Raw genomic sequence first — 243,793 nt, 5'->3', positions numbered from 1 at the left:
AGTTTCCTGTACTACATTTCCCATCCTACATAAGTGTTTTCTTTAGTTTTACACTCAAGTGCTTTGCTCATTTCATGAAGATTCAATTGCAGAATGAGTGGTTATGTGGAGAAATATTATAGACATTTGCTTAGAAATCTTGGAAAATAATTGTTGAACTTGTGTGAAATCTTCTGTAAACTGTGCCATCACAGAAAGCTATTTTAGGAGAAGAGGAACAAGAATTAAATAACGAGTACAGGCCAAACACAGGAAGAAACAAACATTGAAAAACATGATTCCATTTTTGTAAAAACTTTTATTTTGCGTTTCTTGTTACATCAGTGTGTGTTTTATTTTAGGGTATTTTTGTTTTTTTAAAAATCACCATGTGCAATCACTGCCACAAAGGAGGCATTCGATTCCACTGCCGGGGACTAGCTGGATGTTACAAGTCGGGTTTGTAGGGGGTACAATAATCCATCAATTCTTTTGGTATTTGTTTATGGTTGCTGTCTGAAACATTTCACAGTTGCACAAAAAGCCCTTCCATCAGGCATGGGGAGGGAGGGTCCAGTTTAAATCACTTCCTGAGCTGTCATCTGGGTCGCAGTTACAATCTTTTTATTCATACCTCTGGGCCTTATCAATCCTCCCCGGCCTGCAAAATAAGACCAAAAATAAATATAATTTACCTCCCAGTAAATACGGAGTAAGAAAGCATAAAAGCTCGAGTGGTGTACAACTCACCCAATAAGAAAGTGGCAAAACAATGTTTGGAAAATGTGTTATCTACCAGAGAGATTGGTGCAAGGACACCCAGTGTGTAGTATCTGAGCCACTACCCTTCAACCCACCCAGTCATTATATATATATATATATATATATATATATATATATATAAAAAATATATATATACACACACACACAGGATATTCTAAAAATAAACTGGAGTTTTTAGAAAATAATTTTATTACAAAGAGTACATGCTTTTAGGAACTATGCCGTTTGCACACTTCACATTCCTGACTTTGACCCACTGTATGCTTCTCCCTTCCAAAACCTATTTCTTTGATGGTGTCATTGATCATTTGTCTCAACTCCTACTCCATGTGCATTTCCCATCCCTTTGTGGGCACCTTATGACATTTTGCTATACTAAATGAAGCGTATACACAAGTACTTAGGAATGTTTTCACAAAATAAACCACCAGTAACAAAAGAAAGTGTAGTACTGTAATGAGATGTTCTCCATAGGAACAAGAGCATCCCAAGTGATTGCTGCATGCCAAGCTTCTTCACTTGAGCATTGCTCACTGGAAATCTGCTGTACTATTTTGTTTTAGGACGGCTCCAGTGACCCTTTTTACTAACCAGCTGAAATAGCACTGAAGCGAAGCTCTGCCAATTATAAAACCATCTTTGAATATTAACACATCTTGTGTATTTGAGTCACAAAATGTTATGAATGTAAGGTCTGATCAGATCGAGTTGAGGCAATCTGGAGTGCAGTCTCTGCAAGCCTAAACAGAAGTTTGTGCTGGCAGTAGTCAACATGGTGACAAATATACTGCATCATTGCCTCAAATGTACACGTTACTAAATAAATACGCCTTCTCATTCATCATCTTTCAAGGTGAGTTTTATTCTAGCCTTTCCTCATCACTATGTCTTCTGATAGTGGAGTTACAAATATACACTTTAATTAAAAAGTATTTATACAATTGTAACAAAATATAAAAATTCCCAAAGAACAATAAGCTATTAAAAATATAGAAATTATCAAAGAAAGCCTGCTAATTACACTCGAGGCACAGAATAAAATCAGAACTGAGACATCACAGTGCTGCAACTGCATTTTCCTATTCTTTTCGCAATAGTATGTTATGGAAAAGTTGAAATGTTTCAGTTAAGTTCTGTTTGTTAAAACAATCTTTTGAACTTGTAGCAACCTGATTAGCTCCAGCACCAGAGCTCGACATTTGAATCCAGGTTTCAGCTGAATCAACCAAGTACACATTTGAATTAAGATCGCAATGTTTTCACTTTTCAGTAGGAGGATCACTGGTGACATTCAGAAACTGGAACAGTGGCTGATTTTCCCTTCAGTAGGCCAAAGGTGCTGAAAGCAACTTACAGCATCCCTCTCACTGCCCTATTGCAATAACCCAGCTCTCTCTCCACTGTGCAGCTCAGTAACTGCTCCCAGCAAATTCCCTCACTTATGCCATTAACACTCATTGTCCAATAAAAAAAAATATTTAGTTGGTTTGTTTTGGAGGGTTTTTTTAATGAAAGATTAACGGTGATAATTTCCTTTAAAAAGAGAGGATAATGGAAGTCTTATTAAAGTTAACATTTCTAGAACAATATCCTCGTAAAAACAATCAGCATGTTGTCAAACAGCTACAATTCAACTAAAGTGCAGAGGAGTTATGAAAAACTGGAGCAGAGAAAGGGCAAAAGCAAACTAATTAAATGAATGAGATAGTTGGCAGATGTCCGTGGCACATTACCCTCATTCTCGTCTATAATGCTGCATTTGGGCCAAACATCTGAGGCTATTCTGAAAAAGGATCAGGATTGAGTGGGCTCAAATTGTAGTCTTTATTCTGCCTGGATCAAGCTACAAATTAGCCAAGCTCCAGCACATAGAAAAATGGACCAAACAAATTCACATACAATATTAGGCAATGGTATGGTTACTTCTGGACCTAGCTCAATTTCAAGGAGAAATATTTCTCTGGAAACAAATTCAGTTCAGTACAGTATTGCTGTTTAGTTTAAAAATTTTGTTTACTGTACAAGTTGCTCTATGGCAATGTTTATTGTATAGATTAATGTATATATAGTTTGTACAATAAATACAATTATTTATATGTACAGTAACCAAATTCAGTTATGAATGCAAAAGCAATGCTTCATCAGCAGGAAGGGGGCTAAATCGCGATACGATAAGCAATGAAACAAGTTAAATGGCATAAAACATCACATCTCTCTACAAACAAAACTCTGCATCTACATTGCAGCCTACTAGTGCTTACTCCATTGCAGAAATTTAGCCAGCTAGACCCACCGAAAGAAAGTGAGCTGGCTGCCAGCCTGGGCACATTCTTCACAGAAGCTGAAAGCAGCATATGAAATGGGTCACCAGGGAAAAGGACAAAGCAATCTGCCGTCAATGATACCCTACTCTCCAAATAAAAGCAGCTCATTTGTTTTGGTCACACATAATGGATGGTAAGAAAGGCTGTCCAAGTGACTAAAAAAGCCATGGGGAAGTAGTGCATAAATGTGATTGAAGGAGTTGATACATAAAGACCTGGAACAATCTGGTTACATAGCATACAAGGCTAAGAGCTGCATTGGTCCTCTGCACAAATATGTGCCTATGGCATAGAAGGGCACATTTAATAAATGTATTAATTGCTTCAGTCCTTCTACTTCAAGACACATGAGCACATACAAGTGCATGCATTTTTTGCACAGATGGTAGCAAGCGCTGTGGTGCAACTGGAGATATCTAGAACAAGGGTGAATGACTCAGATGTGACCCTCTGGTTCCTTGGAGTATTTGCTGCCAACAAATCACTATTCCCACAGGGCCGTATATAGTTCACACTGGCAGGCTTCTTTATAGGACGTGTATTGCCACGGTTTTTTGATACATCAGTACATGTTTGTGTGTCCAGAAGGGGCACCTGTTCTATATTGGAACATTGTAAAGTATTAAAAAAAGTGAGTTTCAGGTAACAAAAATTGATATGTAGAAACTGAAAACTTGCAGCTTGAAACAATGTCAAACGTGTTGCTAACGTAATACCTGTAATGTCAAAAAAAGACTGATTATTGTTGAGGCAATGATGCAGTGTTAGACTATTGCATGTAGCTATGTTAATTATTTATGTCACAAAAGTAGATGCTGAGTTTGAATAGGCAGTGTGTCAGTGCTAAGAAATAAGTATTAAGTTTCATTTTGGTTGTTCTTGAGGCTAGAACAATTTGAAACTTAAAAAAAGTATTTTATTCATCAACCAAATTTTCTCTCTCTTACACAGATACCAAGCCACTGGAGTAATACATATCTTGCGGCTTTCCCAGTCATTTAATGTTCCTGAAATTACTGATCAATTTGGAAGCTTTTCCTTCCAGTTACAAATAACATTTAATTTTAATAAAGTGGACCTTTATTTTTCCACGGATTAAGAGTAAAGTGAGCTGGAATTTTCATTATTTGTGCAAGCAAATCTTAAATAATGCAACTTAGACTTCTGTGTACATAAAAAAAAGCACATACAAAATCAAACAAGAGGCTACATCAGTTACAGTAAGGCAGGTGTATTCCAGGGTCACAAACACAGCTATGTAGTGCTCAGACAAACTGAGCAAAATAAATTCCTGTGCAGTGACAGATACGCTGTTGGATGTGCATTTACCAATCAAGTGCAAATGGCCAAAGTATTTACACCTTTTGGATTTCTGAGGAACAACTCCCATCTCGGCTGCTCCAAGTTGTTCCAGCAAGCAGATGATTCACATCAGGTCTGTATAAACAGCCAATGAAGACCTGAAGATTTCAAATCAAATCACTTCCATCAGGCAGGTCATTAATACCTCATGGTGCATGAACAGTTGCAAAACCTGGGGGAATTTTGAGAGCAGGAAAGTATAAACGGGTCTGTCTTCTCAAACTAATTTCTTTTATTTCAAAATCTCTATTATCATAATTTCCAATCCTGCTATGGGCACTCATCCTTCTGCTGCTGAGATTTACTTTATGCAGCAATAAAATACAAAATTATGAGCGACATACAACAAAGACTGAGGTGAACATTAACATGGCCTTATTCTATACCATTCAATTCAATAATCAGAATGTCTTATCAGGCACTATTAATGCCCATGTAGGAAAATAAGATTCATACTTTCCAATAAACTTGATTATAATGTGCATAACAATTAAACTGTACAATGAAAAAGAGGATATATTTCACCCCATTCCCTCAGTTCTGCTCTCCTAAAAGTTTTGAATCACACTGGGGTATGGTTCCATATGCTAGAAATACTCTGGCACTCATCCAAATAGTGAACTTTGAGCTTAGTCAGTCAGTCAGCAGGCAGTTTGAGAGTGGGGGCAGGGAGTGAATTACACCCTAACCTGATGGTTGTGCATTATACCGCACATGAAGACCCAAGTTTCTTCTGTTTCTCCACAAGCTGTCAGAGGACGAAGTGGTGTGTTCTGCGCTCCCAAAATGATCTGCTCCTTTTTCTGAGCCGATTTGGTATGTGCCATTTTAGTTTGGAAAATTTTATTATAACATTTTAGTTTTGAAGACATTGCTTCTCAGAGGAACAGATCGTAGGGCAGCTGATGTCAAAAGCAGGAGAACATTAAGTATCGACAAGTGCCAGTGGCATGGGGGGAAATAGGCACATGTTCTGGCTGAGAAGTCAAAGTACAAGGAATGCCTCCAACATTCTTCCTTGGACAACCTCACACATTGTTTGTTCTACTGCACAAACCTGTGGCTTGGATTAATACCTCAGGGGCAAGAATCTGTAACTGCTAGAAATTTACATTCTCTGGAGCTACCAGTAAATGGATTCTCAATGCAGTTACCCTGACTAGAATGACATACCACATAACTTCATTATTAAGTATAGCAAATCAAATATTGTAATATGCAGTAAAACCAAAAATGCTGGAACACTAGACAGTCAGCATCTGTGAGATAACAGGGGTTTGGTAGCATAGCAGACTAGCAATCTGGAGATTCAAATCCCACCATAATAAATTCTGAAATGGAGTTCAATAAATCTGGGAATTTTTAGGGTAGCATCAGAAAAAAATGACTACGAAAGCTGCCATAAAGTCATAAAAACCCAATTGGTTCACTAATGTTCTTCAGGGAAGGAAACCTGCCACCCCTACCTGGTCTGACCTACATGCAACTCCAGTCCTACACGCCATGGTTGATTTTTTGTGCCTTCAGGGCCACTCGAGAAGGGCATAGAATTACATTAAAAAACTGTACACAGAAACAGGCCATTCAGCCCAGTAAATGCTGCATTACCAGTTTTGCCCACATCCCAAATGCAACTAAAAGACAAGTTAACATTTCAGAACTGAAAAGTTCTACACCTGAAACATGAACTTCCCTGTTCACTCCACAGTTGGTATATGACCATGGTTCCCTATAAGCTGTCCGGCCATGCAGCTGTATGCCGGTCCCGTGCAGCCCGGGACTGGCTTTTTCCAAGTTTCACCGCACAGCCCCTTAAACAGGCAGCACACTCAAAAACATTAGGGGCAACATTGTTTATAAACCTAACATTTTCTGTTTTTGTTTCAAATTTCCAGAATGTGCAGTTATTTTTTTGCTGCTTTTTGCATAAGTTTGCAACCTTTTACAACAAATATGCCAATTAAAATGAGTTGAAGTTGCTTCATAATTGCAGTATTAGTGAAAGCAATGGCTACTTGGCTAATGGCTAAACTTGTGGACTTGTATAAAAAAGTTAACTTAAGAACCGAAGAAGCGTCCACAGATCTTGTACAAGACAAAAAAGGCACATCATACCCATAAAGATACACTATTTTGATAAGTGGGGTTAACTGGATAATTAATAAAAGGAGTGATGCCACAATTTATGGTCAGACTTACAAGTAGGAACATTTACTTTTTTTTAATAAATGTGATGGGATAAGAAAAAATGAGAAGTTTACAGACTGAAATATATAAAATTTATATTACAGTATACAGATAATATTACCAAGTCATCTACTTATTGGTTCTTCCTTATTGAGTTTATCCTTCACAAGTATAAGAAATTCACAGCGCTGTAAGAATAGCTGACGTGTCCCTACGGGGAGTAAGCATTCCATTGTACTTGTACTGGTTACATATGGCAAATAAAATTGAATTGAATTGAAATACAAAAATATCACAGGGTCAGCCCCCCTTTTGCTTACGACAGCCTTGCTATAGCCACAATCTTCCACATCCCCTGGTGAAAATATCATACTGAAGCTCACACCTAGTTTATTTATATATATAGCAGATAATTGTTGAGAAAAAGATCCATATGCTCCACATTTGTCACAGCAAAACCAAAAGGAAAACCCAGGATTGGACATGATCTGATTTTAAATCCTTCCTTGGAGACTAATGTGGAAGCTCTCCCAATGGCTCAGTGAGCAATTAATCCACATAAATCAGGAAGGTTCAAGATTTGATTCTCAATCTTTTGTATTAGTCGACTGCAGCCAGGCAGTGGTAGTACTACAATTAGCCTTAGCATGACTAGGGTAGTAGAAAAAATGAACCGGCTTTTTACTTCTGACCATTATCCAGAGAACCCTACAGGAAGTGCACATTTGTAGAGAATGGAGAGCAAAGGATTGGCTGCGATTGCTTCATGTCAAATAGTCTAGATCATGCGCACTATATAGCAAAGGTACCAAAGCATAAATCAACATTTCTGGAGTTGTACCCCAGGAAAGCCTGAATATCCTTAGGATAAGAGGAAGGAGATAAAATTGGCAGAGGAAAAGAAATATATCAATATGCAAAGAAGATCCCTTTGGGAGATGAACTTATATTTAGGTTTAATTTATATTTAGCCACAGTATTACTCCACATGCCTGCATTACAGACAGAGTATTGGTGGCTGTGGCTCAGGTAAAATGGGATTATCCCTTACTGATGTGTATTACAGACCATTTACTAATGTGTTGCTTAGAGATTGTTTGCCCATGATTCTGTCACCAAGAGTCAAATAACTGCTGAGAATCGTGCTGATCTTTCAACCAATGACCAAAAAAGGCCAGTGAAATCTAAATGATGGGAAGCACACTCAATGCCTCAGGGGTCCAAAAGTAGTTTTATCTGCATTTGAAAAATGTAGTGGATCCACTAAGAGCTTAATATACTCAGCTTCAGACAAGGCAAGACTGTGACTACTTTGAAATTGAGAATTTAGATGACAAACACAAATTGTGTGAAAAATGAGAAATACCATGCTAGTGTTGAGAATCGACTAAAGGGTCTGATCCTCCATGCAACCTTCATGAACCGTACAACTAAAAATGCTTTAACAGAATTGACAGTGTGAAGAGAACTTCCTTAGTATTCTGAGCAGATAACGCAAAATCAGAACATTGGAGTATAAATGTCAATGCCGTCAAGAGTTTCTTCCATTCTGCATTGAATGCTTTTAATGTAAAGATTTTCTGGATGTTTACAGAATATTTACTACTAAAGGCAAAAGCCTTCTACTCTTAAGAACAATGTCACTATAACTGATCTGACCCTCTGTTTTATACAGCGAGTCTAGCCCATGAAGTCAATCAATACTCAAGTCCTGTAGCTTCAAACATGCTTTCCAAGCCATTATGGAATTGAAAGAATTATAGCTCAACATCCTGAAGTCACTTCACGCAACGTGGTCATAACGTCTAAAATTTACGAATAATGCCATCTGCTGAAAATCTAAAGCATCTGTTTGTCCCCATTTGAAAAGGTTACTACCAGATTTGGCACTCCTCCTAGAAGTTGCACAGGAGATCTAACGTGTACCCAGAAAAAACACAATTGAATTCAACTGTTTTTTTGGTATGTGTCTGCACTAAGTCATAAACTGACTGAAGATCTGATTCTGGAAACTGAAGTGCCAGCTCCTCCAGTCAATTTGCAACCAATTCATTGCTTCTCACTTTTTAAGAGAAACATTCCCAACCAAAATAAAGAACAGTATCTGTTGATCTGTAACTTGAGCATACTCGAGTTATAAATGGGCAGTGTTCTGGAGACTATTGGGTAAAATAACTAAAATCCTCAGCAAGAGCTTGGTAGCCACAAACACAAGGAGAGTTGTCAGCCCAAATCCCAAGACCCAGATATAGTGCTCTCAGAAAATGCTTCAGGGTGGAGAATACAAGCTGAACCATCCTGAATTAAAATCTCATAGTATCACCAAGTCCATAAATTTAAAACCAAGCAGCTATGAGGATATCCAAAAATCTTTTAGCTGGGATCACTTTTTTATGCAATTGATAAAAAAAATCAGAGTCCCCTCCCCCACCACCACCAAAATTAGGACTTGAATTGCTTTCTTTGCTAAATTCTCAAAAGGAGCATGTTAGAGCTAGTTTCCGAGATATGGATACATCTGCAGTGAAAGCAAACACTGAATACTTGGAAGCTGAAATCAGGTCAGGGACGTTTATTGGCAACTTGAACATTGAACCTCAAGTATTTTCAGTAACACAGCATTACACCCAAAGGAAAACATAATCAAAGTCAAATTAGGCATCCAAAGTGGATATTTTGATCAAAGAATGTCTGCATGATCAAAACCAATGCAGATGATCCTCTCAATGTCAAATGTAAAGTCAAGGACTTCAAAATAGCTAAAATAATCAGTCTTTGAAAGCCACAAATGTGGAGGTAAATCCTTTAGAAAAACTTTACAAGGAAGCCATACCGGTTTGGAGTGAGGAACCCCAGAATGAATTACAGCCCTTCATGGCCTTGCTAACAACCTAGTATGATTGTCAAGATTATTTTATCAACTATCTCTCAGCTACATTTATAAACCAAATAAAGTGGCTGTAGCAGAGGCATCACTGGAGGACCCATCTATCTTGCATTTCTGACAACAGCACAAATGTCCACATACACTCCGGCCAAAGCACTAGATGTGCCCTGATCAAGAAGTATTTAGAGGCTGCTTAGATGCCATGTGGAATAGACCGCTCTCTTCACCTGTCATTAGTACCCAAGACAAAAACTAAAGACTGGAATGTACTGGTTTGATCATGTCTAGAAAATCCCCCATTATATGAATTAATTTCTATTTGAGTGTTCATGATCAAAGGAATCCTGTCTTGTGCTGACAGATTGAAGAAATATATTTTTAATGTGGGTAATCAAAAAAAGCTCTATTGCTGCAATTATAAATTTTGTTCAACTCCAGAGATCTGAATGCCGTTGAGAATAAAGTTGTGCCTACATAAAGAACAGTCGGTTGAAAAAGAATAATAACCCATGTCCACCAACTAGGAGAGGCAGCGAGACATAGTTCCAATAAAAGGAGAAAAGACTGGAGGATTGCTGTGAAGTCACAGTATATACACAGCGAGGGATGGAAAAGGTAAATATTGCACTGTTCCTTCAGGCAAAATATCTTAAACAATCACCATTTCAGATGACTTCACCTCTCCATTCATTAATGATCTAACCTTATGCACGTGGAAGATATGTAGAGGAATACAGCACAACACAGGCACTAAAATCTTGTGAAAGCAGAAGATAAAACATCTTTCTAAAAGATTTTCAAAATTATTTTGTAATATTTTTAGAAACAGATTAGACTTCCATCAGAACCCTACCTAAAATTCATCCGAGTGCATGATGTACACAAAAGGTAGTGTGCAAACAAAATTCTACTGCAATCCTCAAAATTCACAAGTTACCAATGAGGATTCAATGTTTTTACTATGGCTAAAGTTACGGGAAAATATTTTCTTTACTGAATGCTTAAGTTTCCAAAGTAACTTTGGAAATGTACACTGAATAAAAAGCCATATAAAAAGGCTGTACTTAGGACAACTTAGTCTGAAAGTGTTGACTTCATCAGACCATACCCTTTTGTCTCTATGACATTACTATGGATTCCTTTTTAATTATAGTTCTTTCCAGACAATGAGAACCCAAAGCTTTAAAATGAATAACCCTATCTGATGTGGACTCCCATCTATGCAGCATTGAATATTAGAGGATTTAATACCCTAATCACTCCAAGGAAAAACAAAATTATCGACATTTAGTCTGTGGTGCTAAAATACATTGGAGTCATAATCATAATGGCACAGGAGGCCATTCGGCCCATCGAGTCCGTGCCGGTTCTCTGCAGAGCAATCCAGTCAGTCCCATTCCCCCGCTCTAGCCCTGTAGCCATGCAAGTTTATTTCCCTCAAGTGCCTATCCAGTCTCCCCTTGAAAACATTGAGTGTCTCCGCTTCCACCACTTCCGTCGGCAGCGAATTCCAGGTCATAGAAACATAGAAGACAGGAGCAGGAGTAGGCCATTCGGCCTCTGGAGCCTGCTCTGCCATTCAATGAGATCATGGCTGATCATCCAAATTCAGTACCCCGTTACTGCCTTCTCTCCATATCCCTTGATCCCTTTCGCCTTAAGAAATATATCCAACTCCTTCTTGAATATATTTAATGAATTGGCCTCAACTGCCTTCTGTGGTAGAGAATTCCACAGGTTCACCACTCTGGGTGAAGAAATTCCTCCTCATCTCTGTCCTAAATGGCTTACCCCTTATCCTTAGACAGTGACCCCGAGTTCTGGACTCCCCGACCATCGGGAACATCCTTCCTGCATCTAGTCTGTCTAGTCCTGTTAGAATTTTATAAGTTTCAATGAGATCCCCTCTCATTCTTCTAAACTCCAGCGAGTACAAGCCCAATCGACCCAATCTCTCCTCATAAGTCATTCCTGCCATCAGCCTGGTGAATCTTCGCTGCACTCCCTCCATGGCAAGAACATCCTTCCTCAGATAAGGCGACCAAAACTGCACACAATACTCAAGGTGTGGTCTCACCAAGGCCCTGTACAACTGCAGCAAGACATCCTTGTTCCTGTACTCGATCCCCCTCGCTACGAAGGACAACATACCATTTGCCTTCTTAACCACCTGCTGCACCTGCATGCTTACCTTCAGCGACTGGTGCACAAGGACACCCAGGTCTCGTTGCACTTCCCCTTCTCCCAATCTATTGCCATTCAGATAATAATCTGCCTTCCTGTTTTTGACACCAAAGTGGATAACCTCGCATTTATCCACGTTATATTGCATCTGCCATGCTTCTGGCCAGTCACCCAACCTGTCCAAATCATACTGGAGTTTCTCGGCATCCTCCTCACAGCACACACGCCCACCCAGCTTTGTGTCGTCTGCAAACTTGGGGATAATACATCTAGTTCCCTCGTCTAGATCATTAATATATATTGTGAATAGCTGGGGTCCAAGGACCGATCCTTGCGGTACCCCACTAAGACACTGCCTGCCATTCGGTAAAAGACCCGTTTATTCTAACTCTTTGCTTTGTCTGCCAACCAGTTCTCTATCCAAGTCAATAGCTTGCCCCCAATCCCATGTGCCTTAACTTTACACGCTAATCTCTTATGCGGGACCTTATCGAAAGCCTTTTGAAAGTCCAAATACACCACATCCACTGGTTCTCCCTTATCTATTTTACCAGTTACATCCTCAAAAAATTCCAGTAGATTAGTCAAGCACGATTTACCTTTTGTAAATCCATGTTGACTTTGTCCGATCCTGTCACTGTTTTCCAAGTGCTCTGCTATTACATCTTTTATAATGGACTCTAGCATTTTCCCCCACTACCGATGTCTGTAATTCCCCGTTTTCTCTCTGCCACCTTTTTTGAATAGTGGGGTAACATTAGCTACCCTCGAATCCATGGGTACTGTTCCAGAGTCTATCGAATGTTGGAAGATGACCAGCAATGCATCTACTATTTCTAGGGCCACTTCCTTAAGTACCCTAGGATGTAGATCATCAGGCCCTGGGGATTTATCGGCCTTCAATCCCGTCAATTTCCCTAACCATTTCCCTACAAATACTGATTTCTTTCAGTTCCTCCCTTTCATCAGACCCTATGTTCCCCGACATCTCTGGGAGGTTAGGTGTGTCCTCCTTTGTGAAGACAGAACCAAAATATGTATTTAATTGGTCTGCCATTTCTTTGTTCCCCATTATAAATTCCCCTGATTCTGACTGCAAGAGACCTACGCTTGACTTCATCAATCTTTTTCTCTTCACATATCTATAAAAGCTTTTACAGTCAGTTTTTATGTTCCCAGCAAGCTTACTCTCATACTCTATTTTCCCCTTCTTAATTAATCCCTTTGTCCTCCTTTGTTGAATCCTAAACTGCTCCCAATCCTCAGGTTTGCTGCTTTTTCTGGCCAATTTATATGTCCTCTCCTTGGATCTTATGCTATCCCTAATTTCCCTTGTTAGCCACGGTTGAGTCACCTTTTTTGTTTTATTTTTATGCCAAACTGGGATGAACAAATTCTGTAGTTCATCCATGCGGTCTTTGAATGTTTGCCATTGCCTATCCACCGTCAACCCTTTGAGTTACATTCCCCAATCAATCCTACCCAACTCGCGCCTCATAACATCGTAGTTTCCTTTATTTAAATTCAGGACCCTTGTCTGAGTCAACTACTTCACTCTCCATCTTAATGAAGAATTCTATCATATTATGATCGCTCCGACCCAAGGGGCCTGGTACAAGATTGCTAATTAATCCTTTCTCATTACATAATACCCAGTCTAAGATGGCCTGATGTCTAGTTGGTTCCTCGACATATTGGTCCAGGAAACCATCCCGTATACACTCCAGGAATTCCTCCTCCACAGTATTGTTACTAATTTAGTTAGCTCAATCTATATGTAGATTAAAGTCACCCATGATGACTGCTGTGCCCTTATTGCATGCTTCTCTAATTTCCCTTTTAATGCCATCCCCAAACTCCGCATTACTGTTTGGAGGTCTATCTACCATTCCCACTAATGTTTTCTGCCCCTTGGTATTTCTCAGTTCTACCCATACAGATTCCACATCATCAGAGCTAATATCCTTCCTTATAATTGTGTTAATCCCCTCTTTAACCAGCAATGCTACCCCACCTCCTTTTCGCCTATCTTTCCTGAATATTGAATACCCCTGGATGTTGAGTTCCCAGCCTTGGCCACCCTGGAACCATGTTTCCGTAATCCCAATCATATCATATATTAGTTTACCTCTATTTGCGCAGCTAATTCATCCACCTTATTACAAATGCTCCTTGCATTAAGACACAAAGCTTTCAGGCTTGTTTTTTTAACGCTCTTAGACCTTTTAGAATTATTATTTACTGTGGCCATGTTTGATTTAAACCGTTGATTTCTCTGACTGCCACTTTTGTTTTTCTCCTTACTGTCTTTTACTTTTATCCTGGTTTCCCTTTCCTCTGTCTCCCTGCTCAGGTTCCCAACCCCCTGCCATTTTAGTTTAAACCCTCCCCCAGAGCACTAGCAAACACTCCCCCTAGGACATCGGTCCCGGTCCTGCCCAGGTGCAAACCATCCAGTTTGTACTGGTCCCACCTCCCCCAGAACCGGTTCCAATGTCCCAGGAATTTGAATCCCTCCCCCTTGCACCATTCCTCTAGCCACGTATTCATCGGAAATATCCTTCTATTTCTACTCTGACTAGCACGTGGCACTGGTAGCAATCCTGAGATTACTACCTTTGAGGTCCTATTTTTTAATTTACCTAACTCCCTATATTCAACTTTTGGGACCTCATCCCGTTTTTTTACCTATATCGTTGGTACCTATATGCACCACAACAACTGGCTGTTCACCCTCCCCTTCCAAAATGTTCTGCAGCCGCTCCAAGACATCCTTGACCCTTGCACCAGGGAGGCAACACACGATCCTGGAGTCTCGTTTGCGGCCGCAGAAACGCCCATCTATTCCCCTTAAAATAGAATCCCATATTACGATAGGTCCTCACCACTCGCTGTGTAAAAAAGTTTTTTCTTCACATCCCCCCTGTATCTTTTGCCCAAAACCTTAAATCTATGTCCCCTATTCCTTGTACCATCAACTAGTGGGAACAGCCTTTCCCCGTCTACCCTATCCAAACCCGTCATAATCTTGTACACCTCTATCAAAACACCACTCAACCTCCTTTGCTCTAATGAAAACAAATCCAGCTTCTCCAACCTGTCCTTGTAGCTAAGATCCCCCATCCCCGGAACCATTCTGGTAAATCTCCTCTGCTCCCTCTCAAGGGCCTTCACATCCTTCCTGAAGTGTGGTGACCAGAACTGGACGCAATACTCCAGTTGTGGCCTAACCAGCGCTTTATAAAGGCTCAGCATAACTTCTCTACTTTTGTACTCAATACCTCTATTTATGAAGCCCAAGATCCCATATGCTTTGTTAACCACTCTCTCAATATGTCCCGCCACCTTCAGGGACCTATGCACATTAACTCCCAGGTCCCTCTGTCCCTGCACACTCTTTAAAACTGTGCCATTAATTATATATTGCCTCTCCCTGTTCCTTCTGCCAAAATGCATCACCTCACACTTCTCTGTATTCAATTCCATCTGCCAATTGTCTGCCCATTCTGCTAACCTTTCTATGTCCTGTTGCAGTCGATTGGTATCATCACCGTTTGCCACACCCCCAAGTTTGGCGTCATCGGCAAATTTAGAAATTCTACTCTGTATTCCAATATCCAGATCATTTCTATATATCAAAAGCAGTGGCCCCAGCACTGACTCTTGGGGAACACCACTGTCTACCATCCTCCAGTCTGATAAACAGCCATTTACCACAACTCACTATTTTCTGTCCTTAAGCCAATTTCTTATCCAAACAGCCACTGACCCACCTATTCCACGAGCCTCAATTTTGTTAACTAGCCTTCTATGTGGTACTTTGTCAAACACCTTCCAAAAATCCATTGCATTCCCTTCATCAATCCTCCCCGTTACTTCATCAAAAAATTTAATTAGATTAGTCAAACACAATCTGCCTTTTACAAATCCGTGTTGGCTCTCCTTAATTAGCTTAAACCTCTCCAAGTGCCTGTTATTTTTTTCCTTGATTATTGTTTCAAAACTTTACCCACCACTGATGTTAAACTGGCCAGCCTGTAGTTATCAGGATTGTCCTTGCACCCTTTCTTGAACAATGGTGTCACATTTGCCACTTTCCAATCCTGAGGCACACTTTCCAATCCTGAGGCACCTCCCACGTATCTAGGGAAGATTGGAAAATTATGGCAAGCCCTTCCGCTATCTCCTCCCCCAATTCCCTTAGCAACCTGGGATGCAAGCCATCTGGACCAGGCGACTTATCCACTCTAAGCATACCCAGCCTTTCTAGTACATCCTGTCTATCAATTCTCACTCCTTCCAAAGCTTCTACCCTTTCCACTTCTACTGATATTTTGTCAGTATCCACCCCCTTAGTAAACACCGATACAAATACTCTAAGTATTCTAGCCTTGCCCTACGCCTCTAAGCATATATCACCACCTTTGTCTATAATAGGGGTGCATATATCACCCTTTGTCCATAATAGGCCCCACCCCGCCTCTTACTACCCGCTTACTGTTTACATGCTGGTAGAAGATTTTTGGGTTCCCTTTTATGTTAACTGCCATTCTACTCATGTTCTCTCTTTGCCAATCTTATTTTCATCTTCACTTCCCCTCTCAACTTATTGTATTTGGTCTGGTTCTCCATTGAAGAATTCACCTGACATTTATCATACACCCTCTTTTTTGTTTCATCATCTTCTCTATCTCCCTTGTCATCCAAGGAGCCCTTGCTTTGGTTCCCTTACCCTTCCCTCTTGTTGGAATGTACCTAGCCTGTACTTGGAACATCTCTTCCTTAACGATTACCCATTGTTCCGTTACAGTTTTTCCTGTCAGTCTTTGGTTCCATTTTACTCTGGCTAAATCCTTTTTGCATCCCATTGAAGTTAGCCCTATTCCATTTTAGAAGTTCCGCTCTAGATTGTTCCTTGCTCCTCTCCATTGCTAATCTAAATCTTATGATACGATGATCACTGGCCCACCTCATTCCCCGGCACCAGATCCAGCAATGCCTCCTTCCTAGTTGGGCCAAGGACATACTGGTCAAGGAAATTCTCCTGAACACATTTCAGAAATCCTCCCCCTCCTTTCCCTTTACCCTAGCATTATCCCAATCGATATTTAGGTAATTAAAGTTCCCCAATATCACCACTCTATAGCTCTTGCATATCCCTGTGGTTTCCCTGCAGATTTGCTCCTCTACCTCCCTCTCATTTGGAGGCCTGTAGAATACCCCCAATAGCGTGATCATACCCTTTTTGCTCCTCAACTCTAACCAAATGGATTCTGTCCATGTCCCCTCAAGAACATCCTCCCTTTCCAACACTACAATGTCTTCCTTAATCAGCACTGCCACCCCACCTCCCATTTTTCCTTCCCTATCTTTTCTGAACACCTTGTACCCTTGAATATTAAGTGTCTAGTCCTCACCATTTTTAAGCCACGTTTCAGTTATTGCCACAAGGCTAATTGTGCTTACGGATGTTGCCTGGCCTGCTGAGTTTTTCCAGCATTTTCTGTTGTTATTTTGGATTTCCAGCATCTGCAGTATTTTGCTATCCCCCTCTTGTAAATATAGTTTATGTCTGACCCAATCAACTCCAAGGCACCGAGTTACATACAATCTATGTACCAGCACACAAAAATTCACCCACCTAGCTTCTAGTTCAAGGGTTCCTAACATCACAAGATAAATGCTCAAAAGACTGCCTCGAATGCAAACGTGCTAGCAGGCAGAGAGATTGACTTATTGCACTGCATTCTTTCTGGCACTGCAGCATTTAAAGAAGCTATAATGTCTACTACAGTTCAACACTACTGTTCTGCTTGGAGTATCAATTTAATACCTGGTTCATAATACATACGAGAGCTGAAAGATAAGTAATACTGGATATCCACTGCATTACACAAAATAGTCTGAAAATATACTAACAAGTTGCACAATCCACAATATATTACGATAGCAAAATACTGCGGATGCTGGAAATCCGAAACAGAAAACGCTGGAAAAACTCAGCAGGCCAGGCAACATCCGTGGAGAGAGACCTGAAACGTTAACTCTGTTTCTCTCTCCACGGATGTTGCCTTGCCTGGCCTGCTGAGTTTTTCCAGCGTTTTCTGTTGTTATTCCACAATATATTACATTGAAAGCTGAACCAAAAATGCAATCTATACACGAATTATCAATAAATCCTCATCATCGCAGCTGCAAATAACTTGTCTTAAGGATCTTAAGTTTATTTACGTTCCAGGACCACTTACTCAAGTCATTGCACAGTAAATGGTTTAATGGGATGCTTTGAAGTGCTTATCACCATCCCATGTACGTGGAAACACAAAAATCCCCCCGACATCACCTGAAAATTCTAGGCACAAGTGTGAAGTTATTACTCAAGTCAGAATAAGAGGATGAGTATCATTGGAATTTTGGACACATTTCAAATGCATTTCAGTTACTCAAATACATAGTATTAAACATTCCAGTCATGTTCCATTTGGAAATGACAGCATTATTTAATTAATCCTGCAGATAGCAAAGCAACACCCTGCATCAGATGTACAACTAACTGGCATGTTTCCATAAGTGGCCTCAAGACCCATTATATTCACAACAGAGCTCTGGGCCACATTCATAGTTTGAAAGTGTTAAGACAACTTGGCTTACTCCCAAAGCAGATTCACACTGCAAAAATGCTGGCTTGGTTTGATGCAGTTTCCTCCAAAAACTCCAAAATGCACACCCCAAGTTAGCTAGTAAGTGCTTGCATCCTTTAAACCAAGTGAGAGACTGGCAAGATTGGCAATTTAGCATTCATGAGACACCGATACATCATGAACCGACATAACATTGAGTGCTTGTGAATTGCACTTTTGTCTGTTCTATGCTGCTCGGTGAAATCAGCAATAATTTCATCAAATGATTTTATAAAATGTGCATTTTTAAAATCCTATTTGTATTGATACTGCATTAAGCATGAGTTTACGAGTTCAGAGGCATTATCTTACGTCGGTGAAACAGCCCAATATAAAACATGGGTGGAGGGGGGTGGGAGGAATAAAAGAGAGAGTTGACAGCAGACTTCTGACCCTGCTGTAAACTAGTTTCAGTTGGAGTTATACGTTGCTCTTGATTAAAGAAAAGGATTCCTCTTTATTAAGAGGGGGCAAAATAAGAATCTGTTCAGTGACACAATTTGCAGATTGCAAGTTAGCACATTCACATTTTAAGAAGTTTTTTTAAAAAACAAGACAAGAGGCACAACAGGGAAGGCAAGTTCTATTGAAACTGCCCAAATTAGAGTTAAGCCAAAAGCAAAGTTGGGAAGCGGGCAGCCATTTCAGTTTAACGTAAATTTGAATGTGGATCCCACAAATGTTATTAACCACTGGAAATGATTTAGAAATTTCAGAAAGGACCACCCTATTTGGGTGGGTTTCAGCTACTCCAACTTCTCAAACTTGTGTTCGTGGCAACTGAATAACCCCATTTGCAGCAATTCTATTCCCACTTAACACAAGTAGATTTTGCATGCTTTATCCCTCTATTCCGCAAAATAAAATGAATTCCCATGTTCAAATTTAAATGTTGTTGGGTCCCACTGCCGTGGAACGAATTGAAAAGATTTAGATGAGCAGCCTACCAAGCGAAAAATTACCACCATTTTAAGTTAACCGGAATTCCACTTTGAGGGAACATTAGTAGATAAGCCCAGTTGGGCAATGTTGTACAACAAGTAGAGTACAATAGGACAGATCAAAATATACAACTGTGTTGTGAATCTCTTTACACCGTAATTTCTAATTAAAGCCATCAGGACAGAATAAGCAGCAATAAATTCCAAATGCTAGCACACAAATGCAAAATGCAATTATATCAGATCTTAAGAAAATTAGCTGCATTTCCTGAAAGTGATTACTAAGAATTCATATGCCCTTTCAAGAAAAAAAAAATCTAAGCTTGGAATTTTCAGAACTGTAACCTATATCCAAAACTTATTCTACACTTGTTTCTATAGTTAGAGAAAATACTGAACCAGTATAAGCAGGTATATACAAAATAGATTTACATCCTGCAGTGCATGCAGTTACAACTTCATAAAGCACCAATGTGTACTCGTACCACAAAAAGCCATTCACTAATCAAAGCCAAAACACTATCATAAACACATTTAGAGATGTTTTTAAACAAGACCAAACTGGACTATATTACACAAAGGCCTTCATGCAGAAGGCCTATAGAAGTCCCATTAAAATTAAAATACACAACCATGTTTCAGGTTGAACTTCCATGCAATTTTCAATTAACACTGGATTAGGACAATTTTAATTGGTCATTCTCTAACAAAGGAGAGTATTATGACTGCACAATAATAAATGAAGCATCAAATCAGAACACAAGTCAATTTGTGACCAGGTAGCCTTCAAGAGAGGTGCAATGCAAGAATTCACCAATTAAGTTCTTCTAAACCAGCATTTTGAAAAAGAGAGTCTATTATTTTGTTTTTTATTGTTCCAATAATTAGGAAAAAATATTTGGCATACCCCAGTTGAATTGCACCCAATTAAAATCTGCAAGAGTCATGGTAGGATCAGATAGGACCATTTTCTCCCAGCATAACCAAGTAAATCAAGCCAATAAATTAACTAGGATGTACATCACATTTCAGATGACAGGAGGTTGGGTTTCAAACAGAGGTTAGCAGCTTTCAGCTACACTGGATTCCTAATTGGTACCCCATTAACAGGCAAAGATATCACTTCCTGTATTTAGTACAGCTGTTTATAGGAATATTATGCTCATCCAGGGAATATGTCTATTAAGATTACTGTCCCATCGGGAGATCCAAAATATCTGCAGCTTTAGTGAATACCAGACTTGTTACAAAAATTGATCTTGCCTCCAAAATCTAGTGACGAATGCACTTTATAAAAACTGCACATATACTGATATTTCATGCTTTATTCTGCTGAGTTGCATCCTTATTACTGACACACTCAGCTTTGAACTACAGACCTTATGGCTCAAAAGGTTCATCACTGAAATATCATATCATATGTTACCAATGTTCTGTCCTTTCTCCAAATGTTTCTCCAAATGTTGCATAAAAATTAAGTGTCCATACAGAAACACTGAATTCCACAGAAGCTTCTATTCACAACAAATCCGTAGCTAACTGAATCAGTAAAAAAAAGTTAACATGCAGTGTTAATTAGCTAAACAAAGTGATCTTCCAACAATTATACTCCTACCATTTCAAAACTTGCAAAAACAAACTGTGCCTTACTGTTCGAAATGCAGCTAATTTCTCCAAAGCCAGAGTGAGCGAATGGAAATAGACAGAGGAAAAGGCAGACTCCACAAGACAAAAAGAAATCAGCAACAAGCTGCAAGTGTGCAACACATCTTTATTGAAACTTTCTCTGATGCAGCAACATCAATTTACAAACTCAGACTTCTCGGGAGCTCTAAAAGGCAGAGAAGAAAAAGAAATACAGCCTCAGTTTAAAAACCAGTGAATCAAACATCCGCAAATGAACTTTATCAAAATACTCCCAGAAAGGGAAAAGTAGCGGCAGCATAAAGATGGTAGTAAGAAAATTTTTTCTTTTTTTTTTACAAAAAAATAAATTAAGGAATTTTCAAGTTTTCAGGAACAAAACTGACATACCATTTGCTCTCTTAACACAGGCGTCTCTCTCTCTCTCTCTCGCGCTCTATGTAGATGCAAACTACCAGAAACAGTTTCTGCTCAAGAATTGAACGTGGTTATTTATAAAGCAGGGTTATTTTTGTTCGAAGCTGACAGAGTGAAAACAAAGATTAAAGCTTCAACAAAAATGTTCTGGGTGGGACATGTGAATCAAGTTTGTGTGGCCTACTTTTAAGAATAAATTTTTACTTCGTCAACTCCCTCTAGAATGAAGCAGCACTGCGGCTGTGAAAGACAAAATTAAGCACTGCCCAATATTTCACTTTCTCCAGTCCTTCATTAGGAGCGCATCACTTGAGCATTACCTCGAGGAGTGCCCCGAGGTCCACCAGGTCCAGAGCCACGCTTGAAGTTTTGTTGGTATCCATCCTACAAAACAATATATAGTTTGAAGAAGTTCCTTTTATCAGATCAGAGACACAAATATGTCTGTTCAAAAATGTATGACTGTTACAGGTAAGTGGTCAATAATCCAGATTCACTTACAGGTCATTTGTGTAACTTTGTCTAAAGTAGAAGTGCTCAAGTGTTTTATCTTTGTGGGTTGCGTAGGTGCATTACAGGGTCACTCAGGGGCAACATATAAAGTTTAAATTCATTCTTGCCTTAATTTTCATATATCTACAATTGCTCATCTTCGTGTTTGATTTAGGATTTATTCACCAAAGATAACTGCACCAAGAACAACCCTTTCAAGCCCCAAAATTAATTTAGGAGACAAACCCTTGAAGAAATACGAAGAGGATCAAGTTGCTTGGCATTGAGAGAGGCTGGCTTGCTGTGTGACCCAGGGGCTAGAACTTGCACGTCTACAGCAATTCAATTTGGACCAACATTCGGTTTCACTCACGTTAGAATTGCTACCGGTTTCACTATGGTCAGAACATTCTGCACATACTCCTTCAGCACAAGAGTAGGCGAGATGGGAACATGAACTTTAAAAACTGGAAATTAACAACGCTAAACTTAATTTCGAGTATATTGCTCAATGTGGTGTAGGATATTTTTTCCAAGTCTGAGAAACTAGTTACTTTGGGCATGCAATACTCCGGTAACTGTCTGGTACATGCCAGGGGGAAAAAAAAGGGTCAGTAGGGTTATTCCAGGAAACTGACATCCCAATTTCTCAGTTACTAAACCTAGGAAAATAAATGTATATTTTAACAAGATGTTTACTTCGGTGAATGTTTTTCCATCAACCAGTTTGAATAATCCTTCCCCCTACAGATATCAGAATTTTCTGCTTTAAAGCAACGATCGTCATGTTTTCTCATGGAAATTGGGTTTTTTTTTAAAACCTGTTTTAACATAAGAATGTAAGACACAAGAACATAAGAATTAGCAGGAGTAGGCCATACAGCCCCTCGAGCCTGCACTGCCATTCAATAAGATCACTGACTTTCAACCTCAGCTCTACTTTCCCGCCCGATTTCCATATCCCTTGATTTTCCACAGTCCAAGAAAAACGTATCAGGGAACTCAATTCACAACTGGAACACAAATGGATAAGCAAACCAGTGTGGAAGCTACAGACCTACCTCCCAATAACACTGATTAGAACCTTTGCTTAAACACTGGCTTCTGGTTTAGATGGCATTTTACCATCTAGTGCATTGCCAATGGGTGGGTTCCATTAAAAGGAAATTAGCTCCAAAATATGCACAGGTGTTAAAATAAATGTTATTAAGAAAGTGACCAAAGATAACTACTTGGATGCTGGAAAAGATTTGCATTGTGATGGAGTTCTTATTTAGTTAATAGTCCTGATTCTCATCGAAGATTACTCGTCAATGAAAGCATCCAAAATAGGTTATACTTCATTGGTTACAATTTCATGGGTGGGGAGGGAATTTTAAAAAATGCACATTTCATCACTCTTGCAGGCATCTTCAGAAGTGACAAACTGAGGTAAGCTATTAAATAGCAGCAAATGTAAGACTGCTAAAGCATCAGTTCTAATAAATTATAAATTAACAAAAATTAAGCAGTTGCCTAGGCAGCTCCAATTATATTCAGCTAAAAACGCTGGGGTTTGTTAACTTGCAATTCAATATACCTATTGCTGGTTTAGCAGTCTTGCATTTGTTGCTATGTAACATTTACCTCAGCAGTCCATTCGTTCTGGAAGTGCCCCCTGCAAATGTTACATTTTACTATTTTTAATCCTATTTTTTATCCACCCTTTTCAAATATTTCTGTAACCAATGATATATGGACCATGCCTGATATAAGTATCTTTTCAGAAGTATGACAGTGCATTGGTGTTATGAAAGCACATGGTACCTTCATGCATCCAACACATTTTTTAGTTTTCTTGCTATGGTGCATTCTCCCTTAAATCTGTCCTTCGTGCAACTGGGATGGGGTTGGTCCCGTTTGTTTAATAATCTCAATGTTAAAACAGACTGGTGCTGTTGAGTCATCTGATTTAACAGATGTTCACAAAGCGAATGAATTCACAAACGGCCATACAACGAGTCACCAATGAGCCTTTTTAGATTCCAGGTCTTCAAAAACTAGCATCAAAGTTAGATAGCTGCTTTGAAATAGACTTCAGATATTTTCTATCCAACACATCTGATTCAGACTGTAGATGACCAATGGTAGCTGAAGAATACTTACACGCTGGTAGCCAGAGTTGGAGTAGTCACGAGGGGCAGAAAATGGAGATTGTCCATAACCACTGTTTGGAGTGTTTGAAAATGGAGGGCGGTAGCTGTCATATCCACCTGAAACACAAATATCTAGTCAAATACCAAGTACTAACTAGGATTTTTGATGTGAACTGGATCATTTCAGCAAGACTAGTACCCAGCTGCAGATTAATTTTACACGGGTCAATTATGAAAGACGTAAAAATCCTCAGAAGGGTACAACCCGCACAAATATTGGCTGTTGGAGAGAAATGCCCTCTCCACCCCCGTCAATTTCCCCCTCATGCTCATGAAAGCATATCTTCCGGAGGTATGGCTCCACAGGCTCCTAGTGTCCTGCGATAGCCTGCCCAAGTGGCCATTCTTCATGTGCACAAGACGACAGTAAATGCCAGCGGGCTATTTGACTGGAGGGCATCACAGCAAAGTTCAATCCACGCCCACGTACTTTCCAAGATATGTCCCTATGTAATTTTCGTCTTCTCCTGCTCCCCTCCCATCCAAGCGAGGTCAACTATAATGCCTCAGATGAGATCAGTTACCCAACAATTGAACCTCGGGCCGTCATATCTGTATGACAGTGTTCACTGGGTAGCGCCTTTACCCAATATGCCATTGATGAGCAAGAAATCATTTTGAAAATTATAGTTGTACAATCTGAGGGAATTTGGTAAGAGTTCATTTTAGAGCATGAAAAAAAATTGCTCAATAAAATTACGTTCAAGTGGCTTTTGTCATTTTATAATCACAAAAAGGGGACTATAAGCCCAACACCTTGATACACAATTTTAGCTATATACTGGCTATTTTTGAGTTTAAAATTAAAATCGATTATGAATTGGCATGTTATCCTTACCTCTTAACTTTTTAATGGGCCACAATTTGCTGTCAAAATAACTGAGGTTAATGGCGCGTGCTGTTATTTTTATGTAAAATGGTACAGCAACTTCAGGTGAGGAGCAGATGTGCGGTTAAATGTGTGAACATCTAAAAGTTACTGTCCGAATTGCACTACTCCGCTGTTAGCTTTGTGAAAACAGTATTTCATTGTCTGCTTCACCACTGACATGGTGAATGTCATGAAGTTTCTGTATTTGTGCAGTAGATACGAACTAAACCCGCTGCAGATATTTAGGGCTAGTAATTAGTATTTTAATAATGATAATTGTTAATTACTGCCAATCAACCTCTCTGGCACTGTAAATTAACTATTACAGGTGTGGAGTCTCATTCCTTCAAGTTTTGAATTTTTCGGGTAGATTTTTAAACTGTCAAATTTCTTTTTTTTTTTTAAATCTTATTTTCCTTTGTCTTTTTTCCTCTCCCTTAATCTAATCTTTCTTTCCCTCTCTTTATTTCTCTTTGTGTACCTGATTTGACATTGGCTTCCCCCTCTTTCTCAGTCCTTTGTGTTTATTTTGCCAATTCTTAAATCTCATTGGTTAAGGAGATACTTTGTTGGTTGCCCTGTTCACTCAGGTTCCAGATGCCGTTTCCCTCGCTGCGCCTTTATCAGCTCACACTTTCAGCAACTTTGTGGGGAAATATTTTTGAGCTGAAGGGTGCACGGGCAATCCAATGCCCTGCTACAGCACATTTGGGACCAATATTTAAGCAGTGTGGCTTATACATTAATATAGTTCTGCTTCACTAGATGGCAATTTTTTTGTTCCAATCTTTACAAGTAGAGTTACACCCAAAATTCCAGTCAGAGGAATAAAAGCTATTTCCTACCTCTGAATCCGTTAGCGGGTCCTCGATAGCCATTCATTCCTCCTCGTGCGTTGCGTGGCCCACCACGCGACACTCCCCTGCTGTTGTAGAAGGCCTGTCCTGTGCGTGCAAAGCCTGTATTCTGTTGAGGCTGTTGGGATAGCTGATGAGTTGCTCCAGCAGGGTGTGTTTGGTCTTGAGCTGCATGGTAAGGACTAACCACTATGCAGGAAAAAAAAATCAAATCAGTTTAGTACCACATCATTTAAAGTCATGGCTAGTCTCCAAGATAGATCTGAAATGAAGAATGGTGCAATCGTGACTCATTTCATTCATTGTGCACAAGATTAACAATATAATTGCATTTAGAATTGCTTTAAGATGATTAAATGATTTTATAGGGCAGAGAGAAACTATTTCCCCTGGTGGGAGAGTCCAGAACAAGGGGGCATAACCTTAAAATTACAGCTAGGCCATTCAGGAGAAATGTCAAAAAGCACTTCTTCACACAAAGAGCAGTGGAAATCTGGAACACTCTCCCCCCAAAAAACTGATGAGGCTAGGTCAATTGAAAATTTCAAAATTAAGATTGATATACTTTTGTTAGGCAAGGGTATTATGGGTTATGAATCCAAGGCAGACAGATGGAGTTAAGATACAGATCATCCATGATATAATTGAATGGTGGAACAGGCTAGAAGAGCTAAATGGCCTATTCCTGTTCCTAGAATTCTGCAATTAACAGCATAACCAAATCTGGAATTTTAAAATTAATACAAAAAAGCTAGACCATTACCAAAGCTCGTAATGACTTTTTGCTCCTTCCTACAGGATGATTACATCACGTGAAGTGCGTGGGTTCAAAATCTTGACATTAAATCCCCACTTAATACACCAGACTGGTCAAGATAAGTGATCATCCAGTTCTGTGACCAGAAACTACACCATTCCACAGAGCATGCATCGTGTTGGACACAAGCATCATTCATTGCAGTCATGGAGAAGTTAGCACCACCCACAGTAATCACTGAAGTTTGTGGAGTAGTACTACTTCCCTGGTTGTACTACATATTTTTAAAATTCACTCAATTAAGAAAAATCAAAATACAAAATATGATTTGCAAAACCATGTTAGATGTGCCTTTCTTCCCTTCCACTGCTCCTCCTCTTTTGCTCTGAAATTAGCAATTTAGCAGCCTTCAGATATTTCACCCATGTAGTCCTTCTCCATGACTGAGCCTAGACATAGTTACTTGACTGTGAAAGACTTCACTCCCCCACCCAGCATTCACAGACATGCATTTCCAGCATCTGGTGGACACTAATCAGCAGTAGGAATGCTAGCCAATTTATTGAATGCCCAGAAGCAGACGCAAAAACTAATCAACAACAAAAGCCTCCAAGGACAGATCAACAAAAAAAAGGCAATCTTAAGTATACGTCAGGGGTAAAAATCATTGATAAACAGGATTAAATAAATTAGAGCAAACTTAACAGTTTGAAACTCACCAACTGGAAATACTGAAATTTAGTACAACTGTCATCAAAAGATCACAAAAAATACAACTTGTGGAAAACAAAATTAAGATCCCAAACTGGCATTAAGGGTCGAGCAAGACATGATCTTGCACACCCCTTCATAAACCAACAACAGGGGATGGTCTCGGACAGGATTTGCCATCCACAGGAGACCACTATGATGACTGGATGAACTAACCGTACTTAACTTTAAGGCCCGAAGAGAGATATATTCTGGACAAAACTGTAGCCGCAAATGGTTTGTTCCTTACTGTCAAAACAACCGTGCCAGTGTGCCCAACGTGAACATTTCTCGCTCTTCCTTCAACAGAATGTTGCCTTCAAGAGTCAAACTGTCAGTTGCAAGTTCTGATAGACTGTTTATTAGGACAGTTGATCTGACTCGAGATATAATTTAAAAAAGTTAAGAGGCTTTGCTGTAGCAGATTCTGGAATTAAAGGGGGTAATTTTAACCCCTAAAAACAGGTGGATTTGGGTTTGGTGGGAAGTTAAGAACTCAAAATTTCAAACCCGAACCAAAGCCACCTTGAACCCGCCCATTTCCGGTTTTAGCGAAGGTGGGATGGAGGATGGGCAACCAATTCACTCTCAGTCGGCGCGCCAGTCATTGAAACCTTTTAAAAGAGGCTGCATGCCTCCATTTAAACAAGATTTCTATTTTTAAACTTGCATCAACTGGGTTTCCCCGGCCTCGGCAAACCCGGCAGGTAAAAGCTGACGAGACGGGTCGGATCCATAAGTGCCTTTACAGAAGTGGGCCAGGAAGAGTGTTTGCTCCAGGCCCAACAAGCTACCCGATTAAAAAAAAAACACCTCCACCACCGCCCCCCCACCACCCGATCTGTCATCTTCCCCGAACATCAACGCCCCCCCCGAACCCCACACCTACCAGCCACCCACCCCCGCCACCACTAAAATTACCTGTCCCTCACCCAGAAAACTGGGGAAAAAATTCAAACGCGCCCTGCAGTTTATCGGGGGAGCTCATACTTCTGAGTTTCTTGTCCACAACTCCCCTCGTGCCCCACTGCATCGAAAGCGCACCTCAGTAAATATCGGGGACAAACTTTCTTCGGCTATTATGAGAACAGAGGAACTAGACTAGATTTTTTGCTCACTGACTTCATCAAAACAAATTCAGCCCATTTAACAAAACCACTGGAATCAAATGGAGGAATATTTCTTCCTTACTTTGCAGATGAGGAAGTGTCATTAGGGGGTACAACGTGTTAGCGGAAGCATCAGAAGGCCCGAAAACTGGAAGTGTCTGCATAGTGTCGCTAATCATTCCGCATGAAAATCCCATCTCATTTTCCCTTTCTTTCACTTCAGGCTTCTGCCAACCAGCTGCATACTTCAACGCATCTAGGTCTCTTGCAGTAACTTGGAATCTGTGTTACAGCACATCATGGCCACTAATTTTGCATCAGTCAATGATAATTCCTCTTGTGCCTATGGCCAAATTATTTATATATAAAAATGGAAAAACAAGAGGCGGTCCAGGCACAAATCCAATCTAACTGCTACCTACATCCCAGTAATCCAGAAAACAGCCATTTACCCAGCTGGTCTGTTATTTGGTCATCTTTCTGTCCATTCATCTTCAATACCACGTGCCTTAATTTCCACAAATATTCTGCAGCACCTATCAAACGCCTTCAGAAAAAAGCTTGTATACATACAACACTCACCATATTCCCTTTATACAATTATATATTCTTCAACAATTCATTAGTCAAGCACCCGCTGTTTACAAATCCAGGCTATGATTAGCCCACGACTTTCTACGTGCTCAGTAATTTGATATAATATAGACTCTAGAAGTTTATTCACAACCAAGTTATGACTAACTGAGCTATAATTTCCTGGCATATCCTCTATTTGAACAGATGTGTAATATTTCCTTTAACACAATTCCCATTTCCAAGAATTTTTTGGACGCCATGATTAGTACCCAAGCCATTATCCCCACTCAACCTCCCCAAGTATCCTGGCACGCATTCGACTTTTCTGTCATTCCCATTAACGTTTAATAGTTTCCCTTTGAATATTTACCTCCTACAACAGCCCTTTCATATTCTCAGGTACTCCTACAATTCCAAATTCATTTTTCTCTGCTAAAAACTGAGCTATCTCCGCTATTCCTTTACTCTCAAGTACAAGATGGCTCTCTGTCTCGAAGTGACCCCACCCCATCTTTGATGATCTGTTTACTTGTTATGTGCTTATGTTCTTCTGTGTAATACAGTACAAGAACAGTTCCAGATCAAAAGAAGGAGGGGTAGGCAGAGATAAAGCTTTGTTTGAAGTGGCGGAGTTTCTTTCAAAAGAATGGAGACGACCATATCTAGAACATTCTTCCTCTTTCTAATTCTGACAAAAGTTGCACCTGAAACTTCAACCTGTTCTTTCTCTTTGCAGACTGACCCTCAGTATAGTTCTGGTCTTTTCTGCTTGTTTCAGATTTCCAGCATTTGCAACTTTTTTTTATTCTTTCTCTTTCATTCATCTCAGAGTACAAAGTAAAACAAACCATCATAGTAGAACTCGAAAGGATGTACAGGAAACGCTTTGGTATCCGGCACCGACAGGACCGGGATGGTGCCGGTTGATTAAAAATTCCGGATGATGGAGAGGGTTATCTACGGAGGCTATTTTTAACAAAAATTTTTAAAAATCAAGACATGTACAGTAATTGGGTACTCACCTACAGAATGTTGTGTTAAATGGATGGTGGAAGATGCTTGATTAAGTACAGTACTGCCAATTGAGGATAATCCATAACTCTAATTACTTAACAGTAAAACAAAACTTATATACTGTAGTTGACTGTACACTTATTCCAAGTCTTTTTGCTTGGACCAACTTTTGGGAATTCCATAATGCAAGATGGGGGGAGATAATTTGCGATAAAGATGGAGACACACACAGAAAAATGGCGGATCGGAAGAGATTACCAGCAGCACGGGAGACACAGAAAAATGGCGGGTCGGAAGAGACTACCGGCAGCGCGGGAGAGTCAGACTCCTGTTATTGAGGTGTTCGGACTTCCGACAGCGCCAAGAAACCGAGTAGTGGCAGTTTGGAGAACTACCCCCACTGACTAACTCGGCCACCGCGGGAGACTCGGACTCGGCAACATTTCCGGTTATTGAGGTGTTGTTTTCGGAGTATGAATTTTGCCGGTTAAGAGAGAATTCCGGGTATTTAGGTGCCGTTTAAACAAGTTTCCTGTATCTTCATACCCGATTTAATACAGCAACAAAGTATGTCCTTAAGCAGTCAGTTATTACCTAAACCATACATAATTCCATCCGAGTCCCTGCCTTGCAAATGGCCCACAGCCTTCCATTTGTTAACCCAAAAAACAGACACTGCTCAAGTAAAGGGTGCTACATTTCCCTTGATGTGTCCTGATGTGTTTTGATAAGGGAATTTACTGCAATAACATTCCTAAACCGTTTATTAATGGTTTCACTTAACTCATGTTTCCAAAGCAAATGGTCCAGATAGGACGAGTGTCATAAAGCTAACCCAAAACAATGGGCCAGATTCGCGATGGGTAATAATGCGAACAACAGTGTTCGCCGTTAATACCCCTTTGAAACTGACCGCAACTTCAGGATGTAGTGCAGGTGCATCTAAACGCGTAAATCCTTAAGTTGTGATCAGTCATTCACTGCTCCGACACTGGCTATGCAGTGGACCCGCCCCGCCCCCCCCCCCCCCCCCAACCCCCCACACCCCATAGTCGGCAATCAGTGAAATCTGCGAAACTGATGAAAAATTGAGCTTTTCCGCGGTAATATCGCTGTTAAATACCCCATTTTTAAGCCTTGTTGAAATAAGTGTAACTGGGGTTTTAACAGTGTATTGACTGGTAAACAAACATTCTGGCCCTGAAAAACTAATTTTTTATTATTTGTGGTGTGTCAAATTTCTCCATTACGACAAAAATTACAACTTATAAAAAATCTTTAAAAAAAAGTTTGTTCATATTTCAGGTTCTACCTTATGTGAGAGTCCCAATCTTTGTTTCGCTCTCAACATTTTTAAAAAGTCCTAATAAAAGCAGCTCCTCATTTTCTGTCAGTGAGGATTCTGCAATGTGACTGGCTGCTTAGGCAGCTTGTTGATGTCACAGTGGCGGTGCACTAGGGAATTCCCACTACAACACTGAAAACAATTGAACGGTGAAAAAGGCGAACTTCTCGCTGCAGAGATCGCAAGATCTCTGTGGTCAGCTTTCTTCATGGCCAGCAGCAAATGCCTTTGCTTCGCCGCTGTCTGCAAATTACGGGCCAAAGTTAACTTCCTGTGCATATTTACTGATGCAATGGAAAAAACCATCAGGTGGAAGATAAAACTTGAACACCATAATTTCCTGAGAAGCTGAAATCTGCATATAACTTCCATTGAGAAGACAAATGAGACTGGAGAACTGTATCTACAAGATTAGATGAATCTACCACCAATGTGTGCTGCTCATGGACCCTCCCAGCTGAGTCATGGGCTAGCAAAGCAATCGTTTGGGGCTTGCAAAAACCCGCAAGTTAAAATATTTGTGACAATAGGTTGTTCAGAGTCAAAACTTAAATCTCAGTGTCAAGGACAAATGGCCATACTTTCAAGGAGCGTCAGAATTTGGACAGTGTAGCATAGGTAATAGTCAGAAATAGCAACACAGAATCTTTGCAAATTAAGAACCCTGATCCAGCAGTTTCAAAAAGATGGTGTGTGTAAATGCACAAAGCGTTGTAAATAAAGTTGGTGAGCTGCAGGTGCAAATAGCTACGTGGGAATATGATGTCACGGCAAGAACGGAGACCTGGCCCCAAAAATGGCAGGATTGAGTATTAAATATTCCTGGATATAAGGTGTTCAGTAAAGACAGGGAAGAAAAGAAAGGAGGTGGAGTGGCAGTATTGATCAAAGAGAATATTAGTGCTGGAGAGAGAGGATATCCTGGAGGGGTCAAGGACAGAATCTATTTGGTTAGAGTTAAGAAATAATAGAGGTGCCAGTACACTACTAGGTGTATTCTATAGGCCAACTAGTGGGAAAGATAGAGGAGCAAATTTGCAGGGAAATTACAGAGAGGTGCAAGAACTATGGAGTAGTGATAATGGGGGACTTTAATTATCCTAATATAGACTGGGATAGTAATAGTGTAAAGCGCAGAGGAGGAGGAAGAATTTTTGAAGTGTGTTCAGGAGAACTTTCTTGATCAGTATGTTTCCAGCCCAACGAGGAAGAGGGCATTGCTGGATCTGGTTCTGAGGAATGAGGTGGGTCAAGTGGAGCAATTATCAGTAGGGGAACATTTAGGGAACAGTGATCATAGTATCATAAGCTTTAGATTAGCTATGGAAAAGGACAGGGAGCAATCTAGAGTAAAAATACTTAACTGGAGGAGCGGCAATTTCAGTGGGTTGAGAACGGATCTGGCCCGGGTAAATTGGAATCAAAGACTGTAATCGAACAATGGGCTGCCTTTAAAGAGGAGATAGTTCAGATACAGTCGAGGTACATTCCCATGAGAGGGGAAAGGAAGGGCAACCAAAACCAGAGCTCCCTGGATGACGAAAGAGATAGAGAGCAAGATGAAGCAGAAAAAGGGGGCGTATGACAAATGTCAGGTTGAGAATACAAGTGAGAACCAGGCTGAATATAGAAAGTTCAGAGGGGAAGTGAAAAAGGAAATAAGAGGGGCAAAGAGAAAGGATGAGACTAGACTGGCAGCTAACATAAAATGTAATCCAAAAGTCTTCTATAGGCATATATAAATAATAAACAGGTAGCAAGAGAAGGGGTGGGGCCGATTAGGGACCAAAAAGGAGACCTACGCATGGAGGCAGAGGGGATGGCTGAGGTACTAAATGAGTACTTTGCATCTGTCTTTATTAAGATGATGATGCTGCCAAAGACAGTGAAAAAGGAGGTAGTTGAGATACTGGATGGGATAAAAATTGATAAAGGAGGTACTAGAAAGGCTGGCTCTGCTTAAAGTAGATAAGTCACCAGGGCCAGATGGGATGCCTCCTAGGATGCTGAGGGAAGTAAAGGTGGAAATTGCAGGGGTACTGGCCATAATCTTCCAATCCTCCTTAGAAACAGGGGTGGTGCCAGACGACTGGAGAATTACAAATGTTACACCCGTGTTAAAAAAAGGGTGCAAGGATAAACCCAGCAACTACAGGCCAGTCAGTTTAACCAGTGGGGAAGCTTTTAGAAATGATAATCTGGGACAAAATTAAGTCACTGGGACAAGTGTGGATTAATTAAGGAAAGCCAGCACAGATTTGTCAAAGGCAAATCGTGTTTAACTAACTTGATTGAGTTTTTTGATGAGGCAACAGAGGTTTGATAAGGGAAATGCGGTTGATGTGGTATACATGGACTTCCAAAAGGTGTTTGATAAAGTGCCATATAATAAGCTTGCCAGCAAAGTGAAGCCCATAAAATAAAAGGGACAGTGGCAGCATGGATGTGAATGTGGCTAAGTGACAGGAAACAAGAGTATTGATGAACGGCTGTTTTTCAGACTGAAAGGAGGTATATACAGGTAGACTATCCTTTATCCGAAAACCTCAGGACCAGCCGTGTTTCGGTTTTAGGAAAATTTCGGATTTCGGAAGGTGCGCGAAAACACTTCGGTTTTCAGAGGTAATTCGGTTTTCGGGAGTGCGGATAAAGGATACACGATCCCTTATCCGAAGTCATGCTTTGCTCCACTTTTGGCTTTCAGAGGTTTTCTGGTTTCGGATGTGCGGATAAAGGCTGGTACACTTACGCTGAACGATTTCGGTTTTCAGAAGTGCGGAAAAATGCTACACTATCCCTTATCCGGCTAGGCCTGTAAGTCGTGCGCCACTCTGGTCATGTCGTGCGCACGACTTACGCTGACCGAAAAAACCTTCGGTTTTTAGAGGGTTTCGGTTTTCGGAAGTCCGGATAAAGGGTAGTCTACCTGTAGTGGTGTTCCCCGGGGTCACTGCTTTTCTTGATGCATATTAATGACTTGGACGTACAGGGTACAATTTCAAAATTTGCAGATGACAAAACTTGGAAGTATAGTGAACAGTGAGGAGGAGGATAGGGATAGACTCCAAGAGGACATAAACAGGCTGGTGGAATGGACGGACACGTGGCAGATGAAATTTAACATGGAAAATTGCAAAGTGATACATTTTGGTAGGAAGAATGAGGAGAGGCAATATAAACTAAAGGGTACAATTCTAAAGGGGGTGCAGAAACAAAGACCAGGGGGGTACATATGCACAAATCGTTGAAGGTGGCAGGGCAGATTGAGAAAGCGATTAAAAAAGCATACAGGATCCTGGGCTTTATAGATATTATATTTTTTTTATATTATATATATATTTATATATAAAATATATTTATATACAGGAAACTTTGGTTTATCCGGAGGTTGTATGGCCGGAAACTTTGCTCTAACGGCAGAAATCAGCAGCCGTTTTAGTTCGTGTTTTTTTCTTCTCCTAGCATTCTGTTAACAGGCAGGCTCTGGAAAGCGTCTTTGGAGCTTCGCAACAGCTTCAGAGACGCTTCAAGGTACGGGCCGAGTGTTTACGAGCTGTTGCTGAGCAACAGTGTTTGTTGTCAAATACAGGAGATTTTCATCTCCGTATGCTTCAACGTTGACTTTGCATGTCCGGCACTTTTGATAGATCGGCAACACGCCGGTCCCGTCGGTGCTGGATATCAGAACTTTTCCTGTCTGTATGTATATTATATATAGAGATGATGAACCTTTATAAAACACTGGTTCAGCCTCAAGTGGAGTATTGTCCCCAATTCTGGGCACTACACGTTGGGAAGGATGCAAAAAAGATTTACGAGAATGGTTCCAGGGATGAGGGACTTCAGTTACGTGGATAGGCTGGAGAAGCTGGTGTTGTTCTCCTTAGAGCAGAGAAGGTTGCAAGGAGATTTGATAGAAGTGTTCAAAATCATGAGGGGTCTAGACAGAGTAGATAGAGAGAAACTGTTCCCAATGGCGGAAGGGTCGAGAAACAGAAGAGACAGATTTAAGGTGATTGGCAGAAGAACCAAAGGCGACATGAGAAAAAAAAAATTTTAAGCAACGAGTGGTTATGATCTGGAATGCACTGCCCGAAAGGTTGGTGGAGGCAGAGTTAATCGTGGCTTTCAAAAGGGAGTTGGACAATTACCTGAAGGAAAAAGATTTGCAGGGTTACTAGCTGAAGTGCTCTTGCAGAGAGCCGGCACGGGCTCGACGGGCCAAATGGCCTCTTCTGTGCTGTCTATGATTCTATTAAAGATGAAAGAGTGATCCTGGCACAAAATACTTTCATTTGGCATTGTGCGCTTCTACAGCACAGCTTCTAGGTGCAAGCAACATTGCCAAAAATTGTTCAAGGTGGGGATCGAAGTCATAGTCATATTACAGCACAGAAGGCGGCCATTCAGCCCACCAAGTCCATGCCAGCTCTCCGTAGAGCAATCCAGTCAGTCCCATTCCCCCGCTCTATCCCCGTAGCCCTGCAAATGCCTGTCAAATTTATATTTGAAATCATTGATAGTCTCCGCTTCCACCACCCTCGTTGGCAACGAGTTCCAGGTCTTTACCACTCGCTGTTAAAAAGTTATTCCTCACATCCCCCCCGTATCTCTTGCTCAAAACCTTAAATCTGTGTCCCCTGGACCTTGTACCATTAGCTAATGGGAACAGCCTTTCTTTGTCTAACTTATCCAAACCCGTCATAATCTTGTACACCTCTATCAAATCTCCCCATAACCTCCTTTGCTCCAAGGAGAACCCCAGCTTCTCCAACCTAACCTTGTAGCTAAAATCACTCATCCCTGGAACCACACTGGTAAATCTCCTCTGCACCCTCTCAAGGACCTTCACATCCTTCCTAAAGCGTGATGACTAGAGCTGGGCGCAATACTCTGGTTGTGGCCTAACCAGAGGTTCAGTATAACTTCCCTGCTTTTGTACTCAATACCTCTATTTATGAAGCTCAAGATCCCATATGCTTTGCTAACTACTCTCAATATGTCCTGCCACCTTCAAAGATCTATGCACACGAACCCCCAGGTCCCTCGGTCCCTGCACTCTTTAGAACTGTACCATTAAGTCTATATTGCCTCTCCCTATCCCTTCTGCTAAAATGCATCACCTCACACTTCTCTATATTAAATTCCATCTGCCATTTGTTTGCCCATTCTGCTAGCTTATCTATGTCATGTTGCAGTCAATTGGTATCCTTCTCACTGTTTGCCACACCTCCAAGTTTGGTATCAGCAAATTTTGAAATTTTACTGTATTCCAATATCCAAGTCATTAATATAGATCAAAAAAAGCAGTGGTCCTAGCAATGACCCTTGGGGAACACCACTGTCTACCATCCTCCAGTCTGAAAAACAATAATTTACCATGACTCGCTGTTTTCTGTCCTCAAGCCAATTTCTTATCCAAGCTGCCACTGACCCTCCTATTCCATGAGCCTCAATTTTGTTAACCAGCCTTCTATGTGGTACTTTGTTAAACGCATTTTTAAAATCCATGTAGACATCATCCACTGCATTCCCTTCATCAATTCTGTTACTTCATCAAAAAATTCAATTAGATTAGTCAAACACGATCTGCCTTTTACAAATCCGTGCTGGTTCTCCTTAATTAACTTAAACATCTCCAAGTGCCTATTAATTTTTTCCTTGATTATTGTTTCTAAAACCTTACCCACCACTGATGTTAAACTGACCGGATGCAGTTACTAGAATTGTCCTTGCACCCTTTCTTGAACAAGGGTGTCACATTTGCCACTTTCCAATCCTCAGGCACCTCCCCTGTATCTAGGGAAGATTGGAAGATTACAGCAAGCCCTTCCACTATCTCCACCCCCAATTCCCTGAGCAACCTGGGATGCAAGCCATCTGGACCAGGCGACTTATCCACTAAGCATATCCAGCCATTCCAGTACATCCTGCCTATCAATTTTCACCCCATCCGTTACCTCTACCATCTCCGCTTCGACCGATATTTTGTCAGCATTCTCTTCCTTAGTAAACACCGATACAAAAGTATTCTAGCTTTGCCCTGCACCTCTGAGCATATATCACCTTCTTTGTCTCGAATAGGCCCCACCCCGTCTCTTAATACCCGCTTACTATTTAAATTTCCTTTTATGTCAACTGCCATTCTATTCTCATATTCTCTCTCTGCCAGTCGTATTTTCCTCTTCATTTCCCCTCTCAACTTATTGTATTTGGCCTGGTTCTCACTTGAAGAATTCACCTGACATGCATCATACACCCTCCTTTTTTGTTTCATCATATTCTCCATCTCCCTGGTCATCCAAGAAGCCCTGGCTTTGGTTCCCCTAACTTTCCCTCTTGTTGGAATGTACCTAGACTGTACTTGAAACATCTCCTCCTTAAAGATCACCTATTGTTCCGTTACAGTTTTTCCTGTCAATCTTTGTGGTAAACCACGTTCACTATCGTTAGCACTGTTCACCACTGTTCGTTATAACTGTATCACTGACCACTATTGTATCACGGTACGAGGTCGCCTCTTGCCACACTGCTATACCTGGGATGACCACTGCCGACTCCGCCTTGGCTCCACCCACCAGGCCAGGTATAAAGGTGAGCGACTGGCTGGTATTCCTCCTGCTTGGATCGGATCACCCACGAGAGTGGGCTGTTATTTAGTCAATAAAAACCTTTAGTCACCTTCGTAACTCTTCGCCTTTTATTGGAGGAATTGATAGGTATATCAATTTTATTGACTAAATTTAATGATGTCCGACAACGAGTCACAACCGGCGGAGGAGCCACCAGCGCAGCTCCCAGGAGCACAGCCACACCAGCCAGCTTGGCTGCGAGCCCTCAGACCGCCGTACCTGGACCTGAACCCACGAGCAGCAAACTCAGCCGCAGACTTTAAACACTGGCTGGTCTGCTTCGAATCATACCTGAGAGAATCCAGCGTCCCTCAGGCATCCAAACTAAGTGTCCTGCAGGCACAACTGAGCCCGAGAGTATACACTCTCATCGAGGACATGACTACCTACGAGACCGCCATCAACCTGCTGAAACAGAAGTACCGGACCCCGGTAAACTACATGTACGCTAGGCACCTCCTAAGATCACGGCCGCAACAGCCAGGAGAATCAGTAGCCGAATTCTCACAGGCGCTATATGCACTCGCCAGGAACTGTGACTTTAAATCGGTGTCGGCAGCCGAAAATACTGAAGATAATATCCGCGACGCATTCCTGAAAGGCCTACGGTCCGAGTACTCACGGCAAAGACTGCTGGAAGCTAAAGACCTCAGCATGGAAAAAGCTGAAGCCCTCGCTATCTCCCTGGAAGTGGCCCACCAAGATCAGGAAGCATTCACCAGGTACTGCTCGCGACCCTGGGACTCGGGCCCGACCCCTACCACAGCACCCTTCCCAGCGCCGCCCCCGGGACCTACCTCTGCGTCGGCGTCCCGGACCCGACCGGCCCCGCCACCCCCGGCACCGGCCCCGACATCGGGCATCCGCGATCGGGCCGCCGGCTGTTTTTTTTGTGGCCAGGAGAAGCACCCGAGGTCGCGCTGCCCAGCCAAGAACTCCATATGTAGAACCTGCCTGAAGAAAGGCCACTTCTCCAAGGCCTGCAGGAGCGGATCCTCAGAGGCCAGCAGTGCCGCATGCGAACTATGGGGGCGGCCATCTTCGTTTAGGGCAACTGAGGCCAGCATCCCCACACATGAGTCATGGGGGCGGCCATCTTTGTTTAGGGCAACTGAGGCCAGCATCCCCACACATGAGTCATGGGGGCGGCCATCTTTGATTAAGGCAACCGACCCCAATAGTGCCTCATGGGGCCCTACCTCGTGGGAGACGCCATTTTACTCACCACGCCCGACCGCCTCGCCCGCAGATGACAACGACTCGCTCAGCTACACACTAGCTTCCGTCACCCTGGACCAAGCCCGCCCGCACCATCTGTCCAAGTCAATGATGGACATCAAAGTGAACGGCCACGCCACGACCTGCCTGTTCGACAGCGGAAGCACGGAGAGCTTCATCCACCCAGACACGGTGAGCCACTACTCCCTCTCTGTCCTACCAACGCGCAGCCGAATCTCGATGGCATCGAGGTCCCACGCCACGGACATCAGCGGCTACTGTGTCGTGACCCTGTCGGTTAAGGGCACGGAGTATAAAAACTTTAAACTCCTCGTCCTCCCCCATCTCTGCGCTGCCGTCCTACTAGGGCTGGACTTCCAATCCCACCTCCAAAGCGTAACCCTAGCATACGGTGGACCCCTCCCCCCACTCACAGTCAACAACCAGCAAACGTTAAACCGCCCACCGCGTAACACCTGCAGCCTCTCCACCCTCAAGGTCCCGCCACCCTCTCTGTTTGCTAACCTTACCCCTGACTGCAAACCCGTCGCTACCAAAAGCAGGCGGTATAGCGCCGGGGACAGAGCCTTCATTAGCTCTGAGGTGCGGCGCCTCCTGAAAGAGGGCATTATCGAGGGGAGCAGCAGCCCCTGGCGTGCCCAGGTCGTAGTCGTAAAGACCGGCGATAAAAACCGCCTGGTCATCGACTACAGCCAGACCATAAACAGATATACCCAGCTGGACGCATACCCCCTCCCCCGCATATCTGACATGGTCAATCAGATTGCACAGTATAAAGTATTCTCGACCATCGACCTGAAGTCGGCCTACCACCAACTCCCTATCCACCCTGAGGACCGCCAGTATACCGCCTTCGAGGCGAATGGGCGCCTATACCACTTCCTTAGGGTCCCCTTCGGTGTCACTAATGGGGTCTCGGTCTTCCAAAGGGAGATGGACCAGATGGTTGACCAGAACGAACTGCAGGCTACATTCCCCTACCTAGATAACGTCACTATCTGCGGCCGCGACCAGCAGGAACATGACGCGAATCTGGAGAAATTCCTCCGTACGGCCCAACGGCTGAACCTCACCTACAATAAGGAGAAATGCGTGTTTAACACCACGCGCCTTGCCATCCTCGGCTGCGTAGTGGAGAACGGAATCATCGGCCCCGACCCAGAAAGAATGCGCCCCCTCATGGAGCTACCCCTCCCCCACTGCCCTAAAGCACTTAGGAGAACCCTGGGGCTTTTCGCCTACTATGCCCAATGGGTACCCAATTACGCGGACAAAGCCAGACCCCTCCTGAAAGCCACTTCCTTCCCCCTCACGGAGGAGGCGTGCGCGGCCTTCTCCCTCATTAAGGGAGACATAGCCAAGGCCACGATGCACGCAGTGGACGAGTCCATCCCCTTTCAGGTGGAGAGCGACGCCTCCGACTTCGCCTTAGCCGCCACCCTAAACCAGGAGGGGAGGCCAGTGGCCTTCTTCTCAAGGACCCTACAGGGCCCCGAGATCCGACATTCGTCGGTCGAGAAAGAGGCCCAGGCGATCGTGGAGGCAGTACGGCGCTGGAGGCACTACCTGGCAGGCAAACGATTTACCCTCCTCACCGACCAGCGTTCGGTGGCTTTCATGTTTAATAACAAGCTGAAGGGCAAAATCAAGAATGACAAGATTTTGAGATGGAGAATCGAGCTCTCCACCTACGATTATGAGATCTTGTACCGGCCAGGCAAGCTGAACGAATCCCCTGATGCCCTTTCACGAATGACATGCGCCAGCGCGCATATCGATAGGCTTCAGACCCTCCACGACCAGCTCTGCCACCCCGGAGTCACCAGACTCTACCATTTCATTAAGGCCCGCAACCTGACCTACTCCATCGAGGAGGTCAGGACCATGACCAGGAACTGCCAGACCTGTGCGGAGTGCAAACCGCACTTCTATAGGCCGGACCGAGCAAGCCTGATCAAGGCCACCCGCCCCTTCGAGCGCCTGAGCATCGACTTTAAGGGGCCCCTCCCGTCCTCTGACCGTAATGTGTACTTCCTCAACATCGTTGAGGAGTACTCCCGTTTCCCCTTTGCCTTCCCCTGCCCCGACATGACCAGTAGCACGGTCATTAAGTGCCTGAATGCCCTCTTTGCCTTGTTCGGGTTCCCGAACTATATACACAGCGACCGGGGCTCCTCCTTCATGAGCGAGGAACTCCGGCAATTCCTCCTAGAGAGAGGTATTGCAGCAAGCAGGACCACCAGCTACAACCCCAGAGGTAACGGTCAGGTGGAAAGAGAGAACGCGACGGTATGGAAGGCCGTCCTCTTAGCCTTAAAGTCTAAGGGCCTCCCAACCTCCCGCTGGCAAGAAGTCCTCCCGACAGCGCTGCACTCCATCCGGTCATTACTTTGCACGGCCACTAACACCACCCCCCATGAACGAATGTTCGTTTTCCCCAGGAAGTCGACTACGGGAACCACTCTACCAACCTGGCTGACCGCCCCGGGGCCGGTCTGGCTGCGGAAACACGTGAGGACCCATAAAACGGACCCCCTGGTCGAGAGGGTGAACCTCCTGCACGCCAACCCCCAGTACGCCTACGTGGCGTACCCAGACGGGCGGGAGGACACTGTCTCCCTACGAGACCTCGCACCCTCAGCCGATCCGGAAACACCGCCACCACCCCCCCCAACCTCAGTCCAGGTAGACGGCATGCCGGAACCCCACGAGCCCTCGCCGACCACGCAAACACCAGCATCAACACCGGATAAGGCACCAGCACCGGATAAGGCAACACCACCGCTGCGGCGATCGGAGAGGCTTACGAAGCCTCCGGACAGACTGACCTACCAGAATTGGTAGTACACTTCACCCCGCCGGACTTAATTCTAAACAAGGGGTGAATGTGGTAAACCACGTTCACTATCGTTAGCACTGTTCACCACTGTTCGTTATAACTGTATCACTGACCACTATTGTATCACGGTACGAGGTCGCCTCTTGCCACACTGCTATACCTGGGATGACCACTGCCGACTCCGCCTTGGCTCCACCCACCAGGCCAGGTATAAAGGTGAGCGACTGGCTGGTATTCCTCCTGCTTGGATCGGATCACCCACGAGAGTGGGCTGTTATTTAGTCAATAAAAACCTTTAGTCACCTTCGTAACTCTTCGCCTTTTATTGGAGGAATTGATAGGTATATCAATCTTTGGTTCCATTTTACCCTGGCTAGATCCCCTCTCATCCCATTAGAAGTTCTACTTTAGATTGTTCCTTGCTCTTCTTCATTACTAATCTAAACATTATGATACGATGATCACTCTTACCCAAGTGTTCTCCAAAGACAATTGGTCCACTTGGACCACCTCATTCCCCAGCACCAGATCCAGCAATGCCTCCTTCTTAGTTGGGCCAAGAATATACTGGTCAAGGAAGTTCTCCTGAACACATTTCAGAAATTCCTCCCCCTCCTTTCCCTTTACTCTAACATTATCCCAATCGATATTTGGGTAATTAAAGTCCCCCAATATCACCACTTCTTGCACATCTCTGATTTTCCTGCAGATTTGCTCCTCCATCTCTCTCTCTTTGGAGGCCTTTGGAATACCAATAGTGTGATCATACCCTTTTTGCTTCTCAACTCTAACCAAATGGATTCTGTCCTTGCCCCCTCAAGGACATCCTCTCTTTCCAACAGTACAAAGTCTTCCTTAATCAGTACTGCCACCCCACATCCCTTTTTTCCTTCCCTATCTTTTCTGAACACCTTGTATCCGTGAATATTAAGCACCCAGTCCTCACCATTTTTAAGCCATGTTTCCGTTATTGTCACCACATCATATTCCCACACTGTTAATTGTGCTTGTAGCTCACCAACTTTATTCACCACACTTTGTGTATTTACATACATGCATTCCAAACCTGTCTTTGCCTATTCCTCATAGTCCTTCTTAGTCTGCTCTCATCCAATATGGTACTACTTTCTTCTCTAGTACTATCCAACACTCTCCCTCCGTTATGCACAAGAATCAGCAACACTGCACAATTCACCTTTATTTGGAAGATTATCATACCAGTATGACTAAAAATGGAATTCCCTGAAAATGCATTACCGGCAAACTGAGTCTAAAGCTGGACAAATGAACATAGTCACATTAAAATGTGATCAATTTAATGTTACTAAGGTGCATACCCATATTCTCCTCAATCCAGAAATATTCACAAAATTTAGAACATTTTCAGACTGCATAGTAAAATCAAAACCACACAGGTCCACTTAAGGGCAAATTACTTCACCACATTTGAAAGGAAAAAAAAATCAGCAACAGTGCACACTTCACCTTTATTTGGAAGACTATCTTACCAGTTGTAAGCGTTTCCTGCTGCAATTCAGGCTGCTCCACCTGATGCGGAGGCTGGCTGCTGAAACCTTGGCTATAGCTGGCCTGATATGGACTCTGTTGTTTGAGGGAGTCAGGGTCACTGGCAGGAGGCACTGGTGCATTCATATTAAACACCTTTTAAAAAAAAATGGTGGGGTTGAGAAAGGAAGAGGGAGAAAAATTAGCATTTGAAAACTAGCTCTACTGGACCCTGTAAAACTGTACCTTGGCTAGCAAAATCTGCTTTAAACAGAGGCAAAAGAACAGTAGCCTAAATATTGTGGTAAAAAGTCAAATACAAGATGGAGGCAAAAAAAACAAATCAGAAAATTTGAAAAATCAGAACACCTTTTGGAAACAGGGATAACTATTGTAAAATCATGTGAACAGGTTCACAACAATAGAAGTCAGGACAGCTCAATGCATTAGATATTTCTTCAATACACAATACTAGCATCTTTAATTCCTCATATGAGCACTTAAGTCATTTACTAATCTTTGAATCTTTAAATATTGCATTAGTACAACATAAAAATTTGTAAAGATCAATTTGCAAGTGGAAATATGCTAGGGAATATTGTCCACTCAAACCTTTCAAAATTGGAATGGTATTTTGAACTATAAATTGATTTAGTCAACAAACTGATTTGGAAATTCATTAGCAAAGACAATTATTGCATGCAGTAAAAGACAGTTAAAGTTTTAGACAGTTCAAGGAGTAAAGGCATCCTGATCAAATAGGTAGCAGGCCAAGGAAGGGAAAGAGGGAGAGAACAACATTCTTCTCATCACATATGGTTTACTGGCCAGAGGGGGCATTGTATACATGATCATCTTTTCTCTTCCTCCCGCCCCCCCTCAGGTTGGTTGGATGGATTGGTTGGCCTCAAGACTCTCCTGGAAGTTGGGAGATAGAGGATGATTAGGAAGTAAGTCAAGTGTTTACCCAAATCCAGGAACAGTCCATTACCTGATCAGAGAGAAATGCCCTATAGGCACTAAAGTCTTATTGTTGTGGCAGAGGAATGCAGCTGACACAGGCCTGAAAGTCATTCAGGAACCTCCATGGCTTACAAACTTCTGTGCCATAGAGGTTCCTGAATGACGTTCAGGACTATGCCTGTCCTCATGATTCAAGACATCCATCCATAAGAGATAGGGACAGAATCAGATGTGAAAGTGTGCTTTTGAGACTAGCCCCTTCAACATTCATCCGAGAGGAAAGTTTGGATTGAGGACTTACAACCAATCAATACATGGCACCTTGCTTTGATGCACAAACACACACTGCCATAACACAAGTAAGCTTTAAAGGATATTAAGAGCCAATCTACAAGTTTCAACTTGAAAGTGGAAGAGCACATTGCCCAACTTTCAATCCCATTTACTCTTTCTTTTTTAAATATTTGTTCATGGGATGTGGGCGTCGCTGGCAAGGCCAGCATTTATTGCCCATCCCTAGTTGCCCTAGAGAAGGTGGTGGTGAGCCGCCTTCTTGAACCGCTGCAGTCCGTGTGGTGAAGTTAATCCCACAGGGCTGTTGGGGAGTGAGTTCCAAAATTTTGACCCAGCGACGATGAAGGAACGGCGATATACTTCCAAGTCAGGATGGTATGTGATTTGGAGGGGAACTTGGAGGTGCTCCCATGCGCCTGCTGCCCTTGTCCTTCTAGGTGGTAGAAGTCATGGGTTTGGGAGGTACTGCCGAAGAAGCCATGGCGAGTTGCTGCAGTGCATCTTGTAGATGGTACACGCTGCAGCCACGGTACGCCGGTGGTGGAGGGAGTGAATGTTTAAGGTGGTGGATGGGGTGCCAATCAAGCGGGCTGCTTTGTCCTGGATGGTGTCGAGCTTCTTGAGTGTTGCTGGAACTGCCCTCATCCAGGCAAGTGGAGAGTATTCCATCACACTCCTGACTTGTGCCTTGTAGAAAGGCTTTAGGGAGTCAGGAGGGGAGACACTCGCCACAGAATTCCCAGTCTCTGACCTGCTCTTGTTGCCACAGTATTTATGTGGCTGGTCCAGTTAAGTTTCTGGTCAATGGTGACCCCCCAGGATATTGATAGTGGGGGATTCGGCGATGGTAATGTCGTTAAATTTCAAAGGGCGGTGGTTAGACGCTCGCTTGTTGGAGAGCTTGATTTTGACTGCTGCGACCTTGGTTTTATTTGATTTCCCGGACTTTGCCAGACTAGTTTACGCCTCTGCTCTGCCAACTTAATACTTCCAAGTTTAAAGCAATCTGCTCCTGAACCATCTCCCACCTGCTGACGTTACCCAAGATTTCTCTCTGCCGGATGCTATTGCACAACCTGCCATGGTTCTACTGGATTCTGCTCATTGAGTAGGATCTCCATTCACCACCTGGCCAGCTATGATCCGCTCCAGATGCTATCAAATTTTCTCCCCAGTGCTGCTAACTGCTTGCTTTCCACTGCTGCTAACTCTGCTCAACTCCAATCAACCTTCAGAACTTCTCCACCACACTTTGCTGGACTGGGTTGGATCAACATCTCAATCTCCCAATCGGATTTGCTCATCTTCCTCAGCTTTTCCTCATCGGCATTGATCTCTTTGACTTACACAATGTCCTTGTCTGGCTCCAATCTTCACTGCTCCTGGTCCCCAGGTTTCAGTCTTATTGCTCCTCGCTTCTCTGCTGGTCCACTGCCTCTACTAGCATACAATGCAAACTAAGGCCACTATTTGCCACCGCTGGACCCTGGGATCAATTATTGCTGGATCATCTTTCCACTCACTACATCTACTAGACAACATCCACGAGCTGATACTCTGCTCCCAGATGCACCCCTGACTCCAAACCTCAAGAATGGTTGCTGGCTGCTCCCCTAACTGACTCCATGGTGTCTAAAGTGACTTCACCCTACCACACCATCCTGGCTCTCTGAGTTCAACCATTTAATATTGTCCTGTCCCAGTCATGTCTAGCTTAATCTCTGCCATGCCTATGTAACTATGTCCATTCACGTGCACACTTTGGCCACTCCAAACAAATTGCTGACTTCTATTCCCATTCAACCCCACTCTTACTTTCTCATTCCTTTCCCTTCACCCACCTCAGGTAACTTTGCTCCCTCCGATCCCTACGCTTTCCCATTATTCCACAGCCTTCGTTCTCTACTATTCCAAGTTTGGTGGCGGTGTGGCCCTCACCACCAAGTTACACCTTGCTCATCCCGCCATCCACCTTGAGCACATCTCCTTTAAAATCTGTCTCTACGGCTTCAAGCTTTGCCCCTCAGCCTCACTCATTCTTTGCAATTTCAGTCTCTATCTTATCTTCTGTTTCCCACTCTCTTCCAAGGCCCATATATCCTTCCTGAGGTTCGGTGCCCAAAACTGTACACAGTACTCCAGATGGGGTCTGACCAAGGATCTATACAACTGAATAGCTTTGAAAAGTTAATATTGTTTATTGCATTAAATCTCTGCTAAGTAAGAAATTCAAAGAACTGCCATTTTCAGATTTTGTTCTGGATGATATTCTGCTTCAAGACTTTTAGGTAGATAATTTATTTCTAAATGCATGAAGATGGTGTACAGAATTATTTTATTCTATAATACTGTCGCTAAACGGTCCATTTCTGGTCAATCTCAATCAAGGTTTGATTTGGCTAATAACTGTCAAAATAAAGCCCATCTTACCGTTTGCATTGACTGGAATGGAGCAGCATTCACATTTATGCCACTGCTGTGGAGGGGTTTGCTAGGAGGAGCCTTGAAAGCTTGTGACTGGGAAGCAACAGGAAGTGCTGTTGATGCTGGGGGCTGTTCAGAGGTCAGCGACATTGTAGTCTATGAGGTACAGAAGTTTGAAGACCAATACAAAAAAAAGTTAATAAAGCTACCAAACCACTAACAGGCAACTGTTAAATGCTTCGAAAGGGCATATTCAACCTTAGCACAGTTCTATACAGGTGGCAGTGAGATGCAGCCATAGCGAACAAGAATTTCCTGTTAGTAGTTTGTTGTGCTATTCCCAGAATAGGATGCGCTTGTAAATAGACATGCCTATGCACACTCTTCTGTTACAAAGCCACACCAAAAATATAGCTCGTCATGATTTATTGGGAGTTGCGAGAGATAATTTACAAAGTTCCCTTTTTTAAAACTGCATCATCTACAAACATCGTGGCTTAAGTCTATACACAACTATGATCCTCGTTCTGATGTCGACTTGGAGTTCAGAGAGAAATCAAATCATTGAATTTCCCAATCGACAATAACTCCCAACATAGTATGCCTGGGCTACGAAAACAGATGCTTGGATAACAGAACTAAAACAAGCCTAACATGCTACCAAATTATTCAATAAAAATGAGTGGATGAATCCTTTGGACTGATTGTAGTAAGACAGTTTTTAAACACTATTATGGCACCTTGCAAGGGCAATCAAATAGTACTTTTTAGGGGTGAATGACATTGGGCATTTCAGCGTGCTTACTAGCTTGGCAGTGGAGCTGGATGGTCCCTAATGTTGCTACATAAATCTTTACTTTGAAACAGTAGATATTTTTGAAAAAATAAAAGAATGGAGGTGATAAGGACATCTAGCTTTTCTGTACAATTTTGATGTACTCATGTTGCAGTTACCTGAATAGATTCCATAGATTCTTTCTGGGTTCGCTGCTCTGACACATGGGAAGGCTGGTACATAGGCTGAGATGGTGTGTATGGTTCAGTTGTGGAAGATACCAAAGGTACCTTAATGATGAAAGGAAATAAAAAGGGGGGAAAGCATAAGTGCCTATGGATTGCACTACACCAAAGAATGGGAAAATGCAAAGGCTCCGCTAGTTATTACTACTTGAGGATGCAAGTTTCCACACCTGCATAGAGGCACACACAAAACTATTCTGCCAGCTAAAATTCTTTAGTCTATTCTCCTAATCCCAATTATATATAGATTAAAATTTTATATTGGAAAGACAAACAGTTAGGAGTAAAAAAAAAAGACAGCATATGTTTAATACATTTAATAAAGTTTTTCTTCACCCCCTCCCCAAAAATTCTATCAGTATGCAATTAGAACCTTGAATTAGCAGCACCTAAATTCACTTGTTTAGACAATGAATTACAATAATTATACAATAAATTTAAACACTATGTATGTAATGAAAATGGTACGTGATTCCTAGCAATAACTGTAGGTGGAATCAATCTCTATAATGGTGAACTTTTTTTGGTTGTGCTATACTTAGCTAGAATCACAAAACCAAAGATGTTATCTTATCACAACAGAGATGATGACTCAAATAAATTACAATGCTTTGAATTATAAAGCAGCTTTATAATCAAGGAGATCAGGCACTTTACAATGGCAGTGCTAATGAAACAAAATCAAATGTAAAGAAACAGCATACTTTATAACCTTGCTTTTTCTGTGGAACTTCTCTAAAGGCGAGAGGTCTAGATGTTGGATACAGGACAGGTTTGAAGGTTTACACAGTATCAGCATCCACAAATTTGTGACAGCATAGCAAAATGTAGATTAAAGATCCCTCTACTCCAGTAGTTCCCAAACACTGGGGAGCACACAAAGTTAACGAGGAGGAAGGGGGGGGGGGGGGGGGGGGGGGAGAAAGAGAGGGAGAAGCGAGATAGATGGCGGAAGAGGAAGTCAGACATAGTGGCCAAGAAAGTCCTTGGCACTGTTCCTGCTTTACTTGCGGTACTTTGCCAGAAACAGGATTTCCATACACTACCGGTGAAGCAGGAGCAGGTACGAGACATTTCGCAGCCAGTGAGTCCTAATGATATGACTGGACATCATATTAAAATCCAAGAAAGTGTAAGGGAGCAGAATTAAAACAGTTGAAATTACAAAACTGTCAGAAGTATTCTGGATTACCAGCTGTATTTACACAAACATTAATTATGCAAAAATATTGTTTCTGAAAAAGAGGCAAGCACGCATGGGTCATGGCTCTCCAAGGGAACGAGTCAAAAGAAGTTTGGGAACCTCGGCTTTACTCTTATCCCAACCAAAACCTCCAAACAGCCCCTCCCTCTTACTGCACCAGTACAATATTTCCAATTCCCATACTTGGTATTTGTATAACTTCCAAGTATGACTACTAATTTAGATAGTTTTATTTCACACCAACTAGGAATTGAATTGAGATAACTCAAATTTATTTTACACAAATCCTTTACTTTAGGCAAAGGAAACAACTCATTCATAGTCTCGGCTGGAATTCAGCAAATGTCAAAATTCAGTGTAATTCAACAAGCTGCGCAGGAGATGCAACACATGCCCTTTTACCTCCTCCCTTCCCACTGTCCAGGGCCCCAAACACCCCTTCCAGGTGAAACAGCGATTTACTTGTACTTCTTGCAATCTAGTATACTGTATTCGCTGCTCACGATGCGGTCTCCTCTACATTGGGGAGACCAAACGCAGATTGGGCGACCGCTTTGCGGAACACCTCCGTTCAGTCCGTATGGGTGACCCTGAGCTTCCGGTCGCCTGTCACTTTAATTCTCCGCTTCACTCCCGCTCTGATCTCTTGGACCTCGGCCTATTACATTGTTCCAATGAAGCTCAACGTAAGCTTGAGGAACAGCACCTCATCTTTCGATTAGGTACTTTACAGCCTTCCGGACTCAACATCGAGTTCAATAATAATCCCTGCCCCCATTTTTCATGCTGTATGATTTCTGCCATTCCCATTTGCAACATTTTATCTTTCCTGCCTCTTACAAAAGTACAAGATGTTCTTTCAATTCCTTCCTCCCCTCATAAACCCAACCCCCCCCCCCCCGTCTCTGCACCTGCTTAATATCGGTTACATCTCCAGCTTTTTCCAGTTCTAATGAAGAGTCCCTGACCTGAAACGTTAACTCTTTCGCTCTCCATGGATGCTGCCTGGCCTGCTGAGTATGTCCAACATTTTCTGTTGTTATTACCCATTTCTTCACTTTGTTTTTGAGCAAAATAAACTTCTATTCTTCATCATTAGTTCCTGCCAATCATAGAGCCAGAAGCTACAAAGAATAAATGATAATGCAATGCACATGTACAAGTAGACAACTACAATCTATGCATTGTGACCAATGTCCCTTTTAAGCTGCACAGCCACGCAGCGCTCTGCAGCTCCCGTGCAGCCAGCTCACTGGCTTTTAAATAGAAAAGAGAACATCGTGACTCCTGCTTCATTCTGTAAAGTGGAGTACTTAAATAATAATTGCTTTAAGGCTGCCCTTTGTATCAAGTACACAAGTGGAAATTTAACCCTCTGATGCCCCCAGAAATATTAAGTATTTCTGCAATATAATTGAATGCAACTTCTCACGAATGAATTCAAAGCCGTTAACAAATTTGCTGTTCATTATCCAACCTACAATGAAGTCTAAATTATTTCACCCTTCCCAAGTGGCATTCAGTTTAGCAGAGCAAAACTTCAGATATTTGGTAACTGAAGTTTGCTTTCTCATCCTCATGTTTGTCCAAGTTTTCACAATGTCATCTTCATTCTACCTTTATTAAAAGTGCACGAATCTGTGAATGTAATACTACAGTCCGGTCAACCACAATTCACAATTCAAATCGCTTTATTGGCATGATAAGTTACATCTTATGTTGCCAAAGCATCAAAATACATTTATGGTTGAGCACATAAACGCAGTTCTATTCATGTCCTTTCAACCAGATGCTAAATAGTGTAATCATAGCCAATAAGATCCCAGTCTCATCTATGTAGCATTGTTTGACTGGACAACCAATCACACAATTGAATTCAACTAAAAATAATTCTGTGCAGAACAGCCATCATTGCAGCACATACTCAATTATGCAACCATAAATATAAAGCAAAAAAAAAAAATTAATTCAGAAAAGCAATTGCCCTACCTGCCTGCCCCACTTTCAACATCCTGGACTTCAGATATACCCATCAATTTGTAACCATGCCCACCAGGCCAGCCGACTCCTTGCATACAGAGACTCCACATAATACACAGGGGTCTGGCTCCAATATAAAAGACTACCATCTCCGTGGCTGCAATTTATGCACAAAACAAGCGCTTCTTCATATAATTGAAGACCCTAGCATGCAAATGTCCACGGAGCTTCAAAGTAGTAGCATTACAGCCCAAAACATGGGGTGTGGAGGGGCTGCGAAGAGATGGGGAGAAAGAAGGCCAGCAATGCACCTTCTTGATGGGGACAGAAAAGAGAAGACGAGAGTGTGCACAAGATGGAAGGGTAGCAAAACAGACAGGGAGGGAGAGAGGCAGAGAGATAATTGATCTCAGCCAAGGATGAGTACAAGGGACTTACAAAGAGTAGAATGCAACACCCTGTAATAGGGAAAGGAAAATTATGCCGCAACCTTTCCCAGGAGCCAATATGACAGAAGGAAACAGAAGTGTCTACAGGTGAATTTTTCAAATTAAGATAAGGCAGTTGTTCCAACTATTATTTGCTCTCCCTTCCCATTTAAACACAAGAGTAATTTCTTCTTCCCTTGGTCACCTAAAGAAAGTACGTTAATGTATGTTTTCAAAAGTGGTACACTGCTACTTTAGGAGCCAGCCTATAAAAGGTTACAGTACCTGTGTAGCTTCTGATTGAACAGGAACTGCATTAGGCTGTCCATGTCTAGATTCACTGTGCACTAGAGAAAAGAGAGAATTACAACAAAAATGTTCACACAACCTACTGATCTGGAACACATGTGCACCAGAGCTCTGGTCTCTTAATTTAATCTGCAAGTAAAAGACATATGTTACCTAGAATGACTGAACTTAGTGATTTATTTATTTTGGTTTTTCAACATACTTTTGACGTAGCAACAAGTGTCAAGACGAAAGAACATAACCCAAGTGGGCAGCACGGTGGCATAGTGGTTAGCACTGTTGCCTCACAGCGCCAGGGACCCGGGTTCGAATCCAGCCTCGGGCGACTGTCTGTGTGGAGTTTGCACATTCTCCCCGTGTTTGCGTGGGTTTACTCCGGGTGCTCCGGTTTCCTCCCACAGTCCAAAGATGTGCAGGTTAGGTTGATTGGCTATGATAAATTGACCCTTAGTGTTAGGGGGATTAAATACATGGGGTTACGGGGATCGGGTGGGATATGTGTCGGTGCAGGCTCGATGGGCCGAAATGGCCTCTATCTGCACTGTGTGGTTTCTGTGATTTCTGTGAACTTATGTTACACAGTTTATATTCCAAGTAGTTAACCAAGTGTAATTACACATTATTCAATAGTCCCACAAAAGGGCTCAGCTAACCTGCAAGTCAGGTTCCCTTCAAATAAAGGAGTAATTTCTGACTCTGTCAAAAATCAATGCCCCTGCAATCACCTACCTTGTGTACAGACCATTTGCGGCATCTCCATGGATTGCACTGTATTCATGGGCTGTGCTGAAACAATAGCGGGGTCCATTGTTTGACTCTCAAACTCAAGCATGGATTCCTGGTTTTTTTTTGGGGGGGGGGGGGAAAAAAGAGAGAGAAAGAGGAGAAAATACAAGCATATTCAAATACAACGTTTCTACAAAACACAGCTCAAAATCATTTAAACCTAATTTACATAGTCAACAGGCTTTTACAGACGCCTTAAAATGTAAGACAGCTGGTCCTTTTCCTACAGATTTATCAGCCGTGGGATCTGTACAAGATGGACGGGTTGCTTCAGTCAAAAGCTACACAAGTACTGTAACCTTCCTTATAGGCGGAGTCTTAAAGTAGCAGTGTACCACTTTTGAAAACATACATTAGCTGACTTGCTTTAAGCGTAGGAATGCAGTCGTAATTGGGGGTCGATAGTCAGGGGACCAGAGAGGCAATTCTGCTGCCGCTGACATGAGTCCCGTATGGTATGTTGCCTCCCTGGTGCCAGGGTAAGGGACATCATGGAGCAGATGCAGAGCATTCTGAAGGGGGGGGGGTAAAGAAAAGAACCAGAAGTCATGGTCCTTGTCGGAACAAACGACATAGGGAGGAGGAGGATTGAGGTCCTGCAATCAGGGTTTAAGGAGCTAGGAAGGAAGTTAAAAAGCAAGAGCTCAAAAGATAATAATCTCTGGATTATTCTCAGTGACACGAGGTAATGAGAGAGAAGAAATAGCAGGATATGGCAGGTTAATGCGCAGGTAGAGGCATGGTGCAGGAGGGAGGGCTTCAGATTCCTGGGACATTTGGACCAGTTCTGTGCCAGGAGGCACCTATTCAAGATGGACGGGTTACACCTGAACAGACCTGGGACCAATATCCTCAAGGGCAGGTTAACTAGTGCTTTGGGGGAGGGTTTAAACAAATTCGGCAGGGGGTTGGGCACCAAGATGTAGCATTAAAAAGAAGAAACAAGGTGCAGAGGACTGGAAGAGACAGTTAAGAGTTAGCAATAATACAGAATTAGGTGGGATAATAGAAAATACAAGCGGTCTAAGTCAGGTTTGGAGTGCATGTGTATAAATGCACGAAGTGCGTGCGGTTAATAAGGTTGGTGAGCTGCAGGGGCAAATAGCCACGTGGGAATATGATGTAGTGGTGATAACGGGAGACCTGGCTCAAAAATATGTTTAATATTCCTGGGTACAAGGTATTCAGGAAAGATAGGGAAGGGAGAAAAAGGACAGGTAGTAATTTTGATCAGGAAAATATTACAATACTAGAAAGAGAATATAAAAAAGAGGTCAAAGACAGAATCTATTTGTTTGGAGTTAAGAAACAATAGAGGAGCTATTACACTACCTGGTCCATTTTATAGGTCACCAAATAGGGGTAAGGAGAGAGAGCAGCAGATTTGCAGGGAAATTACTGAGGTGCATGAACTACATAGTAGTGATAATGGGAGGCTTTAACTACCCCAGTATTGAATGGGGCAGTGATTGTGTTAAGGGCAGATAGGGGAAGGAATTTCTGAAGTATGTTCAGGAGAACTTTCTGGATCAGTATGTTTCCTACCCAACAAAGGAGGAGGCATTGCGGCATCTAGTCCTGGGGAATAAAGTGGGCCAGGTAGAGAATGTCACAGTGGGGGAGCATCTTGGGAAGAGTGATCATAGTATCATAATGTTTAGATTAGTTATGGAGAAGGACAAGGAGCAATCTAGAATAAAAATACTTAACTAGAGGGCGGCTAATTTCAGCACATTGAGGAGGGATCTGTCCCGGGTAAATTGGAGTCAAAGACTGGCAGGCAGAAATGTAACGGGGCAATGGGTGGCCTTTAGAGAGGAGATGGTTCGGGTACAGTCTAGGTACAGTCCCACACAAGGGGGAAAGGGAGGGCAACCAAAGTCAGAGCTCCCTGGATTACGAAGGAGTTAAGGGAGTAGGATGATGCAGAAAAAGGGGGCATATGACAGATGTCAGCTTGATAATACAAGGGAGAATCAGGTTAAATATAAAAAGTACAAAGGAGAAGTGAAAAAGGAAATAATATGTCTTCTTTAGACAATAATATTAACAGTAAAAGGGTTGTCAGAGGTGCAGTGGAGCCGACTAAGGACCAAAATGGAGATCTATTGGTGGAGGCAGAAAGCATGGCTGAGGTAATAAACAAGTACTTTGCATTCATGTTTACCAAAGAAGAGGACTTTGCCAAAGCTACGGTAACCGAGAAAGTTGTCAGGATACTGGATGAGATAAAAATAAAGAGGTACTATAAAGGCTGGCAGAACTTAAAGGGATAAGTCACCCAGTCCAGATGGGATGCATCCTTAGTTGCGGAGGGAAGTGTGGGCAGAAATTGTAGAGGTGCTGGCCACAATCTTTCAATCCTTCTTAGATATAGGAGTGGTGCAAGAAGACTGGAGGATTGCAAATGTTACACCCATGTTCAAAAGAGGAGAGAAGGATAAATCTGGCGATTACAGGCCAGTCAGTTTAACATTGGTGGTGGGGAAGCTTTCAGAAACAATAATCCGGGAGAAAATTAACAGCCACTTGGACAAGGATGGACTAATAAAGGACAGCCAGCATGGATGTGTTACGGGCAAATCATGTTTGACTAACTTGATTTGAGTTTTTGATGAGATAACAGAGGGTGGATGAGCAGTGCAGTTGATGTTGTGTAGATGGACTTTCAAAGGGCATTTGATAAAGTACCACATATTAGGCTTGTTAGCAAAATTGAGGCCCATGGGATAAAAGGGGGCAGTAGCAGCATTGATACAAAAATTGGCTAAGGGATAGAAAACAGAGTGTTGTGGCGAATGGCTGTTTTTCAGACTGGAGGGAAGTATACAGTGGTGTTTCCCAGGGTTCAGTACAAGGACCACTGCTGTTTTTAATGTACATTAATGACTTGGATTTAAGGGTACAGGGCACAATTTTGAAATGTGCAAAGACAACGAAACTTGAAACTGTAATAACAGTGAGGAATATAGTAATATCAAGAAACAGCTGAGCGCACTGGATACAGCAAAGGCTATGTGCCCTGACAACATCCCAGTTGTTGTGCTGAAGACTTGTGCTCCAGAACTAGCTGCACCTCCAGCCAAGCTGTTCCAGTACAGCTATAACACTGGTATCTAGACAAGAGCAGGTCAGAGGCTGGGTATTCTGCGGCGAGCGTCTCACCTCCCAACTCCCCAAAGCCTTTCCACCATCTACAAGGCACAGGTCAGGAGTGTGATGGAATACTCTCCACTTGCCTGGATGAGTGCCGCTCCAACAACACTCAAGAAGCTCAACACCCTCCAGGACAAGCAGCCCGCTTGATTGGCACCCCATCCACCACCTTAAACATTCACTCCCTCCACCACCCGCGACTGCAGTGTGTACCATCTACACGATGCACTGCAGCAACTCGCCAAGACTTCTTCAGCAGTACCTCCCAAGCCCACGACCTCTACCACCTAGGACAAGGGCAGCAGGCACATGGGAACACCACCACTTCCAAGTTCCCCTCCAAGTCACACACCATCCTGGCTTGGAAATATATCCCCGTTCCTTCAGTCGCTGGGTCAAAATCCTGGAACGCCCTCCCTAACAGCACCGTGGGAGTACCTTCACCACACTGACTGCAGCGGTTCAAGGCGGTGGCTCACCACCACCTTGTGAAGGGCAACTAGGAATGGGCAATAAATGCTGGCCTTGCCAGCGATGCCCACATCCCATGAACGAATAAAAAAGACTTCAAGAGGACAGGCTGGTGAAATGGGCGGACACAGGTGAAAATCAATGCAGAAAAGTGTGAGGTGATGCATTTTGGTAGGAGGAATGAGGAGAGGCAATACAAGCTAAATGGTACAATTTTAAAGGGGGCGTTTGTGCACAAATCTTTGACAGCGACAGGACAGGTTAACAGAGCAGTTAATAAAGCATGTGGGATCCTGGATTTAGAATGCACTTCCTGATAGGGTGGCAGAAGCAGATCCAATAGGATCTATCAAAAAAACTAGATAAATATTTGAAGGAGAAAATATTGCAGGGATATAGGGAAAGAGCCAGGGCGGGGGGGGGGGGGGGGCTGGGGGAAAGAGTGTGACTAACTGAATTACTCTTAGAAAAAGCCGGTGCAGACCAATGTTCCCTGTAATTTTTTTTCACGCCACGCGGCCCCTTTAAGGGGCTGCGCGGGATACCTGGAGCGTTGCGCAACTGCGCAGCTTATGGAGAACATTGGCGCAGGCTCAATGGGCCAACTGGCCTCCTTCTATGCTGTACTTTCTATGATTCTAGGCGATCTTTAAATCTGCGGTCATCTTTTTACATCATCATGCTTTGAACTCAACTAGATGACATGATACACACACACTGCTTGGGGTAACTGCTTGGAATTTTCCTTCCCTGCCTAAATTGCGTAGAATGGGCCTATGTTCTGTGGAGTTTAGAAGAATGAGGGGTGATCTCATTGAAGCGTATAACATTTTTTAGAATGCTGGACAGAATAGATGCTGTTTCCTCTAGCTGGAGGGTCTAGATCTAGGGGGAGTAGTCTCAGGGTAAGGGGTTAGCCATTTAGGACTGAGATGAAGAAAACATTTTCCACTCAGAGGGTTGTGAATCTTTTGAAATCTCTATCCCAGGGGGCTGTGGATGCTCAGTCGTTGAGTGTATTCAAGACTGAGATTGACAGATTTTTGGGCACTATGGGAATTAAGGGATATGGCGTAGGGCTGGAAAGTGGAGTTGAGGCAGAAGATCAGCCTGGAATTTATTGAATGGCGGAGAAGGCTCGAGGAGCTGTATGCCCTATTCCTGGCTCCTATCACTTGCGTTCTTACAAGTGCCTGGTCTCCACTCTGCACATCCCTGTGAAAGTACAGGTAACATACTTCATGAAGAATCTCAGCTGTAAATCCACATTTAACAAATCGGTAACACAGTATTTTGGCTCTAACGCAAAACAATGCAGTACTCCCCTCAGTACAGCATTGAGGTGTCAGTCTGGACATGCTCAAGTCTCTGGAGTCGGGGTTGACCCAATGACCATCTGACTCAGAGGTGAGAGTTCTACCACTGAGTAAAATAGTCATAGAATTTACAGTAATGGCAACTGTTAATAAGCATGAGAAAGCGGGCTAAAGAACAAATTGTGTCCTTCCCTTATTATTGCAAACTTTGTGAAGAGAAAACTAAAAGCTAATAGTTGCTAGTAGCGTGCAAATATTGGTTACAGTATTAAGGAGGAAGCATCAATTTCAGCTACGAAGGATTTGTGAAGCTGTATTTTAATATTGACCAAAAAATTGATTTGTTTTCTGAATGGAATTGCTTACTTCCTTCAATAAGCAGCAACCTGGCAAAACTCATTATAAATGTTAAATGTAGCAAATAACACGATTAAACCATAGTGATCTGTATCTAGAAAATGCACGAAATGATGGATATTCAGATAGTAAGAGAAGTTGGTGGGTTTGCACTGAAAACCAAAATAAAACAAATATCTATCATGGACTTGGAATAACCCATTTTCCTTCTCCTAAAGGCAGTGATCGATGCTGGGGTACACTTTTGTGCTTAGTAGTGGCATTCCAGGATCTTACTGAATTGGCTAATGTTCACATACGAGTCTGGGCACTGAGCATCAGCAGGTTATTTGACTCTAGGAGCCATCACAGCCAAACCCAATCCCTCCTCAACCGAACATCCATACACGAGTACTTCAAACATCAGCCTAGTTGATTTTCTCCCTCCACATTCTAGGGACAGCTAGTCCAAATGTGGTATCCCAGCTGCGACACTAGCCAATTTGAGTTGAAACTCAGGCCAGAATTGAGCCTGCAACCTCCTTAGTCTGTGCAGCTCAGTATACCAGAGAATGCACATCCCACTGAATTAACAGAGAGGGTTGATGAGGGTAGTGTGGTTCAATGTTGTGTATATTGACTTCCAAAAGTACCACGATAGACTGTAAGCAAAATTAAAGCCCATGGGATTAAAGGGACAGTGGCAGCATGAATACTAAATTGGCAATGGGACAGAAAGCAGACAGTAGTAGTGAACGATTGTTTTTCAGACTAGAGGGAAGTATACAGTGGTGCTCCCCAGCAATCATATTCATAGAAACCTATAGCACAGGAGGCCGCCATTCGTGCCTATGCTGGCTCTCTGCAAGAACAGTCGTACATAGTCCCATATCCCCGCTTTTTGCCCGTAACCCTGTTAAGTTCCTCATCTCAAGTACCTGCCCAAATCCCTTTTAAAATTATTAGGACAATTTTTCTTGTTGATATATATTAATGACCTGGACATGGGTAAACAGGGCATAACGTCAAAGTTTGCAGATGACACGAAACTCAGAAATGAAGTAAACAATGAGGAGGATACTAACAAACTCCAGGAGGACAGAGACAGACTGGACAAATGGGCATACATAGCAGATGAAATTTAACGGAGAAGTGTGAAGTGATACATTTGGTAGGAAGAATGAGGAGAATCAATATAAACTAAATGGTACAATTTTAATGGAGATGGGGGGATGCAGGAACAGAGAGACCTGGGTACATGTGACGGTGGCAGGACATGTTGAGACAGTCGTTAAAAAAGCATACAGGATCCTTGGTTTTATTAATAGAGGCGTAGAGTACAACAGTAAGGAAGTTATGCTAAACCTTTATAAAACACTGTTTAGGCCTCAGGTAGAGTATTGTGTTCAATTCTGGGCACATTTTAGGAAGGATGTCAAGGCCTTGGCAAGGGTGCAGAAGAGATTTACTAGAATGGTACCAGGAATGAGGGACTTCAGTTATGTGGAGACTGGAGAAGCTGGGGTTATTTTCCTTAGACCAGAGGTGGTTAAGGGGAGATTTGATAGGTGTTTAAAATCATGAATGGTTTTGTCAAGAGTAAATAAGGAGAACCTTTTTCCAGTGACAGAAGGGTTGGTAACCAGAGGGCACAGATTTCAGGTGATAGGTAGAAGAACTAGAGGCGACATAAGTGAAAACATTTTACGCAGCGAGGTGTTGTGATCTGGAATATATTGTCTGAAAGGGCGGTGGAAGCAGATTCAATAGCATCTTTCAAAAGGGAATTAGATAAATCCTTGAAGTGGAAAAAATTGCAGGGCTATGGGGAAAGAGCAGGGGAGTGGGTGCAAAAGACAAGGCTGAAGCGTTTGCAACCATCTTCAGCCAGAAGTGCCGAGTGGATGATCCATATCGGCCTACTCCTGAGGTCCCTACCACCACAGAAGCCAGTCTTCAGCCAATTCGATTCACTCCACATGATATCAAGAAATGGCTGAGCGCACCAGATACAGCAAAGGCTATGGTCCCAGACAACATCCCGGCTATCGTGAAGACGTGTGCTCCAGAACTAGCCGCGCTCTAGCCAAGCTGTTGCAGTACAACTACAACACTGGCATCTATCCGACAATGTGGGAAAACTGCCCAGGTATGTCCTGTCCACAAAAAACAGGACAAATCCAATCCAGCCAATTACTGCCCCATCAGTCTACTCTCAATCATCAGCAAAGTGATGGGAGGTGTTGTCGACAGTGCTATCAAGAAGCACTTGGTCACCAATAACCTGCTCACTGAATCCCAATTTGGGTTCCACCAATACCACTCGGCTCCAGACCTCATTACAGCCTTGGTCCAAACATGGACAAAGGAGCTGAATTCCAGAGGTGAGGCAAGAGTGACTGCCCGTGACATCAAGGCAGCATTTGACCAAGTGTGGCAGGAAGGATCACTAGTAAAACTGAAGTCAATGGGAATCCGGGGGGGGGGGTGGAAGTCTCCACTGGCTGGAGTCATATCTAGCACAAAGCAAGGTGGTTGTGGTGGTTGGAGATCCATCATCACAGCCCCAGGACATCACTGCAGGAGCTCCCCAGGGCAGTGTCCTAGGCCCGACCATCTTCAGCTGCTTCAGCAATAACCTTCCCTCCATCATAAGGTCAGAAGTGGGGATGTTCGCTGATGACTGCAGTGTTCAGTGCCATTCACAACTCCTCAGATAATGAAGCAATCCATGCCCGCATGCAGCAAGACCTGGTCGACATTCAGGCTTGGGTTGATTAAGTGGCAGGTAGCATTCGCGCCACATAAGTGCTAGGCAATGACTATCTCCAACAAACGAGCGTCTAACCACCGCCCCTTGACATTCAACGGCATTACCGTCGCCGAATCCCTCACCGTCAATATCCTGGTGGTCACCATTGACCAGAAACTTAACTGGACCAACCAGAGCAGGTCAGAGGCTAGGTATTCTGCGGCGAATGTCTCACCTCCTGACTCCCCAAAGCCTTCCCACCATGTATAAAACACAAATCAGGAGTGTGATGGAATATTCTCCACTTGCCTGGACAAGTGCAGCTCCAACAACACTCAAGAAGCTCGACACCATCCAAGACAAAGCAGCCCGCTTGATCGGCACCCCATCCACCAGCTGAAACATTCACTCCCTCCACCACTGGCGTACCGTGACTGCAGTGTGTACCATCTGCAAGATGCACTGCAGCAACTCGCCAAGGCTTCCTCGGTAGCACCTCCCAAACCTGCGACCTCTACCACTTAGAAGGACAAGGGCAGCAGGTGCATGGGAACACCACCACCTCAAAGTTCCCCTCCAAGTCACACACCATCCTGACTTGGAAGTATATCGCCATTCCTTCATCGTCGCTGGGTCAAAATCCTGGAACTCCCTCCCTAACAGCACGGTGGGAGTATCTTCACCACATGGACTGCAGCGGTTCAAGAACTCAGCTCACCACCAACCACCTTTTTATGGGCAACTAGGGATGAGCAATAAATACTGGCCTTGCCAGCGACACCCACATCCCATGAACGAATTTTTAAAAAATTGGATAAGCCCTACGAAAGAGCCTAGGCCGATTGGCCTCCTTCTGTGCTGTATCATTCTATGATTCGGTTACAGCTTCAAGAGGTATGGCCCCAGTGTCAAAGGGAGAAAAACCAAGGCAAATAGTCCAGCTGTGACTAACAAATTTGCATTGATGCAGACAGCAGCCAGCTGCTTCTCGAACAAGATGGAATTTAAAGGTGCTAAATTGAGAGAGTTTTACCCAAACATTGCATTTTAGCCTTTGGAATAGATTTAAAACCCAAAGAAATGTGGCTTACCTGTATAAAGTTGAAAGTTCCCTGCATTTGTGCCATAAGGTCTTGTACCCTCTGCCTTCTGACCAAAGGGTCTGAGGGAGCAACAGTGTTCAGTGCATGGTTTTCAGGTACTGTGGGTGGTTGCACCTGTTGCTGTTGTGGCTGTTGCTGCAGTGAATTTACAACCTACAAAACAGAAGGTGGCAATTAATAAAGGATCTACGCCATTCTACTTTTATCTATGACATCTCACCCCTGAACCAGACACACAAAGGTGAAACATCATTTTACAATGCCCCCAGAAGTCATCCTGGCCTTTTATCCAACCAAGCAAAAACATATGGATGATCCCCATTCTGTCTGACCACAGTTTGTTGATGATCAATTGTGAAGATGTTTCCACTGTAATACATCAGCATTAGTTTCACATACTTCAAAGCCTACTTGCAACATATTGCAATTATACATATGAGAGTCCCACTGGCTTTGCAGAAAATAGTTGGCAAATTGAGTGTCCTGTTCTCATTAAATCGAATACGGTTTTAGCTTCCCCGTTGGCCTCATGTAAAGCCACCACCTGGTACAGTAGTATGCCATGGAGAGGAGTAGGTCTTCAGATTCAATCCTACGCCGTGCTAATGGTCTCAGCTAATGGTAGCAGCTCTAGCACTAGAGTTAACCTCAGTATCCCTGTGCTAGAGAGGGGGGAAAAAAAGCAGTGAATCCCACTTCGGCTTGCTATTCAGTGACACCCGCAGAGGGGAGAACATTCCACAGGCTATAAAGCATTCCAAAGTCAAACAGCCTGCCACTCACCATCTAGACTCATGCACGAGTATGGACACTGAAAGCACCTGTGGAATTGTACCCCAAGAATCAGCAGCCTCAGGGGGAAAAAATGGCTAAGAACTTTTAAATCAACAAAAGCCAATTACTAGGTCATGGTCTTTTCAAAGACTGTATGAACTCATCTTGAACAAACATGCCATAAAATTTGCACCCAAATATGACCGTGGTGCAGGAAAAAACACTTCTATGTCACTACAGTTACAGTTACTTTCAGCCTTGCACTAGAAACTGAATGGATCAGAACTTACCAATTTCCCCTCCCTCCAAATGAAACCAGGTATATAAATTAGTTACCTCAACTGTTTCTGTGTTCCATTCATCAGCTTGCTCTTTCTGGTTGCTGCTGAATTGTGTCTCTGCAATGAACTGCCTATTCACAAACTGAAACAAACTGAATGTTAATTCACCATCACCAAGCTATCAGGGATAAATAATTCCTGGTGCAAAGTCATCAATTTTAGCCAGGATAATTTTGCTACCAACAGTAAAACTGTAAAATTACCTATTTTAAGTAATCGTTCTCATTCTTAAGGTGATTTTAAAGCTCCACATATAATTAGGATTCATTTCAACAAATCTGTGCTGCTATACTGGCTAACTGCTCTCCTTACACTACAAAGACTTTGTTTTGAACCACACCCATAGGTCTTTGGATGCAGGAGGGAAGAGAGATTTCACGCGACAACAAAAATGTAATCTAATCTAAGTACCACCAAGTCGGAGAAAGAATCAAGAGCTAGAAACGTTGTACATGGAGGCTCACCTACTGCATCCACATAGAGAAAGGGAATTACAAAAATAGTACAGAAACTGAGAATTTTAATGATCTGAATTCCCAAGCCAGCTTGAAGCACCCCAGCATTCCCAACACTGATCATGCCGAGTTGCCTGGTCAAAACAACAATTCTTAGAACTTTGCTCCATGTAGCTAGTTGCTATACAAATCACACATGCATATTGGGCTGCAAAAAGGAACAAATAGTATGAGCTGTAATTTTCTTGCAAATGAACATGTTCTACTACTCAACTCGTTTGTCTGTTTACTACTGAGCATTGCCTAGTTTGGCAACTACTCTTGGTTCTAAGAAACAAGCTAAACCTCTGCACAAAAGCACTTCCTTTCAAATGAAACAAACGCAGCAAATAAAACTTCAGTGTCGTAGTTTCCAAAAAGAAATGACCCAGCTACCTAATTTTCAATCAGAACGAACCTGATCCCAATTTGTTAAATACAGTTGCTCCTCACAAGCATATCTTTAGCACTTACTCAAGCACAGAATACACCCGCTGTATGCTACAACCTCGATGTAGGATTCCCAAGAGGGTGATTAAAGAGGGTACTGCAACTTTCAATAGCATGGTATGTGCATAGAGTCAAAGTTTCTCCAGAGCTAGTCAAAGGTCAATTAACCAGAATTTAGAGTGGAGCCTCTCTCCAACCAGTGAGTTCAAGGAAAGTCAAATATAATTTGCCATCCAGTGAGCTTCAAGACATAACTTTTTTTTAAAACCTCATTCTAAACCCATTAACATTCAGAAGTGACAGTGAATTACTCCTTTTTCAGAGGATCAGGCTTTTAGTCTTGCTTGTGGAATTGGCATCAGATCTTCACCTTAATTCTATGAGGTATTGATAAAACCTAGCAAACAGTATTGTGAAGCTGAAGGAGTGAAACTTTCTAATCTGCACAGATCAAACACTCCTGGCTGAAACTCAAGAGTCACCTTTCTCACTGATTGTTGTCATTTCCAACCAGCCTTTCTTTCAGCATAGGAGAGCTCAGGGAACAGCGCAGACCACTTGTGTATGTACTAGGTTTAATTTTCAGCAAGATACTGAACCAGAGCTTTAATGCATCTTAACTACAAAGTGAAAGAGATCAAGAGAAAATATGGCCACCTACAGCCTGTATACAGCTCACATATGATTAGAAAATAATGAAACATATGGAGTTTTAGGAGATAGCTTATCCCTTATTCACATTCCTGTAACATCTGGTAACTGGGAGCAGAATGCCGCTCACCTCTCTTGCCTCTACATCAGTTTGCTCCACATATTCTTCAACTGCTTCAGGTTCTGCAAAAGTATGGTTAAAATTATATATTTTTAAACCAAAACAGGACACTTGAAAAATAACCAAACATTCTATATGAAAGAAAATGCTTGCATTTATATAGCGCCTTTCACAACCTTGTAGCAAACCAAAGCGTTTTACAACCAATTAAGTGCTTTTGAAGTTTAGTCACTGCTGTAATGTAGGAAACAGGCAGCCAATTTGCGCACACAGCAAGGTTCCACAAACAGCAATGAGATAATGACCAGAGAATCTGTTTTAATGACGTTGGTTGAGGTTTAAATATTGGCCAGGACACCCGGGAGAACTCCCGTGCACTTCAAAATAGCACCATGTGATCTTTTACATCCACCCGAGGGCAGGTTTAACGTCTCAGCTAAAAGACAGTACAGCCCTCCCTCAGTACTACACAGGCGCATCGGCCTAGATTATGTGCTCAAGTCTCTGGAGTGGGATTTGAACCCATAACCTTCTGACTCAGAAGCAAATGTGCTACCAACTGAGCCACAGCTGAAAATTAGTCACTGCAAACATCTACCTGAAAAGATCCACTTACAATAACATAACACTCGAACCGAAGTTTAATCGTACAGTCCCCATCAGTGCTCCCTGTAATTAAACAGGTTGCGTGGCCCATTCAAAAATCCACATATGCGCAGTTTTTGTATTTAAAAGCCGGTGAGCCAGCTGCATGGGTCTGCCAGACGGGAACATTGGTCCCCACCACTTAAACCATCCATGTTTAAATCGGAAAAGCGCTAACCATTTTTTATTTTCATTATAGTCAATTACAAAGTTGCCGCCTACAGCATGTTAAGCGCACCATGTATTTCGGGCAGAAACAGCTCAATCGTTCACGCCGCGTTACGGTGCAATTCCCTACTCAGTGCCGATTGCAGAAGCAAACATGACTGGAAAGAGGAAAGCCATGCACCTCGGCACTAAAATTGATGAGCTGCCCAAAATAAGCCAGCACGACCTAGCACAGCACCCTCAGCCTTCCAAAATCTACCATCTTGGACTTGCTGAAACAGCGTGAAAAGTTGCACAATGAATGGCATCAGAATTCCAATCCAAAAAGAGAAAGGAAATGTGAGGGCAAGAATGGGGAAGTCGAGGAGGCACTTCTCTGCTGGTTTCAAAATGCATATGGGTGAGGTGCACTTATCAGTGGCCCCCTTGTAGCCCAAGCAGTTGGCAAGCCTGATTTATTCCCACAGAAGGTTGGCTTCAGAGATGGAAATCTCGCCACAACAGTGCACACTCAGGTGCTGCAGGTGCAGAGCTGTGGATAGAAAATGTGTTGCCCTGGCTCCTCAAAGGTTATGAAACCCAGGATTTGTTTTAACATATGTATTTAACTTTTTAGCAGGTATGGTTTAAATGCTACAGTCTTGTTCAATAATAATAGCACTACCCCTTTTAACTGTCCAACGAGTATAGTGGAAAATTGTGTTGGCTGTAAGCGATGGGGATTATACTGATGTATTGCAAGACATACCATCTCATAAGCTGCTTACTTACCATTAAAATCAGAGTTAATTTGAATATTTAAACTGAAGTCAGACTCACTCACCCATACAAATTAAAAGGATTATTTGCAGCCAAGTTTTTATTCATAAATGGAAATGAAAACAAAGGAAGACAGCAGCAATCGTTTTTGCTGGCATTAATACCTTTATTTCAGGTAAAGCACAATCCTCTTGAGCCTGCAACAGATAGTTATAAAAGGAAGACGTCCAGGTGTTTGTCTTCATGGGTCAGATAAGCACGTACTATGGAACCTTGGGGCCATACAAAGTTTAAATTTATCCTCCCATTTTGTTCCCAACTTGCTGATGCAAATAGATTTTGGTGTTCTGAAATTAGGGTTGTTCCACTAATGAAGCAACTCCACCAAAAACAGTTCTTCCAAGCCTCCAGATCAACAAAAACAGCAAATAAGCAATACAAGAATAAATGGGACTTCGCTGGGCTTCAAAATTTAGGTCTTGCGGGAGCCGCATTGCCCAAGGGTGACAGATAGATTGATCATCATTGTTAAAGTATATTTCCAAAGAGAGAAATGAATGAGGTGCACAGTAAGAATATTTATAAAAAGGTGTGAATTTGGGCAATTTATAAATCCACATGAATTAACATTTTACATTTGAATCAGTCAGGCTTGAACAAGCTTATGGTTGGAGGAGAGAAATATCAGTCAACCCAGGCACTCTGTTAGCGACCTACTATACAACAGTGTTTGTAGCCAACGTGAAGGAAAGCTTCTGCAAAGCAAAAAGCAGTAATACATTAAAATTCATACATTGAAACACAAATACCCTATTTAACTGAGAAAGACCATATTAGTTCTATACCTGGTTCTGGAGGCTGTTCTTCAACAGGTACAGGGGACGGTTCCTCTTCTTCACACACACCATTCTGGTGATTATGAATGCTGTCAAAGTAGCCACTCTGTAGGAGTCTGTTGACAATTGCCTTCAGGCTCTTGTCTGGAAATTAGAAATTACTTCAGTATTTGACTCTGCTGAAAGCAATTACTTATGTTGCTCATTTTTTGACATCATTTATCTTGCACACCTTAGGCCAAGGCACTACATCTACCATGAGAAATCAGACTATGTTCAGGAATTTTATACCATCTGATGTCTTAGTCCATGTGAACTTTATCCAATTTCACACTGCAGAAATTAGCATGGGCAGTGAAGCTTAAATTCATTCATATAAGAAATGCAATTTTATAACTGGCCTCATGTCAAATGACAAAATCCTGCCCCTTTTAGATCTGAATTACAGACCCAATTCCGAAGATTCAAGCCAAAGCAACATCCCATTTCCAAGAGGGAAAAGGTTCCAGTATGCCAAATTTAAAGCTGGGTACTTTTAGTGTGAACCAAATGCTCCAGTGGGAAATGTAGTACAGATAGCAAGATACACATATCACCAAAATGTTTCATCAAGTTCATGAGTGCCAGAGCTTCAGAAATTGAAAACATCCAATTTTCTAGAACAATTTATCTTCTAGAACTCAGCAGTAAGCCACTCCTACTGACTAGAATCAGAAGAGACTTATATGCAATAAGCACTGGGGCCAAGTTAAGCTTCACATGAGTGGACGAGACATCTTAAGGTGCATTACAAAAAAGTTCTATATATCACCAAAAGGTTTGACAAGAATACTAATGGTGACCACAACAACTATTGCACACTGTTGTCTTATATCACAATGTTGAGATATTTTAAAATTAATGGGCTACCAACTAACGATTTAAAATTACTTTTCATCCAATCAGCATTCACTGACATGTTATTCTACAAGAATTGCTTACTGTGCACTCACTGGTTTATTTATGCCTTGCCATTTCAAATGCCTTTGACAGGGTAGATCACTTTGAAACAAATTATACCTGCTTCCCATCAAACCAATGTTCATGACAATCCTGTTTCCTCAAATTATTCTTTCTGCTATATTTGATGGATCACTCTTAGACGCTTTATACTAATTCACAGGCTCCCCAGGACTGTCCCTTGTTCCACTTTGTACCCTTTTCATATAAATGACTTCCTCCACTCATTATTCATCTGTGTCTGTTTTTTTGTGATGATTCTAGTCTATATTCACCCATCTCCCTCAGACCACATGCCCTCTGCACATGATCTCAAGTGTCAGCTTAGCTCAGTTGGTAGCAACTGTGCTTCTGAATCAGAAGATTGTAGTCCAAGTCCCACTGGATTTGAAAACAATCTGGATGAACACTTCCAGTGCAATACCTGGACTTCTGCATCACCAAAAGTGCTGATTTTCACATGAGACCCTGAACTTCTGGTTAAGGTGAATATAAAAGATACTATTCAAGGAGGAATAGTGTGTTCTGGCCAACATACCTCCCTCAACCAACTCCCAACATAGAAGATAGAAGCAGGAGTAGGCCATTCGGCCCCTCGAGCCTGCTCCACCATTTAATGAGATCATGGCTGATCATCCAAATTCAGTACCCTGTCCCTGCTTTCTCCCCATATCCCTTGATCCCTTTAGCCTTAAGAAATATATCGAACTCCTTCTTGAATATATTTAATGATTTGGCCTCAACGGCCTTCTGTGGTAGAGAATTCCACAGGTTCACCACTCTCTGGGTGAAGAAATTCCTCATCTGTCCTAAATGGCTTACCCTTATCTTTAGACTGTGACCCCTGGTTCTGGACTCCCTCGCCATCGGGAACATCCTTCCTGCATCTAGTCTGTCTAGTCCTGTTAGAATTTTATAAGTTTCAATGAGATCCCCTCTCGTTCTTCTAAACTCCAGCGAGTATAAGCCCAATCAACCCAATCTCTCCTCATAAGTCATTCCTGCCATCCCAGGTATCATTCTGGTGAATCTTCGCTGCACTCCCTCCATGGCAAGAACATCCTTCCTCAGATAAGGCGACCAAAACTGCACACAATACTCAAGGTGTGGTCTCACCAAGGCCCTGTACAACTGCAGCAAGGCATCCTTGCTCCTGTACTGAAATCCTCTCGCTATGAAGGCCAACATACCATTTGCTTTCTTAACCGCCTGCTGCACCTGCATGCTTACCTTCAGCGACTGGTGCACAAGGTCTCGTTGCACTTCCCCTTCTCCCAATCTATTGCTGTTCAGATAATAATCTGCCTTCCTGTTTTTGCCACAAAAGTGGATAACCTCGCATTTATCCACATTATACTGCATCTGCCCAATCAACCAACCTGTCCAAAATCATACTGGAGTTTCTCTGCGTCCTCCTCACAGCACACATGCCCACCCAGCTTTGTGTTGTCTGCAAACTTGGAGATATTACATCTAGTTCCCTCGTCTAGATCATTAATATATATTGTGAATAGCTGAGATCCTAGCACCGATCCCGGCCGTACCCCACTAGTCACTGCCTGCCACTCGGAAACAGACCCATTTATTCCAACTCTTTGCTTCCTGTCTGCCAACCAGTTCTCTATCCGAGTCAGTACCTTACCCCCAAATCCCATGTGCTTTAACTTTGCGGGACCTTATCGAAAGCCTTCTGAAAGTCCAAATACATCACATCCACTGGTTCTCCCTTATCTATTCTACTAGTTACATCCTCAAAAAATTCCAGTAGATTAGTCGAGCATGATTTACCTTTTGTAAATCTATGTTGACTTTGTCCGATCCTGTCACTGTTTTCCAAGTGCTCTGCTATTACATCTTTTATAATGGACTGTAGCATTTTCCCCACTATCGATGTCCGGCTTACCGCTGAAAAATTCCCCGTTTTCTCTCTACCACCTTTTTTAAATAGTGGGGTTACAGTAGCTACCCTCCAATCCATGGGAACTGTTCCAGAATCTATAGAATGTTGGAAGATGACCAGCAATGCATCTACCATTTCCTTACAAATACAGATTAACTGGTCATTCATCTCATTTGCTGTTTGCAGTTTCTTGCTGTGCACAAATTAACTGTCACATAGAATCATAGAATAGTACAGCACAAAAGGCGGCAGTTCGGCCCATTGAGTCTGCGCTAGCTCTTTCGAAGAACAATCCAGTTAGTCTCACTCTTTCCCCATATCCTTGCACCTTTTTCTCATTCAAGTATTTATCCAATTCCCTTTTGACAGCTACTATTGAATCTGTTTCACCACCCTATCAGGCAGTGCATTCCAAATCCTAACCACTTGTGTAAAACATTTGTTCCTCATGTCGCCTCTGGTTCTTTGGCCAATCACCTTAAATCTGTGTCCTCTGGTTATCGACCCTTCAGCCATTGGAAACAGTTTCTCTTTATTTACTCTATCTAAACCCTTCATGATTTTAAACACCTCGATCAAATCTCCTCTTAGCCTTCTCTGCTCCAAGGAGAACAACCTTTGCTTCTCCAGTCTATCCATGTAACTATAACCCCTCATCCCTGGAACCATTCTAGTAAATCTCTTCTGTTCCCTCTCTAAAGCCTTCACATCCTTCCTAAAGTGTGGTGCCCAGAATTGGACACACTACTCCAGCTGGGGCTGAACCAACATTCCCACTAAGCTGCGCAGCCGCACGGCAGTCTAGAGGTCCCAAGCAGGCCTCAAAAAAAGCAATCAAGTTTGTCAGACACGACCTTCCCTTAACAAATCCGTGCTGACTATCCTTGATTAATCCGTGTCTTTCTAAATGAAGATTTATCCTGTCATTCAGAATTCTTTCCAATAATTTTCCCATCACCGAGCTTAGGCTGACTGGCCTGTAATTACTCGGTCTATCCTTTTCTCCCTTTTTAAACAAGGGTACCACATTAGCAGTCCTCCAGCACCACACCTGAAGCCAGAGAGGATTGGAAAATGATGGTCAGGGCCTCTGCTATTTCCTCTTTTGCTTCGCTTAACAGCCTGGGATACATTTCACCCGGGCCTGGGAATTTATCTACTTTTAAAGTTGCTAAACCCCTTAATACTTCCTCTCTCACTATGTTTATTTCATGTAATATTTCACACTCCTCCCCCCGATAGCAATGTCTGCTTCGCCCCTCTCCTTTGTGAAAACAAACACAAAGTATTCACTAAGAACCCTACTGACGTCTCCCGCCTCCACACACAGATTACCCTCATGATCTCTAATAGGCCCTACACTTTCTTTAGTTATCCTCTTACTCTTAATATATTTATAAAACATCTTTGGGTTTTCCTTGATTTCACTTGCGAAGAATGTTTCATGCTCTCTCTTTGATTTCCTAATATCCTTTTTAATTGCACCCCTGCACTTTCTGTACTCCTCTAAAGATTCTGGAGTATTGAGCCCTCGGTATCCGTCATACACCTCCCTTTTTTTCTTTATCTTGCCCTGTATATCCCTAGATATCCAGGGGGCTCTAGATTTGTTAGTCCCACCTTTTTTCTTTAAGGGCACATATTTGGTCTGAACCCTCCGGATCTCCTCCTTGAATGCCTCCCACTGCTCTGACACCAATTTACCTTCAAGTAGCTGTTTCCAGTCCACTATGGCTAAATCCCCTCTGAGCTTAGCAAAATTTGCTTTTCCCCAATTTAGAATTTTTATTCCTCGTCTATCCTTATCCTTTTCCATAGCTACCTTAAATCTGACTGAATTATGGTCACTAGCACCAAAATGCTCCCCCACTGATATGCCTTCTACCTGCCCAGCTTCATTCCCTAAAACCAAGTCCAGAACCACCCCATCACTTGTTGGGCTTGCTACATACTGGCTAAAAAAGTTCTCCTGGATGCATTTCAGGAATTCTGCACCCTCTATACCTTTCACACTAATTTATCCCAGTTAATATTGGGGTAGTTGAAATCCCCTACTATTACTTCCCTATAGTTTTTGCACTTCTCCGACATTTGTCTACATATTTGCTCTTCTATATCCCTATCACTATTTGGGGGTCTGTAGTACACTCCCAGCAGTGTGATCGTCCCTTTTTTGTTTTTCAATTCGACCCATATGACCTCGTTTGATGATCCCTCGATTTCCTCAGTGTAATAGTTGAATCTTTGCATCATAATGATTTCCATGCGGCAATAAAAATCATGTTTCTTTCAATTTAAAAGGTGCTTCCTTCCTGTCTCATAAGTCTAACCAACAGGTACTTCAGACGGCTCAGCCTCATCTATCAACATACTTGGCCTCCATCACCTCTCACTTTAAAAAAAGCTCGTATATCTCCTCCTGAAGCTGTCCAGGTTTCTTCTTTCATACTGAACTGGTCCTCAAAACAACTCCAAAACTTTAATACTGCTTCCATATTCTGAGAAGCTCTTAAAACACCTAGCCTCCAACTTCACATTTCCTCTTATTTCTCCCTATATCAATTTTATTATGGTCTGTGTGCTGTTCCTTTTAAAGTGAAAAAATGCTGTCCATACACCCTACATACTGTGCACTAAACTCAAAAGGTTATCACAGAAATGTCCTACTCCAGCTCATTCTTTTCCAAGACCTAAAGAATGTCACAATCATACAGCACAAAAGGAGGCCATTCATCCCATTGTGCCTGCTCTTTGAAAAAGCTATCCAATTAGACCCTCTCCCCTATGTGGAGCTTCTCACCTAATTATTACTTCCCAATTGATCTGTTCTCTTTTACACCTTAATGCTATTATGGACTATGGGCCTCAGTTCTTAATAACTCAACAAATAAAAGGCATGTAGCAATTACATAGTGTCAGGTCTACGCAACCACAAAATCGGCAGCCATTTTTTAATCTATTTATTTCGTAATCAATTGTATTTTTCATGATCAACAGTCCTGCTCCAAGTGGTTTACCCAATCACATTTTGTTGCCATAATCTGAACAGTAAGCATCTGGATAATGAGCAGCATGGTCCATAGGTACAGTCTTCCTCACTCTTTGCAAGGCAGTTTTCACCCCTCTATACAAAGGCTCTTCTGGAGCCATACCTTGGTAATTGACCATAAATCAATTGAAACAATGATGAGATTCAAACAAAAAGTATAGGGAGTGAGCAGTGTGCTACTGAGATAACAACAGAAAATGCTGGAAAAACTCAGCAGGCCAGGCAACATCCGTGGAGAGAAATTAAAGTCGACGTTTCGGGTCTAACCCTTTTTCAAAACTGGAGGGGAAATGAAATAGATCGAAATGCAGGGCTGCGAGAGAACAAAAGAAGTGAAGAGACATTAAAAGGTATTCAAAACGATACAAGATGGTGATAGGATTAGTGGAGACAAAAGACGGCTCAGATTAGGTGTGAAATGTTCTGGCAGAATAAGAGACAGCTGCCATGTGAGAGAGGAAAAAAAGGGTGGGGGAAAAAGAGGGAAAACCCAAAAATGGAGTGGATAAAAAATATAAGTAAAAATGTAATAGGGGCCGAGGTTATGATCTGAAATTGTTGAACTCGATATCGAATCCAGAAGGCTGTAAAGTGCCGAATCGGAAGATGAGGTGCTGTTCCTCGAGTTGACATTGAGCTTCCGTGGAACAATGCACGAGGCCAAGGACGGCGAGGTCAGAGTGGGAATGGAGCGGTGAATTAAAATGACAGGCGACCGGAAGCTCGGGGTCACCCTTACGGACTGAACGGAGGTGTTCCTGAGGTTAAGATATATAATTTCGAGCTCCCAACCACTTACACAGCCCCCACTGCCTATACCGGGCAAATGGCGCTAACCATTTGTCATCATAGGTGTCAATTATAAAAGTGACGCTTAAAGCGTACCGGCTATTTCGAGCAGTTCAAGCAGATGTTCGCACATCATTAAACTGCAATTATCTGTCATTAAATCCTGTGGGGGTTGTATTGTTGCATTCGCCTGCTGTCACAGCAGTTTCATTTAATCTATTCCCCAAATCTAAAGCATTGCAAGAGAAAGCAACAGGCTTGTTTAAAATGGCAATCGCCCCTTCATTCTTTGCAATTAGGTTTGATAATGATTCTGACACACAAGCCCAGACTATTGAACTTTTAATAACTGATCTTGGTGAAATCAAACCCTTGTAGCACTTTCTCTCTCACTCGTCAGACTTTGCATGAAAAGCTGTAAGGAATTTATGTGGATCGTTATTCAAGCTTCGTCAATTTCACACCCAGTGTGTGGTGGGCTGTAAGAATTTTCAATTAAACATTTATCCGCGTCAAAAGGGGGGGGGGGGGGGGGCCTGTGTAATATCACAATCATTGGCATTTCAGAATTAAGTAAAAGCAAAACCTTTTTGTCGCATCCTCAGCACAAAAAAAAAGTCCGTTCGTGCCATGCACTCCATCACAACTCCCTATCCTTATCTGCGTTTCACTGAACACAACCAGTTGGAGCAAAAGGGCAATTTAAAGCATCTGGTTTTACAATCCATAAATCCTGTTTAAGTATTTATCAAGGCTGTTTAGTTATGCCCGTACACACATACACTCAAATAAGAGATGTTGATTTTTCTAAACTGCTCTGCATATACACACATATATATTGCAATATGTATAGACAACAGGATCTATATACAATATAGTAATATACAAAAATGTGGCAACAGTTCATATAGAACTTCAGATTCTGATAGTCGTTTGCAATCTTTCAGCGTAGTGCATAGTGGTGTTACTGCAGCTGACTGCAATCTAGATCTTGAATATTTAGGGCCATTTAACTTCCATCATTCATAAATCAGCTCAGTCTAGAAGATTAGCAAGGAATAGCCATGCTCTGTTTGCCTTGGGGAAAAAAGTGCAGAATTGCAGCATGCTTCCCGATGCAGCACGATTTGGTGCTCATTTTGTACTAAAAAGTATAAGATCATGTTGGAAGTCATTTCCCATTTGGATCATTACTGCGGTGTGAGTAATGGGGCATTCAGACAGAGCAGGAAGTGGCAAGACAGAGGATGAAGATACCCTCGGTGCTTTTTACAAATTTGTTGGTTTCACCGGCCATAGTGGGCAAATTATATTGACACCAACAACCCCCACCCCCCCCCCCATCACCTCACCTTAAGCCAATAAAAGCTGACTTCTTAGGACCATATGCAAGTAAATTAAAGAAACTCCAAGATGATATCCTATTGCAGTTTTACCCTACTCTCCAAAAGCAAACTCAGCTCTCAGCTGCTTACCACAGAATTAAAGTATTTTTAGGAGGCGGAGCGCCAAGGTCTAAATTGCTACGCATTTTATTTATCTTGCAAAATGCCTCGACCAACAAGCACAACTCCTATTTAGTATGTCTACTGCAAAGGCTGTGGAGAAGCTTACATCTCAGCAATCATACCAAAAGGACAAAATTGAGTTTTAGCAGGTGAATGAAAAAGGAATTTGTTGGGGAGCACACAGTACACTATCAAGTGCTTTTCTCCCAAGAAACAGATTCTAAACTATATTTTGAGACATGCTGCAAAAAAAGTTATGCTTCCACCAAATTTCTTTACATAGACATAGGGGGGAAAATTCAGTATCGCCCCGTTTGGGGCGCCATTAGCGGCTGTGCGCAAAATTTAGCGCCTGGTGCTAATTATCGCCTCCGATGGTACACTTGGCTTTTATCGCCCCAGAGGTGATTGGAGCGCTAAATCAGACGCTTCACAACTGTCTTAAGGCGCAAAGGCCAAGGAGTGAGGTGCTACCTCAGAGCGCTGGCGAAGCTCTTGTGGAGTCAGTCAGCAATGGAACACAGACACACTGGCGCCGGCCAGTTCTTAAAGGAGAGTTCTGACAAAAGGTCATTGACCGGAAACGCTAACTCTGTTTCTCTCTTCTCAGATGCTGCTTGACCTGCTGAGTTTCTCCAGCATTTTTCTGTTTTTATCTTAAAGGGGAGGGTTGATTTTGCTCTCCATCCACATCCTGCTCATTGCAACCTTGAATCTCGGCCTGGAGAGACTTGTACATCAAATCTGCTGGAAAGAACAATGGAGAGGCCCGGGGAAAGAGCTCAGAGAGTGCAGCCCCCAGTCTCTTCTAAATCGATACTAGGAAGGGCAAATCAAAATGAACCTGCAAAGTGCTGCTCAGTATGCAAAACTCCTTCACACAGTGTTGAATCTCTCCAGAAGTCTCTCTCTCTCTCAGAATGCGTGGTGCAAAAATGTCACTGACAAAAAAAGGCAGGAAGCGGTCGCCTTTAAATAGCGCTCCCCCAGTCCCTTTCTGACAGCATAACGCTCCCCTCAACCTGTCGTTGCTAGCGGCAGGCGGTAAGGCAGGGGGCGCCACTCAATATCCGGTCCGGGGCGCTAACGGGGCGTTGCGCACTCGACTGATGTCACAATCTGCCGGCGCAGGAGATCTGGTGGTAGTGTTTAGCGCCGCTGCAAAATGTCTAGTTAATTTCGCGAGCAGCACAAACATCGCCGTGCCCGGGCGCGAGTTGCTTTGCGCCCTATTAGCGCCCTCTTAAGGCGCTAACGGGAGGCGCAAACGGGAGGCGCAAACAACTGAATTTTTCCCCCATAGTCATAACAGTACAGAATCATCACAGCCCCAGGACATCGCTGCAGGAGTTCCTCAGGGCAGTGTCCTCGGCCCAACCATCTTCAGCTGCTTCATCAATGACCTTCCTTCTAACATAAGGTCAGAAGTGGGGATGTTCGCTGATGACTGCAACAAGACCTGGACGACTTTCAGGCTTGGGCTGATAGGTGGCAGGCAACATTCGCGCCACACAAGTGCCAGGCATGACTATCTCCAACAAGCGAGAGTCTAACCACCGACCCTTGACATTCAATGGCATTACCATTGCCGAATCCCCCATCAACATCATGGGGTCACCATTGGCCAGAAACTTAACTGGACCAGCTACATAAATACTGTGGCAACATGAGCAGGTCAGAGGCTCGGTATTCTGCGGCGAGTGTCTCACCCTGACTCCCCAAAGCCGTTCCACCATCTACAAGGCTCAAGTAATGAGTGTGATGGAATACTCTCCACTTGCCTGGATGAGTGCAGCTCCAACAACACTCAAGAAGCTTGACGGCATCCAGGACAAAGCAGCCCGCTTGATTGGCACCCTATCCACCACCTTATACATTCACTCCCTCCACCACCGGCATATCGTGGCTGTAGTATGTACCATCTACAAGATGCACTGCGGCAACTCGTCAAGGCTTCTTCAGCAGCACCACCCAAACCCACGACCTCTTCCACCTAGAAGGACAAGGGCAGCAGGCCCATGGGAACACCACCACATCCAAGTTCCCCCCAAGTCACACACCATCCTGATGCAGAAGTATATCGTCGATCCTTCATCGTTGCTGGGTCAAAATCCTGGAACTCCCTCCCTAACAGCACTGTGGGAGTGCCTTCACCACACAGACTGCAGCGGTTCAACAAGGCGGCTCACCACCACCTTCTCAAGGGCAATTAGGGATGGGCAATAAATGCTGGCCTTGCCAGCGACACCCACATCCCATAAACGAATTAAAAAAGAGGCCATTCGACTCATCGAGTTTGTGCCGGGTCTCTGCAGAGCAATCCAGTCAGTCCCATTCCATCCCCGTAGCCCTGCAAGTTTATTTCCCTCAAGCGCCTATCCAGTCTCCCCTTGAAAACATTGAGTGTCTCCGCTTCCACCACTTCCATCAGCAGAGAGCACCAGGTCCTCACCACTCGCTGCGTAAAAAAGTTTTCCCTCACATCCCCCCGTATCTCTTGCCCAAAACCTTAAATTTGTGTCCCCCTAGTCCTTGTACCATTAACTAGTGGGAACAGCCTTTCCCCGTCTACCCTATCCAAACCCGTCATAATCTTGTACACCTCTATCAAATCACCCCTCAACCTCCTTTGCTCTAATGAAAACAAATCCAGCTTCGCCAACCTGTCCTTGTAGCGAAGATCCCCCATCCCCGGAACCATTCTGGTAAATCTCCTCTGCTCCCTCTCAAGGGCCTTCACATCCTTCCTGAAGTGTGGTGACCAGAACTGGATGCAATACTCCAGTTGTGGCCTAACCAGCGCTTTATAAAGGCTCAGCATAACTTCTCTACTTTTGTACTCAATACCCCTATTTATGAAGCCCAAGATCCCATATGCTTTGCTAACCACTCTCAATATGTCCCGCCACCTTCAGGGACCTATGCACATTAACTCCCAGGTTCCTCTGTCCCTGCACACTCTTTGAAACTGTGCCATTAATTATATATTGCCTCTCCCTGTTCTTCTGCCAAAATGCATCACCTCTCACTTCTCTGTATTAAATTCCATCTGCCACTTGTCTGCCCATTCTGCTAGCCTTTTTATATCCTGTTGCAGTCGATTGGTATCATCCTCACCGTTTGCCACACCCCCAAGTTTGGCGTCATCAAAAAATTTAGAAATTCTACTCTGTATTCCAATATCCAGGTAATTTATATGTCAAAAAAAGCAGTGGCCCCCCCCGCACTGACCCTTGGGGAACACCATTGTCGACCATCCTCCAGTCTGAAAAACAGCCATTTACCACAACTTGCTGTTTTCTGTCCTTAAGCCAATTCCTGATCCAAGCTGCCACTGACCCACCTATTCCATGAGCCTCAATTTTGTTAACCAGCCTTCTACGTGGTACTTTGTCAAACACCTTCCAAAAATCCATGCAGACAACATCCATTGCATTCCCTTCATCAATCCTCTCGGTTACTTCATCAAAAAGTTCAATTAGATTAGTCAAACATGATCTGCCTTTTACAAATCCATGTTGGCTCTCCTTAATTAGCTTAAACCTCTCCAAGTGCCCGTTAACTTTTTTCTTGATTGTTTCTAAAACTTTACCCACCACTGATGTTAAACTGGCCAGCCTGTAGTTACTAGGATTGTCCTTACACCCTTTCTTGAACAATGGTGTCACATTTGCCACTTTCCAATCCTCAGGCACCTCCCCCGCATTCTAGGGAAGATTGGAAAATTACGGCAAGCCCTTCCACTATCTCCTCCCCCAATTCCCTTAGCAACCTGGGATGCAAGCCATCTGGGCCAGGCGACTTATCCACTCTAAGCATACGTAGCTTTTCTAGTACATCCTGTCTATCAATTATCACCCCTTCCATTGCTTCTACCTTCTACCGATATTTTGTCAGCATGTACCTCCTTAGTAAACACTGATACTCATGTTGTACATTAGATATTTCCTGGGGCTCAGCATCACTAACCACTCCCATTAACAGACCTCTCATCCCCTATGAACCAGAGTGTGCCACCAAGCACTAGCTTACTGGAATATATTACATGCTGCCTCGTGATCTCGGTTTTGGAAGATGGATGGCTATATTCCATCAGATGAAAGCTCAGGCTATAAACCAACAAATTTAACATTTATTTAACAACGAATAGGTAAGTGAATAATATTCAGTATAGAATATTTATAGTAATTACAAACTTTACTATTTTCCTCGAAATCTCAAAACAAAAAAGAAATACACTTCCTACACTGGCCTTCAACATAAAATTGATTCTTGAAACATGGTTGGTTATGTAGCAAAGCATTACCACAAACCTCCAAATAGGTTTACATCCGATGGTTTCCAGACTGACTGAGCCACAGAACTGTCCAAAGGGCTTACATAAAAGCCATGCCCCTCTCAAATGCAATCCATCTTCACATCATAGGCACAGCTGTCAATTAAGCCAACTATCCCCAAAAGAACCCCAATTCTTCAATTGCATACGATATTCGAATCATTTAGGATGACCTGCTTCATTATTCTGTGCCAAATACTTTGAACTACTTGGGAGAAAGTTGTATCTCAAACCAGTGTCCCAATCTTAAACAAAGGCAATTACAATGGCATGAGGGCAGAACTGGCTAAAGTGGACTGGAAAAATAAATGAAAAGGTAAGACAGTTCAAATGCAGTAGCAGACAGTTAAGGAGATATTTCATAGCTCTCAACAAAAATATATTCCAGCGGGAAAGAAAGATTTTAAGAGAAGGAAGCACTATCCGTAGCTAACTAAGGAAGTAAAGGAAGGTATCAAATTGAAAATGAAGGCATACAATGTTGCCAAGATTGGTGGGAGGCCAGAGGATTGGGAAAGGATGACAAAAAAGAGATGATGAATTGAGAGAGTAAACTAGCAAGAAATATTAAAACAGAAAGTAAGTGCTGCTACAGGTATATAAAAAGGAAGGGAGTAGCTAAAGTAAACGTTGGTCCCTTAGAGGATGAGAATGGGGAAATGGCAGAGACTCTGAACAAATATTTTGCATCTGTCTTCACGGTGGAAGACACTAACATCCCAATAATGGATAATCAAGGGGCCATAGGGAAGGGGGAACTAAAGACAATCACCACCACCAAGGAAAAAGTACTTGGTCATCTTCTTATCGTGTCCACGGGCAGTCTATACATAGCCCAGCCAGAACTGGACACATTTTTGCGCCTTGTTGTTGAATTCGACAAGATCTGCAACAGTGCAGGGTTCCTCTAACGATGGGCATTGCAGGAGATGTTGCATAGTCTGTGCCTCAGTTCCACATTCACAAGTTGTCGGGCTGGTTGAATATCCCCATTTGCTTAGCGACACCTTTGAGCAACCTACACCGGTCCTAAGTCTGTTAAGGCACTTCCAGGTTGCCCAGTTGCAATTAGCTCCTGGGGGAAGGCTTTCATCAGGTAAAATTTCCATCGCTGGGGGTTGTTCAAAACTGGCGAGCCGGTCTTTCCACAAGGCGATGCGGGCTTCAGATAAGGTTGATTGTAATGGAACAACACTGTTCATGAAGCTCTTCCTTGACTTTAGGCGGCTGGGTGTAGGTGTGTGACAATGCAGAGGGTGCCTCTCATCTGATGTTTGATGGAGTCGCTCTTTCTTGCTGGCTACTGTTCTTCTTACATCAGGGGGAGCGATACCCACCAGGATATATAGGCTGTTGGCTTTAAGCAACCGGTGATAAATTGGCAGCTTGCATTCAGAACGGCATCCATCTTCTTGGCATGAGTAGACCTTTCCCATGCCGGGCAGGCGTATTCGGCAGTGGAATAGCAAAGAGCAAGTGCACTGGTTCGCAATGTTTTCGGGCTTGCTCCCCATCTTGTGTTAGTGAGCTTATTCAGGATGTTGTTTTGTGCGCTCACTTTTGCCTTTGTCTTCTCGATATGGTTCTTGAAGGTGAGGCATTGGTCAAGGGTGACTCCTAAGTAGATAGGGTGCTCGCAATGCGTCAGTGTTGCTCCACACCAGGTTACTTTCAGCTGGCATTTGGCTTCACGGTTTCTGAGGTGGAATGCACAAACTTGCGTCTTTGATGGGTTTGCGCGAAGGTGGTTTTCTTCATAGTAGGATTTTAGTCTCTCCAAGGCCTCAGAAAGCGTTTTCTCCACGGTGTTAAAATCAGTGCTTTGGGCAGTGACACGTAAGTCATCAGCATATATAAAACGGCGTGTGACACCGTCTATAGGTTGGTCATTCGTGTAGATGTTGTACAGCAGCGGTGCAAGCACGCTTCCCTGAGGAAGACCATTCTTCTGAATACGCCACCTGCTGCGCTTCCCACCTAGTTCAACATAGAACTGGCGATTCTGAAGCATGCTTTCTAACAGCTCTGTTAAGTGAATATCTTTTGTCATCTCTAGAATCTTGCAGAGGAGACGTCTATGGTTCACTATCGTATGCTGCTGACAGGTCTACAAAAACAGCACCCGTTACCATCCCTTGCTCAAAACCATCTTCGATGTGTTGTGTGAGGTTGAGCAGTTGGCTTGTTGTTGATTTGCCGGGGCGGAAACCTGCTTGCTCTGGAATGATCTTCTCATCTACAGTTGGTGCTATCCTATTGAGTATCAGGCGTTCAAACAGCTTATAGGTGTGGCAAAGCAGTGAAATTGGCCGAAAACTTTTAGGATCTGAGGGATCTTTTCCAGGCTTTAATAGTGCTATTACATGTGCCTTCTGCCAGATATTAGGTAGCTTGTGTGTTGCCAGACAGTGGTTGAACAATTGTAGGAGCCATTTCTTTGCTTGCTGTCCAAAATGCTTTATCTGCTCCGTTGCTATGTTGTCAAGCAATTGGTCTTGACAACATAGCAACGGAGCAGATAAAGCATTTTGGACAGCAAGCAAAGAAATGGCTCCTACAATTGCTCAACCACTGTCTGGCAACACACAAGTACTTGGTAAAATAATGGGACTAAAAGACAACATGTCCCCTGGACCAGATGGCCTGCATCCCAGGGTCTTAAAAGAAGTGGCTGCAGAGATAGTGGATGCATTGGTGCAACAGACCAAAATTCCCTGGACTCTGGAGAGGTCCCAGCGGATTGGAAAATAGGGGTGTTACATTAGCAGTTTAAGAAAGAAGGGAGACAGAAAGCAGGAAACTATAGACCAGTTAGCCTAACATCTGTCATTGGGAAAATGCTGGAGTTCTTCATTAAGGAAGCAGTAGCAGGGCATTTGGAAAATCATAATGCAGTCAAGCAGAGTCAGCATGGTTTTATGAAAGGGAAATCATGATCGTATTGAATGGCGGAGCAGGCTCGAGGGGCCAAGTGGCCTATTCCTGCTCTTATTTCTTAAGTTCTTATGTTAGGTCCCTATCCAAGTACAACAGCAGAAATCAAATCGCACAGATTTGGACCACCTCGTAGCATGCATTATTCTGCCTTTATCTTGAGCTGTGAAAATTAGCTAGACTGTCTCATAATTTGTTGTAACTGACCATAGCCCTGCTTGTGCCATATCTGGAAATAAAGAATCCTACAAAAAAAATCTGAACAAAAATACTCCATCTTTGGTCACAACCTCACTTTGTCATCCTGCCAAAAACACACAATTGGATTCAGATACTCACAAGTTGTGGCCCCGACTTTCTTGTCTTTGCCTTCCAGTAGGTCCCATAAGTGCACTGATGCTTGTTCAAATTGTTCACACAACCTATAAACCATAAAAATAATTTAAGCACAGGCCTGCAGTGAACTCTTAACAGCAAATGGCTACATCTACAGTACATTTTCCCATTTCAAAATTAAGCTTTGAAAATCCAAAGGACTATTAAAAGCAGATTTTGACATTAAGCCTCACTTGCATTATAAAAATGTAGGACTTGCTTAAGAGATATGATCTTCAGGTCAACAAGTCAATCATTGGGTTGTTTCTTCCATGCTGCACAGGATGGGGAGAGGGAGGGAGGGAGACCGACCGAGGGGGAGGGAGGGTGAGTGAGTGAGATCAGGAAAGGGCTGGGGGGAGGGGGGTTTTGAGTGAGGGAGCGCCAGAGACTGAAAAGCTGGGGGGGAGGGACCGAGAGGGAGAGAGGGCCCCACAGACAGCATGAAAGGAAAAAAAAATTAGAAAAGAACTTGTAGTTATATAGTGCCTTTCGCAAGCTCGGGACATCCCAATGCATTTCATGGCTAATGAAGAACTTTTTTTTGAAGTGTAGTCATTGTTGTAATGCAAGGAAACAGATTAGCCAAATTGCACACAGCAAGGACCCACATACAGCAAATGTGTTAAAGAACGAGATAAAGTTTTTTTTTGTTGTTTTTTTTAAAGATGCGCTAATGTCAGCCAGGACAAGATATCTCTCCTGCTCTTCTAAGAGTGCCATGGGATCTTTTACATCCACCGAAGTCAGACGAGCCTCAGTTTAACATCTCATCTGAAAGACTCTGCCAATACAACACCCCCTCATTAATGCAATGGAGTGTCAGCCAAGATTATGTGCTCAAGTCTCTGAAGTGGATTTGAACCCACAACCTTCTAACTCAGAGGCAAAAGTGCTACTACTGAGTCAAGGCTGATGCATGTCGAATCACTTATTCATTGGCTAACCGTAGCCAGATACCCCAAAAACACGGTTTAATGGTAAAACTGGAAGCCCCGAGAACTACCTCCCAGCCATGTGTGTTTTAGCAAGAATATTGACTATAGTTTTCACGAGCGCTGTGATCCCCATAGAAAACAAAGGAATACAGTAATAAAAACAGAAAATGCTGGAGGCACTCAGCAGGTCAGGCAGCATCTGTGAAGAGAGAAACAGAGTTAACGTTTCAGGTCGATGACCCTTCGTCAGAAAGGAATACAGTGCTGGTTGGCTATAGGGATCATCTGACTTGGATACAAACTCCAAAAGCAATCTACAAAATGTCATGGTGTTTCCTGGAAAATTGATTTGAGTCTTTGGATATTGCTACGGTGGAGGGGGGGGGGGGGTGCGGGGTGGGAGAAGAGTACAACATATCCTGTAGTCATAATCCACCATTCACCAAACTTCACATATGAAGTTCAAAACATCCCACAGATGCTCAACTTTCAATGAAATAGCCAACAATTTGACACATCAATACATTCTGATTAATGTTCCAAAATACTTCATACTGGAATAAACAAATGGGGAAAGAGTTAAACTCCAATAAGCTACTTTTTCTATGCTACATTTGAAATATCAATGAAGCCTTTTAAAGTGAATTGACAGCTGCTTTCAATGCCAGTCAGACCCCACCCTTGAAACTACACCAGATTCAGTGAAGAGTTGCATTTCCTAAATATATCCCAGTAGTTTTACACAAGTGCGCTTAACCAAGATTGCAAAGCACAGTTAATGCACTGCAGACTGCCGATTTTAATGTCAATGTCTTTGATTTTAAAGCCGCAAGAAAAGCAAATCCAGTGAGTACAGAACTTTTTTTGAAGTCTGTCTCATGAACGGAGAGTGTAAATTCAGAATTAATAGCCCAAACCTGTTAGCATTTTCTCTGAAAGTAATCTGCTGGGATAATTTGCAATGAAACTAAATGCATAAAATTGCCACAATTTATCATAACAATGCAACAGAGCCCAATATCCTAGTGAGCAGAAATAACTCGACTTCACCACTTTGATATGACACTTGGTATAAAAAATATAGTAAAGAATTGTACAAGTGATGAGGCATCAGAGCTCAATCAAAACCTGAAGATTATAGTTTGTGGTTGTCCGTTTTGGCACTGTATATTGGCAACTTTAAACAGTCACTGGTCACCTTGAAACTATCAATTGTCTTAGTCTGCCATTACCTTTTCACTGCATAGATTTGGTTTAGGTGGTCACCCTAACAGTAGTTGTCCCCAAGCGTATTAGATTAAAAAGCTAGCCCTGCTGACCAGATATACAATACATTCCCACAACGAGCAGTTGCCTTGCTGCTGCAGAAAGAAATGAGGGAAATAGCAAAAGAGCAATATAAATGAGAAGCAACTACAACAATACTTCAATCCAATCCTCCTGTTCTCTTTCTTCCCCTCCCGGGCAAACTGATGGGCATTTCATGAACAGACATACAAATGTAATTCTAAGAACACCCCATATGTTGTTGCATGAACATAGAGTTATAGCGTGCTCATCCATATTTGCAACACCCTGCATGTTAAGCTGAAGAGTATAGTTTGTGGTTGTCCGTTATGGCAGCAGCAGTCTGCACAGAGCAGGATTAAATGGATTAGACCTTGAACAAAGGTTTTTATTTGGGAATTTGGAAAGTGTGGGAATTTGGAGAAGAGGGGGAAAAGAGTTGCTGCTTTTTGCCTACACTACTTGTAGTGCTTTGTGTTATAGGTAGATATTTAATTTCAGTACCCTTAACTTAATCTAGATCAAGTAAGTAGTCAAGAAACTACACTGTAAACTAAGTTACCGAACTACAAATTTAATTAAATAAAACAAGGTCATATAGGGATGGCAGTGCAGGTGGTGTGCTGCAACTGCAACATGTGGGAGTTTGTGGAGAGCATTGCGATCCCGGACAAACACGTTTGCAGTAAGTGCCTGCATCTTGAGGAACTTCAGCTCAGAGTGTTTGAGCTGGAGTCTGAGGTGCAGACATTGCGGGGCATCACGGATGGGGAGAGCTACCTGGGCACTTGGATCCAGGAGGCAGTCACACCCCTTAGGTTAGGTTAGTGGTACAGGTCTGGTTAGTGGTCAGGGACAGGAGGGTGTGACTGCAACTCAGGCAGGTAAGGGGATCCAGGTGAAGTGCTGGAGGAGTCTCAGCCTCTGCCCTTGTCCAACAGGTATGAGGTTCTTGCTGCCTGTGTGGATGAGAGAAAATTCTGCAGGAGGGATGAGCATGCTGACCATGACACCATGGTGCAGGAGGCCATTCAAGTGGGGGGGAGTGAAAGGGAATGTAGTTGTGGTAGGGGACAGTATAGTCAGGGGGATAGGTACTGTTCTCTGCAGCCGCGACTGAGAGTTCCGAAGGTTGTGTTGCCTGCCCGGTGCCAGGGTTAAAGACATCTCCTCGCGGCTGGAGAAGAACTTGGAGTGGGAGGGGGAGGATCCAGTTGTCGTGGTCCACGTAGGAACCAATGACAGGTAGAACTAGGAATGAGATTCTGCTGAGGGAGTTTGAGCTAGGATCCAAATTAAAAAGCAGAACCTCAAAAGTAATATAGGAAACTTTCTGGTATCCGGCACGGACGGGACCGACGTGGTGCCGGTTCATCAACAATTCCGGATAACCGAACGCTATAGTAAAAGATATGGAGCTCAGAGCTCCGTATAAAGCAACAAACCTTGTTGCAGCTTCAAAACAAATCGGCACAAGTTGCAAGCGTCTCTGTAGCTTAGCAACAGCTACACCCTTGCACAGCAACAAATGGAGTAAAAAAAGTTAAAAAAAAGTTACCTGAACCGACTCCTGAATTTTGCCGGTGGATAGAGCGTTCCAGTTATTTCGGGGCCGGTTAATCGAAAGTTTCCTGTAATCTCTGAATTGTTACCTGAGCCACGCGCAAATTGGCATAGGGACAAACAGATTAGGGGTTTAAATGTGTGGCTCAGAGTGGTGTGGGAGGAAGGGGTTTCAGTTCATGGGGCACTGGCACCAGTACTGGGGAAAGAGGGAGCTGTTCCACTGGGACGGGCTCCACTTAAATCAGGCTGTCACCAGTTTCCCGCCGAACCAAATAACTAGGGCAGTCGACAGGGCTTTAAGCTAATGAAGGGGGGGGGGGGGGGGGGGGAAAAAGAGAGAGGATTCAGGAAAGAGTAAATTTAAAAGTCGCAAGAGAAATGTCAAGGCTCTAGAGCAGAAGAGAGTTTTGGGTAAAAATAAGCAGAGTGGGTCAGGAAGGGACAGAGAGAGTAACAAAGGTAATAAGGCATCAGTGACTAAGGTGACGTCAGGGAAAAAGAGAAAGTCAAAGCTAAAGGCACGAAGCATTCGCAACAAAATAGATGAATTAATAGCGCAGACAGAAATTAATAGGTTTGATCTAATAGCCATAACGGAGACGTAGTTGCAAAGTGGCCAAGGTTGGGAACTAAATATTCCAGGATACATAACTTTTAGAAGAGATAGGCAAAATGGAAAAGGAGGAGGGGTAGCCCTGATAATAAAGGATGGGATAAAGACAGTAGAGAGAAAGGATCTTAGCTCTGAAAATCAAGTAGAATCAGTTTGGGTGGAGTTAAGAAACAACAAGGGGCAGAAAACATTGGTGGGAGTTGTTTATAGGCCCACAGAACAGTAGTTGTAATGTAGGGCAGGACATAAATCAGGAAATTAGAGGTGTATGTAACAAGGGTAATACAGTAATCATGGGGGACTTTAGTCTACATATAGACTGGGCAAACCAAATTTGCAGTAATAGTGTGGAGGACGAATTCATGGAATGTATGCAAGATAGTTTTCTAGATCAGTATGTTGAGGAACCAACTAGGGAACAGGCTATTTTAGATCCAGTATTGTGTAATGAGAAAGGGTTAATTAATAACCTTGTAGTAAAGGGGCCTTTAGGGAAGAGTGACCATAATGTGATAGAATTTTATATTAAGTTTGAAAGTGATTTAGTTAAATCCAAAACTAGGGTCTTAAATTTAAACAAAGCAAACTACGAAGGTGAGGGGCGAGTTGGCTACGGTAGATTGGGAAACTACATTAAAATGTACGACAGCAGACAAGCAATGGCTAGCATAATTAATACATAATTTACAACAAATATACATTCTTTTAAGGCACAAAAACCCCACAGGAAAAGTGGTCCAACCATGGCTAACAAGAAGTTAAAGTTAGTATTAGATCAAAGGAAGAGGCTTATAACTTTGCCAAAAAGCATAGTAAGCCTGTGGATTGGGAGGATTTTAGAATTCAGCAAAGGAGGACCAAGAAATTGATAATGAAAGGGAAAATAGAATGAGAGTAAGCTAGCGAGAGACATAAAAACAGATTGAAAAGCTTATGTAAAAAGGAAAAGATTAGCTAAAGTAAATCTGGGTCCCTTACAAGCTGAGAGAGGAGAAATTATAATGGGGAATAAGGAAATGGCAGAGAAATTACTGTGTGTCTGTCTTCACGGAAGAAGACGCAAAAAACTTCCCGGAAATAGTGGAGAACCAAGGCTCTTGTGAGAATGAGGAACTGAAAGAAATTAGTATTAGTAAAAAAAAAAGTACTGGAGAAATGAGTAGGACTGAAAACCAATAAATCCCCAGGACCTGATGGCCTACATCCTAGGGTTTTGAAAAAGTTAGCTATAGAGATAGTGGATGCATTGGTCATTTTCCAAAATTCCATAGATTTTGGAACAGTTCCGGCAGATTGGAAGGTAGCAAATGTAACCCCACTATTTAAGAAAGGAGGGAGAGAGAAAACAGGGAACTACAGGCCAGTTAGCCTGACATCAGCAGTAGGAAAATGCTAGAATCTATTATTAGGGACGTGGTAACAGGGCACTTAGAAAATAGTAATAGGATTGGGCAGTCAACACAGATTTATGAAAGGGAAATAATGTTTGACAAATCTGTTAAGAGTTTTTGAGGTTGTAACTAGCAGAATAGATAAGGGGGAACCAGTGGATGTGGTGCATTTGGATTTTCAGAAGGCATTTGATAAGGTGCCACACAAGGTTATTAAACAAAATTATGACTCATGGGATTGGGGATAATATACTAGCATGGATTGAGGACTGGTTAATGGACAGAAAACAGAGTAGGAATAAATGGGTAATTTTCAGGTTGGCAGGCTGTAACTAGTGGGGTACGACAAGGAACGGTGCTTGGACCTCAGCTATTCACAATCTACATCAATGACTTAGATGAGGGGACCAAATGTAATATATCCAAGTTTGCTGATGATACAAAGCTGGGTGGGAATGTAAGTTGTGAGGAGGATGCAAGGAGGCTTCAAGGGGATATAGACAGGCTAAGTGAGTGGGCAAGAACATGGCAAATGGAATATAATGTGGAGAAATGTGAAGTTATCCACTTTGGCAAGAAAAATAGAAAAGCAGAGTATTTTTTTTAAATGGTGAAAGATTGGGAAATGTGTTCAGAGGGACCTGGGTATCCTTGTACACAAATCACTGAAAGTTAACATCCAGGTATAGCAAGCAATTAGGAAAGCAAATGGTATGTTGGCTTTTATTACAAGAGGATGTGAGTATAAGAGTAAAGACATCTTACTGCAATTATATAGGGCCCTGGGGAGACCACACCTGGAGTATTGTGTACAGTTTTGGTCTCCTTACCCAAGGAAGGATATACTTGCCATAGAGGGAGTGCAATGAAGGTTCACCAGACTGATTCCTGGGATGGAGGGATTGTCTAATGAGGAGAGATTGAGTTGACGAGGCCTATATTCGCTAGTGTTTAGAAGCATGAGAGGTGATCTCATTGAAACATACAAAATTCTTATAGGGCTCGACAGGGTAGATGCAGAGAGGATGTTTCCTCTGGCTGGGGAGGCTAGAACCAGGGGTCACAGTCTCAGAATAAGGGGTCGGCCATTTAGGACTGAGAGGAGGAGAAATTTCTTCACTCAGAGGGTGAATAATCTTTGGAATTCTCTACCCGAGGGCTGTGGGGGCTTCATCATTGAGTATATTCAAGACAGAGATTGATAGATTTTTGAATAGTAAGGGAATCAAAGGATATGAGGATAGTGCAGCAAAGTGGAGATGTGGTAGAAGATCAGCCATGATCTTACTGAATGGCGGAGCAGGCTCGAAGGGCTAAATGGCCGACTCCTGCTCCTAATTCTTATGTTCTTATTAAGCTCCTAATTTCAGTTGGACTGTCAAGTGATGGCAATGGAAAGATAGATATTTCTATTATGGAGCAAAATGAACACGCCAAACCTGCTCTTGACGATTTGCAACTCAAGAACCCTATGCTAACTGTGGCATAGGCTTTGCAATAAGTGCATGTTACCCAAGTAATGGATGTGTACCATGCGAGATTACAAAGGATAAACACAAGATGAACTTGGCAATGAACACACTGGACTTTCAAGACACTATAGGAGAGAGGATTAAAGGCTTGTATCTGTGCACTCTGATCTCAACCACCTCTTGGTTCCAGTTCTCCCTGCCTGCCTGTACCCCCCACCACATTATTCTACTGCTTCTTCCTCATCAACCCCCTGACCCAGCTCATCCCTTCGGGCTAAAATCCTCATCGCTATGGATCATAGTTTTTATTACTGATTTAAACACTCAGTTTCCACCCACCCCACCAGAGGTTTAATTTTACATTAAAAAAAAGGAAAATCAGTGAAAAATGGGATCCTATGACACCACAAGAGAAAAATCAGTAAAAAAATCAGATGTCGCCCATTCTTCCTTCCCCTCGGGCTCTATTCCAGCACCCTTCAAGGCTGTCAGCACCTCCTCCTCAAAAATAAAGTTTAAACTCTATCCCCTTATACTCTCCAACTTCCTCTCCCTTTCTGAAGTCTTTGTAAGGATCACCACCAAGCTGTGCCTACCTCTCCCATCACATCCTCTTCAAATCCCTTCAATCCACTTTCTGCTCTGCCCACATTGGGACTGCCCTAGTCAATCACCAACTATATCCTTTGTCGGGGCCCTTACCTACCACCCCACCAACCCATGCATACCACTTGGTTGCAATGGAAATCAGTAAAAGTTATCAGTGGATCTGGCCAGAACCCAGTTAAACAAATTAGTAAACTGTACGAAAGCCAAAGCGAGGCAAAAATTTGAACTGCACTCAGACCACGGGCAATAAAATCAGCCTATTCAGGCTGCAACTCCATAGTTAGCAGGGCTACCGACAACAGCTGGCTTCATAAACAAGAACCTGTAATTATAGCAATTTAGTACCTGAGGTTCATGTCTCGCTCAGGTTGTACCAGCTTGTAGAATTCGTCCAACATTCCCAGTTCTTCTTCAGTAAGGACAGGAGACCCATTCCAACCTTGTTTCAAGTCAGTGCGCGTATCATCATCACCCAATTTGTCCAAAACGTACTGTAGCTCAAGGACAGTTTTTAACCGCTTCTGTTCTGCTTCCTCTCGCATCAATTGTTCCCGACGAGCAGCTTTCTTCAGTGATTTCTGGATCTGCACAAAGAGAAAGCCAAATTATTTTTACAAATTGAGCTAACTAGAGCTTCAATATCCGTTGCAACAACCCTACTAATGGAAATATATACTAGACCAAGACAATGGGCACTTTTTATTTTAGTGACATTGTGGTTGTCCAAAGCGTTGCTCGTGGTGAATTGGAGGAAACAACTTTTATAACAAGGGGGGTTTTATACCATGTACTGTACAATTTATATGGGGTACTGCTTTGCAATGATTCAATACGTTATCACATGTCATTCTGCAATTTTTGAACTAGTATTTCCATGATTCTGTCCAGTTTCCCCATGAAAATAGTCAGTGGTCTTGATTATTATATGCTACTTCACCCCGTACTTAATTTTTCTGACTTATTTTTATATAAAGAGCCCAGGATACACAGCAAAATGGTAGCCAACATATGCTCAATTGGAACTGATTCACTAATACGATTTGCAAAACAGTATTAAAGTACCTATAGCGGTGAAAACCAGCTTGGAACAGGAAGCCAGGAGTAGGACTTATGGGGGTGAGCAAGTCTCATCCTGGGAAGGGAAATGGATGCTGCAGACCAAGGGTGGGTTAAAAGAAGGTCCCTGTGGTGTTGCCCAGGGAATTAAAAAGCAGGCATGAGAAGGGTGGAAAAGCTGCCTTGGACCCTAATATGAACCCCATATCCCATGTAGTCAGGTCTCAGGAGGTAAAGCAGAGATATATTTCCAACAAAAATTGGGCAATTTTATGGAAAGTCAAAATATTTTTTCCAACCTTTTTACATGTTTATCTTATAAATTCATTCTTTAACCAGTCGGTAGGCTGAGGGAAAAACAGTGACACCGAAAGTGTGACAAGGCAGAAAATGCTCAATATTCTACTTTAATAGGTTAGGAATAAATCGGTGACAGGCCAGCATAAAAATCTGAAGTGCCAATTTCTGCAGGACCAAGTTACTGAACTGGAAAACTGATTTGAGTTAGATCTGCTCTCAGATTTTCAGCAACCTTACATCGGACTAATAACCTTGGCTATTTTGTTGTATGGTTCAGGGCTCACATCAAGGTACAATGCTATAAATATCCAAGCTTTCATACAGGAAACTTTCTGGTATCCGGCACTGACGGGACTGAGCTGGTGCCGTACCATCAAAACTGCCGTAGAAACCAGCGCTAATGTTAAAACATACGGAGCTTTTGAGCTCCGTGTGAATCAACAAACCCTGTTGCTTAGCAACAGCTTCAAAACAGTCGGCCGCAGCTTAAAAGCGTCTCTGTAGCTAAGCAACAGCTTCAGCTAGACCTTGCAGAGCCTGACTGGAAAAAAAAAGCAACGAGAAGTAAAAAAACTTATAGGAAACAGCTCCTGAATTTTGCCAGTAGATAGAGCTTTCCGGACATTTAACCTCCGGTTAAACGAAAGTTTCCTGTATTTAGCTTGCTTAAGCTCAATGATTTGTAGTACTAGGGGGAAAAAAGGAAATTGAGCCTTCTGTAACTACTGTATTTAGGCCGAACACATGTAATTAGCTTATTGAGGAGGGAAAATACACCAGTTTAGAGAATACTCCATTTTCAGTGTTCAGCACAAGATCTTCCATTAAGTAATATAATTAAGTCTCTAGTGCTTGCTATATATATTGCAAGATTGTTAACTCTCAATTTATTTCTGCGAAAAATCCTTACAAATCACGTAGGAAATTGAAACATGTAGAAAGCTAAACTTTCATTTCCCGCATGAGGTACCAGCATTAAAAGAAATCCCTGTAACATCACAATACTCAATGTATCAGAAGTTTTTGCAACACTGATACTGAACAGTAATGGAACAGCACAAATGGTACATCTGGGCATCTGCTAGGCAATTCAAATGTTAAATTACCTTTGACAAGGTCTTCCCCTTTCTTTGAATGCAGTTCAACCTCCACATAAAAATAGATAGGCCAGTCATCAAATAAGGAAATCACAGGAACACAGTCACTTTAAGAACCTGGTAACAGAAAGCAGTCAAGCAGGCACCTGGTCTCCCTAACCCCTGCTACATAGGTAGTCTTGCTCAGCTGCTGTACTTCAATTATTTTGATGTCGATGCCAACCAAGGAAAAAAAGCTGATGATCACAGAACATTAATCTTCAAGTCAGTAGGCAATCTGAAGCTCTTCCAATTGCCTACTGGTCCAAAGCCAAAGACCAGCTTTCAGGTTCAATTCATGGTCTGCTAAGTTGACTACAACGGAGCAAGAAATATGAAGCCAGGGGGCCCATTTCTAATCGCTAGCCAATGACTTGCTGAAAAGTGCCTGCTTAGAGCCATCAGGTTAACTATGATTCCACTCTGTAGACAAAATGCCTGTTTACATTCACCATCTAGACGCGCACATAAATAATTGCCACTTGGGCAAGGTACTACAGGGCTACCAGCACCTTAAAGTGGCAACAGGAAAGAATTGGAATTACAAAATAATTAAATGGAAACTAAGTCTCAACTTTGAGGGCAGCCTGAAGCAGAGAAAGCTCGCCTTCAGACGTCAGATGTTTTGCAGATGATGCATTTGCCTTACGCATGAACTTGCCACACCACACCTGCAACAAGTTTCTGTCTGATCATTCTTGATCAACCAAGTAACAGAATTAAATTCTACTCTCAATCAGCAAAGTGATGGAAGGTGTCATCGACAGTGCTAACGAGCAGCACTTACTCACCAATAACCTGCTCACCGATGCTCAGTTTGGGTTCCGCCAGGACCACTCGACTCCAGACCACATTACAGCCTTGGTCCAAACATGGACAAAGAGCTGCATTCCAGAGGTGAGGCGAGAGTAACTGCCCTTGACATCAAGGCAGCATTTGACCAAGTGTGGCATCAAGGAGCCCTAGTAAAACTGAAATCAATGGGAATCGGGGGGGGGGGGGGGGGGGAACTCTCCACTGGCTGGAGTCATACCTAGCACAAAGCAAGATGGTTGTGGTTGTTGGAAGTCAATCACCACAGACCCAGGACATCGCTGCAGGAATTCCTCAGGGCAGTGTCCTAGGCCCAACCATCTTCAGCTGCTTCATCAATGACCTTCCCTGGTTCGTAAGGTCAGAAGTGGGGATTTTCGCTGATGGCTGCAGTGTTCAGTGCCATTCGCAACTCTTCAGATAATGAAGCAGTCCATGCATGCACCAAGACCTGGACGACATTCAGGCTAGGGCTGAAAAGTGGCAAGTAACATTCGCGCCATGTAAGTGCCAGGCAATGACAATCTCCAACAAGTGAGAGTCTAACCACCGCACCTTGACATTCAACGGCATTACCATTGCCGAATCCCCCACCATCAACATCTTCGGGGGTCACCATTGACCAGAAACTTAACTGGACCAGCCGGCTACCGACCATAGAGCATATACCAGAAACGCTGTCTACGGAGGTCACGGTCCATCAAAGACCCTACCCACCCCAGCCACAGTCTGTTCGCCCTCCTACCATCTGGGAGACGCTACAGATGCATTCGCACCTGTACGACCAGATTTAGGAACAGCTTCTTTCCCAGGGCTGTCATCCTACTGAACTCCACAAATAAACTCTAAAGCCTGCACATCTGCCAATGCACTTTATTATGGTTATATTTATGTTAATATACTACAAGCCAAATGTATGTTGAATGTTTAAATGTCTTAATCCAAATGTACACTCTCGGGAGCCGCAAGCCTACATTTCGTTGTACTGCACTTGTGCACTAACAATGACAATAAAAGTTGATTTGATTTTGATTTGATTTGATTTGAGATAAACACTGTGGCAACAAGAAGTTAGAGGCTGGGTATTCTGCGGCGAGCGTCTCACCTCTCGACTCCCCAAAGCCTTTCCACCATCTACAAGGCACAAGTCAGGAGTGTGATGGAATACTCTCCACTTGCCTGGATGAGTGCAGCTCCAACAACACTCAAGAAGCTTGACTCCATCCAGGACAAAGCAGCCCGCTTGATTGGCACCCCATCCACCACCTTAAACATTCACTCCCTCCACCACTGGCGTACCGTGGCTGCAGTGTGTACCATCTACAAGATGCACTGCAGCAACTCACCAAGGCTTCTTCGGCAGCACCTCCCAAACCCACGACCTCTACCACCTAGAAGGACAAGGCCAGCAGGCGTATGGGAACACCACCACCTCCAAATCACACACCATCCTGACTTAGAAGTATATTGCCGTTCCTTCGTCGTAGCTGGGTCAAAATCCTGGCACTCCTTCCCTAACAGCACTGTGGGAGTAGCTTCACCACAAAGATTGCAGCAGTTCAAGGCGGCGGCTCACCACCACCTTCTCAAGGGCAATTAGGGATGAGCAATAAATGCTGGCCTTGCCAGCGACACTCATCCCATGAATGAATAAAAAAAATCTTCTATAACCCAGTTGTCAAACTGCATGGTAATAGGTTACCCAATATATAACTAACTAAATAGCCTAGATTTATGAATGGCGATTCTACCTGCATAAAAATTCATGATTTTACAAACAAAAGCAACATTCTCACCCAAAAATAGTGGACAATTTTGATTTTGAGACAACTGAAACTTAATTTTAAGCCACCATTTGGATTTGGTCTTAGTAATTAAATGTACCTTTGTGTTTTTTAGTTCTGTCACATCACCTCTAAGGAACCGAACAATAGGCCATGAGGAAGCAGTGAATGCAAATTGACTTCCAGAAGACATTGGATAAAGCTCTACTCAAAATGCTGTTAGTTAAACTCAAAGCTGTACAGATTCAGAATAATCCCTGGTAATGTGTTTTAAAAATTGGCTTATGGGTAGAAAACAAGTACTCACTAAAGGACATGCACCAAGACATAGGAACAGGAGTAGGCCATTCAGCCCCTCGAGTCTGCTCTGCCATTCAATTAGTTCACGTCTATTCTGCACCTCAACTTCATTTATCCACCTTTGCTCCATATCCCTTGATACTCTTACCTAACTAAAATCTCAGTCTTGAAAGTTCCTATTTATTGTTCTAGCATCCTCAATAGAATCGCCATCCATAAATCTAGGCTATTTAGTTAGTTATATATTGGGAAACCTATTACCATGCAGTTTGACAACTGGGTTATAGAATTATTTTTTTTAATTCGTTCATGGGATGTGGGTATCGCAGGCGAGGCCAGCATTTATTGTCCATCCCCAATTGCCCTTGGAGGAAGAGAGTTCCAGCTTTCTACTACCCTTTGTGTGAAGAAGGACTTCCTGATTTAGCTCCTGAATGGCCTAGCTGTAATTTTAAGATTAAGTATTGAGTCCAGTTCTAGTCACAGCTACAAGGGAGACTTCCAAGCAGGTACTACACAGTAGAACAACAAAGCTGATCCTAGTGTTAAAGGTCTGAGATACAAGAAAAGACAGGGCAAACTTCTCAGGCTTGAAGAGGCATCCAAGACGTGATCTTTTAAAAGTACAGATATAGTTAAGCGAATGGAAAATGTAAACCCTTGTTACTTTTTGCAAGAGTAGAGGGACATAGATCCAAATTAAAACTGATGGCAAGAAATTCTTCTGCACTGATCATGTGGATTAGACTTCCAGGAAGGGAAGGTGGTAAAAATCATGCAATTTTCTTAATACAGGAAACTTTGGTTAATCCGGAGGTTAACTGTCCGGAATGCTCGATCCACCGGCAAAAGTTTCCTGTAATTAGATAATGAAATGGCAGGACTTTTGCATCTTTTTGCATGAATGAATGAATGATGAGCCGATTGACCTTCCTCGCCCGTAATTATCTTGTGATCTTGTTCCTCAAATACCAATTATATCTGATGAGTAAAGCTGCATCTTTTGTCGTCGATCCCATGATTTGCGCACTTCCTGTACCTTTATCCCAAGTCACCAAACTTGTGATTTTTCACTCATTCACACCTTCTCACTTTCCTCAAGCAAATCTGAAATTGGTTCCCTGTTGCATACAAAGGGATTTCCATCCTGTGTCCAAACTGCTCTCTACTGTACTTTTGAACAGATGCTCTTCGTGCAGGCAAACATTTCAGAATGGGAGACTCATGTTTCACATAAATACCTCCTACTCTAATATAATGCTGGAAAGTTTTGCTTTCAAGGGACAACTGTGGCCACACTGGATTAGAAAGAAGTCAATCAGTTCCAATCTTGATTATCTTTTTCACTGGTAGTAAGAATTTTTCATACACTCCACCAAAAAGTCTACATCTACTGTTGCATAGTTGGTTTAAGGAGAGACAATCCAACCCTGACTACTTGAAATGCATTTCTAGGCAGGTTTTTTTGTGTGAAAAATCTGATTTAAATGTTCATATCGGGCCACTTAAATATGGGTAAATAATAACTGCCATTTTGACACTATTTATATGTACAAAAATACACCAAATAAATTACAAAACAGATTCTTGATAGTTTGGTTGTCACTATGATTTCCATGATATTGGACATTTTTACCAGGACTACTGCTATCTGATTGTCAAAAATGCCATCGACAACATTACAATGTTAACAATAATACTCGCAAGCACCAGTAATTTCACTCGTGGCAACTGAACAAACAGTAACTAAGCTGAATCCGGTGGTGATTAGATAATAGATAAACCACTCCCTGCGGACTAGGATCTGGTAGTTACGTTGGTCCCAGCATCCAATTGAAGATTGACTGAAGCTGTACGTGGGTCATTTTTCAAACTAACATGCAAGGTAGATTACCTATATCTATTTTTTCTTTCACAAAAACAGTCAATCATATAGCTCAAGTTAACAAGCTTCTGTGCTCTTAGCTGTCTCAAAACTTAAATCTCATTCCATACTGTGTTCTGTACTACATTTGAATAGTCTCTCACAGGTGCTCATGTCAAATTCCTCTCCTAAAAAGCTTCTAAGACTCAGCAACCCAAAGCTCCTGGAGCAGTATTCGTTTCATCTGGTTCCAGAATACGTTAAGACCAGCACTCTAAATACTGTAGAGAATAAGCCCCACTTCCAAGTTCTGCAGAGTTCAGAACTAAAGCCTCATTAATACTACACTGACTGCTGAGGTACTGGCTAAGTCCACTGCAGAAGTCAAAATGTTAGTCAGCCAAGTTAACCTAAAAGACTGATTAATACCAGCACCAAGTGCTGAAACTAATTATTTTTAAAAAGGTAAAAGCTGCAAAAGTGTACACCCCAGAGGATCATGACATCACCTTATTTGGTTTTTGTGAATCAATGCAGAATGCAAAGTGGTTTCTGCTCAAAGACAATGGCTCCTTGGAACAGATCACTGATTTCCAGTTTAGGATGTGTGAGAGAGATCTTTGTGTTCAACATAAGGACCGTCGATACTGCAGAATGTAACACTTTCCATTTTGGGCAGTGTCAGTAACAAGCAATTCCAGGCGATGTATAACATTTAGATATAGACTAAAGCACTGACAATACCTCTTATGCCGATCTCAGAAGATGGCCCACTGCACCAATCTGATACCTTGTCATTTCCATAAAGGTATCCTATGGCTTGAGGGAGATTGCAGATTAATGTCAATTAGGGACAATTTCTGTATTGAGTTCATGGCACTGGGGAACTGGATTGAGGCTATCCAAGCTAGTTTTGCATAGGACACGAGCCCAGGAAACAAAATAGATTCTCATTGTATCAGGTTGTTGGGTGTAAACTTGGGTCAAAAATGAACAACTTTGCACCATCAGTGTCCCTTGATCTGCATTCTAGTCTCTGACCTGGAACACCAGTTCCTGGGTTTCTTAGGGGAGCTGAACCAAGATCAGTCTTTCTTTCAAAATCACTTTGAAAGAGTTGATCCGTCAGAAAATTTGGAGCAAGATGTGTACATCCATTTCTGAAAAGAACCTTATGGCAGAATATGACAGATTAATGCAAATAACACATCCCAAAGCCAAGTTAACACAATGGTAGTGGTTTATTTTTTTTTAAAGTTAACTTATTATTCCTTGGCAGAAGTTTTCTAAACACAAATTAACCACAAAGAATCAAATTGGACATCAAACAAGAGTTTTTTCCCCTGTTGTGGAGCAAATCAAAATGTCGGCAACTACTGAATAAAAAAAGTGAAATTAACAGAAGATGATTATATGTAGCAAGGGCTGGAGAAAATGCTGCATCTATGTAGCAAGTACACATTTCAAAAGGTGAAAGACAGTAATACTACAATCTGTTAATTATGTGCCAGCAGTTTCTATCCAATTAGCTGCCCCCCACCACCCCCATCTCTTGCATACTTACATCTTGGCCTAATGCAATGAAGCTCCGCTGCAATTCACGCGCAAACTCCAGGTTATTTGCAACTTCTTGTAACTTTCCAACAGCTTCCTACAAGAAAATGAAAATATGTTTTCACTTATCTTTAAAAGTCCATCAACTGAATTGATCATACCGCACGATGCCTTCCTTGGTCTGTCAGAGGGAAATCAATTTAAAAGGTATTTGCTCCTTTAGTAAATCCTGCAAGTGATTAGCCAAAGAACTGACAAATTCTCATCAGTTAACAGCAGAATACTTTCAGCAAATGAAGTCAATGTACAACAATATGATTATTGCTGCTAAGAATTCAAGCCCCCAACTACCAACACAGAAAAACATTAATTTTGAGTTTTCCTGGTAGATGTAAAAACCTATATATGGCCCACCTTTACTCACTACCTAGGTCTTTGGATTTATATTTGGGTAGAAGCAGTAAAGGAAAATCGAGAGGACTCTGCAATGTTAGGTCTGCAAAATCCGTTACTATTGACATTTCAAACTTTTAAATCTTTCCCAAAACCTACTATAGAACACATGCTGCCAAGATGTGGTCAGTGGGAGATACTGGATGCACTGCTCCTGACCAATGTAAACTATCTTTATGCAGCTTACAGATGTAACAAGAACATGAAAATATCAGACTTTATTCTGTTAAGAAAAATAATTTTAAAAACCATCAGTCAAACCTTAACTTTTAACCACAGGCAAAACAAACCAACAGTTTTTATAAATTTGTTTATGGGATGTGGGCGTCGCTGGCAAGGCCAGCATTTATTGCCCATCCCTAGTTGCCCTTGAGAAGGTGGCGGTGAGCCGCCTTCTTGAACCGCTGCAGTCCGTGTGGTGAAGGTACTCCCACAGTGCTATTAGAGAGGAAGTTCCAGGATTTTGACCCAGCGATGATAAGGATTGGCGATATACTTCTAAGTCAGGATGGTGTGTGACTTGGAGGGGATCTTGGAGGTGGTGGTGCTCCCATGCGCCTGCTGCCCTTGTCCTTCTAGATGGAACAGGTTGCGGGTTTGGGGGGTGCTGCCGAAGAAGCCTTGGCGAGTTGCTGCAGTGCATCTTGTAGATGAAACACATCTGCAGCCATGGTACGCCGGTGGTGGAGGGAGTGAATGTTTAAGGTAGTGGATGGGGTGCCAATCAAGCGGGCTGCTTTGTCCTGGATGGTGTCGAGCTTCTTGAGTGTTGTTGGAGCTGCACTCATCCAGGCAAGTGGAGAGTATTCCATCACACTCCTGACTTGTGCCTTGTAGATGGTGGAAAAGTTTTGGGGAGTCAAGAGGCGAGACACTCACCGCAGAATACCCAGCCTCTGACTGGCTCTTGTTGCCACAGTATTTATGTGGCTGGTCCAGTTAAGTTTCTGGTCAATGGTGACCCCAGGGTGTTGATGGTGGGGGTTTCAGCGATGGTAATGCTGCTGAATGTCAAGGGGCGGTGGTTAGACTCTCGCTTGTTGGAGATAGTCATTGCCTGGCACTTGTGTGGCGCAAATGTTACCTGCCACTTACCAGCCCAAGCCTGAACATCGTCCAGGTCTCGTTGCATGCGGCCATGGACTGCTTCATTATTGAGGAGTTGCAAATGGCACTGAACACTGTGCAGTCATCAGTGAACATCGCCATTTCTGACCTTATGTTGGAGGGAAGGTCATTGATGAAGCAGCTGAAGATGGTAGGGCCTAGCACACTGCCCTGAGGAACTCCTGCAGCGATGTCCCGGGGCTGTGATGATTGACCTTCAACCACCATAACCATCTTCCTTTGCGTTAGGTATGACTCCAGCCAGGAGAGTTTTCCCACCCGATTCCCATTGACTTCAGTTTTACTAGGGCTTCTTGATGCCACACTCGGTCAAATGCTGCCTTGATGTCAAGGGCAGTCACTCTCACCTCACCTCTGGAATTCAGCTCCTTTGTCCATGTTTGGACCAAGGCTGTAATGAGGTCTGGAGTCGAGTGGTCCTGGCGGAACCCAAACTGAACATCAGTGAGCAGGTTATTGGTGAGTAAGTGCCGCTTGATAGCACTATCGATGACACCTTCCATCATTTTGCTGACGATTGAGTGAAGACTGATGGGGCAGTAATTGGCCGGATTGGATTTGTCCTGCTTTTTGTGGACAGGACATACCTGGGCAGTTTTCCACATTGTCTGATAGATGCCAGTGGTGCAGCTGTACTGGAACAGCTTGGCTAGAGGCGCGGCTACTACATTTACATTTGTGGTGCAAAAAAACAGCAACGAACATAATGGAGACCAAGGCATGAAAAGAAATATTAGTGCACTATTAGAAAGCAACCTAAAATATAGCCAACAGGATTATCGGCTTCAATCAATATTCATGCATACATTACAGCAAGGAATAGCAAGATTCAGTCATCCAGTCTTAGCCAAGAAAATGCTGGAAAACAGACCAGCTTCATCTGATTTTACAAAAGCTTTTGCAAAACATATCGGACCAGGTGACATGCATCTTATTGCTACAAAACATCAACTAAAGTTTGCGCCAATAGATCTTCGAAAGATAGAAAGGGGAAAGGGGAACTCTGTTCTTGAGTGTTATAAAGGAAGGAATTGGTGAAAGTACTCAAAGGGGGGCAGAGTACAAAATAAGACTTACTCTTCCAAGCTGCACATATGTAATTACAGTAAAGCTTTTTTTTTTTTAAATAAAGCTGGGCGAAGGGGTAGATGTATTTCACACAAAGTCAATGAACAATCCATTTAATCCAAATACAAGATTAAAATAGTTTGCACTCTGCTGGTACAAATAGATAGTTTTATGGCTGAGGTTGGGGGATCTATTATTTTCAGCACAATTTTGCCAGTATTTGGCTGGCACACTACACAAGAGAATGGGGATGGGGAGGAAACGGATCTTCCCAGAAAAAAGGATGTTCACCCCAACTATGAGCTTGTGAAGTTCTATCAACTGCGGGGGTGGGGGGGTGCGGTTTAAATCCAGAAATCACTTACCAATTGGTCTTGGTTAAGGACTTCACCTCTGTCGAGTCTTTCTTGGTAGTCATCCAGCTTGCCCTTTAACAAAAAGCAATTCCCAGATCAAAATGGTGAAATTATCTGAATGTAGCAAATGTACTGAATTTTCAGTCTTCAAAATCCACAGACGAGATAAATACATCAAAAAAAGCTTAGATCCTCCCACGTTACTGAATAGTATCCCTTTCCATTTTGCCTCCCACATTTCTTGTTTCAAATACGCATGCTACAGATTCTGCACCGAATGCCCACAAGCATCCACTTTCCATTGTATTCAGATATACTTAAACCATGACAAAATACAACTTGATTAATATAGCCCACATACACAGTGGAGCACCACAATCAAAGATATAAAGGGTACTGGAAATCTTACAATGCTTGGGGTGGGACAAAATGTGGACAAGAACCTTCTATTATTCAGAAAACTCTTCAGATAGCATGGACCAGAAGACGAATGTGAAAGTATGTGAAGGTCACTTCAGTTACTGAGTTAGCACACTCAAGGTGATGTAATTGGCACCATCCATTTTGTATTATTGTGGCGCTCTCACTCTCCTGCTTCAAAAAGTTGTAACTGGCAAGAATTTATTTTGCATCTCTTCAAAATGCTCTGTAGAATCTGTATAATACTTGAATTACACAGAAGCCTTTAGGATTAGCAAGAGTTAGCAATAACACCAATTTTTAAATCTGGCCTATTTCAATTTCATCAATTGTCCACAGCCTCTTGGAAACTCCATGTTGCGCATTTGGGAGAGAAGGAGCGACAAAGATATGCAAAATGAGGCAAGAGATGCATGGGGCAATACAAGGAGGAAGGAACGATTACAGATCATGTCGTCAGTCAATGGCTAGTTAAGTATATTTAAACAGATTTTGGATCGCCGTTTAATCTATAATTTAGATGTATAAATTTGTGATTAATGGCTTCTTACGAACACAACTGAACACTGACCTAATGCTAAACTGAAACTGTCCAGCTTTGTTGAAAAGTACCTGCAACTCTAGCATAATGAATGTGTTTCCCTGGTGAAAGCATAACACCCACCCAATGAGCAGGGTGCAGCCTGGATAGTCAATTAACCTCCTCTGTAGACCCCTCTGGCAGTGCACTCCCCACAGGCGAGTATCCTACACACATTCACCACCAGTTTCACTAATACCACATTTATTTGGCAGAAGCAAACATGTAAAACAAGCCATGAAGCAGCAGTGCCATTGGAGGTACTGAGACACCCCCCCTCCCCCACTTCAGGGGGGGTTTCACTGCCTCCAGAGGCAAATGCTGCTACAAAAATAAAAGGCTACTGCCAGTAGTACTTACCATCAGGCCTGCAGTCAAAATGAGAGAGTCACAACTACAATCTGAGTGCATAAAGTCATAATTCTCCCAAGTGTTACCAAAATCCACCTGTAATATAAGGCAAAATTTGCACCAGGCAAAGTATACGAGTAGCCTTGTATAGGCAGCCGTAAACCTCCCTTCCTTTGGCTGAAATTGAGAATTCATCATCACTTCACTCCAAAGCAAACCCCAGTGCCGCTTTATCTTATTTTCTCAACACAAAATTACCATTTCAACAAGTATCTGATTACCAGGGCTCAACTGTTCCCTCATCAACAGCTGGAATCCTGTTATAAATGGATACACGCCGAACTGTCTGTATTTCCTATCGGAGCCAGTGTAAGAATCAATATGCTACATTTAGTAGCAAACTCGAATAATAGTCAAATTTGACATTATTTCTCCCCTCACGTAGGCACATCAAAAAAAAATGAACTTCTATAAATAGTTGGTGCTTTGGACCTTGTCTGTAAACATTCTGTACTTGAAACACTAAATTCACACCTTAATGTGTCATACTTGATCACTTTCTTATTTCTTTACAGATTACGCAAGCTGGAACCGGCACCTATTGGATATTGAAAACCAAAGTCCTTGTTGAAACTTAGTGGTATTTTGCTTAAAGCCTGGTTAGAGCTTGTTGATCAGTGCCAAGTTTACACCATGCCAACAAATATGTACATGTATAAACTGCACATATTACAAGTAGAATATAAGCATTTAACAAACATTATAAAGGAAAAACAAAAATTAGAAGCCACAATAACAAGTATAGTGATTTTTTGAATAACGTCCACAGTGGTTAGTATTTTCTTTGCTAGTGTTCACTCATTTTTCCAATTATATTCATTACTCCACTTCCTGATAAGGCTGCAGGTATAGAGCAGCAGGAACATTCTTCAAATAGAAATTGCATAACAACAAAATCCACTTTCCTGACCTGCATGAGCAGGCTAGGCTGGCTCACCAGCCCATTTGTGATCAGAAAAAAGAGAACCTCTAGCAATGTCCATCACTGCTGGTGAACATTTCTATTTGCCACTGACTGGAGAATGGCACTAACTGGCAAACAGAACACAGTTCGCCCACTATAAATTGAGAGTATTGACAGGGTTTCAAAAGAGAAAACACTGGATGTTAAAAGTAGTTAAGAAACTAAAAGTCAGATATTGCATGCATAATACAAGCTTTTTTTTTCTGACCCAACAAAGAGTCTTAACTAAAATGTGCCACCTACTGCGACTTGAATCTGCCAACTAATATCTAAGTAAGGCCAACACCGTAGTTCAATTATGGATAGCATTCTCTGGACCTAACTCACTAGAAATGAAGAGACTGTCCAGAACAATTTCAGTTAAGGTCCCATACAGGTGCAAGGAAGGAAGGTATACCGACATAGGCTAGACTCAAAACTAGATTCACGGTGAAGTGGCCTACTCTTTTGTCATACACATAAGCTGTACATCAGATTTTAACAGGCTCGGGGAAGAAAATGCCGATTATTCAAAAAGGGAGGGGGCTAGAAATAAGGCTGCAGAGTTTATCCATCAGAAACTAAGGCCGCGATTTTGCCGGCGCTCAAAGGGCGGATTTGGAGGCAGGTCAGGTGGTAAAATCGCAAATATTACCGGCAGGTTCCGATCCCGCTGTCAACCCGCCTCCGTGCAACTTTCCCAAAGGTGGCCTCCCAGACTCCCGATCGGTCCCGCCACCAAGCAGCGGGATAGGCCCTTAAGGCAGTTAACTGCCTGGATAATGCTTTTTGACAGCGGTTTTAGATTTTGCCACTTTTTCTGCCTGTTCCACGCCGTTCCCAAACCACGCCAGCTGATTGTGGCAGATTCACAAGTGGCTGTCTTCTTCACAGCTGCAGCTCCAGCATAAAAACGTAGCTCTTAACAAGGCTCCGTTGCAGATGGCAGAACTTTGTTTTTTGGGAAAACTTTTTGCAGGTCTAGTGATCTTGGAAGTGGTGAAGCTGGGGTCCATCTCCACTGTGACCTCCTCGAAAAACCCTCTCCCCCCCCACACTGACTGAGCGCTTCCTCAACCTAGATATATACCAGCAGCATGGGAACCATTTATTTCCTTTCATCCTGGTCCTCAGATTCGGAGGAAGAGCAGCCGCGGCAGCTGCAGAACCGGGCACAGCAGCAGCACCAACAGCAGGAGCGCCAACCTCCTGCTCAGCTACCTGATGCTGCACAGGGCAGAAGGCGTCAGCGCAGGGCTGCACGTCGCTGCAGGAGATACCCCCAACGCAGGATTTACAGGCCGAGGATGACCTTCCTCAAAATGACTGAGCAGCAATGCCAAAGGAGGCTGAGACTTTCGCGAAAGGTAGTCAGTGACATCTGCGCAATGCTGCACCAACACTTGGAGCTACTTGGAGACAAAGGCTAACCCCTGAAGATGTGGCTGATGACGCCATTGAGGAGGCCATCAAACGAAGCTGAGTAGTGCTACAATGCCAGCCACATTTCGACCAGATCCATCATCGAGCAAACCATCAGCTTGCTGAAGATGCGATTCAGATGCCTTGACAGATCAGGTGGATCCCTACAGTACTCAGCAGCCAGGGCCTGCTGTGCACTGCACAGTATCACACAGCTTCGTGGCTTGCAGCTGCCTGAGGAACAAGTGGCTCAGCGCATAGCCCCCTCAGATGAGGAGGAAGACCACCTTGCGGAGGCAGATGAGCCAGCTGCAGCAGCACGCGAGCACATTGCTGCCCGGGATGCACTAATCTTTGCCAGATTCGCTTAGGTAGATGAATCAAACACTTGTGGCTGGCACCTTCTTAATACACCATAGACATGGACAAGAAGCTGTGGGTTCCTATCACTCTGACCACCATCATTACAAATGCAAGTTGCCCCGAGCCCTCAATGTGCAACTTCCATTTCCCAGATCACATAGGCCAGAACTTCAACTGTTTGCCATCACTTCTGTTTAATCAATACACAAAAGGATGACAATGGCAAATATTAAAGACAACAGAACAGACTACCCTTGTGACTAATTGTGCTTTATCTTCCTCTAACGTGTGCTTCCCCTGTGGCTTTAGCAGATGTGGAGGCACCTTGCTCACTTTCATGCTGCTCCTGCTTCGACACCTTTAGCGGGTGTCCTCTGGGTTTGTGAGCCTGTGAGGGCTCGGCAACAGTCTGCTCCTCCTGCGTCTGTGCAGGGGCTGAGACGCCCATCTTCATTGGGTGAGGGCTCTGACCGAGGGCTACTCAGTGGCATGGGAGTGTGAGCGCTTGGAGAGGAGCCCCCACTTCCTTGTTGCCTGCCACCAACATTCCTCGCATAGATCAGCCCCACTTCAGTGCTAGCAAGTGGCTTGACAGCACCTTGCTGCACATCAGGAGGGGACCACGAGAACCTGAATCTGCACTGGCAGTCCTACTCAAAAAGGACTTCCATGAAGCTCTGGTTTTTCTGCTCAATAGCAGACCAGCACTCCTCCAGGGATGTCAGTCTATTCTGAACATTCACCATGTTTTCCTGACTCTGGTGACTTATTTCCTCCATGACCGTAGCCATCCTTTCCGTGGTGGTGCGTTCTTGCACCATTGCCTCCACAAAGGCACTGCTCATGTTAGACATGGACTCCTCCATCCTCTCCCCACTCGCAGTTACCCTGGATGCAAAACCTGCCAGAGACTCCTGCACTTGTTCCTGGAGTTCCAGCACCGCTCTCTTTCTAGATGGCCCCAGAGGCACAGGGTCCACATGCAGCTGAGCAGAGTTGGGAGCGCCCTGCAGCCTCCGACGAGGACTCTCCACTGCTGTCCTTGTCTCCACCATCTGCTGACGCTCACTTGTGAGCTGTGATACACCAGGTGACAACACTACTCTATGTCCCGAAAGTCCCACCGAGGTGTGAGTGTCTGCGCTGGTGCTGGGTGCGCCGAATTCTGCTGACGCTGCGCCCTCAGAGGTTGCAGGTTCCGCTGAGGAGTCTTCCGGCTCAGGCTCTTCCTCCTGGATAGTGGGGAGGGGGTTGTTGATGGTCCTGTGGGGGAGTAAAGGCGTGAGTTATACATGTGATATTAACGTAGCATGCACATAGAATTGTGCAGATGATCATAAGTCAATCTGTAGGAGCATCAGATGCCGTATCAGTCACTCATGCAATGTAAATGAGAGAGATGCAAATCTATTCTGTCACCAGCTTGCTCTGCTGCCCCCGTCTGACCGTCCCCCACTTCCACATCCTCATCGCCTCCAATGATCTCCAGGGCCGTCTCCTCAGGGTTGGTGAGATGGGCTATGGTAGGTGGCCCTCCTCCTGTCTTAGTCTTCTCCCTCTTATTGTGGGCTCTCTTTTCCTGCAATGAGGGACACACGTGGAGTTTGAGTGAGAATGATGGAGTGAATGTAGAGAATCCATAGCATAAATGCTTAGAAGCGAGACAAAGATAGAGTGAGGTGCCAATACCAAGGGCCCTCCCTGTGTGTTGTTAGTTGTTGGCATCGCATCACAGTGATAGCGAGTGTGAGGGCAGCATAGTCGAATAGTGAAGTGATTGTGTACATAGAGAGAGGGATGGTAAAGGGTGCAAGGGATGTAGGGTAAAATGGGATGTGCAGGAGTAGGTTGACAATGCAGAGTGCTGGTGATGAGAGGAGATGGGGAGCAAATTGAGGACAAGTGTGATATTATACTCACTTTTCCTGAGTGGATCAGGTCATTGAACCATTTTCTGCACTGCACCCAGGTTCGAGGGCACATGGATCTGGAGCTCACCTCCTGAGCAATTTGCAGCCAGACTGCTTTGGCTTGCTGTGGTGGCTTCTTCTGCCCAGAGGATGGGAACAGTGTGCCCTGTGCCCTCCGACTCCCTCCACAAGAGCACGGAAGGAGTCATCATCAATTCGGAGAGGCCTCGGCCCTTGAGGTAGTCATGGCAGCAGCTGTCGGAAGGAAATCCAGCAGCAAATAATGCGAATGAACCAAGGCTGCCTGGGCCCCTTAAACGCAGCTGGCTCAGACGTCAGCAGAGGTGAGTTACAGACCCAAAACACTAATTGGCCAGGGAACACACACGCAGGGACTCAATTGCCCAATCAGGGCAAAAATCGCGAATTTTTACCGGCTGAAAGTGGCGGCGGGACCGGAACCCACCGATCACCTGACCCGCACCCAACCCACCACCAATGGGAAAATCGCGGCCTCAGTATTTGCTGTATCTTATAGACAAGTATTGGGACCATTTACTTACCAGAGTGCTTACAATCCTTATCCTTTCAAATTCCCATACAGTCCAGGTTAGCCCTGAAGCCAGCAATTCTCAAACAGAAAATTCAAGATGTATTTATTGAACTAGCACTCCTCATTGTAAAATCTACCTATTTCTTCAAAAAATGCTAAATAAAACAAAGATAGGAAGCAAAAACAGCAGAGCGGTTTCTTCCAATCACTCTCGTGCATTGTCTTGCAGCTGTCCATGAGCTGTGTTAGCAGTGGTCGAGAGAGGGGCATGAGGCCCTAGGGACCCACCAGAGACAACATTTGGAACAGAAAAAAATGTATTCGCTTAGAGAAATATGTTTCATTTAATACCAAAAGAGGAACAAAATCTGTTGGTAGACAACCAGAATGAATGTAACCAAATATAGTAAAGTAGGCCTGACTCGAGACAATGGTGTTTTCGAACTCTCAATGTAGTGGTTTTTTAAAAATCATAAATCAATACACTAGCCTCAAGGTTTTTGATTTTTCTGGCTAAATTTACATGCGCATCAACACAATTTCATCCTTATTCACAGCCCTGGGGATTTTTGTGCAACATGTTGAACTGTGGATTAGTGAAGTCAGCACTATGGTAACTTTTGGCATTACTGATGCACTTGCCATATACAACACTGCATGCAAAAATTAACAGAGCCAGTCGCAGAGGAGACTTAAAAAGGCATGTGGTTAGCAAGGGAAGTTAGGAGAAGGATTTCAACTATGGAAAACAGCCAAGTGAAACAACAGAAGAATTTATCAATGCTGTGCAGAAACCATATTGAAATCTTTCTGGAAAAACAATGTTCGACCACTTCAACTCTAGAAAAGGCCATGAAGCATAGAGAAATAATATAACTAACATAAGCAGCCACAGATGTTACAAGACAAATGAACTTCTGGACAATAAATTCAATTGAACCCTAGCAAATCACACTAGTAAAATAAACCCTGTAAACAAGACACATCACTACAGTAGGTTTTGTATGTCCATCTATTTCAGTTATAAATGATCAACCCAAAAGACACTATTGTTGCTTCCCTTCACTTCAAACTTGAAAACAGTCAACCAGTACAAATGTATCTAAAAAGCAGCATAACTTTAAAAATGTCATGACATTATCAAAGCAACAATCAAATCCACATTTCAGATGTGGCAAAACACAGAATAAAGAACACAAACCCCAAACCACTTGGCACATCTCCATGACTTAGGGAATGAGGGAACTTACAGCCATTACCTTTGCCCAACCAACCAGGGGGGCGGGGGGCATTTTAAGCAAGCCGAAGTGAACACACAACATCTGAATCAAATCAGCTCATGAAGGAGCAAGAACTGGCAACAACTGCCCAGAATGCAATGACACACTGCAAATAAAAACTTAAAAAGGTGCCAGAGGGATACTCAATTAAAACCCTAAAAAGATTTGGCAGTTAAGACAAAAGAAAATATATAAAAATTAGGAGCAGGAGTAAGCCATGCAGCCCCTCGAGTCTGCTCCGCCATTCAATAAGATCATGGCTGACCTACGACTTCAACTCCACTTTCCCACCTGATCCCCATATCCCTATTCCCTTAGAGTCCAAAAATCAGCCTTGAATGTACTCGACGACTGAGCATCCACAGCCCTTTGGATTAGAGAATTCCAAAGATTCACAGCCCTGAGTGAAGAAATTTCTCCTCATCTCAGTCCTAAATGGCCAACCCTTATCCTGAGACTATTCCCTCTAGTTCCAGGCTCTCCAGCCAGGGGAAACAGCCTCTCAGCATCTACCGTGTCAAGCCCGGCAAGAATCTTATGTTTCAATGAGATCACCTCTCATTCTTCTAAACGCCAGAGAATACAGGCCCAATCTACTCAATCTCTCCTCACAAAACAGCCCGCTCATCCCAGGAATCAATCGAGTGAACCTTCGTTGCACCCCATCCAAGGCAAGTATATCCTTCCTTAGGTAAGGAGACCAAAATTGTGCACAGTACTCCAGGTGTGGTCTCACCAAAGCCCTATAATTTCAGAAAGTCTTCCTTGCTCTTATATTCCAACCCCCTTGCAATAAAGATCATGCCGTTTGCCTTCCTAATTGCTTGCTGTACCTGTATGTTAACTTTCAGTGTTTCCTGTACAAGGACACCCAAATCCCTCTGAACACCAACATTTAATCGTTTCTCACCATTTAGAAAATATTGTTTTTCTATTCTTCCTACCAAAGTGAAGAACCTCACATTTCACCACATTATACTCCATTAGTCACCTTCTTGCCCACTCACTTAACTTGTCTATATCCCTTTGCAGACTCTGTCCTCCTCACAGCTTACTTTCCCACCTAGCTTTGTATCGTCAGCAAACTTGGATACATTATGCTCGGTCTCTTCATCCAAATCATTAATACAGATCGTAAATAGCCGAGGCCCCAGCACTGATTCATGCGGCATCCCACTGGTCAACCTGAAAATGACCCGTTTATTCCTACTCTGTCTTCTGCCCTTTAGCCAATCCTGTCTATGCTAATATATTACCCCCAACCCCATATCTTGTCTAACAACCTTTTATGTGGCACCTTATCAAATGCTTTTTGAAAATCCAAGTAAATGCCATCCACTGGTTCCTCTTTATCTACCCTGCTAGCTACATCCTCAGAAAACTCCAATAGATTTATCAAACACAATTTTCCCTTCATAAAACCATGTTGACTCAATGTTGGACTTAAATTTCCCCAAAAAATTTAACCCATGGTTTGACCAATGCACAAGACCTAAAGGTTGTAGTCACCAACTTTCCCAAAAGCTCTCCAACACGTAGCTGATTCCTCAGGAGGTGCATGAATGAATGCAGTCTGGAGTATGATAATTGCAATAAAAGTATTTAAACTGACCTTCTCAGAGATTACAAGCAGAGATTGAATCTTCTGTAATACCAAGGTACTTTTCAGAATCCTCCAATATCAACCACATGTAGCACATTAGCACCGTACAAAAATGTATAGAAATCAAATTACTCAGATGAGTAAAACCAGAGAATCAATTGTATTTTTCAGGCAATAAATGTCCAACAAAGTCTCTGCTAACATTTGGCTCTTCTTGGTCCTGAAATTTACAATCAACTCATTAGTAAGAAATGACACTATGCATAACCAAATAACTTAATTGTACAAGCGTAACATTTTCCACTGTGAAACGGTTTATGTTTCATAAACTGATTTTAAGGCCAATTCTAATTTCACCAGGTTTTTCTCCAATTTTCAACCTTCAGAGACAGTAAAATGCATCTATTCTCATGGTTTTAACGTTCTTCTAGAAATAACTGACCAAATATACAAAAATTGGTTGAATTGTAAAATGATAATTTCAATGGAAGGTTTCAGCTCATTGTGCAATCTAGAGGTATTTAATACAAAAAAAGTTGAGAGAAACAGAAGTGCTCATTGCCTTAGTGAAAACATCTAAACCAATTCCACAGGAAGAAAAAGTTGCACTTGGTGATTTACTGTAGTGGCAGATGATACACAATGCACCTACTATGCATTCGTTAATCCAGGCTTCAATTTATTGCTTACATTTTTTTTTTTTTTTTAATTCAGCTAGTCAGCATTCAGTCACGAGCAAAGTTCACAGCTTAGTGTCTCCTAAGCCCAGTATTCATTCATGTTATTAGACCAAACCATCAAGTCTTGCCTCAATTTGGATTTGCTCAGCTACCAAAAAAACCAGCCAGAAACATTTATATATCCACCAGCATAAACACATCAGGCCAGAATTTGCTGTCAAAATAAGAGTGAGGTTAATGGTGCTCGCCATTATTTATCCCTAAATGGTACAGCAACCTCATGTGCAGTTAAATGCAAATATCCAAAAGTTACTGTCAGAGTTGCACCGCTCTGCCATTAGCTTCACGCAAAAGCCATTTTGCTGTCTGCCTCACCATTGACACGCATTGAATGTCATGAAGTTGCTGTATTTGCACGGTAGATACAAACAAAAACTGCTGCAAATAATATGGGTTAGTAATTAGTAGCGCAAGTACCCTTTTAACGCCATGATAATTAATTACTGCTAATCAATCTCTCTGGCACTGAAAATTAGCTATTACAAGTGTAGAGTCGCATTCCTTCAGCTTTTGAATTTTTCGGCCAATTTTAAAAATGTCACTTACTTTTCCTTTCATAGAATGTACAGCACAGGATGCCATCTGGCCCATCATGCCTGTGCCGGCTCTTTGGTAGAGCTACCAATTAGTCCCACTCCCGTTCTCTTTCCCCATAGCCCTGCAAATGTTTCCACTTCAAGCATTATCCAATTCTCTTTTGAAAGTTAATATTGAATCTGCTTCCAGTGCCCTTTCAGGCAGTGCATTCCAGATCATAAGTCGCTGCATGAAAAATGTTTTCCTCATGTCGCCTCTGGTTCTTTTGCCAATTACTTTTAAATCTGTCCCCTCTGGTTACCGACCCTTCTGCCACTGGAAACAGATTCTCCTTATTTACTCTATCAAAACCCTTCATGATGTTGAACACCTTTATCAAATCTCCTCATAGCTTTCTCTGCTATAAAAGGAGAACAACCCCAGTTTCTCTAGTCTCATCCCTGGTACCATTCTAGTAAATCTACTCTGCATCCTCTCTAAGGCCTTGATACCCTTCCTAAAGTGTGGTGCCCAGAATTGGACACAACACTCCAGCTAACCAGTGTTTTATAAAAGGTTTAGCATAACTTCCTTGCTTTTGTACTCTATGCTAAAGCCACAGATCCTGTATACCATTTTAACAGCGTTCTCAACTTGTCCTGCCACTTCCAGGATTTGTATACGTACATGCCCAGGTCTCTCTGTTCCTCCACCCCCTTTAAAATGGTACCATTTAGTGTATATTGCCTCTCCTCATTCTTGCTACCAAAATGAATCACTTCACACTTCTCTGCATTAAATTTCATCTGCCATATGTCTGCCCATTTCACCAGTCTGTCCATGTCCTCCTGCCGTCTGACACGATCCCCCCTCAGTTTTTGTGTCATCTGCAAATTTTGAAATTATGCACAGTAGACCCAAGTATATATATTTTTTCCTCTTAATCCAATCTTTCTTTCCCTGTTTCTCTTTCTGTATCTGATTTGACATTGAATATACTCCCATTAATTCACCTTCTTCAGTCCTTCTGCTGTTTATTTCTCAATCCTTAAATCTCATTGGTTAAGGAAAGACCCTGTTGGTTGCCCATCAAAATCAGGGTTCAATCTTAACCTGCAAGCTTGCAGTTGGAACAAGTGGCATCCAAAGAGCTAAAGCTACAGGGCTGAGATCATTCTACCCAGAACTGTAGCAAATCTTTCTACAGACAATACCGGTTATAAGTGTGCAAAAGTGGAGTCTTTTGATTAATAAACTACATCTGGATCAGTGACTGATAAGTCTGAATTTTTGTTTTGATCAGGTTGAGGGATTATCTCTTTCTCCCCATGTCCATTACATTTAAGAGTTTCTGCCCTGCTTTTCTGTGGTCCAATTTTATTAGGAAAGAACTATTTTCTGTTGTAAAAATAGAAAATTCTGGCAGCATCTGGAGAAAGGAAGCTAGGGTTAACATTTCAGGTTGTTGACCTTTTGTCAGAACCAGGAGATGTTACAGATAAACAGCTTATAAGGAGTACAAGAGTGCCAGAGAAAAGGAAGACAGGAGATAATTATGACGGAAGTGATAATAGTGCAAGACAAAAGGAGGTAATACAGGTAGACTATCCTTTATCCGAAAACCTCGGGACCAGCCGTGTTTCGGTTTTCGGAAAATTTCGGATTTCAGAAGGTATTTTATAAGACTGGGAAATTTGTCGGGGGTCGGGGTTGGCGGGGGTTGGGGTCGGCGGGGGTTGGGGTCGGCGGGGGGGTCGGGGTCGTGCGCACGACTTACGCTGAACGAAACCTTTCGGTTTTCAGAGGATTTCGGTTTTCGGAACTGCGGATAAAGGATACACTATCCCTTATCCAAAAGGGTGGGGGTCGGGGTCGTGCGCACGACTTACGCGGAATGAAAAAACCTTCGGTTTTTATAGAGGGTTTCAGAAGTTCGGATAAAGGATAGTCTACCTGTAATGAGGGGAAAAATGAGAAATAACAGATGTATCAAAGACCCAGAGGATGTATAAATGGTTACTACAAATAGCAAGGGGGGGGGGGGGGGTGCAGGGGTGGTGGAAAATCCAGTGGCGCAGGAGTACTGTGAAAGAAAAAGGCAGGTGACACCACCAGGGGTGCAGGCCATCCTGCCAGCCATGTAGCAATAGTAAATCCCCATCTCAAGCACCAGCCCACAATTTCCCCCATCCCAGGAAGAACTGGTGCACCCATCCTATGTTACCAGCACCCGCTGTCCGAGAGAAAAGGGGTACTGTGGTTTAGGTATGAAGTTGTTAAAGTCAATGTGAAGGCCTGTTAAGTACCTAGTAGAAAGATGAGGTGCTGTTCCTCAAGCTTGCCTCCTTTTGTACAGCTCTGTTCCTCCTTCTAAGCAGTTCATCTGTAGCATCTCCAGTTTCTGACAAAAGATCATCCTGAAACATTAACTCTACTTTTCTCTCTCCACAGATGCTGCCTGACTTGCTGAGTGTGCACAGCATTTTCTGTTTTGATTTCAGATTTCCAGAATCTGCAATATTTTACTTTCCTAAAAAAAACCTCGTGTTAGATTCAATAGTTTGTTAAAATCTACTCATGTTGGCAGTTCTCAATAAAGAAACAAGGCTTACATCTGGGTATAAACTCATTGCTCTGAAGGTTTAACATTTACAAATGATTACTAGTTTTGAATAGAGATCCTGATCTCAGCCAGGCTGTAGAGGTGGAAGGAAAGAGAGGTGTAATTCAACACAAACCACCATCAATTGAGGCAAAATAATCAAACCATTAACAAGCACCTCCACAAGTGACCTGTCTATCAGAAGCAGGAAGAGAGCTTCCCCTCTGGACTGGCAATGGTACTACTGTGTACTTCCATGCTTGCTCGCCTACAGTGCCAGGCGGTGTGGTTTTGGTTGCATCACAAGAGTCATGGAAATTGTTCTATGGGTGCACAAGCTACATGCAAGGGGTGTTGTCAGCATGCTGACTGGCCAAAAGTGAGCCAATAACAGGGATCAGTTTCTTAAAAAGGTTTCTGCAGTTCAACCTCAAAAGTGTACGTAAGTGACTCAAACCAGGTAATTTATTTTCCAGTGTTTCAATCCATGTTAACTAATAGGGAGGCCCTCCTGCTACCACTTTGATGGGATGCACCAACAAGCTTTGGTTAGAATGAAACCTAAGAGCTTTCCCATTTTGGGGCCTCGAGAAGTATAGCTGGTAGTACAGTCCCCACTGCTTATATAGTGGGCTCATTGGTGTCAACACGATTTGCCCACTATAAGCATTGGACGGTAAAACCATCATAGCCCCAGATACCCTGCAGAAGATTTGGAGTGTATTGTTAAAAGTTACAAAGCAAATCTAAGTGCGTTAAAGGTAACAGCATTTGACAGATACTGGGGGTCTGAATCAAATAAACTACACAAAACAGTGCTGACACTTAAGTTGATTTTAATGTACTTGCCTCACCGCACTATTAAATGGTACTTGAAACTTTCTGGTCTCAAAGGCGGCGGCAGCAGTTCAGGAACTCAAATTGAATAGCTCACAGTCATAGGCAGCAAGCGCCGCTGCCTTTCGCCCTGCAGCACTGGTGGCTTCGGCCTCTGATGTGTGAAATTAGTAAATTTCAAATGACTTCAGTGTTAAAGTTTTAGGTTGAAAGGAATAAATTAAGTGGTAGGCACAGAAAAGTAAGTAACTATGGTAATCGTGCTTAACGAGGTACAAAGAGTTTACTGAATGACCCTAAATAGCCAGCCTGCTCAATACGCTTTAAACAGCGCCTTTGTCATTGATTTCTAGGGTGCTAGAAAATTGCCCGGTATAGGCAGTTGCCCGACTTAAGAGTGGGTGGTGCAAGTGGTGGGAACTGTATTTGATTGGGTACTTGAAGGGCTTGATACTTAGGCAGGGCCAGAAAATATGCATGATTGTTTCTGACCTACCACACTGCTTTGTTGCATGACATGGTGGGAGTGAGGAGAGCCGGGAAGAGACAAAGAATTAACATATTTTGACCTTGATGTAATATTTTGTTTTGTATATGCCCAATATTTTCCACAAAAATTCAAGGACTCCATTAATCAGCAAAGCAAGTGAGAAGCGCAGAAAATACTTTCCCCACCCTACATATTTCAGTTCAAAAAGTAAATCTTCCCATTTCAAAAGAAAAAGCACATTATTTTTTTTAATGGATCTGAAAAATGCATGATTTGTATCTAGAAGTAATTTAAAGTTAGAAGCTCCCTCAATGACTTAGTGGTTAACGGCACTATCTTGTGTAAAATTGAACTCCACAGACCAGAAGAATCCCATGTCTGTGCTAAGTTAGCTGACTCAAGTAAAACAGCAGTTATGACTGGCCCCAGTGGCCCGTGCTAGTGAGGTGAAAAAAGTCAGCCAGGGTTCGCAATCCTGATGCCAGTGATCACCTCACGAAGTGTGCACGCATCAGATGAGGACAAGTTGTGCTTGGCTCAGCTCCATGCTTACTTAAACAGCCCGCCAACAGTGAGTGAGCAACCTCACATGAAGAATGGCCACTTGAGTGAAATGCTGAAGTCTACTGGCACCCATACCACAGCAACAGCTAACATCTAAATGAAATAACAGAAAACTGGAAAAAGAACAGAGGATTAGCCACTTAAAGATAATATATATTTCTCTGCTAAAGCTTTAGCAATTTTAAATGTTCAAAAATATTGCAACTACACCTTTGCCATTACAGTATCTTGAAACCAGCTTGAAAATACAATTAAAATAGACTTAAAGGGAATTGGGATAGGAAATATTATTGAGAAAACATTCCTACACTCAGCTACATAAATGTTGACAACATAAATCAAGCACAAAATAGCTATTCCTCACTGTTCTCACGGATTGCAGCAAGAGGTGGTATTTTTCCAATCTGCTGAACACAGGACAACCAAATTAATTCGGGAGTATCAGTTTGAACTGAAGTACATTTTTGATGCATATTTTCATCTGGATTGGGTTCTTGTGAACTAGTTTTTTTTTTTTTTTTTAAATCCTGTCCAGCAACTAGCCTGACTAGATCAAAAATCAAACCTCTTTGGACACCCCCCCCCCCTCCTCCCCCCAAACTTGTTGCTGAATTAAACTATTCAGTCATTATACAATATTATTTTGTCCCTGACCAAGATGAGCACAGCCTTCATAGAATGATTTGAGGGCAGGGGAAGAAGTGAAACTTTGACCTCAACAACCCAACATCTTCCTGGTTTTAGCAGCACAGTCATAAAACTCTGAAGCAACTTTGGCAGGTGGGGTTTAGGGCAAAAGAAAGGAAGAGCTGGATTTGCACTGTCCCTATCCCGGAGGTTTCAGATGTACCATTGTCTCCACAATACCATGGCTAGTTACAAAGTCACATGTACTTTTACCCAATTGGCCAGTTAAACTAGTTTTTCATTATAACATATTCTTTTGTCTATCAGCAGGATGAGCACAGCTTCCATAGAATGATTTTGAGGCAGGAGGAGATGTTGCACTCTGAGGAAGGATATGTGGATCTGTACCACAACATTAAAAGTTACTTCAGGAACCCACCTATATGAGGAACAGCTTGTGATCCTCCATCTGGCATAGGTCACCTCAGCCAAACACCACAAAATGCAAGCAAGTTGATACAGCTGGCTGAAAAACACATCCCGTTATTCAGCCATATTGCAGACATAATGAAAGGAATCATGGCTATTACCATCCAGCCAAATTCTGAAAATGGTTTACTGTGTCTCTCAAATGAAGATGATTCTTCATCCACCAACAGGAAAGGCATTAGACCGAATTTGAAGATCAGCTTTTCATAACTGTGCCGCGGTATCAGGCTCGTGAAATCGAGTAGGCTGCCCAGCGCCCCCCAAAGACTTGTTTCCAGATGAAACAAGTTCCAGAGTGTCTTGTTGCAGATTTATATATTAAGGGGTGACCATTTGTATTTCTTTGTAGCTTTATTCAGAAATGCATGCTGTGTATTTTGTTATAGACAAGCATTGTATTTTAACAGGCCATCTTCTGGGTTATTCTACTTAAGTTCTGCCTTTCTTGATTGTTTATTGGTTATTTGAACATTATATTTTAAAGTATGTTGCTTTGTCACTATTAATTGTACTTAGAAAAGAATATCTGGACTCTAGACTGAGAGATGACGACTAGAGTCAATTAGATCATGACTAATCTGTATCTTAATTCCTTCTACCCACCTTGGTTCTGTAACCCTTATACACTTGCCTAGTAAGAATCTATTAATTTCAATTTTGAAATTTTCAATTGACCGAGCCTCAGCAGCTTTTTTTGGGTTGAGAGTTCCAGATTTAAACCACCCTATATGATAAAGTGCTTCCAGACATCACCCCTGAACGGAGCTGTATTTATTCACTATGTGTCTTTTTCCAGGCCATTAAGAGTGCAAATTATTCAAAACTGTAACAAATTGCAAAAAATTGGGCTACATCCCTTTTGCAGATTTTAAACTAATTCTTGGTTAAAAGTGCAAATTGCGACTCAAGAAAACCATTTATGGCAAATGAAATTAAAACAGGAGTTTAAAAATGTTAATTATATTTTTAAAAATTCAAATATTTTATATTAGGCATTACTTTTAAACTACAGTGCACCTTTCCTGTAAACTAATTAAAGTAACTAACTGAATATCTGAACTGGGAGAGGCTGAGATATACTTTCAGATTACAGATTGGAATTCACACCGTGATAAACGGAAATCGGAAACTGCTGCTACGATGTTAAGGGGCTCCTTATTGGACTCGTTTCCTTTTTAAATGAAGGCCAAAGCCTCCTGTGCTGGTGCAGCGGGGCCTCTCTTACCTTCTTCTTCTCCATGTTCCGCACTTTCTTGTCGATGACATTGAGGACCTGTCTGAGCGCCTCATTCTGCGGGTGCGCCGCCTGCCCCTGCCCGGCCTGGAGACTCACCGCAGCAGCGGCGGCGGCCTCGGGTCCGGCGGTGGAAGAGGATCGGGATTCGGCCGCTTTTGTGGCGGTGACTGCGGGCATTTTCTCTCGTTCTCTGAGTAGTTGATTTTATTAAATGTATATTTTTTAAAAAAGGGGTGAGGAAGGAGGGGTGGGGAGAAAGTTCGGACTTTTTGTTGAAACGGAAAAAGAGCCGCGGCCGAACCTCTCCGCGCGACAACACACCGAGACTGAGGAGCGGGAGTGCGCAGCGGGCGCGCACTTCCAGCCCTGGGCCCAGGACCCCGGGCCCGTCTCGGCCTGTCCGTGCGGCGCCGCCAAAAACCCACAAACAACCCGCCGACACCCACCCACCGCATGAATGCAAAATACATTTCAAAAATAAATAAAGATATATTTAAGCTATTTTGTCTTTTTAAAAGCGGGATTTTACTTATTGACGAGTTTCTACAAGGCCTTTCAGGCATTTTTTTAGGGCGCTACATACAAACTGAGAAAGGAGAGCGCAACCAACAAGCAGGAAGGGAGGACCTTGGCCCCAGGCCGCGCTGACAGAAGTGATGCCCAGTGAAGGAAACGGGCACCTTTTTTATATTGGAGGAGTTTTAAATTAATTTTATATGGGCACGTGAGGTTCGTCGGGCAGTAAGTCGGGGCACACCCAGCCAAGCACGGTGTCTAAAATATTGAAGTGATTTGAGCATCTTAGTAGGGATGCATTCGATTAACAAATGCTTTTTAAGTCTACATGCATTGTGGAAAATTGCAAATTCCTTTGTTTATGTACCCCTGGCCTTTGCACAGTGCTGTTCAATCAGGTCCCACCGACAGGGGTGCCAATCATTACACCTCGTGATAAATGTGACCACGTTTTAAGAAACTCCCCGATCGCCTAGGCCAAGAGGCACAGCAAAACAATGTTACTCCTGCTTAAATTGTTGTTAGTCCTATAATCACTTACAGTACAACAGCATATTCTAATCACAAACTCGGCTCCAAACGGCATTTCTAGACCTTGGCCTCCACGATTTTGTCCTAATTCATATTGCTGCAATGAAATATAAAACAAAATACGATTTATCACCCTCCCCCCAATCCCATAAGGCCCTGGTCTTCTCATCTGTCCAAATTTGGTCCCTGCACAAAATGGGGAATGTCCAGGCTCTGCAAAAGGTTGAGAGGTGGGCCACTAGACACACCCAGTTTTAAAGACACTCATTTGCCACAATGGGAACAAGAGTAGACCATTCAGTCCCTCAAACCTGTTCAATCAGATCATGACTGATCGATACCACAACTACAGGGTTAGAGAGCTGGGGCTTTTTTCTCTCCAGAACAGTGTACATTGAGATTTGAGTGTCAGTCTATTCATCAATCAACATCACCTAAAACAGATTATTTGACCATTATCTCAGTGCTGTTTGTGGGACCTTAATGTGTGCAAATTGGCTGCCATGTTTCCCTGTATTATAAAAGTTACACCTTTAAAAATACTTAATTGGCTATAAAGTGCTTTGTGACATCCTGAGGTCTTGAAAGACACCATATAAATAAAAGTTATTTCAATTTGATTGAGGTATTTGAAATGATTCAACTCAGTTCAAGCTGATAGGTTAGGGATGACCAGGAACATAAGTGTAAGTGACGTAAGCAAAGAGTTCTGATGAAAGGTCATCAACCTGAAACTTTAACTTTGTTTCTCTCCCCACAGATGCTGGCTGAGTATTTCCAGCATTTTCCATTTTTATTTAAGCACAGAACTAGGTTAGATGCCAAGAGATATTTCTTTCCAGAGAGATGAAAAGCTCCAGGACATGTTGCCGGCATATGCATATAAGTGGAGCTGGACGAGTTTCCAAGAGTGGCCAAAAACTTTCATATAGAAGGTAAGTGGATCATTGAGGGGTGGGTCATTGGGGGAATGTGTCAACCAGCTACTGGTGTCTCCTAGTACTTGTTTCATCATCATCATCATGGGCCGAAGAGGAATCTGCCACAGTTCCCATATCCCCCGCCCGCCAAAATCAGCTAACAGGTTTTTCTTGTCTCTCCCAGGAAACTGTGTGGAAGGTCGGTAGGCAGGTGGGGGTGACGGTGTGCCGAAGTTACACCATGCCAGTATAGGACACGCTTGCTGGACCAGCTGGTCATTACTTTTTGGCTCGACATCCATTTTTCTGATTATGCTTGTGTGAAGTGCCAAAGTACAAGTTTTTCTTGAAGTACAGTGACCGTTGTTTTGTAGGCAAATGCGGTAGCTAATTTATGCACAGCAAGATCCCACAAGCAGCAGTGAGATAAATGATCAGTTTTTTTAATAAACTGATTTTTGTTACGAGATAAATGGTGGTCAGCATAGAACGCCCCTGCTATTCTTCAAATAGCGTCATGGGACCTTTTAAGCCCATCTGAACAAGATTGGTTAATTGGTTAAACATCTCATTCCACAATGCAGCATGCCCTTCAGTATTGCACTGATGCATCAGCTTAGATTATGTGTTCCAAGTCCCTGGAGTTGAACTTGAAATTACAACCTTCTGATTCAGGAGAGTGTGGCACTACCACTGAACCAACCCGCCTTCCTCATTCTCACCCGGTGTATTCAATGATGGTCAAAACTAAGTAGCACTCCACATGGGGGCAGTGAAACATGCAGGCAATTTAGTATCTTTATTAAAAGACAAAGCTACCAAAAATGTCATCTTTATATGGACCCAATCAACAAGACCTATTAAACACGTGAGAGAATAGAAAGATAGCGACAGGTTGAGGGGCATGGAAAAAAAACAGGGACTCTACACACAGACTGGCATTAAAGAATAGCAAGAAAAATTACAGAACTAACATTAGAGATTAGCCAAAATAAATAGTGCGAACTACTAAAATAAAGAACGCCAAAACTATCAACATAATGGAAATGCCACTCTACCTTTAAAGGATAGGACTCACAGTAACTACCTCCATGGGTCTAATAAAAATGCCCTATATTAGGAAGGAATTTATCAGTCATCTACCCCTCAGTCTGTCTACCTACACATTGAAAACAAAAAGGAATTTTGTATGGGAACATGATAGTGTTCTGGAGTTGATCAGACAGTGTTTTCCAAGTTAGCAGCTTTAGACAGCACACATGTAGTTTAAATAGTGGATGCAAAATATCATGTAATACTGAGATTAAGTCTCATCAACACAACTAATTGTCTAGTGGGAACATGTTTTTCATGTTCTTCACTGGGACCAGCCAGATGCACCACAATAATCTTTACCAGTCCTTTATATTCTTATCTGTTCCTATGCATTGAAACAGGATTGATCTTCAGTGGACCTTTACATAAACAGAAAATCCCAGTTGCGACCACAGCCTGACTGACCTCTGACTTAAACCAAACTGGTTAATGTAGTTTTTCCACACACAAATAGATTGAACCCCTAACTACTTTCATTTTACATTGCAGATCCTGTTATTTTAGGCTTTTACTGTAGGTCTTGGAGACAGCTAATTGAAATCCTCATTCAAGAATCAAACACACGAGAGAGACAGAGCACATTTTGATTCAAAGTAAATGTTTTGGGGCTAGTTGAAGCAAACTGTATTGGGCTACAAGCATTCCAAAAATCTAGCAACACACTGAAGTGTACAAACTGGGGAGAGATCAGCAATCCTGGCTCTGCCCCCCATCCTCCTTGGCCCAGGGAATGTCTGTGCCAATAATATCCCACTATGGTTGAATTCAGTTACCATAGACTGGGATTATCTTTGGCAAATGTTTCCCCTGGCTGGAGTGTCTCTAACTAGGGGGCATAGTCTCAGGATAAGGGGTAGGCCAATTAAGACCGAGATGAGGAGGAATTTCTTCACTGAGTGAATCTTTAGAATTCTCTGCCCCAGAGGGCTGTGGATGCTGAGTCTTTGAGTATATTCAAGGCGGAGAGCGATAGATTTTTGGACTCTGAGAATCAAAGGATATGGACCTCAAGTGGACTTGAGGTCGAAGTTCAACCATGATCTTATTGAATGGCAGAGCAGGCTCGATGGGCTGTATGGCCTACTCCTGCTAATTCTTGTGGTGAAGTAGAGCTGGGTGTCGTCAGCGTACATGTGGAAACTGACACTGTATTTTCAGATGTCACCCAGGGTCAGCATGTAGATGAGAAATAAGAGGGAGCCAAGGCTAGATCCTTGAGGGGGGACACCAGAGGTAACAGTGCAGGGGCAGGAAGAGAAGCCATTAGCAGATGATTCTCTGGCTACGATTAAATAGATAAGCATGGAACCAGGCAAGTGCAGTCCCACCCAGCTGGACGACGGTGGCGTTGGAGGAGGATGGTGTAGTCAATCGTGTCAAAGGCTGCAGACAGGTTGAGAAGGACGAGGAGGGATAGTTTACCTTTGTCGCAGTCACACAGGATGTCATTTGTGACTGATAAGAGCCATTTCAGTACTGTGGCAGGGGTGGAAACCTGATTGAAGGGATTCAAACACGGAGTTCCAGGAAAGATGGACACAAACTTGGGAAGCAAAAACACACTCAAGGACTTGAGAGAAAACAAAGACTGGAGATGTGGCGGTAGTTTGCAAGAAAAGGATTGAGGGGACACCCTCCACAGCCAAATTATCTGCTGATACAACATAGACTAACTCTATGCATATGTGCTGTGTTCACTTTTGTTTTGAAATTACTATTTATATTAAGTTTACACGTGAAGCGTGGTTATTTATACCAGGGCTCGGGAGGGTTGCTGGCACACTGGGTATTGTGCCCAACTAGAGCAGTGTCTTTAGGAGGGGGGGGGGGGGGGGTTGAAATTAAAGAAATGCATTCTCAAGATAATTACAGAAAGAAAATTCTTGCAAGATCAGGCACATTAACAAAGTTTCCTAAACCAGGAAATCTACAAACGCTATGTTTGATCATGGAGATAAGTAATCCATTTGCAACAGAAAGCTGCCTTAGTAGCCAAGTAAAAGAATTTGCCATGTTAAATAATGCAGATACAGCTAAAAGGTCTCCAACTCAATGCCTTGCCTGTGCCAAGTTTGCCAGTGTAAATCATGGTGAAGGATGGACAATTGTCTGCCGAATCCACAGGGCTAGGGAATTTTGTTTTATATAAAGTAAAGCTCAGTCAGGGTTTTTAGACTGTTAGCCAGCAAACCCTGATGGAAATGTGTATGTTAAAGCCAGAGCAGCATTGGAGCTAGTATCCTTGAGTTTTTATTTGTTTTTGGGGGAGGGGGGGGAAAGAGGAGAGGTCATTAAAATTGTCATGTTCGCAGTTGATCACTATCCAGGGACCCCTACTTTAATACACATGTAAATGTCTAGTGACAGCAGTATCATCTCACTGTCTCTGTCTATCTATCTAGCTTTTCCCCCCAACATTGAGCAGTATACCAACACTCACCAGGTAGTACACCGGGTTCACTTAACAATAATGGAATTACAACTGGGTGAAATTAAACAACCATTTACCACCCAAGGAACCGACCCCTATAGTAAACTAAGTCACAGTCTGCAGGAAAGGAGTAAAACAAGAGGAAAACATTCAAACTAAATAACCCTTGTGAAGGTATAGCTTCATCTCAGATGCCACAGTACTCCAGCATGCACCTTACTTTAGGATATATCTATCCTCTGATGAATCTGGGATGTCCAAGATCTAGACCACCCATTTAGTCATTTCCTCTGTTCCCCTTGCCCACTAAACCAAATTTCCCACAAGTTTGAGAGTGGCCAATATATCTACATATAGAGGTAAATAGTTCATAGGAGGGTATGTCACCCAGTCATCATGGTCTCCTTGCTTGATCACCTTCTGGGGAGATAGAGCCATGGCCTACAGGTTTTTTTTCAGCTCTTCCAGGAGATTGCATGGCTGTGTGTATTGGGGGGTGAGGGAGGAATGAAACATGCAGAAATCACATCATTTCAGAATGGGATAGGCTCATTGGACCAGCCAGTCTTTACCGGTTCTTTTTCATGTGTCCGTATTGTTAGAATCAGTATGCGAGGGGTTAAGTCAGTATCACCCTAGGTATTTCTCTGGGAAACAGGTCTGTTCAAGTATAGACATACCAACTAATGTTCTTCACATGCAAATTGATAACCTGCAAGCAATGGGAAACTCCAAGTATCAACTTCATTCGCATTGGCTCAGTCATTTACAAGCATCCTACTCATTCAATCGCAAAATATACCTTTGGTTTTTGGATCATCCCAGGTGGGAGTGCAGTATTCACTAGTACTCCTGCTCAGTTCACAGGGTAAGTAGTAACTTTGACAGTTATTTCTGCATCCTTTGAAAAGAGGACAGGGCCCTTGATTGGCTAAAGCCATCTATGATCAACAGCACAGTGGGCAGAATCTTCATCTCATTGATTGACAGTTGAAGAGAGGATAAGCAGTCAGAATGTGTACAGCTTTGCACCCAGGAGGAGCAAGGCTTTTTAATTTAAGTTCTGTGCCAGTTTGACAAGCAAAGTCAGGCTAGTTTGAGGTTATAGTAAGTAAACATGTGGGTAGAGACAACATGGAGAAGAGAAAGGTGTGTCTGTTACTTTATAGATCGATGTGTAAGAAAAATAATTATCTGTGAGCTATTGTGTACTGTTATTTCACCTGACTTATGTAAATAAAACCATTTGTTGATTTTGAATCTCGATTCAGTGAGCATATTTACCCAGTCTGTCATCAGTAAAGCGATGAGAATTTGTATGGTGGCACGGCATACATTCCAGTAGCTGGTTTATACAGTAAAGAAATCTCTGGTACAACCCCCCAGGTCTAAATTGTTTATCGGACAGTAAAGGTGCACTCCAGATCATTGGAGATGCGGGTTCCACTTACGGGCTTGACCAGTGAAACTAAACCGAAAAAATATAGGGGTTTTCCAAAAATATGACTCCCTACCAACACTTAAATGTTCAGACAAACATACAAAAACTTGCCACTTAGGCGAGATCCTGAAGGGCCATCGTTGCCCATGGGCCTCTTTCTACCCAACCCTAGGAAACTTGAGGTGGCAAGAAATGACAATTTAAAAATCAATGTAGAATTAAAATGCACCATTATTTAAAATCATAAAAGCAATGGTACTTCATTCCAAATGCTCATTTGATTGGAGAAACCTTAACACATACAAGACACAGCAAAGCAAGTGAAACCGTAGTGGCTATTAATTTTCAATGGTTCGCACTCACCATGTCTGAAAACAGCATACAGTATTGGTAGTAACAGTTACATTCCACAAAAGTTCCATTGCAAGCCCTGAAAACTACATCTCATTCACACAAAACAGCCTGTCGAGGGTAAATGAAAAGTTCATAAATTGTTAAAATTCATGCTGCATTTCTGGATATAAAAAATCTACATTAAGATTTAAGACAATATTAAAAAAGTGCTAACTAAAGCAATTAGACCTCTATGGGGAAACAAGTCCGAGGTTGGGGAGTGGCGTGGGAGGACAGTCAATATAAGATTTGCTCATACTTCAGTACAACAAAATCATAGAGATCAAAAGTAGCTTGCACTAGAGATTCATCTTATTCAGGTTCAAGATCCTTTGCTTTCTAAAGCAAAATACAGTACTGTAGATGCTGGAAAATCTGAAATTAAAAAAATCTGACTACTTCAACCAGAACTATGGAAATTAAAATTATACATTCTGTTCTCTTGTATCTGAATTTTCAATCAGCCCTTGGTAGAATATGCTTCCCCCCTCTCTCCAGTCTCTCAAAAAAGCCCTGCCGAAACTCTCAAACCTGGGTCACACCGCAGGTGAAGAATGGTCATCTATCCAAGGTTCTGGCAGGCCACCACTACTCACGGAAGTATGCCTGAGCACAAGCTGCCACCTTTGAGGTGGAATAGGAGGAGATAATTAGGGAGCTTGTGTAAAGAGATGACCCAAGAAACTGGGGAAAGGGATTATAAATATGAATATACCTATAATACCTCAAGATGGTATTGCAAATTTTTACATTAAACATCAGAGATACTTGGAAATTATGTCTTTGCCTTTGAGGGTAATTTCCTTTTTCAGCAACTCAAAATTCAGAACTACATTCGGCAACTTGAAAGCGGCTAAAAAAGACTCATATCCTTTCAGATACAATTGCCTCAAGGAAAAACATATGACCCATTGTGTTAATTTGAAACCAGTTTATTTAGCAGCCCAACCATTTTACTTCTGAGGCTTGCCCACTAAATCAGTCATGCCACTCCAGACAGAGCTATTTTAAACACTTTGTTACATCGACAATTTTTCTAGTTTGACCAGCATAAGGTTAGTAGAATTGCCATTAAAATCATACCATCAATAATGCAATAAATACAGTTATTAATGAGGCATCAACAACCACAGACCAAACTCACCATTTTGCAACTGAACTGGTATGGGAAGTCAAATCTACACCCAACCTGGTGTATATGGTCAGACACAGCTGATTTGTCACATCAAGACACTGACTGACTGACCCAGCCATTTCAGTGTGTTTCATAAATTAAGGGGATATGCAACAGATTTCTTGTTGAAGCTCCTCTGATAACCGAGTGGGTAAACAGTGGTGTGATACTGAACCACCCAGGCCAGGATGGTCTCTCTAGTCTGTACTGAGTCAATTGACCTAAATCTCAGGACTGGTTAGAGGCACAACAAATGACCCTGGATCAAAGAGAAAAATATATTTAAGGACAATTTTAGTGCCCTCTCCTGCCCACCCCCATTTACTGGAAAGTGAACATGATTTTGGTTCAGTCACAGCTGAATACCTTGCAGACACTAAATAACCAGCCTCATGTTAAAAAAAAAAAAAAAAATAGCCTTTTGGGCAAACTAACATACATGGAACTGTACCCATTGTGATTTTTTAAAATTCATTTATGGGATGTGAGCGTCACTGGCAAGGCCAGCATTTATTACCGATCCCTAATTGCCCTCAAGAAGGTGGTGGTGAGCCGCCGCCTTGAACTGCTGCAGTCCATGTGGTGAAGGTACTCCCACAGTGCTATAAGGTAGGGAGTTCCAGGATTTTGACCCAGCGACGATGAAGGATCGGCGATATACTTCTAAATCAGGATGGTGTGTGACTTGGAGGTGATGGTGTTCCCATGCACCTGCTGCCCTTGTCCTTCTAGGTGGTAGAAGTCACGGGTTTGGGAGGTGCTGCCGAAGAAGCCTTGGCGAGTTGCTGCAGTGCATCTTGTAGATGGTACACACTGCAGCCACGGTACGCCGGTGGTGGAGGGAGTGAATGTTTAAGGTGGTGGATGGGGTGTCATTCAAGCGGGCTGCTTTGTCCTGGATGGTGTCGAGCTTCTGGAGCTGCATTTATCCAGGCAAGTGGAGAGTATTCCATCACACTCCTGACTTGTGCCTTGTAGATGGCACAAGTAGGGAGTGTGATGGAATACTCTCCATCAGCTTTTATACAGGATAGCCAACCTTCAAACCCAAGCCTTAGTATTCTCACCCGGGAAGCCCAGGCAACTCAGTCCTCTGCTTGTATTTGCTGGTTTACTCAACTTGTATTTTGTGGGGGTGGAGGTTTGGACAGGGCTGCGTTTAGTGCTGTTGCCTTACAGGAGGATAAATCATAATGAGAACACCAAGATCAGGTAGTATCAACAACTTGAGATAAATGCAAATTAATGGAAATATCAATTTAAACTTTATATAATGGACCCAAGGCATTACTGTAACACCCCAGAGGTCCACAACAGCAAAAATCCTTGGGCGCTGCCATTCTGTAGCAGATAGGTTCCCCAGACCCTTGTGGCCCACGAGGAAATCCCAGGAATCAGCAGACTTCTGCATTTACTGACTTACTATCAGTTGAATTATTTTGCTTGACACTAGTAAAAAATAGTTTCTACAATAATAGCACTGTATCTCTGTGGCTTAGTCTTTTGGCAATTTGAAAGAACAAACTTGCATTTATATAGCACCTTTCACAACCTCAGTATGTCCCGAAGCATTTACTGCCAATGAAGTACTTTTGAAGTGTGGTCAATATTTTACTATATGCAAACATGGCTGCTAATTTGCACATAGCAAGGTTCCACAAACAGCAGTGAGATAAATGACCACAATCTATCCTGGTAATTAGTTCAGAGATAAATGTTGGCCAGGACACCGGGAGAACTCTCCTGTTCCTCTTCAAATAAAGCCAAGGGATCTTTTACACCCACCCGAAGGAGCAGCCAGAGCCTCGGTTAACATCTAATTCGAAAGATGACACCTCTGACAGGACTGTATTCCCGCAGTACTGCACTGATTATGTGCTAAAGTTGCTAGAGTGAGGCTTGATCCTACAGCCATTTGACTACCAGAGCCACAGCTGACACTGAACATGGGGTCCCCTCCACACAGAAAAGTTTGAAAGCCACTGACCTAGGTAATGAATAGCCCACATCAAAGCCAGTGTTCCTGCCTCCCTTGACCAACACCAGTTTGCCTATCGGGCAAACAGATCAACGGAGGATGCAATCACTACTGCTCTACACTCGGCACTGAATCACCTAGATGGTAAGGAGACCTACATCAGAATGTTGTTTATAGACTACAGCTCAGCATTCAACACTATCGTCCCCAACAAGCTGGCCACCAAACTCCAAACTCTTGGCCTGAACACTTCCTTCTGCAACTGGACCCTGGACTTCCTAACAAACAGACCCCAGTCTGTCAAATTAGGCAACCACACCTCCCCCCCCCCCCCTGACCCTGAACACGGGGGCCCCACAAGGACGTGTGCTGAGCCCCTTCCTCTACTCCCTCTTCACCCACGACTGTGTGGCTGTTAATGGTTCCAACACCATCATCAAGTTTGCAGATGACACCACGGTAGTAGGCCAGATCACCAACAACGATGAGTCAGCCTACAGGGAGGAGGTCCAGCATCTCGTGAAGTGGTGCGCCGACAACAACCTGGCCCTTAACACCAAGAAAACAAAGGAAATAATCGTGGACTTCAGGAAGTCCAAAGGCGGAAGTCACACCCCCATCCACATCAATGGGGCGGAGGTGGAAAGGGTGGCCAGCTTTAAGCTCCTCGGAGTCCACATCACGGAAGACCTCTCCTGGTCCCTCAACACCTCCTCTCTGGTGAAGAAGGCCCAGCAGCGCCTATATTTCTTGAGGAGACTGAAGGGATGTAATCTGTCACCCCCGATCCTCTCTAACTTCTACCGCTGCACTATAGAGAGCATCCTGACAAACTGTATCACGGTATGGTACGGCAGCTGTAGCTCCCATGACCGGAAAGCCCTGCAGCGGGTAGTCAAAACTGCCCAACGCATTACCGGCACCCGGCTACCGACCATAGAACATATATATCAGAAACGCTGCCTACGGAGGGCACAGTCCATCATCAAAGACCCTACCCACCCCAGCCACAGTCTGTTCGCCCTCCTACCATCTGGAAGACGCTACAGATGCATTCGCACCTGTACGACCAGATTTAGGAACAGCTTCTTTCCCAGGGCTGTCATCCTACTGAACTCCACAAATAAACACTAAAGCCTGCACATCTGCCGATGCACTTTATTATGGTCATATTATGCTAATATATATGTACAAATGTATGTTGAAATGTTTAAGTGTCCTAATCCAAATTGTACACTCTCGGGAGCCGCAAGCCTACATTTCGTTGTACTGCACTTGTGCACTAACAATGACAATAAAAGTTGATTTGATTTGATTTTTGATATTGAAAACCAAATGGGCCGTTTATGCTTAAATTATGAAAAGAAAACTCTTTTCACTTATGGACGGCTTATCTGAGGAAGGATGTTCTTGCCATGGAGGGAGTGCAGCGAAGATTCACCAGACTGATACCTGGGATGGCAGGAATGATGTACGAGGAGAGATTGGGTCGATTGGGTTTATTACTTGCTGGAGTTTAGAAGAATGAGAGGGGATCTCATTAAAACTTGTAAAATTCTAACAGGACTGGACAGACTAGATGCAGGAAGGATGTTCCTGACATGGGGGAGTCCAGAACCAGGGGTCAGAGTCTAAGGATAGGGGTAAGCCATTTAGGACAGAGATGAGGAGGAATTTCTTCACCCAAAGAGTGGTGAACCTGTGGAATTCTCTAACACAGAAGGCAGTGGAGGCCAATTCATTAAATATATTCAAGAAGGAGTTAGATATATTTCTTAAGGCTAACAGGATCAAGGGATATGGGGAGAAAGCAGGGACAAGGTACCGAATTTGGATGATCAGCCATGATCGCATTAAATGGCAGAGCAGGCTCGAGGGGCCGAATGGTCTACTCCTGCTCCTATCTATGTTTTCGCTGAATTTACCATTAAAATAAAAAGTCCAAAAATTCTACTGTACTAAGACAGGAGAACAAGAGACACAATACGTGCGGCTCACTTTGAATAAATGATCTGAAACAGATGCAAAAAAAACACATCGCATTTTAAAGTTACCAAAGTGCAATGGAGCTCCATTTCATTAGCCCATATCAGTTACTGTCCGCCCCCTCAGAATGTAAGGGAGATGCGCCAACAGGCACCTCCAGACCCGGGGTTCCTTCCCGGTTTCCCTGCAAGACCTTCCGCATCTGTCTATGTTTAGCAAATGGCAGTTGGCAGTCAGCCAGCTCCTCCCCACCCCCACCCGTCCCGTCCCATCCCAGCCCAGCCCAGCCTCGGGGGCCCCCGCTGCCCTCTCCCTAGGCCTCTCTTACCTTCTTCTTCTCCATGTTCCGCACTTTCTTGTCGATGACATTGAGGACCTGTCTGAGCGCCTCATTCTGCGGGTGCGCCACCTGCCCCTGCCCGGCCTGGAGACTCACCGCAGCAGCGGTGGCGGCGGCAGCAACAGCAGCAGCGGCCGTGGCGGCCGCCTCGGGTCCGGCGGCGGAAGAGGATCGGGAATCGGCCGCTTTTGTGGCGGTGGCTGCGGGCATTTTCTCTCGTTCTCTTTGTGAGTAGTTGATTTTATTTAATTTTTTTTTTTAAAGTGGGTTGGGGAAGGGGGAAAAAAAAAGTTCGGACTTTTTGTTGAAACGGAAAAAGACACGAAGAGCCGCGGCCGGACCTCTCTCCGCGCGACAGCACACCGAGACTGAGGAGCGGGAGCGCGCAGCGGGCGCGCACTTCCAGCCGTGGGCCCAGGACCTCAACCTCGGCCTGTCCGTGCGGCGCCGCCAAAAACCCGCCGATACCCACCCACCCCACATCAGTCACATAAAAAATACTTTATGCCAAGTGACGTGCAAATTAATTTTGTCAGCTGATCGAATTAGTAAAGGACTTCAAGGCACATTGAAGGGCAACTTAGAGCAAGTTGTTTGTGCGCACCCTGAATGGCGGTTTAAAATGTGAGGCTCAAAACACTCCGGGATGGAGGTTTAAAATGTGAGGTTCAAAACACTCCGGGATGGAGTTTTAAAATGTGAGGCTCAAAACACTCCGGGATGGAGTTTTAAAATGTGAGGCTCAAAACACTCTGGGATGTAGGTGTAAAATGTGAGGTTCAAAACACTCAATGGGACGATGGAGGTGTAAAAGGTGAGGCCCAAAACACTCAATGGGACAACAGAGGTGCAAAGGGTGTCTGGACAGAGTAGATAGAGAGAGACTGTTCCCATTGGCAGAAGGGTCAAGAACCAGAGGACACAGCTTTAAGGTGATTGGCAGAAGAACCAAAGGCAACATGTGGAAAAAAACTTTTTACTCAGTGAGTGGTTAGGATCTGGAATGCAATGCCTGAAAGGGTGGTGGAGGCAGACTCAATCATGGCTTTCAAAAGTTAGATAAGTACCTGAAGGAAAAAAAATTGCAAGGCTACAGGGAAAGGGCAGGGGAGTGAGACTAGCTGAAGTGCTCTTGCAGAGAGCCGGCACGGGCTCAATGGGCCGAATGGCCGCCTTCCGTGCTGTAACCATTCTATGATTCTAAGGTGAGGCTCAACACTCAATAGGACGAAGTTTGTTAAGTCATGTTATATATTTCTAACCGACTTGGAGTTTGTGTTTAAAAAGCAGTACAAGTGTTTTTTTGTACTTTAATTGTGGTTAGGGTGCCTTGCACATTAGTTATAGCATTTATGAGGGTTGGTACTTTGTGCCAAGTTTTAAACCGGATGGGACTACTAAGGTTTGCTGTGATTTAGAATAACGTTTTAATGAATAATTCATAGAAATAAATGGGAAACATTTAAAATTATTCTTTAGATTTCTAGTTTAAGTACATTTTAGAAATTTAGGTAGGAACAGGAGTAGGCCATTCAGCCCTTCGAGCCTGTTCTGCCATTCGATTAGATTATGCCTGATCTGTATCTTAACTCCATCTACCCACCTTGGTTTCATATTGCTTAATACCCTTACCTAACAAAAATATATCACTCAGTTTTTGCATTTTCAATTGTCCTAGCCTCAACAACTTTTTGGGGGAAAGAGAGTTCCAGATTTCCACTACCATTTGTGTGAAGTGCTTCCTGACATCACCCCTGAATAGCCTAGCTCTAATTTTAAGATTATACCCCTTGTTCTTGACTCCATCAGCAGCACTAGTTTCTCTCAAACTCCATCTACCATATCAAATCCTTTAATCTTAGATCGCCCCTTAATCTTTTATACTCAAGGGACCACATGCCTAGTCTATGCAAGCTGTCCTCATAATTTAACCCTTTTGGTGCCAGTATCATTCCGGTGAATCTGCCACCAGGCCCAATACATCCTTCCTGAGGTGCGGTGCGGTGCTCAGAAATGAACACCATATGTGGTATAACCTGAACTTTATACAACTATAGCATACTTCCACCCTTTGCATTCCAGCCCCCTTAAGAAATGTCAACATTCCATTAACCTTTATTATATTTTGAACATGTCCACTAGCTTTTAGTGATTTCTGTACATGGACCTGTAAATCTCTCTGCTCCCCACTTTTTTTTTAAGGTTCCATTTTTAGAGGTGAAAATCATTGGGGACAAATTGGACACCAAAAAAAACAAGCATAGGTTTGAAGAAAACAGTTAAAGTTGCTATTTATCTGGAACATCACTTAAATACAAGAAAACAAACATGGGACTGAAAAAACATCACTTTATTGATCAATACAGGAAACTTTGGTTTATCCGGAGGTTAACTGTCCGGAATGCTCGAGCCACCGGCAAAAATCAGGAGCCGTTTTGTTAGTTTTTTTTTTCTTTTCGTTGCTTTTTTTTCACCAGTCAGGCTCTGCAAGGTCTCCCTGAAGCTGTTGCTAAGCTACAGAGACGCTTGCACGGTACGGCCGACTGTTTAGAAGCTGTTGCTAAGCAACAGGGTTTGTTGCCAGATACGGAGCTCAAAATCTCCGTATGTTTCAACATTAGCGCTGGTTTGTCCGGCAGTTTTGATGGGACGGCAACAGCTCGGTCCCGTCGGTGCTGGATAGCACAAAGTTTCCTGTACTAATATTTTAAAGTGCAGAGTGATTGATGGAACTTATGCAGGATACACCAAAGACAATGATCTCAACTAGTTTGGTGGTATAAGACCTGTTACCAGGATCTCTCTCTGATCCATGATTTAATGATCCATACTCTGGATTTGAACCTTTAGGAACAGGAGGAGGCCATTTCGCCTCTTGAGCCTGTTCTGCCATTCAGTGAGATCATGGGTGATCTGTGACCTAATGCCATATATCTGCCTTTGCCCCATATTCCTTAATACCTTTGGTTAACAAAAATCTATCAATCTCAGATTTAAAATTAACAATTGACCTAGCATCAACTGACGTTTGTGGAAGAGTGTTCCAAACTTCTATCACCCTTTGTGTATAAAAGTTTTTCCTAATTTCACTCCTGAACAGCCGAGCTCTAATTTTTAGGCTATGTCCCCTAGTCCTAGACTCCCCAACCAGTGGAAATAGTTTCTCTCTAACTGCCTTATCAGTTCCCCTTAATATCTTGAAAACTTCAATCAAATCACCTCTTAACCTTCAAAATTCCATGGAATACAACTCTAGTTTGTGTAATCTCTCCTCGTAATTTAACCCTTGGAGTCCAGGTATCATTCTGGTAAACCTATGCTGCACTCCCTCCCCAAGGCCAATATATCCTTTCCAAGGTGTGGTGCCCAGAACCGAACACAGTTCTGCAGGTGTGGTCTAACCAGAGCTTTATACAGCTGTAGCATAAACTCTACCCCCTTGTACTCCAGTCCTCCTGGATGTAAAGCCCAGCATTCCATTAGCCTTTGATTATTTTCTGTACCTGTCCATGACACTTCAATGATCTATGTACATGGACCCCCAAGTCTCTTTGGACCTCCACTGTTTCTAGCTTTTCACCATTTAAAAAGTACTCTGATTTATCCTTTCGTGGATGACCTCACACTTGCCTATGTTGAAATCCATTTGCCACAGTTTTGCCCATTCACTTGATCTATTAATATCTTTGTAATTTTATGCTTCCATCTACACTGCTTACACTGCCGACTATCTTTGTGTCATCGGCAAACTTGGATATGTGGCTCTCTATCCCATCATCTAAGTAGTTAATAAATACAATGAATAATTGAGACCCCAACACAGATCCCTGTGGGACACCATTAGTCACATTCTGCCAATTAGAGTACCTGCCCATTATCCCTACTCTCCTGCCGCTCAGCAATTTCTTAACCAGGTCAATAATTTGCCTTCAGTTCCATGAGCTTCAACTTTAGCTAACAGTCTCTTATGAAGGACTTTATTAAATGCCTTGTGGAAGTCCATATAAATAACATTCATAGACATTCCCCTGTCCACTACCTTAGTCACCTCTTCAAAAAAATTCAATCAGGTTCATCAAGCATGACCTACCCTTTACAAGTAAAGGGAATCCTGGCCCAAGACCGCACAAAGTGGAGGAGAAGCATCCGGGAAGGCGCCGAACACCTCGAGTCTCTTCGCCGGGAGCAAGCGGAAGCCAAGCGCAAGGAGCGCACATCAACCCAAGCACCCCACCCACCCACCCGCCCCTTCAACCACCGTTTGCCCCACTTGTGACAGAGACTGTAGGTCCCGCATTGGACTCATCAGTCACCTGCAAACTCATTTTTAATGTGGAAGCAAGTCATCCTCGGTTCTGAGGGACTGCCTAAGAAGAAGACCCTTTACAAATCCATGCTGGCTCTCTGATCAGCTGAAAATTTAAGGTGTTCAGTCACTCCATCCTTAATTATAGACTCTAGTAATTTCCTGACAACAGATGTTGATATCTCTAATTCTATTCTGGTCTATAATTCCCTGGTTTCCCACTCGGCATTCTTAAACAGTGGAGTGATGTGCAATTTTCCAATCTAAAGGAATTTTAGATTAAGTTACTCAATAAAAAGTATTTTTTCTGACAAACTGATACTAGTTTGGTTTTCTTTCAAAAAGATTTTTGGAAAAAAGTTTGCCATTTTAAAATAAAGTAGAATAATGCTCTATGAAATACGTCTCGGGTTGAGTTCTTTCCCAAATTTGTCGCTAATATTTTAGTAGTGAACGAAAGATTGGTTGAAGAGATTTGTTTTGAGAAGTTTTTTTTTAAAACATATAAGGTAAAAGGAGAAGTGAAAAGGTTTTAAGGAGGGAGTTCCTGAGAATAGGACCAAGGCTCTGTCACCAATGGTGGGGTGAAAGGAAACACAAAAACAGAGGAACTGAATGTTCTGGAGAGGGTATAGGGCTGGTTGAGATTGCAGAAATAGGGTGGGGTATTTAAAGATGAGGAGGATTTTAAATTTAGCATGTTCGGGGATTGGGATCCAATGTAGGTCAGCAAAAAGGAGGGTGATGGCCAAACAGGTCTTAGTGCGGGACGGGAGGCCAATAAGGAGAATGTTGGAGTAGTCGGTTCTGGAGCTGGCAAAGGCACAGAAGCATTTTAGCAGTAGAGGATCAGAGGTAGGACCAGAGACAACCATTGTTAGAGGTAGAAATAGGTGGTCTTGGTGATTGATAGGATGTGAGGTTTAGAGCTCAGCTTGTGGTTGAACAGGGCATCAAGGTTGCGAAGTGTCTGATTCAGCTTGAGACAGCAGTCGGGGAGGGGGATGGAATCAGTGAGAAAGGACTGCAGTTTGTGGCAAGGGCCGAGATTAAGGTTTCAGTCATCCCAAAGTTGAGCTAGAGGAAATTATGACTCATCCAAGACTTGATATCAGAAAAGCAATCTGACAGCACAGAGGCGGTGGAGAGATGTACAGGTGAGTGGCAGAGTATGTGAAAGCCCACAGAAGCATATAGAAAAGGCAGAGGAGTGGGCCAAAGAAAGATCCTTGAGGACTCTGGACATCAGTGTGGGGAGGAAATAGAAGTCATTGCTGGAGATGGTACTGTATATGTTCAGATAGGTAGACATGGAACCATGTAAGGACATTGCTACAGTTTGGGACAACAGAAGAAGCGTTGGAGGAGGATAATATTGTGAACCAATTGAATGCTGCACAACGGACAAGGAGGGATAATGCACCATGGTCAAAGTCAGAATGTTATTAGTAACTTTAGTCAGGGCTGTTTTATTGCAGTGATGAGGGCAATAGCTGGACTGGAAGGTTTTGAATAGAGAATTTGGAAAGAGATGGGTGCAGAACTAGGAGGGGATGACCAATTCAAGGACCTTAGTAAAAGGAGATCAGAGATGGAACAGCAATTGAAGAGGACAGATGTAGCAAGGATGGATTTTTTGAGTAAGGATTTGTCCAAGGAATAGGAACCATTGATGATGTTGGCTAGCATGGGGGCCTGGAAGAGGAGGTGGTGTGTCTTATGGACAAAATGAGCTTAGAGAGGGTGGGGGGCCGATGAGGGAGAAACCTCAGAAAGACAGGAGTTCAGAGAAAGTGGGTTGAATTTTTGCTTTGAAGAGTGTGCGGGTTTGCGAGCAGGTGGGCAGTTAAAAGCGCTGAAATTGACCGCGTCGAGAAGCCGTCTTCAACCCGCCAAAGGACTGCTCCTCCTGCGCATGGGCAGACTCTGCCATCGGGACACAAGGCAGCGTGTGGGCCTCTGACTGACTGGGTGGGGGGGGGGCTGGCGCAATGGGGGAGAAGTGGGAGTGCTTTGAGCAGAGTCCCCATTTCCACATCCCCTCTCAGCATCATCTCTCTCATGGCCTGCTAGCAAGGAAGTGGAGAGCACTTTGCTGCACATCACTGGGGCGATGAACGGCCAAGTCTAGGTTTCTATCCATGCTAGAGAAGGTTGCATTCACAGTCTGCAAGCTGTTGGTCAGACCAAGCATGCACTCGTTTAAATGCCGCATTTGATGCTCTATGTAGGTGGCCACCCTTTCCATGGATGAACACATCATTGCTATGGCCTGCGACATCATGCCAGTCATGCTGGAAATGGACTCCTCCAATCTCCCTGCAAGCGACCACATTGCAGCTGGAAAACCTGCCAGGGCCTCCTGCATTTTCTGTTGCTCCTCAAGGATCATCCGCTTTGTCGACGGCCCCCGAGGTTCAGCATCTTTGTCCAGCTGAGCACTGCTTGGAGCGTCCTGCACCCTCCGGCGAGGACTTTCCACTGCTTCCACCATCTGCTCTTACTCACGTGATGTGTGAGACACCAGGTGACAATACTACTTTCTCACTTCGTGGACCCACCAACGTGTGTGTATCTGTGCTTGTGCATGGTGTGTATGGGTCATGTGACGGTGCACCCTCAGAGTCCACGACCTCCTCTGAGGAGTTGTCTCCCTCCTCTGGCTGGACAGTGGGGGGGCGGGGGGGGAGAACACTTAATGGGCCTGTGGGAGAGTAAAGACATGAATTAGAACTGTTATAAGAATGTTTTAAGTCACCATTATGCACATGATCATATTTCACTGGCTGCTGACATCAAGTCAACATGAGTGACTGTTGTATGCCATGTGGCTGTGTGATATTTAATTGTCACCAGGTCACTGGGAGTTCCTCCGATCGCCAGCAGCTCTGCAACTCGGCTCAGCTCCAGCGCCGCCGCCTCTGCTGAAGTGAGCGGTGTCATTACTGGAGAGCCACCATCAGTTTGCTGCCTCTCCTGGGTGTTCTGTGCTCTCTTCTCCTGCAAGGAGGGAAACAAGGGACCTTTGAGTGAGAGTCATGGAATGAGTGGAAGGGATGGATGGGCAACTGTAGAGCTTGACTATGAGGGAGAGGCAGAACATTGCATTAAGATGAGAGTTAGTGTCAATGGTGGATGATCAGATGGGGTTGTGAGTAAGTGCATATATAGTGAGGGATGGGTGCACCTGCAAGGTAGGTTGGTGTGAAGAGTAATGTGCAGGAGTAGGCTTGTGAAGGCAGAGTGAGGGGGTTGGCATGACACGCACATCAGGATGTTGGGCAGTGTGGCATTGTACTCTCCTTTCCTGACCTCCATGAGGTTATTTAAATTATTTTCCACACTGTATCCAGGTCCTGCCATCAACACTCCTGCTGCTCACTTCTTCAGCGATCTCCAGCCATGCATTCTTTGTGTGGCCAACTGGCCACTTCCTCCCATCAGCAGGAAACAGGATGTCCTTGCGGGCCCTGGCTCCTAAGATTTTTGAGGAGGCATCACTAAATCTTGGGGCAGCTTTATGTTTTTGAGCCTGCATATTTAGTTTAGTTTAGCAACTTTTTCCAACAGAACCAACTCACTGTTTCCACTCCAACAACCTGTCTTCCACCTCCGGCAGCCTTCAAGTGACAGCTGTGCATGGCTCCTTTAAGTAGCTCAGCTGAAGTCAAGTTATATGTGACGTTATCAGACCCGCTCCAGTTAATCGGTCGGGAAACACAGAAGTCTGATTGAATTGCAGTGGCTTCGATGAAAAAGCCACTGCAAAACACATTTCTCCAACTTCTGGGTTCCCGACGTGATCCATGGGCCCCCCCCACCCCAGCTGCCATTGCGACTCCAAGGTAAAAATTCAGCCCAGTGTGTGGGAGACGGTGAAGTTGGCACTGGGGGAGAGAGAAAGGGAGAGGACACAGAAGGCAGCTGCATGGATGGTTTTGATCTTGAAGACAAATCTGGGCAGTTAAGTGGCAAATGAATTTTAACATAAATGTGAGGTGATGCACTTTGGTAGGAAAAATTGAAACATCACCTACACCTTAGAAAATCAGAAACTGAATGGAGTAGAAGAGCAAAGGGATCTAGGGATACAGGTGAACAAATTCAAAGCAGCATTGCAGGTCAGCAAATCAATTCAATGCTACCAAAGCACTGGGATTTATTTCTAAGGGTATAGAATTCTAAAGTAGTGAAGTTATGTTAAACTTGTCCAGGACCCTGGTCAGGCTGCACTGGGGAGTACTGTGCACAGTTCTAGACTCCATACTTTCAAAAAGGACATAGAAGCACTGGAGAAAGTGCAAAAATGATTTACAAGGATGGTACCAAAAAAGATTGGGAAAGATTGAACAGGTTGGGGCTTTAAGACTTGGAGGCCTGATAGGGGTCTTTAAATTATAGAGGTCTTTAAATTATGAATGGGTTGGACAGGGTAAATGTGGAGAGAATGTTTCCACTTGTGGGAGAATCCAAAACTAGGGGCCATAAATATAAGATAGTTACTAATAAACTATCCAGGGACCCGGGTTCAAATCCGGCCTCGGGTGACTGTCTGTGTGGAGTTTGCACATTCTCCCCGTGTTTGCGTGGGTTTCCTCCGGGTGCTCCGGTTTCCTCCCACAGTCCAAAGATGTGCGGGTTAGGTTGATTGGCCATGATTTTAAAAAATTGGCCCTTAGTGTTAGGGGGGATTAAATACGTGGGGTTACGGGGTTATGGGGATAGGGCTTGGGTGGGATGGCTGTCGGTGTAGGGACTGGGTGCTAGGGTTTGGATGATCAGCCATGATCTCGTCGCATGGCGGAGCAGGCTCGAAGGGCCGAATGGCCTACTCCTGCTCCTATCTTCTATGTTTCTATAAATCCAGTAGGAAAATAAGGAGAAATGTCTTTACTCAGAATGGTTAGATTGTGGAACTTGCTATCACAGGAAGTGGTTGAGGCAAATAGCTTAGATGCTTTAAAAAGGAAACTGGACAAGTACATGAGCGAAAAGAGAATAGAAAGATATGCTGAAAATCGAAGATGAGGTAGATGGAATGAGAGGAAACTAGTGTAGAGTTGATGTCTGTATTTCATATGGTCTTTATACTCCATACGAGTCTCTTCCCATTCCAAATACCAGCACAGACTAGCTGGGCCAAATGGCTGCATATTCTATGTAAATCCATGATTTCTTTGCATTGGAGTTTTGATATGTGGTTAGAGTGGGTGGGGGAGGGTGGTTTAAGGAGACAATTGGTTATAGACAGGTGTCTCAGGTTGCCCTCCCTGTCAGGATGATCCTGGAGCAGTAAGTGGTTTTGACTGAGGGGAGTGCAGCATGGTAAAGCTTGATGTGTTCAAGCAAGTTCTAGAGATTGATAACTAGGCCAGTTGTGCATCAGTGACATTTGAATATGCACCCTTCTTAACTTCAGGGAGCAAAGATGGACTGCATCAGGGGGAACAACAGGTGGGAAACATCGATTGATTTGCTGGGAACAAGGGGATCGAAGACTGAGGCGAGATAACAGTTAGGCAGGTCAACAGGAGTGGAGGCAGCTAGACAAAGAGAAGACCAAAGGCAATGGAGTTGGCAATTTGAACTTAATGGGTTAATTCATTAAGTCTCTGTCTATGGTTAGAGTAGCTTGTCTTTTCCAGTTCCTTCTTATACAGGAAACTTTCTGGTATCCGGCACTGACGGGACTGAGCTGGTGCCGTACCATCAAAACTGCCGTAGAAACCAGTGCTAATGTTAAAATATACGGAGCTTTTGAGCTCCGTGTGAATCAACAAACCCTGTTGCTTAGCAACAGCTTCAAAACAGTCAGCCGCAGCTTAAAAGCGTCTCTGTAGCTAAGCAACAGCTTCAGCTAGACCTGCTCACAGAATATACACGAACAGACGAAATTGACGGGCAGGAAAAGACCAGCTGGTCCATCAACCTGCCCCATGTGTGCGACATACAACGCATTTAGAAAATCTGCATACTTTAGAAACACAGGAAACAGAAACAGGTAGACAGGAATTTATTCCTTGTCAAAAAATGTTAATTTATTTAGTACTATGGCAATATACCATATTGATCTGCACTGTAATGGAAAGATGCAGATTGATGTTGAGATTTCCCTCATTAAGAGCTCCATGGTGTGGAATCAAGTAGAAGGCTACAATTCCCATAGGGAGGGAGTGGAAAATTGGAGGACACTTGCCCTGCACGTATCACATGTCCCAGTGGCCAATTTGAGACCATTGGTGGATGCTCAGGAGCAATGTTTATCTGACCCATTATGTTGAGACCCCAAACAGGGAAGGGTAGAAAATACCTTAACAAACACAACAGTGTAGAAACAGCATTTTTGCATTTTCACAGAGCCAATAAAGAGCCTGATCAGGGATTTTAAGTACTTAGGGTAAAGTAGATACAAGTTGTGTGGAAAGATATCCTAAACTATCAGAGTACGCCATAACAGCAAGTAACCCCACCCGCCACCAGTGTACATCAGAAAATTGCAGGCAACCCCCCGATTTTTCCAATAAGCACCAACAAATTACATTTATATAGTGCCTTTAACGTAGCAAGACATGTCAAGGCGCTTCGCGGGCGTGTTGACCAAAAGTGACACCAAGCCACACAAGGAGATATTAGGACATATGGCCAAACGCGTGGTCAAAGAGGTAGGTTTAAGGAGCGTCTAAAGGAGTTGGGGTAGAGGCGGAGGTTTAGGGAGGGAATTCCAGAGCATAGGGCCTAGGCAGCTGAAAGCACAACCGCCAATGGTGGAACGATGAAAATCGGGGATGCGCAGGAGGCTAGAGCTGGAGGAGCGCAGAGATCTCGGAGGGTTGTAGGGCTGGAGGAGGTTAGAGATAGGGAGGGCGAGGCCATGGAGGTGGCGGCATGGTTGCGACCAAATTATCTCCATTATTAACTAGTGGGAATGCCGTAGAGAAGGGTGTATCTCTCTTCCTGTCTGGAGAGCTGTGAGTTCAAAGGAGGTTTACAAAATACATTTTAACTTGTGTGCATATGCACAGCAAGTCCACTAGAGTGCAGAAGTGGTCAATGCAGATTCATTTACATTGCAGAATGTAAAGGTTCCTGGTCAAATAGTGTTTGCGGTACAGAATTTCTGTTAATTGAATTGTGCCTCAGTTGATCAGTCCACTGTATGATGTGATACAGCCCAAGAAGTCACAGGTTTAATTTCTGACCTATGCTGAGTTAGCCGATCTCATCTGTGGCAATAGTTGGGGCATGACAAATGACCTCAGCGCCACTGGGTTAGTGTGGGGGGGGAGATCAGATCAGCCAGGGTTCCTGTTCATGATTGCTATTCAGTAACTCCTAATTAAAAGTTCAGGTGTGGCCATTGAATGAGGATACAACTGAGATTTGGCTCTGTTGCCCCCCCACCCCCCGCCACCATTCGGCCCATCATGTCTGTGCCGGCTGAACAAGAGCTATCCAGCCTAATCCCACTTTCCAGCTCTTGGTCCGTAGCCTTGTAGGTTACAGCACTTCAAGTGCATATCCAAGTACTTCTTAAATGAGGGTTTCTGCCTCTACCACTCATTCAGGCAGGGAGTCCCAGACCCCCACCAACCTCTGGGTGAAAAAAATTCTCTTCAACTCCCCTCTAATCCTTCTACCAATTACTTTAAATCTATGCCCCCTGTTTATTGACCTCTCGGTTGAGGTCTGCTAAGACCTTAAACACCTAGATCCTGCTTTCTGGAACTCACTGAAACATCTCCTTAAAACCTCTCTTTAACTAAACCTTCAGACACCCCCTCTAATCTTACTCTTCTTGGTCCATTTTCCTTGTACATATTTGTGAAGTGCTTTTCTTTATGTTGGAGGTGATGTATAAATTCAAGTCGTTGTATTTAAGATTTTGGGAAGATATGTTCAGGGACCTGTTTATAATGCAACTGGTTTCCTTCTTGGATAAATCTTAAGAGTTGCTTTGAGAAAATCCAATTAAATCAGACACAATGCCAATATATTTTCCAGGACAAACAACCAATTGGGTGTGGCAGGCAGAGTGGTGACTGCCAAAGCCTACATTCCAAGTCTTAGGTTGTGTCATTTTACTACATTTACCACTGGCTTTAGTTAAAGCAGTACTTCAACTTTTAAAAGCACTTGATTTTTCTTCTTGTTTCAAAGAGTAGAGATTATCAAAATTATTTTACAAACAAGTTCCTGAAACACCTGTGCACTTACTGGCTAGAAAGTGCAAACGGAGCAGTAAGGAGGAGTGATGTCAGACGTCACATTTTCCATTATTCGTTACTTGACTCCTAATGGTAGGGACACCTGTATAAAATAAGTGTTTCCATCAGTCAGGGCCATTTGTAAAAGTGGAAGTGACTCCATTTGTCACAGCCATTACCCTTACAGTCTCCTGACAATACAAGTTAGAAGTGATTCAGCAGCTGCCTTCATTTATATTTGCACACAGTTTTGAACTCTCCTTAAAGCTGGGCAATAAGAGAAGATTTCCAATGTTCCCAGTTTGAACTCTCCCACCCCATGCTTTTCACCTTAAATGGTCTTCCCTATGGAAATCCAGTTGTAAATGCGCTGCTTCGGATGGTCCTGAGCGAGATTCAATTGTCAGTCTGTGCTGAGTTAGCGGATCTCAGCCAGGACAGCAGTAAGGTATTACAATTGGCTTCACTGACACTGGACGAGGGAGAAGAACCCAAAGCAGGTTTCCTGCTGCTGAGTACTATCCAGTGACCCCTGCTGGAACGTGTGCTAGTATGGATGTCGGGGAGGGCAGTATCAGGCTCTGCTATGATGCTGCTCTACACAGTTGAATAACCTGAAAGCACTCAGTCTAGGTTGGCACATGACACTTGAGGAAAGCACCACAACTTCAGAACTGTACTCCAGCAAGCTGCCCATTAACACCAGAAAACTCGCAGCCAGCTCTCCTGTGATACGATCATCAAAATAGTGCGAGTCTCTCTCAATTTCTCGTGGGCAAACAAGACACCCAGTCCAATGCCAATTCACCGCTCAGACTTAAAAGTTGGAGATGTTTTCCATCGTGTTTTTACTTGATATGCTACAAAAACAAAGTGGAATCTAATAATTTCCACCAGCATTGCTGGTCCTTTACTCCATAGGCTACAGAAAAATTACTTCACTTCAGCTGTCAGTGCTGAACCCAGATAACTCAGTTCAACAGATATGTATTCAGGGCCATGAAGAAATCCAGAACAGTTATTTATGATGATTAAGTTATTAAAAACCAACTACAAGCTCCTCACAGCCATTCCAAATCAGTGTAGTAAACTTACACTTCATGCTGCTCAGCGTGGATTCTATTCAAAATGAACACTGGAGATAACCTTCAGCTTTCTAACATTTCCATAAATATTCCTGTCTCTACTGGCCTGCCGCTCATCCCACCAGATGCCTCTGTCCATCTGCTGCACAGCTCCTTAATTCAGTGAGGGTCGCAATGGCCTAGTGAGCAAAGACACTGCCCAGCAGAGCACTGGGTCATATAGTCAGTACGGCCCACCTGGGGAAACTGGACAATAGTAGGGGTAGCCCTAAAATAGCCGGGCTGCACTTACCTACCCATTCCCACTTGAATAATTGCATTCTCTCACCAGTTGTACCAGGAAGCAGAAAATGCCCCAAAAGGTAAGTACAGAATTATTCTTATGAGGCCAAGAGGAGTTGGAGTGCTCTTCCAGACTACACAAGAATAATGGGCAACTGCTCCCCCGCCTTCCCCTCGGGATCAGCCCCCACCCTCTCGGACCAACCTGCCTGCCGGCTGGCTCAGCCTTCAAACCACTCGGTATTGCACAGGCAAGCTGCAGAGGGACACCCGTTTGGAGCTTGCAGCTCGCTAGCAGCATGGCACAGAGGCCTGGCTATCAAAATGGACTGGGACTCCCACCGGCAGGAATGGGCAAGCATCCTGCCCGCCCATTCCAAGCCTGGAGTTAAAATTTACCCCAGTCGATTAGAAACTCGATTCCAGTTCATAGAATCATAGATGGTTACAGCACAGAAGGAGGCCATTCGGTCCATCGAGCCCGTGCCAGCTCTCTGCAAGAGCACTTCGGCTAATCCCACTCCCCCACCCTTTTCCCGTAGCCCTGCAAATTTTTTTCCTTCAGGTATTTATCCAAATACTTTTTAAAAGCCATGATTGAGTCTGCCTCCACCACCCTTTCAAGCAGTGCAGTCCAGTTCATAACCACTCGCTGCATAAAAAGGTTTTTCCTCATGTCACAGAACAGAATCCAAAACGGCACGAGAGCGGGAGAAGGCCGGAGTTCAGAACAGGGCGAGAGCAGGAGAAGGCTGGAGTTCAAAAACAGCAGCAGCAGCGGCGGCGGCAGACCGGACCTGGGAGGAGCAGCGAGGCGGCAGACCGGACCTGGGAGGAGCAGCGAGGCGGCAGCGGCGGTACCAACTCGGCGTGAGAAGAATTTTGAAAGAGTGACGTCAGAAGTCAAAAGTGACGTTGGCACAAGGGGAGGGAGCTGATTGGTGAGTAGCTGGTAAGTGTTTATACTTGGCTTTCTTAAAGTTTTAAGTTTATTCCAGCTAGGTTAGTAAATAGTCTGTTAATTAGAGGTATGGCAGGGCAGCTCACACCCGTGGAATGCACATCCTGTGCCATGTGGGAAGTCCTGGACACCTCCCGTGGTCTGGACGACCACATGTGCGGGAAGTGTCACCAGCTACAGCAGCTTGAGCACCGGGTTACGGAGCTTGAGCGGTGGCTGCAGTCACTGCTGTGTATCCGCGAGGCTGAGAGCTACGTGGATAGTATGTTTCGGGAGGTGATCACCCCGCAGCTTAAGAATGTGCAGGCGGAGAGGGAATGGGTGTCCGCCAGACAGAAGAGGAGGACCAGGCAGGTAGTGCAGGAGTCCCCTGAGAGCATCTTGCTCACCAACCAGTATTCGGTGCTGAGTACTGGTGAGGGCTATGGTTCCTCTGGGGAGTGCAGCCAGAGGCAAGTCCACAGCACCATGGAAGGCTCAGCTGCAGAGTGGTTGGGGGGTGGGGGGGTGGCGACAGGGAAGGAAGAGGAGAGGGAGAGCAATAGTGATGGGGGATTCAATCGTTAGGGGAGCAGACAGGCGTTTCTGTGGCCGCAGATGTGACTCCAGGATGGTATGTTGCTGTTACGTCCGTGAATAATTGAGACACGGACAGCAGGAGTGAACAAAGTAAGTCTTTACAGGTGGAAGTCAATAGTGAAACTAAAAACACAGAGGCTCAATAGCGCCTTTTATACAGGGGTGGTCACTGCCGGTACTGCAGTCTGAGACCAGTTATTCTCTTAAAGGTACATACACAACAATTCCTCCCCTTTTAGATAAACAGTACATAACATTCATTTAACAACTAAATGATAACTAGTTACAATCACAATTACTGTTGCTAGATACATTGGTTAAGTTTAAGCAATTATAAGTTCAGTCTTTGAGGAGGCTTCCTGATTCTGTCTGGATAACGCCTCTTTGGAGTATCAGGTTCTTCTGGCAATGTTGAGTTGGGATCAATGTCGTTGTTTGGTTCATCTGCTTCCAATATTACCGGTTCTGCGGTAGCTGCAATTGGAACGTCGATTTCATTACCAGGTGTATCAGATCGTGGTGTGGAGTTGACGTTTTCCCGTGACTCTAGAATCTGGTCAGCATGGTGTCTTACAATGCTCTCCCCAACGTCCACGGTATACCTGAGAGGTCCTTGTCGTGTACAAATCGTTCCTGGCTGCCATTTCTCAGTGCGGTAGTCCCGGGCCAAAACTGGTTGACCTATCTTAAAACTCCTGGTCGGCCTTTCATTCATATTCTGAAACTGCCTGTTCTCCACATCTCTTCGGACGTTTGGCTTAACCAAATCCAAGCGGCATCGTAGTCTTCGATTGAAGAACATCATGGCTGGAGTTTGGTTGGTAACCGCATGTGTCGCATTCCGGTAGGCAAACAAGAAGTTGTCCACCTTGTGTTGTAGGGGTATATCTTCATTACACATTGCCTTGATAGCCTTCTTGAATGTTTGGACAAACTTCTCGGCCAATCCATTAGTGGCTGGATGATATGGGGCAGATGTGTAATGCTTAACACCATTGTTCTTTTAAGAACCTCCGGAACTCTTCAGACACAAACTGTGGTCCATTGTCAGAGCAAATCTGTTCAGGCAGCCCATTCCTGGCGAATATGATTCGTAAAACTGTGATAGTTTTTTCCGTGGTGGTTGAGGACATTTTTATTACCTCTGGCCACTTTGAATGTGCATCCACCGCAATTAAAAACATCGAGTCCATGAAGGGACCAGCAAAATCAATGTGCACCCTTTGCCATGGAGATGAGGGCCACTCCCATGGATGCAGAGGACCTTGTGGTGGGGCGTTTTGAACCTTCTGGCATCCTGCACAGCTCTTGGTCATCTCTTCGATTTCTCTATCGATTCCCAGCCACCACACAAACGCTCTGGCTAAGCTCTTCATTTTTACCCCACCCAGATGACCCTCATGAAGCTCATTGAGCACTCGATCTGTCAACTTAGGTGGAATTACTACTCTGGATCCACACATCAAGGTTCCTCTGCACACTGACAGCTGTTCTCTTCTCGGCGAGAATGCTGGCAGCAGTGGTTCGCCATGTGCTGGCCATCCCGTCACCGTTAAATCATAGACCCGTGATAGTGTCGGGTCATTCCGTGTTTCCTTTTCTATGTTTGCATTCGTCACAGGCAGACATTCGACTATGGTCGAGTGGAATAACTCCATTGGATCTACTGCAAGGTCGTCTTCTTCCACCGTCGGCAACGGTAGACGTGACAATCCATCAGCATTCCCATGCTGTTTAGTTCCTTTGTACTCGATGTCATATTGGTGTGCCCCTAGGAAAAGGGACCATCTCTGCAGCCGTTGTGCTGTCATTATCGGTACGCCCTTCTGAGGGTTGAAAATGGAGACAAGAGGTTGATGATCGGTTAGTAGAGTAAATTTTTGACCGTGCAGGTAGTGATTGAACTTCTTCACCCCCCACACTAGGCTGAGGGCCTCTCTGTCAATCTGGGCGTAGTTACGCTCGGCAGAAGTTAACGAGCGTGACGCAAAAGCTATCGGCCTCTCTAAACCATCAAGGAATTTATGTGACAGTACCGCCCCAATGCCGTAGGGAGATGCATCACACGCCAGCCTGATTGGCAGTGCTGGGTTGTAGTGAGCCAATACTTCCCTTGAAGTGATTAAGTCCTTACTCTTCTGAAAAGCACGCTTACAATCATCGCTCCATTTCCATGCTACCCCCGTTCGTAGCAGGGCGTTCAGTGGGTGCAGAATTGTCGACAAATTCGGCAAAAACTTATGATAGTAATTCACCAATCCGAGGAATGACCTCAGTTGCGACACATTTTCAGGCGCTGGGGCCTTAACAACCGCTTCAATTTTGTCAGGGGACTTATGTAACCCCTCTTCATCAATCACGTGGCCACAATACGATATCTGTTTCTTTAAAAATTCGCACTTGGGGCGGTTGGCTCGCAGCCCATGTTCCCGTAGTCTAGTGAGCACCTGTTCTAGGTTGTTAAGGTGTTCACTGTCATCTTCACCTGTTACAAGGATGTCGTCCAAGTAACACTGAGTCCCCGGAATCCCTTGCAGGACTTGTTCCATCGCTCTTTGCCATATCGCCGGAGCCGATGCTACTCCGAATACCAATTGATGATACTGGTAAAGACCTTTGTGAGTGTTTATCGTGAGATACTTCCTAGAGGACTTCTCAACCTCCATCTGCAAATATGCTTGTGCTAGGTCAATTTTTGTAAAACGTTTCCCTCCAGACAGTGAGGCGAATATGTCTTCTATCCTTGGAAGAGGATATTGTACTGTGTGAAGGACCGGGTTCACCGTCGCCTTGAAATCCCCACAGATGCGAATCTTCCTTGGCTCCCCGGACTTATTGCTTAACGTTTTCTTCATGACAGGAACGATGGGTGTCGCCCACTCGCTCCAGTCGACCTTAGACAACACGCCCGCCTTCTCCAGATTCTCCAGCTCTGCCTCGACGGCTGGGCGAATTGCATATGGTACCGGTCTTGCTTTGAAAAACTTGGGAACTGCATTCTTTTCTATTTTTATCGAGGCGGTTATGCCTTTAAGCGTGCCCAGTTCTTGTTGAAATACCTCTTTGGCGTTAGCTAAGATTGTTGACAATCATCCAGGAGTGACGTCTTCATCTTTTTTACCATCCACCGTCATTGCATGAATGGAGTGCCAATCTAAGTTTATCTTCCTGATCCATTCCCGTCCCAATAACGTTGGTCCACCATTTGGCAGTATGCAGAGATACAATTTCCGTATTTTCTTGCCATTGTATTCGACAGGCACCCTTATTTTTCCTCTCGGGTATACTTTTTGTCCCGTATACGTCGTCAAGACGATGGATGTCTCTCTCAAGGGTATGTGTGAAAATAGCCGCTCGTAGTCTCGTCGATTCATGACGGTTAGCGCTGATCCTGTATCCAATTCCATTTTAACTTGGGACCCTGCTATCGTGAGGGTGACCCAAATGGTTCGGTGATCCTCTTTTGCGATTACATTGTGAAGTTTGAGACAGCTTAGTCTCCTGTTCCCGGATTCACTATCGCTCATCTGGTCTTCGGAACTACTGTCCGTCATCTTTTGTACTTTCTTGTACGGTTCCTTAGTAACCTTTTTGTTGTCGCTGGTCTTCTTCCCAGACCTGCAAACTCGTGCAATGTGTCCCATCTTCCCGCATTGCCTGCATATTTTGTCTTTGGACCAGCAGTCCTTCTGGTCATGGTTAGTTCTGCCGCAGCGATAACATTTTGCAAATCCCCGTGTCATTTTGTGGGTGCCGTATTCCTGTGGTTTTTGTTGAATTTCTGCAGCTCCCCTGGCTGCTGCTTCATACGATACTGCCACGCTGAAAGCCTTATCTAGCGTCAGCTCTTTCTCTGAGAGTAACTTCTTCTGTGTTCCTTCACTCAGGAGTCCACAGACAAATTTGTCCCGTAGGGTATCTGCCAGTCCTGCTCCGAACTGGCAGTGCTTTGATAGCTTGCGTAGTTCCGTAAGATACTCAGCATTGCTCTCATCTTTGTGCTGAGTTCTCCTGTGGAATTTAAATCTTTCTGCTATCAACAGCGGTGCAGGGTTTAAGTGTTCCTGTAGGACAGCAACAATTTCGTTAAAACTCTTCGCCTTCGGTTTGGCTGGAGTAATCAGGTCCCGCAATAGGCCGTACGTTCTAGCGCCCATTAAGTTTAGCAATATCGATGCCTTTTTCCCCTCCGCTATTTCGTTTGCCTCGAAATATACCTCGACTCTTTCCACATACGTGGTCCAGTCCTCTATTGTATTATCAAAAGCAGTGATACAGCCAGTCTTCGGCATCTTGCAAATCTAAAATGGCGCCTCCCGCGCTTTGCCTTCTTCCCCGCTGTTGTTAGCACTGCTTTCCACGGTTTCTTGCGCGTTTAATATTGATTTTTTTTTCTTTTATTACTTTCCCCGTCGTGGAGCGGACCCTCTGGGACACTTCCCTCCCTCTTCTTAGGTCCGAACGCTGCCCGGCTCCGAAGCACCGGCCGCGCCCTGTGTGCTCCACCCTCTCTCTCTCTCTTTGCTTCCCGACTCGCTGCCCGGCCCCGTTGAAAAGCCACCCGATCGAGCTTAAGCCCGCCGCAGCCCAGGAAGGATCAGTGCACTACCTGCCACCAGCCCGATTAGCTGGGAAACCACAGACCGAGGAACCAAGCCTGGCTCTGGACAGTCTCTCCTGCAAGTTTCCAATCCGACGATTTGGAGGGCGGTTGCCCACGGTCGACGCCCGTTTCTCAAGTTTCTTTGGATTTTATTTATTTATTTATTTTTCTTTCTTCTGGCTTCGACCTTCAATAACGTCGTCTGAGGTGCTGCCGAGTTGCAGGTAAGTTCGTTTCTTACTCGTCGCCAATGTTACGTCCGTGAATAATTGAGACACGGACAGCAGGAGTGAACAAAGTAAGTCTTTACTGGTGGAAGTCAATAGTGAAACTAAAAACACAGAGGCTCAATAACGCCTTTTATACAGGGGTGGTCACTGCCGGTACTGCAGTCTGAGACCAGTTATTCCCTTAAAGGTACATACACAACAGTTGCCTCCCCAGCTCCAGGGTCAAGGATGTCACTGACCGGCTGCAGGGCATTCTGAGGGGGGCGGGTGAACAGCCAGAGGCCGTGGTCCATATCGGTACCAACGACATAGGTAGAAAGAGGCAGAGTTTAGGGAGCTAGGAAAGAGGTTAAAAAGCAGGAGGGATCTGGGTGGTTCTCGTACATGAAACCCCAAAAGGTAGCATGCAGGTACAGCAAGTAATTAGGAAGGCAAATGGAATGTTGGCCTTTATTGTAAGGGGGTTGGAGTATAAAAGTAGGGAAGTCTTGCTACAACTGTACAGGGCACTGGTGAGATCACACCTGGAGTACTGCGTACAGTTTTGGTCTCCTTATTTAAGGAGGGATATACTTGCATTGGAGACAGTTCAGATAAGGTTCACTAGGTTGATTCCTGAGATGAAGGGGTTGTCTTGGGAAGAAAGGTTGAGCAGGTTGGGCCTATACTCATTGGAGTTTAGAAGAATGAAAGGTGATCTTATTGAAACATAAAAGATTCTGAGGGGGCTTGACAGGGTAGATACTGAGAGGATGTTTCCCCTCGTAGGGGAATCTAGAACTAGGGGACACAGTTTCAGGATAAGGGGTCACCCATTTAAAATAGATGAGGAGGAATTTCTTCTCTGAGGGTCGTGACTCTTTGCAATTCTCTACCCCAGAGAGCTGTGGAGGCGGAGTCATTGAATATATTCAAGACAGAGATAGACAGATATTTGAGCTACAGGGGAGTCGAGGGTTATGGGGAACAGGCAGAAAAGTGGAGTTGAGGCCAAGATCAGATCAGCCATGATCTTATTGAATGGCGGGGCAGGCTCGAGGGGCCGCATGGCCTACTCCTGTTTCTATTTTTATGTTCTATAGCCAAGTTGCAATATAGGGATGGCATTTCCAATGATTGGCCAGGTTACCACTGTCCTCGGCTGTTTTGTCCAGCTAGCACTAAAATATCAGCTAATGTGCTGCTCTCATATGTATCAAAACGATGACTGATGCATCAGACAGAATGGCCAGCATTTTCTTCTCCTTTCCCACTTAGTAGCATGATACAATTGCCCAATGCCATGCACTGCTACATTCCCCAAAGTACAAGGGTCACCAGTGACTGCCATGTGCCCAGTCTGAAGCCCATCCTGTGTGTTAGTAAGTAACCTTATTTGAGTTAGTTATTTGATATGGGATGATTACATATCATTTGATACAGGGTGACAGGCAGCGTTTGTTGAAATGTCTACAAGGTGAATCATCCCACAGTTAGGATGAAGGGACAATTACATATTTTTTAATGTTTTGGAGGACAAGAGAAAATACTGTAATTACAAAATCAGGAGGGGAACTGGTTACCACAGTCAGAATTTTTTTTAGATTTGAGGTTCTCGTTTTGGTTTTACTGATTACAAGGAAAATACATTCTTATGCCTGTCAGCACCAAAAGGTTTGCACCTTGGCACTGAGGGAAGGAATTTCAGGTCTTATTCAAGGAAAATAGCCATTGTATCTCTTGTCAAAATCAGGCCAGAAGTTTCTCAAATAAAATAAAACAAGAGCTGAGCTTATCTATGGACTGCTCAATTTGGTGGGGTGTGCTGGACAGGGCTTGTTTTTTTTTCTACTCCAATATTGCCTCTAATAGACCCCCCTTACTCCTCCTCACCTGAAGGTAGTAAGTCTTGCTTGGTATAACAGATGAGTCTGTGCTTCCAAAAGGGAGCAGTGCTTCTGAGAGTGCATCTCATGATTTTCTGTCCATTGAAATTTCCCAAGATGCACCCATAATCTGTTCTCTGCGAATACTCAATCATGGCATCCCCACCTGTAAGTTCCTGAGTGGCAGTCATCCAATACTGTGGCCAAGTGATACTATGCAGGTGCAGCAGGCGGTTAAGAAGGCAAATGGTATGTTGGGCTTCATAGCGAGAGGATTCAAGTACAGGAGCAAGGATGTCTTGCTGCAGTTGTACAGGGCCTTGGTGAGACCACACCTTGAGTATTGTGTGCAGTTTTGGTCGTCTTATCTGAGGAAGGATGTTCTTGCCATGGAGGGAGTGCAGCGAAGATTCAACCAGACTGATACCTGGGATGGCAGGAATGACGTATGAAGAGAGATTGAGTCGATTGGGCTTGTATTCACTGGAGTTTAGAAGAATGAGAGGGGATCTCATTGAAACTTATAAAATTCTAACAGGACTAGACAGACTAGATGCAGGAAGGATGTTCCCGATGGTCGGGGCGTCCAGAACCAGGGGTCACAGTCTAAGGATAAGGGGTAAGCCATTTAGGACAGAGATGAGGAGGAATTTCTTCACCCAGAGAGTGGTGAACCTGTGGAATTCTCTACCACAGAAAGCAGTTGAGGCCAATTCATTAAATATATTCAAGAAGGAGTTAGATATATTTCTTAAGGCTAAAGGGATCAAGGGATATGGGGAGAAAGCAGGGACAGGGTACTGAATTTGGATGATCAGCCATGATCTCATTAAATGGTGGAAATGGCTCGAGGGGCCGAATGGCCTACTCCTGCTCCTACCTTCTATGTTTCTATATATTCTTTATTTCTCAACTTGGAAAGTGCGTACTGACATCTAATTTGAGCATGGGGGTGGGGGTGGGGGTGCATATCACTGCTGAACCTGACACAGTCCTTATCCAGTATCCCCACGCACACTTCCAGCCATCAGGAGCAAAACCCAAGCTAATTTTTCTCTCCTCTAGCCTAAGAATGCTGAGGCCAATTGTAGCGTCATCAACTGTGCCCCAGCTGGAACTGGCTAACGTGATAGATCAGGGAGCAAACCTGAGATGTCCTTAGTCTGTATGGCTCAGAACCACAACGTGTCATTTCAAACAGTCACCCTGTACTGAGATGAGGTGTTAAAAAATCATTACTTTCCCACTTTAGGTCCCTTCCATCACACACTATACCTATGCAAGAATCTAATCTTCATCTATATCAATGTTGTACAAGTGAACAGTAGAAGGTGCAAAAGGACAGTTGATCTGCCCCCTTCCACACACCTTACAGACTTGTTGACCATCTGCTGTGGAAATGCCTCATATCTGCTGAGACTGGAAATTTGCTGTGTGATGACTATCCATTCTACCACTGCACGATGTGCAATGGTGCTTTGATGAGTCATTGCAACAGGTTTTGCTCACATAAAAAAATTAAGAATACTTCAAACTTCCTGTCAGAACATGAATGCAGAATAACTTATGAAGACATTAATTGAAAATATAAAGCCACAGTGAAATGCTACTTGTGTGGTTTCCATTCCACCAGTTTTCTAACACAAAACTCATTGATAACTTAGTACAGTAGTATAATAGAATTAATATTACACCAATTGTGCAGGATCCAGTGTGGAGTCTAATTAGTATACTCCTGTAAATCTGGTGCAGTTGTTTTCACGCCAGCACCAACAAGGGGGAGAAAATCAGATTAACAGAAATAAAGTTAGTTATAAACCCTGATAGTGACAGACAAAGGTCACTGTAGTAGCACACCGGTTTAGACCTGATTGCAGGAATACAGTAGCAGCATTGATGCAGGATATGAGTTTCCTCAGAGCTTACACTTGTGATCCTTAGACTTTGCATTTTCAGATGATTGCCTCTTGCAGGATGCAGTGGTAGCAGCAATATTGTGATTAATTTTCTATACAGTGACATTACAGCTAAGAGTCAGTTCTTTTATGAATGGAAGGGAATCTAAAATGACAAGAAATAAAACAAGTGCTACAAAGAAGGTTTTGTGGTAAATCTTCAATTTTGGCATTTCTTTCTCAGTTACATGGTTGCTTTTTCATACATCGATACCCATTAGAAAGGTTACATTAACATACATATAAGGGTAATTCATCACATCTAGCAAGGAACCCCGCTGGAAGGGAATACAGGTCAGAGAATTGACACTTCGGCATTATAGCCCTATCTCAGGCCCATGCTCCCTTGATGCACAGGGGAGCACGGGATTGGTGCATTTTCAACAGTATAAATGGTGGATTATACCAGTTCACACTTTCAGCATGGAAATTTGCTTGCTGGAAGCACAGATCGGGAGTTTAGGCACAGAGTTGGTGACACCCAAAGATTTATCTTTCATTAATTTTAATGGTTGGGCAAGCCTGCTGACCTACATCTGTATTGCTGACATGTAGAAACATTGTATGTTAGTATATATATATATTTTCTGCCATGAACAAGCCAGAATTAAAATGTTAATACTATGGAGTAGATTTTACATTGGATTTTTACATTTACTCATGGCTTGTAGCACCGCACCAGGAGTATAAATTTGTAAAATCTACACAGTAGACCAAACGCTTGAGTTTTTCAGCACACATTTTAATTTTGGATGACTTGTACCAAATATTTATGCTAATATGCAGCTACTCTACAGGACCGATTTGACTGGTGGGTAGCCTCGCCCCACTGGTTGTGTATATTAAATAATCATGGGCAATACTCCTGCGATTTCCTAATGTGCACAGCAGACAAGGCACCTCACTAATTGCATGTATTCACAAATTGAAGATGACAGCTCAGAGTACATCAAATCTGTGAACTTGTTTGGTCACTTCAGTTGTTACTCACCAAAAATCCACTTACATACAGTTCCTCTCACTTGAGATCAAATGCTTCATTTCTCTGTGATCACTTAGAGGCCTGACTAAACAGGTAAAACTTATTCTGTTGAGGATGTTGAGTTCAAATAACTGCAAACCAAAATTATGAGAATCAACTGCTGAACTACTTGAGCTACCAGTCTGCCCGGCCTTTTTGCCCTTTCACATATCGATAAAGATCTAAAGTACTTCTTTTCCAATATTACTAATGCAGGTTGATGAAAATACATCTGTACTGGTCCCAAATATTCTCAAAAATACAATTTCTTACGATAAGTTAAGGAACTCCATAATAACCATTTAATTATGTTTGTCATATGTCTTCTTAGGCAGTCCCTCGGAACCGAGGATGACTTGCTTCCACATTAAAAATGAGTTCTCAGGTGACTGATGAGTCCATTGCGGGACCTACAGTCTCTGTCACAGGTGGGGCAGATGGTGGTTGAAGGGGCGAGTGGGTGGGGTGCTTGGGTTGACGTGCGCTGCTTGCGCTTGGCTTCCGCTTGCTCCCGGTGAAGAGACTCGAGGTGTTTGGTGCCTTCCCGGATGCACATATGCTTGTCATATGCGATGAGCAGTTCACAAGGTTATGCTGTGTGGTGGTCTGGTGTTCTTACAAAACACAGATTGGATTTTTCTAAGAGTAATACTGATAAGGGAAAGTTCCCAGTGGACTTGGGGGTCTTTGATGCTTGAGTCATTTCCTTTAGCTGTTGTATTTCAATGCGATAGGAGTCCTTTCCAAAATACTCACCATTCATATCCCTCTGTATCTTTAGCAGTGACTTCATCAGCTTAGCCCTCAGGTTTATTCAGTGAGTGGATCCTACAGCAGAAATGTACAACAGGATAATAGCACCGTGAGTAGATTCCGCAAATTTGCCATTTACTGCGATTTAAGGAATATCTTCTTAAAACCAGCTGCCACCTTAAACAAAGTCTTAATGACGAACTTTAATATTTTTAAAAATCATTTTCTTGATATTAGACACATTTTTGTTCTCACTGGGAGTTTTAATGGCAATGTCATAGGGACTGAGGGGTAGGGACTAGTTGGGAACAAAAAGTAATGAGATCATAAGCCTTATAAATAGGGACATGGAGGTACATCTCCAGTAATGCTAAATCAATACAAATCATTGGTTAGGCTGCAGTAAGAATATTGTCTCAATTTTGGGTGGCTTACTTTAGGAAGGATGTCAAGGCCATGGAGAGAGTATGGAAGAAATTTACTCAGATTATACCAGGGATGGGAGGCTTTAGTTATGAAACGAGACTAGAGAAGATTAAGAGGAGATCTGATAGATGCATTCAAAATGTTACGTCGTCTTCTTCTTCTTAGGCAGTCCCTCGGAACCGAGGATGACTTGCTTCCACACTAAAAATATGAGTTCTCAGGTGACTGATGAGCCCAATGCAGGACCTACAGTCTCTGTCACAGGTGGGGCAGACGGTGGTTGAAGGGGCGGGTGGGTGGGGTGCTTGGGTTGACGTGTGCTCCTTCCGCTGTTTGCACTTGGCGTCCGCTTGCTCCCGGTGAAGAGACTCAAGGTGTTCGGCGCCTTCCTGGATGCTTCTCCTCCACTTTGTGCGGTCTTGGGCCAGGGATTCCCAGGTGTCGGAGAGGATGTTGCACTTTTTCAAGGAGGCTTTGAGGGTGTCCTTGAAGCTTTTCCTCTGCCCACCTGGGGCTCTCTTGCCGTGTCGGAGTTCCGAGTAAAACGCTTGTTTTGGGAGTCTCGTACTGGGCATGCGGACGATGTGACCCGTCCATCGGAGCTGATCGAGCGTAGTCACAGCTTCAATGCTGGGGATGTTGGCCTGAGCAAGAACACTAATGTTGGTGCGCCTATCCTGCCAATAGATTTGCAGGATCTTGCGGAGGCAGCGTTGGTTTACCTCTCCAGTGCTTTGAGGTGCCTGCTGTACATGGTCCATGTCTCTGAAGCATACAGGAGGGCAGGAATCACTACTGCTCTGTAGACCATGAGCTTGGTGCCGGGTTTGAGATCCTGGTCTTCAAACACTCTCTTCCTCAGGCGACCGAAGGCTGCACTGGCAGTGTTGGACTTAGTCATCGACGTCTGCCCTTGTTGACAGTAGGCTCCAGAGGTATGGAAAGTGGTCCACTTTGTCCAAGGCCTCTTCGTGGATTTTGATAATCGGAGGGGGGGTAGCCAGTATTGTGAGGCAGGGGCAGGTTGGTAGAGGACCTTTGTCTTCGGATGTTTAGTGCAAGGCCCATGCTCTCGTACGCTTCGGTGAAGGTATTGACGGTGGTTTCGAGTTCGACCTCCGAGTGTGCGCAGACGCAAGCGTCGTCTGCATACTGTAATTCGATGACAGAGGACGGGACGACCTTGGATCTGGACTGGAGGCGACGGAGGTTGAACAGTTTCCCGTTTGTTCTGTAGATTAGCTCCACTCCAGTGGGGAGCTTACTGAGGGTGAGATGGAGCATTGCAGCAAGGAAGATCGAGAAGAGCAATGGTGCAATGGCACAGCCTTGCTTGACCCCGGTCTATACGTGAATTGGGTCTGTGATGGATCTGTTGGTCAGGATTACTGCTTGCATGTCGTCGTGAAGCAGGCGGAGGATGGTGACAAACTTTTGAGAGCAGCCGAATTTGAGGAGGACACTCCATAATCCCTCACGTTTGAGGGTGTCGAAGGCCTTTGTGAGGTCAAAGAAGTACATGTACAGCGGTTGGTGCTGTTCCCTGCATTTCTCTTGTAATTGACGCGCGGTGAAGATCATGTCCATTGTGCCCCTTAGTGGGCGGAATCCGCATTTCGACTCTGGGAGGAGCTCTTCAGCCACTGGGAGAACGCGATTGAGGAGGTTTCTTGAGATTACTTTCCCTGTGGCAGACAGCAGGGAAACTCCTCTGTAATTGCCGCAATCGGACTTGTCACCTTTCTTGAAGATGGTCACGATTACAGCATCGCTGAGATCCCCTGGCATGTTCTCCTCCTTCCAAATAAGAGAAATGTATTCGCGCCAATAGTGCTTCTCCGCTATGCTTTAGTGCCTCGGCGGGGATTCAATCTGCTCCTGAGGCCTTGTTGTTCTTCAGTTGTCGGATGGCCTTTTCAACCTCATGCCGGGCTGGGGTTGTGCCGAGGTGGTGGCGGGTAGCATGCTGCGGGATGGAGTTTCTGTTGATGCCGCTGTTTTGGGGCTATATTGATGGAGATGACAGAGTCTCGGTTAAGGAGATCTTCGAAGTACTCCTTCCAGTGGGCACTGACTGCCTCTCTGTCCTTTGTGAGTACCTCTTCAGTCGTGGCCCGCAGTGGGGTAGGGCCTTGGGCGCTTGGGCCGTAGGTGGTCTTGACAGCGCTGAAGAATCCAAGCACGTCATGGTTGTCGGCTAGCTGCTGGATCTCCTGCGCTTTCTCCACCCACCATCTGTTCTTTAGGTCGCGAGTTTTTTGTTGGACCTTGGCCTTTAGGCGCCTGTAGAGCTGCTTTCTTGCTCTCGAGTTGTGTTGCTGTTTCCAGATCAGGAATGCCTTGCGCTTGCGGCTTATTAGCTCCTGGATCTCCTGGTCGTTCTCGTCGAACCAGTCTTGGTGTTTCCTGGTCGAGTGACTGAGCGTCTCTTCACAGGTGCTGATTATGGAGGCCTTGAGTGCAGACCAGGCGTTGTGGACACTCTGGGGGAGAAATTGAGTATAGCCCCGTTTGGGGCGCCAGTCTCGCCAGGGCGCTAAAAGTAGCGCCCCGGAAACATTCGCGCCCCCGCACCGGAAATTGAGTGGTTGCACCCCAAAGGGAAGCGCGGCGCTACTGGAGGCACCCCGCATCCCTCTTGGGGTGCAGCGAGTGCAAATCATGGCACAACGTGCCGCAGCGCCCCACGCTGCGGCACGTCGCGCTGCGGTATTGCAGGCCTTCCTCCCCTTCTTAAAGGGGAGGGCCCTTGTGCAGCGCGATCTGGGGCCCAGCTGGGCTCCCGAGGATCGGGAGTGCAGGCAAGAGAGCCCAGCACGGAGGAGAAGTGCCGGGCTCTTGGAGCGCAGCTGGCACTCCGCAGGGGGGGGGGGGTTCCAAGAGGCCGGGGACGGGAGCGCAGGCAGGTGCTGGCAGGCGGCCAACAACAAAAATGGCCGCCCCGCACCTCACCTATAATTTGCGCCTCCCCGGCCGCAGGTACGCCACCCTGACCCTGTCAGACATAGCGTCCGGCGGTAAATCGGGGTGCTGCCGAATATCGTGGCCGGGGCCTTAGCAGGGCACTGTGCACACCGATGATGTCATTGGCAGTGGCACAGCGCTAACGGTTAGTGCCACCAATAACGTCCCGCGGAATTTAGCGGGAGGTGTGGGCAGTGCCGCGCCTGGGCGCGAGTTGGCTTGCGACCCACTTAGCGCCCTCTTAAGGTGCTAACGGGTGGCACAGCCAACTGAATTTCTCCCCCTCTGCGTCTCTGAATCACTGGGAGTCATCGGGTTGGTTGTGAGGCGCAGGCTGAATAGGGCTTTCTTAGCAGGGTCTTTGAGTGCTCCAGCATTGATTTTCCTGCAGCATTGTTTCTGTTGCTGCCGCTGTTTTGGGGCTACATTGATGGAGATGACAGAGCAGATTAGGCGGTGGCCTGTCCAGCAGTGGTCAGCAACTGTCATGGCGCGGGTGATGCGGACGTCCTTGCGGTCCCTCGCTTGGACGATAACGTAGTCCAGCAGATGCCAGTGCTTGGAGCAAGGGTGCTGCCGTGAAGCCTTGTACTTGTCTCTCTGACAGAACGAGATGTTGGTTATGATGAGGCCATGTTCTAAGCATTTCGTCAGGAGGAGGATACCGTTGGAGTTGGCTTTCCCTACCCCTCTCTGCTGATCACACCTCCCCAGAGGCCTGTATCCTTTCCAGCACTGGCGTTAAAAGTCGCCAAGGAGGATCAGCTTCTCCCCCGTTGGGACTCGGGACAGGAATTGTTCGAGGCTGGAGTAGAATTCCTCTTTGGTGTCGTCTGTGGCTTCCAGTGCTGGGGTGTGCACACTGGTTCCGGACTAGGGTGAGCCGAAGAGTCATGAGGCGTTCGTTTATTCCGCAAGAGGAGTCTTAGACGTCCAACTCGCTCACTTTTTATGGCGACGCCTACCCCATGGAGGCGGCGTTCTTCTTCAGGTTTGCCTTTCCAGAAGAATGTGTAACCACCACCTTGCTCCTTGAGCTGGCCTTCCCCTGCCCGCCGGGTCTCACTTAGGGCGGCAATGTCTATATCGAAACGTCTGAGCTCCCGGGCAACGATAGCAGTACGGCGTTCCAGTTTGACGCTGTTGGGGTTGTCCATGAGGGTCCTGACGTTCCAGGTCCTGAACTTCATTTTAAAGGGTGGAAGATGCCTGTGTCTGAATTCTTTTATCGTGGGGTGGCTGTTGGTCCAATGGCAAAGGGATCCAAGATGATTGGAGACCAAGCTCTGCTACATCGGCCTAGCACACACACACACACAAACATACTGCTACTGTCTTCCTCCCTCCTTCCCGCAGGTCCCCTCTGCCTGGGTTTCATAGGATGCAGTGTGATCCTCCCGAACTCCCTGTTGGCCCGTGCTGCACCTTCCCTGGGCTCCGACCCCGCTGCTGCGCCACTCCCGGGCCCTGTCCTCGCTCCCGAGCCCCATCCTCGCTCCCGGGCCTCATCCTCGCTGCTCCTCCCGACCCTGCTCCTGGGTCCTGGCCTCGCTGCTCCTCCTGTCCCTGCTCCTGGGCTTCGTCCACGCTCCCGGGTCCCGACCTCGCTCCTGGGCCCCGTCCTCGCTGCTCCTCCCGAACCTGCTCCTGGGCTTCGTCCACGCTCCCGGGTCCCGACCTCACTCCTGGGCCTTGTCCTCGCTCCTGGGTCCCAGCCTCGCTGCTCTTCCTGTCCCTGCTCCTGGGCCTCAACCTCACTAGCTAGGGCAGACGAGCTGAAAGAGGATGCTGGGCTGAATACATCAACATTTTTGTTCAAGGGTGCATAGCTGTAGTTCCTCAGGCTCCACCACTTATCTGACGTCCCTTTTTCAGATGTAGAATTTTTTTCAGATTCTTCCCTGTGTCACAAACAAGCCTCTGTTCACTGCCACTTCTCCCGCCCTTTATGTTTAAGTAGGTAAAAGCTGTTTCTACTGCTTGATGAATCGATAGCTAGAGGGCATGAATTTAATATTATTACCAAAAGTACAAAGAGAATGGTTTGGAGCAGAAGTTTTTTAAGACATGGAATGCCCCACCAGAAATAGTAGTGAAATCAAATTCATAATAGCTTTTAAAAGGGAAATAGATTAATATTTAAAAATGAAACATTTTAAAGGGCAGAGGAATGGAACTAAACAGATGGCTCCTTCAGGGAGCGGCACAGGCACAATGGCTCGCATGCCTGTGCTGTAAAATTCCACAATGTGTTTTTATAGAGGGTGTACAGGGCGTTGGCGAGACCACACCTGGAGTACTGCGTACAGTTTTGGCCTCCTTACTTAAGGAGGGATATACTTGCCTTGGAGGCAGTTCAGAGAAGGTTCACGAGGTTGATTCCAGAGATGAAGGGGTTGTCTTATGAAGAAAGGTTGAGCAGGTTGGGCCAATACTCATTGCAGTTTAGAAGAATGAGAGGTGATCTTATTGAAACGTACAAGATCCTGAGGGGGCTTGACAGGGTAGATGCAGAGAGGATGTTTCCCCTCGTGGGGGAATCTAGAATTAGGGGGCATAGTTTCAGAATAAGGGGTCGCCCATTTAAAATGGAGATGAGGAGGAATTTCTTCTCGGATGGTTGTGAATCTTTGGAATTCTCTTCCTCAGAGAGCTGTGCAGGCTGGGTCATTGAATATATTTAAGGTGGAGATAGACAGATTTTTGAACGATAAGGGAGTCGAGGGTTATGGGGAGCAGGCAGGGAAGTGGAGTTGAGGCCAAGACCAGATCAGCCATGATCTTATTGAATGGCGGAGCAGGCTCGAGGGGCCGAATGACCTACTGCTGCTCCTATTTCTTATGTTCTTATGCACAGAGGCCAGAGTGGAAGAGGTGGTGACGCCGCTTCTGGCAGTAAGACCACAGCCTCCCTTACATTGTCGTGTTGCTGTTGACTTCGTAGGTAGTAACAACCCATCAATGTAAATGCAATATTAAGCTACATTTATATTGGTCTTGTGTCACTAGCTCCCAATGCATGGGCCTCATGCAGCCGACAGTTGCAAGATGAACTTACTGACAGTTAAGACCAACAGCCAGGAAGATCCATTTTTATTGCCTCTTTCCTGCTACCACCAGTCTATCTAACCCCAGTACAATGCTGTTCTGATAGCAGTGTAAGGAAAATGTATTCAAAAACATTGGAAAATATACAAAATAAAAAGTGTCAAAATAAATTTGTTGGGCGTGGTATGCTTCAGACCTCCCTCCAAAAGAATTTGTCATCCATGATGTGTACTATACCCACTTCCAAAATTGCCACTACACCACTGGTTAGATGCCAATTCTGCAATTGCAGAAGACCTGGGGGGGAAAAAATTTGAGTCGTGCCCCCTTTGGGTCGCTAATTTCGCCAGGGCACTACTTTTAGCACCCCGAAAAAATTAGCACCCCCGCGGCCGAAATTGAATGGTAGCGCCCCAAGAGGGAAATGGGGCGCTCCTGGAAGCACCCCGCCTCCCTCTTGGGGCACTGCGAGGGAATATCGCGGCGCTTCGTGCCGCAGCACCACGCGTTGTGGCTCATCGCGGCACGGTTCTGCAGGCCTTCCTCCCCTTCTTATTGGGGAGGGGCCTGGCGCAGCGCTTCCCGGCGCCCAGCTGGGCCACCAGGGATCAGGAGTGCCGGCAAACGAGCCCGGCACTCAAGTGGTGTGCCGGGCTCACGGAGCTTCACGGGGGCCGGGGACGGCAACGGGGGCAGGTGCTGGCAGGCCACCCGCCACCTCCCCTTTTAACTACCGCCGCCCCGGCCGCAGGTAGACCCCCCTGACCCCATCGGACATAGCGTCCGGCGGTAAGTCATGGGGCGCCACCGAAGATCGCGGCCGGGGCGCTGCGCACGGCGATGATGTCATCGGCGGCGGCACAGCGCCGCGGGGTGCTAACGGTTGCCGCCATCGCTAACCTCCCGCTGAATTTTGCGGGAGGCGCTGGTGATGCCGCGCCCGGGCGCTACTTGCTCTGCGCCCCATTAGCGCCCACTTAGGGCACTAACTGGTGGTGCAAAGCAACCAAATTGCCCCCCCCCCCTCCCTCCCCCCACAGGTCTCTGATTTCCAAATCAGTCTCCTCCAGTGGGCCTAGAGAGCAGAGGCATGGGATTTTTTATCTTCCAATCAGATGTGGTGGACCCAGTGGAACAACTTATTTTCAGGAGCCTAGGAAATTGATGTTGAGCCAGTCCCATACTTTTGCCATGATGTTATCCATTAGGAGGGAAGAACAGTGACTTACTGAATTAGCTCAACATGTTTACAAGGCCAACTGGGAAGTTCATGATATCAGCAGGAGACCCACGTAAAAGTGGGTCTTTGTTACCTCCAGTCAATATGCTCACGGGCAGGAATGGGAAAATATATCCCAATGGAACTTAATTCATGAGGTTCCAAGTCCACAACCAGATAGGAGTCAGAGGATGGAATTTACCGTGTAGCTGCCATGTACGTGAGGTGCAGTGGTTAGAGGAAAATTGGGTGGGAAAGATTGCAAGCCTGTAAGAGAGCCCACTCAATTTTCTGTCCACAGATGGAAAATCCACTGGGCTCCCTTATAGACATGCAATAAGGAGTTCCTCAGGGCAGCGTCCTAGGCCCAACCATCTTCAGCTACTTCATCAGTAACCTTCCCTCCAGCATAAGGTCAGAAATGGGGATGTTCGCTGTTGACTGCACAGTGTTCAGTTCCATTCGCAACTTCACAGATAATGAAGCAGTCCATGCTCACATGCAACAAGACCTGGATGACGTTCAGGCTTGGGCTGATAAGTGGCAGGTAACATTCGCGCCACAGAAGTGCCAGGCAATGACTATATCTCCAACAAGCAAGAGTCTAACCACCTCCCCTTGACATTCAATGGCATTACCATCGCCGAATCGCCCACTATCAACATCCTGGGGGGTCACCATTAACCAGAAACTTAACTGGACCAGCCACATTCAGGAAACTTCGCGATATCCAGCACTGACGGGACCGGCGTGATGCCGATCTATGAAAACTTCCGGACAGACCAGCGCTAATGTTGAAGGATACGGAGGTTTTCATCTCCGTATCTGACAACAAACACTGTTGCTTAGCAACAGCTTGTAAACAGTCGGCCCATACCTTGGAAGCGTCTCTGTAGCTTAGCAACAGCTTCAGAGAGGCTTTCCAGAGACTGACTGTTTAAAAAAAATGCTAGGAGAAGAAAAAAAAAGAAAAAAAACCTAACAAAACGGCTGCTGATTTCTGCCGTTAGATCGAGGTTTCTGGCCATACAACCTCCGGATAAACCAAAGTTTCCTGTAAATACTGTGACAACAAGAGCAGGTCAGAGGCTAGGTATTCTGCGGCAAGTGTCTCACCTCCTGACTCCCCAAAGCCTTTCCACCATCTACAAGGCAATGAGTGCAGCTCCAACAACACTCAAGAAGCTCAACACCATCCAGGACAAAGCAGCCCGCTTGATTGGCACCCCATCCACCACCTTAAACATTCCCTCCACCACTGGCGAACCATGGCTGCAGAGTGTACCATCTACAAGATGCACTGCAGCAACTCACCAAGGCTTCTTCAGCAGCACCTCCCAAACCCGCAACCTCTTCCACCTAGAAGAACAAGGGCAGTAGGCGCCTGGGAACACCACCACCTCCAAGTTCCTCTCCAAGTCACACACCATCCTGACTTAGAAGTATATCGCCGATCCTTCATCGTCGCTGGGTCAAAATCCTGGAACTCCCTACCTAACAGCACTGTGGGAGTACCTTCACCACACGGACTGCAGCGGTTCCATAAGGCGGCTCACCACCATCTTCTCAAGGGCAACTAGGGATGGGCAATAAATGCTGGCATTGCCAGCGACGCCCTGATCCCATAAACGGATTTTCTTTTTAAATCCTCCATGCCAAGAAGGTGAAGACCTCTGGCAATAAATCAAACCATCATAGGATTTCTACATATCATCAAAGAGAGAATAATAAGACTGAACTTAAAATTTTCGATTTGTTGGATGTCTTTAAGCAATGAAGGAACTTTCACCATGTAAATAAGCCTCAAGTGACTCCAGATTCTGCCTTTTATCTGTATCTCGGCAGTGCTGGGTGATATCGTTGAGCTGTTTCCAGACTATATACCTGCACAGGCCAGTTTTTGTGCTTTATTATATGGTGATACAGTATAAATGAACTCCAGAACTTAAACCTGCTGTGAAATAATGCAGAGTGGATATGCATGTAAATAAGATTATCTAATGTAGATGATCTGGGCAAACCTCCACTTGCGGCTGATAAAAGGTATATCTCACTTGGCTTCACTGCTGTATGAAGATTTAATTTCCCTGAATTCTGTACCAACAATGAAATTAATTCATATCCTCAAGCTACATGACCATGGGAGACATTGGAGCCGAGTCTGAACCTGCCACCGCTTGATGTCAACGTCCAAATTCTTTCCAGCAGGAAATCACTGAAAAATAATGGGGAGCAGCAATTCTGGCTGATTTCTCCTCCCCATCCAAGACTACCGAGGCTAATTATAGTGTCCCCATTGCCAGCTGGCTGAGATCAGTTAACATAGGACAGAACAGGGATTGGAGCAAAGATTTTCCTGATCCATATGACTCAGTAGCACATCACATAATGCATTTATCCATTGAACCATTGGGAATGAGAGAGTAGGTTTGTTTTTCGGGATTTTTGATTGAAAGGACTGAAAGTTTGTTTAAAAAAAAAACACATATCCATGTGTCCCCAAGTGAGTGCTTTGGGTCTTGGCAAATTCATAATGTTGGAAAAAATCCCTATCTTCTGATGCTGCTGTTGGAAAGCATTCCCTTTTTTTGTCCAGAGCTTAAATTGTGCCCTGCTAAAAGCTTTCTGGATAGCAGTTCAGTAATTGCTTTTAGATTAGACAGGAAACTCTAACAGCACTATTGCTGTATCTCAGTCTGTGTTATCAAAAAACAACACATCAGACTCTGTCTTCACAGGAAGAAAATCCTGAGTAATCAAAAGCATATTAATCCAATTGGCTCATATAGGCAGCACAGGACGTTGACTGTATAGTCAGGCTGATAAACATTTCAGAGCTTTGCAGCACATTAACAGTGGGGAACAGGGAACCTTCTGCTTCTTCATTGTATATTTTTAAACAAAAAGAGTTCATATTTGTCTGTTCTTATGGCTACACATTAACAAAGAGTCTCAGGATAAGGGATTATTCCCAGAAAGTCAACTAACATTAACATGCGCCTCTACGTAAGGAATGTGAAGCTCACCAGAAACGAGCAATAGGAGCTGTGGTTATGCCAAGCATTTGATCTCTTGCAATCTTAAACGGATTCAATTATTGGAATGTTTTATTCTTAAAAACACATTAGGAAGTTTGCTTATGATAAACCAATATCATGTGCTTTTTTTTTGATGTTCATTTGAAGATGCTAAAAATGAAAATTTAAGACGGAGCCTGTTTATTTGACTATGATGATACAGTTTCTACTGCTGTCGGGATCAGCGTCCCCACACGGCACCCTTTCACTCTCAGCCCACATTTGGGATGCGGTAAGTGGAACCACAGTGCTATCTCCGATGTAAGGACATCTGGAAGTCCAAGGATGAGTTAAATCATGCCGTGCCCTCACACATTTTGTTGACCAGTTACACAGCAATTTTAGCAAATGCCTATGAACAGGATGTGGAGATCTGTGTTCTTGATCTTTGAGTGATAAAGGGTGATGCTACCAAGGGAGATGAGAGAAATATAAAACTGGTTTTGATTAGAAAAAAATGAAATTTACCTATGATTCTGATGGACTGCTTTGAATTCATTCCTCTATGTTTTGACTGCAAATAACAAACCAAAATTAATCTTCGATTAATGTGTATTTTAATCTTTAAAATATTAGGTGGTCATATAGATTTAACTTAAGCAAACATCTTGGGCAGGAACTGTTGATTCGGATTTTGATGGTTGTTGTGTATGTACCTTTAAGGGAATAACTGGTCTCAGACTGCAGTACCGGCAGTGACCACACCTGTATAAAAGGCGCTAGCAAGCCTCTGTAGTTTCAGTTTCCCGATTGACTCCATTCAGTAAAGACTTGTTTAAATCAACTCCTGCTGTCCGTGTCTCAATTATACACGGACATAATATTGGCGACGAGCAGATACGAACTTACCTACAGTCTGCACCACCTCCTGGGATCCATTCCTGAAGCGAAGTGAGCAGAGGTCGAGGCCAGAAGGAAGAAAGAAGCAGTAGAAACGGGCGTCGACCGTGGGCATCCGCCCGAGTCAGCGGAGTTGAAGATTGCTGGAGAAGCTGTCGAGAGCGGGGCCTGGTTCCTGTCGACGGTGCTTCAGCTAATCGGGCTGGTGGCAGGTAGTACACTGATCCTTCCTGGGCTGCGCCGGTCACGAACTCGAGCGGGTGGCTTGCAACGGGGCCGAGCAGCGTTGTCGGGAAGAGGAGAGAGAGAGAGGGTGGAGCACACAGGGCGCGGCCGGTGCTACGAAGCCGGGCAGCGTACGGACCCGAGAAGAGGGAGGCAAGAGTCCCACAGGGTTGTTCCACGACGGGAAAATAATTTAAAAAAAGAAATATTAAACGCGCAGGAAACCGCGAGGAGCTGCAGGTTGCAACGGAAACCGCGGAAAGCAGCGCTAGCAACAGCGGGGAAGAAGGCAAAGCGCGGGAGGCGCCATTTTGTTAAATCGGGGAAGAAGGCAAAGCGCGGGAGGCGCCATTTTAGATTTTCAAGATGCCGAAGACTGGCTGTATCACTGCTTTTGATAATACAATAGAGGACTGGACCACGTATGTGGAAAGAGTCGAGGTATATTGCGAGGCAAACGAAATAGCCGATGAGAAAAAGGCATCGGTATTGCTAAACTTAATGGGCGCTAGAACGTACGGCCTATTGCGGGACCTGATTACTCCAGCCAAACCGAAGGCGAAGAGCTTTAACGAAATTGTTGCTGTCCTACAGGAACACCTAAACCCTGCACCGCTGCTGATAGCAGAAAGATTTAAATTCCACAGGAGAACTCAGCATAAAGATGAGAGCAATGCTGAGTACCTTACGGAACTACGCAAGCTATCAAAGCACTGCCAGTTCGGAGCAGGACTGGCAGATACCCTACGGGACAACTTTGTCTGTGGACTCCTGAGTGAAGGAACACAGAAGAAGTTACTCTCAGAGAAAGAGCTGACGCTAGATAAGGCTTTCAGCGTGGCAGTATCGTACGAAGCAGCAGCTAGGGGAGCTGCGGAAATACAACAAAAGCCACAGGAATACGGCACCCACAAAATGACACGGGGATTTGCAAAATGTTATCGCTGCGGCAGAACTAACCATGACCAGAAGGACTGCTGGTCCAAGGACAAAATATGCAGGCAATGCGGAAAGATGGGACACATTGCACGAGTTTGCAGGTCTGGGAAGAAGACCAGCGCCAACAAAAAGGCTACTAAGGAACCGTACAAGAAAGTACAAAAGATGACGGACAGTCGTTCCGAAGACCAGATGAGCGATAGTGAATCCGGGAACAAGAGACTAAGCTGTCTCAAACTTCACAATGTAATCGCAAAAGAGGATCACCGAACCATTTGGGTCACCCTCACGATAGCAGGGTCCCAAGTTAAAATGGAATTGGATACAGGATCAGCGCTAACTGTCATGAATCGACGAGACTACAAGCGGCTATTCTCACACATACCCTTGAGAGAGACATCCATCGTCTTGACGACGTATACGGGGCAAAAAGTATACCCCAGAGGAAAAATAAGGGTGCCTGTCGAATACAACGGCAAGAAAATACGGAAATTGGGACGCGAATGGATCAGGAAGATAAGCTTAGATTGGCACTCCATTCATGCAATGACGGTGGATGGTAAAAAAGATGAAGACGTCACTCCTGGACGATTGTCAACAGTCTTAGCTAACGCCAAAGAGGTATTTCAACAAGAACTGGGCACTCTTAAAGGCGTAACCGCCTCGATAAAAATAGAAGAGAATGCAATTCCCAAGTTTTTCAAAGCAAGACTGGTACCATATGCAATTTGCCCAGCCGTCGAGGCAGAGCTGGAGAATCTGGAGAAGGCAGGCGTGTTGTCTAAGGTCGACTGGAGCGAGTGGGCGACACCCATCGTTCCTGTCATGAAGAAAACGTTAAGCAATAAGTCTGAGGAGCCAAGGAAGGTTCGCATCTGTGGGGACTTCAAGGTGACGGTGAACCCAGTCTTTCACACAGTACAATATCCTCTTCCAAGGATAGAAGACATCTTCGCCTCACTATCTGGAGGGAAGCGTTTTACAAAAATTGACCTAGCACAAGCATATTTGCAGATGGAGGTTGAAGAATCCTCTAGGAAGTATCTCACGATAAACACTCGCAAAGGTCTTTACCAGTATCATCGATTGGTATTCGGAGTAGCATCGGCTCCGGCGATATGGCAAAGAGCGATGGAACAAGTCCTGCAAGGGATTCCGGGGACTCAGTGTTACTTGGACGACATCCTTGTGACAGGTGAAGATGACAGTGAACACCTTAACAACCTAGAACAGGTGCTCACTAGACTACGGGAACATGGGCTACGAGCCAACTGCCCCAAGTGCGAGTTTTTTAAGAAACAGATAACGTATTGTGGCCACGTGATTGATGAAGAGGGGTTACATAAGTCCCCTGACAAAATTGAAGCGGTAGTTAAGGCCCCAGCGCCTGAAAATGTGTCGCAACTGAGGTAATTCCTCGGATTGGTGAATTACTACCATAAGTTTTTACCGAATTTGTCCACAATTCTGCACCCACTGAACGCCCTACTACGAACGGGAGTAGCATGGAAATGGAGCAATGACTGTAAGCGGGCCTTTCAGAAGAGTAAGGACTTAATCACTTCAAGAGAAGTATTGGCTCACTACAACCCAGCACTGCCGATCAGACTGGCGTGTGATGCGTCTCCCTACGGCATTGGGGCGGTACTGTCACATAAATTCCTTGATGGTTTAGAGAGGCCGATAGCTTTTGCGTCACGCTCGTTAACTTCTGCCGAGCGTAACTACGCCCAGATTGACAGAGAGGCCCTCAGCCTAGTGTGGGGGGTGAAGAAGTTCAATCACTACCTGCACGGTCAAAAATTTACTCTACTAACTGATCATCAACCTCTTGTCTCCATTTTCAACCCTCAGAAGGGCGTACCGATAATGACCGCAACGGCTGCAGAGGTGGTCCCTTTTCCTTGGGGCACACCAATATGACATCGAGTACAAAGGAACTAAACAGCATGGGAATGCTGATGGATTGTCGCGCCTACCGTTGCCGACGGTGGAAGAAGACCTTGCAGTGGATCCAATGGAGATATTCCACTCGACCATAGTCGAATGTCTCCCTGTGACGAATGCAAACATAGAAAAGGAAACACGAAATGACCCGACACTATCCCGGGTCTATGATTTAACGGTGAAGGGATGGCCAGCACATGGCGAACCACTGTTGCCAGCATTCTCACCGAGAAGAGAACAGCTGTCAGTGTGCAGAGGAACCTTGATGTGTGGATCCAGAGTAGTAATTCCACCCAAATTGAAGGATAGAGTGCTCAATGAGCTTCATGAGGGTCATCTGGGAGGGGTAAAAATGAAGAACTTAAGCCAGAGCATTTGTGTGGTGGCCGGGAAGCGATAGAGAAATCGAAGAGATGACCAAGAGCTGTACAGGATGCCAGAAGGTCCAAAACGCCCTACCACAAGCTCCTCTACATCCATGGGAGTGGCCCTCATCTCCATGGCAAAGGTTGCACATTGATTTTGCTGGTCCCTTCATGGACTCGATGTTTTTAATTGCGGTGGATGCACATTCAAAGTGGCCAGAGGTAATAAAAATGTCCTCAACCACCACAGAAAAAACTACCACAGTTTTAGGAACCATTTCCCCAGGAATGGGCTGCCTGAACAGATTTGCTCTGACAATGGACCACAGTTTGTGTCTGAAGGGTTCCGGAGGTTCTTAAAGAACAATGGTGTTAAGCATTACACATCTGCCCCATATCATCCAGCCACTAATGGATTGGCCGAGAGGTTTGTTCAAATATTCAAGAAGGCTATCAAGGCAATGTGTAATGAAGATATACCCCTACAACACAAGGTGGACAACTTCTTGTTTGCCTACCGGAATGCGACACATGCGGTTACCAACCAAACTCCAGCCATGATGTTCTTCAATCGAAGACTACGATGCCGCTTGGATTTGGTTAAGCCAAACGTCCGAAGAGATGTGGAGAACAGGCAGTTTCAGAATATGAATGAAAGGCCGACCAGGAGTTTTAAGATAGGTCAACCAGTTTTGGCCCGGGACTACCGCACTGAGAAATGGCAGCCAGGAACGATTTGTACACGGCAAGGACCTCTCATGTATACCGTGGACGTTGGAGAGAGCATTGTAAGACGCCATGCTGACCAGATTCTAGAGTCACTGGAAAATGTCAACTCCACACCACGATCTGATACACCTGGCAATGAAATCGACGTACCAATTGCAGCTACCGCAGAATCGGTGATATTGGAAGCAGATGAACCAAACAACGACATGGATCCAGACTCAACCTTGCCAGAAGAACCTGATACTCCAAAGAGGCGTTATCCAGACAGAATCAGGAAGCCTCCTCAAAGACTGAACTTATAATTGCTTAACCTTGTGGCGTTACCACATTGGGGAAACACTGTGTGTATGTAGATAAACCTGTATAATCCCCTTTTAACTGCTGTATTCCCCTCCCCCCGCAAGACAGTTGCAAGCTGAGAGGAATAAGGCACGTTCAGACTTGCCTGCTGCTGATAGAAGGAAAACCAATCAGGTTCCAACAGGTGACCAATCCGTGAGTCATCACAGGTTCGCGGGCTTCACGAATTCAGTACTGTATTGTGAGAGTTGGAGTAAAGACCTATTTCTTGTAGCTCGCTGTGTTGCCTATTTCTTTACGCGGGAGACCGTAGTCCCCCACATTGGTGACCCCGAATGTCGGCGGCCGAAGCCCCCGACTCACGCAGCCCTACAGAGGCCAGCAACGACCCGATGGCAACCAGCAGCAGCCTGATGTCGGCCGGCGCCGCATCCTTGAAGCCCCCCACCTTCTGGGAACACCAAGCACCAGCTTGGTTCGCGCACTCGGAGGCCCAATTCACCCTTCGCAGGGTTCAAGACGATGAAGAAAGGTACCTCCACGTAGTCTCAGCACTAGCAAGCTCTACCGCCGCCGAAGTTCTCGACCTGCTGGGGAACCCACCACAGACCGGCAAGTACTCAACCATTAAGGGCCGCTTGCTGCAGGCTTACGGCCTGTCCAAGGAGGAGAGGGCCCGCAGGCTTCTCTCACTACCAGGCCTCGGCGATTCTACCCCGACCCAGTTGATGAGCCGGATGCTTGCGCTCCTGGGCTCTGAACCGCAGTGCTTTTTGTTTCGGGCCCTTTTCCTCAGCCTGCTTCCTCAGCAGGTACAGACTGCCCTCGCGGGGTCCCCGATCACAGACTGCGTACAACTGGCAGCCGCCGCGGACAAAGTTTTCGCCGTCGCCCAACTCGGCTGTGCAGCCGCGAGGCTCCCCAACACCACCGAGCGCGCGCCGCCACGCCAGGCCGCAGAACTATGCTACTACCACGCGCGTTTCGGCCACAAGGCCCAACGCTGCAGAGCACCCTGCTCTTTCGATCAAACCAAGATGGCCGCCCGGCCCAACGCACCAGCCCCGCGCCGCCACCTAGACCCGCTCGACCGCACCCCCGCCGCCACGATGGCCATCGGCACCGCAGGTAAACTGCTGTACATAACCGACTCTCTTTCAGGGCGCAGATTCCTTTGCGACACCGGAGCCCAATGCAGCATAATTCCTGCCTCCCAGCTCAACATCCAGGCAGGCCGCAGCGGCCCACCCCTCGTGGTAGCAAATGGCGCAGCCATCGCTACTTTCGGAAAGCGACGGGCCGAGGTTTGTTTCAACTGCCAGCGATTTACGTGGGATTTCGTGACGGCCTCGGTGGCACATCCTTTGCTGGGCGCCGATTTTCTTTGCGCCCACGGACTCCTGGTCGACGTCCGCGACAGGCGCCTGATCGACGCAGCAACTTTCGCTTCACTGGCCTGCCAGCAGAGCAACAGCCCGGCCCTCGTCGGGTCCTGCTCCGCCCCGGCGCATGACGACTATGCCCGCCTACTCGCAGATTTCCCGAGGCTCACACAACCGACCACCTCAGCTGCGGCAGCCAAGCATGGGGGTCGAGCACCACATCGCCACTACGGGACCACCAGTGTTCGCTCGAGCCAGACTCCTGGACCCAGGCAAGATGGCGGTGGCCAAGGAAGAATTCGCCACGATGGAAAAACTGGGCATCATCCGCCGCTCGAACAGCCCTTGATCGTCCCCCCTCCACATTGTGCCCAAGCCGGGCGGTGGCTGGCGCCCCTGCGGCGACTCCAGATGGCTCAACGACGCCACCACGCCCGATAGATACCCCATTCCGCACATCCAAGACTTCTCGGCACACCTAGCAGGAAAGTCCGTCTTTTCCAAGGTCGACCTAATTCGCGGCTACCATCAGGTCCCCGTCCACCACGCAGACGTCCAGAAGACGGCGGTCATTACCCCCTTCGGACTGTTCGAGTTCCTGCGCATGCCCTTCGGGCTTAAGAACGCCGCACAGGCCTTCCAACGGCTCATGGACTCCGTCCTACGGGACCTGAGCTTCCTGTTCGTCTATCTGGACGATATCCTCGTGGCCAGTACCAACAAGGCCGAGCACATCGCGCATTTGCGCTCCCTTTTCCAGCGCCTCAGCCAACACGGGCTAATCGTCAACCCGGCCAAATGCCAGTTCGGAGCAGCCCAAATTGACTTTCTCTGCCACAGAATCTCACCAAGGGGAGCCATTCCCCTACCTTCCAAGGTGCAGGTGGTGGCGGACTTTCCCCAGCCCACCTCGGTTAAGGCGCTGCAGGAATTTTTGGGGATGGTCAATTTCTATCACCGGTTCGTGCCCAAGGCCGCCGCACTCATGCGCCCCCTCTACGAAGCCACCAGGGGCAAAACGGGCAAAGAGCAACTCACCTGGTCCAGCGAGATGGCGACAGCCTTCCACCAGACCAAAAGCGCCTTGGCCAACGCCACACTACTGGCCCACCCCATCCCGGGCGCCAAGACCGCCCTCACCACGGACACCTCGGATTACGCCGTCGGCGCCGTCCAGCAACAGTGGGTCGAAGGCGCGTGGCAGCCACTGGCATTTTTCAGCCGACAGCTGTGCAAGAACGAGCAGGCTTACAGCACGTTCGACAGAGCTCCTGGCCCTGTTCCTGGCAATCCGGCACTTCCGTTTCCTTCTGGAAGGCCGGCCGTTCACCGCATTCGTGGACCACAAGCCGCTTACTTTCGCCATGGCCAAAGTAACCGAACCCTGGTCCGCGCGCCAACAGCGCCAACTCAACTTCATCTCAGAGTTCACCACGGACATCCGCCACGTCGCCGGCAAGGACAATTTGGTGGCCGACTGCCTCTCAAGACCCTCGCTCCACGCAGTGCACCTGGGCATCGACTACACCAGCATGTCGAGAGACCAGGCTGCCGACGCGGAGATCCAGGCCCTCAGGACGTCAACTACCAGCCTCACCCTGGCCGACTTCCACGCAGCCGGCACAACCCTCCTGTGCGACGTCTCAGTCCCCTCGCCTAGGCCGGTCGTTCCATCCGCCTGGCGCAAGCGAGTTTTCGACATCATCCACGGCCTCTCACATCCAGGGATGCGTGCGTCTCAGAAACTTATGTCCGCCAAGTTCGTCTGGCCTGGACTCCACAAGGATGTGAGAGACTGGACCAACACATGCGTGCCGTGTCAGCGCGCTAAGGTCCAGCAGCACACCAAGGCGCCATTGGAGTGTTTCCCGGTGCCCGAGAGGCGTTTCGACCACGTCCACGTCCACGTCGATCTGGTAGGCCCCTTGCCGCCGTCGCACGGTTTTACACACCTGCTCACGATCGTCGACCGCACCACCAGATGGCCCGAGGTGGTTCCCCTCGCCTCCACCACCTCGACCAACGTCGCGCGAGCATTCGTCTCGACATGGGTGGCCCGGTTCGGCGTGCCGACCGACATATCCTCGGACAGAGGCCCCCAGTTCACCTCCCACTTGTGGAATGCCATAATCGCCGGCCTCGGCACCAAGTTGCACAGGACAACAGCCTACCACCCGCAGGCCAACGGGCTCTGCGAGCGCTTTCATCGTTCTTTGAAAGCCTCCCTCCACGCCAGCCTGGTCGACACCAGCTGGATCGACAAACTACCCTGGGTTCTCCTGGGATTGCGTACCGCGCCCAAAGAGGACCTCCGCGCCTCTGCGGCCGAGATGGTCTACGGCCAACCGCTCAGAGTACCAGACGACTTCCTCCCCCTGACAACGGAGCCATGGTCGGCCGCCAGACAGCTTTCCCTACACCAGGACGCGGCCCAGCAATTCCGTCCAGTGCCCACTTCGCAACACGGCCCGCAGCCGTCCTATGTGCCTCGAGACTTACGACATGCGGAGTTCGTCTTCGTGCGCCGGGACGCGCACAGAGGCCCGCTGCAGGCACCATACACCGGCCCCTTCCCAGTATTGGAGACGGGGGACAAAGCTTTTCTTATCGATGTCAGCGGGAAGCCGGACCTTATTTCAGTAGACCGCCTCAAACCGGCGCACCTGGATCTCAGCTTCCCGTTTCGACCGGCTCTTCCCCCACGGCGGGGCAGACCTCCCGCGTTGGCGGCGGCCCCACAAGAGGACCAAGACACGCCAGAACCTTACTTTCCAGCCGCCGCCCCACCTTCGCCGGCAGCCCGTCCAGCCAGCCCACCGGCAGACCAGCCACCAGACCAGCCAACGAACCAACCGGCCAACCTCCCAGACAGCCCTCCTCACATGCCAGATGGCTACTACAGCCGCTACGGCCGCTTGGTCAAACCTCCGCAGAGACTGACTTTTACAGTTAATGAGGATTCTGGGGGGGCGTATGTGGCATTACCACATTGGGGAAACACTGCGTGTATGTAGATAAACCTGTATAATCCCCTTTTAACTGCTGTATTCCCCTCCCCCCGCAAGACAGTTGCAAGCTGAGAGGAATAAGGCACGTTCAGACTTGCCTGCTGCTGATAGAAGGAAAACCAATCAGGTTCCAGCAGGTGACCAATCCGTGAGTCATCACAGGTTCGCGGGCTTCACGAATTCAGTACTGTATTGTGAGAGTTGGAATAAAGACCTATTTCTTGTAGCTCGCTGTGTTGACTATTTCTTTACGCGGGAGACCGTAGTCCCCCACAACCTCAACCAATGTATCTAGCAACCGTAATTGTGATTGTAATTAGTTATCATTTAGTTGTTAAATGAATGTTATGTACTGTTTATCTAAAAGGGGAGGAATTGTTGTGTATGTACCTTTAAGGGAATAACTGGTCTCAGACTGCAGTATCGGCAGTGACCACCCCTGTATAAAAGGCGCTAGCAAGCCTCTGTAGTTTCAATTTCCCGATTGACTCCATTCAGTAAAGACTTGTTTAAATCAACTCCTGCTGTCCGTGTCTCAATTATACACGGACATAATAATGGTGTATGGTCACAACTAAAGCATTCCACTTCTTATTTGGTCAAATCTTATTGGACTGAGCTTGGAGTTGAAAATTCAAACTTGATTTCATAGATTTCACCCAGTGTACGTGCACCCAGTGTAATGTGCATTCGCCACATCTTTTGTTCTTACACTACTAATCACAACATGAAAATCACAAATAGAAAAAAAAAGTTCTAAACTTACTGACTGAAGATGAATCCTTTCCCTTCATAAACTCTCCAGCTAGTCTAGGTGAGATGAATGTTTTCCGCTTTCCCACTTTTGTGAATATTCACCCTGGGAGGAAGGGAGCAAGCTAGCAATTGTTGATTTCAAAGTCAATTTTGGGAAACATTTTGCAGACCAACAGCTAAGGTAGGGTATTGGCATTACTTGTAGCATCAACTTTAAGAAAGAAGTTCAGCTTTTAAAATTGAACACTGACTTCTCATTATACAGTGCAATCCAGATAAATAAATAACCAACTTCTCCAGAATACAAAGTAGTCCTGAGAAGATCTCTATGCTTATCTGGAGACATGTAGTATATATTTGCTAATGTTATATTAGATTTACAATTTTAATGACCATTTAGGATTGGTTAAAGAGTGCACAGTAAAATTAATTATACTAACTGCAGAACCATAGAAGATTACAGCACAGAAGTAGACGATTCGGTCCATCGTGTTCGTGCTACCTCTTTGAATGAGCAATCCGAAACGAATCCGACTCGCTTGTTCTTTCACAACAGCCCTGGCTCTTCCTTTGTTTCAAATGTTTATCCGCTCTTTCTTTAAAAGATGCAGTGGTCTCTGTCAGAAGTATTCCCTGTGGCAAAGCATTCCATCCTCTCTCCTCACTCTCTGACAATTTTAAATTGATGATCCTTCACCACTGAATTCCTAGCCAGAGGAAATAATCTTTCCCAATTCACCCTACAATTTTAAAACCTACTATTAAAACTCCTCTGTTCCAGTGGAAACAGTTCTGGTATTTCAAGTCTCTCATGTCTATAGTTTCTCATCCCCAGTATCATCCTGGTGAATCTACGCTATACGCTCTCTATGGCTTTAATATCCTTTAATTAGATACTCAAAACTTTACAGTACTCTAACTGTTATGTAAGCATTGCCTAGTACAAATTTATCATTACCTCTCTGCTCTTACACTCAGGGGGCGATTCTGCCAGTCCTGGGGAGGCAGGTATGGAGGCGGGACTGCCGGGAAAATGGCAGAAACTGGGAGCGGGTACCGAACCTGCCCCCAACCCGCCTCTGTGCCATCTTCCCAGGAGGCGGGTCCCCGACTCGCGCTGGGACCTGTCTTCTCGAGGTGGGAAGGGGATTACAGCCACTTAACTGCCTGTTAAGAGGATAATCCCTGTAAAGTCCGCGCCTCAATCATACACGGACTTCGGGAGAACAGTTTAACAGGTACTTTACTGAACAAGAGGCAGCTTGAAACTGAAACTACAGAAGCCTGCTAGGGCCTTTTATACAGGGGTGGTCACTGCCGGTACTGCAGTCTAAGACCAGTTATTCCCTTAAAGGTACATACACAACAATTCCTCCCCTTTTCGATAAACAGTACATAACATTCATTTAACAACTAAATAATAACTAATTACAATTACAATTTTCTCAGTAAGAAGTCCAAAGATGTGCAGGTTAGGTTGATTTGGCTATGATAAATTGACCCTTAGTGTTAGGGGATTAAATACGTGGGGTTACGGGGATAGGGTGGGATATGTGTCGGTGCAGGCTCGATGGGCCGAAATGGCCTCTATCTGCACTGTAGATTCTGTGATTCTGTGATATACATCAACTGAAATAGTCATTTATAAGTTCAGTCTTTGAGGAGGCTTCCTGATCCAGACTGGATAGCGCCTTTCTCGAGTATCCTGTTCTGGCAGTGGAGTCAATTCTGGCTCATTGTCATTGGTTGGTTCGTCAGCTTCCAATACCCCTGCTTCTGAGGTAGACGCAATCTGTACTTCGGGCTCATTACCAGGTGTACATGCTTGTGGTACAGGTTTGGCTTGTTCCTGTGACTCTAGAATCTGGTCAGCATGGCGTCTCACGATGCTCTCTCCAACGTCCACGGTGTACATTAGTGGTCCCTGCTGTGTGCATATCATGCCTGGCTGCCATTTTTCTGTTCGGTAGTCGCGGGCCAAGACTGGTTGCCCTATCTTGAAGCTCCTGGTTGGCTTCCCATTTATGTGCTGGAACTGCTTATCCTCAACATCTCGTCTTATGTTTGGTTTGAGCAAATCCAAGCGACATCTTAGTCTCCGGTTGAAAAACAGTACGGCTGAAGTTTGGTTGGTTACTGCATGTGTCGCATTCCGGTAAGCAAACAGGAAGTTATCCACCTTATGTTGCAGTGGTATGTCGTCATTATACATTGCCTTTATGGCCTTTTTAAAGGTCTGAACAAACCTCTCAGCCAATCCATTTGTGGCTGGATGATATGGGGCGGATGTGTAATGTTTCACCCCATTATTCTTCAGGAACCTCCGGAAATCCTCAGACACAAACTGTGGGCCATTGTCGGAACAGATCTGTTCTGGTAACCCATTCCTGGCGAAGATGGTCCTTAAGACTGCAATAGTTTTCTCCGTGGTGATGGAGGACATTTTAATGACCTCTGGCCATTTCGAATGGGCGTCCACAGCGATTAGAAACATTGAGTCCATAAATGGACCAGCAAAATCAATGTGTACCCGTTGCCATGGAGATGAGGGCCACTCCCATGGATGTAGCGGGGCCTGTGGTGGAGCGTTTTGGACCTTCTGGCATCCTGTGCATCTCTTGGTCATATCCTCGATTTCTTTATCGATTCCCGGCAACCACACAAACGCCCTGGCTAGGCTCTTCATTTTTACCCCTCCCAGATGACCCTCGTGAAGCTCATTGAGTACTCAATCTCTCAACTTGGGTGGAATTACCACTCGGGATCCACACATCAAGGTTCCCCGGCACACTGACAGCTGTTCCCTCCTTGGCGAGAATGCTGGCAACAGTGAGTCGCCATATGCTGGCCATCCCTTCACCGTCAAATCATAGACCCGAGAGAGTGTCGGGTCATTTCGGGTTTCCTTCTCAATACTTGCATTTGTAACAGGCAAACATTCGACTATGGTCGCATGGAATATCTCTACAGGGTCCACTGCAGATGCTTCTTCCGCCATAGGCAACGGTAGGCGCGACAGCCCATCAGCATTTCCATGTTGTTTCGTACCTTTGTACTCTATGTCATACTGATGTGCCCCTAGAAAAAGTGACCATCTCTGCAGCTGTTGCGCCATCATCACCGGAACGCCCTTCTTTGGGTTAAAAATTGAGACCAGGGGTTGATGATCAGTCAGTAGGGTGAATTTCTGCCCGTGCAGATAGTGATTGAACTTCTTCACCCCCCACACCAGGCTGAGGGCCTCCCTGTCAATCTGGGCATAGTTACGTTCGGCTGAGGTTAGCGAGCGCGATGCAAAGGCTATTGGCCTCTCTGAACCGTCACGGAATTTGTGTGACAGCACCGCTCCAATGCCGTAAGGTGACGCATCACATGCCAACCGAATCGGTAGTGTTGGGTTGTAGTGGGCCAATACTTCTTTTGAAGTGATTTGGCATTTACATTCCTGAAAGGCATGCTTACACTCATCACTCCATTTCCATGTTACACCAGTTTGAAGGAGGGCGTTCAGTGGGTGCAGAATTGTAGATAAATTCGGCAAGAACTTATGGTAGTAGTTCACCAACCCGAGGAACGACCTCAGTTGCGACACATTTTCTGGTGCTGGAGCCTTGACTACAGCCTCAATCTTGTCCGGCGACTTATGCAACCCTTCCTCATCAATCATGTGGCCACAATACGAGATTTGTCTCCTGAAGAACTCGCATTTGGGACGGTTGGCTCGTAGCCCATATTCCTGCAATCTCGTGAGCACCTGTTCCAGGTTGGCAAGGTGTTCATTGTCATTTTCGCCCGTAACCAGGATGTCGTCCAAATAACACTGGGTCCCCGGGATCCCTTGCAGGACTTGTTCCATTGCCCTCTGCCACATAGCCGGGGCCGATGCTACCCCAAATACCAGTCGATTGTACTGGTAAAGGCCTTTGTGAGTGTTTATCGTGAGGTATTTCTTAGATGCTTCTTCCACCTCCATTTGTAGATACGCTTGAGCCAGGTCCATCTTTGTAAAACGTTTCCCTCCAGATAGTGAGGCGAAAATATCTTCTATCTGCGGAAGCGGATACTGTACTGTGTGCAGGACTGGGTTCACAGTCACCTTGAAGTCCCCACAGATGCGAACCTTCCTTGGCTCCCCAGGCGTGCTGCTCAATGCTTTCTTCATTACAGGAACGATGGGTGTGGCCCACTCGCTCCAGTCCACCTTAGACAGCACCCCCGAACGCTCCAGACTCTCCAGTTCAGCTTCCACAGCTGGGCGTATGGCACCGGTCTGGCCTTGAAAAATTTTGGGGTTGCGTTATCCTCAATCTTTATGGCTGCCTTTACTCCTTTTAGAGTCCCAAGTCCTTGTTGGAACACCTCTTCCGCGTCAGATAGAATTTGTGACAGACGTCCAGGTGCGACGTCATCATCTTTTTTGTCAGTCACAGTTAGTGCCAGAATGGAATGCCAATCCAATTGTAGTCTTCGGATCCATTCACGTCCCAATAATGGTGGTCCTCCATCTCGTAGTATATACAAGTATAGTTTCTGTGTTTCCTTTCCGTTATATTTAACTGGCACCCTTATTTTTCCTCTGGGGTAGACCTTTTGCCCCGTGTATGTCTTCAATACAATGGACGTGTCCTTTAAGGGTATGTGTGAGAATAGCCGCTCATAGTCTCGTCGATTCATGACAGTTAGGGCTGATCCTGTGTCCAATTCCATCTTCACTGGGGACCCTGCTATCATGAGGGCGACCCAAATGGTTCGGTGATCTTCTTTTGCGATCACGTTGTGTAATTTTAAACAACTTAGTCGCCTGCTCCCGGAGTCCTTATCACTCTCCTGATCTTCGGAACTACTATCTGTCAGTTTCTTTACTTTCCTGTACTGTTCCTTAGTAGTTCGTGTCATGTTGATCTGCTTTCCCGACCTGCAGACTCTTGCTATATGTCCCATTTTTCCGCATTGCCTGCATATTTTGTCTTTAAACCAGCAGTCCTTCTGCTCATGGGTTGTTCTGCCGCAGCGATAGCACTTTTCGGCTCCATACGCCATTTCGTTAGCGCTGTATTCTTGTGGTTTCTGTTGTATTTCCGCAGCTCCCCGTGCTGCTGCTTCGTAGGATACTGCCACGCTGAAAGCCTGTTCTAGCGTCAGGTCCTTTTTTGAAAGTAGTCGTTTCTGGATTCCTTCACTCTGGAGCCCGCAGACAAACTTATCCCGTAAGGTGTCTGCCAGTCCTGCTCCGAACTGGCAGTGCTTCGATAACTGGCGTAGTTCCGTAAGATAGCCAGCATTGCTCTCATCTTTGTGCTGGTTTCTTTTATGGAACTTGAATCTTTCTGCTATCGGCAGTGGTGTAGGGCTTAGGTGTTCCTGTAAGATATGAACAATCTCCTCAAAAGTTTTCTCCATTGGTTTAGCTGGGGTAATTAAATTCCGCAATAGGCCGTACGTATTCGCACCCATCAGATTTAATAATACCGACGCCCTCTTTCCATCGGCCACCTCATTTGCCTTGCAGTACACTTCGATTCTTTCTACATACGTGGTCCAGTCTTCTACCTCGTTGTCGAAAGCAGTGATACTGCCACTTTTCGGCATCTTGGGCGATTTAAAATGGCGCCTCCCGCGCTTTTGCTTCTTCCCCAATGGAATAAAATGGTGCCTCCCGCGCTTTTGCTTCTTCCCCAACGGGATAAAATGGCGCCTCCCGCGCTTTTGCTTCTTCCCCTTACTGCCACGCTGCTCCTAGCGTTCTACGGGGTAATGGCGGCGACCCGCAGCTTCGGCGCGTCTCGCTTTCCTTCCCCCCCCCGTTTGGTTTCTCTCCGCTGTCCTGTTCTCGAGCACCGACCGCGCCCTGTGCGCTCCACCCTCTCTCTCTTGTTTTCTTTTCCCGGCGACGCTGCGCGGCCCGATTTGTAGAGCCGCTCGATCGAGCTTGAGCCCGCCGCAGTCCGGAAGGGTCAGCGCGCTACCTGCTACCAGCATGATTCGCTGGAACCACAGACTCTCCCGCAATTCTCCAAACACCGATGGATTCTTTGGGCGGTTGCCCTCGGTCGACGCCCGTTGCTCAGACTACGACCTTCCAGGACCTTCCTTTCAGGCGAGATCCCTGTGAGATGATGCCACACTGCAGATGAGTTCGAACTTACTCGTCACCACTGTAAAGTCCGCGCCTCAATCATACACGGACTTCGGGAGAACAGTTAACAGGTACTTTACTGAACAAGAGGCAGCTTGAAACTGAAACTACAGAAGCCTGCTAGGGCCTTTTATACAGGGGTGGTCACTGCTGGTACTGCAGTCTAAGACCAGTTATTCCCTTAAAGGTACATACACAACAATCCCCATTTTTCCAACACAAGTGCGGGCTTCCTGACGTCTGGAAACCCCGCCAGGGTCAGCGAGGCAAGCAGTGGGTCTGCGGGGACCAGAGGGTTCAAAAAGCATGCTGTGGAGGTGAGTGATGGGTGCAAGTGTGGAGAGGTAAGTATGTGAGGTGAGCAAAAAGTCTTAGAAAAAGTTTCCTTACTTTTGTTTCTTCCTGCAGGCTTCAATTGTTGAGGATCCGGAGGCTCCGGCATCTCCACGGCAGAGATGATAGAACAGCTGCTGCATTCTCAGATGCAACAGCCATCTGCTTTCTGCTCAGGAAATAGGTTTGGTGAGTCTTGAATACAAGGACTCACCAAACAACAGGGAATGTCAGTGTTTGACAGCTCCTCAAAGCTGTCAAACGATGACAATTCATCTGTCAAAAATTTATGACAGATGAAACTTCATACTCTGACGTTCTCTGTCACCGGGTTTCCCTTAATTGGACTGCTAAACCCGCTGGGCGGGCTTAACAAGGTCAATCAATGGAAGGTAGCGTGGGTTGGCCGGACGTCGATGGAGGCGGGACTAAAACCCGACAAGCAGCAACCCCACCTCCATCACGTCCCCATTGGCAAAATCACCCCTCAATATCCCTATTTATAAAACCCAAAATGCTACCACCTTTTTTTGGTTTTGTTTAACTGCACTCGTACTTTCAGAGAATTATGTATTTGAACTACTAGTCTCTCTTCCCAAACCCTTCAGTGCCTTTCCACTGAGAGTATATTTACAATCCTTATTTTTCCTGCCAAAATTCCATAAACTCACCATTCTCCACACTAAATTGTATCTGCCCTCTGTCTGCCCATTCTAATAACCTATGTCCTCCAAAAGAATTTCACAGTCCTCCTTTCTGTTTGCCAAACCCTCTATTTTTGTACTGTCAGCAAATTTTGATATTATAGTCTATGTCCAAGTCCAATAAATCTATACAAAAGCAAAATACTGCAGATGCTGGAAATCTGAAATTAAAAAAAAACAGAAAATTCTGGAAATACTCAGCAGGTCAGGCAGTATCTGTAGTGAGAGAAACAGAGTTAAAGTTTCAGGTCGATGACCCTTCGTCAGAACTGTCCGATCATGCACTTGAATTTGTGTAACAATCAGGAGCATACAGCTTCATCAGCTGAGAAGTCAACTTAAAATAGGTGGACTTTGGGTAGTAGTCAAGTCACTTTAAGGTTACATGAAGTTTTTGGTTGGATGGTTCTTTTTCCACCAATTTTCTCCTCTAGTTGTTGCCTCAGCGTTGAGGCGTGAATGCATACTTCACCCAACTATTCATTCTTAATATATGAGCCCAGATAGGTTAACACACTGCAGGAGGCATTACAACTGAGCCTGATTTTGTCCTCACCCAACATCAACATAGCCACACCTCTGGCAAAAATTGTTGGATAACAATCAACAGCAGGGACCTTGCTAAATTTTCCTCACCCTAAGTGGGAACATTACAGCCAACTGCAGTGCTAATTAACACTCTCTTCACTGCAATCCTGACCAAAGTAGACTGGAGATTGAAACTGGAACTTCCTTGGTCTGTATGGCTCAACTATTCTGCCTGAGCCATTGGGGAACTGCAGGCCGGATGATTCAAGGTGTTACTATTAATACTGACAGGCAGGGAAGGTTGGTGGTGGGCAGGTCATTTTACTTATTGACCCTGTGAAGTGACATAAGTATTGGGTTTGTTTTTGAAGAAGGGAAATAACAAATATTTTAGAAATCCTTGAACAAAAACCAAGCAAAATGAGCTCCAACTTACTGCTGATCTGTCATATGATCCTCTTATAATACTCATCAGCTTAAATAATACACTGCGCTGGACTGTTAATTCTCTTAATGCTGCATTTTTACTTTTAGCAGCTGATTTTGGCCCACCGTAAGAAAAAAGTCCTAATGCAAGACATTTATACTAATGTTAAATACAGTCGTCATTTGTCAGTCCTTTTCACAGGCTCATGAAATGTATGTGAACTTTCCATTAAATCTGCTGAAGCTTTGATCAAAGGCAACTACCCAGGATATGGCTCCAAACTTCTCTACTGCCCAGATAACAGAGGGCAAGGGGAAAGTCCACAAACTGTTGTTTTACTTTCCAGTGCAAATCATCTTTAATACATATGTTAATTTTTCTAAGGTTGCATTTAGTTACCGAACTAAAAATAAAACAAAAATTGAAGAAGAAATGCAAGAACCTGACATTTTAAACTGTCAGTATTACAGTAGCTACCCTCGCCACCCCACTGCAACACAATTTGGCATGAATGATAAGTAATGAGACCTTGATCTCCTTCGGTGCTGGATTCAAAACTCAGCTTTGCTCATATAAAAGGAGAGTGTTCCAGCACAACATGTCAGTCTCTAAAATATTTTGAGGACTTACTGTCCTTAATTTTGAATCCGTTCCATGTATTCATCAGTTTGCACCCAGTGTAATACCCCTTTGGCAATATGGCCAATAATGATTCTGCTTCATGGCTCAAATGCCTCTTGCTTCAAAGTAAATATGGCTGCCATGCCAATCCTGTGAGTTTTTTAATTGTTTTTCAGAAGTCTTTTCATGTCCTGTATTTGGGAGTTTGGTTAAGTCACTATATATTTTAGAATATAGTAAACTTAATTAACTTTTTCAAAACATCAAAGAAACTATATAAAATAATGTTGCAGAAACTATTTAAGCTAACGTATGTGTGGCTCTGTCTGTAAATGGGTGAGGGAGTGATGTATGAGGATATCTGTGGGTGGACACACACCTCTCTGCTACCTGAGCTGCCTGGCTTCCCTCTATTGGTCCTACTCTTCCTGCATAAAGCTCAAATGTAGGAAGATTCTGACTGGGAAGTACGCTGTTGGCGATTAATGGAGTATTTCAGAAAAAAAGATGCAGCAGAGAAATTTCCACAAAGGTTCCTCAAAATTTAAATGGCATTAAAAAAAAGCAAGGAAGAAAACTGTATTGAAATAGCTTTAAAACATTGAATGAATTTTCTTGCACTGACCTTTAACTGAATTTATGCAAAGAGCTAAATAACAACAGAAAATGATGGAAAGACTCAGCAGGCCAGGCAACATCCGTGGAGAGAAATTAGAGTCAACGTTTCGGGTCAAAACCCTTTATCAAGACTAAAGAGGCACAGGGAATGAAATACATTGAGAGGCCGGGCTGGGAGAGAACAAAAGAGAAGAGACAATAAGAGGTATTCAAAATGAGACGAGATGGTGATAGGACTAGTGGAGACAAAAGACAGCTCTAGATTAGATGTAAAATGCACTGGCAGAATGGGAGACAGCTGCCATGTGGGAGAGAAAAAAAAAAGGAAAGGGGGGGGGAAAACCAAAACAAAGGTGTGGATAAAAAATATAAGTAAAAATGTAATAGGGGCCGAGGTTATGATCTGAAATTGTTGAACTCGATATTGAGTCCGGAAGGCTGTAAAGTGCCTAATCGGAAGATGAGATGCTGTTCCTCGAGTTTACGTTGAGCTTCCGTGGAACAATGCAAGAGGCCAAGGACGATGAGGTCCGAGTGGGAATGGGGCAGTGAATTAAAATGACAGGCGACCGGAAGCTCGGGGTCACCCTTACGGACTGAACGGAGGTATCCGCAAAGCGGTCACCCAATCTGCGTTTGGTCTCCCCAATGTAGAGGAGACCGCATCGTGAGCAGCGAATACAGTATACTAGATTGCAAGAAGTACAAGTAAATCGCTGTTTCACCTGGAAGGGGTGTTTGGGGCCCTGGACAGTGGGAAGGGGGGAAGTATAAGGGCAGGTGTTACATCTCCTGCGCTTGCACGGGAAGGTGCCAGGGGAAGGGGTGCTGGGGGTGATAGAGGAGTTGTGGTAAACCACTGTTGTTAGTATTGTTGTTCACCACTGTTGTTAGTACTGTTGTTCACTGTTAGTACTGTTGTTCACTCTTGCATATTGTTGTACTTGTCTGTGCATGCCTCAGCTGACTCCGCCCCTGGCTCCACCCTCATGGCTGGGTATAAAGGTCGCTTCTCAGAAGCCTCCGGCCCTTTTGGATACCAGGCAACCACAAGAGGCATGCTCTGTTCTTTGGTAATAAAAGCCTGTTTATTACTTTCTCAATCTCCAGTCTTTTGTAGCAATTGATAGTGCATCAATTTTATTACCAAAGTTAAATGTTGGCTGCGGATGCTGATCAACCGATGGCGCAAAACGCTGAGCAGCAGGCGCTGCTGCGAGCCCTCAGACCAACATGCCTGGACCTAGACCCCCAAGAAGCGGGTTCGTCGACTAAATTCGCACAATGGCTGCGTTGCTTTGAGGCGTATCTGGAAGCCTCGACCGTGACTCTTGATGAAAATAAACTGAAAATCCTGGCCTCGAAGGTGAGCCACCAAGTCTATACTTTAATCCAAGATGCGACGACCTACGCGGCGGCTATCGACCTACTGAAAGGGCAGTATGCACGCCCGGTTAACACGGTCTATGCCAGGCACCTTTTAAGATCTCGCAGACAGCAGCCCGGGGAATCGGTGGAAGCCTTCCTACGGGCACTGCGGGTACTCGGACGCGGCTGCGACTGCAAGGAAGTATCGGCCGCGGCACATGCGGAGGGACTGATACGAGACGCTTTCGTTGCGGGTCTAAGGTCCGACTACTCCCGGCAGAGGCTGCTGGAGAAGGGTGAAATAGACCTGACAAAGGCAGTGTCCTTCGCGCTCTCGCTCGACGCGGCCCACAGAAATATGGACGCTTTCTCCCCTCATCGGCCCGCGCCGTGGACGCCGCAATCTTGGGCCATGGGACCGCCACCTCCGACTGCTGCAGCGATGTCCAAGGCACAAAAATGCTATTTTTGTGGCCAAGCTAAACACCCTAGAGCATGCTGCCCCGCGAAGAATGCTACCTGCTCCGGCTGCGGGAAGAAAGGTCACTACGTTAGCGCCTGCAAAGGGAAGACCGCTAACGCCAGCAGCGCCGCGTGCGAACCGTGGGCGCAGCCATCTTGTCCGCCATCTTGGGCTCCCCCAGCCGCGTGGGGATCGGGACCGTGGGCGCCGCCATTTTGTCCGCCATCTTGGACGCCTCCGACTTCGGTTACGGGGGACCCGGACTCCACCACCGCCTCATCGGACGACCGCATCGACACGCTTGAACATACGCTGGCTTCCGTGACGCTGGATCAATCTCTCCCGCATCAACTGTCCAGGTCCATGATGGACATTACGGTAAACGGCCGCGCCACTACCTGCCTTTTTGACAGCGGGAGCACGGAGAGTTTTATACACCCCGACACGGTGCGCAGTTACTCTCTCCCGGTCCTGCCGACGCGTCATCGCATCTCTATGGCTTCCAAAGCCCAGTCAGCGGACGTCGGTGGCTACTGTATGGTGACTCTTTCAGTGCGGGGTACTGAATACAAAAATTTTAAACTTCTGGTCCTGCCCCATCTCTGCGCTGCCGTCCTACTGGGGTTGGATTTTCAGTGCCACCTTAAGAGTGTCACTTTAGCGTACGGTGGACCCCTCCCCCCTCTCACAGTCTGCAGCCAGCAGTTTTTAAATCGCCCGCCGCGCGCCATTTGCAGCCTCTCCACCCTTAAAGTCTCCCCCCCCCCCCTCCTTGTTCGCTAACCTCACCCGCGACTGTAAGCCCATCGCTACCAAAAGTAGGCGTTACAGTGCCGGGGATAGGGGTTTCATTAAATCCGAGGTAGCGAGACTCCTGAAGGAAGGGATTATCGAGAGCAGCAATAGCCCATGGCGAGCACAAGTGGTGGTGGTGAAGGCTGGCGGCAAACAGCGCCTAGTTATTGACTACAGCCAGACGATCAACCGCTACACCCAGCTAGATGCATATCCACTCCCCCGCATATCTGACATGGTCAATCAGATAGCACAATACCGGGTGTTCTCGACGATTGATCTGAAGTCGGCATACCACCAGCTCCCCATCAGGGCTGAGGACCGCCAGTACACAGCTTTTGAAGCTGACGGTCGGCTCTATCACTTTCTCAGAGTTCCCTTCGGCGTCACCAACGGAGTTTCTGTCTTCCAACGGGAGATGGACCGGATGGTTGACCAGAACATGCTCCAGGCCACTTTCCCATATCTAGACAACGTCACCATCTGCGGCCACGACCAGCAGGACCATGACGTTAATCTAGAGAAATTCCTCCGGACGGCCCAGCGGCTGAATCTCACATACAACAAAGACAAATGTATGTTTCGTACTACGCGCCTTGCTATTCTTGGCTGCATAGTGGAGAACGGAGTCATCGGCCCAGACCCCGATAGAATGCGCCCCCTTATGGAGCTCCCCCTCCCCCACTGCCAGAAAGCACTGAAGAGATGCCTGGGGTTTTTCTCTTACTATGCTCAGTGGGTGCCCAACTATGCGGATAAAGCCCGACCCCTCATCAAGTCCGCCTCCTTCCCCCTGACAGCAGAGGCCTGTGCAGCCTTCACTCTCATAAAAGGAGACATTGCGAAGGCCACGATGCACGCTGTGGATGAGTCCCTCCCTTTTCAAGTGGAGAGCGACGCATCCGACTTTGCCCTAGCTGCAACCCTTAACCAGGCGGGGAGACCCGTGGCCTTTTTCTCAAGGACCCTCCAGGGCCCCGAGATTCGACACTCCTCTGTCGAAAAGGAGGCCCAGGCCATTGTGGAAGCCGTGCGACATTGGCGGCATTACCTGGCCGGAAAACGATTTACCCTGCTCACTGACCAGCGTTCAGTGGCTTTTATGTTTCATAATAAGCAGCGGGGCAAAATCAAGAATGACAAGATCTTAAGGTGGAGAATCGAACTCTCCACCTACAATTACGATATCTTGTACCGGCCTGGGAAACTCAATGAGCCCCCAGATGCCCTATCACGTGGTACGTGCGCCAACGCGCAGGTTGATAGACTACAGACCCTCCACAATGACCTCTGCCACCCGGGGGTCACCAGGTTCTTTCATTTTATCAAATCCCGTAACCTGCCCTACTCCATCGAGGAGGTCAGGACCATGACCAGGAACTGCCAGATCTGTGCCGAGTGCAAGCCGCATTTTTATAGGCCAGACAGAGCGAGCCTGATCAAAGCCACGCGCCCCTTCGAGCGGCTGAGCATCGATTTTAAAGGGCCCCTCCCCTCCTCTGACCGCAATGTGTACTTCCTCTATATAATTGATGAGTATTCCCGTTTGCCATCCCTTGCTCGGACATGACCAGTACCACGGTCATTAAATGTCTGAATGACCTCTTCGCCTTGTTCGGTTTCCCTAGCTATATCCATAGCGACAGGGGCTCATCTTTTATGAGCGACGAACTTCGGCAGTACCTGCTCGCGAGAGGCATTGCTACAAGCAGGACCACCAGCTACAACCCCCGGGGTAACGGCCAGGTGGAAAGGGAGAATGCGACAGTCTGGAAGGCAGTCCTTGTAAACTTAAAATCTAAGGGCCTTCCGACCTCCCGCTGGCAGGAGGTCCTCCCTGCGGCGCTCCATTCCATTCGGTCGCTGCTCTGTACACCCACCAATGCCACTCCTCACGAGAGAATGTTCTCCTTCCCCAGGAAGTCCACGTCGGGGATTTCGCTACCAACATGGCTGACTTCTCCAGGTCCCGTCCTACTGCGGAAGCACGTGAGGACCCATAAGGCGGACCCCCTGGTCGAGAGGGTGAGCCTCCTCCACGCCAACCCGCAGTATGCTTACGTGGTGTACCCGGACGGGCGGGAGGACACAGTCTCCAGTCGAGACCTCGCACCTGCAGGTGCTCCTGAAACACCCTCTTCGCCACCCACCGCTACTCCTGCCTACCCCCAGGACACAGTCCCCGCACGAGACCTCGCACCTTCGGGTGCCTCTGAGAGACCACCATCGCTACCTCCCACTACCCATGCTCTGACCCCTGTAGACGGCATGCAGCAGCCCCAGGGTCCGCCACCTGCTACACCTCCTCTGAACGAGACACCGGGTTCACCGTTGGATGCTGCACCATCACCGCCGCTGCTGCGACGCTCAGGACGGCTTACAAGGCCTCCTGATAGACTTCAGTACACGAATTTTTAGTGCACTTCACCCCGCCGGACTCAATTCTAAACAAGGGGTGAATGTGGTAAACCACTGTTGTTAGTATTGTTGTTCACCACTGTTGTTAGTACTGTTGTTCACTGTTAGTACTGTTGTTCACTCTTGCATATTGTTGTACTTGTCTGTGCATGCCTCAGCTGACTCCGCCCCTGGCTCCACCCTCATGGCTGGGTATAAAGGTCGCTGCTCAGAAGCCTCCGGCCCTTTTGGATACCAGGCAACCACAAGAGGCATGCTCTGTTCTTTGGTAATAAAAGCCTGTTTATTACTTTCTCAATCTCCAGTCTTTTGTAGCAATTGATAGTGCATCAGGAGTGGACTAGGGTGTCTCGGAGGGAGCGGTCCCTACGGAATGCTGAAAGGGGAGGGGAGGGGAAGATGCATTTGGTGGCGGGATCACTTTGGAGGTGGCGGAAATGGCGGAGGATGATCCATTGAATGTGGAGGCTGGTGGGGTGAAAGATGAGGACAAGGGGAACCCTATCGTGGTTCCGGGAGGGAGGGGCAGGGGTGAGGGCAGAAGTGCGGGAGATAGAACGGACATGGTCGAGGGCCATGTCAACCACAGTAGAGGGGAATCCTCGGTTGAGGAAAAAGGAAGACATGTCGGAAGCACTGGTGTGGAAGGTGGCATTGTCGGAGCAGATGCGACGGAGACGGAGAAACTGGGAGAATGGAATAGAGTCCTTACAGGAGGCAGGGTGGGAGGAAGTGTAGTCCAGGTAGCTGTGGGAGTCAGTGGGCTAGTAGTGAATATTAGTCAATAACCTATCCCCAGAGATGGAGACGGAGAAGTCGAGGAAGGGAAGGGAAGAGTCAGAGATGGACCATGTGAAGGTAAGGGAAGGGTGGAAATTGGAGGCAAAGTGAATGAAATTGTCTAGTTCAGGGCGAGAGCAGGAAACGGCACCGATACAGTCATCAATGTATCGGAAAAAGAGGTGAGGGAGGGGACCCGAGTAGAACTGGAACAGAGAGTGTTCCACATATCCCACGAAAAGGCAGACATAGCTAGGAACCATGCAGGTACCCATAGCAACACCTTTGATTTGGAGGAAATGAGTGGAGTTAAAGGAGAAGTTGTTCAATGTGAGAACAAGTTCAGCAAGGCGGAGGAGGGTAGTGGTGGATGGGGACTGGTCGGGCCTCTGTTCAAGGATGAAGCGGAGCGCCCTCAGGCCATCCTGGTGGGGGATGGAGGTGTAGAGGGATTGTACATCCATGGTGAAAAGGAAGCAGTTGGGGCCAGGAAACTGGAAACTGTTAAAGTGGCGGAGGGCGTCCGAAGAGTCGCGGATGTAGGTGGGAAGAGACTGGACAAGGGGAGAAAAGATAGAGTTGAGATAGGAAGAGATAAGTTCTGTGGGGCAAGAACAGGCTGAAACGATGGGTCTACCAGGACAGTCCTGTTTGTGGATCTTGGGAAGGAGGTAGAAGCGGACTGTGCGGGGTTGGGGAACTATGAGGTTGGTGGCCGCGGGCGGAAGATCTCCAGAGGAGATGAGGTCAGTGACAGTCTTGGAAACGGTGGTTTGATGTTCAGTAGTGGGGTCATGGTCCAGGTGGAGGTAGGAGGAGATGTCGGAGAGTTGGCGTTCAGCTTCTGCTAGGTAGAGGTCAGTTCGCCAAACAACAACAGCACCACCCTTGTCAGCAGGTTTAATGACAGTGTCAGGGTTGGATCTAAGAGAATGGAGTGCTGCAAGTTCAGAGGGAGGTAGGTTGGAGTGAGTGAGGGGAGCAGAGAAATGGAGACGGCCGATGTCACGGCGGCAGTTAGCGATGAAAAGATCTAGAGAGGGTAAAAGGCCAGGGGGAGGGGTCCAGGTAGAACGGGAATTCTGAAAGCGGGAGAAAGGGTCAGTCGTGCGGGGGGGGGAAGACTCCTGGCCAGAGAAGTTGGCACGGAGACTAAGGCGGCAGAAAAAGAGCTCAACATTGTGCCGAGCTCGAAATTCATTGAGGTGGGGGCGTAAGGGGATGAAGCTCAGGCCTTTGCTGAGGACTGATCGTTCGGGGTCAGAGAGGGGAAGGTCAGAGGGGATAGTGAAAACGTGGCAGGGGGTGAGATTGGGAGAAGAGGGGTCAGAGGAAAGTGAAGGGGAAGAAGGTTCCGGAGGGGCATTGGTGTCCAAGAGTTGATGAAGCTTGCGACCCTTGACATCGGAAAGGAAGAAAAAAAGTTTTTTGTTGAAGCATCGGATGAGCCGAAGGATGAAATGGAACTGTCGACCCGGACAGCTATGAAATAGAGTGCGCCGGTGTTGCTGAAGAGAGAGGTCGAGAGTGTTCATGTGGCGCCGCATGGCATTGAGCGTGGATCTCAAGATGCGGCGAGAGCAGTAGTTCGAGGAACGATGAATATCTTGGAGATATTTGTAGTCCTGGATGGATCCGAAACACGAAGGGTGGAGGTTTAGTTGGAATCCACGTGGAATAAGTCGGAACCGGAGACAGTTGCTGAGGAAAATGATGTGGCTGTGAAACCGAGTCTTGGCAGATACCTGATAAAACACGAGAAGGGAAACTGAAAGTAATGAAGATGAACAAGGTTGAAGAGCCAAACGGAGATCACGTCGAAGAGAAGAGCAGAACCTCTTCAAGGTAGGCATTCTTAGAAGAGGTGTGGCAGTGAACCAAACACTAGTACAATAGCAAAATACTGCAGATGCTGGAAATCCGAAATAACAACAGAAAATGCTGGAAAAACTCAGCAGGCCAGGCAACATCCGTGGAGAGAAATTAGAGTCAACGTTTCGGGTCAAAACCCTTTATCAAGACTAAAGAGGCATAGGGAATGAAATAGATTGAGAGGCCAGGCTGGGAGAGAACAAAAGAGAAGAGACAATAAGAAGTATTCAAAATGAGACGAGATGGTGATAGGACTAGTGGAGACAAAAGACAGCTCTAGATTAGGTGTGAAATGCGCTGGCAGAATGGGAGACAGCTGCCATGTGGGAGAGAGAAAAAAAAGGAAAAAGGGGGGGAAACCAAAACAAAGGTGTGGATAAAAAATATAAGTAAAAATGTAATGGGGGCCGAGGTTATGATCTGAAATTGTTGAACTCGATATTGAGTCCGGAAGGCTGTAAAGTGCCTAATCGGAAGATGAGGTGCTGTTCCTCGAGTTTACGTTGAGTTTCTGTGGAACAATGCAAGAGCCCGAGTACGGTGAGGTCCGAGTGGGAATGGAGCGGTGAATTAAAATGACAGGCGACCGGAAGCTCGGGGTCACCCTTACGGACTGAACGGAGGTGTTCCGCAAAGCGGTCACCCAATCTGCGTTTGGTCTCCCCAATGTAGAGGAGACCGCATCGTGAGCAGCGAATACAGTATACTAGATTGCAAGAAGTACACGTAAATCGCTGTTTCACCTTATGCAAAGAGCTGATTGCTTAGTAACCCTGAATGCCCAATATTCATGGGTGTAAATATTGTTGAGCATCCTACATGGACTATCATTGGAAAATTGAATGCAGGACATTAACCCCTCATTTTAATATTAAATAAAGCTTTCGTCTATTCCAGGTGGAAGTTTCCTCCCCCTATTTCCAACTCCCCTGGTAATGCACACAATGTGCAAAGTGGGCAGGGATCTGCAGTGATGCATCTTCACCCAATTTTCCAATCAAGTTGTCCCAATTTACACCTATTTATCAGACAAACACAATCAGACAATCTACACCCAAGTGTCAGAAGTTCCATATCCCCAGAATGAGCATCCTTTATTTTGATGTACACAAAATTGCAATTATGATGTTGGAGGATTTAAAAGGATTATTAGATTTCAAAAATATGCAGATTTTAAACAGGTTTGTACTATTTTTAAGAGTATTTTTTGGAAAAATTGGGTTGCAACTGCATAGACCAAAGAAGAAGGGCATGTAAGCCAAGAAATAAGTGTTGCTGGGCACAACCCCACCAGTGATCTTTAGCTAAGTTAGCTGATCTCAGCCAGAGTGGTGATAGGGATGCTACAATATGTCTTTGGGTTAGGGTTAGGACCAACGTTCACACTCCTAATTGATAACCAACAACATCTGCTGAAAGTGTGTGTGTACGTATATTTGGACGTAAGGTGAGAACAGGATCAAACTTTGCTGTGGTGCCCTTGTGATCGACCAGCCAGCCAACAATTACTATTTATATATTCATACATGAATATTGGCAACTGGGTCAAGATACTGGAGGGTGCCTGGTATGCCTGCAAGGAATCATTGCTTTCAGGGGAAGTGGGAAAGGGAGAAAATTGGCAGGAAAAAAGGAAAAACATCAGTAAGCGTACTTTATCTCCACCCATTACTTAGTGAATTAATGGTTTTCCAGAAACAGTTGAATTAACTGATAAAGCTGTCTCCCTCTAATACAGTCATGTACTCCAGAGTAGCTGAGAAAATATTTACCATTCCTGTTACAGATCTCTTAGGCATGACTGATCTCACATTGACCTTGTAAAAATGCCCAGAAAAAGAATGGTCATCCTTTCCCCATGGAGGAACAGCGTGCAAATTTACAGCACTTTAAAATGTTCCTTCAAAACAGTCAAGCTAGAAATTAAATATTTGAAAGAATACATTACCACTAAGAATTAACAAAGCTTTCAGAGACAGAGGCCCAGCCATTCCACAGAGTCATGGGACTCTGATCAAAGAATTTTGGATCTCACATGTTTTGTTGAATATTAAAATGTTAATATATTCTGCCCCACTTTCAGGTCCCAAATCAACCATCTCCTTAAAACAATGTTGTGTTGCAAGTTTGTTAGTTCTGTTTATCAGCCTAAGCATATCAGAAGGACAAAACTATGTAATGAAAGTTTGTTATGTATATTTTTACAATGGAAACACCCTGGAACCAAAAGAAACTGATGATAGTGTTTTTTGGATGATTTGTTTCTAGCTAAAGCAAGTCTGACATTTAAAAATGGCAAATTAACCCCTCATTGACTGTTTGTTTATAGATCTTTTGCACCAATATTTTGCTTCTATTTGCTTCTGTAACTCATCTACTTGTAAATTCATTCATTATTTTTGGTCTATATGAAATGGGATACAATTTAATATTTTTCAATTTCTTGTTTGACAGGAGGCAGTGAGAATCTTACAAAACTTCCAATGCACAGTACTCTACATCTATCAACAGGAACAGTAGCATAAGTGGTTATGTTATTGGACTAGTTATCCAGAGATGTGAATTCAAATCTGGGGAATTTAAATTCAATTGAATAAATCTGGAATAAAAAGCTAGTATCAGTGATGGTGACCATGAAACTATCGGATTGTCATAAAAACCCATCTGATTCACTAATGTCCTTTAGGGAAGGAAACCTGCCGTCCGTACCTGGTCTGGCCTATATGTGACTCCAGAACCACAGCAATGTGGTTGACTCTTAATTGCCCTCTGAAATGGCCCAGCAAGCCACTCAGTTGGAACAAACTGCTACGAGAAACAATAATAATAAAACCGGATGAACCACCCGGCATCGGCTTCGGACACAACAACGGCACACCCAGCCCAATCAACCCTGCAAAGTCCTCCTCACTAACATCTGTGAGAGAGAGAGTTACAGTCTGTGAGAGAGGGTTACAGTCTGGGGACTTGTGCCAAAATGGAGAGAGCTGTCCCACAGACTAGCCTGATATAGTCATACTCACAGAATCAGATGGGACTTCGTCTCCACACTGAGGACACCCTCCATCATGTTGTGTGGCACTACCACTGTGCTAAATGGGATAGATTCAGAACACATCTAGCAGCTCAAAACTGGGCAGCCATGAGGCGCTGTGGGCCATCAGCTCTGTCTATTGCATGCTGCTTCCACTGTTTAGCGATCCCACAATCAACAGATCAGATCAAAGCTCTGCAGTCCTGCCACATCCAGTCGTGAATGGTGGTGGACATTTAAACAACTAACGAGAGGAAGAGGCTCCATGAATATTCCCATCCTCATTGATGACGTGAGTGCAAAAGACAAGGCTGAAGCGTTTGCAATCATCTTCGGCCAGAAGTGCTGAGTGGATGATCCAGATCGGCCTCCTCCTGATGTCCCCACATCACAGAAGCCAGTCTTCAGCCAATTCGATTCACTCCACGTGATATCAAGAAACAGCTGAGTGCACTGGATACAAAGGCAAGGGCCCCAACAACATCCCGGCTGTCGTGCTAAAGACTTGAGCTCCAGAACTAGCTGCGCCTCTAGCCAAGCTGTTCCAGTACAGCTACAATACTGGCATCTACCCGACAATGTGGAAAACTGCCCAGGAAGGTCCTGTCCACAAAAAGCAGGACAAATTCAATCCGACCAATTACTGCCCCATCAGTGTACTCTCAATCATCAGCAAAGTGATGGATGGTGTCGTCGACAGTGCTATCAAGCGGCACTTACCAATAACCTGCTCACCGATGCTCAGTTTCGGTTCCGCCAGGACCATTCGGCTCCAGACCTCATTACAGCCTTGGTCCAAACATGGACAAAAGAGCTGAATTCCAGAGGTGAGGTGAGAGTGACTGCCCTTAACATCAAGGCAGCATTTGACCAAGTGTGGCATTGAGCCCTAGTAAAATTGAAGTCAGTGAGAATCAGGGGGAAAACTTTCCACTGGCTGGAGTCATACTAGCACAAAGGAAGATGGTTGTGGTTGTTGGAGGTCAATCATCTCAACCCCAGGACATTGCTGCAGGAGTTCCTCAAGGCAGTGTTCTAGACCCAACCATCTTCAGCTGCTTCATCAGTGACCTTCCCTCCATCATAAGGTCAGAAGTGGGGATGTTTGCTGATGATTGCACAGTGTTCAGTTCCATTCGCAATCCTCAGAAAATGAAGCAGTCCATGCCCAAATGCAGCAATACCTGGAAGACATTCAGGCTCGGGCTGATAAATGGCAAGTAAATTTCGCGCCACACAAGTGCCAGGCAATGACTATCTCCCACAAGCGAGAGTCTAACCACTGCCCCTAGACATTCAACGGCATTACCATCGCCGAATCCCCCACCATCAACATCCTGGGTGTCACCACTGACCAGAAACTTAACTGGACTAGCCACATAAATGCAGTGACAACAAGAGCGGGTCAGAAGCTGTGTATTCTACTGCAAGTGTCTCACCTTCTGACTCCCCAAAGCCTTTCCACCATCTACAAGGCACAAGTCAGGAGTGTGATCAAATACTCTCCACTTGCCTGGATGAGTGCAGCTCCAGCAACACTCAAGAAGCTCAACACCATCCAGGACAAAGCAGCCCACTTGATTGGCACCCCATCCACCACCTTAAACATTCACTCCCTCCACCACCGGCGTACCATGGCTGCAGTGTGTACCATCTACAAGATGCACTGCAGCAACTCGCCAAGGCTTCTTTGGCAGCACCTCCCAAACTCGCGAACTCTACCACCTAGAAGGACAAGGCACGGGAATACCATCACCTGCAAGTTCCCCTCCAAGTTACACACCGTCCTGACTTGGAAATATATCGCTGTTCCTTCATCGTCGCTGGGTCAAAATGCTGAAACACCTTCCCGAACAGCACTGTGGGAGTACCTTCACTGCCAGGACTGCAGCGGTTCAAGAAGGCGGTTCACCACTACCTTCTCAAGGACAATTAGGGATGGGCAATAAATGCTGGCCTTGCCAGCGACGTCCACATCCCGGAACAAATTTTTTAAAATCCTATTGAACCTCTTCATAATTTAAAGATCACTTTTAGATCTCTTATTCTTCACTCTTCCAGTGAAAAGAGCCCCAGCGTGCTCAATCTTTCCTGATAGTTGCTTCTCAATTCAGGTAATAGTCTTGTAAATCTTTTCTGGACATGGTCAAGGTTTACAGCTGAAGAATGGTCACTTAGGTGAGATGCTGTGTTTGGAACTGTATCCAGTGCCTTTGGGAATGCCAATAAAGAAAATACCAAGAAAGTAATAAAATAAAAACACTCTGCAGCATATTCAAACAGCATTCACACTTACAAAGGCAGTCCTGCCATCATTAATGCCAGTCAAAGGTGAAGAAAATGCTGAGTAATCCTAACAAAAATGTAAAAATGCTTTTAATCAAAAAAGGAAACCGCTACGTTCCAACAAGGATGTGCAAACCTCTAAAGAAAACAACGGACAAAAAAAGTGCTAGCAGGTCTCCTCCATTGGGACATACTGCAATTCGTAACTTTTGATTCTGCTAAGCAAAACCTTAATATACTGCAGAGACAGATACTGAACACAAACTCTCAGATAATTTACTGAGAATGACAAACTTAAGATTTATGGCTATTAATTCAACCAGATGTTACATTTACTCTACTATGACTTTGCCCATGGGATAAATGTAATGCATGGAGGAATTTCTAGCCATTAAAAATTAGTTAAATTAAAAATTTCTACATTATCTATGCCTCTCAGAATTTTAAAGACAAGGATCATGTTGTACTAGCAATGAGTGCCAGATGGCTTAATAGAATTCTACCATGACATGCGTGGATTCTTTAGCGCACTGGAAAGAGCACTTCCAAGATCTCCTTAACCGAGACTCTGTCTTCGATGCGAGTGTCCTCAACTCCATCCCGCAGCATGCTACCTGCCGCCACCTCAGCCCGGCATGAGATTAAAAAGGCCATCCGGCAACTGAAGAACAACAAGGCCTCAGGAGCAGATGGAATCCCCGCCGAGGCACTAAAGCATAGCGGAGAAGCACTATTGGCGTGAATACATGAACTCATTTCACTTATTTGGAAGGAGGAGAGCATGCCAGGAGATCTCAGCGATGCTGTAATTGTGACCATCTTCAAGAAAGGTGGCAAGTCCGATTGTGGTAATTACAGAGGAGCTTCCCTGCTGTCTGCCACAGGGAAAATCATCGCAAGAGTCCTCCTCAATCACCTTCTCCCTGTGGTTGAAGAGCTCCTCCCAGAGTCGCAATGTGGATTCCGCCCACTAAGGGGCACAATGGACATGATCTTCACCGCACGTCAACTACAAGAGAAATGCAGGGAACAGCACCAACCGCTGTACATGGCCTTCGTTGACCTCACAAAGGCCTTCGACACTGTCAACCGTGAGGGGTTATGGAGTGTCCTCCTCAAATTCGGCTGCCCTCAAAAGTTTGTCACCATTCTCCGCCTACTTCACGACGACATGCAAGCCGTGATCCTGACCAACGGATCCACCACAGACCCAATTCACATAGGGACCGGGGTCAAGCAAGGCTGTGTCATCGCACCAACGCTCTTTTCGATCTTCCTTGCTGCAATGCTCCATCTCACCCTTAGTAAGCGCCCCGCTGGAGTGGAGCTAATCTACAGAACAAACTGGAAACTGTTCAACCTTCGTCGCCTCCAGTCCAGATCCAAGGTTGTCCCATCCTCTGTCATTGAATTACAGTATGCAGACAACACTTGCGTCTACGCTCACTCGGAGGTCAAACTCCAAACCATCGTCAACATCTTCACCGAAGCATACGAAAGCATAGGCCTTATACTAAACATCCGTAAGACAAAGGTCCTCTACCAACCTGCCCCTGCCACACAGTACTGGCCCCCAATTATCAAAATCCACGACAAGGCCTTGGACAACGTGGCCCACTTTCCAAACCTCGGGAGCCTACTGTCAACAAGGACAGACGTCGATGACGAAGTCCAACACTGCCTTCAGTGTGTCAGTGCAGCCTTCGGTCGCCTGAGGAAGAGAGTGTTTGAAGATCAGGACCTGAAACTCGGTATCATGCTCATGGTCTACAGAGCAGTAGTGATACCTGCCCTCCTGTATGCTTCAGAGACATGGACCATGTACAGCAGGCACCTCAAAGCACTGGAGAGGTAGCATTAACGCTGCCTCCGCAAGATCCTACAAATCCATTGGCAGGATAGGCGCACCAATGTCAGTGTTCTTGCTCAGGCCAGCATCGAAGTTTTGACCATGCTCGATCAGTTCTGATGGACGGGTCACATTGTCCGCATGCCCGATACGAGACTCCCAAAACAAGCACTCTACTCGGAGCTCCGACACGGCAAGAGAGCCCTAGGAGGGCAGAGGAAATGCTTCAAGGACACCTTCAAAGCCTCCTTGAAAAAGTGCAACATCCCCACCGACACCTGGGAATCCCTGACCCAAGACCGCTCAAAGTGGAGGAGAAGCATCCGGGAAGGCGCCGAACACCTTGAGTCTCTTCACTGGGAGCAAGCAGAAGCCAAGCGCAAGCAGCGGAAGGAGCGCACGTCAACCCAAGCACCCCACCCACCCGCCCCTTCAACCATCATCTGCCCCACCTGTGACAGAGACTGTAGGTCCCGCATTGGACTCAGTCACCTGAGAACTCATTTTTAGTGTGGAAGCAAGTCATCCTCGGTTCCGAGGGACTGCCTGAGAGAGAATAGTATTCTATGCACCATAAATCAAACACAGACCAATATATCAATTTAAATGCAAATATTAATTCAAAACATTCTACAATATGCTGTCTCATTGAACAAAACCAAGCTAGATTAAGAATTGTGTCCATTTCCTGAGAAAATGACTGATATCAAATTTCACAACTTTCTTCATTAAACCACTAGCGATTGGTATGTACTTACTATACCGATAAATGCAACACATTCTGCCTTGCAAATCAAAACCTTTAAACTGAAACACACAAAAACATACATCGATACATAATGGAGAAATTATGGAAAAAAGAGATCTGATTCTATGAACAAACTTCTGAAATATCCAACAGATAAACATCAATGAGAGAATGAAAGACCATGGTGCATCTAAAATATATGCAGGTTGTGAAGTTATTACAGATAAAATAAAACTACAGATGTAGATCACACTTAACCAACATGTCAATGCACATCAAAACTTTACATGGCCTGGTGTGATGCCAAGCCATATGAACCAAAATGATCCCTGGTCTTCGCTGAATTAACTGATCTCAGCTGGGGCACTGTTGAGGATCCTAGATTTGAGGAATGCTCACTTGGCTGAGGTACGGAAGCATTGTTGGTGCTAAAGAACTATCCCAGAGTGAGAGTCAGTCTCAAAAACGGAGGGAGAATTAAAAAAACACAAGCGAAGTTCACTTTCAATAACAGCGCATGACCTGAAAAGATAAACAGGCCATTAGTTGGCAGACTACGGAAGGAAAAATAAGTAATTGAGGAACTGACTTTGCATCGTACATTGGTGTGTTGTGATTACAAGCAATGGTTTGTTTTGTCTGGAGTTGAGTGCAAGCAAGGAATATTGTAAGACCCAATGATAACTCAAGCAAATCTTGTTACAGCAAAACAACTTAAATTAATAACAATCTCCAGTAGTTGTTCTAAACAAAGCACTCCACTTTTAACCGAAAAGGACCAGCATTATGAATTGCAGAATCCCAACATCCAACTTGAGGCCTGATGTATGGCAAATTACAAGCATAATATATTTTACTAAAAAATATAGTAAACGTTGGTACAATTGCATCTCCCAAAAGTAGATATTCTAAACTTGGGGCAACAACTGTTGTGTATGTACCCTTAAGAGAGAACTGCTTTTATACTGTAGTACCGGCAGTGACCACACCTGTATATAAAGCCATAGCAGGCTTCTGTACTTTCAGTTTTAGACTACCCTCAGCCAGTAAACATCCTGTTGATTGTTGATCTGCTGTCTCCGTCTTTTTATTGAAGAACAACCATACCTAAAGATTCACGGATCTAACAGTGGCGACGAGGTCAATTCGAACCTACCTGCAACTCTGCATTTCCTCCCAAGGATTCGCTCCTGGAGGACAGTGGAAGAAGTTGAGGCCAGAAGCACGGGCATCGACCACGAGCAACCGCCCAGTCATCCGGCAGAGAGTGAGCATTGCAGAGGAGGCTATTGAGACCCAGGCTTGGTTCTCCAGCCATGACGATCCAACAACAGGCTGGCAACAGGTACAGCGCAGACCCTTCCCGGACGGCATCGGCTGGAGCCGACCGACGGCACAGAAAAGGCCGAGCAGCGTCGACTGGGTAAGAGAGAGGGTAAAGCGCACAGGGCGCAGCCGGGGGTTGAAGACCGAGCGGCGTCGACGGGAAAACAAAAAAGAGAGAGAGAGTAAAGCACAGCCGGGGTTTAGCACCGAACGGCGGCAACGGGAGAGGCGTACAGTAAAACGCGCAGAGCGCAGCCAGGGCTTAAGGGCTGAGCAGCGAGCGCGGGAGATGCCATTTTAGAAGCCGCAGCGGAGAAGAAGGGCGAGCGCAGGAAGAAAGGGAAGCGCGGGAGACGCCATTTTAGCCAGTCTAACCACACCCAGGGATGCAGAAGAGTGGCAGTATCACTGCGTTCGACAATAAAGTCGAAGATTGGGCGACATATGTGGAACGCATTGAGGTGTACTGCAAGGTGAATTAAGTGCCAGATGCCAGGAAAGCACTGGTTTTGTTGAATTCCATGGGTGCAAAAACGTATGGCTTACTGCGAAACCTAATAACCCCAGAGAAGCCAGCGGATAAGGATTTCGAAAGCATAGTGGAAATCCTACAGACCACTTAAACCCCACACTGCTGCTGATAGCAGAAAGATTTAAGTTTCACAAAAGGAACCAGCATAAAGACGAAAGTAATGCTGAGTATTTAACGGAACTGCGCAAGCTATCGAAACACTGCCAGTTTGGAATGGGACTAGCAGATACGTTAAGGGACAAGTTTGTGTGTGGGCTTCAAAGTGAAGGAACCCAGAAACGGCTTCTATCAGAAAAGGATCTTACGCTGGACAAGGCTTTCAGCATGGCAGTATCACACGAAGCAGCTGCACGGGGCGCTGCGGAGATAGAGCGGAGACCGCAAGAATATGGCACCAATGAAATGTCATATGGAGCAGGGAAGTGTTATCGCTGTGGCAAAACAACACACGACCAGAAGGATTGCTGGTTCAAGGACCAAGTGTGCAGACAGTGTGGAAAAGCAGGACACATGGCAAGAGTCTGCAGGTCGGGGAAGAAAACCAGCAGCAAGAAATCTCCACAGGAGAAGTACAAAAAGGTACATAAGGTGACGGAGAGTAGTTCAGACGAACAGAAAAGTGACACAGACTCCAGAAGCAAGGAGCTGGGTTGTCTGAAACTACATAATGTAATCAAAATGGAGGATCACCAGACTATCTGGGTCACGCTCAAGATAGACGGGAGTCCAAGTGAAAATGGAATTGGACACAGGATCAGCCCTAACAGTCATAAACCGAAGGGACTACAAGCGGCTATTCTCACATATACCCTTGAGAGCCACAGAGATTGTCTTGAAGACGTACACGGGGGAAAAAAGTCCACCCCAAAGGAAAAATAAGGGTGAACGTGATATACAACGGCCAGGAAATACCAAAAATGGACCTATATAATAGTAATAATAATAATCAACTTTATTGTCATTGTTAGTGCACAAGTGCAGTACAACTAAATGTAGGCTTGCGGCTCCCGAGAGTGTACATTTAGATTAAGACATTTAATGTATTGCCAGATGGAGGACCACCACTACTAGGACGTGAATGGATCCGGAAGATACAATTAGATTGGCATTCCATACAGGCACTGATGGTAGAGGCCAAAAAGGATGACGACGCCACACCTGGACGACTGTCAAAAATGTTAACTGACGCACAAGAAGTGTTCCAGGAGGGACTCGGAACACTAAAAGGCATAACAGCGACGATTAAAATAGAGGAAAATGCAAGCCCAAAGTTTTTTAAGGCCAGACCGGTGCCTTATGCGATCCGCCCAGCCGTCGAAGCAGAGCTGGAAGGGTTGGAACATTCAGGAGTACTGTCCAAAGTGGACTGGAGTGAGTGGGCTACACCCATCGTTCCCGTAATTAAGAGGTTGTTGAGTAATACGCCTGGGGAACCAAAGAAGGTTCGCATCTGTGGGGACTTCAAGGTGACAGTGAACCCAGCCCTTCACACGGTACAATATCCGCTTCCGCGGATAGAAGATATTTTCGCCTCGCTATCTGGAGGAAAACGCTTCACGAAGATTTGGCCCATGCGTACCTGCAAATGGAGGTAGAAGAAGCCTCAAAACAATACCTCACGATCAACACTCACAAAGGTCTCTACCAATATAACCGGCTGGTGTTCGGGGTAGCATCGGCTCAGGCTATTTGGCAAAGGGCAATGGATCAAGTCCTGCAAGGGATTCCAGGGACCCAGTGTTATTTGGACGACATCCTGGTCACGGGCGAAAATGACAGTGATCACCTCGCCAACCTGGAGCAGGTGCTCACTAGATTGAAGGGATATGGGCTACGAGCTAATCGCCACAAATGCGAGTTTTTCCAGAAGCAGATCTCGTATTGTGGCCACGTTATTGATGGAGGGGTTACATAAGTCCCCTGAAAAGATTGAGGCAGTAGTCAAGGCTCCGGCACCGGAAAATGTGTCACAACTGAGGTCGTTCCTCGGACTGGTGAACTATTACCATAAGTTCTTACCAAATTTGTCTACAGTATTACACCCACTGAACACCCTACTGCAGACGGGGGTACCATGGAAGTGGAATGACGAATGTAAATGAGCTTTCCAGAAGTGCAAAGAATTGATCACATCAAAAGAGGTATTGGCCCATTTCAACCCAGCACTACCAATTCAGTTGGCGCGTGATGCATCACCCTATGGTATTGGAGCGGTGCTGTCGCACAAATTCCCAGACGGGTTGGAGAGGCCAGTAGCCTTTGCGTCTCGGTCACTAACCTCAGCCGAGCGCAATTACGCCCAGATTGACAGGAAGGCCCTCAGCCTAGTATGGGGAGTAAAAAAATTCAACCACTATCTGCATGGGCAGAAGTTCACCTTGCTGACTGACCACCAACCACTTGTCTCCATCTTTAATCCAAAGAAGGGCGTTCCGGTGATGACTGCACAACGGCTACAAAGATGGTCCCTTTTTCTAGGGGCGAACCAATATGAAATAGAGTATAAGGGCACGAAACAGCATGGAAATGCTGCTGGGCTATCACGCCTGCCACTGCCTACTGTGGAGGAAGCACCTGCAGTGGACCCTGTCGAAATATTTTATTCGTCGATAATTGAACGCTTGCCAGTAACTAACGCGGATATAGAGAAGGAGACCCGAAATGATCCGACACTGTCTCGGGTATATGACTTAACGGTGAAGGGATGGCCAACACGTGGCGACTCACTGTTGCCAGTATTCTCATCCAGAAGAGAACAGCTGTCAGTATGCCAGGGGACAGTGATGTGTGGATCCCGAGTGGTAATTCCACCCAAGTTAAGGGAGAGAGTGCTCAATGAGCTTCACGAAGGCCATCTGGGAGGGGTGAAAATGAAAGGCCTTGCTAGGGCTTATGTGTGGTGGCCGGGGATCGATCAACAAATCGAGGACCTAACAAAGAGCTGCTCAGGATGCCAGACGGTCCAAAACGCACCACCACATGCCCCTTTTACACCCATGGGAGTGGCCCTCCTCTCCATGGCAACGGGTGCATATTGATTTTGCTGGTCCATTCATGGACTCAATGTTCTTAATAGCAGTGGATGCGCATTCGAAATGGCCTGAGGTGATCAAAATGTCCTCCACCACTACGGAGAAAACGATTGCAATCCTACGGACCATATTTGCCAGGAACGGCTTGCCAGAGCAGATTTGCTCTGATAACGAACCACAGTTTGTGTCCGAAGAGTTTCGGAAATTTATGAGAAGGAATGGGGTAAGGCATTACACACCCGCCCCGTATCATCCAGCCACAAATGGATTGGCCGAGAGGTTCGTACAAACCTTTAAAAAGGCAGTAAGGGCCAAGTGCGATGACGACAGTCCACTGCAGCATAAGGTGGACAATTTCCTGTTAGCCTACCGAATTGCGACACATGCAGTTACCAACCAGACCCCAGCCATGATGTTCTTTAACCGAAGGTTGAGATCTCATCTGGATTTGCTCAGACCAAATGTGCGAAGAAATGTTGAGAATAAGCAATTCCAGCACATCAATGAGAAGCCGACAAGGAGCTTCAATGTAGGACAACCAGTCTTGGCCTGCGACTACCGAACAGAGAAATGGCAACCCGGAACGATATGCACAAGGTAGGGGCCACTAATGTACACAGTGGATGTCGGGGAGAACATTGTGAGATGCCATGTCGACCAGATCCTAGCGTCACAGGAACGAGTCAACCCCATGTCCCGCGTACCTGGTGATGAACCCGACATACCGGTAGCATCTACCCCAGAAACAGTAGTATCGGAAGCTGATGAACCAACCGATGACCGGGGGCCAGAATCGCCTCCGCACCAAGAGCAAGACACTCAGGAAAGGCGCTATCCAGAAAGGATCAGGAAGCCGCCCCAAAGACTGAATTTATAAATGGACTATTTTCAGTTAATGTTGCATGTTAAAAGTGTTAATTGTTAAATGAATGTTATGGTACTGTTAATCTAAAAGGGGAGGAATTGTTGTGTATGTACCTTTAAGAGAGAACTGCTTTTATACTGTAGTACCGGCAGTGACCACACCTGTATATAAAGCCGTAGCAGGCTTCTGTACTTTCAGTTTTGGACTACCCTCAGCCAGTAAACATCCTGTTGATTGTTGATCTGCAGTCTCCGTCTTTTTATTGAAGAACAACCATACCTAAAGATTCACGGATCTAACAACAACTATAAGACCAGTGTGCATGGGGGCAACAGGCTGATCCTGTCCAATAATGTGAGGTTAGCTCATTTAAATATTTTGCCAATGCTCACCAGACATTGTGGCCGCAAAATTCAGCACCTTAGCGCCAGCAGTTAAGGCCAGTTTCAGAAATAAAATGGCAGCTGCCTCGCTTCCGCCCACTTCTGGCACGGCCCGCGCTGGTCACCATCTTGGTGAAGGCGATAGCGCGGGTGGTATGTGCATGCGCCAGCACTATGCAGAGTAGGTAGATTATGACATCAGTCAGCGTGCAACTCTGATTTGATGCACGACCTGCCATTTTGGACATCACCGTTCCAAACAACGCCCTCTCCTAAACACGCAAAGCTGAACGTGTATTTAGCTGCATGAGGAACTGGCCACCAGCGCTATTTAAAGGGATACATCCAACTTGCAAGTAAGTTGATTATTTCTCTTGTACTGGCTCTTGCAGAGTTTGTATGAATACTGGCTTGCTGGAAGACATTTACAAAGTTGTTATTGTGTGCAGAGAGTCATAGAGTCATAGAGTTATACAGCACGGATAGAGGCCCTTCGGCCCATCGTGTCCGCGCCGGCCATCAAGCCCTGTCTGATCTAATCCCATATTCCAGCATTTGGTCCGTAGCCTTGTATGCTATGGCATTTCAAGTGCTCATCCAAATGCTTCTTAAATGTTGTGAGGGTTCCTGCCTCCACAACCCTTTCAGGCAGTGAGTTCCAGACTCCAACCACCCTCTGGGTGAAAAAGTTCTTTCTCAAATCCCCTCTAAACCTCCCGCCCTTTACCTTGAATCTATGCCCCCTAGTTATTGACCCCTCTACTAAGGGAAAAAGCACCTCAGCATCCATCCTATCTATGCCCCTCATAATTTTGTACACCTCAATCATGTCCCCCCTCAGCCTCCTCTGCTCCAAGGAAAACAAACCCAATCTGCCCAGTCTCTCTTCATAGCTGAAGCGCTCCAGCCCCGGTAACATCCTGGTGAACCTCCTCTGCACCCTCTCCAACGCGATCACATCCTTCCTGTAGTGTGGCGACCAGAACTGCACACAGTATTCCAGCTGTGGCCTAACCAGTGTTTTATACAGTTCCATCATAACCTCCTTGCTCTTATATTCAATGCCTCGGCTAATGAAGGCAAGTATCCCATATGCCTTTTTTACCACCTTATCCACCTGTTCCGCCGCCTTCAGGGATCTGTGTACTTGCACACCCAGATCCCTCTGACCCTCCGTCTTGCCTAGGGTCTTACCATTCATTGTGTATTCCCTTGCCTTGTTAGTCCCCCCAAAGTGCATCACCTCGCACTTTTCCGGGTTAAATTCCATTTGCCACTGTTCCGCCCATCTGACCAACCCATCTATATCGTCCTGCAGACTGAGGCTACCCTCCTCGCTATTTACCACCCTACCAATTTTTGTATCATCCGCGAACTTACTGATCATACCTTTTACATTCATATCCAAGTCATTAATGTAGACCACAAACAGCAAGGGACCCAGCACCGATCCCTGTGGTACCCCACTGGCCACAGGCTTCCAGTCACAAAAACAACCTTCGACCATCACCCTCTGCCTTCTGTCACTAAGCCAGTTTTGTATCCAATGTGCCAAGGCACCCTGGATTCCATGGGCTCTTACCTTCTTGACCAGTCTCCTGTGCGGGACTTTATCGAAGGCCTTACTGAAATCCATATATACCACATCCACTGCGTTACCCTCATCCACACACCTAGTCACCCCCTCAAAAAATTCAATCAAATTAGTCAGACATGATCTTCCCTTGACAAAGCCATGTTGACTATCCCTGATTAATCCTTGCCTCTCCAAGTGGAGACAAATTTTGTCCCTCAGAATTTTTTCCAATAATTTTCCTACCACTGATGTTAGGCTCACTGGCCTGTAGTTCCCCGGTTTTTCCCTACTTCCCTTCTTGAATAATGGTACTACATTAGCGGTTCTCCAGTCCTCTGGCACATCCCCTGTGGCCAGAGAGGTCCTGAATATATGTGTTAGAGCCCCCGCAATCTCTTCCTTTGCCTCACACAGCAGCCTGGGATACATTTCATCCGGGCCTGGGGATTTATCCATTTTTAGGCCAGCTAAAACCACCAATACCTCCTCCCTCTCGATGTGAATATGTTCAAGCATATCACAGTCTCCCCGCCCTATTTCTATGTCTACATCGTCCTTCTCCATAGTGAAAACAGATGCAAAAAATTCATTTAGAACCCCTCCTACATCTTCCGGCTCCACACACAGATTGCCACTTTTGTCCCTAATGGGCCCTATTTTTTCCCTAGCTATCCTCTTACCCTTAATATACTTATAAAACATCTTCGGATTTTCCTTTATTTTGCTCGCCAGTGTTATTTCATGGCCCCTCCTTGATCTCCTAATTTCTTTTTTAAGTATCCCCCTGCACTTTTTGTACTCCTCTAGGGCTTCCTCCGTCTTTATCCTTTTGTATCTGCCAAAAGCCCTCCTTTTTTTCCTAATCCATTCTCGTATATCCCCTGACATCCAAGGTTCCCTGTGGTTTTTGGAACCACCCTTGACCTTTACGGGAACATGTTGCCATTGTATGATCTCAATCTCCCTTCTGAAAGCCTCCCATTGCTCTGATGCGGATTTTCCTACAAGTAGCTGATCCCAGTCCATTTTGGCCAGATCCTGCCTTATCCTATTAAAATCGGCCTTCCCCCAATTTAGAACCTTTATTTCCGGCCCATCCCTGTCCTTTTCCATGACCACCTTAAATCTTACCATATTATGGTCACTGTCACCAAAGTGCTCACCTACTAGCACTTTTTCCACTTGGCCGGCCGCATTCCCTAGAATTAGGTCCAGTACCGCCCCCTCTCTTGTAGGACTTTCTACATGCTGGCTCAAAAAGCTCTCCTGGATGCACTTTAAGAATTCTACACCCTCTGAGCCTTTCACACTCTGACTATCCCAGTTAATATTGGGGAAGTTGAAATCCCCCATTATTATTACCCTATTATTTGCACATTTCTCTGAGATTTGCCTACATATCTGTTCCTCTATCTCCCCCTGACTGTTTGGAGGCCTATAGTACACTCCCATCAAATTGCTTGCCCCCTTTTTGTTTTTAAGCTCCACCCATATGGCCTCATTAGAGGAACCTGCTAATATATCATCCCTCCTTACTGCAGTAATTGACTCCTTAATTAATATTGCGACACCCCCTCCTCTTATACCTCCCCCTCTGTCTCGCCTGAAGATTCTGTACCCCGGAATATTGAGCTGCCAGTCCTGCCCCTCCCTCAACCACGTCTCCGTGATAGCAACAATATCGTACTCCCATGTGTTTATCAACACCTTCAGTTCATCCACCTTATTTGCAAGACTCCTTGCATTAAAATAGATGCCATCCAGCCTTGCCCTTATATATTTGCCCTGTCTACCAAGCTGACTTGTTTTTTTCTCTATAATTGGCAGCACATCACCCCCTATTTCAGCTCCCCTCTGTATCCCATCCCCCTGCCAAGTTAGTTTAAACCCCCCCCAACAGTGCTAGCAAACCTCCCCGCAAGGATATTTGTCCCGCTCTGGTTCAGGTGCAACACGTCCGACTTGTACAAGTCCCACCTTTCCCAGAAGCAGGCCCAGTGATCCAGGAAAGTAAAACCCTCCCCCCTACACCAACTCTTTAGCCACGCATTCATCTGCTCTATCCTCCCATTCCTATACTCACTAGCACGTGGCACTGGGCGTAATCCAGAGATTACAACCTTTGAGGTCCTGCTCTTTAATCTGTTACCTAGCTCCCTAAATTCTTGATGCAGGACCTCATCCCCCTTCCTACCTATGTCGTTGGTCCCAATGTGGACCACGACCTCTGCCTGCTCACCCTCCCCCTTAAGAATGTCCTGTAGCCGCTCAGTGACATCCCTGACCCTGGCCCCAGGGAGGCAACAAACCATCCTGGAGTCACGTTTGCGGCCACAGAAACGCCTATCTGTTCCCCTTACGATAGAATCCCCTACCACTATTGCTCTCCCACTCTTTTTCCTCCCTTCCTGAGCAGCAGAAGCGTCCCTGGTGCCAGGAAGCTGGCTGCTGCTGCCTTCCCCTGGTGAGTCATCCCCCTCAACAGTATCCAACTTGGTATACCTGTTTGAAAGGGGGATGTCCGCAGGGGGTCCCTGCACTACCTGCCTGCCTTTGTTGCTCCACCTGATGGTCACCCCCTGTGCTGCCCTACCCTGAGACGTGAACAACTCGCTAAACGTGCTATCCACGACCCTCTCAGCATCGCGCATGCTCCAAAATTCATCCACCTGCAGCTCGAGCGCCGCAATGCGGTCTACAAGTAGCTGCAGCTGGATGCATTTCCCGCACACATGGTCGCCAGGGACACTGGCTGCATCCCTGACTTCCCACATGGAGCAAGAGGAGCAGAACACGGGTCTGAACTTTCCTGCCATGACTTACTCCTTTAATTAATTAAAAAATTTATTCAATACCCCAGTTACAGGTATACTCCAGGGCGCTTTATTTACCAACTGTCCCCACTACACCACAGAAATTTAACACCACAGAATTCAAGCTTGTATTGAAAAGAGAGAAATACTCACCAACCAATCACTTACCTGCTCCCTGGTGACGTCACACTTGGATTACTTTTTACCTCTCTCCTGGAACCTGGATTGGTATGCCTCTGACTGCTCCCTTTTAAGCCTTCAAGCTCTCCCGCCTCGGGCTGCTCCCGCGCAGGTCCGCTGCTTCTCCGGTCTCGGGGCTGTGGGCCTCGGTGCCTCTGACTGCTCCCTTTTAAGCCTTCAAGCTCTCCCGCCTCGGGCTGCTCCCGCGCAGGTCTGCTGCTTCTCTGGTCTCGGGGCTGTGGGTCCTGCTGGACGTTGGGACGGCGTTGGCTCCTACTGGAAGGCCTCCGACTACATCATTTGCTTCCAGTCCTGGGGGCCGACTACATCATTTGCTTCCAGTCCTGGGGGCTCTACGGGCACGCACATCAATGCTGAGATATATCGTAACCACAAAGGCTACCAGTCTCTTAATGTGCAGTTGGTGTGCGACCACACCCAGCACATCGTGATGGTGAATGCCTGGTATCCTGGCATCATTCATGATGCCTTCATCTTGCACCAGTCCACTGTGCCAGCAATCTTCCAGCCACCATGTCAAAACCTGAGGGTGGCTGCTCAGAGACGAGGGCTATCCGTTCTACACCTGGCTGATGACTCCCCTCTGCAACCACACCACTCGTATGTTAATGGGCCAGAAATTAGGATCGGGTGCTTGCCGCGCGTGCAAGCCCCCGATGTGCACTCACCCGGCGCACCGACATCTGAAGCCTGGGCCTGCTTGGAATTCCTGTCACTGGCCCGGTTCAGATGTCGGCGCGATGTGCTTGCCTGATCCAGCGGCGTGGTTAGTGCGATGTGCCGGCTGGGATCAGGTGAGCACTGTGCAGCCAATCAGGGGAGGGGAAACTTCATTCATGAGTTTGATAGTGAGAACTGTCAAACTCATGAAAAGTACGGGCGCCCAAAAGACTAGTTTAACTTTAAATAAAATTTAAAAAAACATCCCAATAATTAAATAAACTATAAATAACTTTTAAAAACTATTTTAAACAATTAATAAAATTTTTGAAAAAAATAATTTTATAAGAAATCGGGTCTAAAAATAAACTTACCTTACTGTAAAGTCCTTAAAAACAATGAAGCGGTGGAAAAAATGTAATAATTTTAAATAATAGACCACTTACCTTCAAGAATCCAGTCCTTACGCCTCCTTTTTATATGTGTAAAAAGTTCAGGCCCTTGCACACGAACAAACCTGTCAAAAAGAAGGAAGTTCAACGCGTGCGCACAGAGTCCTGCGCGCACGCGTTGGACCTCTGAAACCCTTGGAGGAAATGCCAGTTTCCCGCGCATGCGCTGTGCATGCTGAAATCCGGCACTTCCAACGGGCCCAAGCGTGAGTACCCCGTCCGTACTCACGCGTTGGGACCGGAATTACTGGCCCATTATACTTATATACTTATGTTACACTTATATAATGACAGCCATGCTGCCATGAGAAACCTCATCGAGCAGACCATCAGGGTGTTCAAGCAACAGTTCCGCTGCCATGACTGTTCGGGAGGAGCTCTCCTGTACTCGCTCCGGAGTGGGTATCCCAGTTTGAGGTGGTCTGCTGCTTCCTCCATAACTTGGCCATCATAAGGTCGTAGCTTTTTGCACCACGGGTTCTGCAACCAGCTCAGGAGGAAGAGGAGGAGGGGGGAGGAGGACGGGAGGAGGCGAGCAGCAAATCCTCATTCCAGACGATCTGTCCATGAGTACATCAGACTCCGCTTCCCATGAACGAAACCCCAGATCCCCGTTGCTCAACACTTCCCCACCTTACCATCAATTCCCTTTAAGTTTTTTTTTGGGTGCGCGGCCCATGCGTGGTTTTTCCTATTCAAAAGCCGGTGAGCCAGCTGCATGGGAGTTGCAGAGTGCTGTGCGACCACGCAGCTTAAAGGGAGCATTGCTTACCACCCCTCTGTCACAGAACATCATAGTATCCTCTTGGGCACAATGCTGAAATGAAAGCCACCACCAAACAAACATTCCAAACATAATTTATAAATGATTAATTGCATTATTACAAAACAAAGTCAACTAATTCCCCCTTGTGCATTCCCTTAGTGTCTGTCTTTTGTGTTCTTTTGCCTATTCTAGTGCTATGCGTGCTACCCCAGTGGCTGTAGCATGGCTGGTAGAAGGCTGCTGACTTTCCATGGGGGACACTGCAGATGGCCTTGCAGGGTGACTTCGAGCAACTCTGGGCCTAGAAGGCCTAGCTGTAGACTTCCACACCTCGGCATGGGCAGCAGCAGTCTGGGCTGGCTGGTTTACTGGCAAGTGCAATGGCACTGGCAGAGTTGCAGTGGTGGAAGTACGAATGCTGTCATCCTGAGAGAGGACAGCGGGTTCTTGTTCCACAGAACTACTGCCACTCCCACCAGGCAGCGCTGCAGCATTCCTAGCCATCTGGCGGAGGGCAGATTGCTGGACTGCTGTAAGACCCTGCAAGACCCTTTCCACACTCGTAAACCCAGCCACGATGGCAGCAGTCTGATCTTGTGAGCCTGCATGAGAGCAATCTGAGCTTGCGTGGTAGCAAGCTGTGCCTGCAGGACAGAAGTCTTGAGCTTCCACTGCAGGACTCAGACGTTGGGTCACTTCTGCTTGTGCTGCAATGGAAGCCGCGACATTGCTCATCACACCAGCATCATGGTTAGGTTCACAAGTGCTCTAATGGAGTTGCCCATCACTTCCATCCTGTAAATCACGGGCTCCAAGTTCCGCACAAAACCCTGTGCAATGTTGGAGCCAGACTCCTCCATGCTCCTTGACAGTGATACAAGGCTCTCTGGCCAGCCTGCCATTGTACCAAGCATTTCTGTGTGCATGCCCATCACCCTTCTTCAGAAGGCCGCCCCATCGAAGTCCTCATCCGAGTCCTGTGTAGCAGAACTCATGTGCGACCTCGCCTTCTGGAGAGCAGGCATCTGCGCTACCCTTTCCCCCTGCCCTGGCTGCAGCTCACCGGTGCCCGGTGACTCACCAAATGTAGATCCCGCCTCTATAGTACCCTCTAAAATTTGCACAGTGCCATTTTCTGAGCTGATGCCTGGGAGTGTGAGATCGCGTGATGGTGCCTCTTCTTCTCCATCGCTCTCCTCTATTTCATCCTGCACAGGCTGGGCTGGTGGCATTTCTTGGCTATCTGAAAGGAGAAAGGCACAAGGGTCGGATTGCGGTGAGGGGTGGGGGGGGTCGGGGGGAAGGAGGATGTGAATACTTACACCAGCAGCTTGTAAGTGAAAAGAGATTGTGGGATAAGGGGGAAGTGGTATGTGAGAAGGTGGACTAGGTATGAGCATACGTCATCATCAATGGTTTCAGCCTCGCTGATCGCCACGTCCTCAGTGACGTCCCCTCCAATGATCTCCTCCAGCTGGGTCAGGTTCTGTAGCCATGCTTGCCCCCTGCCTGTTTGCTCCTGCTCATGCAGGTTGTGAGCAACCTTTGCCTGCACGAGAAACGGAAGTGTGTCAGTGAGTGTGGTGCAATGCGTTTGGGTGATGTGCCTGTCATGGTTGAATAGCTGGCATTGTGCGCATGATATGAGCTGTGGGTGTGAGGCTTGCAGCAGTGGTAAGTTTATGAGGGTGGGTGAAGCTATGATTGAGGTATGAGTTGTGATTGCTAGAGATTGTTGGTAGGTGAGTGCTGGGGGTGTGGTGCATTGAGCAGTGTAGAAGGCTAGTGGTGCAGTTGGTGGGATATGGCATTTGAAGATGCATTCACTGACCTTGACCACTCGTGTGAGGTCATTAAACTTCTTCCTACACTGGATCCATGGCCTGGGGGAAAGACTGGTGGCACCGACGGTTTCAGCGATCTCCTCCCACTGCCTTCGAACAGTGTGTCTGGAGGGCCTCCTGGCCCCCCTATGGGCAGAGGACCTGTCTCCTCCTGTAGACGCCCTGCACCAAGGCTTCCAGTGCTGCATCAGAGATCCGAGGTGCCCTTTCTGTGTTGAGACATTGCTCCAGCTCCAGTCACAATGAGGTACTTCTGTCACAAAGCCATATTCGAATTACCCTGCAACTTCACTCAAATGACACAAGATGTTTCCCCAAACATACAGGTCAAGGCAGTCACCACATCACTCATTGTTCTGCCAATATCCTGCCAAAGCTATGGCAGGAAGCCGAGAGAATCCCAGCGGAATTTCCAGGCCTAGGCTTAACACTGGGCATTTACCATCCTTCAGGCAATGTCACAGCCATTCAATGTTCTTTTAAGTCTAGAAACTAGACTGGCTATTCTAACATGCCAATCCTTTCTAAACAACCAACATTTGCCCTGAAATTGCAGTGTCTGTGACAGTATAGTCTGAGTACGCCATCGTATTCCCATGAAAGGCCCCGCAAGTTCCGGATTTCCGCAGGCGCATGTGCGAAATCCAGAACTTGCAATCTGTCAAGGTTCACCTTGAAAGATCATCCGAACTGCCTGAAAACTGAGTATTGCTGGCGCAGAGTTGGGCTATTTGCCTAGCAACTGCCCATGTAAGTCTTACGGTTGATGTAAGCAGGCCCTATGCCTGCGTAATGGGATAGCCAAGCCTTAAATTAAACATTTTTATATCCTAAATTATGCACATACATTTCATTAAATGAGTTTATGCAAATATTGGTCCAGATTACAGTGTTAATGATGTTTAAAATTATCAAAAAATTAAATTTTTATTGAGGTTGGTGCAATGAAGGAACGTATGAATAAAATTGCAATTCTGTACATTGTATAATTATTAGATTTGGGGATTCCATTGCATATCATTAGGGGATTCCCTTCATAAATAAGTGCCAGGCAATGACCATCTCCAACAAGCGAGACTCTAACCATCTCCCCTTGACATTCAATGGCATTACCATCACTGAATCCCCCACTATCAACATCTTGGGGGTTACCATTGATCAGAAACTGAACTGGACCAGCCATATAAATACTGTGGCTACAAGAGCAGGCCAGAGGCTGGGAATTCTGCGGCGAGTGTCTCACCTCCTGACTCCCCAAAGCCTTTCCACCATCTACAAGGCACAAGTCAGGAGTGTGATGGAATACTCTCCACTTGCCTGGATGAGTGCAGCTCCAACAACACTCAAGAAGCTCGACACCATTCAGGATAAAGCAGCCCACTTGATTGGCACTCCATCCACCACCTTCAACATTCACTCCCTCCACCACCAGCGCACTGTGGCTGCAGTGTGTACCATCTACAAGATGCACTGCAGCAACTCGCCAAAGCTCCTTCAACAGCACCTTCCAAACCCGCGACCTCTACCTCTTAGAAGGACAAGGGCAGCAGACACATGGGAACATCACCACCTACAAGTTCCCCTCCAAGCCACACACCATCCTGACTTGGACCTGTATCGCCGTTCCTTCACTGTCGCTGGGCCAAAATCCTGGAACTCCCTTCCTAACAGCATTGTGGGTGTACCTACACCATATGGACTGCAGCGGTTCAAGAAGGCGGCTCACCACCATCTTCTCAAGGGCAATTAGGGATGGGCACTAAATGCAGGCCTAGCCAGCGACGTCCACATCCCATCAATGAATTTTTAAAAAATTTAAAAATTGCAATGGAATTCTCCTTTGTCATTGGAGGACCTGACCCACGTGATCCCAGGTACGCTTCCAAACTGCCTGCGTCCCTGGGATCCGTGGGCCATTATGCTGCCCTCTGCCTCGAGGCCTGAGACTGCAACTCTTCGCAGCCTAGGCGCCAGCAGGTAATTTCGTAAATGTTTCGCGGGTTGGAGGCGTACTCCGGAGGTACGCCTCCCACCGCAATTTCTAGGCCATTATTTTGGTCAATATGATGCTGAAATGTGAACCACCTTTCCAACAGCCTGGTTGTGGGTAGATTCAGATGTTTCTATTGATAGTATTGTGGACTGACATATTAACAAAGACAATCAATGATATGAAAGTTTCCCAACACCATTCAAAATGTAGCTTCAGAGGGTAAATAACCTGTTTTTGATTTCAGAGCTAAAAAAATCCCACATTGGTCACAATTACATAGCTATCAGAGGATAGCAGGTTGTTTTCAGATTAATACAACCATTGAGGTAAAAAGAGGCCACATACGCCTTGGGAAATAAGAGTCTAAATGGGGTACAGATTCATAAATGACTTACAGTAGTAACACAGCTTAACAAGGCCATAAAAATGTAAACAAAGCAGTGGGGTTCATTTTTAGAGGAATAGAATTGAAAAGCAGAACGATTGTGTTAAACTTGTATAGAACCTTGATTAGATCACACTTCGAGTACTGTATATGGTTCTAGTCTCCATATTACCAGAAAAGGTGCAAAAAACATTTACAAGGATGATACCAGAACTGAGAGGTTATAACTATCGGGAAAGATTGAACAGCTGGGACTCTTTTCTCTAGTAAAGTGAAGGCCGAGGGATGACCTAATAGAGGTCTTCAAAATTATGAAGGTGTTTGATCGGGTAGATGTAGAGAAGATGTTTCCACTTGTGAGGGAGTCCAAAACTGGAGGACACAAATATAAGATAATCACTAATAAATCTAGCAAGGAATTCAGGAGATCCTTCTTTACCCAGAGAGTAATTAGAATATGAAACTTGCTACCACATGGAATAGCTGAGGCAAATAGCTTAGCTGAATTTACGGGGAAGCTAGATAAGTACACATGGGAGAAAGGAATCGAAGGAAATGCTGATAGGGTCAGATGAAGTAAGGTGGGAGGATGCTCATGTAGACCATAAACATCAGCATAGACCAGTTGGGCCAAATGGCCTGTTTCTGTGTAGTAAATTCGATGTAATTCTATCTAACTATCCATGGATGTATCAGCATAAAACCATGAACTTTCACATACGATTATGCTTTTTCTTGTGGTCTCCAGCAGGCAGGGCTTCCTTCGAGCCACCCAACTATCCTTTAGCCGCATGGATGAAAACTGTCAGCTATCTCACTATCCCAGAATTACTCATGAGCCTGGGTGCTGCTTCTTGACCACATGATAGCTCTAAGTTCACTTGGTAGCTCTAAGAGTTTCTCTAGGCTATGGAAACTGGAGTAGAATGTGGTGACACCTCCTCCACTGCTAGATTATGTCATTTGTGGAGGATTCTGTCAGATCAAGTCAAAAGGCTATTGCATAGTAATGCTCAACTGGGCATTATAGAGTCACATTGATTCAGAACGGAGATGATTTTCAAAATCGTGTTAAACTGACACTGAAGTTTGATTTGCTGCACTATTACACATTTCTAACAAGCATTCTAGAATATTTTACAGGTGTGTAAAATTAATTACATCTGAAAGGTTAAGTATTGTTACAATAAATTCAAGTATTATTGTATTAAGTTTGCCAACAGTATTTTGAGTCTCTTTGAAGTATTAAGATGGCTAAATTACACTGTTCAAATACTTTTATCAATACAGGTTGAACGTCCCAAATCCAGAGTTCTGGAATCCGGACTCTGGGACGATTGGTGGCAGGGGTCCAGAATCCGCAAAATGTTCCAGAATCCGGACACCCTGAGGGAGGCTTACCAAAAACGCAATAACAACAGAAAATGCTGGAAAACCTCAGCAGGCCAGGCAACATCCGTGGAGAGAAAATAGAGTCAATGTTTCGGGTCAAAACCCGTACCAAAACGCAACCTGGGCCCAGACATTTCCGGACTCGGCACGTGTTTCTGATGTCCGGAAATATCGCAACCTGGGCTCGGGCGTTTCCGGACTTCGGACATCAGAAACACGTGCCGAGTCCAGAAAAACCCAGAAACCGGCTCGGCCTCGGTCCCGAGGTTGCCTGATTCGGGACGCTCAACCTGTACTGCCACTACCCCACTCTTACAACCAATCAAATTCAAAAAGCTGTCTTTGTGACATTTGTTTGAGCTCATGAAAAGACCTCACTAAAAACTGACATCAAACCAGTTTGTTTCCAACTTACCTTTCTGCAAGTTCCACTATTTTCCCTTGTAGGATAAACTCCATTTCCTCCTGTGATCCCCGTCTGTGCATCGTCTTCTCATTTGTCGTATCCATGTACCTTAAGAAAAGAATTGTTTTACTCAGGCAGGGAACAAACTGGCATGCATATGTGACTGGCCGGTGGCCTGGAGATAGTCTTCATAAAGTAGCCACCCATTCTTATTTGTTGCCCATTAGGATTCCAAAATCCTTGTTATTTAGTTTTTGAGGGAGTCTATTTCCTCTTGCTGGTAGTAAGCTGCCTATTTGAATACTTAAGTTTGCCAACAGCATTATGAGTCTCTGATGGTATTGCACAAACACTTGATGTGCTCAAATCTCTCTCAAAGCTATTTTAGTGGAAGTATCCATTAAATAGAAGAGAGGGGAATTTGATATGAACATATTAAGTTGTATATAATAACATCGCTCATAACAATTGCCAAGCTGTGTTACTTTTACACCTGAAATAAAGAGTAGCCCTAGTAACCGAAAGATGGTGGCAAAGAGTGGGTAAGATGGGAAAACTTAACATTTTTATTTCAAAAAGCTCAAGTGCAGGGTGGCCCCAGTAGCGTGTGCAACATTTGAGAGCACCGGCACACAGCCCGCTGACAGCAGGTGACCCATGCTTGATTCCATCACTCTGCTGAGCTCTGCAGCCTAATAACCCTACTGCAGAACCAAGCATGCACTGTAGGATTATAACTGGCCAGATTGCCTAAATGCTGCCTTCCCTCACAAGCTTGTGACAGCTTTGTTGCTCCTCATACATGCAGCTGGACGTGCACAAGCTAATTAAAGTAAAACTAGATGTTGTTTTGTTCCCTTTTACAGTTTCCTGAAGGTATTGACTCCTTGCTGGGGTATGGTTCCATAGGACCCAGTGCTCTCCAGACCTTGCCCAAGTGGTTGCTATTCAGTTGTGAACAACCCACTGATAGCAGTGCCTCCTCTCCTTCCATTCCACTCCAACAACTTACCTGTTTAAAGGTCCTGGTCTCCAATGAGTGGGCCTTGGGTTCCGATCTTCAGGTGGTTGTGCCTACATAAGGCCCATCACTAGATCTTCTGCTGCTGCAATGGAGTCCCTGCTACAGCACTGCCAGCTTTCTCCTTTACACTGGTGGGCTCCCTCTTGATGTCAGGATTACCACCAGGAGACTGGGTGGTGACAGGGCAGATGCAGAGAGGCTGGTGCAAGGCAAGCCCCACTGGAACTCTGGCCTGAAGAGGAGAACCCCCTCCCCGGGGAATGCAGATTACAGTGTCAGCCATGCATTGGAGCTCCCATTGCCAATATTAAATTATCTGCAATGGCTACTATCAAAGTTTCATGAAGGTAGTAACTGCAGTTGGAGTAGGTGCTGCTACATGCACTTCATTCCCTCTTGTAAAAATTGAAGTACAAGTCGTAAAACACCCTCAATATACTGCAGTGTTTGCATACAAATTATTCTATGAAAAAGGCCTTCTACAAGGATTTCCCCTTGTAGATATATATGTATCCTGTATGCAAATCCTGGTAAAGTAGACACATTCCTAAACACTTTCAGGCCTCCTATAGTATATTCTACATTGTAATTGAAAGAATATATAAAAAAGTGATTAATATGCAACTAAGGCTTCTGATTGTGTGATCAAAATTGTAAACATTAGCCTCAGAGCTAAATGAAGTAATGTCTATTAACTCCACTAGGATCCAGGAATATATAGGAATGTCCTCACAATTTTGGGAGATCATAAATGAATTGATTTAAAACTACAACAAGCTATGCAGATACTATCACCCCTTCCTCCGTATATATCATTTCTAAAAAAAACTGCACAATTAGTTTCATTGTTAATCAAAATAAAAAGGAACTTGGTGACAAGGTAAGCCTGTGGCACTGAGGATATTGGTTAGATATTATGTCGATAATTTTAACGTAGCCTGTTACAGAAAATGAAACTGCTGCTTTAATACGAGAGAGATGCAAATCACATTTAATTATACCGTGGGACTGACAGCTAAAGCTGCTTTATGTCCTTTACACCAAAGCAGGTTTGTGGTTAAGTGTCCCTCAATGGCATATCTAACCTACCACAGGAAGACAGCTGGATTTGGTCAACCTATCAGAACCTAACATGCAGCAGTAACTGAATATAAAGGAAGTAAGTACAGCAAACAGTTCCCGTGAAACCAGCTGGAACATTCCACACTTTCCAAAAAGATACATTCCTAACACTTGGGCTGGTTTTTATTGTGGTTATTATCCATTAAGCTGATTGGCATCTTTCAGATAAACAGAAAAAAGGATAACACACAGACATACACATGAAACAGCTACTTACGTGTAGCTAGAGCAGGGTGGATTCCACTTTTATAAGGAAGGGATGAGAAAAAGTAAAGAGAGGAAAAATAAAGCTAATGATTAGACTGATACAAAAGTAGGATGAGGTAATTCACACAAAAAAATCCCCATTTTAAGTTAGATTTGCACGATAGTTAAACAATCAAAAGCTCCATTATTATGTTCAAGGGCCACAGGAGTGATGTCATAACGCCACCCTCATCTTTTTTCAGCCTTTACAGTGCCACTTCCAAATCACATCTGATGACACAGATACATGTGAATTCCTGGTTAATCGTGTTGTTAACTGATCCTTCAGAAGCACCCCAATTGTGAAGATACGTCTTGCTTTCAGTGGTACTGCATGAAATATGATAGAATTTTATATTGAGTTTGAAAGTGATTTAGTTAAATCCAAAACTAGGGTCTTGAATCTAAACAAAGCAAACTACCTATGTAAGAGGGGCGAGTTGGCTAAGGTAGATTTGGAAACAACATTAAAAGGTATGGCGGTAAACAAGCAATGGCTAGCATTTAGAGAATTAATACATAATTTACAACAAATATACATTCCTTTAAGGCACAAAACCCCCACAGGAAAAGTGGTCCAACAGTGGCTAACAAGAGAAGCTAAAGATAGTATTAGATCAAAGGAAGAGGTTTATAATGTTGCCAAAATTGTAAGCCTGAGGATTTTAGAATTCAGCAAAGGAGGGCCAAGAAATTGATAAAGAAAGGGAAAATAGAATATGAGAGTAAACTGACGAGAGACATAAAAACAGACTGTAAAAGCTATAGGTATGTAAAAGGGAAAAGATTAGTGAAAGTAACTGTGGGTCCCTTACAGGCTGAGACAGGAGAAATGATAATGGGGAATAAGGAAATGGAAGAGAAATTAAACAAATACTTTGGGCTGGATTTTACCTTTCAATGCGGCTTGGGGGCAGGACAGCTGCCTTCCGGGTTCCGATCCCGTCCCCAACGACGTCCGACGCACAGACACTATTTTGCGTCAATTGGCCTTGTTAAGCCCGCCCTGTGGGCTTGCCAGCCAATTAAAAGAAGGCCGGTGTCAGATGACGTCAGTTGATGACGCGTCATCTGCTGGTTTTCTTAAAGGGGCCACGCTCAATTTTTTTTGACAGGTGATTTTTCAGTGTTTGACAGCATTGAGGTGTTGCAAACACTGATGATCACTGTACAAAGGTGAGCCCTTGCACCTAGGCTCTCCAGTGACTCCCTTCTTAGGCTAGAACAGATGGCAGCTGCAGGTGAGGTTACAGAAGCGATTTGTCATTGGTGAGAGAGGTTCTCCCAATGAGGTGGGACTACACAAACACATCAAAACTTGTTACCTACAGCAAAGTCTGAATACATTAAAAATGATTTTCTCAACATTTTCTTACCTCTGAAACTCACCAGTGTACCATTGGATCCTTCACACCACTTCTGCAGCTGTCATCAATGAAGAAACATTACAGTAGACCCACAGCACGTCATACTTAACCTGGCATGGTGTCCGGACGTCAGGAAGCCCGCAGTAGACCTGTCAAAATTGGAAAACCTCTTAACTGCCTGTTAACAACCTGTTAACAAGCAGTTATGTGCCTATTATCCTCTTCCCGCCGCTGGGTGTCAGGTCCATGTGCAAATCGGGGACCCAACACCCGGGAAGATTGTTCGGAGGCGGCTTGACTGCGGGTTCGGGACCCGCTGTCAATCTTTGCAATTTTGCCACCGGTCCCGCCTCCAAACCCGCCCCCTGGGTGCTGGCAAAATTCCCCCATTTGTGTGTCTTCACAGAATAAGACGTAAAAAACTTCCTGGAAATAGTGGCGAACCAAGGGTCTAGTGAAAATGAGGAACTGAAAGAAATTAGTATTAATTTTAAAAAATTGTACTGGAGAAATTAATGGGACTGAAAGCCGATAAATCCCCTGGACCTGATGGCCTACATCCTATGGTTTTGAAAGAGGTAGCTATAGAGATAGTGGATGCATTGGCTGTCATTTTTCAAAATTCCATAGATTCTAGAACATTTCCTGCGGATTGGAAGGTAGCAAATGTAACCCCACTATTTAAGAAAGGGGGGGGGAAGAGAGAAAACAGGGAACAATAGACCAGTTAGCCTGACATCAGTAGCAGGGAAAATGCAAGAATCTATTATTAAAGACGTGGTAACAGGGCACTTAAAAAATAATAATAGGGTTTATGAAAGGGAATCGTGTTTGATGAATCCGTTAGAGTTTTTTTGAGGTTGTAACTAGCAGAATAGATAAGGGGAAACCAGTGGATGTGGTGTATTTGGACTTTCAAAAGGCATTCGATAAGGTGCCACACAAGAGGTTATTAAACAAAATTAGGGCTCATGGGGTTTGGGGTAATACACTAGCATGGATTGAGGATTGGTTAACAGACAGAAAACAGAGTAGGAATAAACGGGTAATTTTCAGGTTGGCAGGCTGTAACTAGTGGGGTACCGCAAGGATCAGTGCTTGGGCCTCAGTTATTCACAATCTACATCAATGATTTGGATGAGGGGACCAAATGTAATATATCCAAGTTTGCTGATGATACAAAGCTAGGTGGGAATGCAAGTTGTGAGGAGGATGCAAAGAGACTTCAAGGGGATATAGACAAGCTAAGTGAGTGGGCAAGAACATGGCAAATGGAATATAATGTGGAGAAATGTGAAGTTATCCACTTTGGTACGAAATATAGAAAAGCAGAGTATTTTTTAAATGGTGATTGATTGGGAAATGTTGGTATTCAGAGGGACCTGGGTGTCCTTATACAGGAATCACTGAAAGTTAACATCCAGGTATAGCAAGCAATTAGGAAATGGTATGTTGGCCTTTATTACAAGAGGATTTGAGTATAAGAGTAAAGACGTCTTACTGCAATTATATAGGGCCCTGATGAGACCACACCTGGAGCATTGTGTACAGTTTTGGTTTCTTTACCCAAGGAAGGATATATTTGCCATAGAGGGAGTGCAACGAAAGTTCGCCAGACTGGTTCCTGGGATGGAGGGATTGTCCTATGAGGAGAGATTGAGTAGACTAGGCCTATATTCTCAGAGTTTAGAAGAATGAGAGGTGATCTCATTGAAACATACAAAATTCTTACAGGACTTGACAGGGTAGATGCAGGGAGGATGTTTCCCCTGGCTGGGGAGTCTTGAACCAGGGGCCACAGTCTCAGAATAAGGGGTCAGCCATTTAGGACTGAGATGAGGAGAAATTTCTTCACTCAGAGGGTGAATAATCTTTGGAATTCTCTACCCCAGAGAGCTGTGGAGGCTTCGTCGTTGAGTATATTCAAGACAGAGATCGATAGATTTTTGAATATTAAGAGAATCAAGGGATATGGGGATAATGCAGGAAAGTGGAGATGAGGTAGAAGATCAGCCATGATCTTATTGAATGGCAGAGCGGGCTCGAAGGGCCAAATGGCCTACTCCTGCTCCTATTTCTTATGTTCTTATGAAAGATGGCATGTCAGGGCAATCATGAGCCAACAAAGCCTCAATGGCTGCACCCACAATCAGAGAACCAGATGCAGAGCAGTGCCATTTGGTGCAGGGATGGATATTGTTAACCTGAAGCTATGGGCTGGCACAGCCAGAGACATTTTTCAGAGTATATTTCAGCTTTCAGATGAGATATTAAACTGAGGCCTTGTTCCGATATATGTAGAAGATACCATGGCACTATTTGAAGAAAAGCAGGGAGTTCTCCCAGTGTCTTATTCAACACTTTTGCTTCAACCAGCTGAATCATAACTGGTCATACATTTAATTTAATGTTTCTGGGATCTTGCTGTGTGCAAATTGGCTGCCAATAATCACTACCTTCAAAAATAATTCATTGGATAAATGCAAGTTCTTTTGTTACTCATTCTCATCAAAGATTCAAAGCAATCTTTCCTATCAAAGGTTCTTGTCTGAGTTTCTAAAAATAAGAAAAACCTATTCTCCCTTTCATTGATTAATCTATTGTCCTGCCATGGTTCACTGTTTTATTTTAGTCGCTTTCTTTTTTGACACTGCTGCTGGCCATTCCTGAGACTCTTCAGGGGAGTCACATCTGCACACAGACCCACGACTCAGAGCTTCTTTGGGAAAAGCCATCTGGAGTTCTTTTGCAATGTGACCAATTCTGTTAAGCTCCCATAAGCCTAGGTGGTCGTTTCATATTGATGAATTAAAAATGATAGGGATGTGGGAAGGAGGTAAGGAAGGCAAGTAAAAACAGCAATGTGGAGGCAAATCCCATTTACTTCAAGAAGATAACGTCTGAATTCTGTATTCATTTCTTCTGTGTATTGAAAAAGTGAGTTTCAGTAGATCAGTGTCTGTACCAATTTGAAAGAGTGCTCTTTGCTGGTAAACTGCATTGTTTTTAGTTGGTTAAACTGGAGCAGTACCCCCGTGCACACTTTGGGTCTCTAAGCCTTGGCTGTTGCCAAGCTCTTCGGACTTCAGTAAGTGGATATGCTCTCCACGTTGGATAGACAGGAGTTCTACTTATGTAGATTTTGCAGTCGTTTGGTTTGCATGCGTGTCAGACACCCAGCTGATCAAAAAATACAATGAAATGTTAGTGAGAAAAACATGCCTCAATGGTTTTGCTAAAAAGATTTTAAAATAGCAAAAGTTTTCTGTCAGCAACCTTGTACTTCTGCAAGCATTCACAGGAAGTTGTGCTATTCATAGCATTGCAGCAGTTCCATGTCAGTTTAGGCAACCATCTGGCACAAAATATTTATTCGTGTGTGCAGTCATAGACTAACTTACTGTGTCCACTCGAGAGAAACCTTTTAGCATAGTAGTACAAAAGAAAAACAAATCACCAGTTCAAAATTCAGATATTAAAATTATTGTTCCTTTCACCTCAGTCACACAGCTGAACCCAGTAAATACTATTACGATAGCAAAATACTGCAGATGCTGGAAATCCGAAATAACAACAGAAAATGCTGGAAAAACTCAGCAGGCCAAGCAACATCCGTGGAGAGAAAATAGAGTCAACGTTTCGGGTGAAAACCCTTTGTCAAGACTAAAGAAGCACAGGAAATGAAATAGATTAAGAGGCCAGGCTGGGAGAGAACAAAAGAGAAGAGACAATAAGAAGTATTCAAAACGAGACGAGATGGTGATAGGACTAGTGGAGACAAAAGACAGCTCTAGATTAGGTGTGAAATGCGCTGGCAGAATGGGAGACAGCTGCCATGTGGGAGAGAGAAAAAAAAAGAAAGAAGTGGGGGGGGGGGAAAAGGCCAAAACAAAGGTGTGGATAAAAAATATAAGTAAAAATGTAATAGGGGCCGAGGTTATGATCTGAAATTGTTGAACTCGATATTGAGTCCAGAAGGCTGTAAAGTGCCTAATCGGAAGATGAGGTGCTGTTCCTCGAGTTTACGGTGAGCTTCCGTGGAACAATGCAAGAGGCCAAGGGCGGTGAGGTCCGAGTGGGAATGGAGCGGTGAATTAAAATGACAGGCGACTGGAAGCTCGGGGCCACCCTTACGGACTGAATGGAGGTGTTCCGCAAACTATAAGCAATAACCAGCAACCTTCAAATTCCTTTGCATTTAAAGCTGCCATATTTTATGACCAAAAAAAAATAGACAAGAGCAAGTAAGTTTGACATGTCATTTGTTTCAATGTTGTGAGGCTCCTAAAAAAAAAGTAGATGTCTAGGTAATTTAATTCCTCCCTCCATTTTCCATTCTCCACCCACACCTCAGTGTTAGACCACAATTAATGCTTCCTTCAGCTGGGATCAGTTCCATTTGGTGCTGTAGATTTCTGTGGCACAGAAGTTGTCTCATCAGGTTGTGTTTCTATTAAAGAAGCAATTACCTTAATGAAAAGGGTAGATTCAGGGCATCCTAATAAGGAAGAGCAAGGTCTGCACTGAAATGCTTTACAAACAAAGCAACTGTAGAATTACAAACTAGACTCTGTTAGGCTGAATACACCAAGCTTTATATAGAGTAAAGCAGTGACTATAATATTTAGTCTAATTACAAATCACATGCATTCCATTTATAATTAAATCTATATGACTCACTTAATTGGTCACAAAGGAAAATTCTCCATTACACAACCCATTGCACACAAGTCCCTTAATTGAACACATGGAATTCCTGAACTACTATTGCCTGAAACTTTCAGTAAATAACTAACCTAACCAGCTTTCATCTACAGCAAAGGGGGTGGAAACCCGGGGATCAATTAAAATGGAGCTGGGGACCACTCGTTTCCAGCCCCGATCTGGCTGACTGGACGTTTAAATTGCAGGCGGCAAGGACACCCACACCAAGCTGATGGGTTCCTCCTTAAATATGCAGAGCGGGCTCCAACAATGTCATCGAAGCCTAATCTGCTATTTTAACCTGAGTTGTAAGTGAGGGAGCAGTGATGGTTTCCCCGCCAGGCCAAGCCTGCCGGGAACAGCAGCCAAGGTCAGAAGAGGCCCGGTAAGATCAGGATTTAATTTTTTTTTTGGTTCTTTAGGGCCAGGAGGGAAGGAGTGCTCTCCAGGCCCCAGAAGAGGTTCTCCTATCCTGGGCTCCCACCCCCAACCCGACCCCCTTCCCCAATCAGGAATGCCCTCATGGAGCACTTTACCTTGTGCCGGGGACCATTTCCCTGGAATCCCAGTGGTGGCCTCCTGCCGCCCGATTTTAACAGTCGAGCAGTCACTTCCTGCTGACCTCCCAGCCAGTTTGGTTGGGAAGTCGGCAAGCGGCATGTTAATGAGGCCCGGCCGTTAAAATCAGCCAAGCCTGCTTGCTCCCGCTCCTGGAGGTGCCGGCTGCTCGCTTTGCCATGTTCCCGCCAGCAAGTTAAAATCGAGCTCAGTGACAAACTGGGCTACAAACCCGTTTCTTTTATATGCTTATATAAATTTTATAATGTATTGATAAAATTATAAAAATCTGTGTGCTAAATTAAATTAGGCTTCTGTAGCTCATAAAAAATATCTGGGCAAATATGAGCTTGAATTGGAGTTGAACAGTTATCAGCGACATCACAAATTTAATTGTACAGCTCTGACAATGGATCAGTTGGTAAAGGCAGTATATAACTGAACCATTCAGACCAGAAAGGTCCCAGTTTTAGTCCCGATCTTTCTGTGCTGACTTAGCCAATCTCCGCTAAAGCAGCAGTAAAGGGCTATAATTGGCAGCCTTGGGCTAGGGAGGGGAAAATATCAACCAAGGTTCCCAATGCTGGCTGCTATCTAGTGATTTCTGCTGGAAAGTGGATGGTAGGCGAGGACATAATTGTGAAGCCACCCATGGTTCACTAACATGCTGGCACTACCTAGGAAATGGTCAGCTGGGCAAGATCCATGGAACCCCATCTCAACATGAATCCTCGCATTCAGGAATGGCGCAGATGAGATAACTGTGCTTAAAAAAGCATTGTAGAGTGTATAAAGGCGACACAATGTAAATTACTTCATTAGTACAAAGATGGAACTTGGATTTTTCTACGGCTGTTCATGTCTTCAGGATGTCCCAAAGCACTACGTCACCAATTAAGTAGTTTTGAAATGCAGTCACTTGTTGTTTTGTAGGTAAACACAGCAGCTAACGTTCACACAGCAAGGTCCCATGAACAGCACACGAGAAAAATAACTACTGAATCCGTTTTGATTGAGTTAATTGAGGGATGAATGTCGGCCAGAACACTGGGAAAATTTCCTATTGTTTTGAGAAATGCCTTGGGATCTTTTACATCCACTTGAACAGGCAGACAGAGCCTCGGCTTAATCTGAAAAATGGCACTTCCAACAATACAGCACTCCTTCAATATTGCACTGAAATTTCAGCCTAGAACACAGGCTTAAATCTTGAAGTGGGGTTTGAACCCACCTTCTTACTCAGAGATGGAAATGCTGCATTTGAGCCAAGCTGACACTTCGGGCTTGATTTTAACTCAGCCGTGAGGCGGGTTTTGTGGCGTATGGGGGGTAAAAATCGCAAAAACTGGGGGTCGGGACCCCCCCGCCTGGTTCCCGACCCCGAGCCATTTTAACCCAGGTGTGTTTGATGGTCCCGAATCAGTCCCGCCTCCAACAGGCGGGACTGGTCTTTAAGGCCCTTAATCAGCAATAATTGGCCTTTATAATGCCATTTTAACAGGCCCTTGCATTTTTAACCCTTTTCCCACGTAAAACACGCCTGGGGGGGATCACGCCTGTGAAACCTGGCATGAGCACTATTGGCTTGCTGACCATCAGCTGCAGGTCAACCATTAAAGAGGAGATTTGATCAGTCATCATTTGCAGGTGGCAGGACTTTGTTGCTTCAGGCCTGGGGCAACTTTTACCAGGCTTAACCACACCTGTGGAAGGTTGGAGCCTCACACACGTCTCCAGTGTGAACTCCTGGGAAACCCCGCTCGCCACCTTCACTCAGCGCTTCCTCAACGGAGGCATATACCAGAAGCATGGGAGCCATTTATTTCCTTCCCTTCTGGGCATTAGATGAGCTCGAACACCAGCCGCGGCACCAGCAGAACCAGGAACAACAGCAGCAGCAACAGGAGCGCCAGGCTGCTGCTCACCCACCTGAAGCTGCACAGGCCAGAAGGGGCCAGCGCTTGGAAGTGGCTTGAGAGCACCTTGCTGCACATCAGGGGGCCATGGGGACCCGTATCTGCACTGGCAGTCCTACTCAGAAGGACTTCCATGAAGGTCTGGTTTCTCTGTTCAATAGACGCCCATCGCTCCTCAAGAGATGTCATTCTATTATGAACACTCACCATGTTTTCCATACCCTGGCGACTTATCTCCTCCATGGAGGTTGCCATCCTTTCCATGGTGATGGTTCATGCGCCAATGACTCCACAAAGGCTCTGCTCATGTTCGCTATTGACTCCTCCATTCGCTCCACACTCACATCGACCCTGGAGACAAAACCTGCCAGAGACTCCGGCATCTGTTCCTGGAGTTCCAGCCCCACTGATCTTATGGATGGACCCAGAGGCAGAGGGTCGACATGCAGCTGAGCCGAGCTGGCAGAGTCCTGCGCCCTCTGACTAGCACTCTCCACTGCTGTCCCTGTCTCCACAATCTGCTGATGCTCACTTGTGAGCTGTGATACACCAGGTGACAACACTACTCTATGTCCCGAAGGTCCCACCGAGGTGTGAGTGTCTGCGCTGGTGCTGGGTGCGCTGAATTGTGCTGACGCTGCGCCCTCAGAGGTTGCAGATTCCTCTGAGTAGTCTGGAAGCTCAGGCTCTTCCTCCTGGATAGTGGGGACGGGGGCTCTTGATGGTCCTGTGGGGGAGTAAAGGAAAGAGTTAGAGATATGAGGTCAAGGTTACATGCACATTGCATATTGCAGATGATCATAGGTCCATCTGTTATAGCTTCAGAATCATTATCAGCGACTCATGCAATGTCAATGAGAGAGATGGAAAACTATTCTGTCACCAGCTTGCTGTGATGCACCCGTCTGTCCGTCCCCTACTTGCGCCTCATCCTCCAGTCCTACGATCTCTAGGACCGCCTCCTCCTAGTGGTTGAGGTGGGCTACTGATGGTGGCCCTCCTCCTGTCCTCGCTCGTTCTCTTTTATTGTGAGCTCTCTTTTCCTGCAATGAGGGAGACAAGTGGAGTTTGAGTGAGAATGAAGGAGTGAGTTTGTTGAATCCATAGCATAGATGCTTAGAAGGAGACAAAGATGGAGTGAGGTGGCAAGACCAAGGGCCCTCCCTGTGTGTTGTCAGTTGTTTTCATAGCATCAGAGTGATAGGGAGTGTGAGGGCTGCATAGTCGAATAGTTATGTGAATGTGAGCATAGAGAGAGAGGGAATGGGTAAGGGTGCATGGATGTCAGTGTCAAGTGGGATGTGGAGGAAGAGATTGCTAAAGCTGAGTGCTGGTGAGGAGAGGCAATGGAGATCAGATTGAGAGTGATGGGAACTTCATACTCACTTTTCCAGTGTGCCGAAGGTCATGAAATCTCTTCCTGCACTGTATCCAGGTTCTGCAGGTAGCTGATAAGGAGTTGACCTCCTCTGCCACTTGCAGCCACGCAGCCTTGGTCTGCTGGGGAGGCATCTTCCTCCCTGATGAAGGGAAGAGCACCTCCTTGTGAGCTCTTGCTCCTTCCACTAAAGCCTGCAGGGCAACGTCGTCAAAACGGGGTGCTGACCTCGGTCTTTCTCTTGCCATTCTGCTTCCAGCTCAGTGTATCAGCAAATGCCAAAAGGTTGGCAGCCTGCAGAAGAAGCAAGGCTTGTTGCAGACCCTAAATGCAGCAGCAATAATGACGTCATATTATGCGACTTTCTGACTGGAAATACTCATTTGCCAAGGGTTCCCACACGTTGGAAATCAATTGGCCAATTGAGTTAAAATTACATCAATCTCACACACCCATTTAGATTCGTGTGGGAAACACCAAATTCGGGGAACCCGACAATTCCCCGCACCTGAGTTAAAATCGACCCCTTCGCATCCAATCTTCTATTAATTTGACAGTAGAGAACCAATTTGAATTCAAAGGAATCCATCCAAACATAGTGGCTGCGATTTTTGCTGAACTCGGCTGGTCCGTGGCAGGCAATGTCGGTGGCGGATCCTGACCCCGCTGGTGACATCATTAAAGGGACCATGGCCAACTTTATTTTGACATTTGTGCTGTCAGTGTTCTACAGCATTGAGCTGCTGCAAAGCACACTGACAATATCTGCACAGCAGCACAGGGCTGCACCCTGGTTCTCCATTTACTTCCTCCTTATGCTTATGGAGGCAGTCAGAGCACGCAGGGAGGTCCTCTTCCCTTCTGATGGGTGGAAGAGAGCTCCCCAGGAGACCAAGACAGCCTGGTTGCAGATTGCAGAGGAAGGCACAAACAGGGATGTGGTTAGGAGGACCCGGGTGCAGTGCCACAAACGTTTCAATGATCTCAGTAGATCAGGAAACGTTAGTACAAAGTCACACTCAACAGCCTCCTGCTGTGCCTCTAATCACATCCCCATCACTCTGCCTTCCCTACCCTACTCCTGCACATCCTTACTCATGCCAACATACCTTGCACGTCCGCCCATCCCTCTCTATCTACAATATCACATCCCCATCTCATTAGCCACCCCTCACACTCACCCTCATCCTAATGCAATCTTCCCAACTGTAGGGTTCTCAAAATTCCCACATTCCCCGAAAGTTATGGATAAAGGGACACTGTATGGACAAGTTATTAAAAAAGGGTACCCAAAATGGCTTCTGAAACCTCGTGACCAAAACCGACAGGATTTTAAAAGCAAGGCCCTGCAAAAAGGCAGGCCCTGAAACGAAACCTAACATGCATGAATCTGTGAAAGACTTTGTGAAGCCAGACAGCTTGGCAAACACAGAATATGCATTCTTCATCTTGGAACAGATCAAGTCAGAATGGGCCTAATCTTGAGGCCATTAAGTTTTTGCATACATAATCGGTAACAGATCAACGTGTCCACCGAGCCAGGAAAACCCGATTAAGTTTCATAAATAACAAACAGCCAGGATATCGAAGCCATTAAACATGGAGACAACCACCCCAGAAGTCATTAAAGTAAATGACTGTAATCATTTTAGACGAGCCGCCAAAAGTAGGACAAAGAACTGACCTGATTTGGCACGCAGATAAGGGATGAAGAACCGGGTATAATTGTAGGCCCACCGGTAGCCAAGCTCTCTTGCTCTTTGCCTCTCTTCCCCTCGCTCTTGCTTCGTGCCTCGTTACGGGCTCTCTTCTTCCTCCCCGCACTGCTCAACACCAAGGATGCCCATTACTACACCGGGGGCCAAACGTGGGAGGAGACCGAGACCCAAATCGAATACACACAGGACATACAGGGCCACGAACGGGCAGACCAGACGAGACCAGACGAAACGAGAGAGAAAAACGGTAAAACCGATAAAGGCAGAGAAGGGCAGCAGAAAGACACGTTGGGGGACAAACGGCCTAGTTATAAGCCGGCGTTTGATGAATAAGTTGGCGTTTGAAGCATGGATAGTAAAGTCAATTAAGAATAAACTGGCGTTTCAAGCTTGGGTAGTAAAATCATATTGACAATATAGACCGCCAATCGAGCCCCAACCGTAATAATACCGTCGGCAACCAAACCGCTAGAAGAAGAAGAAGACCCATCGTGACAAAGTACCCAACGAAGACGTTAACAGAGGAAAAGGAGGGTGCTTCGCACAAACAACTCCATCGCCGCGCCCTGTGACCACATGACCACGACGAACCCCAAAGGACAACAAGAGTGAACCCCAAGACCACAACCAGTTAAATCAACAGGTTTCGAATTGGTGAGCATGAATTCCTGGCCCCTCGTAGCTTAATCTAGTTAGGTATTGGGGGTGGGATAAGGATAACGGGATTTTTAATGTATTTGTTCCCTCGATGTGCCGTGTGTTCCCCATTCCCAAATAAGTGTAATTTTATATGCCTGTAATTATTCCAGTAATTCTCAGTATTGTGTTTTATTCAGCCTTTTAATAAAATTTACGGTTTCTTGTACCAAACCACTTGTCTACTCGATTTTCTGTATCGCCGCCTGTACCTAAGTCTGGTGTCTAGAACCCAGGGGGTGTGGGAGCGATTCGAACCGCTCAGAGACAGTCAGGGGCAGAGCTGACTGGGCACACGCCAAACCCCCTACACAACTAACAACACACAAGGGTAGCCACTTGGGTGTTTTATCCAATGTTTATGTAAAGTTTCTGCTAATGTGGCGTCAAACATTGAAACCTTTATTTTCAACACATTCTGGTCTTGGACAGATTTGTGTGCACCTTTGGAAGTGGCTCAGTGAGTTGCAGTGAATGGTGAGACATAACGGTACCCCCACAATGGTGATGAGTGTGAAAGGAATGGCTTGGGCATTGCAGGGATGCTTTATGGCGTTGGTGTGAGGTGGTGCCAAAGTACAGATGACAGAAGCATTCTGTCAATGGTGAGAGAGTTCTTCCAATGAGGTGACACTGGATGGAGACTTTGCTGGAAACATTTGCAGCCTGCAGAATCTGTGCTGGAAATGGACTGAGCAACAGCTTCTGCCTGAGGAAAGTGATCATCTGTCAGGTGGGAGCTTTTACTGTAAATTTCATGTTATTAAGTAATCAGCTGGAACAATGGCCACAAAACTCCCGCCTCAAGTAGACAGACGTGGTTCCCGAGCTGTGTGAATCCCGTGGTCATGCAGGGAGGTGTAAAAAAATAAGTGAAAAAAGGCTCTTAAGTGCCTGTAAACTACCTATTAATCATCTCAATTGGGTCGCCCGCCGCTGCCGGTCGGGTCGGCTCCACGATGACAGACACGCCTGGGGGGAAAAGCATGTTGTGGGAGCGCAATGACAGCGGGTTCCCGAGCCGCTGTCAAAAATAGCAACTTTCCCACCCGACCCGCCACCAATCTCGCCCGCTACCACCCTGGAAAATTCTGGCCCATGAGGGAGAAGAGAATAGAGGGATACAGGGGCATGGTAGGAAGAGGTAATTACAGTGGGAGGAAGCTTGTGTGGAGTATTACTACCGCTATAAACCAGTTGGGCTGAATGATTCTATGTAATTATGCAATGGTCTTTGAACACAATAAATATCAATGAAGGTGCCACCTACAGGTGTGACAGGTACTGAAGGTAAATGTTGACACTTTTAAAATGGTAAGTAAACACCAAACTGGAAACCTAAAGACGCTTAAATTGGTTCTCAGATGGTTCATTCAAATCTACCTGTAGGTTACAGTCATTCCTAATGCATGATAAAGTATTAAAACAACTGAGATCATTATGTTTCTGTAGCGGAAGCTTCAGCAATTTGAATCATTGCTGTGTGGATTCAGGCCACTATTTTCTCGTTTGATGCATGGAGTCAGGAAAATATATATATAAATATTGAAATCATCGGCAGTGTTTTGTAAACAAGGTGAATGCAGCTGTACCTGATACAACATTGTAATATTGCACCTTAGATTTGAGACTCCTCTCCCCATCCCCCAATAAAGCTAGAAATTAAAAGGCACAAATGAAGGAGTATTTGTCCAGTTAACTGTCAGAGGTTTGCATCACAGGAAGATGTACAAGAAGGGGAAAAAAGACAGGAAGGAGAGGAATTCAATATCCTTTCAGAAGAAAAAAATGAATAAAAGTTTGCATCACAACATTCCCAACATTCATGAGAACATAAAAACTGACTGTAAAAGTTTCTATAGATATGTGAAGAGAAAAAGATTGGTGAAGTCAAGCTTGGGTCCCATGCAGTCAGAATCAGGGGAATTTATAATGGGGAACAAAGAAATGGCAGACCAATTAAATACATACTTTGGCTCTGTCTTCACAAAGGAGGACACAAATAACCTCCCAGAGATGTCGGGAAACATAGGGTCTAATGAGAGGAGGGAACTGAATGAAATCAGTATTTCTAGGGAAATGGTAGAGAGAAAACGGGGAATTATAGACCGGAAACCTGACATCGGTAGTGGGGATAATGCTGCAGTCCATTACAAAAGATGTAATAGCAGAGCACTTGGAAAACAGTGACAGGATCGGACAAAGTCAACATGGATTTACAAAAGGTAAATCGTGCTTGACTAATCTACTGGAATTTTTTTTGAGGATGTAACTGGTAGAATAGATAAGGGAGAACCAGTGGATGTGGTGTATTTGGACTTTCAGAAGGCTTTCGATAAGGTCCCGCATAAGAGATTAGCATGTAAAGTTAAGGTACATGGGATTGGGGGCAAGGTACTGACTTGGATAGAGAACTGGTTGGCAGACAGGAAGCAAAGAGTTGGAATAAACGGGTCTTTTTCCGAGTGGCAGGCAGTGACTAGTGGGGTACCGCAGGGATCGGTCCTAGGACCCCAGCTGTTCACAATATATATTAATGATCTAGATGAGGGAACTAGATGTAATATCTCCAAGTTTGCAGACGACACAAAGCTGGGTGGGCGTGTGTGCTGTGAGGAGGATGCCGAGAAGCTCCAGTATGATTTGGACAGGTTGGGTGATTGGGCAAATGCATGGCAGATGCAGTATAATGTGGATAAATGCCAGGTTATCCACTTTGGTGGCAAAAACAGGAAGGCAGATTATTATCTGAACGGCAATAGATTGGGAGAAGGGGAAGTGCAACGAGACCTGGGTGTCCTTGTGCACCAGTCGCTGAAGGTAAGCATGCAGGTGCAGTAGGCGGTTAAGAAGGCAAATGGTATGTTGGCCTTCGTAGCGAGAGGGTTCGAGTACAAGAACAAAGATGTCTTGCTGCAGTTGTACAGGGCCTTGGTGAGACCACACCTTGAGTATTGTGTGCAGTTTTGTTCGTTTTATCTGAGGAAGGATGTTCTTGCCATGGAGGGAGTGCAGCGAAGATTCACCAGACTGATACCTGGGATGGCAGGAATGACGTATGAGGAGAGATTGGGTCGATTGGGCTTATACTCGCTGGAGTTTAGAAGAATGAGAGGGGATCTCATTGAAACTTATAAAATTCTAACAGGACTAGACAGACTAGATGCAGGAAGGATGTTCCCGATGGCGGGGGAGTCCAGAACCAGGGGTCACAGTCTAAGGATAAGGGTAAGCCATTTAGGACAGAGATGAGGAGGAATTTCTTCACCCAGAGAGTGGTGAACCTGTGGAATTCTCTACCACAGAATGCAGCTGAGGCCAATTCATTAAATATATTCAAGAAGGAGTCAGATATATTTCTTAAGGCTAAAGGGATCAAGGGATATGGGGAGGAGGCAGGGACAGGGTACTGAGTTTGGATGATCAGCCATGATCTCATTGAATGGTGGAGCAGGCTCGAGGGGCCGAATGGCCTACTCCTGCTCCTATCTTTTATGTTACTATATGTTACTATGTAATAAAATCCAACATTGCTGTGGCTAAATTCTTTTAAAGTTACACTGCAATCCTGTAATGATTTTCAATAAGCAACAACATTAACTTACTTTATATTCTTGCTTTGAAAAATATCTGGGAAAATCTGCTCCGTGCAGTATCCCGTCTTGATATTTCTGGCTACCTGTTCAAATAAACACAATATAAATAATGCATTTCCTCTATTGATCTTCCAAATTCTTCAGCCAAAAAGCTTTTGTGTTTTAAACAACACCATTGCCCAAAGGACAAGACAATTTCTTTGTGATTTCTTTTAGTTTTTCACCTCGCCAACTCTACTCCACCCCTAAATTTTTTGCCTCCTCTTTTGGGGGCATTAACTCGTAGCTGAGGTGTGGTTCCATGGACATGGGCCACCATCCACTTTGCCTAATTGGCCGTTATTTATGTGTGAGCCTTGACGACGAGTGTTTGTAGGCTATTCATTTGTTGGGGGAGGGGGGAAATCACAGCCAAGCCTGATTCTGCCCTCACTCAAGGTCTTTCCTATAGGGATCGTTCAATCTGAAGTGGGAAACTCCGCAAATTTTCTGCTCCCTAACCAAAGGACACCGAGGACAATTGGAGCAGCCCTACCACCATCCTGCCTGAGCTTAGCTAATTTAGCACAGATTGGCGAATCAAACCTGGGACTTTCTTTAGCTGCATGGCTCAGCAACTAACTTGACAAATCCACCAAGCCATCAGCATAGCCTCGCAAGACACTTATTTGGGTATTAAAACAAAGCCATGTGCATGATATGATCAGTCACTAGCTATTCCACATGTCCTGTGAGTGTCTACAAATACAAGCTGCTGTTACTGTTGAGGTGCACTGCAGCGTGAATTCTGTGCACCTGCACAGTATTTTGATTTAAAGGTTGAAAATTAGAGTTCACGCCACAGTGCAACCCAGTAAACTTACAGAAGACTCCCTGGAGTAGCTAAGTCCAGCTATTCCAGAAACCCAGCCTAACTCTCCCCCCTTTGTTGCCCCCTCCCTCCCACCACAGCCCAACCTGTCTTTGCATGAGTGGCTTCCAGCGGTCCCTTTAAGGCTGCCCGCTGCCTGGTACAAATGGGCAGAGCATACGCAGTGCATGCTCCACCCATTTGTACCTGAAAACTGCAAACACAGGCCTTCAACTGGCAGAAGATTTGCATATTTAAACAGCCTTATGTCGATAACAGGCAGGCGTGCTACACACATCAGGCAGACCTTGCCCTCACCCATATTTTCAACTGCCAACACCTGTTTTTCAGGCAAGAAATGTGTGGCTGGAGGTTGAAAATCACCCCCAATGTCTTCAGGAGAAAATATTGGTGAGAAAAAGTTTCATTAAAGTTAAAATGGGTTATTTCCCTAAACACAGCCAAGTAGCTCATTTCATTTAAGTGAAGTATTGAATTAGTAGCATTGTTCGAATGAACAATTGTTCAAATCCATTGAATTCCTAATCTAATTCTGTTCCAAAACTTGGCAAGTATTAATGCAGGCTCAGGGCACAACATGAGAATGCAGTGATTCAGCCAA

At 45.0% G+C, this 243,793-nt stretch overlaps 1 protein-coding gene across 7 annotated transcripts; it reads right to left on the bottom strand.

Annotated features, from left to right (window-relative positions):
• Nucleotides 1-278: 278 nt before the first annotated feature.
• On the bottom strand, nt 279-121,633 carry caprin1b (cell cycle associated protein 1b). Of its 7 annotated transcripts, none has more exons than XM_086008049.1 (18): nt 121,574-121,633; nt 102,939-103,001; nt 99,935-100,021; nt 91,463-91,701; nt 83,206-83,288; nt 67,361-67,495; nt 64,953-65,005; nt 63,223-63,309; nt 62,101-62,265; nt 52,922-53,030; nt 52,169-52,230; nt 48,206-48,316; nt 47,258-47,407; nt 43,573-43,726; nt 25,792-25,992; nt 24,026-24,132; nt 21,709-21,772; nt 279-640 (listed from the first exon to the last, which is right to left on the bottom strand). In XM_086008049.1, the coding sequence occupies exons 1-18, from the start codon at nt 121,616-121,618 to the stop codon at nt 558-560; spliced, it is 1,998 nt and encodes a 665-aa protein (XP_085864175.1). In that variant the 5' UTR covers nt 121,619-121,633; the 3' UTR covers nt 279-557. The 7 variants fall into 7 exon arrangements, with proteins under 7 accessions (XP_085864175.1, XP_085864174.1, XP_085864177.1 ...); XM_086008048.1 differs by lacking the exon at nt 121,574-121,633 and adding an exon at nt 120,505-120,839; XM_086008050.1 differs by lacking the exons at nt 279-640; nt 121,574-121,633 and adding exons at nt 21,082-21,158; nt 120,505-120,841.
• Nucleotides 121,634-243,793: the final 122,160 nt, after the last annotated feature.

This window comes from Somniosus microcephalus, chromosome 15 (assembly GCF_052327205.1).
Source record: "Somniosus microcephalus isolate GS21.2 chromosome 15, FLI_Smic_1.0, whole genome shotgun sequence".
NCBI classification, from domain to species: domain Eukaryota; kingdom Metazoa; phylum Chordata; class Chondrichthyes; order Squaliformes; family Somniosidae; genus Somniosus; species Somniosus microcephalus.
The sequence above is the reverse complement of the archived record's forward strand: the minus strand, read 5'-3'. Positions and strand labels throughout refer to the sequence as shown.

What these genes read in the sequence shown, in the direction of transcription:
- caprin1b (XM_086008048.1), bottom strand. Translation starts at nt 120,693, where the DNA reads ATGCCCGCAGTCACCGCCACAAAAGCGGCCGAATCCCGATCCTCTTCC. An exon ending in GAAAGTCGGGGCCACAACTT is followed by an intron (nt 67,496 to 83,205) that starts GTGAGTATCTGA and finishes TCTAATTTCCAG; the next exon opens with ACAAGAGCCTGAAGGCAATT. An exon ending in GGAACACAGAAACAGTTGAG is followed by an intron (nt 62,266 to 63,222) that starts GTAACTAATTTA and finishes TCTGTTTTGTAG; the next exon opens with GTTGTAAATTCACTGCAGCA.